Here is a 288,358-nt window from a genome sequence, read left to right as displayed (position 1 = left end):
GTGGGTGTGGTGAGGGGTGTATTTATAGGCATTTTGAGGTTTGGGAAACTTTGCCCCTCCTGGTAGAAATGTATATCCCATACGTCACTAGCTCATGGACTCTTGCTAATATGAAAGAAATGAATTTATCAGGTAAGTTCTTACATAAATTATGTTTTTTTTATGCTTTCGCTCCTTTCTTATCAACCCACTTCTTGGCTATTCGTTAAACTGAATTGTGGGTGTGGTGAGGGGTGTATTTATAGGCATTTTAAGGTTTGGGAAACTTTGCCCCTCCTGGTAGGAATGTATATCCCATACGTCACTAGCTCATGGACTCTTGCTAATATGAAAGAAATTAATTTATCAGGTAAGTTCTTACATAAATTATGTTTTTTTGTATAAAGCACAATTATTCCAATTCCTTGTTTGATGCTTTCGCTCCTTTCTTATCACCCCACTTCTTGGCTATTCGTTAAACTGAATTGTGGGTGTGGTGAGGGGTGTATTTATAGGCATTTTGAGGTTTGGGAAACTTTACCCCTCCTGGTAGGAATGTATATCCCATACGTCACTAGCTCATGGACTTTTGCCAATATGAAAGAAATGAATTTATCAGGTAAGTTCTTACATAAATTATGTTTTTTTATTTAATTGTGTAACGTTTCGGGATCAAAATATCCCTTCTTCAAACAAACAAAAAATGCACAAAAAATCATTTATATATGCATATAAAATACACCCCCTCCTTACTACCTATCAAATAGTAGCATTTGCAAAAACACATTGTGCAAATAGATCTAGAAGTGTACACCCATATATCTATCTACCTCATAAAGATTGGTGCTTTGGTGGTGTCATCATAGATGATCATGTCCCATAAACATCAAAGATACTTATAAGGATTGTACCACAACAGCATTAATTCAACATACATTCATATAGCGTGCCGACCCTGACAACAAGGCATATTCACAAACCATTGATATAACTGGTTGAATGTGTGTATGTGTATATATGGAAAAGGAAAATCTAGAGAAATCCTGTAAGGGGTGCACCAAATATGTGCACAAAAGTGAAATTGTTTAAAAATATGTATATATCCCTCAAAGTGGTCAATCAAATCTAAATATGTCTAAAAGTGATCTTTGCAAAAATGCAAAGTGGTAAAATAGTGTATTAAAATGATGTGTCAGCACTGATATGGCAAACCTTGACAATAAATTGTGTGATTTCTAAAACAAATTAATATAAAATATTAGACAAATATCAATCTCTAAAATAAAACGTTAAAAAAAGTCCCAAAAAAGCATGAATATTAAATCAATTGCAGTCCAAAATAAGGGTACATTATGTACACATAATCAAAGCACCAAATGATGGTAGGCAAAGGCAGCTCCATTTCAGAACCCGATGCAGGAAGGTCACCTGCAGTACAATCTGAAAGAGAAAAAGGGTTGCCTTTTCTGTATATGTAACAATGATAGAAATACTGTGTAAAATGTCACTCACAAGTGTGTCGGCACCTCTCCTGGAATAGATTCCATTCATAAGGAATTCAATTGTAAATGTTCAGTATATTTATTTTGAAAGATCTGACCTCGGGATTGTAAACCAATGTAGTAACCTATAAAGTGTTTTGTTGGTGATTTTTGTTGCTTATACCCATTGTGTGTGCCTAATTAAGGCAATCTCATAGCAGCATGTCAAACTGCCTGCAATGTTCCCTATAATATTAGTCTTTAGGGTATGTTCACTATTGAGGGGCCGTATAATTACGGATGGCAACAGGTTGGAAACTAGCATAGCTAAGTGAAAAAGGAATTAACAAATTGTCTAAGCTTACAGGGGGACTTTTATGTTATTGTACACAATCTGTGTAAAAATTTTGATTCTCAGGTCCAAAAGCATGTATCTCTTTCACATCATAAGAATAATTTTCCTATTGCACTGTTATCAGATGCACATGTCCTTGGTCCTTCTGTTTGTGACAGGAGCATGGATATATGGAAATTTCTATTTAATGGGACAGTCGAGTCCAAAATAAACTTCCATGATTCAAAAAGGGCATGTAATTTTAAGCAACTTTCCAATTTACTTTTATCACCAATTTTGCTTTGTTCTCTTGGTATTCTTAGTTGAAAGCTAAACCTAGGTAGGCTCATATGCTAATTTCTTAGACCTTGAAGGCTGCCTCTAATCTAAATGCATTTTGACCACTAGAGGGCATTTAGTTCATGTGTGTCATAAATAACATTGAGCTCATGCACGTGAAGTTACCTAGAAGTTAGCACTGATTGGCTAAAATTCAAGTCTGTCAAAAGAACTGAAATAAGGGGGCAGTTTGCAGAGGCACAGATACAAGGTAATTACAGAGGTAAAACGTGTATTATTATAACTGTGTTGGTTATGCAATGGGTAATAAAGGGATTATCTATCTTTTTAAACAACAAACATTCTGATGTTGACTGTCCCTTTAAGTGATTGATTGCTTGAACAGAAATTGGAGGCCAAATGTACAATTTCCATCTAAAGGAGAGGAGAGTCCACGGCTTCATTCATTACTTTTGGGAATAAAGAACCTGACCACCAGGAGGAGGCAAAGACACCCCAGCCAAAGGCTTAAATACCTCCCCTCATCCCCTAGTCATTCTTTGCCTTTCGTCACAGGAGGATGGAAGAGGAGTGCTGAAGATTTGGAGTAGTCTCTTTTGAAGGGTTGTACTTTTCGGAATGGGACTGGAGTTTTAAGTAGTCCTTTCAGCCTCTCAGTGAGAGCCTGGGTGAAAGTTAGAGTTTGGAGATGCAGGGAAAGTCTTTCTGCACAACCATCCCGACTCATACTAACAGCTCCTCACGCAATCAGCGATGATGAGTTTCGCTGCCTGCTTTCTGCACTCAAGTCCATGTCAGGAGCGATGTTTCTGCCTGTCACACTTGAAGGGCCGTGTTCCTGTTCCACGGCATAGATTCTGGTAAGATCGTTTAATTTTTTTATACATAATGATGACACAGAAGACAGGGTCACAGTGTGGCGCCTTTTATCTTATGGAATCAAGGGTTAATATTCCTGGTAAGGGGATTATTGATCAGGGAGGGTTTATACATGATATAGTTTATTGTGTGATTGCTGCATTATGTGCGAGATGAGGCTCTGGCAATGGTGGAACATTCATGTTGACTTCCGGGAGTGTTTGCACGGACGGTTTTGGCACGTTTTCTCCTTAGTGCAGGGGCGGTCCTGCGAGGAATCCCATGAGACCGGATGTGGTGGTCTCCACTTCCTCTGTTGATCTGTGGCACAGGAGATGAAGTGGTTTCTGTAGTCTGGGTCATAGGAGGTGGTGAGTGCCCCGGGCATTGGAGTATAAAGGTGCCTGTTTATTAAGTTAATCTAGTCCATAATAAAAGCACAAGCTATGGAGGACTCTGACACGTTAGAGGGTACTCCCTCTTTAACAAAATCTCATTCCTGTGTTTATTGTGAGGAGGTTCTTCTAGATCAGCCTGCTCAACTATGTTCCACATGCTTTGCTAAAGTTGCGACATCTAAAAATAAAAGGATGTCTAGTACTACTGAGCCGTCCAACTCTGAGGGTTCCCCGTCCCATGAGGTGCTTTCCCTGCTTTCATCTCTGAGTGCATATGCAGCTCCCCAGGGTCCAACCATTACTCCTACGGGAGAGATTCGTTGGCCGTCAGATTTTGCAGATTAACTGCAAACGGCGGTATCGAAAGTGATCCATGCCTTACCACGTTCTGCTAAGCACAAGCGTAGGGCGTATCATGGCGGTCCAGCCCAAGGGTTGTCTACGCCTATGGAAATATCCGAGGCATTATACGATGACGAGGCTCACTCCAATTCTTTGGAGGAGACTCCTTCTGGGTCGGAGTCCGTGTCATCTAATCCTCTGGCTGCGGAGTAGCCTGACTTTAGGTTCAGGATAGAGAATTTGCACTTTTTTCTGAAGCAAGTGCTTGCTACTCTGGAGGTCCCGGAACCGAAGCTTCCGGAGGAACCTTCGATTTCTAAGCTTGATAAGGTATACGAGGACAGGGTTGTGCCTCATACCTTCCCGGTTCCTGTTAAGATGACTAATATTATTAAGGTTAAATGGAAGCAATTAGGTTCTTCCTTTTCCCCTTCTTCCTTTAAGAAACTGTTCCCCATCCTGGACTCTCAGCTCGAGCTGTGGGGAACTGTCCCAAAGGTGGATGGTGCTATTTCCACGCTCGCGAAGGGGACAACTATTCCTCTCGAGGATAGTTTGTCGTTTAAAGAGCCCATGGATAAAAAGTTGAAAACATGTTAAGGAAAATGTTTCAGCACACGGGGTTTGGTTTTCAACCGGCTGCGGCTTCCGGAGCTGCGACATATTGGTGTGATATGGTCGAGAGGGAGACTTCCATCGACGAGATACAGGATAAGATTAAGGCGTTTAGGGTCGCCAATATGCAAATTATTCGCCTGAATGCGAAGGTTTCAGGATTCTCCGTTTTAGCTCGCAGGGCTCTGTGGCTAAAGTCTTGGTCTGCGGACATGACCTCTAAGTCGAGGCTGTTGTCTCTGCCTTTTCAAGGAAAGATTCTGTTCAGTCCAGGATTGGATTCGATCATATCCACGGTTACGGGAGGCAAGGGAGCTTTCCTACCGCAGGATAAGAAGGCTAAGCCTAAAGGATCTACTTTTCGTCCCTTTGGTGCGGACAAGGCCCAGGTATCTAGGGTACTATTCAAATCTTTTTGTGGTTCCAAAAAAGGAGGGCACATTCCGCCCAATTCTGGACCTAAAGTGTTTAAACAAGTTTCTGGCTGTTCCATCATTCAAAATGGAAACAATCAGATCAATTCTGCCCCTAGTTCAAGAGGGGCAGTTCATGACGACAATAGACTTGAAGAATACTTACCTTCATGTTCCAATTCACAGGGACCACTTCAAGTTCCTAAGATTTGCGTTTCTGGACCAACACTTCCAGTTTGTGGCCCTTCCTTTCAGTCTGGCGACGGCCCTGAGAAGATTCTGGGTGCGCTACTTGCAGTGGGCAGATTCAGGGGCATTGCTGTGGTGCCCTATTTGGACGACATCCTAGTCCAGGCGCCGTCGTTCAGCCTCGCAGAGGATCATTAGAGGGCTCTTCTTTTCTTGCTCCAATCTCACGGTTGGAAGATCAACTCAGGAAAGATTTCCCAGCAACAGGGTTTAGTTCCTGGGCACGATAATAGACTCTATGTCCATGAAAATATTTCTCACTGATCAACGCAGGAAGATTGCGTCCACCTGTCTTGCCCTCAAGCCCTTCGGTGGCGCAGTGTATGGAGATGATCTGGCTCATGCTCTCCTGCATAGACGTCATCCCTTTCACCAGGTTCCATCTCAGACCTCTTCAATTGTGCATATTGAGACAGTGGAACAGCGATCATTCAGATCTATCACAGCGGATATCCATGGATGCTCGAACCAGAGACTCCCTCTCTTGGTGTATCCGTCCGGAGCATCTGTCCCTGGGGACATCCTTCTTGAAACTGTCCTGGGAGATTGTGACCACGGACGCGAGTCTCTCGGGATAGAGAGCTGTTCGGGGTGCCCGGATGGCACAAGGAGGAGTCTCTCCTTCTGATAAATATTCTGGAACTTCGAGCAATTTACAATGCTCTGAGGGCGTGGCCTCCTCTGGGGTTGTTCGGCTTCATCAGATTCCAGACCGACAACATTACCTCGGTGGCTTACATCAACCATCAGGGGGGTACGAGGAGCTCCCTACAATGGGGGAGGTGTCTCAAATTTTGGAGTGGACGGAGTCCCACAGCTGCTCGCTTTCAGCGATCCACATTCCAGGTGTAGACAACTAGGAAACAGACTTTCTCAGCAGGCAATTCTTCCATCCGGGGGAATGGTCTCTTCACTCCGAAAGTGTTTGCGGAGATTTGTCTCAGATGGGGAACACCGGAGATAGATCTCATGGCGTCCAGACTCAATTGCAGGCTACCCCGATATGGGTCGAGATTGAGGGATCCCCAGGAAATATTAAGCAGAGAAATTTTGTGGATTTACTTCATCGCTAATAACACAAATCCACTAGATCAAAGTTATTTTTTAAACCTGCAAGGACTCTTTAAATTAATATCATGCTGTGATGCCAAGCAGTTTAAACTACTCAATTCAGGACTAAAATGGTTAACTATTTGTTATATTTCCAGCATCTTGACAATATTTACAGTATTGTGAGGTAAACCTGTTTTTTTCTACAAGATATGACGAGTCCACGGATTTCATCCTTACTTGTGGGATTTATCCTCCAGCTAACAGGAAGTGGCAAAGAGCACCACATCAGAGCTGTATATATAGCTACTCCCTTCCCTCCACCCCCAGTCATTCTCTTTGCCTGTATAGTAATAGGAAGAGGTAAAGTGAAGTGTTAGTTTAGTTTCTTCAATCAAGAAGTTTTTTATTTTCAAATGGTGCCAGTGAGTACTATTTTTCTCAGGGAAAGTGAGGATGCTTCCTGCCCTGATGTTGATGATCTTAGCAAGCATTTTCTAAGATCCATGATGGTTCCCACAGCTGCTGAAGATAGTGTAAGAAAATCTTCAGGGTTGAGACCGGTGTGTTGCTACAAGCAACTTTGAGGTATGTTCAGTCTTTTTGTTTCTGGGGAGACTTGATGCACAGAACAGGCTGACATTTTCCCCTTTATGGGGAGGGGTAAGCAGTATACACATGTATAAAGAAATGGTGTACCTGGAATCCCTTTTTCTTTATTACCATACTATGTTAAAGATTTTTGGCTGATAAAGAGGGGCTTTGACGCTGGGAGTTACGGTTCTGTTTCAAAGGGTCATGTTATGAAAGTCACATGGCTTAGTGTTAGGACATATTGTGTAGATTTTTTCTCTTACTATACCGAGTGTTTATAAGAGGGCACATGGCTTATAGGGGGATATGTTTAATTTTTTTACTATGACCCACGCGGGTCTTGCCGTACTTGCATAACGCCCATGGTGGACGGGGCCTTTTTCGCGCGCTCAGACGCGCAGTTCAGCTGGATCGCATGGGCGACAGAGTCCTGTTCTCTGGGGAGGCCTGAGTGGTCCAGACTTCAAGAGGACCTAAATAGTTCCTCGAGCAGTAGCAGTCATAGTCGGGGGCTGGTAGGCAAAACATACTTTATTTGTTAAACATTGTTATTATATTGGTTTACCATATTTGAGCAAGTGGATGCAATTTTGTTAGAGTGTTTTTGATCAATTTCAAATAAATTTATTGCTAAAAAAACACGTTTTTGAAAAATAGTCTCAGAAAAATAGTTGCGGTTTTAAAATTTAAAGGCGCAGTACAGTATTTTTTTCTACATTAACTTTTTACTATAATTGAAATCAGAGCAAACATTTTTTAATAAAGGAATCTTCTATTATAAGAGTGCTAATCTGTTTAACATGTCTGACACTGAGGAGGAAACTCATTGCTCTATGTGTTTAGATGCCACTGTGGAACCCCCTCTAACTTTTTGTCCCTCATGTACTGAGAGGGCCTTGCAGTGCAAAGCACAAATTTTATGTAAAGAAAATATGTCTAAGGATGATTCTCAGTCTGAGGAGAATCAGGGTATACCGCTAACTTCTCCCCAAGCGTCACAACCTTTAACGCCCACCCAAGCGACGCCTGGTTCTTCAACAGCGTCTAATTCTTTTACTCTGCAGGATATGGCTGCAGTTATGTCAACTACCCTTACAGAAGTATTATCTAAGTTGCCAGCTTTACAGGGTAAACGCAGTAGGACAGAAGTCAATGCGAATACTGAGTCCTCTAATGCTTTATTAGCTATTTCCGATGTACTCTCACAGGGATCTGATTTGGGGGTCAGGGTCTTTGTCTGAGGGGGAACTTTCCAATTCGGGAAGTGCGGTACTTCAAATAGACTTTTATTTATTTATTTATAGTTCAACAGTATAACAAAAATTGTCAAAACAAAAACAACACATGTTATTAACACAGAAATAAATTTCATTAAATTCAAGTTTTTCTATTCCATTAACATAGTGGAAGTATTCATAAAAATAATATATTGATTTTTCTCTTAACAAAATTTTGACACAGAATAAACATGCAAAAAGAAATTCATAGCAAGAGATCTGGGTTTAGAGCACCCTCTTTAAACACTGAGCTTTAAAACTTGTCAAAAACCAAGCACTCTCCTCTTGGTGTATTTTTATACTGTTGACTGTTTTATTGAATTTTATAAAACCGAACAGACAAGGGATAAAAAAGGGAAAAAAAAAAAATTGAAGTGATGTGCCCCCTCCCTCCTCAATTTCTTATCTTATTATCTCTTTAACTAGGAAATTCGTCATTTATAATTGCTGTTTCAAGAAAAGTGGTCCCCCTAAATGGGGCAATAAGCTGTCTCTGATTATCTTCTGAAAGGCCTAGAATTATATTTTTCCATTTTTTTTAAAAAACTATTTATAAGAGCTTCAGAACTGACCGAAATATCCATCTGTTCCAGAATAATTTGATTATATACTTTTTGTTTAAAGGGACATTAAACCCAAATTTTTTCTTTCATGATTCAGACAGAGAATACAATTTTAAACAAAATTCCAATTTACTTCTATTATCTAATTTGCTTCATTATTTAGATATCATTTGTTAAAGAAATAGCAATGCACATGGGTGAGCCAATCACATGAGACAAATATGTGCAGCCAACAATCAGAATCTACTGAGCCTATCTAGATATGCTTTTCAGGAAGGAATATCAAGAGAATGAAGCAAATTAGATAACAGAAGAGTATATTAAAAAGTTGTTTAAAATTGTATTCTCTATCTTTATCATGAAAGAGAAAATTTGGGTTTAATGTCCCTTTAAGTTCTCTCAGACTTGGAGCTTTATTAGACTTCCAATATTTTAAAATCAGCAATCTGCTTGTTATAATTATACTATTTAGCTGTCGTACATTCTTAAAAGAGTATCCATCCTTAGCAAAGAAGAAGATAATTTCTTCTGATATTTGTATATTAGTGAGGTTAATTCTATTAAACCAAGTATTAACCTTGAGCCAAAATCTTTTGATCTTGGTACATTCCCAGAAATAGTGGTGCAAGTTTACTCTTAGCCTCTTACATTTAGGGCAGTGTATTCCTATTGCTGACCATCTAGCCTTTACGGCTGGAGTGATGTAGGCTTTGTTAATAAGTTTTGTATGCGTTTCTCTCCAGGAAGTGGATATTGTTGCTAAATCTAAAGCCTTGAAGCTTTCCTTAATTCTTTCCAGGTACGTTTGCCAGTTATTAGTTAGGTACTATAAGTTTCTTATGCCCAGTGAGGATATAACTATCAATGTTTCAAAGCTTTTACAATTTCTTGTGGTTTGGTCCAACAACTGTTGTACATTTTTAAGCCCTTTCAATGACCACTCATTAAAAATGTTAGAATTTAATGCTGGTATAAAACAGGGGTTACCTACCAAGGGTAAATGTTTAGAATATGAAAAGTCAGAATCCAAGAGCTTACTTATTTTATTCCATGCTACTATTACATTATGTATTATTTTTAATTGCTTTATTTTTGTGGGAGATTTATCCACATGAAGATGTAGTAGAGCTATAGGAGAGTAGGGGAAGCACAATGTTTCCTCTATTTCTATTGAGGAGTAATAATTTGCTCTTACTATCCAGTCCAGTGCTATTTTACCAACACAAATTAAAATATATATCTCAATGTCTGGCATTGCAAGTCCTCCATTCATTCTGTCAAAGCACAATTTTTTAAGAGAGATAGCTCTTCTTTTACCTCCCCATAAAAATTTAGTCACCATTTGGTTATATGCCTTTAGATCTTTTCTCTAAACAAAAATAGGAAGGTTTTGCATAAGATATAAAAGTTTCGGGAATAGTAACATTTTTATTAAGTTAATTTTGCCCATGAGGGATAGTTTAAATTTTGCCCATTTTTCTAGATCATGCTTGATTTTTAGAAAAACGGAAGGATAATTCAAGTCATACCATTCTTCCCAGTTTATAGAAAATTTAATTCCAAGATACGTAAATGAATCTTTAGTCTCCTTAAATGGAATAGACCTTAAAGAATCTTTATTTTTATTAAGCCAAAAGATTTCAGTTTTCTGCGTATTTGTCTTATAGCCCGTAAAACTACCAAAGTCCTGTAAAATCTGTGATAATATAGGAATATTTTTCTTAGTATCCGAAAGTAAGACTAATAGATCATCTGCATAAAGCAGTGTTATTATTCGGGAGGTTTAAGCGACTCTGGATGACTGTGACCCTATTGTGCCACCAGAGAAATTGTGTAAGATGGACAAATACTTAGAAGTACCTGCCTACACTGATGTTTTTCCGGTTCCTAAGAGAATCTCGGAGATTATTAAGAGGGAATGGGACAGACCGGGTATTCCGTTCTCACCCTCTACTAATTTCAAGAAGATGTATCCCATAGCTGACACTGTTCGGCACTCGTGGCAAACAGTCCCTAAGGTGGAGGGAGCTATATCTACACTGGCGAAGCGTACAACTATTCCTATTGAAGACAGTTGTGCTTTTAAAGACCCTATGGATAAGAAATTGGAGGGTCTTCTAAAGAAATTGTTTATTCATCAGGGTTTCTTCTTACAACCAACGGCCTGCATTGTTCCAGTTACCACTGTGGCAGCCTTCTGGATTGATGCTTTAGAAGAGTCTCTTAAGACTGAGACTCCCTTAGAGGATATATTAGATAGAATTAGATAGAATTAAGGCTCTTAAGCTGGCTAATTCTTTTCTTACAGACGCCGCCTTTCAGATTGCTAAATTGGCGGCTAAGAATGCTGTATTTGCTATTTTAGTGCGTAGAGCGTTATGGTTAAAATATTGGGCGGCTGATGTGTCATCTAAGTCGAAGCTTTTGGCTATTCCTTTCAAGGGGAAAACCCTATTCGGGCCTGACTTGAAGGAAATTATTTCTGACATTACGGGAGGTAAGGGTCATCTCCTACCTCAGGATAGAACTACTAAACTGAGGGGTAAACAAAGTAATTTTCGTTCTTTTTGGAACTTTAAAGGAGTCCCCTCTTCTTCCTCGTCTTCCACCAAGCCGGAAGGGAATTTTGCTCAGACCAAGTCCGTCTGGAGACCCAACCAGACTTGGAACAAGGGTAAACAACCCAAGAAGCCCGCTGCTGCTACCAAGACAGCATGAAGGGGCGGCCCCCGATCCAGGACCAGACTTTCTCTCTTTGCCCAGGCTTGGGCAAGAGATGTTCAGGACCCCTGGGCACTGGAAATCGTGACCCACGGGTATCAACTGGAATTCAAAAATTTTCTCCCAAGACGGAGATTTCTTCTTCTTCTACAGACGATTGTCTGTAGACCAGATAAAAAGAGAGGCGTTCTTACATTGTGTAAAAGACACCTCTACTATGGGAGTAATTTGTCCTGTCCCAAGACTTGAACAGGGGCTGGGGTTTTATTCAAATCTTTTTGTGGTTCCCAAAAAAGAGGGAATGTTCAGACCCATTTTAGACCTCAAGAGTCTAAACAAATTTCTTAGAGTCCCATCCTTCAAGATGGAAACCATTCGAACAATTTTACCAATGATCCAGGAGGGTCAATATATGACTACCGTGTACTTGAAGGATGCATACCTTCATATTCCTATCCACAAGGATCATCATCAGTACCTAAGGTTTGCCTTCCTGGACAAACATTTTCAGTTCGTGGCTCTTCCCTTCGGGCTGGCCACAGCACCCAGAATCTTCATGAAGGTTCTAGGGTCCCTTCTGGCGGTCCTCAGACCGCGGGGCATAGCAGTGCTGCCTTATCTGGATGATATTCTGATTCGGGCGTAGTCTTATCTAACAAAGTCTCATACAGACACAGTGTTATCCTTTCTGAGAACTCAAGGATGGAAGGTGAATCTAGAAAAAAAAGTTCTCTAATTCCACAGACAAGGGTTCCCTTCTTGGGAACTCTGATAGATTCTATAGCCATGAAGATTTTTCTGACGGAGGTCAGAAAGTCAAAGATTCTAAATACATGCCGAGCCCTTCAGTCCAATCCTCGGCCATCTGTGGCTCAGTGCATGGAGGTAATTGGACATGGTGGTGGTGGCAATGGACATCATTCCGTTTGCTCGGTTTCATCTCAGACCACTGCAACTGTGCATGCTCGGACAGTGGAATGGGGACTATGCAAATTTATCTCCTCCGATAAATCTGGACCAAGAGACCAGAAACTCTCTTCTTTGGTGGTTGTCGGCGGATTATCTGTCTCAAGGGACGTGTTTCCGCAGACCCTCGTGGGTGATAGTGACAACGGATGCCAGTCTACTAGGCCGGGGTGCAGTCTGGAATTCCCTGAAGGCTCAGGGTGTATGGACTCAGGTGGAGTCTTTACTTCCAATCAATATTCTGGAATTGAGAGCAATATTCAATGTGCTTCAGACGTGGCCTCAGTAGGCTTCAGCCAAATTCATCAGATTCCAGTCGGACAACATCACGACTGTGGCTTACATCAATCATTAGGGAGGAACGAGGAGTTCCTTAGCAATGACAGAAGTATCCAAGATAATTCAATGGGCGGAGGCCCACTCTTGTTCTCTGTCAGCAATCTACATCCCAGGCGTGGACAACTGGGAAGCGGACTTTTTAAGCCGACAGGCATTTCATCCAGGGGAGTGGGAACTCCATCCGGAGGTCTTTGCCTCACTGATTCTCCGATGGGGCAAACCGGAATTGGATCTGATGGCGTCTCGACAGAATGCCAAGCTCCCAAGATACGGATCCAGGTAAAGGTATCCTCAGGCCGAACTGATAGATGCCTTGGCAGTGCCTTGGTCGTTCAACCTATCTTATGTGTTTCCACCATTTCCTCTCCTTCCCCGGGTGATTGCTCGGATCAAACAGGAGAGAGCTTCAGTAATTCTAATCGTGCCTGCGTGGCCCCGCAGGACTTGGTATGCAGATCTAGTGGACATGTCCTCTCTGCCTCCGTGGAAACTTCCAGTGAGAAAGGACCTTCTCATTCAAGGTCCTTTCCAACATCCAAATCTAATTTTTCTGCAGCTGACTGCCTGGAGATTGAACGCTTGATTTTATCTAAGCGGGGATTTTCTTATTCGGTCATCGATACCTTGATTCAGGCACGTAAGTCTGTCACTAGAAAGATCTATCATAAGATATGGCGTAAATATCTTTTTTGGTGTGAATCCAAGGGCTACTCATGGAGTAAAATTAGGATTCCCAGGATTCTGTCTTTTCTCCAAGAAGGATTGGAGAAAGGGTTATCAGTGAGTTCCTTAAAGGGACAAATTTCTGCTTTGTCAATTTTGCTACACAAACGTTTGGCAGATGTTCCAGACGTTGAGTCTTTTTGTCAGGCTCTAACCAGAATTAAGTCTGTGTTTAGACCAATTGCTCCACCCTGGAGTTTAAATTTAGTTCTTAATGTTCTTCAAGGGGTTCCGTTTGAACCCATGCATTCCATAGATATTAAGTTATTATCTTGGAAAGTTTTGTTTTTGGTTGCTATTTCTTCTGCTCGTAGAGTTTCTGAGCTTTCAGCATTACAATGTGATTCGCCTTATCTTATCGTCCATTCTGATAAGGTGGTTTTACGTACCAAACCTGGTTTTCTTCCTAAGGTTGTTTCTAATAAGAATATTAATCAGGAAATAGTTGTTCCTTCATTATGTCCTAGCCCTTCTTCTAAGAAGGAGCGTATGTTGCATAACCTGGACATGGTCCGTGCCCTGAAGTTTTACTTGCAGGCGACTAAGGATTTCCGTCAATCTTCTTCATTATTCATTGTTTTTTTCTGGAAAGCGTAGGGGTTAGAAAGCTACGGCTACCTCTCTTTCTTTTTGGCTGAAGAGTATCATCCATCTGGCGTATGAGACTGCTGGACAGCAGCCTCCTGAAAGAATTACGGCTCACTCTACTAGGGCTGTGGCTTCCTCATGGGCATTTAAAAACTATTCTTCTGTTGAACAGATTTGCAAGGCTGCGACTTGGTCGTCTCTTCACACTTTTTCCAAATTTTACAAATTTGATACTTTTGCTTCTTCTGAGGCTGGTTTTGGGAGAAAGGTTCTTCAAGCAGTGGTGCCTTCCGTTTAGGTTCCTGTCTTGTCCCTCCCTTTCATCCGTGTCCTGTTGCTTTGGTATTGTATCCCACAATTAAGGATGAAATCCGTGGACTCGTCATATCTTGTAGAAGAAAAGGAAATTTATGCTTACCTGATAAATTTATTTCTTCTACGATATGACGAGTCCACGGCCCTCCCTGTAATTTTTAAGACAGGTTTAGATTATATTTTTTATAAACTTCAGTCACCTCTGCACCTTTGGCTTCTCCTTTCTCTTCCTTACTTCGGTCGAATGACTGGGGGTGGAGGGAAGGGAGGAGCTATATATACAGCTCTGCTGTGGTGCTCTTTGCCACTTCCTGTTAGCAGGAGGATAAATCCCACAAGTAAGGATGAAATCCGTGGACTCGTCATATCGTAGAAGAAATACATTTATCAGGTAAGCATACATTTCCTTTTTACACACTGTTTTATGAAAACAAAACAAAAAAGTTATTCGTTTAACAGGATTATTTACAATACATTTATCAACTTAAAGGGATAGTAAACACCCAAAATGTTACTATGTAAAAAGATAGATAATCCCTTTATTTACCACACCCCAGATTTGCATAACCAACACTGTTATAGAAATATACTTTTTACCTCAGTAATTACCCTTTAATAACAGCCTATCTAAAGAGCAGTTTTATCAAGATATTTTCAGATACTTTGATCAAGAGAAAAATAAATCATTTACAAATCTTTACAACAAAACATACTTTTTGTAAATTGTGTTCGTTCTTGAATAAAGTTGGTTTAGTGTTGGCTTATAAAAAAATAAGTAATAACGCATCTTTAATACAACTGATTAATTAAACTCCTAATCTAAAATATCACTAACTGATTACTAATTATTCTGTTAGTGATCTGTTTTTATAAAGGGGGGAGTTAACCATCACTCTGCCATGTATTCAAATAAGAAATATTATACTTGGAGGAAGCAACATGGTGTTGACTGCATGGGAGGAGAAAATCCTGCAATTACTGGATGACCGTTTCTTAAAACTAGAGCAGCTGCTGATAGCTTTTGAGAACATTTCTTGTATTGGGTCGCCTAATACAAAAAATGAAAAGCTATATACTTAAAGGGACATTAAACCCAAAAAAATTTTTTTCATGATTAAAATAGAACATACAATTTTAAACATTCCAATTTACTTCTATTATCTAATTTGCTTCATTCTTTAGGTATCCTTTGTTGAAGAAATAGCAATGCACAGGGGTGAGCCAATCACATGAGTTATCTATGTGCAGCCACCAATCAGCAGCTACTAATCCTATTTAGGTATGCTTTTTAACAAATGATATCAAGAGAATGAAGCAAATTAGATAATAGAAGTAAATTGGAAAGTTTTAAATTGTTTTCTCTATCTGAATCATGAAAGAAAACATTTGGGCTTCATGTCCCTTTAAGTGATGCGACAGAAGATGTAATGCTGAGACCAGCATTACCAACTACATTGTACTTCTAAACGACGAGAATAGCATAGGCTATATTTGATATGTCTGTTGCTTTTCTGTGACTGTATCCTCTTGTTTTTAATGGCTCAATAAAAATTACGTTTTATTCTCTTGGTCACTTCATCTCTGAACTTTTGTATTTTAGTAGATTTGATGGGAGCAGATTTGTGGCTCCCGCTTCAGATTGATGATGTCATCAAGCCCACCTGCAGTTTGTGGAGGATACGCTGGACACTGTAAAGCGGTTTCCACCCTCTTACCATCTACATCTTGTGGAGCGATATTGTATTCACATCTACCATTGCACGGTGGGCTAGTACCTTGCAGATTTGAGAGGCAGCATTCAACTGTTACTACGGCTTTGTATCTGATATACCAGAGGGCAGTGAGTGTTTTCCTTCCTTTATTGGAATTAGCTAACTTTCAGCAAAGTTACAAGCTGTACGGTACGGCTATGCCGCTAAAAAAATGGCCATTGCGTGTGGAATATGCAGGACTCCCGTATTACAAGTCGCGGCGGTATGGCTATACCGCTAGCGTTTTAGCCTTTACGCAACTCTCCATTCCGCACTCAAAAAATGGCTTTTGAGTGCAGGATTTTCATTGTGCCTGTATTACAGGTTGTGCAGTCCGGCTATAACGCTAGCGTTATAGCTTATTCCGCCACAATCCATTCCTCTATCTGAGACCAGTAGCTATGGATTTTGAGAAACAAAAATGAAAAATAAATAAAACTTACCTGTGAAATAAAAAAACAACTAAGATTAAACTATAAATAAACCTAACATAACTATTTTAAGAAAAGAAAAGAAAAATAAAAAAACCTAAATTACAAAATTAAAAAACCTAACACTACGAAAATATTAAAAAATCTAACATTGCCACAAAAAAAACACTAACATTATGAAAAATAAAAAAACACTAAGATTACAAAAATAATAAACGAAATTATCCAAAATAATAAAAATTAAATCTATTAAAAAAAAAAAAAACACCCTCTAATCTATCAATAAACTACCAATAGCCCTTATTAAAAGGGCATTTGTAGGGCATTGTCATAAGTGAAACAGCTCTTTTACATAAAAAAATTACAAAGTCCCCCCTAAAAGTAACCCCCCCACCCAACCAACCCCCCCAAAATAAAAAAAAACAAAGTAAAAAAAAACAACTAAGCTACCCATTGCCCCTAAAGGGGCATTTGTATGGGCATTGCCCTTAAAAGGGTAATCAGCTCTTTTGTGCCCATTAAAATAAAAAAAAATGCTATAATCAAAAAAACAAACCCACCCAAAAAAATAAAAAAAAGACAACACTAACCCCAGAAAATCTACTCACAGTTCCTGAAGTCTGGACATCCATCTTCATCCAGGCGGCGAGAAGTCTTCATCTAGACGGAAACATCTACCCCATTATAAAAGGGGATACCTTGCATTCAAGCTTCAGTGTGCGGCGGTGATCGCATGAAGAGGAGGCTCCGTGCTGGATGTCGTCGTTGTCGCCGCCGGTCCTGGGCATCTCTGCACCGCCACAGCTCCGCGCCACCGGGATGAAGATAGAAGATCCCCCGCAATGAAGGAAGATGTCGCCGTCTAGATGAAGACTTCACGCCACCTGGATGAAGATGGATGTCTGGACTTCAGGAACTGTGAGTAGATTTTCTGGGGTTAGTGTTAGGTCTTTTTTTATTTTTTGGGTTATTTAATTTTTTAGATTAGGGCTTTTTCTTTATTTTAATGGGCACAAAAGAGCTGATTGCCCTTTTAAGGGCAATGCCCATACAAATGCCCCTTTAGGTTTTTTATTTTGGGGGGTTGGTTGGGTGGGGGGGTTTACTTTTAGTGGGGACTTTGCAATTTCTATGATGTAAAAGAGCTGTTTAACTTAGGGCAATGTCCTACAAAAAGACCTTTTAAGGGCTATTGGTAGTTTATTGATAGGTTAGGGGGTGATTTTATTTTGGGGTGGCTTTTTTGTTTTTATAGAACTATTAGATTAGGTTTAATTTTTATTATTTTGGATAATTTCGTGTTTTTAAACTTAGTGTTTTTTTTTATTTTTCATAATTTAGTGTTTTTTTTGGTAATGTTAGTTTTGTTTTATTTTTTCATAGTGTTAGATTTTTTTAATTTTGTAATTTAATTTATTTTTATTTTTAGTTTATTTTCTTTTCTTAAAATAGTTATTTTAGCTTTATTTATAGTTTAATCTCAGGGTTTTTATTTATTTTAAGATAGTTATGTTGTAAATTTAATTTAAAATATAGGGGATAGTTAAGTTTAGGGGTTAATAGTTTAATTTAGTGTGTTGCGATGTGGGGGGCTGGCAGTTTAGGGGTTAATAGGTTTATTTAGCGTCGGGGGCGGTGGTTTAGAAGTTAATAGTTTTATTATAGTAGTAGCGATGTGGGGGGCAGTGGTTTAGGGGTTAATAGGTTCATTAAGGGGCAGCAATGTCGGGGACGGCGGTTTAGGGGTTAATATGTTTATTTAGGTGTTAGCGATGATAACTTTATTGTCGGGGGCGGCAGATTAGGGGTATTTAGACTAGAGGTTTATGTTAGGGTGTTTTTACTTTCTTTTCCCCATAGACATCATCAATGGGGATTGCGTTATAGTGATCGCAATTCCGCAATCGCAGGTGTTAGTTTTTTTTGCAGAGTCCACAGCTGCATTCATTACTTTTGGGAATTCAGAACCTGGCCACCAGGAGGAGGCAAAGGCACCCCAGCCAAAGGCTTAAATACCTCTCCCACTACCCTCATCCCCATTATCATGGGATACTCCTCTATCAGACCGAACTCGGCCAGTAGTCTTGTTATCCTGGCGTCGAGCCGGAATGATAGGGAATATCCCAGAGCAGAGAAAGTTAGTAAGATGAGGAAGGCGCACTCACCACAGGCAGTACAGTCCCCAGCGGCAACGGCAAAGCAGTCCAAGGACAAACCACTAGAATGGTCAGGCAGGCAGGGTTTAGCAACAGCAAAGCAGTCCAAGGGCACACCACTAGAAAGGCCAGGCAGGCAGGATTTGGCAACAGTAAAGTAGTCCAAGGGCACACCACTAGAATGGTCAAGCAGGCAGGGTTCGGCAACAAAGAGGCAATCCAGAACAACAGGGGGTTAATAAGCAGCGTAGTCAGACAGGCAGGGTTCAGCAGCAGTATATCAATCCAGCAATTAAGGGGTATAGAAGGCAGAGTAGTCAGACAGGCAGGGTTCAGCAGCAGTATATCAATCCAGTAATTAAGGGGTATAGCAGGCAGAGTAGTCAGACAGGCAGGTTCATACATAAATAGGCAAATTAATACAACAATCTGTCACACCCAGGAGCACACAAAGTAACACCTATACTTGGGCAGTGACAGATTGTTATAGTGAAACTTACATAGGTTGCAGGATTCACACCACAAAGGTCCGACCGGCATCAGGAGCGTGCGGCAATGACGTCAGCGCCGCATACATCCGGACCCGACACAACCCCTGGCAATCAGCAGGGAAGGAGAAGCAAGGAGATGCCGCACCCCTAGCAATGGCTATAGCGGCGCGGCGTGACAAAACCATCCCCACTCATATTAACAGCTCCTGGGCAATCAGCATTGACGCGTTTTGCTGCCTGCCTCTATTCACTCAAGTCCATGTCAGAAGCGAGGCTACTATCTGTCACACTTGAAGGGCCGTGTTCCTGTTCAACAGCGTAGATTCCGGTAAGGTCATTTTATTTTATTTCGATATGTGAATGTAATGTTAAACAAAAGAAGTCAGGGTCCCAGTGGGACTCCTTTATCTTATGGAATCAAGGGTTAATATCTCCTGAGGGGGGTTATTGAACAGGGGGGGCTTTCATCATGTTTGCTATGTGATTTTGTCTGTTATTGTGTAGTGATACTTGGGCTTATGGCAATTCGGACATAACGGCTTTATTTCATCAGTTTGCATGGTCTGAGGGACTGGCGCACTTTTTTTTACTTACATGCTACACCTCGTGACCGGGTGTGGTTACATTGTATTCCATTTCCGCACCTTGACCGAGTGGCGACGGAGAGAGTCTGTTCGTTAGTTGTCCGGTTCACAGGAGGTGGTGAGTGCCCCAGCCATTGGAGGTGTAAGGTGCCGTTAGTGTTTGTCCATAATATCAATCTCCAAGTTATGGAGGATTCTGATTTTTTGGAGACGGATATCTCCGATTCAGAGTATACGTCTTGCAAAGAGTATGAAATGGCCAGGGTTATCCATGCCCATCAGTTATGTTCCGTTTGCCATTCTAGAGTACTCTCTTCCCCCGAGTCAGGGAATTTAGAGTGTGCTGAGCCATCCATCCCTGAGGAGTCTATGTCCCAATAGGCACATGTCCCAGATCTTTCCTTTGCTATGCAAGCAGGTGTCCCTAGGGCCGTTAATCCTCCGGAAGGCGGCTTGTTTCCTCCAGGGGTTACAGCACAGTTCCGCATGGCCATATCTGGTGCCGACGCATTTATATCTTCCCAGTGAAGTGTTTTTAAGATACTGTCCGTGTTCTGTTAGCTGGGGTTTGTCGGGCGTGGGATCGCCTGAGTCAGTTAAACCTTCTGGGGAAGCTGTGGCCTCTGAGGCTTCACCCTTGGGGCCAGAGTTGTCCATTGACCCGGCGGGGGAACATTATACCTTCCGTTACAGACTGGCATGTCTTTGTGTCCTACTAAGACATGTTTTGGCGGTGCTGGAGGATTCTAGTCCTACTGGGCCGAGGGATCCTCGGTCTGCGATGCCGGACGGCAAGCTAGATTAGACGTGTAGGGATGAAGACAATCTCTTTAACGTCTCTTTTTTTCTTTTCTTTTAAGTATCTGTTCCAGTTCTGAGCTTTGGAGGATGGGGCCTCTAATCGTCTAGACCAGTTGGCGTGCTGTTTTCCTTGGGCGTTCACCTTCGGGTGCTGCCTTCATTTTATTTAAATCCGGTTAGGATATATTTGATTTGTGTTAGGAAGCTCATGTCTGCTATCATTTTCCATTTGGGAACATTTCTTCTCTGGAACTGATACTTATGATTTTGTGGTCATGTGCGCACACTTCTTTGGAAGCTACGCGTTTTATATATCTGAATTAAGTTATGATTATAGTTTATGTTTTTTATTTCTTTGGGGCTTCGATTTTTCTTGGACCTTGGACAGTTCAGGTGTTCCTTGTACCAGGCAGGTACTGGTTGGGTGCTAGCTGCTGTTCCGTAGGGTTCATGTCACCCACGTGGTGCCGGGGTGCCGGTTATCCTGTCGGGTGTTGAATCGTTCACTTGTTGAAGTGTTCATTTGTTTTTTATTTATCCATTAATTGAGGAGGTGTTTCGTTTTCTTATACGTCAACGTCCTTGATGAACGTAGTGTCGGAGGGATTGTGTAGGTCATCTGCCGTCCCTTATGTGGGGATCCGTCTACGACTCCTCGTGGGTCCTAGAGGTTTTTTTGGCCTCGGTACTGAGGTTCTCTATTCCAAAGGGGTTTTGGGGGTCGGGATTACCGCAGGACAGTTGGGGTACCAGTTTGGATAATGATTTTCGTTTCAATCTTGGTAATTTCCAGGTGTCTGTTTTTCTTGTGACCTAGTCGCAGGTACTCCTTGAGGTTGCAGGGCTGGTTCTCCCTTCTTGAGTGGTCTGGTCATCACAGTCTGGGAGTTCGGGTATGTCCGTCTCCCCCTTTTTTTTTGTTTCTCGCACGCTCTCTGGAGCACAGTGGTTGGGTTTCTCCCCTTCTTTTCCTTGACAACCACCTCTGGTCCGCTTCTCAGCTGGATTTCTGAGGTTGTCTGTTATTCCTGGTACAGGTTTTTCTGGGAGACTGATCCGGGAGGATCTGTGACTTTCTATCTATGGGGCGTATTACGCTCGCCGGTGTAGCCTAGTGAGTCGTCTAGTTGCCCACATGGTTAAGGTGGCGTGTTGAGTCCCGCTACTGTGGTATGTCTCCATTTTATGAAGACCTGTCTCTGGTAAACCCCGGGGTCCTTGGAGTTGCCCTAGAACATCTAGGAGCTCTTGGTTTCTGTGGTAGCAAGCGGAGGATCCAGGGTTCTGCTCCACCTATGGGTTTGAATTGCCATCTCTGGGGCCTGTCTAGATGTCTTCTATGATATTGGTCTGAGTCTCTTGCGAGCATCCAATGTTCAAGGCCACGTGGGTGTGGAATGCTCTACCTAGAATGCCTTTCTCAGTATGAGGCAACTTGGGGGTTTCTCAGGACATACAGCCTGTCCTGTGTTTTGGGGGGTCTGGCCTAGGGCCATGTCTCTTGTCTGAGTTTTGAGGTCTGGGTCGCTACACTCGGTCCTGGGTGGTTCAGTTTCAAGCTTTAGAGTTTAGAACGTCCGCTTTTCCCTTAGGAGGGTTGGATTTATCTCTCATGGGAGATTTGGTATCGGCCTAAAAGTTAGTTTGTTGCCTTCAGGTGGATCTGAGGTTGTCGCCAGGGGCAACTTTTGCATTAGGTGGGCTTGAGTTGTTTGTCTCAACTGAGCTGGTAGTACTGACCGTTGGGTTATTACTCAATGGTAGTGTCTTACCATTCTCTTTGGTCTCTTCACCTTGCCTACGGCTGGGGAAGTAGTCCCCTTGGCTCTTGTCCTTTTGGGGAGATTTTGGAAAGATACAATTTCCATGGAGACTCTGTGGGTCCTTATCTTCTGGTTTGAGGATTCTTCTTCCCTCCTTGCGTGTGGGATGTCAGGGGGGCTGGCTCTGGTACTAGTCTGTGCCCTATCTCCCCTTTTAGGAGTGTTCCTTCTTAGAGGAATTTGAGCGCGTAGAGCCAGCTGTAGTAGCCTGATGTTTAGTTTTACTGTCTAGCAAGCGGAAGGTTTGCAGTTTGAAACCAGCGGCCTCTACTGGCATCTGGTATGTGTGCTCGCAAGCCTTACATTGTGACAGTTGCTAGTAATTGGTCAGAGTGGTTCTCCAATGGATTAGTTCCTCTTAGGACCTCCGTTCTTCTTAAAGGCGGGTGTTACCAGCCCCTTTTTGGGTTGGGTCCGTTCCTTGGAGGGGAGGTTGGAGATCTGTTTGCTCTCTTGGGTCTGACTGTGTACTTGCTCTTGACCCTGCTTATCCTTCCTAGGGGGGGGGTCACGGGTGTTCCTTTCCCCACTGGTTGCATTGCTGCTGGTGTTTGATGTCTCTGGGGGCTGGATTTCCTAGCGGGAGTTTCTGTCGATCATTCGGCACTCTCTGTGGAAAAAAGGGGTCCCTTGAGGACTTAGGGTCAGGTTGCTGCCCTGGAGCTGGAACTCGCAAGTTCTGTCGGTTGTGTTCTGTGTTTTCACAGGGAGCTCTTTTTTTCCTTGGGACAGTTCATTAGGTGGTTACCTGACAACCACCCAAGGAAAAGAACTCTCTAAGAAGTCCCTCTCCCCAGAAACACTCCCAACCTATGAGAGAGCGATCGCGAGGAAGAACAAAATCCAACCTCAGATCCTCTGACACAGCACCATATAACTAATGGTGCTCCAAGGAGCCACAAACTTCCCACTGAACCCTAGTCTAGCAGACACCACTGCTAAAACTAGCCATAGATAGGTAGGAAAACTATATCAGGACCGAGGGAAAACCCGGAGCCCACCAACAGGATGGAAAATGAACTGTCCTTGGGCCCAGCACTGAGGGTAATAAATTAAAAAATGTTAGAAAGGCAGGGACAGGGAAAAATAAGACAGAGGTGCAGGGAAGAGGTCCCAGGGAAGGAGAGGCGGGCCATAGGGGTATGTCTGCAAAGGAAGATGAAGTGGAGCAGAGGTGGGTGGACGTGTATAGCAAGGGCCAATACAACCAGAGGCCCCAAAAAAGATATAGAATGGAGGAGATAGTTAGGGACAGGCCTAGGACAATAAGGGATGTAGAGGGTAACACATACGTTATGGTAGAGGAGGGTCAGAGAGTAGAAGAAAGGGGAAGGGTGGGCAGAGGGGGGGAGAAGGAGAAGCATAGGGAATGGGGAAGGGAAGCAAGTGAGGGATCAGGAGAAGAAGAGGCATACACATATACAAATACAAATTTGAATACATTTCAGAAGGAATTGGAGAACAGCACAACAAGGTGCGCAATGGGTGTAAACAGAAGGGATGGAGACTCCATGAGAGCGAATGGGAGAGGAGAGTGGAACGTGAAGGACAAGGAAAGGGAGCAGACTGCTCAACCAAAGCAAGGTAAAAAAATCATGTATTGCATAGATGAGGGGTCATATAGTTTGTCCGGGTGGGACTCTGAGGATGACAAAGTACAAGGTGAAGGTAATAGGAGAATCTTAAAATTTGTGAAGAAAATATACGCAAAGCAAGGCAAAAAGGTGGGGAATAGGGCCCCTGCAGGCGAGGGCGATAGTGAAGGAGAATTTAACCCAGATGATGAGGTCACAGGGACAAAGCTAATGCCGTTAACAACTCACTTAAAAGCAAAAATTGTAATACGTAGATGTATTCGAAATTACAGGAGAAGCAGTGGTGTTAAAATCTAGAAGTGAGGAATGGAAGAGTAAGAAATTGAAGCAATCATTTCCCGAGTGGGTAAAGGGGATGGTAATATATGCTGAATGTTTTCTAGGCGAAAATCCGGGAAAGGTAAAGGGAATGTTGAGATTCATACATTTAATAGCAGAATGCTACACGACCTACGGGGGGTTTGGGTGGAAGGACTATGATGGTGAATTTAGAAGGGAGAACTTGCAGCTGGGGGAGAAAAGAAGGAAAGAGTTATTAGATATGTGGACGCACTTGATAAAGCCAGCAGACAGTACAGGGCAGAGGCCAATAGCATTAACGTCAGACAGGCCAGGAAAAACAGAAGGGAAGGAATGTTGGGCCTATAATGAGAAGAGATGTGATAGGGGTAACGGATATAAATTCAGGCACATATGCAGATATTGTGGGGGTTTCCACACAGGGGTGGACTGTAGAAAAAGTAACAGAGGGAATAACAACCAGCTTTTTCGTGGTTCAGGGGGGAACGGCAGTGGGGGAGCAATGGGAAATGGCCAGAACCCTGTTGAGGGTAGATAGACTGATAAAAGAACTAGCCAATTATGACAATAGAGACGATAGGACGCTGCTGGAAAAAGTTTTAACGGAGGGATTTGTAGTACCGGTAAGAAATGAGGTGCGTGGGGCGGAAAAAAATTAAGAATTTAAAATCTGCAACAGAGTACCCGGCAGTACTGCAGGAAAAATTGGATAAAGAGTAAAATTGGGGAGGATGGCGGGACCATTTAAAGACATACCGATACAAGGGTTAGTTATATCACCTTTAGGAGTGGTACCTAAAAAAGAAAAAGGTAAATTTCGCATGATACAACACTTGTCATACCCGAGAGGGAGGTCGGTAAATGATGCGATTGATAGGGCAGACGCGTCAGTACAGTATCAGTCATTTAATTCAGCAGTGAGGATGGTGAAAGAAGCAGGGAGGGGCGCATTAATGGCAAAAATAGACATAGAATCCGCGTTTAGGCTGTTACCATTAAATCCGAACAGTTTTAGGCTAATGGGATGTAGATTTAACAAGAATTTTTATGTGGATAAATGCTTGCCGATGGGCTGCTCGGTATCATGCTCCATATTTGAGAAATTTAGTATATTCCTGCATTGGTTGTTGGTAGCAAGGACAGGTTCAGATAGAATCGTGCATTATTTGGACGATTTCATGGTAGTGGGAGCAGCAGGGGACGGCGCATGCGCGAGGTTGAAGAACTCTTTAGTCAATATGCTATGGGAGCTAGGAGTCCCAGTAGCAGCTGAAAAATCAGAAGGGCCTAGTCAGCGGTTGTCATTTTTGGGCATAACAATAGATACAGTGAGAGAGCAATGCGAGCTACCAAAAGAAAAGATAGAGAAGGCGCGACAATTGATATGTGAAATGCTAGGGAGAAAGAAAGTGGCGTTAAGAGAAATGCAGAAGTTGCTGGGCGTGCTTAACTTTGCGTGCAGGGTAATACCAGTAGGGAGAATATTCAAGAGGAGGTTGGAATTGGGAACAGCAGGAGTGAAAAAACCTGAGCACATGATTAGGCTGACAGGAGAGATGAGGGAGGATATGAAAGTTTGGGATACATTTTTAACAGACTTTGATGGGATCAGGATATGGCCTAAAGCAGCAGCAGTAAGCGAATTAGAGCTTTACACAGACGCAGCGGGTTTCGGTGCATATTTACAAGGTAGATGGTGCGCGGGCAGGTGGCCAGTCGAATGGGAAAAGAGTGGTTGGGTTAAAAACATAGCGTTGCTAGAGTTATTTCCCATAGTGGTAGCAGTAGAGCTGTGTGGCAATTTACTAGCGAATAAAAGTATTACATTTTGGTCAGACAATCAAGGAATAGTAGACGCAGTTAATAACCTTTCGGGGTCCTCAATGCCAGTAATAAAATATTTGCGATACCTGGTGCTCAAATGCCTGCAACAACATATTTGTTTTAAAGCGAAACACATCCCAGGGTATAAAAACGTCATAATTTAATTGGGAGGTATTTAGGGGAGCCGCGCCCGCAGCTAGAAAGGAAGGTGAAAGCTGCCCCATCTTTCTTTGGCAGATTGGGAGCGCATAGAGGGGATAAAGAAATGGTTGAAAAGTCTTTGGCACCAAGAACTTGGAGTGCATACGACACATATTGGAAGCAGTGGTTACGGTTTAAGGGTGGCACGACAGGGGGAGAGCGAAGTAGGTTCCTGGAATGGCTTTGGTCCTTAAAAATGAAGGGCATGAAAAAAGGTCAGGTTGGCATCGCAATAGCAGGGGTATCCTGCTTTGCAAAATTAAGAGGCAGGGAGGACATGACAAAATCATTCATAGTCAGAAGGGTTTTAAAAGCATGGCAAGTAGGTGAGGTCAAGAAGTCGGATGACGGAACCGATTACGGAGGATAGGTTAGAAAGAATGGTGCTGGTATTGGGTGAGGTCTGCAAGAACAGGGAGGAAGCTATTTTGTTTAAAGCGGCATTTGTCATGGCATTCTGGGGGGCATTCAGGATAGGGGAGTTGATAGCAAACAGTAGAATGGACAAGGAGAACGGGTTAGGGGTAACTGACGTAAAAGTATACGAGGATACCATAATGGTGCTGTTAAGAAAATATAAAACAGACAGGCAGGGAAAAGGGGTATGGGTGTCAATGAAGGAGACTGGGGGCAGCACATGCCCAGTGGCAGGGATAAAAGAGATGTTAAGGGTAAGGCGCGAGGAAGGAAGGCTGTTTTTAAGACACACGTACGGGTCTAATTTAACGGTGTATCAATTTAAAAGGGTACTGGAAATGGTCACAAGGAAGCTGGGGTGGGGCCACCTACGGTTCGCGCTGCATTCTTTTAGAATCGGGGCTGCAACTAGCGCGGCTGTGAAAGGGTATTCTGAAGAGAGGATAAAAAATTTGGGTAGATGGAAATCGCGAGCTTTTAGATCATACATTAGGATAAAAGGGGAATAAGGGGGGGGGAGACGTATGGAATGTACTTGCAAGTAGGGTGATGTCAAGGGGATTGTGTTGACTTGATTGTAGGTTAATGAATATTTGTTTTTTCATTTCAGGCAGAGCATTACGGGTATGGGTGGTTGGCCACTCGTACGTGCATTGGGCCCGGGCAAGGGCGATGGCATCAGGGTTAGGAGAGCACTTAGGTTTTGCGCACAAGTTAGCAAGCATAAGATGGATAGAAAAAAGGGGCATGCGCTGGGGCGAGTTAGTCGCGACTATACAGCAGGCAAGAAGAAGGTGGGGTCCCCCAGATGCGCTGATGATACACTTAGGAGGCAACGATATAGGCGCATTTCCTTTAAGGGAATTAGAGGACGGCATAAAGGAGGTAATTAGCTGGTTAAAGGTCGCTTGGCCACAGGTGAAAGTTATATGGTCTAATATAATATCCAGGATACGCTGGCGCAACACGGAGACGCAAAGGGCAGGATATAGGTAATGCAGGTGAGTTAACCAGGTAGCGGCGAAGGTAGTAAGGGAGACAGGAGGCAGGGTGCTGGAGCATCCGTTGATTGCAGCAAAAACAGAGAAGCTGTTTCAGGCCGATGGAGTACACCTTAATGAGGTTGAGAACGATCAGTTTCTGGAGGAAATAAGGATGATGGTAGCGGAGCTGGTACAGGTGAGGAAAGGTCACTAGGTTGGGTGGCGGAAAAGGGAGGCTTTTCTCCAACATTGGTGTGTCCGGTCCACGGCGTCATCCATTACTTGTGGGATATTCTCCTCCCCTACAGGGAAAGGCAAGGAGAGCACACAGCAGAGCTGTCCATATAGCTCCCCCTCTAGCTCCGCCCCCCAGTCATTCTCCTTGCCGCTCTGAACAAGTAGCATCTCCTCGGGGATGGTGAGGAGTTTGTGGTGTTAGTTGTAGTTTTTTATATCTTCTATCAAGAGTTTGTTATTTTAAAATAGTGCTGGCTTGTACTATTTACTCTACAACAGAAAAGTGATGAAGATTTCTGTTAAGAGGAATATGATTTTAGCACAAGTAACTAGAATCCATTGCTGTTACCACGCAGGACTGTTGAAACCAGAGAACTTCAGTTGGGGGTAACAGTTTGCAGACTCATCTGCTTCAGGTATGACTAGTCTCCTTCTAACAACACAGGCTAATGCTAGATGACAGTCATTTTTCCCCTCAGGGAAAATGGTAAGCCATTTTTCTTTCACCTCAGCAAAAAAGATAACAGGCTTCCCCTTTTTGATTTTTATGCTGGTAGACACTGTTAGGGGCAAAATCGATTGGTTTTTATTACAATATCATGGCATTTGAACTGTTTTATAAGCTCATATACACTTGGGAACATTTTTTTTATTGATCTGGCATGTTTTAGACACCTAAATCTAGTCAGGAAGGCCCCTTCACTCTAGTGTGCGGTGAGAGGAAGCCTCATTTTGGTGCTTCTGCTGTGCAGTTGATTTCAAGGCAGTGCATGCAGTTTTCATGTGAGAGGGTCCTGTGACTCAGAAAGTGACTCCAGAAGGCTTATTTCTGTGGATGATTGACCCCTAAGGAAGGTAAAATGCTGCAGCAATACTGTAGCAGGGATTGTAGTGTATAAAAACGGTTAAATCCAACAATTAGCTCTGGTTTGCTTGTTTTAAGAGCTAGAGTCTCCATATTTGCTGTGCAATACTTTCTAAGCATTAAGACACTGGGGTCCAAATTTCATAAAAATCGGATATTGCTTTCATAGTTTTTTGAACATTCAGAAATAAAGTGTGTAATTTTATTATTTAAAGAGACAGTAACGTTTTTGTTTAAAATCGTTTTTATTGCATTGTTTGCCTGCCTAAATCTGTTTAACATGTCTATGCCATCAGATAACCTATGTTCTGTGTGTGTAGAGACAAATGTGTTCCCCCTTTGAGTGTTTGTGATAATTGTGCCATAGTGTCCAAACAAAATAAGGACAGCTCTGTTACATTTCATAATGTTGCCCAAGATAATTTATCTAATGAAGGTAGTGAGGATAATTCTACATCCTCTCCTTCTGTGTCTACACCAGCTTTGCCCGCGCAGGCGACACCTAGCGCGCCAGTGCTTATTTCTATGCAACAATTAACAGCAGTAGTGGATAATTCTATAGCAAATCTTTTATCCAAACTGCCAGCATTTCAGAGAAAGCGTGATTGTTCAGTTTTAAATACAGATAAAAAAAGGATGAACAATCAGACGCTGACGATGCCTTATCTATTTTACCCTCACATCAATCGGAATTGGCTGTGAGGGAAGGGCTGTCTGAGGGTGAAATTTCAGACTCAGGAAAAATTTCTCAACAGGCAGAACCTGATATAGTAGCATTTAAATTTAAGCTAGAACATCTCCGCGCTTTGCTTAAGGAGGTATTATTTACTCTGGATGACTGTGATTCTGTAGTAGTACCAGAGAAGTTGTGCAAATTGGACAAATTTTTAGAGGTCCCAGTGCATGAAGACGCTTTTCCAATACCCAAGAGGGTAGCGAGCATAGTGGATAAGGAGTGGGAGAAGCCAGGTGTACCCTTTGCCCCACCTCCTATATTTAAGAAAATGTTTCCCATAGTAGACCCTAGAAGGGACGCATGGCAGACGGTCCCGAAGGTTGAGGGAGCTGTTTCAACACTAGCGAAGCGCACAACTATTCCTATAGAGGACAGCTGCGCTTTCAAAGATCCTATGGATAAAAATTGGAAGGATTGCTTAAAAAGATTTTTGTTCAACAAGGGTTCATCCTTCAACCAGCTACGTGTGTTATTACTGTCACTTCAGCAGCGTCCTTTTGGTTCGAGGAACTAGAAAGGTCGCTCCAGAAAGAGACTTCCTATGAAGAAGTCATGGACAGAATTCACGCATTAAAGTTAGCTAATTCCTTTATATTGGATGCCGCTTTTCAAATAACGAAATTGGCGGCGAAAAACTCAGGTTTTGCTATAGTAGCGCGGAGGGCGCTTTGGCTAAAATCCTGGTCGGCAGATGTGTCGTCCAAGACTAAGTTACTTAATATTCCTTTCAAGGGTAAGACCCTTTTTGGGCCGGAATTGAAGGAAATTATTTCAGACATCACTGGGGGTAAGGGCCATGCCCTCCCACAGGATAGGCCTTTTAAGGCTAAGAACAAGTCTAATTTTCGTTCCTTTCACAATTTCAGGAACGGACCGGCTAATAACTCCACTGCCGCTAGACAAGAAGGTAACGCGGCCCAGCCCAAACCCGCTTGGAAGCCCATGCAAGGCTGGAACAAGGGTAAACAGACCAAGAAACCTGCTGCTGCTACGAAGACAGCATGAAGGGGTAGCCCCCGATCCGGGACCGGATCTGGTAGGGGGCAGACTATCTCTCTTCGCTCAGGCTTGGGCAAGAGATGTTCCGGATCCCTGGGTACTAGAGATAGTCTCCAAGGGATACCTGCTAGAGTTCAAGGGACTTCCTCCAAAGGGAAGATTCCACCTGTCTCACTTATCTTCAGACCAGATAAAGAAACAGGCATTCTTACATTGTGTAAGAGACCTATCAAAGATGGGAGTGATAAACCCAGTCCCCTCCGGGGAACAAGGTCTAGGTTTTTACTCAAACCTGTTTGTGGTTCCCAAAAAAGAGGGAACTTTCAGGCCAATCCTGGATTTAAAGATATTAAACAATTTCCTCAGAGTTCCATCCTTCACGTGGCTCTTCCATTCGGTTTAGCCACCGCTCCCAGAATTTTCTCAAAGGTGCTAGGGTCCCTTCTAGCGGTCCTAAGGCCGAGGGGCATCGCTGTAGCACCTTATCTAGACGACATCCTAATCCAAGCGTCGTCTCTTTCCAAAGCGAGGGCCCACACAGACATTGTGTTGGCTTTTCTCAGATCTCACGGGTGGAAGGTGAACATAGAAATGAGTTCACTGTCACCGTCCACAAGGGTTCCGTTTCTGGGAACAATAATAGATTCTATGGAAATGAAGATCTTCCTGACAGAAGTCAGAAAGTTAAAGCTTCTAAACGCTTGTCGAGTTCTTCATTCTATTCCTCAACCCTCCATAGCTCGGTGCATGGAAGTAATAGGACTAATGGTCGCAGCAATGGACGTGGTTCCTTTTGCTCGAATTCATCTAAGACCATTACAGCTGTGCATGCTCAATCAGTGGAATGGGGACTATACAGACTTGTCTCCCCAAATTCAAGTAGACCAGGTAACCAGGGACTCACTTCTCTGATGGTTGACCCAGGATCACCTGTCTCAGGGAATGAGTTTCCGCAGACCGGAGTGGGTCATTGTCACGACCGACGCCAGCCTCTTGGGGTGGGGCGCGGTCTGGGACTCCCTGAAAGCTCAGGGCCTATGGTCTCGGGAAGAGTCGCTTCTCCCGATAAACATTTTGGAACTAAGAGCAATATTCAATGCGCTCCTGGCTTGACCTCAGCTAGCGAAAGCCAGGTTCATAAGATTTCAGTCGGACAACATAACGACTGTTGCGTACATCAATCATCAGGGGGAACAAAGAGTTCCCTAGCGATGAAGGAAGTAACCAAGATCATCCAATGGGCAGAGAATCACTCCTGCCATCTATCTGCTATTCACATCCCAGGAGTAGACAACTGGGAGGCGGACTATTTGAGTCGTCAGACTTTCCATCCGGGGGAGTGGGAACTCCACCCGGAGGTCTTTGCTCAGTTAACCCAATTATGGGGCATTCCAGACATGGATCTAATGGCGTCCCGTCAGAACTTCAAGATTCCTTGTTACGGGTCCAGATCCAGGGATCCCAAGGCGATTCTAGTGGATGCATTAGTGGCGCCTTGGTCGTTCAACCTAGCGTATGTGTTTCCACCGTTTCCTCTCCTTCCCAGGCTCATAGCCAGGATCAAACAGGAAAAGGCCTCGGTGATTCTGATAGCTCCTGCGTGGCCACGCAGGACTTGGTATGCAGACCTGGTGAATATGTCATCGGCTCCACCATGGAAGCTACCTTTGAGACAGGATCTTCTAGTACAAGGTCCATTCGAACATCCAAATCTAGTTTCTCTGCAGCTGACTGCTTGGAAATTGAACGCTTGATTTTATCCAAATGTGGGTTTTCGAATTCTGTGATAGATACTCTGGTCCAAGCCAGAAAACCTGTGACTAGAAAGATTTACCATAAAATATGGCGTTAATATATCTGTTGGTGTGAATCCAAGGGATTCTCCTGGAGTAAAATAAAAATTCCAAGGATTCTCTCCTTTCTCCAAGAAGGTTTGGATAAAGGGTTGTCCGCTAGTTCTCTAAAGGGACAGATTTCTGCTTTATCTGTCTTGTTACACAAACGACTGGCAGCTGTGCCAGATGTACAAGCTTTTGTTCAGGCTTTGGTTAGAATCAAGCCTGTTTACAGAACCATGACTCCTCCTTGGAGTCTAAATTTAGTTCTTTCAGTTTTTCAAGGGGTTCCGTTTGAACCTTTACATTCCATAAATATTAAGTTATTATCTTGGAAAGTACTGTTTTTGGGTGCTATTTCTTCTGCTAGAAGAGTTTCTGAATTATCTGCTTTGCAGTGTAATCCACCCTATCTGGTTTTCCATTCAGATAAGGTTGTTTTGCGTACTAAGCCTGGTTTTCTTCCAAAAGTTGTTTCCAACAAGAATATTAACCATGAAATAGTTGTTCCTTCTCTGTGTCTGAAACCAGTTTCAAAGAAGGAACGTTTATTACACAATTTAGATGTTGTTCGTGCTTTAAAGTTCTATTTAGAAGCAACAAAAGATTTTAAACAAACCTCATCTTTGTTTGTTGTTTACTCTGGTAAGAGGAGAGATCAAAAAGCTACTGCTACCTCTCTCTCTTTCTGGCTAAAAAGCATTATCCGATTGGCCTATGAGACTGCCGGACGACAGCCTCCTGACCGAATCACAGCTCACTCTACTAGGGCTGTGGCTTCCACATGGGCCTACAAGAACGAGGCTTCTGTTGATCAGATATGTAAGGCAGCGACTTGGTATTCTCTGCACACTTTTGCCAAATTCTACAAATTTGATACTTATGCTTCTTCGGAGGCTATTTTTGGGAGAAAGGTTTTGCAAGCCGTGATGCCTTCCATTTAGGTAACCTGATTTGCTCCCTCCCTTCATCCGTGTCCTAAAGCTTTGGTATTGGTTCCCACAAGTAATGGATGAAGCCGTGGACCGGACACACCAATGTTGGAGAAAACAGAATTTATGCTTACCTGATAAATTTCTTTCTCCAACGGTGTGTCCGGTCCACGGCCCGCCCTGGTTTTCCTAATCAGGTTGAAATTTTTTTTGTCTTTATACACTACAGTCACCACGGCACCCTATAGTTTCTCCTTTTTCTCCTAACCGTCGGTCGAATGACTGGGGGGCGGAGCTAGAGGGGGGAGCTATATGGACAGCTCTGCTGTGTGCTCTCCTTGCCTTTCCCTGTAGGGGAGGAGAATATCCCACAAGTAATGGATGACGCCGTGGACCGGACACACCGTTGGAGAAAGTAATTTATCAGGTAAGCATAAATTCTGTTTTTCGTGGCGGTGAAAACGGGTCTGACACATGGGCGGGGCATCGAGGACGCGGGAGGATCCCGCTGCAAATTCGGCTTGGGGCCGTGATCCGGTGGTCTAGCTGCTGGGCAGACTGTGCAGCGGGTTCTCTTGGACAATTCCTCGTGCCTCGCCACGGGGGGGATGTTTTGTGGTCATCCCCCCCGGAAACGTGGACCCATGTTCAGTTGAAATGCTTGGGCATTTATGTTGATTTGTGGTATTGAAATTGCATTAAATGATTTATGGCTCTCTCGACTGATTTTGGCTACAATGCAAAATCAGCTTAAATAAAAGTGACCTTTCCTTTTTTTATTGGCAAACCATGGTGTTGTGTATTTATTTCAGGTATTAATGGGGAACAAGGGTAAGGAATATGGTAATTACAGTACTGGGAAAAGTGTTGGGTAAGGGAAGTTAAATGGACCATCTAAGCCTTACAATTAGCGGAGGGAGCAAATGCGACAGGAGCACACCTAAGGCTAGGGGCTCCTGCAACGGAATGGAAAGGGTTAAAGGGGGGCTTAGGAGAAGAAAGGAGGAGACAGGTGGGGTTAGGAAAGTAGGGGGAGGGAGGAATAGAGACAAAGGAAAGTTAGATTAGGAAAAGAGGAGGCACTAGAGGGGGTAGGTAATATAAGGAGTAGGAACAGGAAGTAAGCCACACTAACCTTTTTCTTTTTTCCCTCCCACCCACCCTGCATTAGGTTCATTAAGAGAGATTGAATCATAATCGGAGAGGTCACAAAAGGAAGAAGAGAGCAAGCAGACGCAGATATGGGCAGGATGCTGACCAATTGGTTGGATCTTTATAAGACCCCCTGTGTTCCCATAAGGAAAAGAGTTAGCTGCAGCTGAGGTTAAGCGGGTGACGCAAATCGGTCTATGCTAACCAGAAGCATTAAGAATTCAGCAGCTAATACGAGCGGATAAATAATAAGGTGGAGAGCGGTGAAAATGGGTCTGGCACGTTGGCGGGGCATCGAGGACGCGGGAGGATCCCGCTGCACATTCGGCTTGGGGCCGTGATCCGGTGGTCTAGCTGCTGGGCAGACTGTGCAGCGGGTTCTCTTGGGCAATTCCTCGTGCCTCGCCACGGGGGGTGTTTTGTGGTCAACCCCCCCGGAAACGTGGACCCATGTTCAGTTGAAATGCTTGGGCATTTATGTTGATTTGTGGTATTGAAATTGCATTAATTGATTTATGGCTCTCTCGACTGATTTTAGCTACAATGCAAAATCAGCTTAAATAAAAGTGACCTTTCCATTTTTTATTGGTAAACCATGGTGTTGTGTATTTATTTCAGGTATTAATGGGGAACAAGGGTAAGGAATATGGTAATTAAGGTACTGGGAAAAGTGTTGGGTAAGGGAAGTTAAATGGACCATCTAAGCCTTACTAGACATTTAACCGAAGCGGCTAAGGATACATGTACCACTTAGTAACAATTATATGATAACATTGTGATTGGTTCTCATGTTCTGTTAAACACAGAGTGCTGAGCATTGCTGGTTGTATATACAGTGTTACGCTAATATAACAAACCACTTAAAAAAACATTTATTGTGAACTCAGAAATATACCTGTCAGCCTTACCTATTATACATAAAATGTATTGAATAGATAATATGCTGACAATTAATATACGAGTACTTATAAACAATGATATATATGGTAATGTGGTAACCACCATCTACTAACTGAACAGTACAGCTATCTAAGCCTTAATCATTATTTACACTGTTAGCTCATTTAGGCACAGTATGAACAAAACCTAACACACAGACCGGAGGTTAAATTTCAGTACTGCAGTCTAATCTACAAGTTGGAGTAACGCAGAGACTAAATACTAATAACTGAGCTACGTTAATAAAGTGGTAATTGTGGATCAATATAGAGACATTTACAGCAGTATATATAAACTGCTTGATGAAACATATATGGAAAGCAATTATCATGATATATTAGAATCTGTGGTTTAGTAATAATAAAATATTGACAATCCTTCGTTGTGATTCTATCCTTACCGTTTGTGTTTTTTACACACTTTGTGCCATAATAAAGCAAGTACGATAAAGTATCAAAGCTTATTGTTATTCAAGGCTAATACAGCGATAAGTGTTACCACTTCATATAATTTCAACAGTGGGCAGGGCCATATGCCAACGGCTATTACAGCTTACTAGAAGAAACGTTTTACTTCTGGCAAAAGTGTATATCCCATTATATACACAACTGGGGTATAACACAGATTCACTGTCTGTATATTATCCGACATATATCTACCATTACCTATCAGATGAACAAGTGGCAATAGTCCCTCTACGTTAGCAGGATACTAACTCATTATATCGGGTAACATTATCAGGTAGCTCCTGTTAAGAGTGTCAATAATATATTATATCGATTAGAGATGTGCTTATATCCCGTTATATCCAGCCCTCATTGATTCATAATTATTTAAATCAACTTTTAGGCTCCTAAGAGTGTTTTTAATGTGTGTTTTCCATTTTTATCTATGCTCTAAATAAAGGTTAAATTTTATTTTCCTAATTTGTCAATTCTAGTTCAATCTGCACAATTTGTGCCTGACTTTCTATATAGTATTTCCTCTGTGGATAGTACATTAGTTATACAACCCCGTGAGTGCTATATATGTAGTCTCTCTCAAGAATAGGTTGGTTCAGCCTTTCTTGTCAATTGTTGAATTGTTTCTTTACTACATTGCACTCAATTTTCCTATTGTATAAATAACACGACAGAGTTTGTACATTATATTTTGAATAAAGGGGTTAATCATCATATTTCCTTGTATAAGTAGTGCCACTGGCTCCCTCTTTTCCTCATTCTGTAATCTCCTTTAAGTCTTGTTATCAAGATCCTTTCCAGTTTTGTTGGAGGAACAGGGTTTCCATTGGGCTTGTCCTGCGGATCTTTCTGTTCTTCTTGGGCGTTAACCCTCGGGTTGCCTGTCATTTTATTTTATCCAGTAAGGATGAATTTTCTTTTTCGTAATGTTTCCTGCGGGAACTTTCTCTGGGATCGATACTCGATGTTTGCTTCTACGGAAGTTGTTCGGGACACGTTAGTCTCATGTTTGTCTGTTTTTGCTTCCTCCCTCTCTGAGTGCGGATTTAGCCAGCTTGGCAGTAACGACCCAGGTTGCAGGCTGGTCTTGCTTGGGTTCAGGTCTTCTGTCTCGCGGCTTATTCAGACACGTGGCACCTATTATACCTTGCTGGTCAGGTTGAGGTGCCGAGTGCTCTCAATATTATTTATGTTTCTTGCTATTTGTTTTACAAGTTTTAGCCAAGCATTCTCAAGAGGACTTGTGGGTCCGTGTGGCTCTTGGAATTGTTTCAGTCCTTAAATAGCTGTCTCTCTGGTGACTGGGTCAGTGAATTCTGCTGCGTCACTCTCTGTTGCTTCTGATACCCTCAGAACCTAGAGTATTTCTTCCCACGTGGTGGGAAGGTTAGAGGGTTTATCGCCTCTTTTCCACCGGTCGGGCAGTTTTGCCTTTAGGAGGCCCTGGGAATTGTCCTTTTTGGACTTGTTCCTTTAGTGGTTCTCTTCTTCATTGAGACCTTCTTGCACTTTGTCCGTTCTCCTTGTGGATTGGGTCACCTTCGGGGGACTTGGATTCCCTTCGGGAGTTGGTTGTCCCTTTTTCGGGACATTAGACAGTGAGGTCTTTTTGGGCTCTGGTTAGGGGTCCTTCCCCGGTGTTGGGAATGCTGCTCTGCATCTCCTTCTTCGTATAGAAGAGGTTCTAGTGGTTTTCCACTCGTATGGTTCAGGTATTGCCATCCAGGTGGAATCCAAACCCATGTTTTACTGTCCTCTGACTTCGAATCTGAGGTGATGTTGAGGCTTGCTGTTGCTCTGTTCGGGTGACTTGTCCTCACTGTTCCCCTTGTGTCTGGAGCTCGTGGCTAGCTGGATAGCTAGCTCAGCATACTAATGCTCTGTGGCTTCTCTGTACTGTAGCAAACCGAGGGTTGCTAGTTCGATCCCCGGTGAGGTCTACTCAGCCTTTCTTCCTTTCGAGGTTGATAAAATGAGCAGCGCCTTGAGTCCATTAAGGGGGATTAGCCGCGCTTTTCAAGCACAATCATGTTAATGTTGCTTGGACGCCTGTTAGCTCTAGTGTCCTTTAATGGCATGTAACCCCTCTGAGGAAGCGTGAGCGAAACACGTGTCAGGGGTGTGGCTTCAGAGAGTTCATACTCTCAATTTTTAACCGCTTACTCTCTATGATAACTGTTGATTGCCAATAGCTTGTAAATGTGTGTTATATTCTGAGATCAAACGTTGTGCTATGTTAGTGAAACAAGTCAGTTAAACGTTAATCTAGCCCCCACTATTGAAGGGACTTAAGCAGACAGAATCTATTACACAGAATAGCTGTGCAAAAGTTAACTGTGCAAGCAAGGACTTTATAATTACAGATAGAGTATTAGCTTATTAGCTTTAATCTCGCAATCTGACATCCCACATATTAACAGGCCCTCTTGTTACAGAATTATTTCTGAATTTATTAATAGCCGGCTGCAAAAAATATTGTTTGTATCTAACTGCTTGATATTATACAAACCAAGTACAATTTTTCATATCTAGATACATGATTCTCAGAAGTGTTATTCATACACCTATACAAAATATTAATATCTAGAGATTTTAAGGAGACAGAATCTATTACACTGAACAGCTGTGCTAAAGTTAACTGTGCAAGCAAGGACTTTATAATTACAGATAGAGTATTAGCTAGATAGCTTTAATCTCGTAACCTGACATTCCACATATTAACAGGTCCTCTTGTTACAGAATTATTTTTAATTTATTAATACCCGGCTACAAAAGATAATATTTGTATCTGACTGCTTTATATTATACAAACCAAGTATAATGTTTCACATATAGATACATAATTCTCTGAGGTATTATTCACACATCTATGCTATATATTGATATCTAGAGAGTTTAAGTGTTTTTAAACGTGTATGATTGAATAGTTAAACCAATAAAGATAAAGTATGAATGGTTAAAAATCGTTCCTGTATTATTCAGAGAGAATTTTTCCTAAATAATTGCAGGGGTAAAGCACTCTTTTTTGTTACAGACTTTGTAACTCATTTATCTATGAGTCTCCTTAGTGCTATATTGCCCCCCTAACAGTTGCTTGTTGATTACAAAAATATTTGGCACCTGTAGGTACTTACCATTAGTGCTAAACAGTCCAGGGTGGAACAGCACCAAATGAACAGGAGTGCTCGTGCAGACAGGTAGGCTGCCACTTCACCAAAATATAATCCAGAACAAAAGAAGGTGTCCACAGCTCTCCAATGCTTAAAAGGAATCTTTATTTAGGACAAATATAGCAACGTTTCGAGGCTAGTGCCTCTTAATCATGCATAGGCTTACACACAATTAACACACCTTTTATACCTGTGGGTTTTTAGCGCCACAGGGCCCAAAACCTCAAGCAATGAGGACACCTACTGGTGAATATTAACATTGCATGTTAAAATAGTTATATAAATGTATATACTTATTTACAATAGAGTAAAATAAAATAAAATGTTGATGGAATACATAGAGCATACATTATTGTTAAATGCAAAAATTATGAAAAAATTGTGAAAAAAAATATATAAAAAATATATAAACAAAGGTCTTTTGAAAAAAAAAACCTTGAAAAATACTAATCCTCACATATCAATTGTGAACATATTTTAGATGTTTAAAATGAGTTAGATCATCTAATGGTAAACACCAACCTAGGGTTGTATGAATATAGGTATACTAAACATTATATTTTGTATCCCTATTTAACATGCTTTATTGATTTTATTATACTGTTTTAAGGCTATATGGCACGTAAATAGAATAATTTTAATATTCACAGATAAAGATATTTATATCAACAGATAAAGATTGTTATATCAACAGATAAAGATTATTATATATCCATAAGAAAGATAAGTGCTCAATGAGCCAATATGATAGAAGGAGCACATTCTTTTATAAGGGCTAAATAAATGTAAATAATGATTTTAAAGAAATATATTATTTCTATATGGACATTTGTTATAGATAGACAGATAAATCCAATTCTCTATTAAGGCCTCTAGGGACCATAGTATCTAACTTATAAATCCACCAGGATTCTTTTTGTTTCAGTAGAATTTCTCTGTCCTGGCCATTTCTTTGTGTTTTTATGTGGTCAATGACTTGCCATCTCATTTGGCTGATGTTATGGCCTTTCTCTATGAAATTACTTGATACAGGGGCCTCCTTGTTTTTACAACGTATATTTGACCGATGTTGGCTCATCCTGTCTTTTACCTTGCGGGTAGTCTCACCCAGGTAAACCAAAGAACAAGGACACTTGATCAAATATACTACATGAGTAGTTTCACACGTATAAAAGCCTTTGATGTCATATCTAGTGCCATTGTGGGGGTGATGAAAAAAATTTCCTCTAATTATGGAACTACAACTCATGCAATTCAAGCATGGTTATGTGGCATAATTTTTACTGCCTATGAGTGTTTGAATGCTGCCTTTGCTTGGTCCTACATCAGACTTTACCAAATGATCTCTCAGATTTTTTACACGTCTGTGGGCCATTAAGGGTGGATTTTTAAAGATAGATATTTTGTCATTACAGTCACTTAGTATGTGCCAATGTTTTCTTATGCTTTTAGTGATTTCCTTACTATAGTGACTGTACTGAGAAATAAAGACCATCCTATTTTCCTTTTGTTTAACTGTGTTGTTCTTATTATGATACTTTAATATCTCATTCTTTTTTTCTTCAATCAGTTTAACCGGATAGCCTCTTTCAATGTATTTATCAGCCATTTCATCTATACGTTGGTTACATTTCTGTGTACTGCTAACTATTCTTTTTACTCGGAGTAACTGACTCTTAGGGAGAGATTCTACCAAAGGTCTTGGGTGAAAGCTATCAAACCTAAGTAAGGTATTCTTATCAGTACTCTTAGTAAATAAATCAAATTCTAATATATTACCAGCTTTTATAACTTTTGTGTCCAAAAATGTAACACTCTCTTCACTGAAGGTGATAGTTAACTCTAAGCCCTGCACTGCTGAATTTACCTCTCTAACAAACTCTTCCAGGGATCCAATGTCACCCCACCACACGCCAAAGACATCATCTATGAATCTCCACCAGATGGAGCCATATTTTTTTAAAATATCGTTCTCATAGATGATTTTCTCCTCTATCTCATTCATAAAGAGATTGGCGTATGATGGGGCGACATTGGACCCCATGGCTGTGCCTTTCAACTGTACATACCATTCATCTTCAAATAGAAAATAATTCCAAAATAAAATTAATCTCAATAGTTCTTCAATGAATTGGCCTTGTCTACCTGTACATATGTTGTTGTTCAACAAGTTTTTCATAACAATAGAGATACCTGTCTCATGCTTTATGCATGTGTATAGACTTTTTACATCCATAGTAAAGAGAATATATTTACTAGAGGGAAATTCTAGATTTTTAGCTTTTTCTAGGAAATGATTAGTGTCCTTGATATATGAAGACATTTTGTTAACCTCTGGTTGCAAGATTTTATCAACAAATATGGAAATATTAGAAAATATAGATTGAACACTGGAGACAATAGGCCTACCAGGAGGTCTTTTTATATCCTTATGGACCTTGGGTACAGAATAGAATATAGGAGTACGTGGGTTTTGTACAAATAGATATTCTTTTAGTTTTTTATCTATGATATTATCATTACAAGCTTTCTCCAAAATATGTGAAATTTCTTTTTGTAATAAATTAACAGGATTACAATTTAGTTTCTTATATGTAGTGTGATCCTGTAATTGCCCCTTAATTTCTCCTATGTAATAAATTGTATCCATAAGTACTAGGGCCCCTCCCTTGTCCGCCCCTTTAAAAATTAGATCTTTTCGATTTTTTAAGAAGTGCAAAGCTTTTTGATCATTAGATGAAAAATTGGTATTATGTTTTTTCTTACCACTTTGTGTTTTTCTCAATTTCTGCACATCTTGTTCTACCAGCTTTATATATGTGTTTATACTATGTTCATTTACACTTGGATTGAATGAGCTGTTCTTTTTGACAAGCCCCAACTCAGAAAGAGTCCATTTGCTACATTGTACTTTTTGAGATGCATTGTAATCACACATATAATTAGCAAACCAGTATTTAAGCTTAATACTTCTGAAAAATTTATACAAATCCTTTTCTAACTCAAAAAAATTTGTGCTAGCAGATGGACAAAAGGAAAGGCCTTTATCTAACAGTTCTTGTTCAGATTCAGTCAGCATATGTCCAGATATATTAATGACAGTACTGTCTCTCTGCGCAATGCAGTTTACTTGCGGTTTTGGGTTTTCTTCGGGTTGTAATTTCTTCTTGTTGTCATTCCGCTTTTCTTGGTACCGCTTACTGTGTTTCCTGCCTCCTCTGCGCTGCTTTCTTCTCCACTCGCTTCTAAAGGGGAAGCCGATTGTTCAGAGGAGCTGTCCTGTGTTAGCGTTCCGGTTGTCCCTCTCTGATGACGTTGATTGCGTGCGTTGGTGTTGCGTCTTCCTCTATTGGCTGGTCGGTTGCCATGACCACTGTGACGCCACTTGTACACAAAGCCTTTGCGATAGTCATCCTCATCTCTGAGAAATTTAACCCGCTTGGTTTCTTTAATTTCGCTTTGTGCCGTCTTAATTCTTTCATCAATCTGTGCTTCCAATAGAGTAAAATCTTCCGGTGACAACGCTTTCAACAGCTCCTCTCTACTTTGCTTGATCTTGGCATCCTGTGCTTCCATCTCCTTCAACAGGGACTCTACGGTAAGAACCATTAAGTCGTATGAGCATTTGTTTAATATTGCTTCAAACGTGTTGCAATATTCCTGATTTTCTCGTAACATAATACCAATTTTTTATGATCAAAAAGCTTTGCACTTCTTAAAAAATCGAAAAGATCTAATTTTTAAAGGGGCGGACAAGGGAGGGGCCCTAGTACTTATGGATACAATTTATTACATAGGATAAATTAAGGGGCAATTACAGGATCACACTACATATAAGAAACTAAATTGTAATCCTGTTAATTTATTATAAAAAGAAATTTCACTTATTTTGGAGAAAGCTTGTAATGATAATATCAGAGATAAAAAACTAAAAGAATATCTATTTGTACAAAACCCACGTACTCCTATATTCTATTCTGTACCCAAGGTCCATAAGGATATAAAAAGACCTCCTGGTAGGCCTATTGTCTCCAGTGTTCAATCTATATTTTCTAATATTTCCATATTTGTTGATAAAATCTTGCAACCAGAGGTTAACAAAATGTCTTCATATATCAAGGACACTAATCATTTCCTAGAAAAAGCTAAAAATCTAGAATTTCCCTCTAGTAAATATATTCTCTTTACTATGGATGTAAAAAGTCTGTACACATGCATAAAGCATGAGACAGGTATCTCTATTGTTATGAAAAACTTGTTGAACAACAACATATGTACAGGTAGACAAGGCCAATTCATTGAAGAACTATTGAGATTAATTTTATTTTGGAATTATTTTCTATTTGAAGATGAATGGTATGTACAGTTGAAAGGCACAGCCATGGGGTCCAATGTCGCCCCATCATACGCCAATCTCTTTATGAATGAGATAGAGGAGAAAATCAACTACGAGAACGATATTTTCAAGAAATATGGCTCCATCTGGTGGAGATTCATAGATGATGTCTTTGGCGTGTGGTGGGGTGACATTGGATCCCTGGAAGAGTTTGTTAGAGAGGTAAATTCAGCAGTGCAGGGCTTAGAGTTAACTATCACCTTCAGTGAAGAGAGTGTTACATTTTTGGACACAAAAGTTATAAAAGCTGGTAATATATTAGAATTTGATTTATATACTAAGAGTACTGATAAGAATACCTTACTTAGGTTTGATAGCTTTCACCCAAGACCCTTGGTAGAATCTCTCCCTAAGAGTCAGTTACTCCGAGTAAAAAGAATAGTTAGCAGTACACAGAAATGTAACCAACGTATAGATGAAATGGCTGATAAATTCATTGAAAGAGGTTATCCGGTTAAACTGATTGAAGAAAAAAAGAATGAGATATTAAAGTATCATAATAAGAACAACACAGTTAAACAAAAGGAAAATAGGATGGTCTTTATTTCTCAGTACAGTCACTATAGTAAGGAAATCACTAAAAGCATAAGAAAACATTGGCACATACTAAGTGACTGTAATGACAAAATATCTATCTTTAAAAATCCACCCTTAATGGCCCACAGACGTGTAAAAAATCTGAGAGATCATTTGGTAAAGTCTGATGTAGGACCAAGCAAAGGCAGCATTCAAACACTCATAGGCAGTAAAAATTATGGCACATACCCATGCTTGAATTGCATGAGTTGTAGTTCCATAGTTAGAGGAAATTTTTTTCATCACCCCCACAATGGCACTAGATATGACATCAAAGGCTTTTATACGTGTGAAACTACTCATGTAGTATATTTGATCAAGTGTCCTTGTTCTTTGGTTTACCTGGGTGAGACTACCCGCAAGGTAAAAGACAGGATGAGCCAACATCGGTCAAATATACGTTGTAAAAACAAGGAGGCCCCTGTATCAAGTCATTTCATAGAGAAAGGCCACAACATCAGCCAAATGAGATGGCAAGTCATTGACCACATAAAAACACAAAGAAATGGCCAGGACAGAGAAATTCTACTGAAACAAAAAGAATCCTGGTGGATTTATAAGTTAGATACTATGGTCCCTAGAGGCCTTAATAGAGAATTGGATTTATCTGTCTATCTATAACAAATGTCCATATAGAAATAATATATTTCTTTAAAATCATTATTTACATTTATTTAGCCCTTATAAAAGAATGTGCTCCTTCTATCATATTGGCTCATTGAGCACTTATCTTTCTTATGGATATATAATAATCTTTATCTGTTGATATAACAATCTTTATCTGTTGATATAAATATCTTTATCTGTGAATATTAAAATTATTCTATTTACGTGCCATACAGGGAGTGCAGAATTATTAGGCAAGTTGTATTTTTGAGGATTAATTTTATTATTGAACAACAACCATGTTCTCAATGAACCCAAAAAACTCATTAATAACAAAGCTGAATATTTTTGGAAGTAGTTTTTAGTTTGTTTTTAGTTTTAGCTATTTTAGGGGGATATCTGTGTGTGCAGGTGACTATTACTGTGCATAATTATTAGGCAACTTAACAAAAAACAAATATATACCCATTTCAATTATTTATTTTTACCAGTGAAACCAATATAACATCTCAACATTCACAAATATACATTTCTGACATTCAAAAACAAAACAAAAATAAATCAGTGACCAATATAGCCACCTTTCTTTGCAAGGACACTCAAAAGCCTGCCATCCATGGATTCTGTCAGTGTTTTGATCTGTTCACCATTAACATTGCGTGCAGCAGCAACCACAGCCTCCCAGACACTGTTCAGAGAGGTGTACTGTTTTCCCTCCTTGTAAATCTCACATTTGATGATGGACCACAGGTTCTCAATGGGGTTCAGATCAGGTGAACAAGGAGGCCATGTCATTAGATTTTCTTCTTTTATACCCTTTCTTGCCAGCCACGCTGTGGAGTACTTGGACGCGTGTGATGGAGCATTGTCCTGCATGAAAATCATGTTTTTCTTGAAGGATGCAGACTTCTTCCTGTACCACTGCTTGAAGAAGGTGTCTTCCAGAAACTGGCAGTAGGACTGGGAGTTGAGCTTGACTCCATCCTCAACCCGAAAAGGCCCCACAAGCTCATCTTTGATGATACCAGCCCAAACCAGTACTCCACCTCCACCTTGCTGGCGTCTGAGTCAGACTGGAGCTCTCTGCCCTTTACCAATCCAGCCACGGGCCCATCCATCTGGCCCATCAAGACTCACTCTCATTTCATCAGTCCATAAAACCTTAGAAAAATCAGTCTTGAGATATTTCTTGGCCCAGTTTTGACGTTTCAGCTTGTGTGTCTTGTTCAGTGGTGGTCGTCTTTCAGCCTTTCTTACCTTGGCCATGTCTCTGAGTATTGCACACCTTGTGCTTTTGGGCACTCCAGTGATGTTGCAGCTCTGAAATATGGCCAAACTGGTGGCAAGTGGCATCTTTGCAGCTGCACACTTGACTTTTCTCAGTTCATGGGCAGTTATTTTGCGCCTTGGTTTTTCCACACGCTTCTTGCGACCCTGTTGACTATTTTGAATGAAACGCTTGATTGTTCGATGATCACGCTTCAGAAGCTTTGCAATTTTAAGAGTGCTGCATCCCTCTAGAAGATATCTCACTATTTTGACTTTTCTGAGCCTGTCAAGTCCTTCTTTTAACCCATTTTGCCAAAGGAAAGGAAGTTGCCTAATAATTATGCACACCTGATATAGGGTGTTGATGTCATTAGACCACACCCCTTCTCATTACAGAGATGCACATCACCTAATATGCTTAATTGGTAGTAGGCTTTCGAGCCTATACAGCTTGGAGTAAGACAACATGCATAAAGAGGATGATGCGGTCAAAATACTAATTTGCCTAATAATTCTGCACTCCCTGTATAGCCTTAAAACAGTATAATAAAATCAATAAAGCATGTTAAATAGGGATACAAAATATAATGTTTAGTATACCTATATTCATACATCCCTAGGTTGGTGTTTACCATTAGATGATCTAACTTATTTTAAACATCTAAAATATGTTCACAATTGATATGTGAGGATTAGTATTTTTCAAGGGTTTTTTTTCAAAAGACCTTTGTTTATATATTTTTTTATATATATTTTTTTCACAATTTTTTCATAATTTTTTCATTTAACAATAATGTATGCTCTATGTATTCCATCAACATTTTATTTTATTTTACTCTATTGTAAATAAGTATATAAATTTATATAACTATTTTAACATGCAATGTTAATATTCACCAGTAGGTGTCCTCATTGCTTGAGGTTTTGGGCCCTGTGGCGCCAAACCCACAGGTATAAAAGGTGTGTTAATTGTGTGTAAGCCTATGCATGATTAAGAGGCACTAGCCTCGAAACGTTGCTATATTTGTCCTAAATAAAGATTCCTTTTAAGCATTGGAGAGCTGTGGACACCTACTTACCATTAGTAATACTTTACCTACTATCTTGTTACTATAGTTTATCTTTCTGCGTTTGCTACTTGCAATTTTTGTGGTTGCTCAGTCTCTGAGTTCTGACGTTTTGAGGATTTTGTCTTCAGCTGTCTTTTTCGGTGCTGTTGCACGATTTTTGGGAGATGTTTCTTCTCCTTGATGATGCCCGGTTGCTCCTTGTGTGTTGGGCGTCATCTCCCCTTGTTCTCGGGATCCATTCGGGTCTCTGTGGACTTGACCTTCTTTTGAAGGGGTTTTTTCCTTCTTGAATCTTGCTGTACCTTTTGGGTATCCCTGGTGCCCTCAGAATGGGCCGCCTATTGTACCCTCCCGTTTTTGCATTCAGTGTCCTCTATAGCTTGGATATTGTTTTCCCAAAAGTAATGAATGCAACTTAAATTATGCATACCTGATAATTTTATTTTCTTCAGATGGAAAGAGTCTACAGCATCTCTTATTTTTTTATTCTTCTGCCACCTTTTCACCCTGGTATTTCTTCTACTGTTCCTTGTTCCTCGGCAGAATGACTGGGGGATGAGGGGAGTGGGAGAAGTATTTAAGCCTTTGGCTGGGGTGTCTTTGCCTCCTATTGGTGGCCAGGTTGTTATTTCCCAAAAGTAATGAATGCAGCTGTGGACTCTTTCTATCTGAAGAAAATAAAATGATCAGGTAAGCATAAATTAAGTTTTTATTTAGCCAACTCTCCCTTGGTTTTGATTTTGACGATTTGTCACTGAACACATATTCTGCCACCTTGTGTCCTATTGTAGGTGCTCTTTTAGGAATGTACCTACAGCCATGGGATAGAACTTCCTTTAACGTAGAATCTGTTTGTAAGATATTTAAATTTGTATGTTGTGATGAAATTTATATTTTTTTGTGTTTTGTTAGTCTTATTATATTTTTAACTTTTTGTTTTTAATAACTTTTCCCTTTTGTTTTCCCTAATCTCTAATCTTATTTGTTCTAAATCATGGCTGTTGCAGCCTCTCAACATTAGTCTCTTAACCAACTGATTTGAATGCTTGTCATAATTCTCTAGGGTTGTGCAATTTCGTCTGATACATATAAATTTAACTTTTGAAATTCCTCGTTTCATGTGTGGTGGGTGACAAGAATCAGACCTTAGAATAGTATTGCCACTGATTTATTTCCTGTACAATTCTACATCTATCTTGTTATTAGTGCTATCTCCTATTAAATTCACATCTAAAAATTGGATGTTGGTTTTATCGTAGTTATAAGTGAAACGTAGGTTGAAATCATTGTTATTCATATAGGCTTCAAAGTCTTGGGCCATAACTTGGTCACCATCCCATATGATTAACAAGTCGTCTAAATATCTGGTGTACTTGACTATATTAGCTGAAAAAATATTTCTGTGTGAAAAAATGTGATGTGCTTCAAACCATGCAAGAAAAATATTTGCATATGAAGGGGCGAATTTCACCCCCATTGCTGTACCACATTTTTGTAAGTAAAAAGAACCATCAAATTGAAAAACGTGTGACAGAAGGAAATTTAGGACTTCCAAAATGTACTCTATTAACTCATCTGGATACTTAGTGTACAGATTTAAAATGTATCTGACTGCTTTAATAACCATGTTAGCCATGCCCATATTTGCTGCCATTCTGTATTCTCAATTTTGTTTAGTAAATGTGTAGTATCTCTGAGGTAGCCCGGTAATTGAGGGACAATAGCTTGTAATAAATTGTCCACCCATTCTCCAAGATGTACTAAATGTGACCCTACCCCAGAGACGATGGGTCTCCCTGATGGTTGTGTTGTCACTGTTGTGTGTGGTTGTTTTTGTGTATATTACTAACCAATCTGAAATGTGGTACTATTGGGTTATCTTGTAACACATATTCACTGATTTCTTTGTCTAAAATGCCAAAAATTTACTTTTATCTATCAAATGTATCATTTATTTCTATCATTTAATTGTTTAGTTGCCTCAGTATGGCAATCTTGCTTATTTTGCACTATTATGGGCCCTCCCTTATCAGCCATTGTTATAGTGATGTCATTATTTAAGGATAATTTATCTAAGGCTTCCTTTACTTTCAAAAAAAATTATTTTTCAGATGTCATTTGTTTTTACCATTATTATTATTATTATTATACTTTATTTATTAAGCGCCAACATATTCCGCAGCGCTGTCCATGGATACAATTAATTTAAATAAAACAATACAAGACTTGTAAGATACAGGACAAAATTTACAAACACATACAGGAGGGATTGAGGGCCCTATTCCCATGGGAAGTTACAATCCATCAGTAATGTTGCTATTAAGTGCAATTATATACTCATATACCTTCTCTTGGAACATGTCTATGGTTTTGTCTCTAGCATTGATTGGCTAGAAGTGACTTTTATTTTTAAGATGTTTATTTGCTTTCTTATATTTCTCAATGCTATCCACCTTTCTATCAGATTCTGTACTGCACATAAATCCACAAAATTTTAACTTTCTATGGGTTGGGGAGAAGCTATATTAATTTAATTTGAAGGCTCATGGAGTGTATGATCGTTTTGTTCTACCTGGAAAAAATGTTTTTTTAGAACATTTTTTCTCAGAAATGTATTAATGTCCACAATTACTGTATATCAAAAATATTTAAATTCGTAGCCAGAGAGAAACTAAGGCCTTTTTCCAAAAGGCTGAGTTTGGCTTTGTCTAATGTATAATCAGACAAATTTATCATAGTCCGTATTTCTTATTGTCCTTCTTGTTCCTTAGGACACTTTGGTATCTGTTGGATGATTAGTTTATGTTTTCTTCTTCTATTGGTTTGTTTCCTCCTTCTGCTGCCTTGTTTTTGACTCGTCGAAATCAGCAGATGCATCAATGATGCTGCTAGCTCCCAGTTCTGTGGAGTCTAAAGATCTTGTTATAGGGGTTGATGCTGTTTAGTTTGATCCTGAGATAGTGGATTCAGAAAAGCTGACTTTTCTTTCATGTAATTGGCAAGAGTCCATGAGCTAGTGACGTATGGGACATACAATCCTACCAGGAGGGGAAAAGTTTCCCAAACCTCAAAATGCCTATAAATACACCCCTCACCACACCCACAATTCAGTTTTACAAACTTTGCCTCCTATGGAGGTGGTGAAGTAAGTTTGTGCTAAGATTTCTACGTTGATAGGCGCTTCTCAGCATTTTGAAGCCCAATTTCTCTCAGAGTACAGCGAATGTCAGAGGGATGTGAAGGGAGTATCACCTATTAAATGCAATGGTTTTCCTCACGGGAGATCTATTTCATAGGTTCTCTGTTATCGGTCGTAGAGATTCATCTCCTACCTCCCTTTTCAGATCGACGATATACTCTTATATTCCATTACCTCTACTGATAACCGTTTCAGTACTGGTTTGGCTACCTGCTATATGTGGATGGGTGTATTTTGGTAAGTATATTTCTTTCATGTAATTGGCAAGAGTCCATGAGCTAGTGATGTATGGGATATTCAATCCTACCAGGAGGGGCAAAGTTTCCCAAACCTCAAAATGCCTATAAATACACCCCTCACCACACCCACAATTCAGTTTTTACAAACTTTGCCTCCTATGGAGGTGGTGAAGTAAGTTTGTGCTAAGATTTCTACGTTGATATGCGCTTCTCAGCATTTTGAAGCCTGATTCCTCTCAGAGAGTACAGTGAATGTCAGAGGGATGTGAAGAGAGTATCACCTTTTGAATGCAATGGTTTTCCTCACAGGAGATCTATTTCTTAGGTTCTCTGTTATCGGTCGTAGAGATTCATCTTCTTCCTCCCTTTTCAGATCGACGATATACTCTCATATTTCATTGCCTCTACTGATAACCGTTTCAGTACTAGTTTGGCTACCTGCTATATGTGGATGAGTGTATTTTGGTAAGTATGTTTCTTTCATGTAATTGGCAAGAGTCCATGAGCTAGTGACGTATGGGATATACAATCCTACCAGGAGGGGCAAAGTTTCCCAAACCTCAAAATGCCTATAAATACACCCCTCACCACACCCACAATTCAGTTTTTACAAACTTTGCCTCCTATGGAGGTGGTGAAGTAAGTTTGTGCTAAGATTTCTACGTTGATATGCGCTTCTCAGCATTTTGAAGCCTGATTCCTCTCAGAGAGTACAGTGAATGTCAGAGGGATGTGAAGAGAGTATCACCTTTTGAATGCAATGGTTTTCCTCACAGGAGATCTATTTCTTAGGTTCTCTGTTATTGGTCGTAGAGATTCATCTTCTTCCTCCCTTTTCAGATCGACGATATACTCTCATATTTCATTACCTCTACTGATAACCGTTTCAGTACTGGTTTGGCTATCTGCTATATGTGGATGGGTGTCTTTGGTAAGTATGTTTTCATTACTTAAGACACTCTCAGCTATGGTTTGGCACTTTATGTATTTTATAAAGTTATAAATATATGTATTGTTCTTATATTTGCCATGATTCAGGTTTTCAGTATATTTCCTTTTGCAGACTGTCAGTTTCATATCTGGGAAATGTTTTTTTAGGAAAAATTTATTTCTTTAAATTCACGGGCAGAATTAGGCTTGCGAGGGCGCAAAAAGCTAAAGTTTATTGCGTCATTCTTGACGCAAGATTTTTTTTGGCGCAAAGTTACGTTCGTTGACGCACGCCGAGTCCTTCACAAGGTTGCGTCATCTATGACGCGAGGACGTTTTTGGCGCCAAATTTTTTTTTCTTTTTGTGCCATACATCATACTTGGAGCCAAATATTTTCATTATTTAAGACCCCAATTCCTATATGCCTCTTGCCTTTTCTCTATGTCAGAGGGCTATGCTGTTTGCATTTTTTTCCCATTCCTGAAACTGCCATATAAGGAAATTGATCATTTTGCTTTATATGTTGTTTTTTCTCTTACATTTGCAAGATGTCTCAATCTGATCCTGTCTCAGAAATCACTGTTGGAACTCTGCTGCTGGATAACGGTTCTACCAAAGTTAAGTACATTTGTTGTAAACTTGTGGAGGTTATATCTCCAGCTGTGGTTTGTAATAGCTGTCATGAGAAACTTTTACATGCAGAAAATGTATCCATCAGTAGTAGTTCATTACCTGTTGCTGTTCCCTCAACATCTAATGCACAAGATATACCTGTAAATTTAAAAGAATTTATTTCTGATTCTATACAGAAGGCTTTGTCTGCTATTCCGCCTTCTAATAAACGTAAAAGGTCTTTTAAAACTTCTCATAAAGTTGATGACATTTCAAATGACCAACAACATACTGAATTATCCTTCTCTGATGAGGATCTATCTGGTTCAGAAGATCCTGCCTCAGATATTGACACTGACAAATCTTCTTATTTGTTTAAAATGGAGTATATTCGTTCTTTGTTAAAAGAAGTGTTGATTACATTGGATATGGAGGAAACTAGTTCTCTTGATATTAAAACTAGTAAACGTTTAAATTCTGTTTATAAACCTCCTGTGGTTATTCCAGAGGTTTTTCCAGTTCCTGATGCTATTTCTGGTATGATTTCTAAGGAATGGAATAGGCCTGGTTCTTCTTTTATTCCTTCTTGAAAGGTTTAAAAAATTGTATCCTTTGCCAGCAGTTTCTTTAGAGTTTTTGGAAAAGATCCCTAAAGTTGATGGGGCTATCTCTACTCTTGCCAAATGTACTACTATTCCTACGGAAGATAGTACTTCTTTTAGATAAAGATCCTTTAGATAAAAAACTTGAATCTTATCTAAGGAAAGCTTATTTATATGCTGGTCATCTTCTCAGGCCTGCAATTTCTTTGGCTGATGTTGCAGCTGCATCAACTTTTTGGTTGGAACATTTAGCGCAACAAGAATTGGATTCTGATTTGTCTAGCATTGTTCGCTTACTCCAACATGCTAATCATTTTATTTGTGATGCTATTTTTGATATAATCAAAATTGATGTTAAATCTATGTCTTTAACTATTTTAGCTAGAAGAGCTTTGTGGCTTAAATCTTGGAATGCTGACATGACTTCTAAGTCCAGATTGCTATCTCTTTCTTTCCAAGGTAATAAGTTATTTGGTTCTCAGTTGGATTCAATCATTTCAACTGTCACTGGGGGGAAGGGAGTTTTTTTGCCTCAGGATAAAAGACCTAAGGGTAAATCTAAAGCTTCTAACCGTTTTTGTTCCTTTCGACAAAATAAGGAACAGAAATCTATTCCTTCCCCCAAGGAATCTGTTTCCAATTGGAAGCCTTCCTCAAATTGGAATAAGTCCAAGCCATTTAAGAGATCAAAGCCAGCCCCCAAGTCCCCATGAAGGTGCAACCCTCATTCCAGCTCAGCTGGTGGGGGGGCAGATTAAGATCTTTTCAAAGATGTTTGGATCAATTCGGTCCAAAATCAATGGATTCAGAGTATTGTCTCTCAGGGGTACAGAATAGTATTCAGAGTAAGACCACCTGTGAGAAGATTTTTTTCTCTCACGCATTCCAGCAAACCCAGTAAAGGCTCAGGCTTTCCTGAAGTGTGTTTCAGACCTGGAGTTATCAGGGGTAACAGCAAACCCAGTAAAGGCTCAGGCTTTCCTGAAGTGTGTTTCAGACCTGGAGTTATCAGGGGTAATAATGCCAGTTCCGTTTCAGGAACAGGGTCTGGGCTTTTATTCAAATCTATTCATTGTCCCAAAGAAGGTAAATTCATTCAGACCAGTTTTGGATCTAAAGATTTTGAATCAATATGTAAGAGTACCAACTTTCAAGATGGTGACTATAAGGACTATTCTGCCTTTTGTTCAGCAAGGGCATTATATGTCCACAATAGACTTACAGGATGCATATCTTCATATTCCGATTCATCCAGATCACTAACAGTTCCTGAGATTCTCTTTTCTAGACAAGCATTACCAATTTGTTGCTCTTCCTTTTGGCTTAGCGACAGCTCCAAGAATCTTTTCAAAGGTTCTCGGTGCCCTACTCTCTGTAATCAGAGAGCGGGGTATTGCGGTGTTTCCTTATTTGGACGATATCTTGGTACTTGCTCAGTCTTTACATTCTGCAGAATCTCACACAAATCAACTAGTGTTGTTTCTTCAAAGACATGGTTGGAGGATCAATTTACCAAAAAGTTTTTTGATTCCACAGACAAGGGTAACCTTTTTAGGTTTCCAGATAGATTCAGTGTCCATGACTCGGTCTCTTACAGACAAGAGACGATTAAAATTGGTTTCAGCTTGTCGGAACCTTCAGTCTCAATCATTCCCTTCAGTGGCTATGTGCATGGAAGTTTTAGGTCTCATGACTGCAGCATCGGACACAATCCCCTTTGCTCGTTTTCATATGAGACCTCTCCAGCTTGGTATGCTGAACCAATGGTGCAGGGATTATACAAGGATATTACAATTAATATCCTTAAATCCCAATGTTCGACTCTCTCTGACTTGATGGTTATGATTCTAGGGGCCTCTTTCATTAGCCCAATCTGGACAGTAATTACAACAGATGCAAGTCTTTTAGGTTGGGGGGCTGTTTGGGGATCTCTGACAGCACAAGGGGTTTGGAAATCTCAAGAGGCGAGATTACCAATAAATATTTTGGAACTCTGTGCGATTCTCAGGGCTCTTCAGTTTTGGCCTCTGTTGAAGAGACAACCGTTCATTTGTTTTCAGACAGACAATATCACAGCTGTGGCTTATGTCAATCATCAGGGTGGGACTCACAGTCCTCAAGATATGAAAGAAGTATCTTGGATACTTGTTTTGGCGGAATCCAGCTCCTGTCTAATTTCTGCGGTTCATTTTCCAGGTATAGACAATTGGGAAGCGAATTACCTCAGTCGTCAGACTTTACATCCAGGGGAGTGGTCTCTCCACCCAGAAGTGTTTTCTCAAGTTGTTCAGATGTGGGATCTTCCAGAAATAGATCTGATGGCATCTCATCTAAACAAGAAACTTCCCAGGTACCTGTCCAGGTCCAGGGATCCTCAGGCGGAAGCAGTGGATGAGTTGACACTTCCTTGGTGTTATCATCCTGCTTATATTTTCCCGCCTCTAGTTCTTCTACCAAGAGTGGTCTCCAAAATCATCATGGAACATTCATTTGTGCTGCTGTGGCTCCAGCATGGCCTCACAGGTTTTGGTATGCGGATCTTGTCCGGATGTCCAGTTGCCAACCTTGGCCTCTTCCATTAAGGCCAGACCTTCTATCTCAAGGTCCGTTTTTCCATCAGGATCTCAAATCATTAAATTTGAAGGTATGGAAATTGAACGCTTAGTGCTTAGTCATAGAGGTTTTTCTGACTCTGTGATTAATACTATGTTACAAGCTCGTAAATCTGTTTCTAGGAAGATTTATTATCGAGTTTGGAAGACTTACATTTCATGGTGTTCTTCTCATAAATTTTCTTGGCATTCTTTTAGAATTCCTAGAATTCTATAGTTTCTTCAGGATGGTTTGGATCAAGGTTTGTCTGCAAGTTCCTTGAAAGGACAAATCTCTGCTCTTTCTGTTTTATTCCACAGAAAAATTGCTAAGCTTCCTGATATTCATTGTTTTGTACAGGCTTTGGTTCGTATCAAGCCTGTCATTAAATCAATCTCTCCTCCTTAATTTGGTTTTGAAGGCTTTACAGGCTCCTCCATTTGAACCTACGCATTCTTTGGACATTAAACTACTTTCTTGGAAAGTGTTGTTTCTTTTGGCTATCTCTTCTGCTATAAGAGTTTCTGAATTATCTGCTCTATCTTGTGAGTCTCCTTTTCTGATTTTTCATCAGGATAAGGAAGTTTTGCGGACTTCATTTAAATTCTTATCTAAGGTTGTGAATTCTAACAACATTAATAGAGAAATTGTTGTCCCTTCTTTGTGTCCTAATCCTAAGAATACTTTGGAAAGATCTTTACATGCTTTGGATGTGGTGAGAGCTCTGAAATATTAGGTTGAAGCTTCTTAAGTTTTCAGGAAGACTTCCAGTCTATTTGTTAGTTTTTCTGGTCCCAGGAAAGGTCAGAAGGTTTCTGCCGTTTCCTTGGCTTCGTGGTTAAAGCTTTTGATTCATCAAGCTTATTTGGAGTCGGGTCAAGCCCCGCCTCAGAGAATTACAGCTCATTCTACTAGATCAGTCTCCACTTCCTGGGCTTTTAAGAATGAGGCCTCAGTTGATCAGATTTGCAAAGCTGCAACTTGGTCTTCTTTGCATACATTTACTAAATTCTATCATTTTGATGTATTTGCTTCTTCGGAAGCAGTTTTTGGTAGAAAAGTTCTTCAGGCACCTGTTTCAGTTTGATTCTTCTGCTTCTAATTTAAGTTTTTTCTTTTCAGTTATGAGACTAAACTTATGATTTGGGTTGTGGATTCATTTTTTTCAGCGGAAAATGGCTGTTTTTATTATTATCCCTCCATCTCTAGTGATTCTTGTGTGGAGTTCCACTTCTTGGGTATTGCTATCCCATACGTCACTAGCTCATGGACTCTTGCCAATTACATCAAAGAAAACATAATTTATGTAAGAACTTAGCTGATAAATTCCTTTATTTCATATTGGCAAGTGTCCATGAGGCCCACCCTTTTTATGGTGGTTATGATTTTTTGTATAAAGCACAATTATTCCAGATTCTTTTGTTGATGCTTATTACTCCTTTCTTATCACCCCACTACTTGGCTATTCATTAAACTGAATTGTGGGTGTGGTGAGGGGTGTATTTATAGGCATTTTGAGGTTTGGGAAACTTTGCCCCTCCTGGTAGGATTGTATATCCCATACGTCACTAGGTCATGGACTCTTGCCAATATGAAAGAAATGAGTTTATCAGGTAAGTTCTTACATAAATTATGTCTTTCATTACTTAAAGGGACATTATACACTCATTTTTTCTTTGCATAAATGTTTTGTAGATGATCTATTTATATGGCCCATAACGTTTTTTTGTTTTTTTTAAAAATGTATAGTTTTGCTTATTTTTTAATAACATTGCTCTGATTTTCAGACTCCTAACCAAGCCCCAAAGTTTTATGTGAATACTGTCAGCTACCTTCTCCAGAGCTTGCTCCTGCTTGTGGGGGGGAGTGTGTTATTTCCCACTTGCAGTGGGCTTTCCAGCTACCTTTTCAACGGAGCTAAACTGAGAGCTTCTAAGTAAGTTTTTAAACAGTTTTATACTGGATTTTTATATCAGTATCTGTGCATCTTATTCTTTATAGTAGTGTCTATTACATGCAGTTATATGAAAATGAGTGTATACTGTCCCTTTAAGACACTCTCAGCTATGGTTTGGCACTTTATGTATTTTATAAAGTTCTAAATATATGTATTGTACTTATATTTGCCATGATTCAGGTTTTCAGTATATTTCCTTTTGCAGACTGTCAGTTTCATATCTGTGAAATGCTTTTTTTAGGAAAAAATTATTTCTTACCTGGGGTATTGTCTCTTTATCAATTGACTCTGTGATTAATACTATGTTGCAGGCTCGTAAATCTGTTTCTAGAAATATTTATTATCGAGTTTGGAAGACTTACATTTCATGGTGTTCCGCTCATAAATTCTCTTGGCATTGTTTTCGAATTCCTAGAATTTTACAGTTTCTTCAGGATGGTTTGGATAAAGTTTTGTATGCAAGTTCCTTAAAAGGACTAGTATTTATCAGTTTGTTGCTCTTCCTTTCAGGTTGGCCATAGCACCCAGAATCTTCACAAAGGTTCTAGGGTCTCTTTTGGCGGTTCTCAGACCGCAAGGGATAGCGGTGGTGGATGATATTTTGATTCAGGCGTTAACATATCATCTGACAAAATCTCACACGGACACAGTGTTGTCTTTTCTGAGAACTCACGGCTGGAAGGTGAACATAGAGAAGAGTTCACTTGTTCCACAGACAAGGGTTCCTTTTCTGGGAACTCTGATAGACTCGGTAGCCATGAGAGTATTTCTGACGGAGGTCAGAAAATCAAAGATTTTGAATACTTGCCGAGCACTTCTGTCCATTCCTCGGCCATCAGTGGCTCAGTGTATGGAGGTAATCGGATTAATGGTAGCGGCAATGGACATCGTTCCATTTGCTCGCTTTCATCTCAGACCACTGCAACTGTGCATGCTCGGTCAGTGGAATGGGGATTATGCGGATTTATCTCCAAAGATAATTCTGGATCAAGAGACCAGAAACTCTCTTCTTTGGTGCTTGTCACCAGATCATCTGTCCCAGGGGACTTGTTTCCGCAGACCCTCGTGGGTGATAGTGACAACAGATGCCAGCTTTCTGGGCTGGGGTGCAGTTTGGAACTCCCTGAAGGCTCAGGGTGTTTGGACTCAGGTGGAGTCTCTACTTCCAATTAATATTCTGGAACTGAGAGCAATATTCAATGCGCTTCATGTGTGGCCTCAGTTAGCTTTGGCCAAATTCATCAGATTCCAGTCGGACAACATAACGACTGTAGCATATGTCAATCATCAGGGGGGAAAAAGGAGTTCCTTAGTGATGATAGAAGTATCCAAGATAATCAGTTGGGCAGAGGCCCACTCTTGTCATCTGTCAGCGATCTACATCCCAGGGGTAGAGAACTGGGAAGCAGATTTTCTAAGTCGACAGACTTTTCATCCGGGGGAGTGGGAACTTCACCCGGAGGTATTTACCTCATTGATTCTCAGATGGGGCAAACCGGAATTGGTTTTGATGGCATCTCGTCAGAATGCCAAGCTTCCAAGATACGGATCCCGGTCAAGGGATCCTCAGGCCGAACTGATAGATGCCTTGGCAGTACCTTGGTTGTTCAGTCTAGCTTATGTGTTTCCACCGTTTCCTCTCCTCCCACGCGTGATTGCTCGAATCAAACAGGAGAGAGCTTCAGTGATCCTGATAGCGCCTGCGTGGCCATGCAGGACTTGGTATGCGGATCTATTGGACATATCCTCTCTGCCACCGTGGAAACTTCCGTTGAGACAGGACCTTCTCATTCAAGGTCCTTTCCAACATCCAAATCTAATTTCTCTGCAACTGACTGCGTGGAGATTGAGCGCTTGATTTTATCGAAGCGAGGATTCTCTGGTTCAGTTATCAATACCTTGATACAGACTAGAAAGCCTGTCACTAGAAAAATCTATCATAAGATATGGCGTAAATATCTTTTTGGTGTGAATCCAAGGGCTACTCATGGAGTAAAGTTAGGATTCCTAGGATTTTGTCTATTCTCCAAGAAGGATTGGAGAAAGGGTTATCAGCAAGTACCTTAAAGGGACAAATTTCAGCTTTGTCAATTCTGTTTCACAAACGTTTGGCAAATGTATCAGATGTTCAGTCTTTTTGTCAGGCTCTATCTAGAATTAAGCCTGTATTTAGACCTATTACTCCTCCCTGGAGTTTGAATTTAGTTCTTCGAGTTCCGTTTGAACCTATGCATTCCATAGATATTAAACTATTATCTTGGAAAGTTCTGTTTTTGGTTGCTATTTCTTCTGTTCGAAGAGTTTCTGAGCTTTCAGCATTACAGTGTGATTCGCCTTATCTCATATTTCATTCTGATAAGGTGGTTTTTACGTACCAAACCTGGGTTCCTTCCTAAGGTTGTTTGGAATAAAAATATTAATCAGGAAATTGTTGTTCCTTCCTTGTGTCCTAATCCTTCTTCTAAGAAGGAGCGTCTGTTACATAACTTGGACGTGGTTCGTGCCTTAAAGTTTTACTTACAGGCAACTAAGGATTTCCGTCAATCATCTTCATTATTCCTTGTTTATTCTGGAAAGCGTAGGGGTCAGAAAGCTATGGAAACCTCTCTGGCTTCCACATGGGCTTTTAAAAACGATGCATCTGTGAAACAGATTTGTAAGGCTGTGACTTGGTCGTCCCTTCACACTTTTTCCAAATTTTACAAATTTGATACTTTTGCTTCTTCTGAGGCTATCTTTGGGAGAAAGGTTCTTCAAGCAGTGGTGCCTTCCTTTTAGGTTCCTGTCTTGTCCCTCCCTTTCATCCGTGTCCTATTGCTTTGGTATTGGTTTCCCACAAGTAAGGATGAAATCCGTGGACTCGTCATATCTTTGTAAAAGAAAACTAAATTTATGCTTACCTGATAAATTACTTTCTTTTACGATATGACGAGTCCACGGCCCACCCTGTTCTTTTTAAGACAGTTTTTCTTTATATTTTTTGTAAGCTTCAGTCACCTCTGCACCTTTTTAGCCTTTCCTTTTTCTCTTCCTATATCTTCGGCCGAATGACTGAGGGTGGAGGGGAAGGGGAGGGGCTATATATACAGCTCTGCTGTGGTGCTCTTTGCCACTGTGAAATAAAACAGATCTTTCTGTTTTATTTCACAGAAAGATTGCTAAACTTCCTGATATTCATTGTTTTGTACAGGCTTTGGTTCGTATCAAGCCTGTTATTAAATCAATCTCTCCTCCTTGGAGTCTTAATTTGGTTTTGAAGGCTTTACAGGCTCCTCCATTTGAGCCTACGCATTCTTTGGACATTAAACTACTTTCTTGGAAAGTGTTGTTTCTTTTGGCCATCTCTTCTGCTAGAAGAGTTTCTGAATTATCTGCTCTCTCTTGTGAATCTCCTTTTCTGATTTTTCATCAGGATAAGGCAGTTTTGCGGACTTCATTTAAATTCTTACCTAAGGTGGTGAATTCTAACAACATTAATAGAGAAATTGTTGTCCCTTCCTTGTGTCCTAATCCTAAGAATTATTTGGAGAGATCTTTACATTCTTTGGATGTGGTGAGAGCTCTGAAATATTATGTTGAAGCTACTAAAGATTTCAGGAAGACTTCTAGTCTATTTGTTATCTTTTCTGGTTCCAGGAAAGGTCAGAAGGCTTCTGCCGTTTCCTTGGCTTCGTGGTTAAAGCTTTTGATTTATCAAGCTTATTTGGAGTCGGGTCAAGCCCCGCCTCAGAGAATTACAGCTCATTCTACTAGATCAGTCTCCACTTCATGGGCTTTTAAGAATGAAGCTTCAGTTGATCAGATTTGCAAAGCAGCAATTTGGTCTTCTTTGCATACATTTACAAAATTCTACCATTTTGATGTATTTGCTTCTTCGGAAGCAGTTTTTGGTAGAAAAGTTCTTCAGGCAGCTGTTTCAGTTTGATTCTTCTGCTTCTGATTTAAGTTTTTTCTTTCTTTTATGAGAAATAACTTATATTTGGGTTGTGGTTTAATTTTTTTCAGAGAAATGGCTGTTTTTATTTTATCCCTCCCTCTCTAGTGACTCTTGCGTGGAGTTCCACTTCTTGGGTATTGCTATCCCATACGTCACTAGCTCATGGACTCTTGCATGAAATTACATGAAAGAAAACATAATTTATGTAAGAACTTACCTGATAAATTAATTTCTTTCATATTGGCAAGAGTCCATGAGGCCCAACCTTTTTATGGTGGTTATGATTTTTTTGTATAAAGCACAATTATTTCCAAATTCCTTTGTTGATGCTTTTTACTCCTTTCTTTATCACCCCACTACTTGGCTATTCATTAAACTGAATTGTGGGTGTGGTGAGGGGTGTATTTATAGGCATTTTGAGGTTTGGGAAACTTTTCCCCTCCTGGTAGGATTGTATATCCCATACGTCACTAGCTCATGGACTCTTGCCAATATGAAAGAAATGAATTTATAAGGTAAGTTCTTACATAAATTATGTTTTTTTCTGTTTGATGTCACCTCCATTTCTCTTTTTGTTCTTATTTTTATTAGCTTGTCCTTTTTGGTGGCTGTTGGAGTCAGTACTTGAAATGGGGCCAGCTATTAAGATAAATAGTTTTTTAGAACTGATATTTTACAGCGAAATAGGACCAGTCTATTTTTTTTAGACATTAGAATGTATATTGAGAAACAAATACATGCAAAGGTATAGTACTCTGTGTGTTTCCTTGTTATAGCTGCCTTGCTCCTCACTCATGTGTTTTCAGTTAATAAGGCTTGTGCAATTATCAGTCCATTCAGTGAACATACAGACTTGAGATTATATTATCCAAACAAAACGATAGCTGCATGTGCTTCCTGATTAAGCGATATTTCAACTGTGCTAAACCTCTTAAGCACGATTTCAAGAAGTCTCAAAAGATTCAGAATTCTTTATATAGATTAACGGAACAAAAGGATTGAAAAATACCGCTTTGAGGCCCAAACAAAAGAGGCTTGTTAACAGTGAAAAGCCATCATGAAATTCGTACTATAAAAGTGTGTATAGGTTGAACACAAGTACTGACTCATATTTGTATAAACAGTTCCAAGTCTTCAAAGGTACAAGTAAAATGTAACATTTATTCCATGTACAATTGAAATTCAATAAATTCAATTACAGACCTGGAGTATGCAGTACTGTCAATAGGAGAGAGAAATACCTCTGACCCTCCTCTTGCATCACCTGACGTGTTTCGCTGAGGCTTTATCAAAGGTGACATGCCAGTGAACTAAAAGCACCAGCTTTTAAATGCCCACTCGGGTACGTCACTGGGCGTAATGCCCATTTTCCAACCGGAAGTGACATATCGGAGTGGAAAGAGCCAATAGTAAATTTTTATCTCACTTGTGAAAGCAGTTGCTAGGTAGACTATATGAAAACATCAATTCTTCAAATAGACACAATTTTTACATAGGTTGCGCGGCTGTCATTTACAATCTAAACATATTTATTATTGCTACATTTCTTATTTGGCAACAAAGTTAATTATTAACTGATAGTAAATAGCAGAAAACCCTCGGCCAAACACATCAGGTGACAAAAGAGGAGGGTCAGAGGTATTTCTCTCTTATTTACAGTACTGCATACTCCAGGTCTGTAACTGAATTCATTGAATTTTAAATGTTACGCTTTACTTGTACCTTTGAAGACTTGGAACTCTTTATACATATATGAGTCAGTACTTGTGTTCAACTTACACACACTTATACTACACATTTCTTGATGATTTGTCACTGTTAACAAGCCTGTTTTGTTTGGGCCTCACAGCGGTATTTTTCAATCCTTTTGTTAAACTTGAATGTTTAATACACTCCAGGATTGTTTATTTTTTCGGAGTGCTCTGAACTATTTGTTCTTATATCATCATAATAATGTTTTGGTTTCAGTAGCATGATTTCACATCAGTAGTAACTGGATCCAATTTAGCAGAGATTTGAGTGGAGACACATCCTTGACTTGACGAAGTTAATGAGTGGGGAACCTACTGTCAATAAAATATTACTTTGGGTGGTGGTTGGTACCAAGGTAGTGAAATTCCTTAATGGCTAAACTTATTAACCCCACACACAGGGTCCATGCTTAAAGGAATAGTCTAGTCAAAATTAAACTTTCATGATTTAGATAGAGCATGCAACTTTAAGCAACTTTTTAATTTACTCCTATTATCAAATTTTCTTTGTTCTCTTGGTATCTTTATTTTAATGTAAGCTTAGGAGCCGGCCTATTTTTGGTTAAGCAACTGGGTAGCCCTTGCTTATTGGTGGCTACATTTAGATACCAATCAGAAAGTGCTACCCAGGTGCTGAACCAAAAATGGGCCAGCTCCTATGCTTACATTCTTGCTTTTTCAAATAAAGATAAAACGAGAACAAAGAAAATGTGATAATAGGAGTAAATTTTTTTTAAAGATCACACAAATCATCTTTATTTTATTATTCAGCCATTTCTACCTCCATTTAATCTCCCATTTCACCTTTCTCCATACAGCAGAAAATGCACTAAATGTGCTTCTTTAGCAGCTAAAATTAACTGCCAGAATTTACATCTAATGGGAAAATTACATCATGTCCTGTTATGGGCTAATTTAAACATGTCACTACACTTACACAAAGTAAAGAACCAAGTCAGTCTTAGAAAATAAATTTCACTAAATTTCCAGGTGCAACTGTCATCATAGTCATTTAACTATTGTTGACTCCTGTGGGCCAAATTATCAATCTCCGAATGGAGCTTAATGCCCCCCTGTTTCCGCACGAGCCATCAGGCTCGCCGGGAAACAGCAGTTATGAAGCAGCGGTCTAAAGACCGTTACTCCATAACTTGTCCGCCTGCTCTGAGGCTGCAGACATCAATCCGCCCGATCCTATACGATTGGGCTGATTGACAGCCCCTGCTAGCTGCCGATTGGCCGCGAATCTGCAGAAGGCGGCATTGCACAAGCAGTTATCGATGTGCGGTGGTGGACATGATACGCTACATTGTATCATGTCCGCTCACACTTTCATAAATCGGCCCCCTGTAGTCAACTTTAAATTATAGAAAAACATGGTTATATTTAAAGTTAAGAAAATTTTTTTTTTCATATTTTATTTGTTCATAGTGTACCTCATGGGTACAATTGTCTGCATACAAATAAGTCAACAGATAAGTATGTTAGAAAACAATAAGAAATACACTCTAGTTGTAGTATCGTTTTTAAACGAACAAAAATAAAAAATAGAGCTGTTTTAAGAGTAATTTATAAAAAAGTAAAATATATTTTTTTTTTCTTCTGGAAAAGGAACAGGATCAACATGGCTGGTCAAGGCTGGATGTTCTGATATTAGACATTGGCATCGCCTTCCAGGAGTCAACTGAAGTTTCCAATAGGATGTCTGCAATCATAAAGCATAGATTAATTATTTGTTTAAAATACAAAATACATTTTTCATTGATGGAAATAAATACAAATCCATAGTTACATAAAAGGGGGTCTAGAATGTCACACAGTGCTATTTCAGGAGGTGCTAAAATATACTTATGTATCCAATTAAACCTCCTTAGCCAGTATATTTTAAATAATTTAAAACCCCAACTAAATAATCAAATATTGTGCAAAAATGAACAAAGATAAACCTTTCAATCAGGTACAACCTCCCTTAAAAAATCTTAACTCACAAATGTGAAAACATTCGGGTTAAAGGCTCAATAATACCAATGCCAGGTAACTCTTGATGGGATTAAATCATTTTTATATGTAAGTTACAGTTGATATAAATTATTGCAATATGCATCACATCCTTTTAAAATTATTTACTTTTTATTTCTATTTTTACTTCCTGTCATAGTCCCACAAGGGGGCTGGGGTCTCTACAAGAAAGCCTTATTTAGCTTGATGGCATAAATCTTTTAGAGGAACTTGAGCTGACTTAGTGTTTAGTGAATGCAAGAGAAACAGTAAGACATGTCCAGAAGAGGCAGAAGGCAACTTAAGTTTAAAACATGTCTGCTCTCATCTTCCTGAGGGTATTGGCTACACTAAGAATTTCTAAGTGCTCATTTTGAAAGAAAACAAGTAGTTTGTTTGCTGTGTTTTAACACAATCTGTTTATTTTTATGTTTACTTTGATTTAACATATTTATTTTTACTAAAGGAGCACTGTTTCATATCTTTTTAAAGGGATGTTAAACATTATATACATGCTAGACATAATGATGTATTCAAAGTAATGATGAGCCAAAGAATAATATGTAGATATATTTTTTTACAATTATATTAGTTGTTTAAATATTGAAAATATAAGTGTAAAGTTTTAGTTTTTATAAAGTACTATATTTTCTATAATGCAATGGATGCTGGTGTTCCGATAAAATAGCGAACCGTAAAATTAGCGAACCACGTCACAGGATCAGCTGTTTCACAAAGTTTGACCTTAATGCGCATGCGTGCCAGCGTCATGGCATTCCTGGCCGCCCACGTCACTGCTTCAATCTTCAATTCCTCGAGACCAGTATTAAAACATGCCGTATATAACTGCATGTTAAAAAGTCACCCAGGCAGTGACTGTTTTATGGGGGTGGCCCTATGTCTTATAATCACCTTTGTATAAGAATGAATCCAGTAGTGCTTGAAAATATTACAAAATTGTGTCAGTGTAAATACGTTTAATATGTTTTAGAGAACTCGAGGACGTAAAATAAGCTGCGCAGTAATAAATAGCCTGTATATTACGCAACGCAAAAGCTCAGTTTATAGGAGGCAAACACAATCCACTGCCTTTCTAACTTTACAGGTTTACTTGAGAAATATAGGGATGCGAATATGTTTGATTTGTATTCTGCTTTATAAAAAAAGATAATCGTGTGTATATAGTACTAAAGTTGAAAAAGGTGTAAAAAAATGTCATATAGCTCCTCGTGTCATAAATATCCCTCTTTATAATTTCAGTACATAGTTTTCTAACAGAAACCAGAACCTAAAGTTAACATTCACATAAGACGACAACGTATAATACATAGGTCCAGCCCCATAGAACAGTCACTGCCTGGGTGAATTTTAACATGCAGTTATATACGGCTTGTTTTAATACTGGTCTTGAGGAATTAAAAATTAAAACAGTGACGTGTGCGGCCAGAAATGCCATGACGCTGACACGCATGCGCATTAAGGTCAAACTTTGTGAAACAGCTGATGCCACGTCACACAGGATGTAACGTGGTTCGCTAATTTCACAGGTTCACTGTTTTCTCGGAACACCGCCATGTTTGAAGTAGTTTCTATTTATTTCTGTTTGTAAACCAGTTTAGATAACCTGTTCCACACAACCTTGTTTGGACAGTCTTATTTTATTTAAATCTGTCCCTAATTGTCCCATTCTGGAAATATAGATAAGGGATAAAAGTTAAAACATGGCATCACCGATTACTTAATGGGGCATGAAATCCATATTTTTTTCTTTTCATGAATAAGATAGAGCCTATAGTTTTGAACAATTTTCTAATTTACTTATATTATCAAATTTGCTTCACTGTCTTGGTATCCTTTGTTGAAGGAGCAGCAATGCACTACTGGGAGCTAGCTGAACATATAGGGTGAGATAATGACAAGAGACTAATATGTGCAGCCACCAATAGGCAGCTAGCTCCCAGTAGTGCATTGCTGCTTCTGAGCCTACCTAGGTATGCTTTTCAATAAAGAATATAAAGGAAGCAAATTATATAATAGAAGTAAATAGAAAAGTTGCTTATTTAAATTATGAAAGAAAATTTGGGGGTTTTTTTTATGTCCCTTTAATAGAATTTAAGAGGAATTTAGAAAACAAACAATTTTTAGAGTTAAATTACAGTAAAATAAGACAAATAAATATTGAAAGTATTTTGCTAAGTTTTTTTAACTACACATAATTAAATATTTTATATGACAATCTCATACTGTTTAAATTATCCCAACGTGTGATAATTTTTCATAAATCTTATATTAGCAAATGTTTTATGTATGCAGTAAACATGCACTGTTGTATGTGTAGGGGTTATAAATGTATAAATGTTATTGGTTCTGTACATTTGCACAGGTAGGTTGTCAAAAATGGTATATGCATGAGGGGATCACAATAGCTACTGAACAACTAAGGAGGTGGAACACTTTAAAGAGCATTCTAATAAAAAAAAATGTTGTTTCTAATTTAGAACATATCATTTTTACATTACTGAACCTAAATATGTGTTTAAAAAGACATAAGCCCAATTTTTTTTTCTTTGTGATTCAGATAGAGCATAACATTTTAAACAACTTTCCAATTGACTTCTGTGACCTAATTTGCTTAATTCTATTGATATCCTTTGTTAATAAGCATATCTATGTAGGCTCAGGAGAGCAGTAGTGCACTACTGGGAAGTAGCATTGTGCCGAATATGGCTGCCACCAGCAGCATTCGGATATTTTCAGACAGATTTCATCTTGTGAAATTGCAAAACAATAAGATTTAGATTTACATAGATCTTAGCTTGTTGCCTTTCTCAAGACTAAATCTGGCTCAGAAAAAATGCGAATGTCACTAGCGGCAGCTATATTCGGCATTCGTTTAATAACAAATGTTCCGAATGCACATCTCTACTGGGAAGTATTGCTGTTTGGTGGCTGCACATGTATGCCTCTTGTTATTGGCTCAACCAATATGCTCAGTTAGGTCCCAGTAATGCATTGCTGCTCTTTCAACAAACGATACCAAGAGAATTAAGCAAATTTGACAATACAAGTACATTTTATTGGTTTAAAATTGTATGCTGTACCTGAATCCTGAAAGAAAATGTTTGGGTTTCATGCCCCTTTAACCCCTGATAATGTGTAATAAACTATTGCTTCTTGATGGATAGATCTTTTATTTTACCAAAAAAATTGTTCCTAAATTTAAAAATCTTGATAAAAAGTGCAGTATAATGTCTAAGCAGAGGGCAAAAATCACCCTCTAATTCTGTTTTTTATTCAGAATAGTCTGGACTTTATGATGTATGAATTAAAACAAATACCCTCAGAAATTACACAAATGGAGCAAAAACTCTTAAACACTGAGGATTGTCTGCAGGCTATTGGCAAAAATGTGCTTTATTAAAAACAATGTAAGAGATGTGGGTCCCCCTAAACTATAAGATCTACAGAATTAATTCATTTGGCAGAAAAAGTCCTCAACTATTTAGAAAATTCTGAAATAAATCTTTATACGAAACTAATTTTTTTGCCCGTGCACATTTCTACTATTTTTTCTGTGAACAATTGGTGTTTAGAAGTTTGTTTTGAGTTGTGGGGAGAATAAAAATGTTTAATTTTATTTATTATGGGCCAGAGAAGAACGCTAACAGTTACACACAAGCGAAAAGGGATTTATCGCGGGTGTTTGCATGCATCCTGTTTAGCGCTTGTATTACAAGTTGAAAGTAAATACTATCGCTTTGAGCACAATTGAAGTTAACGCATGTTGAGATAGAGCATACTCAGCTCTGGTTAACTGTTTTGTGAAACAAGAAAGTGTCACAAAAAACATCGAAAATATATTACAAAGTACAGTTACACTCAACACTATCTGATAAAAAAATATTTAAAAGAAAAAAATGAATAAAAAAGTTATAAGGGCTCAAAGATATGAGGTCTCTAGTAAAAAGGCAGGCAAAGGGCTTTAACATAGAGATATATATTTAGACATGTAAATATATGTATGTATGTATATATGTTTTAAATATTTCTAAATATATATATAAAACTATGTATTTATGGATAAATAGAACATATTCTGCTTTTATCAAAACAATTTCTGTGCTCTTTCGTGCCTGTGCTTTTCTCTTGCTATCTTTATTTGAAAAAGAAGGCATCTAAGCTAAGGAGCCAAACAATTTTTGGTTCAGACCCTGGACAGCAGTTGTTTGTGGGTGAATTTATCCACCAATCAGCAAGAACAACCCAGGTTGTTCACCAAAAATGGGCCGGCATCTAAACTTACATTTTTGCTTTTCAAATATAGATACCAAGAGAATTAAGAAAATTTAATATGAGTAAATTAGAAAGTTTCTTAAAATTGTATGCTCTATCTGAATCATGAAAGAAAAAAAAAATTGGGTTCAGTGTCCCTTTAAGAAAATAATAAAAAGAAAATTTGGAAGAATTAAAAGAACAAACATTATTTAAAAAAAAAAATAGTATCAACCAATCCACTTGATACTATTTTTTAATTATAATGTGTTTTTATTGGTTGTTGATAAAAACCTAAAATTGTTTAGGTGTGAATTTAACGTTCCAACTTGGATAAATTGTATGTATATATATATATATATATATATATATATATATATTAATATATATGTTAACTAGACTAGATCTTAATTGTGAGAGTAGGCTATATTCTTTTAAAGTTGTTAATAATGTTTTTAATGATATCGGGTGTAAATCTGACCTCATCCAATGAGGTATCAGATAACGTTTATGTTTGTGTATTGTATATGACTTATTGCAAGCCATACTATATTTTAACTGCTCTTGAGAAAGACGGTATAACCGTTGAAATGTGTTGAGCTGAATAAAGCTACTTTTTTATACTCAAAGAAGTTTGTATCTATCTTTCCTGACCGTTTGTGGAGCCGTTTATTCAATACTATTCTGTGAGTATTTTACACTTGTTTGTAAGGTGTTTGGAAACACTATGCCAATGTGATATTTTCTAACAGACACAGTCCTTTTGGAAGAACCGTACAATACAGAGTGGAATCTTCAGGAATCCCCTATGTATCAGCGCCTCCTTCTACAACCTATATAGATTTAACAGAGGGGAGTGCTTATCCGTATTGTATACATTTTCTTTTTGTTTATTTCTATATATTTAATATTAAGATACTCTTCCAAAATATTATCTTTACATTTATTAAAAGAGCACTTTTTATTCTTAAAAATCTTGAGTTTATCCTGATATAGTCTGAAATTGCTGCTATTATATTTTCTGATTGCTTAGAGTTCAGCAAGATTAACCCCTTAATGACCACAGCACTTTTCCATTTTCTGTCCGTTTGGGACCAAGGCTATTTTTACATTTTTGCGGTGTTTGTGTTTAGCTGTAATTTTCTTCTTACTCATTTACTGTACCCACACATATTATATACTGTTTTTCTCGCCATTAAATGGACTTTCTAAAGATACCATTATTTTCATCATATCTTATAATTTACTATAAAAAAAATGATAAAATATGAGGAAAAATGGAAAAAAACACACTTTTTCTAACTTTGAGCCCCAAAATCTGTTACATATCTACAACCACCAAAAAACACCCATGCTAAATAGTTTCTAAATTTTGTCCTGAGTTTAGAAATACCCAATGTTTACATGTTCTTTGCTTTTTTTGCAAGTTATAGGGCCATAAATACAAGTAGCACTTTGCTATTTCCAAACCATTTTTTTCCAAAATTAGCGCTAGTTACATTAGAACACTAATATCTTTCAGGAATCCCTGAATATCCCTTGACATGTATATATTTTTTTTTAGTAGACATCCCAAAGTATTGATCTAGGCCCATTTTGGTATATTTCATACCACCATTTCACCGCCAAATGCGATCAAATACAAAAAATCGTTCACTTTTTCACAAACTTTCGGTTTCTCACTGAAATTATTTACAAACAACTTGTGCAATTATGGCATAAATGGTTGTAAATTCTTCTCTGGGATCCCCTTTGTTCAGAAATAGCAGACATATATGGCTTTGGCGTTGCTTTTTGGTAATTAGAAGGCCGCTAAATGCCACTGCGCACCACAAGTGTATTATGCCCAGCAGTTAAGGGGTTAATTAGGGAGCTTTTAGGGAGCTTGTAGGGATAATTTTAGCTTTAGTGTAGTGTAGTAGACAACCCCAAGTATTGATCTAGGCACATTTTGGTATATTTCATGCCACCATTTCACCGCCAAATGCGATCAAATTAAAAAAAACGTAAATTTTTTCACAATTTTAGGTTTCTCACTGAAATCATTTACAAACAGCTTGTGCAATTATGGCACAAATGGTTGTAAATGCTTGTCTGGGATCCCCTTTGTTCAGAAATAGCAGACATATATGACTTTGGCGTTGCTTTCTGGTAATTAGAAGGCCGCTAAATCCTGCTGCGCCTCACACGTGTATTATGGCTAGCAGTGAAGGGGTTAATTAGGGAGTTTGTAGGGAGCTTGCAGGGTTAATTTTAGCTTTAGTGTAGAGATCAGCCTCCCATCTGACACATCCCACCCCCTGATCCCTCCCAAACAGCTCCCTTCCCTCCCCCACCCCACAATTGTCCCCGCCATCTTAAGTACTGGCAGAAAGTCTGCCAGTACTAAAATAAAAGGGTTTTAAAAAAATAAATACATTTTTTTTAGCATATTTACATATGCTACTGTGTAGGATCCCCCCCTTAGCCCCCAACCTCCCTGATCCCCCCCCAAAACCGCTCTCTAACCCTCCCCTCTGCCTTATTGGGGGCCATCTTGGGTACTGTCTGCCAGTACCCAGTTTGCAATAAAAAGTGCTTTTTTTTTTTTTCTGTAGTGTAGCTTTGTAGCTTCCCCCCCACACACACACACAGACAAACCCCCACCACCTTGCTGATCGTTTTTTTTTTTACATTATTTACATTTTTTTTACATTTTTTATTTCAGCATTTTCTGTAGTGTAGCGGTTCCCACCCGCTCCCTCCCCGTGCACGCGCCCGCCCCCACCCTCCCGTGCACGCACGCGCGCCCGTGCGCGCCCCCAGCCACCCCCGCCCACGATCCCGCCCCCCTTCACACAACCAGGGCCATCGATGGCCGCCACCCGCCTCCCGGTCCGGCTCCCACCCACCAACGAAGGAAGCCACCGATCTCCGGTGCAGAGAGGGCCACAGAGTGGCTCTCTCTGCACCGGATGGCTTAAAAAGGTTATTGCAGGATGCCTCCATATCGAGGCATCACTGCAATAACCGGAAAGCATCTGGAAGCGAGCAGGATCGCTTCCAGCTGCTTTCCACACTGAGGACGTGCAGGGTACGTTCTCAGGCGTTAACTGCCTTTTTTCTGAGGACGTACCCTGCACGTCCTCAGTCGTTAAGGGGTTAACAAGCCCTGCTCTTGAACAATTAGTTATGCAAGAGCAGGGGTGGCGCTGCACAAGAAACCGCTTGTGCAATAGAAAATATGGGCAGAAGTACATTGTCCACTACAGTTTGCTGTGAAGTAAGGCAGACAGGTTCCCAAGTCAGACACCTTGTCTGCTCGCGCAATAGTGCATGGGGCCCGTAGTTACAGTCATTCCATATAAGGGTGCAACTAGCTATATATGTATATTTGCTTGATCACGATCCCTGTCCATAGCCTCTGCGGAAACATATAGGCCCATTTTCCTACCCATAAGCATTTGTATGTTGTAATGCTGACAATCAGTATATAATTATATGAAAATGTGATTATATTCTCAGTTTCAATACTACAGTACTTTATGTATCTATCATATATCTGTTGTCTATATATAATATCTTCTGACTGCTATCATAAAGAAAAACACTGTGTATTTTAGGCAAACAGACATTGCATACATTATTCCATCTACTGGAAAGCAAAAACACATCAGCCAAGAAATACTCACCAATCTTCATGTTCTGTTTTACTCATATACAGACTGGGTATGTTGTTGGCCATCCTTTGTTACCAAAGTTTATTAGATAAAGTATTTCAGAGGGACTTAGTTTCCTGTGTGATATGCTAAGTGGCGCCTTTCTCTTCAGCAGACTCCCGTAAGATGATGAATCTGTCAGGCAGCAATGTCCAAGTCAAATGTACCCTGCATGCCAATCCTAATTCCTCTAATTTCCCTATAATAAATTAATTTACACAGTCATTTCATTTACGGCTGGCTGGATCTGTTAAAGTCTTTACGCAGGTCTTGACTGTATGGCATCAATACCTCTTATGACTGGCGTATATATCATAAATAGTCTTATTGGGAGGAAAGTCACTGGATGAAAATGTGATTTGTGAGGGTGTAAGAGAAAAAGAACTTTGAGATGATGTCCTATAAGTTACATCCTCCCTTCTCTCTGTAAACGCAGGACCAACATATGGGTTTGGAACATAATTACAATAAGAGAAAGAAGGGAAACCGGAGTACAGTGCCAGAGGATGAATACTGGGTGGAGCTACAACATTTGGAGCAACACATTTTGTGTATGAAGTTGGCAAGTTCCATAATATCATTGGGAATGTCACTGCAGGATCTACAACATGAGGCTTAGTGTGGACTTCACTGCTTACACTGTTGCGGTTCCTTGCGTTCTTTGACTGAACGGCCAATGAGCTGTGATATGGCTGCCCATGTAGGATAAAAGGTGTCAGATCATATGGAAAGACATCATGCTTTGTAATGGCAGTGTTCTGCAGTTTCATTGCTTCTGAGGGAATCCGAGTAACATCCACTGTCCAGAAATTCCCCTTAGCATGAGGTTTTTGAGGGTCTTTTAATATCTACAAAGGATATGGGAGAAAAAAGGGTAGAGTACAGATTATATTTAAATTGACAGTCTACTTGAAAATGTTTGTTTAAAAAGATAGATAATCTCTTTATTTGCATAACCAACACTGTTTTTTTTTTTTAATACACATTCTACCTCTGTTATTATATTATAATCTAAACCTCTGCAGACTTTCCCTTATCTCAGTTATTTTGACAGACTATGGAATACATGGGAAAAAATGTCAAAATGCAATGAGATAAGAGGTGGCCTTCAAGGGCTTAGAAATCAACATATGAGCCCCCTACCTGCGCACAGCTAATCAAGCGCGGGCAGGAGCTGTAAAACTCTGCAGTCAGATGAGAACGGGGAGATTTTAATTCTCCACCTAAGAGGTGGAGAACAGAGTAGGGAAGCAGAGGTCTGATGATTGTTGCTTGAAAAATACTGACTGCAGATTTGCTTGTGCATACCCTCAGTCAAAGGGGGGGGAGAAGGGCTTGATAAATCAAGCCCTAAGTGTCCTCAGCAGGAAAGATAGATATGGAGCCCATTACTTTGTAGAAATTCAATGGAATTTAGAAAAACAACAATTTTCTGATTTAAATGATAGGAAAAGGGGACAAAATAAATAATCAATGGATATTAAGACTTTTTTTTAACTACACATAATTAAACATTTTATATTACAATCTTATACTGTTTAATATCCATTTAACTTTCAAAATCATAAACCAAAACTCCAGAAAAAAATACTACAAACTTTTTTAATCTTGGCATAAAAATAGATTTTGTTGTAAATGTATAAATCAAAACATGTTCATTAGTAGTATTTGGCAGCAGAAAATTGTGAGTTGCAGTCCCTATATGGTGCTGTAGCCTGGAGGGAAGTGATTGATTGTAAAATCTATATATAAAATAATAAAAATGACACCAGAGCCGTCTCAATCATGGGACCAAGTGGGTCCAATGGACCCAGGCAGCAATTGACAAGGGGCAGCACTGTTAGACCCAGACCACTCTTGTCTTCTGGCTCCATGGAGGAAGTCGCAGGCTCTCAGCAGCATAACCTCGTTATTCACAAAAACACAAAATTGATCAGGGGCAAAATTCAAGGTGGGACAAATGCATCTCTTCCCTAACTTCCTTCCCACTTATTGTGAAATTTACATAAGCAGGTAGGCAGGCTTAGTAAGGTCAGAGGCCAGGCTAGTAGGTTGATATGTTAATCAATAATGTTACTACTGGGTGTCATTGCATTCTTGGACCCAGGCAGCACAATATCTTGAGCCGGCACTGAGTGACACACACACATACTACATAACACACACATTGTATGCTACACCACATACACATAACTACACTACACAGGGCCGGTGCAAGGATTTTTGTTTACACAGGCGAAGGTGCATTTTGACGCCCCCCCCCCCCCACCCACCCAAAAAAGCAAATATATATTATACATACCAATGGCAATCACTTTCATTATTAGTACCTAAATTACTATTTCAATTATGCCTACGAAAATAAATATAATAGAGCAAAAAACATTTTTTGTTGCACTATTGCTTGAGCTTCAGTAACTTGTTTGGGAGATTGGTCTAACTTGGCAGTTCCAAAACTGTGGTAAAGTTGGTTCATTTATGACAACTGTTGATACATGTTTTTTCCAGTATCTATTACCAGGAAAAATCATGAGAATGAAATGCTAAACTGGGAAAATCAGGAATTAAATATTATTATAGCTTACATGCGAATTAACCCTTTCCCTTATAAAATATTTACAGAGCAGTGATTAACCCATTCCTGACCCACACAGTGATTATTAGCTTCTTGATACTGCTGAAAGTGACATACATAATAAAAGGGCCACCCATTCCCAAATAAAAAGACCAGCTATAGGCTAGTGAACAAACATTTCATTTCCTGACAAATGCAATGAAAAAACAAAACACAAATACAAATGTTTCTTATAATACATGGGTGACAGAAGCATACAGACAATGATAATATGCAATAGACACTACAGACATTTAGGCTTGGTAAAGTAGGTATACAGGTAACCAGACACTAGTACCCACTGTCTCATTAAAGAAGGGTCAAATTTGAATTGTGCATGGGTATATTTCGGTTTTGAATATAAGCATTTCTGCAATATGCTTCCATTAGCAAAAATGCTTCTACTGTATACTGGTGCACAGGCCCTCACAGCATATGTGTGTATGCCTCTGAAAAACAGTAACAACTTTTACTAGAAGTATTTTTCCTAAAGGAAGTATTTTGCACAGATGCTTCTATTTAAAAATGGAAATGCATCCAAATGCACTTCAATTTTGACATTTTTATACATTTAAAAGGGATATTATACATTATGAAGCAAAAATAGATGTTTTTACCATACACATATTTGTGGGCAAAAGTTTTATGATTATAATTTAAAACATTTCATAAAAATATATAGATACAAATGCTGAATAGTCAACTCCCAACTGATATTCTTTTAATTTAAAGCCTATATTAAATATTATGATCAAATTAAGAGGGCTTGATAAACTTGTCCAAAATCTAGGCTAAATATCTATCTATATCTAAATCTCTCTCTATGTATCCATTAACCCCTTCTCAATACATCCAGTGTGTACACAGCTCAGCTGTAACCATTGACCACTTCCCTGTCACAATGCAGTGACCATTATCCCCTTCCAGGACAGAAAGCTGTAACTGACCACTTACCTGATACACAGCACTGGCCATTAACTCCTTCTAGGATACACAGCTGTAACCATTGACCCCTTCCCTGATAAGAGGGAAAATGAACTCTTTCCAAACCACATAGCTGTAACCCCTTCCCTGACACACAAAAGTGCCCATTAACCTCTTTCCCTGACACACAGCTGACAGCAGTGACCGATAACCCCCCCCCCCCCCACACACACACACACACACACACACCAGAGAATACCTCTGCATCAGCTTTTTATCAGCTAGAAAGCCGCCGATTTGGTTTGTTCACTTGCATGGGGGCTACAGGCAATTGGCGGAAGTTGGAACTAACACTATGTCTGCTATTCGGTACACCATAGGCACCTTGTGATTGCAGTCAGTGTGATTACATGGTTCTAAAATCCATATGGTCAAATACTGTAGGAGAGTGTTGGGTTCACAGTCGGGACTTGGGGGCATCATGTGTGCTGGTGCTAGTGATAGTACAGTTGCACCGCTGTTATGCTGTTGCAGCTCCCTGCACTATATTATATCAATCAATGCCGCCGTTGGTCCCACTCCCTGCTGTGCTACAGTGCTATGGAACTGACTTTCGATTTACTACTATGCAGCCCCAGGCCAGTTTTTATGACCTGCTCTTTCTGTGCGTGCTTAGTCATAGTATGACAGTGTATGCCCGGGCATACACTGTCATACTATGACTAAGCACGCACAGAAAGAGCAGGTCATAAAAACTGGCCCGGGGCTGCATAGTAGTGCCTGCTTCAGCCTCCAGCCCCCTCAGAGACCCCGGTTCCGGCCCCACCATTCCTAGAAATGCCCGCTCTCTGCTGCCCTCCAGCTCCAGCCCCCTCAGAGACCTCCACCAGGTCCATTCCTACCTCACGCCTCAGTGTCACGTGGAGTCAGGTGGCCGCACGATTTCTATTCTCCCGCTCTCAGTCAGTCTCAGAGGAGTGAGTCACAGGTAAAGCCACTGGCAGCGGCAGACAGCGCAGATGCGCAAGTGAGCCCCGCCTCCAGTCCTCCACTCTCTGACACCACACGCACGTGCAGCGTGCCCACATTCTGAATCCCATAGGCTATAAGCATAAGCCCAGGGAGGGTGGGACAGGTGTCACTGTCAGGAAGTAGTAACTAGTACGAATAAGTTTAGTTGCATTGCAGGCGCAGGGACCAAGCTAGATTCAGCGGGCGCAGTGGATAATAAAATGAAGCCAGCCAGGAATCAAATGATCAACAAAATTTCATTCAAATAAATAATAAATGTAATTTTTTTTATCCTAGGCAGTCAACACCACTCTCAGCGCCCCCCTGCTGGTGCGCCCTAAGGCATCTGCCTTTGCTGCCTTATACAAAACGCCGGCCCTGACACTACACTGCACACACACTCTACTGTACCAAAGACACACATATACTATCACACACATACCTGTTTGTCCACAGTCTGCCAAGGTAGTAGATTTCTTGTACAGTTCTAACCCCGGGGTGGTTGTATTCCCCCCCTCACACTGCATTTGTTTTTGATTACTCATCGGACTAACTTTATTGTGTGTATTTTCACTCATTCGCGCCTAGGCGCGACTTGTTATTCAAATAAATATTTTTATCTGCAAATACACCCTCGCCTGTGCTCCTCGTATTCCTTTCAATATTTGCTATCACACACATACTCTACTAAGTCTACTACACAACTCTGCCACACCACGTACACACTATACAATAAAATAACAATCATAGCGTAATATGTACAAACAATTAGAACAGTGAATGCAGGGAGATGTAAATCCACTCACATTTGATGATGCACTATCAAGTGCTATAAGCGCAGGCCAGATATTCAGGAGTAGTCTGGCTAACTCATTCACAAAGTCAGGAACATCAATGGGGAGTGTCTCAAACTGGAAAGCAATAGGATCCACACGAAAGCCAAAGTATTTTCAAACTTGGTATCAATCAGCAGGATTCCCCCAAAAAAGTGTATAAAGCTCAGTCTTGATATAAAATGTTAAAATGACTTTAATATCAAATACTCAGATACAGTGACGCGTTTCTCAGTGATACACTGTTTCATCAGGCTGACATGACTAAGGGTATGTGACCCGAAACGTAGTCATTTTGTACCTGCTCCTACACAAAGAATAAAGAGGATTCATTGCATATCCAGGTGGTGCTGCCGTTTTCTTGAACTTTTGTATTATCCAAAGGTTTTTGCAGTGACCTGTGGGCGTGCACATCTGTTTGTTTGTTGTACTGGATTACATTGGATTTTGCGAATATCAGATTTTGTGACCACAAAAACAACAAAGGAAAGAACCAAGAGATGTTGGGTTCCGTTGCATCCCTTACAAGGGAACTTATTAACTTTTTGGGACTTTTTGTATCTGTCTTATGATATATATTTTGTATATGAATTGTGCCACAATTGAGTTTTTCCTTTCCTTTTAGTGTTGTAATACCCACTGATCTATAGCATAGTATCTTTTGTATCCTTTTTATTTTTCTGGCGCACCTATTTCACTCTCCTTTGTGTTTGGTTGAGTTAGTTTTTTTTTTAAATAACAATCACATGGTGTATGTATCTTATGGGGGTTATGGCAATAAAGCAGGGCCAAAGCCAGCATACAATACACATCTGCCTCATATTAAGGAATCACTCTGTTTTGCTATAAATTACCTGTCTACTAGGTCATTTTTAGGGAGCACTGGGCTCTGAAATAAACCATGGCACTACCATATATGCACTAAAATGCATTATCTCCTCTATCAAACAAAGGGTCACAATACTGATCACCTAATAAAGCCACAGACAAATACAACAATTGTTGGAGATTCCTTCTGTAAACCCCAAACTGCATAGTAGAAAACAAGACTCTATGGCCCTAGCGCATTGCTGCTTCTGAGCCTACCTAGATATGCTTTTTAACAAAGGACCCCAGAAGAACAAAGCAAATGAGATACTATAAGTGTATTGGTAAGTTATTTAAAATTACATGCTCTATTTGAATCATTAAAATAAATTTCGTTTTAGAAATCAGATGTCTGAATGTGTTGAGCGCACAATAGTGTGACCTTTTTCAGCAAAAATACATTAAACTCACAATTACAATATAAAAAACACTGCAATGTATGTCCATTATTATACCTGCTTTATGGTAATTTTTCTACAATTTACATCTACAAATAGGGCAAACCAAACCAACTGTTTTAATATTTTATGATATCTTTTGCAATTAACCATTTACATGTTAATAATTTAAAGCAAATCTTTAATATACATAAAATGTGCTTATAGGTTTTATTGCAGCCTTCACAATTAAAGGGACATAATACTTATATGCTAAATCACTTGAAACTGATGCAGTATAACTGTAAAAAGCTGACAGGAAAATATCACCCAAGCATCTCTATGTAAAAAAGGAAGATATTTTACCTCACAATTTCCTCAGCTCAGCAAAGTAAATTCTGTGTAAAAAGTTATACTCAGCTGCAGCCCAGCTGCAGGTAATACAAAAATGAAGAAATGAACAGCAGCCAATCAGCATCAACAGTGCTGAGGTCAAACTCTTTTACTGTGATCTCATGAGATTTCACTTAACTCTCACGAGATTTCATTGTAAACTTCCTTACACTGAATAGGGAAATAAGATGAGAGTGCACGTAAGCTCGCTCCATCCACTGTCCCGGGACAGACATACTGATTTGCTGCTTAGAAATCCTTTACAATGGGATGTGGCTACTGAGAAGCTTTTGAGGTAAAATAGCTTTCTTTTTTACATAGAGATGTTCAGGTGATATTTTCTAGTCAGCTTTTTACAGCTCTGCTGCTTCACTTTCAAGTGTTTAAACATTTGGGTATTATGGCCCTTTAAGTGATGCCAATTTGGCATTTAATAATTTGGCAGTAACGGTACAATTATTATAAAAGAGCATATGATATGAATGGACCATGTGGAAAACCAGAACAGAAACGCTCATTATCATGAATATTTTGATTAAAGGGACATAAAACCCAAACATTTTTCTTTCATGATTCAGATAGAACATGTAATTTTAAACAACTTTCCAATGTACTTCTATTATCAAATTAAAATATTCTTTGTTTTCTTGTTATCCATTGTTGTAAAGCAGGAAGGTGAGTTCAGGAGTGTGCAAGTGTCTGCAGTTCTTTATTGCAGCAGTTTTGACACAATGCTATTAGCAAGAGCACTAGATGGCTGCACTATTTCCTGTCAAGTAGTTCTGCAAATATGTGCACACTACCTATCTAGATATCTCCTTAAAGGGACACTGAACCCAATTTTTGTCTTTTGTGATTCAGATAGAGCATGCAATTTTTTTCTTCATTCTCTTGCTATCTTTATTAGAAAAAGAAGGCATCTAAGCTTTTTTTTTATTCAGAACTATGGACAGCACTTTTTTATTGGTGGATGAATTTATCCACCAATCAGCAAGGACAACCCAGGTTGTACACCAAAAATGGGCCAGCATCTAAACTTACATTCTTGCATTTCAAATAAAGATACCAAGAGAATGAACACAATTTGATAATAGGAGTAAATTAGAAAAGTTGCTTAAAATTTCATGCTCTATCTGAATCACGAAAGAAATAAATTTGGGTTCAGTGTCCCTTTAACAAAGAATAACACGAGAATGAGGCATTTTTGATAATAGAAGTAAATTGGAAACTTTTTTTAAAATTGTATTCTCTAATCTATCTGAATCATGAAATAAACATTTTGGGTTTCATGTCACTTTAATTAAATAATGTGTATATCCTTTAACTCTGCTAACTTGCTGGTGTTAATTTTTCTCTTATAGCAATTTAGATAAACATACTGTACTGAGACATAAAGAAAAAAAGTCTCATTATATAAAATAGCTATAAGTGGCGTCCCTCATCAATATGCCTAGATTTAATGTGATAAAATCATGGCTTTTATAGCACATTTTACTAAGATTTGATTTATGTTACATATTTTTGGAAATATTATATAGATAAGTATGTACTGGATTTGAGTGCATATTAATTATGACTGTACTGTTAAATGCCAGTATTTAAGGGCAAGAAAATGTCAGGATTAATTCCAGTTGATAAAACCAAAGAATTGTGCTTAAGCAGAAAGATTATTTAATCCTTAAAGGGACAGTTTACCCTAAATTGTTCTCCCCCTTTAATTTGTTCCCAATATTCTATTTTATCTGCTGGAGTGAATTTAATTGTTTACAAAAACTTCTTTACCTTTATATCAACATTTGAAATAGTTGATTTTCCTTCTGGTATCCCTACATATACTGAATGTTTCTGTACTCAAGTATTGGCTATAAAAAATGTATTTAAATATAGCCATCATAAGAAATTACCCCAGGGGTCAAGTCTTACAAAAAAAGTGTGGGAACTCACCAAGACTTCCACCCCCTCACAATTAATATTGCTTTAGTTTTCACACACACACACTGTATGTATATGTTTATAATCTATACACTTTGGTTAATGAAAGCAAATTAAACCCAATGAAGGGTTGAATAGTTACTGTTGGGCCTGAGACACCTCCTCTGTCACAGAGTCTCACCCACTTAAGATGCAATAGTCCTATTTATGCTGAGGGGGGCTAAATAACCCAAAGCAAGCCACACAGTGCAGTGTGATCACATATCAGGACTGCTGACAGGTTGCATTTAGCGTACTGTAGGAAGTGTTACTGCCCATTACTAGAGGATCTCACTATCCCTCTAACCAGACTGTGCTACAGCTCCTCTCACCCACAACAGCAGTGTTTACTGAAGCTTTTTTGTTCTCTTTCCAGAGGGAACTTAGTTCCACCTGCAAAAATACTGCAGGAACTCAGTTCCCATGCGTTCCCGCACGACTTGACCCCTGAATTACCCTCCCAGTGAGAGGTAAGAGAGATAAGCAATAAAATGTTAATTTTCAAAAGTTCTCTCTAAGTATTGGGCTTTGGTATACGGAGATAAAATAAAGAATCTGATTCCTGTTGTTTCAAAGAAGTAAACAGGCTATTACATATACAAACATAAACCAAAAGAAGCAACTTTTCATACATTTTGGAACTTTTTTTTTTAAATGGTAAGTTTTAAGAGGGAGATCAACTGATTTTGTTGCAAACCCTCTACATAGAGCTGATAAACCATAACTTATTCAGCTGTGTACTGGGTCACAATATTAATGATGCAAAGCAAATACTGGACTTAATTGTTATATTTATAGTTTTATCATGTTGATAAATTAGCTCTGATAATGATTTTCCCAGGTTCTCAATGTAGCATTTTACTCTGGAAAATCATATACAACAATCAAATGAGACTTTAACTTGGACAAAACGCTGTTATGATTCAAAACTGGAGATGAGGAGTACAATTTTGATTGGTCATTGGTGGTTTATTTTATGATTATACAAATATTAATGTAAATCAGAACATAACATTTTTTGTTAATCTGATTGAAAAGATGCCATATAGTTTAATATAAATGTCAAATGAAAACCCATGTGGCTTTATTAAAGGGACATTAAACACTTTGAGATGGTAATATAAAATGATAAATTGTATATATAAAACAACTGTGCAATATACTTTCATTATTTATTTTGTCCTCTTTGCCTGTAATTCCATTTTCTGTTAGAAATGGAAGTGCAGAACTCTGTTAAATCCAGCACCTATTTATAACTGTCTCTAATTGGCCACAGCAGAGAAGGTAACACAAGTTACAACATGGCAGCTCCCAGTGTTTTATAGACACTAAAACTTTACACTTATTTTGTCACTTTTTAAACAACTAATGAAACTTTAAAAAATACATCTACATGTTAGTCATAGACTAATCTTTTCTTTTAATGTATCATTCTATCTAGCATGTATTTAGTGTTTAATGTCCCTTTAAATTTTATTGTTTGATATTAACATGAAAATTCTGTATATTTCCCTTAGTAAACCATACTTAAAGGGATACTAAACCCACATTTTTTTCTTTCATGATTCAGATAGAGCATGCAATTTTAAGCAACTTTCTAATTTTCTCCTATTACCAATTTTTCTTTGTTCTCTTGCTATCTTTATTTAAAAAGCAGGAATGTAAATCTTAGCAGCCAGCCCATTTTAGGTTCAGTACCATGGATAGCGCTTGCCTATTGGTGGCTTACATTTAGCCACCAATAAGCAAGCATAACCCAGGTTCTCAACCAAAAATGGTCCGACTCCTATGCATCATGTTCCTGCTTTTTAAATAAAGATAGCAAGAAGAAAAATTGATAATAGGAGTAAATTAGAAAGTTGCTTAAAATTGCATGCTCTATCTGAATCATGAAACAAAAAATTTGGTTTTAGTGTCCCTTTAACCCTTGATTATATCATATCTTACCTTTCTAAAGCAGTCATTGGAGGACAGATTATGTCTGATAGAGTCTTTCCAGCCCTGATAATCCCCTTTGAAAAATGGAAATAGGGTACTTATGTCCTGCAGAATCTGGGAGGGGAAATAAGATATAAAGATATTAAGATAGTGTATATAATAGGTTAGAGCATTTAGTATTACACTTTTTATTATTATTATTATTATTATTATTATTATTATTATTATCATCCGGTATTTGTAGAGCACCAACAGATTCTGCAGCGCTTACACATAACTATAGTTTGTCACTCCAAGAGCTGCAATGAGCTACTGGGAGCTAGCTGTAGACATCTGGTGAGCAAATGACAAGAAGTATAAAGTATATATGTGTAGCCACCACTGACTAACTAATTTCCAGTAGTGCATTGCTGCTCATTAGCCTGCCTTGCTATGCTATTCGTCAAAGGTTACCAAGAGAATAGTCAATTTGATAAATAAAATTAAATGTTTCTTAAAATTCAAAATGGCACATTCAGCTCACAAATCAAGAAATCATGGTAGGCAGTATTTTTTTAATAGTATTAAAGGGACATTAAAACCTCTAGTTGTTGTGTAAAATTTGTGCTGTGTAACTTAAAGAAGCCAAAAAGCAAAATGCTAAAAATTGTCTAAACAAGCTATTTTGTTTGCAGCATTTGCAGGTTATAGAATTAGCTTTTATGCCTTTTAGGTGTTTTAAAGGGACATTAAACACTAAATACATGCTAGATAGAATTATGCATTCAAAGAAAAGATTAGTCCATGACTAACATGTAGATGTATTTTTTTAAGGTTTCATTAGTTGTTTAAAAAGTGACAAAATAAGTGTAAAGTTTTAGTGTCTATAAAACACTGGGAGCTGCCATGTTGTAACTTAGGTTACCTTCTCTGCTGTGGCCAATTAGGGACAGTTATAAATAGGTCACTAGAGTGTGCAGCCAATGGTTGTGCTGGATTTAACAGTGTTCTGCACTTCCATTTCTAACAGGAACTGAAAAGCTCACAAATTCAGAATGGAATTACAGGCAAAGAGGACAAAATAAATAATGAAAGTATATTGCAGAGTTTTTTTATTATATACAATTTATCATTTTATATTACTATCTCAAAGTGTTTAATGTCCCTTTAATGTCCTTTTGAGTATTTGTTTTAGGCCAAAATTGTAACAAAAGTTACAAACATAGGTGTAAATAAGGAAATTATTCTTTCACACGCATTCCTTTATTTCCCTGGTGACAAAATAAATTAAATAATTGTGTGTGCGTTTAAAGGTGCCTCACTTTTTTTTGTAAAATTTCACACTATATAAATTTTATACAAGAAATTAAACCTTGAAAATACTTATCTCATCATAATCTCAATATCAGACCCATGTGCTGTTTTTTCCTGTTATTGAAGATTTAATCAGAAATTATTTAGTAAAGTTAAAGGGACATTCCGGGAAAACGCACATAGGTGAATTGCATCTTTGAATAGAAACATATTTGCAATATACATGTATTAGTAAAAATCCTTCTAGTAAAAGTTATCACTGTTTTAGTGTAATCATTTTTATCTGCACATGCATGTGAAGCATAGCTAGATATTCTCAGTGCACCAACATTTTAAATACTGCAGCTCCTCAAAGAGCCAGCGGGACTTTTGTTATATCAGCAATTAACAAATTAAATCATTACCAGAAGATACAAGCACCTTAGGCTCTCTAAACAAGTGCTGTGTTTTAAATGCTGGTGCACAGTACATACTTAAAGGGACACTGAACCCAAAATTTTTCTTTCATGATTCAGATAGAGCATGCAATTTTAAGCAACTTTCTAATTTACTCCTATTATCAATTTTTCTTCGTTCTCTTTCTATCTTTATATGAAAAAGAAGGCATCTAAGCTTTTTTTCTTGGTTTCAGTACTCTGGACAGCAGTGTTTGATTGGTGGATGAATTTATCCACCAATCAGCAAGGACAACCTAGGTTGTTCACCAAAAATGGGCCGGCATCTAAACTTACATTCTTGCATTTCAAATAAAGATACCAAAAGAATAAAGAACATTTGATAATAGGAGTAAATTAGAAAGTTGCTTAAAATGTCATGCTCTATCTGAATCACAAAAAGAAAAAATTTGGGTTCAGTGTCCCTTTAAATACACATTTGAAACAGCTGTAGCTTTTATTAGAAGCATTTTTGCTAATACATGCATATTACAGACATGATTCTATTCAAAACTGAAATGCATCTATGTGGATTCCAAATTAGGCTGGAATGTCCCTTTAAATACTTTTCATTGGTATTACTTTGATACACATTTGCAGCGGGCTACAAGATAAACTGAGTTCTTCTGTGATGTGTGTATGTGCATGCATCTAAGTCAGTGGTTTTCAAACCTGTCCAAAGGTCTCCCTAACTGGCCACATTTTGAGGATATCTGAACTACAGCACAGGTGAAAAAAACAGCTGATTAGTAAACACTGTTATTTTACCTGCTTTCATCCAAGGTAACCCCAAAAACCTGGCCTGTCAGGGAGGTTTGAAAAAAAAAAAAATGATCTAAGTGAATGAATGTATAAACCCTTTTACCTGGGATAGCTTGAGCTTCTTATCAGGTGAGTTCTGAATGACTAAAGCAATCATTGCAAGATATGAATATGGAGGTTTAGCATATCGCTGATAATTCTTCTTTTTGGTCTTCCTCTTTTTATCTTCTGATGTTGAGTTAGGCTCATTTAGCCTCAATTTCTCCTGAGTAGGGGATTTAGGTTCTGGGATAAGTATCTTCCCCAGGCTGGAGACAGGTTCCCAAGGATGGAAGTCAAAAGGCATGTCAGTGGAAGATCCAGAGGCTATATGTTTCTCTTTCAGAATTAGAGGAATGAATGATAGAAAGTGCTTTAGGATTGAATCTATTGTAACCTCTATATGAAGACAAAAATCCAGCAAAGCACCTCAGCTTTGTTATGTATATGAAGTGATCCTTTCCTGTCTTTTTATACTATTCTTTAATGCAAACAAGGGCCAAGGGAGGAGAAATCTGCATTATTCATGGGGCTTCACTTCAGTTAGTTAAAGACAGTGGGAACTGAATAAGATGTGTTTATATGTTTATATATTTGTATACATAACATAAATGCTGGCATACACTTATACACATCCTGAAGCATTTATAACATTGATTTGTACTATTTCTTTACTACTAAATATGGTTCACATTAAAGGGATACAAATATTACAAAAAGATGCATATGAAATACAGGGTTTATTTATTTAAACCCAATTTTTTTTTTTTCATGATTCAGATAGAGTATGCAATTTTAAGCAACTTTCTAACTTGCTCCTATTATCAAATTTCTCTTCTTAGGAGCCAGCCCATTTTTGGTTCAGCACCTGGGTAGCGCTTGCTGATTGGTGGCTAAATGATAATAGGAGAAAAACTAGAAAGTTGCAAAAAATTGCATGATGATTCATGAAAGAAAAAATGTGGGTTTCATATCCCTTTAAGTTTTTATTGATTGAGTATAAAAAGTTAAATTAGAGCTATTTAGATGGATATTAAAACTGAAACCCTTGTTTGTACATCCTTAGTAATATGCTGTTCATTGGCTGATAAGAACAATTCCCCCAACCACATTGGCAGATAACAAATACAGGAACAAGCCCCTTAATCCAAACTACTTGGGACCAGAAAAGGTTTGGATTTTGGAATAGTCTGGATTTTGTAACGTTTGTATATTTGCATTTGTAACATAGGACAGTTTAGAGTAGGGATGGCACCAAGTTTAAACAGCAATATCTTATGTCATTTATGCAATATTTATGTCATAATACAGCTTATACAAACAACCTAAAGATGGTTTTATATCATTTTAATACTTTTGTAAACACACTACCTTCAGAAAGATTCACAGTGCTGTAACCTGAAAGTTAATAGCTGTTATAATTAAATATAAGACTGGCAAGGACAAATGCTAATTTTGAAATAATTTTATTTAAAAAAAAATATTAATGAAAAAGTATGGATTTGAGAATAATTCTGGATTTTGAATTCCGGATTTGGGGATTTGTGCCCTTATTATTTTTTTTAACAAAAGAATCAACCAACAAATATATATATATATATATATATATACTTTTTTTTCTAATCCATGGTTTACAATTAAGGGGTCATCATGAATATTGAGGAGATATGCATGCGCAATTTTTTATGATCCAAAGATGGGTAGAACGTATATAAAGAAAAGCAGCTAGAAGTAACATTTTAGGAGCCTAAGGCACTGCGGGCCTGATTATCTTATAGTCACCAGATCAGATTGAGGCTGTCGCTGCGAGGTGACTCCAATAGAAAGTAATATTGCTTCCTGGAAAGGGAAAATTCACTGGGGAAAGTGAAGTCAGCAGAGCGCAGGGGACAGTATAAAAATCATATATCCAGCAGCCAATACAAAACAGATTACTCCGCAGTATGTTAAAATCTCCTGTTTTCATATGCACTTGTTCTTCTATTAGGGTACTAAGTGTTTTGAGTATTTTGACATAATCTTGCTACTTTTCAGTTTGCAAGATAAAACAGTGAGATCTGCAGGGTGAAAAGAAGCATTTTGCAATATATTTCCATTAGCAAAATGCTTCTAGTAAAAGTTATTACTGCTTTCCTGCGGCATACGCACATATCCTGTGAGGGCCTGTGCAGCAGCATTCAAGCTCAGAGAGCTGGCAGTGGAGTGTGTTGCTTCTTTGAAGACGTAATTTGTGTCATACAAGCCACCGCTGACTTTATGAAAAGGTCTGATGTTTGTTACTGGTGCACGGGCCCTCGCAGCATATGTGCGTATTACGCAGAAAAAAAAGAGTAATAACCTTTACTACAAACATTTTTGCTAATGATAATATATTGCAAAAATAATTCTATTTTACATTGAAATGCACCCATGCACATTTTAGTTTTGACCTTTCTATCCCTTTAAATATTTATTTATTTGTTTTGCTTTATATCAAATGAATTTCTAATATTTCCATTAAATATGATTTTTGCAAAACAACTTTAAGATTTTAAATGAGATTTAGCAATACACTTTTTACTGCATAGTTTTATTTAAAAAAACACATTTATTTGTTTCATATAATTATTAAATTACAATTTTTGTAAACCCTATTGTAACATATATATATATATATATATATATCCCTCACACACTTAAAGGGACACTGAACCCAATTTTTTTTTTCTTTCTTGATTCAGATAGAGCATGCAATTTTAAGCAACTTTCTAATTTACTCCTATTATCACATTTCTTCATTCTCTTGGTATCTTTATTTGAAAAGAAAGAATGTAAGTTTAGATGCCGGCCCATTTTTGGTGAACAATCTGGGTTGTTCTTGCTGATTGGTGGATAAATTCACCCACCAATAAACAAGAGCTGTCCAGGGTCTGAATAAAAAATTGACTGGCTCTTCAGCTTAGATGCCTTCTTTTTCAAATAAAGCAAGAGAACGAAGAGAAATTGATAATATGAGTAAATTAGAAAGTTGCTTAAAATTGCATGCTCTATCTGAATCACGAAAGACATTAAACACTAAATAAATGCTAGATAGAATTTTGCATTCAAAGAAAAGATTAGTCTGAGAATAAGATGTATTTTTAAAGTTTCATTAGTTTTTTAAATATTGACAAAATAAGTATAAAATGTTCATGTCTATAAAACAATGGGAGCTGCCATGTTGTAACTTAGGTTTCATTCTCTGCTGTGGCTAATTAGGGACAGTTATAAATAGGTAATTAGAGTGAGCAGCCAATGGCTGTGTGGAATATAACAGTGTTCTGCACATCCATTTCTAACAGGAACTGAAAAGCTCACAATTTCAGAATGGAATTACAGGAAAAGGGGACAAAATAAATAATGAAAGTATATTGCAGAGGTGTTTTTTTTTTTGTATATACAATTTATCATTTTATTTAGTCATCTCAAAGTGTTTATTGTCCCTTTTAAAATCCATGGTATCAATTAGCACCTTATTAAAAAATATATATATATATAATGTATTTATTCATACATTGACAATGTTTAAATCCATTGTACTGAGTATATATAATATATAGTATATTATATACTAAAGTATGCATATTTTGTATTTTTTTGAAAAGCCCTAATATAAGATGATATGTTATCAGTCTATTGTGAAGTTTGTTTTTACACTAAGAAATAAGCATGAGAGAAATGCAAATACCCACATACTTGCATGTGTACATAGATTGATTTACATGTAATTAAAAAAAACATATTTGAGTCTGTTGCATAATCGTATTATTATGATCTTGCACATACATAGATTAATAGTTTATTGGATTTACAATATACAGAAACCATATAAATATACCCACACATATTGTATAATTATATAATTATAGTGTGAATATTCTTGAATAAGCCTAAAAACTACAATACTGTATATCAGATCTTCATTTCTGTAGCAAACATTGCTACAGAAATTCACATTTGGTGATCTGAGATAAACAGTGAGTTTAGCAAACTATAATTACAAGACATTCTGTGCTAGGAAAACAACATAAAATAATTGTTCATACAGAAATATAGACAGGTGGGCATAATAAGTGGTACTGAAAACAGTTTTTTTTTTAAATAATCATCAGTTAAAATATCAAAACACAAAAATATAACAGGTGATGAGATTAGGAAATTTATAATTAGCAAGGAAGAACTGATATTGTATAGTGAAAACACACCAGTACACTACAGAAGTAAGATCTATTATACTGCAACAGAGACAGACAACAATGAGACGGGCGGATCAGTTGTTATGGAATACACCCAACCACTTGGTGGTCAGTCTGTCATACATTGTAAATAAACACACAGAGGCACCGTATCAATGTGAGAATAGTTCTGTCATTAAAGGGACATGAAACCTATTTTTAATCTTTCACAATTCAGATAGAACATCCATTTTTAAACAGCTTTCCGTTTCCAATTTAGTTCGATTATCAAATTTGCTTTATTCTCTTGGTATCCTTTGCTGAAGGAGCAACAGTGCATTACTGGGAACTAGCTAAAAATATCATGTCAGCCTATGGCAAGAGACAAATGTGTGTAGCCTCCAATCACCAGCTTGTTCACACTAGTTGTGTGTAGGATAGGTACATATTTTTTTTCAACAAGGATACTAAGAAAATAATTTAAATTTGAAAATAGAAGTAAATTTTAAAAGGGTCTTAAAATTTCATGATCTATCCGAATCATGCAATTTTAATTTTGACTTTTCTATCCCTTTAAAATAACATTTCACGCTATCATGTTCTTTTCCAACTGGAATTTTATACTTAGTATTGTAAGTATGATACAATTCCAGCTGTTTCAGTGAACTTTATAACAGTGTACTTCAGCCTTTAGAATTTTGTGAAATACAGACTGAATGTTTCTCTCAACACTAAACTGAGAACTCCTTACACACAGAATCAGTTTAACTAATTAGTTATTTTGATGACATATGGGGTAAGAATAAGATGTATTTTTTCAAAGGATGTCCAATCTTTTAAAGAGTAAGTTAAAGGGTCATTATAGTAAAAAAAATTATATACTGTAATTGGTTAGAGCATTCAATCTTAAAGGGACGCTGAACCCAATTTTTTTTCTTTCGTAATTCAGATAGAGCATGCAATTTTAAGCAACTATCTAATTTACTCCTATTATCACATTTTCTTCATTCTCTTGGTATCTTTATTTGAAAAAGCAAGAATGTAAGTTTTAGATGCAGACCCATTTTTGTTGAACAACCTGGGTTGTTCTTGCTGATTGGTGGATAAATTCACCCACCAATAAACAAGTGCTGTCCAGGGTCTGAACCAAAAATTGGCTTTGCTCCTTAGCTTAGATGCCTTCTTTTTCAAATAAAGATAGCAGGAGAACGAAGAAAAATTGATAATAGGAGTAAATTAGAAAGTTAGTTAAATTGCATGCTCTATCTGAATCACAAAAGAAAAAAATTGGGTTCAGTGTCCCTTTAAGACTAGTGACTCTGCCTCTCTATATAATTAACTCCCACATAGGGGTTAAACAAATAGTGCTTGGGTTCCGCAGAACACTGCTGAATCAGAGAACTGTCACTGTTTCAATCAGTAACGCTAGTTACACAGCTGACATAACATAATTATTTTACCTGCTCTCATACAAGGTCATCCTTAAAATCTGGCCTATTTGGGAGGCCTGAGAACAGGTGTATAAATATAAATATATATATATATATATATATATATATATATATCTCAATGGATTTTATTTCAGATATCCACACGTTAGTTAGTAAAAGTTGTAGTTATGTCATGAAAGCGCAATTACTTATGCACATAGCATCTGTAATGGATTTGATTGATTGGCTAGGAGGAGTTAAACGGATAAGCAACAAGTGATCGCCTAAATGGCCAAACATATACGAGGCTGAGTTTTATGTGCTGTTGTTTTAAAAAAGAAAAGAAAATAATTTTAATCCCAGTGTCCCATATTGTGTGAGAGTATTCCTGATCCAGTGTGATCTTGGACAAACATGCATATCTCAGTCACCTCAGCCTACCTGCTGTGCACCAGCAGGCGCTTTATTTTTGTAACTATGTTGTGGGGAGTTTAGCTTTTGATTGCAAGTGGTATTGGATTTTCTGCACCAAACTGAGCTCTGTTGAGTCTGTGTTTCTGTAACCCAAAAAAGTCTGCAAGCCAAGTTTTCAATATAATATAATATTTTAAGAAATATATGCTTTTACCTCTATTATGAAATTCACATTGTTTTCTTTGTCACATTTGTTGAAAAGCCTAGGTAGGCTCAGGAGCAGCAGTGCAGTACTGGAAGCTAGCTGGTGATTGGTGGCTACACAGATATGGCTGTGTTCAGCTACCTCCTAACAGTGCATTGCTGCTCTAGAGCTGACTTTAACTATGTGTTTAAACACACAGTTACATGTATGCAACAGTCCAGTAATAAAATAATAGAATGCATACATCATTTTGCACTTTTAAGTCCCTTTAAAATGTTTTTAAGGTTGTTTTTTTTAATCTTTTTCAATCTCCCAAAATATGAATTAAAATGTAAATATGTTTTATTTATATATTTGTTTCTATTGCAAATATATATTTGGTTATATGGTGCTACAATGTATGTTTTATCACTATCTAGCTCACATTACTTATATCACCTGTCAGGTGTACAAACATAATTAGCATTTGTAAGCCCACAATTAACCCTTACAGGTTGTGAAACACAAGAAGCTGCTACACAGGTTCATTTCTTTGTTTCTGGCTTTTATTTTGCCTACACTTTCTCCCCATAGGGAGCACATTTCACCTGCTTGCTCTTATCAAAGGATACAATGAAACCTTTATTATTGTTTCGCACCTACTCCACCTTTCCTTGCCAACTCACCAGTATTTTCTTCCTATGGCTCCAGATACCTGCAATAAGTTAAAGGGACATGAAACCCAAATTTTGTCTTTCATGGTTAAGATAGAGCATATGGTTTTTTTTTTTTCAACTTTCCAATTTACTTCCTTTATCTCATTTGTTTTGTTCTCTTGGTATCATTTGTTTGAAAGGATACCTAGGTAGGCACAGAAGCTGCTGATTGGTGGCTGCACACATATGCCTTATGTTCAGGGATAGGCACAGGGACATTTTCCAAAGTACAGACCTTAGTGAAGGACACCAAGGTACATTTGAAATTAAAAACATTATTTTATAGTGCTGGGTGTTATTATACTGATGCAGATACCACTGATCCTATAACCAGCTCTCCTCTGGCTATACCCATGTGCCAGTGTCACTACTGTGTCATTATATTGCGCTGGGTGTTATTATACTGATGCAGATACCACTGATCCTATAACCAGCCCTCCTCTGACTATACCCATGAGCCAGTGTCACTACTGTGTCATTATATAGCGCTGGGTGTTATTATACTGATGCAGATACCACTGATCCTATAACCAGCTCTCCTCTGGGTATACCCATGTGCCAGTGTCACTACTGTGTCATTATATTGCGCTGGGTGTTATTATACTGATGCAGATACCACTGATCCTATAACCAGCTCTCCTCTGGGTATACCCATGTGCCAGTGTCACTACTGTGCTTTTGTATAGAGCTGGGTGTTATTATACTGATGCAGATACCACTGATCCTATAACCAGCTCTCCTCTGGCTATACCCATGTGCCAGTGTCACTACTGTGTCATTATATTGCGCTGGGTGTTATTATACTGATGCAGATACCACTGATCCTATAACCAGCTCTCCTCTAGCTATACCCATGTGCCAGTGTCACTACTGTGTCATTATATTGCGCTGGGTGTTATTATACTGATGCAGATACCACTGATCCTATAACCAGCCCTCCTCTGGCTTTACCCATGTGCCAGTGTCACTACTGTGCCTTTGTATAGAGCTGGGTGTTATTATACTGATGCAGATACCACTGATCCTATAACCAGCCCTCCTCTGACTATACCCATGAGCCAGTGTCACTACTGTGTCATTATATAGTGCTGGGTGTTATTATACTGATGCAGATACCACTGATCCTATAACCAGCCCTTATCTGGCTATACGCATGTGCCAGTGTCACTACTGTGTCTTTGTATAGTGCTTGGTGTTATTATACTGAAGCAGATACCACTGATCCTATAACCAGCTCTCCTCTGGCTATACCCATGTGCCAGTGTCACTACTGTGTCATTATATAGTGCTGGGTGTTATTATACTGATGCAGATACCACTGACCCTATAACCAACCCTTGTCTGGCTATACGCATGTGCCAGTGTCACTACTGTGTCTTTGTATAGAGCTGGGTGTTATTATACAGATGCAGATACACATTCAGTATTTCACTCAGGCTTTATTTATTCCATTACTTATCACCCACTATCACTAGCAGTCTCTTGACAAGCCACTAACTTTGTTTACACTACATTTTTTTTCTTCCTATTATTTAATCAGAAAGAAAAGATATACTAAGGTTGTGGCGGACACTGCAAGGGCTAGTCACGGACACCAGTGTCCATGTACGGACACCTTGCCTATCCCTGCTTATGTTATTGGTTCACCCAAAGTGTTAACTAGCTCCCAGTACTGCATTGCTACTTCTTCAACAAAGGATACCAAGAAAATAAAGCACATTAGATAATAGAAGTACATTTTGAAGTTATTTAAAATGTCATACTTTATCTGAATCGTGCAAGAAAAATCACGAAAATCTCCCTGGCCTCTAAAAGTAGAAAAATATCACCAAATCCCTGGCACTGAAGGGGTTAAAGCTATGAGCCCACTTAGGCAGCGTAGGCTGCATTTTAGTAGGAATAATGATACATTGTGACTTAATTATTACACTTCATATCATATTGTAGAGTTGTAATTTCTTGATGTGTATAAGTTTATGCATTATTTTTTATTTAATGTCTAACAATTAAATCAACACAAATGATCTTCTATACTTCTAATTGATTACTAAATGAAATGAGTAGCTATGAACTGTTATTTTGTTATTGTTATATTGTTGTCACTAAAGCAGCTTTCAAGTAGGTGGGCAAAAAAAATCTATTAAAACTCCAAAAATCTATTGAAACCCCAAATTTTACTGTATCATTTGAACATCTTTCCTGAATGTTGATTTACATGTTCTCAGGAAAATTAGTTTTTTGGCACCCATTTAGCTTTCATATGGTGCTTTTTAACATTATATATACTATGCAATGTCTTTAAAAATAAATTCTGTTACTTACAGTATTTTTTATTTATAAAAGTCTGAGTTCTTCTGAATATTCTAGTACCAGTTATATAGATATTCTTTATCCCCCCCCGATATCAAGAAGCACTAAATTACTAGAGACATTAGTGACAGTAAGACCTCATAACAATGTTTATATCTCTGTAATGTATTTTTCACATGGTAGGCAGCTAGTAATAATATAATTACATAGCACTATAAATACAGCGAAAAAATAAATTTATATAACTACAGTAAAAGAATCCAATGTAAAACAACATTCAAATACAATAAAAGTTATATATGTATCAAATGATACCCGAGGAAGGGGCATGGCTCTGAAATGTGTTGTGGTCACTTTTTGTCCAGATAGACAAAGACATCATCTCTTATGGTTTTTAATACAAGAATAACTTTTTTTTATTGCATTTGAATGTTTTATGGATTTATATGTAATTAAAATATTTCTTAAAGGGATACGAAACATAAAAGTTTTTTTCATGATTCAGAAAGAGCATACAATTTTTTAACAACTTTCCAATTTACTTTTATTATCTAATTTGATTTGTTCTCTTAGTATCCTTTGTTGAAAAGAATACCTAGGTAGGCTGTTGTCATTGGTTTACAAATGTATTCAGCTAGCTCTCAGCAGTGTATTGCTGTTTCTTCACGAAAGGATACCAAAATATTGAAGCAAAATTTATAATAGAAGTAAATTGGAAAGATATTTAAAATAATATGCTGTATCTGAATCTTGAAAGAAAATATTTAGGTTTCATGTCCCTTTAATTATTCATGCGCTGTGTTTTTAAATAAACTGAAATGGAGATATTCAAATTTATTGATTGTTGTGTTCTACTGTGGAGCATGGAATATTTTGTTGCATGACATTTGAGTTAATGTCTAAATAATGTCCAGGCGGGACAGAATTTTGCCTCCAGATGATTAAATTCCCAAATTTTGTTTCCACCCAATAGCTCAGTTTAGATGGGAGCAAATTCAAAGTTCAATAGAGGTTAACAAACAATATCACTCCAGATTCTCCGTGATTTGTAACATTCTACAATTTTAGAGGGCTATGTTCTTTTGTGAACTATTAATAACAGTTGCAAATAAAAACAACTAAATTATTGGGGCTACTTATTGTTTTATCTGCCTTTCCTATTTTTATTTGTCAAGGTGGATAAAGAAAGTACAAAACAATTTATGGAGAAAAATGAACAACCCTTAAAAATGTCTCCTAAATTAAAGAGCCCTGTAAACAAAAAGGTGGTAAACCTACTCTGAACTCCCCAACACTGAGCTCGCTTCCATTGAGCCGTTAAAAATGGAGCCGTAAGCTACCGAAGCGCCCGACAGCTGAAAGTAATTTACGGCTCCATTTTAGTACCAGGTTTCCATTGAAATATTTTGCGCATTGCGTGCAGTCGCTCTTTTCATGTGGCTGTAAGTTAATGTTGTGTTAACACTTCCATCTGACGTCGGATTTCTTGAAAATCAATTAGTTGCTAAGGTAACCCGACCTTACGCTATAGAATTTACATTTAACGTCCATGCTCCTTACCTGTGATCACCTCTCAAGAAAATAAAGATACACTTATCCATATTTTTAACAATAATCAAATACTATTTGTTAATATAATTATATTTACCACTTCATACATATAAGTAATATGTATTGCTGCCCTAGGCATAGGTCTAGTTTGAATTCTGTAGATATATTATTGCATATATTATTATATATAAATATATACTGATATTTCTATTAGATAATAAGTTCAACTATTCCTATACATGAGACAACAATAAATATTACTAGAAAATATTTTAATACTTGTCCTGATCAATATGGAATTTTGCTCACCTTTAAATAAACTAATCCCACAGGTTTATGCAATTCAATATACACACTAAGGTGGCGCCAGTAGTTGGCTAATTCCTATTCGACAACCTTTTCTTATTCCCTGGTATTAGTTTGTTTCTACTTCTTAGTGGGTGTTGCTTTATTTTGACTGGTTGGTTCCCATGAATATTATCATTTAGATCGTGAATATTAATTCAAAACTTAACATCTCAACGTGCCACTATTTTCAAAATGGACTATATTTTATAATGGTCTTTGATTAGCGTATTTTTATGTATACACCCTCTACCCTTTATGTATTTCGTTCAATTTGTATAAATGACAATGTTTGCAATCTTACTATTTTGATATACACCACTGTATGCTTTATGTTTTTATAAAAAAAAATTTTTTTTATTAAATCAATATAAAGGATATTACTTAGAATTTGTATCTTATTGTTTTAATATAAACACATCAATTGTTTAAAACATTAAAAATCTAAAAGACACCGGTGTCAAAAAATCACCTTTTTAGGTGACTTTATAAAATTATGGTTTTATAAAATGATAATCTTTGTACATAATTTTATCGGTTTCTATTAAATGCAAATATGCAAATATACATACAGTTTTTCTGTGCTGTATTTGTATAACGATATAATTTTGTACAACAGTATACTTGATTTCAATGAGATGTGGTAAAAAACATGTAATCACTCTTATAGATATATAAAGGTAATTGCAATACATTAATACGTCTAGACCATCTCCTTTAAATAGTTTATGACAAAGATAGTATATTGTGGTAAGAGTTTATCTTACTGTTTATAAGTCCATCTTTAGCTTGAGATATCTTTCGATGTGTAATGTCCCAAGTGCTTTGGTTTTAAACAAGCTTAATTAGCTGTACAAAACAATTTTGACTTTTTGCAACAAGTTATGGCCGGATTGTCATATACTGTACTAGCAATTGCTTATATTTAATTTACATACGTTTTTTTGGCTCTTTTCTCTTCTTTATCCTTGGTTGGACAGTGCACTGTTCCAATATTTTTGGTGTGTGGCTCCTAATTAGAGCTCTGTGTGGTTCCGTCTCTTTTCGATGTAAGATGCTCCCGGACCTCTTGTCAACAGCCTGGTCACTGTCTCCTGACTTAGCGTGGCTGGCAAGGCAACCGGAGTTTGGTGGCTTTTGTTTTCCAAATAGGAGGTGCTCACGAACTTCTTGTCAACAGCCCTGTTTCAGTCTCCTGACTTTGCGTGGCTGGCAAGGCAACCGGACTGTTTCGGATTCGTTCTTTGTGACTAAATTCGTCAGATCCTCTCCTGTTTGTAAGCTGAAGATCTTAGCGTGTGTTTGTCGGTCCTTTCAGGTTTCTACACGTTTCGGCTGTCAGCCTTTTTCAAGATCTTGAAAAAGGCTGACAGCCGAAACGCGTAGAAACCTGAAACACGTTGCCTTGCCAGCCACCCAAAGTCAGGAGACTGAAACAGGGCTGTTGACAAGAAGTCAGTGAGCACCTCCTATTTGGAAAACAAAAGCCACCAAACTCTGGTTGCCTTGCCAGCCACGCTAAGTCAGGAGACAGTGACCAGGCTGTTGACAAGAGGTCCGGGAGCATCTTACATCGAAAAGAGACGGAACCACACAGAGCTCTAATTAGGAGCCACACACCAAAAATATCGGAACAGTGCACTGTCCAAGCAAGGATAAAGAAGAGAAAAGAGCCAAAAAACCGTATGTAAATTAAATATAAGCAATTGCTAGTATACGACAATCCGGCCGTAACTTGTTGCAATATCTGGCCATAACTTGTTGCAAAAATCAAAATTGTTTTGTACAGCTAATTAAGCTTGTTTAAAACCAAAGCACTTGGGACATTACACATCGAAAGATATCTCAAGCTAAAGATGGACTTATAAACAGTAAGATAAACTCTTACCACAATATACTATCTTTGTCATAAACTATTTAAAGGAGATGGTCTAGACGTATTAATGTATTGCAATTACCTTTATATATCTATAAGAGTGATTACATGTTTTTTACCACATCTCATTGAAATCAAGTATACTGTTGTACAAAATTATATCGTTATACAAATACAGTACAGAAAAACTGTATGTATATTTGCATATTTGCATTTAATAGAAACCGATAAAATTATGTACAAAGATTATCATTTTATAAAACCATAATTTTATAAAGTCACCTAAAAAAGGTGTTTTTTTTGACACCGGTGTCTTTTAGATTTTTAATGTTTTAAACAATTGATGTGTTTATATTAAAACAATAAGATACAAATTCTAAGTAATATCCTTTATATTGATTTAATAAAAAGATTTTTTTTTTTTATAAAAACATAAAGCATACAGTGGTGTATATCAAAATAGTAAGATTGCAAACATTGTCATTTATACAAATTGAACGAAATACATAAAGGGTAGAGGGTGTATACATAAAAATACGCTAATCAAAGACCATTATAAAATATAGTCCATTTTGAAAATAGTGGCACGTTGAGATGTTAAGTTTTGAATTAATATTCACAATCTAAATGATAATATTCATGGGAACCAACCAGTCAAAATAAAGCAACACCCACTAAAGAAGTAGAAACAAACTAATACCAGGGAATAAGAAAAGGTTGTCAAATAGGAATTAGCCAACAATAAATATTACTTATTACAACTTATTTCTCCATTAAAACACTTCCATTATTTGCAAATTTTATCATTTCAATAGAAAACAGCTCTCAAAAAGCACAATTTTCCTCTTTTACACATAGTTGAGCTGAGTGTAATATTTCTCAATGTATCGACAGCCTCCGACAGTGTATTAACGGTTTGCACTTTCATTGGAAACCTGGTATAATTTATCGATTAACGGCTTCTATTACTTTCTATGGGCCGCAAAGATTTTTTTGGCAGCCGAAGTTCGGCTGCCGATATTGAGGTATAACGCGCCATTGTAAACAGTCGATAAACAAAATTGCTTCCGACAGCATATTTATCAGTTTGTGAGCGCACGCAAACGGAATTACGGCTCAATGGAAGCAAGCTCTAAATCTGCACTGGAAGACTCAAATACAGAATGTACTGATGCTAATACTATAGCAACTATTAAACCTAAATCAGTTGCTGGCGCAAAAACTGGATGACATTGAGAACCGCGCAAAATGTAATAATTTGAGAATCATTGACTAATCGATGGCTCACGCATGTGGACGCTACCATGTGGTCACCCTGATGCGTTGCAGCTGAGGTTGCTCTTCCACTCACGCTGACTGTGCTGTGCCCTGACGCAGAGCTTTTTGAAACTCCTATTGGAACAAGGAAGGATCCTGACCATTCAAAAGGGTATAATGTGCTTCAAACCTACAAAGACCCCCATGTAAGTGGAGAATATATTTCAAAATGGCTTTCTACTGAGAGACATGTTGCGCAATATATAATAAGAGAACTGTAAGTCCTGTGGTTTGGTATTCCAGTCTGAGAGTGTGGGGTGCATGTTGATTTTGTTCTTTCCTTTATATTCTGAAGCTTTGAATGTTTATAATCTGATGTAGCCCCTCATATGCTGTTTCAAGCTTAATCTTAGTGAAGACACCAACACAGGTGAAGTTTCACTGACATTCTGGAAATCTGATATTTGGAAAATTAATCTAAGCTTGGTAAACTAGTCTGGGAGTGTGGGATGTACTTAAATTCCTTGTACACAATACAGTGAGATGGAAATATTTGTTGTTTGTTTCGGCTAAAAAAAAAACCAGTGAAGACACCAATTTACTCACAGAGTCATTATTACACTGCATATAAGACTTTTTAGTTATGAAAAATTGACTTTCATAGAAAGGATCAAAACCAAGACAAAAGCTGCCGCCAATTAACGGTTCTTTAACAAAAGACTCTTCTATGTTGGGTAAATTAGTCTGGGTGTGAGATCTATTTTGGCTGCTGCTGCTTATTGTACACAAGCATAGAAAGTCTTTGCAGGACTGTTTAAGTGCTCACATTTGTTTCTCCATTCTTGGCTTATTACTCCATAGAAGACATCAACCTATTTACAGCAACTTTACCCCTGTTTGGCTTAATCCCAGTGAAGTTACTAATCTACACTTCTACAAGAATACACATAGGGGAAGATGTGAACTTTTAATTTACAAATGTCATTCTATTCATGATCCCTATACATGTTTGGTGACCTAGATTGGTTCTGAGCGCTACATTGGTTGCTGCTGTTCTTCATATACAGGAACAGAAAATGTATTGCAGGAATATATACTGTAAGTACTTTTCTTGTAGAGCTACATACATTTCTATACCTGTTTTTCCACTTGTAGCTCTAATTCCAGTGAAGACACTAACTATACGCTGTTTATTTAGCACCTGCTTTAAATCGTCTTCAATTTGAAAATATTGTTCTCTGTACATGTTTTGTATGCTACTCTGGGTATGGGAGCCATATTGATTGTTGCTGCTTATTATATATAAGAATCTTTGCAACGCTATAAAAGTTTCTATTCCTGTTTTTCTATTTTTCTGATTCTCCACCCACTGAACATATCAATTCATCTACAGTGACCGTACTATTTTGCTCACACTGTACAAGTTTTTATATGTAGAGTGTTGAGTAATTTCTTGAGATTTCTATTAACGTTTGGGGTTTACCTATACTATGACCCTTTGCTAGAACTAGTACTTATCACACTTAGATGTATACCCTAGTTCTGCTTCTTGTAATATACCAAGCTAAATATTGTCCTCTTTTACACTCATTGTCTTTTTTTATATAAAGGGTGTTATTTCTCTTTCTTATTCAAAGTATTTTTATGGAGAAAATACTTTTTTTTGCAGTCTAGAGTAACATCTCCAATTATGGCTTCTAAAAGAGATTAGAAAAATAAACAACCTTTAGAGTCCTTAGTAGAACTACATTCTGATACCACTTTATCCACACCAAATGATCCTCTAGTTAGACAACTCTAAGTAAAAGATATTATTGAAACTTTATCACCTTATTTTAAATCTTTAAAAATAAAATTTAAATCAAAGGTATCTTCTTTGAGACATGGTTAGAGAATACTCTACCCGAGTATCAGAATTAGAACGAGTGTCTGATCTAGAAGACTCTAGAAGACGCTAATGTTTTACAGAAAACCCATTTAACAGAGAACCAAAGTATGACCTTAAAACTTTAAACACAGTTAGAAGACCTTGAAAATCGTAGCAGAAGGAATAATAATTTAAGGTTAATTAAGATTCCTGACTCAAAGGAATATGTAGATCTAATAAAATTTGTTTCTGTAACACTCACCTCCCTACTGGAAATTCCTGCATCTTCTATTCCGATTATTGTGGAAAGAGCACACAGAGTGGGCAAATGTTTTCTAATAGTGATGGGAGTAACAGACCTAGACCAGTTGTTGCTAGAATTCTAAATTTTCATGAGAAAATACTTCTTCAACATTTTCGTAAAAAACAAATTGTTCAAATAGAAAATGCTCATATTAAAATATTTAAAGATTTCTCCCATGAAACTCTTAGAAAAAGAAAAGAGCTCTCTCCTATTTGTAGTAAAATGCTAAAAGAAGGTATTAGGGCTACAGTAATTTATCCTGCTAAGTTGAAAGGCTCTGATGGTAACACAATATATATTTTTTTGATAATGCAACAGAAGAGGAACCATTTTTTTAAGTCTAAAAAAGAACTGTGTTAATTGTCTTCAGACTTGTTCCTATGAGGCTCAACCGGTTTTTCATTCTCCCCCTTTCCCCCCCTGCCCCCCCCTCTCTCTCTTTCTTTCCTGCATATTCCATGGACTTCGTAAACTAAGAAATGGATAAAGCTCTGAAACGTATTATATTGTCTTGAAATATGGGGGGCATCACTTCCCCCATTGACAGGAAGGCCATTCTTCCACATTTAAAGAAATTACATACATATATAGCCTTCCTTCACAAAACTCATTTATCATTAGAAGAAGGATTGAAACATAAGACCCAATGGGTAGGAGAGGCGATAGTCTCTCCTTCATTTGCCAGGAGGAGGGGAGTGGCTATTTTGCTTAGAAAAGCTTTTAAATATGAGATTATTGATTTGTATATTGACCCTGATGGGAGAATTATTATATTAAAAATAAAAACTATAGATGGTTTATTCACTTTATGTAATATATATGCACCCAATGATTTTAACCCATTATTTTGGAATCTCCTCCAAATTAGGATATTAAAAATGGTAAAAGGTCATCTCATTTTAGGAGAAGATCTCATTTTAGGAGAAGATTTCAATATGATCCCACAGTATCCTTTAGACAGGGTAAAAATTGTTCTAAGACCAATAGAGATAAACAGGAGAATAAACAATTTAGAAAACTTTTTTTGTAACCTGGGGTCAAAGATGTCTGGAGGGAACAGAATCCTGATATTAAAAATTATACATGTGGGGACTTCCGGGCTGCGGCCATCTTACTGGTCGCACTGAGCTTCAGCTCCTGAGTCACTCACCACCTTTGTCTAGAATTCAGCTGAAATATTGATATTAGGTCATTTAGATAGGTGGAGAAGCTCGTCAGAAGGCACTCTCACCCAAAAGATAGGGTTTTGGATTGTGGTGCGGCTCTCCCAGCCGTCGGTACCAGACTTTTTACTTTGAGGAAGGCCTTATTTCTGAAGCCTCATCTGTCCTCACGATAGCTGCGCCTTGCTGTGCAGCCAGTGCTTTACGTGGCAAGCTATTCTACAGTGAGCTACACGCATATCGGAAAAGAATGAACACCAGAGACACTTCGCTAATAGCTACTTTTGCAAGATTGCTGGACAACCAACTTACAATCATTTCAGACCACCTGACTAAGGACTGGGGTAGTGTTTGCACTCCTAAGTATACAACAAATTCCCCAAAGATACCAGACACTACACTTGAAGTGGGAGAAGAAATAGGTTGGGAAAAACCTACCCCGCTAGAAGAGACAACTACTGCTCCACTCTACCCCAAGCTCCGGAGTGAGCATGGAGCTTTCCCAGAGAGTGGAGGCCGAAACGGGTACTTCGAGAGAGAGGAGTTCCCCTCTGGACCTGTGATCGGGAGCATCTGGTTACCATTGAGTACACAAAGGCTATCAATTCAGAAGGAGAGAAAGCGCGAGGAACCAGCCTGCTATACTTACGCTGGAGGTAGTGTGCTATATGGCTCTGAGCGGCTGACTGGGGCCGTCGGAGTTCTGGAGCCAGAGGATACGTCACAATCCGGTACAGGAGCGGAGGCAGAATTCACCCAGACCGCCAGAAGAATCGCTCTTGAGAAACAATGGTCACGTCTTCCAAGTCTTTACTTTGCCCAGTTTGTGAATGGAAGGGCCGACCAGATCTTGCATGCAGAACGGGCAGCTTCATGTGACACCTCAGGACATCTGCGGGCTTTGACATGGCTGGATCCCCTGGCGGTCCCAGGCAGTTTGTCGGCGACTGGAGTGGGTTGATGACACTGAAGCGCAGAAGTGGGGTAGGATATTAAGCCACTCTCTTCAAAGCTCACATTGACTGGTTCTAATAGAAATTTCCTCAAACTTTTAGAGACTTCCACATATTACCTGGCTGGAACTATCTATGACGACCTAGGAGTCTGAAGCATTAATTTTACAGATATATTTCAGATATGTGGCTTGGGTTTTGGGTTACTTAGCTGCTGCATCTGGTTTAATTGTTTTATATAGTTGCGAACTGTACCGCCAATTACACCCATGAAGTTTGTCCCATTACTGGCCCTGACAATCATTGCTGTGTACATGAGCGCTTTGCCTGTATAGGGTGTTAACATTTTTATCTCTCAGTCTGTTAGCGTAGACTCTGAGGCAGATGCTGGATATTTCAGATTAAGTCAGGTATTTGTTTAAACATGTTAGTCTTTATTCTGGCCTTTTAAATAAACATTTTAAATTACAGACCTATGTGACATCTTGCTAGACTATTAACATCTATACCTATGTATGCTATTGTTAAAATACCTGGAAAATATATTCCTACCAGGATGTTGCAATCTAAAGTACTACTATAAGACTAAACATAGATACCAAGCTTCTCCACTAGATGGGAGTAAAGTTTTACTCATCAATTTAAAAATGTGTCAATGCTTTTCCAGTTTTATCCACTTTAGAGCAGCACTCAGACTCCTGAGATATTCCTCCAGAGTGACACTGAGTAACCTTAACAAACATTTTGTATAGACCCCCCCTGTTCCTTAGTATTTAATCTGTGATAATAATAATTCAGTCTACCATATACTTTTTATACCAAACTGTTACTGTCCTTTATGCAATCCGTTTTGGCATTATGCCATAAAATATCTTGGGTCCAAGAGTGGCCCGGTTTGTTATTTTATTCTCTTTCCCCAAACTTCCCCCATTATTTCATCAATCTAGTCCAGGAGGTCCAAAAGAGGCCCCCTTATATCTTTGGGGGAAATTACTATTTTGTTTTATAACTCACTATGTTTCAAGGGGATACACCTTAATAGAAAAAATTAGGTTCTCTTTTTATTTGTTTTTTTAGGCAATATGTGTTCTTCTATTTTGATAAATTCCTATTTGGAGATTATGGTTATGTCAGTGACTTCTTCTCTTGTATGTTTGGAACTATGTGATATAATTTGCCTGTTGTATTTATTTATTTTACCACCTCAATAAAATTATACATGTATGTAAAAAAAAATACGGTTCTCTCTCCAGGATCGACATGTTTCTTACTAGCAACAGTTTAATAGATATGGGAGTTTATACATGGATCTCTCCCTTTTATCTTTCGGATCATGCACCTATTATAATGTAAATTTCCCTTTTTTCTTTCAATTCTTTTTTTCGTCTTTTTCATTTCCCAACTTGTTTAATGATACCAAATTCAGAAATTATCTTGCTAAAAATGGGAGGATTATTGTCTTTTCAATCAAGCACACATAGATAATCCTGTGTTGTTCTGGCAGACTGCCAAGGCAATCTTGACCGGCGATATTACTTCTTTTATGATTAATAAAGAGAGAAAAAGAAACTATAAATCATTTACGGCCAGATTACGAGTTTTGCGTTATGAGCTGTGCGGTGCTAACAAGCAGTTTTTTCTCACTGCTCACTTTCCTACAGCGCTGGTATTACAGATTTTTACAAACCCGGCGTTAAAAGGCAAGAAGTGAGTGTAGAGCAAAATTGAGCTCCATACCGCACTCTAATAACAGCGCTACTTAAGTCAGCGGTGAGCTGGTCATACGTGCTTGTGCACGATTTCCCCATAGACATCAATGGGCAGAGCCGGCTGAGAATAAGTTTAACACCTGCAAAAAAGCAGCGTAAAACTCAGTAACGCAGCCCCATTGATTCCTATGGGGAAACACATTTGATAATTACACCTAACACCCTAAGATGAACCTAAACACCCTAAACACCCCTAATCTTACACTTATTAACCCCTAATCTGCCGTCCCCGACAAATGCATTATACTTATTAGCCCCTAATCTGCCGCTCCGGACATTGGCGCCACCTACATTATACTTTATTAACCCCTAATCTGCTGCCCCCAACATCGCCGACACCTACATTATAATTATTAACCCCTAATCTGCCACCCCCAATGTCGCCGCAACCTACCTACACTTATTAAATCCTAATCTGCCGCCCCCAACAACGCCTCCACTATCTTAAATGTATTAACCCCCTAAATCTAAGTCTAACCCTAACACCCCCTAACTTAAATATAATTTAAATAAATCTAAAAAAAATTACTATCATTAACTAAATTATTCCTATTTAAAACTAAATATTTACCTATAAAATAAACCCTAAGCTAGCTACAATATAACTAATAGTTACATTGTATCTAGCTTAGGGTTTATTTTTATTTTACAGGCAAGTTTGTATTTATTTTAACAAGGTAGAATAGTTATTAAATAGTTATTAACTATTTAATAACTACCTAGCTAAAATAAATACAAAGTTACCTGTAAAATAAAACCTAACCTAAATTACAATAACACCTAACACTACACTACAATTAAATCAATTCCCTAAATTAAATACAATTAAATAAATTAAATTCAATTAGCTAAATCACAAAAAACCCACTAAATTACCGAAAATAAAAAGCAAATTACAAGATATTTAAACTAATTACACCTAATCTAATAGCCATATAAAAATAAAAAAGCCCCCCCCCCCAAAATAAATAAAAACCCTAGCCTAAACTAAGGGCATTTAACTCTATTGCTGCCCAAAGCCCTAACTTAAAAATAAAACCCACCCAATACACCCTTTAAACATCCTAACACTAACCCCCGAAGATTCCCTTACCGGGAGAAGTCTTCATCCAAGCGGCAAGATGTCCTCAATGAAGCGGGCAGAAGTGGTCCTCCAGACGGGCAGAAGTCTTCATCCAGACGGCATCTTCTATCTTCATCCTTCCGGCGCGAAGCGGCTCCATCTTCAAGACATCTGGTGCGGAGCATCCTCTTCAAACAACGTCTTCTTGCTGAATGAATATCTCTTTAAGTGACGTCATCCAAAATGGCGTCCCTTAGATTCCGATTGGCTGATAGAATTCTATCAGCCAATTGGAATTAAGGTAGAAAAAATCCTATTGACTGATAGGATCAGCCAATAGGATTGAACTTCAATCCTATTGGCTGATCCAATCAGCCAATGGGATTTTTTCTACCTTAATTCCGATTGGCTGATAGAATTCTATCAGCCAATTGGAATTTAAGGGACGCCATCTTGGATGACGCCATTTAAAGTTACTTTCATTCGTCGTTAGTCCGTAGGAAGAAGAGAATGCTCCGCGTCGGATGTCTTGAAGATGGACCCGCTTCGTGCCGGAAGGATGAAGATAGAAGATGCTGTCTGGATGAAGACTTCTGCCTGTCTGGAGGATCACTTCTGCCGGCTTCCTTAAGGACATCTTGCCGCTTGGATGAAGACTTCTCCCGGTAAGTGAATCTTCAGGGGTTAGTGTTAGGATTTTTTAAGGGTGTATTGGGTGGGTTTATTTTTTAGGTTAGGGCTTTGGGCCTGCAATAGAGCTAAATGCCCTTTTAAGGGCAATGCCCATCCAAATGCCCTTTTCAGGGCAATGGGGAGCTTAGGTTTTTTTAGTTAGGCTTTTATTTGCGGGGTTGGTTGTGTGGGTGGTGGGTTTTACCGTTGGGGGGGTTGTTTGTATTTATTTTTAAAGGTAAAAGAGCTGATTTCTTTGGGGCAATGCCCCACAAAAGGCCCTTTTAAGGGCTATTGATAGTTTAGCTTAGGCTAGGGTTTTTTATTTTATTTTGGGGGGCTTTTTTTTATTTTGATAGGGCTATTAGATAAGGTGTAATTAGTTTAAATATCTTGTAATTTGTTTTTTATTTTCGGTAATTTAGTGTTTGTTTGTTTTTTGTGATTTAGCTAATTTAATTTATTTAATTGTATTTAATTTAGGGAATTGATTTAATTGTAGTATAGTGTTAGGTGTTATTGTAACATAGGTTAGGTTTTATTTTACAGGTAAATTTGTATTTATTTTAGCTAGGTAGTTATTAAATAGTTAATAACTATTTAATAACTATTCTACCTAGTTAAAATAAATACAAACTTGCCTGTAAAATAAAAATAAACCCTAAGCTAGATACAATGTAACTATTAGTTATATTGTAGCTATCTTAGGGTTTATTTTATAGGTAAGTATTTAGTTTTAAATAGGAATTATTTAGTTAATGATAGTAATTTTATTTAGATTTATTTAAATTATATTTAACTTAGGGGGTGTTAGGTTTAGGGGTTAATAAATTTAGAATAGTGGCTGCAATGTTGGGGGCGGCAGATTAGGGTTTAATAAGTGTAGGTAGGTTGCGGCAACATTGGGGGGGCAGATTAGGGGTTTATAAATATAATGTAGGTGTCGGCAATGTTGGGGGCAGCAGATTAGGGGTTAATAAATATAATGTAGGTGTCGGCGATGTCCAGAGCGGCAGATTAGGGGTTAATAAGTATAATGTAGGTGTTGGCGATGTTAGGGGTGGCAGATTAGGGGTTAATATTATTTAACTAGTGTTTGCGAGGGGAGAGTGCGGAGGTTTAGGGGTTAATATGTTTAATATAGTGGCGGCAATGTCCGGAGCGGCAGATTAGGGGTTAAAAATTTTATTATAGTGTTTGCGATGCGGGAGGGCCTCGGTTTAGGGGTTAATAGGCAGTTTATGGGTGTTAGTGTACTTTTTAGCACTTTAGTTATGAGTTTTATGCTACGGCGTTGTAGTGTAATACTGACTTTAGAATGCGTTAGGAATCTTGTTGGGGTAGGGTATACCGCTCACTTTTTGACCTCCCAGGACAGACTCGTAAAACCGGCGCTATGGAAATCCCATAGAAAAAAGACTTTACGAACTTTACGTAAGTCGGTTTGCGGTAAGGCCAAAAAAGTGTGCAGGGCCCCTAAACCTGCAAGACTCGTAATACCAGCAGTAGTGTAAAAGCAGCGTTAGGACCTGTTAACGCTGCTTTTTCAGTTTACCGCAAAACTCGTAATCTAGCCGTTAGTTAATACATATAATGATTATCTTTTAAATTCTTCCAATGAAAATTGGGTCAAGTATTTCAATGCTAAGAAAGAATACTCTTATATGTATTGACTAACGGCTAGATTACGAGTTTTGCGGTAAGCTGAAAAAGCAGCGTTAACAGGTCCTAACGCTGCTTTTTCACTACCGCTGGTATTATGAGTCTTGCAGGTTTAGGGGCCCCCGCACACTTTTTTGGCCTTACCGCAAACCGACTTACGTAAAGTTCGTAAAGTCTCCTTCATTCTACAACACTGCCTGAGTTAAAAATGCAGGCTAAATACTACAGATGGGAACAAGATGGGCAAACTTTTGGCTAGAAAAATTTAAAATTCTTCAAGTTCTCAAGGCATTGAAGCGATTCAATCAAATGGAAAGATTCAAAAGAATCTTCCTATTATTCTAATTTATACTCATATAAAGAGCCTAATTTAGATTGTAAAGCAAAATTCTGGGACAGTATTTTGGTCCTGTGTTGCCCAGAACATTTACTACCCTTGATTAATGCTCCTATTACTGACAAAGACATTTCAGATATAGACTCTATATCTTTACATAAAACTCTGAGTCCAGATTTGTTTCTTAATGAATTTTATAAAATGTTGAAACTTAATATCACCCCATATCTCAAAAATGTTTTCAATCATAATTTTATAAATAAATCACCATGTTTGTACGCCTTCTCTGCATCATGGACTACCTTGATCCTAAAGAAAGGTCCTCTTGATATGGGTTCTTATAGGCCAATAGCCTTATTAAACTCTGATTACAAAATCCTAACTACTATTCTTGCCAATAGACTGCAGAGCCCTTTAAATCAAATAATTAATTCTGATCAGGTTGGTTTTCTCAAAAGCAGAAATGCTTCTGCTAAGATCAGAGAACTATTTCTTACAATAGATTATTTTCTGTCTAAATAAGCAATATCTACTACATCATTTAAAATGTATGAGGATATAGCTGTTGTTTCACTGGATGCAGAGAAGGCATTCAACTCGGTGCAGCATGATCACATATTCTTTTCTTTAAAAAGATTTGGTCTGCATAGGCTTTTTTTGCATCTTGTGAAGAATATTTATAACACTTCTAAAACAGCTTTGTTAATTAATGGTCAATTGACAGAGAACATAACCTTGAAACAAGGGACTAGGCAGGGTTGTCCGCTTTCACCTCTCTTATTTTTCATAGCCATAGAATCTTTAGCCATAGCTATCCGTTAGAGAATTGAAGATATTAAGATTGGTAAAAGAGAAATTAAGGTTGCCCTTTATGCGGACGACATTTTAATTTATATTTCTAATATTTCAAGAAATATTCTGCAACTTCTACAAGAGATTAAAAATATTTAGTTTGTTCTCTGGTTATTAAGTAAATACTACGAAATCAGAAACTGTTTGGCTCAAGGATCATCATTCCTCTATAGTACCTATACCATTTAAAGTTGTAACACCTTCATTTACATATCTTGATATTAATATTTCCCAAGATCCGAGTACCTGGTATACCTTAAACATCACAAAAATACTCTCTAAGGTCAAAGAAGATCTACACCATTGGCATAATTTGCCGTTAAACATTTCATGAAGAGTCGCCATGTTCAAAATTATCTCTTTTCCTAAGATTCTTTATGTAATTCAGAATATTCCTATAATTCTTAAAAAAAAGATTTTCCGCAATTTCTATTCATCATTATCATATTTTATATGGCAAGGGAAAAGACCTAGAATTGCTTTGAAAAGACTATTTTTGGGAATAGAGCATAGTGGTCTGGCACTTCCCAACCTGGAATTATATAGCTTAATTTATTTGGCGAAATTTGTTGTAGGTTGGCTTGGGAATTTGAACTATTTTTCTCAGTTAGAACTTGAAAAAAATGTTTTATACCCATATTCACTTATAGCCATTCTTCACTGTAATCTTAAGACTATTCCTAGATCAGTTAAAAATATAAGCTCGATTAAATAATTTACTGCTAGCTTTGCATAAGATATGTGCAAAAATGGGTCTTACTTACGCAATTTCTAATTATCAGATTACCACAGGGAACCCTGAATTTACTTCAGGAATTTATACGAAAGTGTTTAAAAAATGGGCCAGTTCAGGGCTTTTCAAGTTAGTACAATTTGTAGACATTAATTTAAAAATAGTCAAATCTTTCTCCAACCTGAAAAAAAGAGTATCTTTTAGAAAATAAAGATTTCTTTACCTATCTTCAGATAAGACACTTTATCCTTAATATTACTACTCTACATGGGTGGAATTGGACTTGGGTAAAATTAGATTCTTGGATCAAATTAGTTCAAAATGGTCTTTCTTTTATCTCTCCCTGGTACAGAATCTTATTGGGACTTAGAGGAGATGAAAACTTAACTTATATTGTGAATAAGTCTAGTCAAAATTTAAACTTGTATGATTCAGATAGGGGATGTAATTTTAAACAACTTTTCAATTTACTTGCTTTGTCTTCTTGGTATTCTTAGTTGAAAGCTAAACCTATGTAGGCTTATATGCTAATTTCTAAGCCCTTGAAGGCCGCCTCCTAGCTGAATAAATTTTACAGTTTTTCACAGTTAGAGGACATTAGTTCATGTGTGCCATATAGATAACATTGTGCTCACGCCCGTGGAGTTACTTATGAGAGGGCACTGATTGGCTAAAATGTCTGTCAAACAAACTAAAATAAGGGGGCAGTCTGCAGAGGCTTAGATACAAGGTAATCACAGAGGTAAAAATATGTTAATATAACATGTTGGTTATGCAAAACTAGGGAATGGGCGATAAAGGGATCATCTATCTTTTTTAAACAATAAAAATTCTGGAGTAGACTGTCCCTTTAATCAAGCTTTGAGATTTGTTTTTATGGCAGGAGAAAAAACTCTTACCATTTGGTTATGGTTTTCCTAATTTCAAAATGTATAATTATGCCGTACTTAGATCCCTATTGGAATTGTTGGTGACTCAATAATTTTGGGCTCCATTTATCAAGCTGTGTATGCAGCTTCGGAGGCCCTTCGCAATAGTTAAGAAGGTTGACTGTTGAAGACTGCTGCTTCTGAACCTTTACACCAGCTCTTAGCTGGCAGATTAAAATCAGCCGGACACGGTCGCCTGGGGTGATTGACAGCCCCTACTCAGGCTAGAGTGAGCAGAGGGCAGCATTGCAAAGCAGACACTTGTGCAATGATAAATGTGGACAGCGTACTGCTGTCTGCTTTCTACAATCCCAGGCGGACAGGTTCCCTTTGTTAAATGGGGCCCTTTAAAGTAAATGAAAAAGAAGAAATGATAACTTATCCTTTTGCTCCATCTTTTTTACTTCACATGACAAAGAACTAGATAATAGAATATTATACTATGCAAACTTGGGAGGGGAGTCAATATTAAATACTACTGTTGAAAAGCTATATGTATGTGTGTATGTATATATATATATATATATATATATATATATATATATATATATTTACAGCAGTCCTCTTTAGAGAAAATGGCGCAGACCCATAAACTAATATTAGCTCAAAAATGGAGAAAGAATTATGGCAGTGATATCCACTACCAAAAGTAAGACAGGGAATCAAGCACTCTTTTTATCTTTTATATAGCTGTTGTTATTTGTAATTCAAAAATTCAATTCCAAAAACATGTTATAGAGACACTTCCTTACAGAAATTACTATACCCCAAAACCTAGAAATAAACAACATAAATGTGCATGTTAAACTTGTGAAACCAAAAACTGGCATAAAAAAGAAAGAAGAAAAACTAATATATATGAGTGACGTCACTGGGAGATCGTAATGAATGGGTATATGAGGGACATGCAACACCTTTCCAGAGGGCAGCCCCAACTCAATGGAAGGGATGTGCTGTCATGGAATAATTAGGATCTATGTAAACCCTCACTCACCCACAAATTATAGATTTAACCTGCATCAAATTGCAAATAGTGTACTGATTTAATGCAGCACTAAACAATACTATGTATATATATATATATATATATATATATATATATATACAAACTGGTTGCATATGGGTAACTACCCTTCATATCAGTGTTGAATCAAAAAGAGCTTGCTTTATATATGAAAGAGACTGGTGCGTTGTTCCATATACCCTAATTAGCCAGGCTTATGTTTCCATTTAAAGCAAAACCACTGAGATGAATCATATTATGCTTGCAACATTTTCCTGTTCCAGTCAATTGGCCAAGTCATGCTAAATATCAGTGTTCCTGACTTTTTGAAAAGATGCCAAGCTTGCAGTGTTAGTATTGCTTAAGCAATGAAGCGATGAAGTGGCAGTATATGCAGAGGTTATTTAATTATTTAAAGGGACACTGATCCCAAATTTTTCTTTTGTGATTCAGATAGAGCATGCCATTTTAAGCAACTTTCTAATTTACTCCTATTATCAAATTTTCTTTGTTCTCTTGCTATCTTCATTTGAAAAACAAGGCATCTAAGCTTTTTAATTAGTTCAGTACTCTGGACAGCCCTTTTTTATTGGTGGATGACTTTATCCAACAATCAGCAAGAACAACCCACGTTGTTCATCAAAAATGGGCCGGCATCAAAACTTACATTCTTACATTTCAAATAAAGATACCAAGAGGATGAGGAAAATTTGATAATAGGAGTAAATTAGAAAGTTGCTTAAAATGTCATGCTCTATCTGAATCACGAAAGAAAAAAATTGGTTTCAGTGTCCCTTTAAGTAAACTGAAAAGTCCGCCCTTTAGAGTGATGAATGAACATGTTACTAACAAATACACAAATTTAAATATACAATAATTTACAATATTTACAAAACGTTATTGGTTATAGAAAATTTCAGATGGCGCTCACAGATAGTAGGCAGTAATAAATATATACTTACAGCATTTTATCAAGGAACATTTAAAAAAAAAAAAAGCTGTATGGTGAGCAATTTATTAGTTTGCATTTAAAGGGACAGTCTACACCAGAATCCCTTTATTACCAATTCCACAGTTTTGCGTAACAAACACAGTTATATTAATATACTTTTAACCTCTGTGATTATCTTGTATCTAAGCCTCTGCAAACTTCCCCTTTATTTCCGTTCTTTTGACAGACTTGCAGTTTAGCCAATCAGTGCCTGCTCCCAGATAACTTCATGTGCATGAGCACAGTGTTATCTATATGAAACACATGAACTAACACCCTCTAGTGGTGAAAAACTGTTAAAATGCTTTCTGAAAAGAGGTGGCCTTCAAGGTCTAATAAATTTGCATATGAACCTCCTAGGTTAAGCTTTCAACTAAGAATACCAAGAGAACAAAGCAAAATTGGTGATAAAAGTAAATTGGAAAATTGTTTAAAATTACATGCCCTTTCTGAATCATGAAAGTTTATTTTGGACTAGACTGTCCCTTTAAGTAAGCATAATGTGGACAATCTGCTTAAAGATAGGGTATACTCTCCCAGATATACATATTTAATACACACAAGGAGATAAATTCATGTAGTGGGAGGAAAAACAACTATTATTATTGTTCCAACAAGACTAAAGGCTTCTATGTTAATGAATTGTTACTATATGTTACTCTTAAGGAACATAATTTAAGGAATCTACTTGGTAATAGAAATAAGATCCCCAAACTGTTTTTATTGTTATTAAAGAGACAAGAGAGAATTTTTAAAACTGAATGAAGACGAATTATTTTTCAACTATGCTGCAAATTTACAATAATAGTTCATACATCTTCTTTACAAAAAAGAAGCAAATTCATTCTTTTCATTCAGTCCCTTTGGAGAGAACGTATTAAGTCTATACATCCAAGCAGCTTCTTTTTGAAGCAATGCTTTATCTACATTTCCACCATGATTATGCACAATACCCCTATCAATGCCAATGCATCTTAAACTATCTGAATCTTGTTTGTGACATATTTTAAAGTGGCTGGCGACACTTGTGTCTCTATCATGCTTTATGTCATCCCGGTGTTTCTGTATTCTGTCTTTAAAAAAACTTTTTTTTTTTTCCTACATAGAACACCGGGCATGAACAATAAAGCAGGTAAACCACTCCAACAGATTTGCAATTTATGAAGTAGTTAATAAAAAAAAAATTGTCACCTGTTGAAAAATTTTCAGTCTTAACTAAATGTTTGCAGTAGACACAATTCCCACAGGGAAAACATCCCTTGGGAAGGGCCTTTTTTGAAAGCCAATCAAGTGAGGTACTTTTTACGAAGACACTACGGACCAATTTGTCCTTTAAGTTTAGTGCTCGTCGAGCCAACTTAATAATAAAGAACAATATGAATGCCTTAGGTATAATCCTATTGAGAGAATCCAGACAGAACTTCTGTTTATAGGCCAAGTTGGATGATCTAATCACCATTAAAGAACATGAGTTTTTGTATCCTAAATTTCCCATTCTGTCGAACTTCTATATCTTGTCCAAACTGCATAAAGATCCAACCAATCCCCCAGGACGGCCCATTATTTCAAGTATTGGAAGCCTAACTGAAAACATTGGCACCTACGTTGATAATTTTCCAAAACCTTTTGTCCCTACATTGCCAACCTATGTACAATACATATCTGACCTTTTAAGGAAATTAGATCAACTAACTGTTGAAGAAAATACACTGTTAGTTTCCCTTGATGTTGAAGGACTCTATTCATCAATCCCCCATAATGTGGGGCTAGAAGCTTCAGAGCAATTTCTTAATGGTCACAGTAGTAACTTTAAAAAGCATACTCAGTTTGTTATTAAATTACTTAAATTTGTTCTGGTGAATAATGTGTTCCAATCTGATTAAAAAATCTATAAACAGGGGGCGTGTCTGGCCAGCAACCGCATCAGGAAGCAAATATAGGAGCTCCTCATTTTATCTAATTAATCTGTTGATTATCTTCAGCTAACAGGGACATCGCTAGCTATTTTGTTATAACTAGCCTTTTATAGAGACTTCCACATCGTTTGATGCCTCTATTGTATGAAACGTTCTAATATGAAGCGCTAATCCAGACAATTGAAAAATTCAAGCTGTGGCCTGCACAAGGATCTTCACCACTTCCCCGGACTATCGGGAATTATAACCAACATAACACTGTTATATACAGCAACTAACCCTGCTATTGTTGATTTGCTGACTCTGAGCTCTTCTGTGCAACCGTTACTCTGACAGATGGAGCAAGCAGACCAACAGTAATGGAGGTCATAGACAATTGGGAACTGAAGGTCCGGTCATCACTGTCTCAGCAATTTCATGAGCTACAGAGAGACATAGAAGCCATGCTGACCTTGTTGCAGCTGGAACATCAGAGATCTATTGGGTGTGGACACCTGCAAACACAGAATCTCAGGAAGTCACCAATACAAGATGACACACCGCCCTCAGCCAAGTAAAGTACGCAACAGATCTCTTCACGCAGCGCTCAATACCGGGAGCCTACACCCGGCTGCTCAAGAAGGAAGAAACAATGTGAAAATGGTTCCCCAGTTCCATACATTTAAAGCACCTTACGTAGAATTAACCTCGAGCCATGGGGTGAGAGATAACGAACACAGACCACTAGCAAGTGCTTTTACATCTGATAATAACGCTTCCGGCTTTAGTTATACGCAGGACGTATGGACGCAAGCTGTTATTCTAATATGGAGAACCGCTGACTGAGGACTTTGATCTAGGATAAACATACTGGACTTCAAAAGCTTTTATGTTACTACTGGATAGATGTGCAATAAATGTTTGTTAACCTTGTAAGTGCAACACTGTAGCGTTAAACCACACTTGATTCCGGTTGAGCTTTGTTTCTTTGTAGACTTTTTTGGCTTCTACCTTACTCCAGACAGTTTGAAGGACACCACTTGTGAAATAGCAGCAACTGGCTTCATCAAACTGAAATTCGCATATGCCTTATCTGACCAATTGTGGTCAGTGGTGAGATTGTTATTATTGTTAATTATCATTTTTAACTTATAGATTGACAGTTATTGTTGTTAATAATTGTGTGGCTGATATTACCTCTTTATGAGAAATATTTGGTCTAATAAGTGTGTGTGTGATAGATATACACCTCTATCTATATCTTTTTATATGGCACATCAATTGTATTTGGTTCTTTCAACCAGGCAACTAGCGCTGTTTAATTTTTCTCACTTTATAACATCAAAGGGGGTGGGATATGCCCCAAGTTGCCCCCACATAAGCAAACTTGAAATCCTTTATTTGAAAGCAGCAAACCTGCTCTTTCAAATGAGTTTATCTTACACATTACAAACACCTCACAGTATTGATTCTATTTGGGGGGTTCTGGTGATTTTTAAGAGGCCTTTATTAACCCCTCACCATAGAAATATATCATGACTCCTCATTTAAAAAGTGAGCTTCCAGGATTCAAAGTTATACTGATAACATGGCAGTCAGTGCCAGACTGAGAATAAAAAGAAGCCCTGGAAATAGATCAGCCCTATTTTTCGTTGAGTCAGTAGAATATGCATGCCCCATATTTCTCAGAAGGGATTTTTGGGATACTCCTTCGCCCAATATTTTTTTTCATAATTATAGTGTATTAGTTTGTATTACAAAAAAAAGTGCCAGCTTGTTGTTATATAAGCACCCTACAATCTAATTGCAGCCATTAATTACCCAGCCCACCGGATATCCTGATAGGCCAATCCGGCTTTGATGGCAGTAACTGCTAGCCTTATTTTGTTGTGCTGTTGTTAGGGCTCATAGATCTATATTTTGTGAGCTAATAGAATATTTGAAGAATCAGAATAAATGGGAGAACTAAGATAATGTTGCATAGGTTATATTTTGTGAAATGGTATTTGTTAAAACTATTTTATGTTTTTTTTTTTTTTAATCATTTTTTGATGTGCTGAGTTAGTTCAGGCAGACATAGAAGCATGCATAAATTGTCAAAGTGGGTTAAGCCACCCAAAATAATAAAATGTGTGTAATTATAGATGTATCTAATATTTATATGCCTAGATATTTTGTACCTACTTATTTTCTGTATAAAATAAAGTGTAGGCTCAAGAGCAAAAATTCACTACTGAGCGCTAACTGAACAGGCCTGGTGACTGAGTCAATGACAAGAGGAAAATTATATGCAACCTCCTATAAGCAGATAGCTCCAAGCAGTGCATTCCTGCTCCTGGGCATACCTAGGTATGCTCTTCAACAAATGATACAAAAGAAAACAAGGCAAATTTGATAATTGAATTAAATTGGAAAGTTGTATTAAAATTGCATACTGTTATTGAATCGTGAAAGTTTAATTTTGATTTTAAAGGGACAGTAAACATGTTTAATTTTTACGGTACCTTAAAGAGACAGTATAATATAAAATTGTTTTTCCCTTAATGTGTTTCTAATTACTTTTTTTTACCAGCTGCCGAGTATAAAATGTATGAGATTTGCTTTTTTTTTTTTTAAGGCTTATTTGTGTATATGAATTAGCTGTTTTTTTTGTGTTTTGAAGCCACAACCAAATAAAATGGGTTGAGCTTGTAGGTATAATCAGTTCTTATTACTTTATCGCATTGTGTACATATACCTGCATCTTATATCTGTCCATAAACCAATCACCAATACCAGTGATGTGCATTGAGGTCAGAGGCAGGTGAGGCACTGGCTTGGATATGCCTTCATATCCAAGCCAGTGCTTGGATATGCCTTCATTTTTTAGATATCCTTTGTTGAAGAAATAGCAATGTATATGGGTGAGCCAATCACATGAGGTATCTATTGTGCAGCCACCAATCAGCAGCTACTGAGCATATTTAGATATGATTTTAAACAAAGGATATCAGGAGAGAGAGAGACAGAGGGGAGAGAGAGAGAGATAGAGACACAGGGGGAGGGAGAGAGATAGAGAGAGAGAGACAGAGGAGAGAGAGAGACAGAGGGGGGAGAGAGACAATACTTGGAGAGAACAATGGAAAAATTAACATTTTATTACCTTATCTCTTATATAACCCACTGGGAGTGTAATTTCTTTTACTGGCTGTGTTAACACAGCATGGCCTTGAGGCCAACAACTTTCAGGATGGGTAGGGATACCACAGGCTAAATAAACTATTTCAAATGCCAATATAAGGGTAATGGAAATACTTGTAAACAATTTAATACACTCCAGCAGGTAAAGAGGATAATTGGGAATGAATTAAAGGGGAGAACATTTTTGAGTAAACTGTCACTTTAAAGGGATATGAAACACAATTTTTTTTTCATGATTCAGATAGAGCATACAATTTTAAACATCTTTCTAATTTACTTCTATTATCAATTTGCCCTTGTTCTCTTGGTATTTTTTGTTGAAAAGCAGGGATGTATGATTAGGAACCTTCCCATTTCTGGAGCACTATATGGCAGCAGTTTTGCAAGAATCCATTATTATCCATTTGCAAGAGCACAAGATGGCAACACTAATTCCTGCCATGTAGTGCTCAGATACCAACCTAGGTATCTCTTCAACACAGAATATCAGGGGAACAAAGCAAATTTGGTAATAGAAGTAAATTGAAAATAGATAACCCCACAAAGGGGATATTGAGTGCAGTACCAGGCTTTCTGGAATACTTTGCTACGGTACTACAATCTATTTGCTGCAATGATTAAGGTACTGTATAAAAAAAGAATAAAGCATATGTTTACTGTCCCTTTAAAGGGATACTAGGCCCACATCTTTTCTTATATTTTCTTATATTTCTGATATGTAGGCTGAGCATCATGGGAAATGTAGTTCCAAAACCTCTGGACGGCCAAGTTTGAGGATGTCTGCTATCTGAATCTGGGTTTAGTATCCCTTTAATATATGTACTACCTCTCTGTTGCTTTGTGATTGCCTCATATTTATCTATATAAATGCATTTGATTTATATATCGTTCCATATGATATGGTGTATTACTGTTGAAAGGTAAAGTTTACCTATGGGGTAGTGTTATGTGACTTTAGGTGTTTGTTTTAACATTTATTGACAAACAGCATATATGCATAGCATATATTAAACAGAATGAATACTTACAATTCAATGGCACTGAGTATTTAAAAATAGGTTTTACATTCTAATGTGAACTAAAACTGGTGGAAGAGATCCATTAAAAGTCTTCACTCTAGGGGGTATATTTATTATAGTGCGAGCGGACATGATACGATTTAGCGTATCTTGTCCGCTGCACATCGATAAATGCTGGCAGCATACCCTGTCGGCATTTATCATTGCACCAGCAGTTATTGTGAACTGCTGGTGCTATGCCGCCCCCTGCAGATTTGCGACCAATTGGCCGCTAGCAGGAGGTGTCAATCAACCCAATCGTATTCGATCGGTTTGATTTCTGTCCGCTGCCTCAGAGCAGGAAGACAAGTTATGGAGCAGAGGTCCGAAAACAAGGGGCATCAAGCTCCATAGGGAGCTTGATAAATCGGCCCCCATGAGTTAAGGAGTAAAAAAATAAAAATAAAAGAAGAAACCCCAAAACATATTAAATACATTAAATCCTTCAGGGAGAGCATTATGTGATTCCTATGTTAGTATGTCACAGAAGTATTAAAATATCCAGAGTTGTAGAAAGTACTTTCCCTCCTAAGTGAGTGGCGTTTCTAATATATTATTTATTTCCTTATCACCCTAAACTCTTACTCAGGCCATTGTAATAAAGTGAGTATATGTAAAACTTTGTAACAAACATAGCAACATAGTAGATGAGGTTGAAAAACGACTGAAGTCCATGGAGTTCAACCTGTACAAATCTAAAATACTTACAAAAAGCTCCAGTTAAACTAAAATAATCCCACTAAAAGGTGACCCATTTAATACTAGCAATCATATCCATGAATTTTGTTTCTAGACAGAAATGTATCCAAACAATTTCTAAATGTATCTAGGGTATTGGCATTCACTACCTCCTTTGGTAAATGAGTTCCACAATTGTATTGCTCTTACAGTGAAAAAACTTTTCCGTTTCAGGAGATTAAATCTCCTGTCCTCCAACCTTAAATTGTGACCTCTTGTCACAAACAATTTTCTTGGAATAAACAGAGCTTCTGCCATCTCTGTATATGGGCCTTGCATATATTTATATAAAGTAATCATGTCACCTCTCAAGCGCCTTTTTTCTAAAGAAAACAGACCCAGTTTGGCTAGCCTCTCCTCATAGCTTAAATGATCTATTCCCCTTATTAGCTTTGTGGCCCTTCTCTGAACGTTTTCTAGTTCTGCAGTATCTTTTTTTGCGATTGGTCCCCAGAACTGCACTCCATACTCAACGTGAGGTATTACCAGGGATTTATAGCCGCTGCCCTGCATTGTGCACCCATCTTTAGCTTGTTATCTATTACTACTCCCAAATCCCTTTCCTCCTCTGTTTGGTTAAGTCTTGTCCCATTTAAATAATATGTTGCCTGCTTATTTTTACTTCCAAAATGTAGAACCTTGCATTTTCCTGTATTAAATCTAATTTTCCATTTACCTGCCCATACTCAGGCCCGTCTTTAACGCTGGGCAAAAGGGGCAGTTGCCCCGTGCCCAGTCTTTGTTGTGGGGCCCAAAGCAGCTGCCCTTTGAGCCGAGCTGCCTGCAATTTCCACGAATAGTTTTCCTGGCTGGCCATAATTTAAATTAAATTATAGAAAATAAATTATAGAAAATAAAATTGTTTCCTTCACCTGACTATATGGGGGGGAGGGGAAAGAAAATGTTTGCCCAGGGTCCACTAAATATTAAAAACGGCCCTGCCCATACTTCTAATTTTTGCAGATCCCTTTGTAACGAAAGTTCATCCTGCTCTGACCTAATGACCTTACTTAACTTAGTATCATCTGCAAAAATAGAGATCTCGCTATTTAATCCTTGCTCCAATCCTTGCTCCAAGTCATTTATAAAATATTAAAAAGAACAGGGCCCAGTACTGATCCCTGGGGGACTCCACTGATTATCTTTGTCCAATCTAAGTATCATCCATTTTACTACTACTCATTGCTCCCTATCTTTTATCCAGTTATATATCCATGAGCTAACATTTTAAGCTATTCCCAGTTCCTTAATTGTGTGCATCAATCTCTCATGTGGCACTGTATTAAATGCCTTTACAAAATCTAAGTATATCACATCAACTGATTCCCCTTTATCTATATCTATTTTACTTAATTCCTCAAAGAATCTAATTAAATTAGTTTGACATGATTTATTTCTCATAAAACCATGCTGATTTTAACTCATAATCTTGTTTACATGAATGTGCTCATCAATATAATCCCTTCAAATATCTTCCCCACTATTGATGTCAGACTAACTGGCCTATAGCTTCCTGGATCATCCCTGCTTCCCTTTTTGAAGAGTGGCACCACATCAGCTTTACTCCAATCCTGGGGTACCATGCCTGAGAATAATGAGTCTTGAAAAATGAAGAGTAGATGTTTGTCTATAACAGTGCTAAATTCCTTTAACACCCTTGGGTGTATTCCATCTGGGCCTGAAGTTTTATTTACCTTAATATTATCCATTTTTTTCGTGATATCCTCTATGTGATGAGAGCAGGATGTGATGTCACTAGTTTGGGGGCGGGGCTTAGGTCCGGTAGTCTGTGTCGCAGTTAGTTAGTACAATCAACCTGACCAGATGTGTATTGCTATGCTCTGTAATAAAATAGAGTTGTACCATCATTGCTGTGTCCTGCATATGTCCTGCATCTCATGACATGGTGTCAGAAGTTCTGGACTGCGCTTCTGTTCCTGATCGATTGCAATGTCAAAGTTTACCCCACCTGAGCCTTTTGACTTTTCTCAGCCTGCAGCTTGGCCCACATGGCGTCAGCGGTTTCAGCGCTTCAGGATTGCTTCCAAACTGAACAAGGAGAGTGGTGAAGTACAAGTTAATTCTCTTTTATACTCTATGGGGAAAGATGTGGAGCCAGTGTTCAATGCTTTTACTTTCCAAGAAGAGGAAGAATTTAACTTTGATATAGTTATGGATAAACTCAGTGCCCACTTTGTGCCCAAAAGAAATGTGATTCATGAGAGAGCTTGTTTTCACAAACTTAATCAGCGTGTGGGAGAATCTGTGGAGTCATTTGTGCGCAGCCTGTATGAACTAGCTGAATTCTGTGAGTTTGGTGTTGCTAAAGAAGAGCAAATCAGAGACAGAATAGTTATTGGAATTGCAGATGCTGAAGTCTCACTGAAGCTGCAGTTAGAGCCTGATTTAACGTTAGATGGGGCTATTAGGATGGCCCACCAGAGTGAACTGGTGAAAAAGCAAAGTGCTGATCTGAGGTCTGAGAGTATTGTGGATGAAGTGCAACAGTCTAGGAAAACTGCTAGTGAAAGGCACAGTGTGAGCGGTAGATCTAAAGTACTGGAAAGGCCTAGAAGTGGATGGGCGCAACATGCCCGATGAACGCGGTGCTACCGGGCTCATGATCAGAGTGCTATATGCCCGGCCAGAGATAAAAGATGCAGAAAATGTAACAGAATAGGCCATTTTGAAGTGGTGTGTAAAACTGAATACATTAAGGAGATGCAGGTGGACAGTGACCAGGAGGGTCAGGAAGTGTCTTTGGTGGGGTCTGTTGTGGAACGGACAAGCTCAGAGGAAGATTGGAAAGTTACTTTTACTGTAATGGGAGCCAAAGTTGATTTTAAGATTGACACAGGAGCAGATATCACTGTAATGTCTTTTGCTGAATTTATGAAACTGCCTTGACAGCCCCAGCTGGCGAAGGTTACTACAAATGTCCATAGTCCTGGTGGCCGCATTGATTGTTTGGGGAAATTTCTTGCCAGCTGTGAGTACAAGCAAAGGAAGTTCACCATGTGGGTGCATGTGATCCGAGGTCAGTGTGTTAACAATTTATTGAGTAGAAAAGCAGCCTGTGACTTGGGCCTCGTGGCCAGAGTGAATGAGATTTCCGAAGATATGTTTGGCGAGTTGGGCCTACTGAACTGCAAACCTGTTCGTATAGCACTTAAAAGTGACGCAGTCCCATACAGTATTTCTACTCCCCGTAGAATTCCGTTCCCGCTCATGCCCCAAGTGGAGAAAGAGCTTATGCGCATGAAGTCTATGGGGGTTATTGAAGAGGTTGTTGAAGCGACTGATTGGTGTGCCCCCATTGTTCCAGTTGCAAAGAAAAACGGAAAGGTGCGCATCTGTGTGGACCTGAAAAGGTTGAATGAGGCGGTGGAGAGAGATTTGTGCTGCCGACATTAGAAGATATAGCTCCAAAGTTGGCTGGGGCTAAGTTCTTTTCCACATTAGACGCTTCTAGCGACTTTTGGGAGATCCCCCTGGATCCAAAGTGCCGCAAACTGACTACCTTTATCACACCGGTAGGTCGGTTCTGCTTCTGCAGACTCCCCTTTGGGATATCCTCCGCTCCTGAAATCTTTCAAAGGGAAATGAGTTCTCTCCTGAGTAACCACAAGGGCACGGCAGTCGTCATGGACGACATTCTAGTGTATGGGTCTACGGTGGAGGAGCATGATCAGCGTTTAAGTTGTGTACTACAGGCTATCAAAGAGTCTGGGCTGAAGCTGAATAAAGAAAAATGTCATTTCAGGAAAACTGAATTATGTTACTTTGGGCATATCATCAATGGGGATGGCATCAAGCCAGACCCCGAGAAAATTTGTGCTATTGAACAGATGAAAAGTCCTTCTGATGTACATGAGCTGAGACAGATATTGGGCCTTGTAAATTACGTGGGCAAGTTTCTTCCAGATTTATCTACAGTTTTACACCCTATCACAGAGTTACTTAAGAAAGACGTTGCCTGGGTCTGGGGACCTTCACAAGAAAAAGCTTTCCTGCATGCCAAGTCCCTGCTGGGGTCTGCCCCAGTGCTGGGGTTCTATGACCCTTCAAAAAAGACTGTGGTTAGTGCCGATGCAAGCAGTTATGGGTTGGGGGCTGCACTCCTGCAGCTGAATGAAAATAAACTACAGCCCATCGCCTACTGTTCCTGCACCCTGACGGCTGAGGAGTCAAAATATGCTCAAATTGAGAAAGAGTGCCTGGCTGCAGTTTGGGCCTGTGAGCGTTTTCAGCGTTATCTAGTGGGTTTGGAGAAATTTAGTCTGGAAACTGACCACAAACCGCTAGTCCCTCTAATCAACTCCTATGACATTGACAAAACACCCTTGAGATGCCAGAGACTTTTAATGAGACTGCTCAGGTTCAATGTTCAGGCAGTGCATGTGCCGGGGAAACAACTGGTTGTGGTGGATACACTATCCAGGCTCCCGCTGGCTGCTGCTGAAGAATCCTCCACAGAATCTGAGGTGAAAGTGTATGTTGATTCAGTTCTGGCCTCTAAGTCCATTTCTTCAAGGAAACTGGAGGAAATAAAGAGAGAGACATATTTGGACACAGATCTGCAAGAGGTTATAAGGTACATAAAAGAAGGCTGGCCCGAGAGCCGGGCAGCCTGGATGTCTTTAAGTGCTTACCAGCCGGAGAGGTCGCAGCTCACGGAGCTGGAGGGGTTGGTGCTGTTTCAAGACCGCATTGTAATTCCTGTCAGCATGAGGAAGGAGATGTTAAACAGGATTCACGATGGCCACTTAGGCATTACAAAGTGCAGAGAAAGGGCAGCTACAGCTGTGTGGTGGCCTGGGATCAGCTCCGACATTGCAAATCACGTGTCTAAATGTGCCTTTTGCCGGGAACGCCGGCCTACTCAGAGAAGGGAGCCCTTGATTTCTACTCCGCTGCCTGCGGGCCGTGGCAGAAAATAGCTGCTGATTTGTGTGAACTGCACGGGAAAAAGTTCCTTTTGTGATCGACTACTATTCCAGGTATTTGGAGATTGCACCCCTGAATGATATCACAAGTCAGGCCGTTATGTCAGGCCGTTATCATTTGCCTGAAGAGCTTGTTCGCCCGCTGGGGCATTCCAATGGAGCTAGTGAGTGATAATGGTATGCAGTTCGCTTCTACAGAGTTCAGTGCTTTCAGCAGGGAGTATGATTTTGTACATTCCACGTCAAGTCCACATTATCCGCAGGCCAATGGAATGGCTGAAGGGGCAGTTCAAACCACAAAATTCATTCTAGAGCAATCTGAGCCGTACCTAGCCCTCTTGTCATACAGGGCGACGCCCATTCAAGCCACCGGGTTTTTGGGTGTCTTCAAGCTGCCTGGCCCTGTTCCTCGGGACGAAGTCCTTAGGAGGGATGAAGAGGCCAAAAAGGGTTATCGTTTCTTCTACGACAGGAGACATTCTGTCAGGCCCTTACAGGAACTGAAAGCGGGCCAAAGTGTCAGAATTAAACTGGATGATGAGAAGAAATGGAAGACGCCTGCTACGGTAGTTGGCCGCTCTCCAGAACCAAGGTCTTATACAGTCCTTACGGAGGGAGGGACGGTTACACGCCGTAACCGAAGACATCTTCAGTCTGTACCTGAGAGTCTGGAACTGGATGCCTCAGTACCACCGCCGGTGGGATCCCCTGTTCTAAGAGAGGTGCCTTCCCCTCAGCAAGACCACAACGGGGATATATCTTTGCCTCCAGCGGACTCTTGTTCACCATCTTCTGTATCAGAGGACAGTTCATGCAAAGTTACATCAAGCGGAAGAGTGGTGAAACTTCCGGCCCAATATAGGGACTGACTTTAGCTAGAACAGTGACCGGAAGTATGGGCAGAATAATCCCATGGTCACTGTGGACTAGGGTAGTCTACCCCGATGTCCAAGTCAGGATGTAATTTATGTGTTAATATTTTCTGAACCTATTTGTTTATATATTGTTCAAAAAATGTTGTTGTATACTCTGTTCGTATACCTTGTTATTTGTTATATTCAAATGTATGCTTCGCCTTTGAAAAAGGGGAAGATGTGATGAGAGCAGGATGTGATGTCACTAGTTTGGGGGCGGGGCTTAGGTCCGGTAGTCTGTGTCGCAGTTAGTTAGTACAATCAACCTGACCAGATGTGTATTGCTATGCTCTGTAATAAAATAGAGTTGTACCATCATTGCTGTGTCCTGCATATGTCCTGCATCTCATGACACTCTATACATAACCTAGTTAATGGTATGGGCTAGCATGTTCTAGTTTGTTCCAAAGTATCGTCCATTGGTTCCTCTCTTGTGTATACGGAAGGAAAAAGCTGATTTAGTACCTTAGCCTTCCACGCATTTTAATGTACCTATATTGTCCTTCTTAGATTTTTTGCTATTTATGTACTTAAAGAACCTTTTAGGGTTAGACTTAGAATCCTTTGCAATTAATCTTTCATTTTCAATTTTGGCTAACTTGATTGCTTTTTTGCATACTTTGTTATATTCCTTATAAATATGGTATGTTGAGTCTGTACTATTTTCTTTGAATAATTTAAATGCCCTACATTTTTTCCTAATTTCCCTTAACACATTTTTATTTAGCCACATTGGCTTGGATTTTTTATTTTTAGAACCATATGGTATTTGTTGATATGTATATTTATTTAACAAAGTTTTAAATGGTATCCATTTAGCCTCTGTATTGTATTAAAGAATACTTTGTCCCAATTTATGTTATTTAAAGTGAAAGTCAATCCTAGCGTTGTACAAACGCTAGGATTGACTATTGAAACAAATAAAGGGGACTTTCATTCATGAAGTATAAGATACTTCATGTAGAAAGCTCCTTTATTTGTTTCAACCGATTGCCGTTCTTAGCTGCTACAGCAGCCCACGGCTAAAAATTGTTTTGCTAAGAGGTGAGGTCACCTCTTAGCCAATAGCAGTGCGATAAATCCGGCTCCCATGGGCGCCAAGCCGGATTTAACGCACGGCTATTGGCTAAGAGGTGAAAACGTGAGGAAGGGGTGTGTCCCTGAAACTAGTAGTGGTAACGTATACACAGAGTCTGGCAAGTGTTTGCAGTTTCTCTCACTCTTCATTTATCAGAGTACTATATATATTTTTATTTTTTTTAAAAGGTTTTTATACTTGTGATTTAATACTGCATATTTGTATGTTATAAATTTGTATATTGTATGAAAGTGGGGACAATAGTGCTCCATTTTATCTCAAAAACTCCATTGTGCAAATAGTTTTTAACCTACGTGTTAGGACTATATTCAATAGCAACATTTAATACTATTGCTTTGTGAATAGGTATATGTTATATCTTTTTAAATGTTCTAAGACATGGTCTGTGATTAAAATAAAGTGTTTTTTTTTTCTACACAGTGTGTATTTCTAGTTTATATTTGCTGTATACAGCGCTGTTTATATACTCTCATATATATATATATATATATATATATATATATATATATATATATACTGTGTGTGTATATATATATATATATATATATATATATATATATAACACACAGAGAAAACCCAGCACTCACTTACAAGCTCTCAGCTAAGATTTATAATATAATTATTAATATATATAATTATTATTAATATTATTATTAATTTTTACTAGCACAATGGGAGTTAAAATAATGTTTTGCAGTATGAAATTAATTATCTGTGTATATTACTGGCCTGTTGACATATAGTGTAGTCAAACTTTGGGAACAATTAAAAGTATTTTATAATGTATCTATAATTATTGCATTATGAAACGATGCACGTGAGTCTATCTTGTGTAACAAAAATTAAAGAGTCTGTAACACAGAAGAACAATTGAATCAGAGCTAGCGATGCTTTCAAGCTTCTACTACTCAGGTCTGGCCTGCTTTCCTCTGTCTGGTTGGTTGCGATCCTTTCCGTCCGCAGTGGTTGCTGGGAGATTACGAGTGGTATCTGAGAGCTTGGGTAGCGATGGACCGGCTTGCACCTTATGGCAGTGAGTGAGGGGCGAGAACTTAGTGGGCTCATTTGTAGGGACCCCAGTGGCTCGTGTGTGCGCGCATTAACCGGCTGCACATAGCAATATTGCTGCACCCCGTAAAATATATCATTTAGTCGCTTACATCACACGTGGGATCATTTTTATACATACATTGATATGTAACATTGCAATTTATAATGTTTTTTATTGTATTTTCAGTGAGTGATCTGTTGTTATTACACAATTCAGTCTATATATTGGATAATCGAATATTTGCCCATTACAATGTAACAGCTGCATGTTAATATATAAACGTGTGACTGGCTATTGCTGCACAGTTCATGGCATGATACATGACTTATAGTATGCACCAAATAGCATCACGTGGTAATTCAGTTTAGCTGGTAGATGGATCATAGTTACCTATAACAGTTCTACACCTGAATGATATAGTATCACATGCAATGCTGCAAGATAGTGTATATATATATATAGCAGAAACTGTATACAATTCAGTACTGTATGTAATTGTATGTTATGTATACAGCATCATATTGTAATACAGTGCTATGTTGCATTTTCTTTATTATATGTAATACAGGCGTTCATAGCATTGTGTGTGATTCCATATGCATATGAAGTATGTCTAAATGTTGCCACCAATCAGCAAGTGCTACCCAGGGTGCTGAACCTAAAATGGGCCAGCTCCTAAGTTTGTATTCCAGCTTTTTCAAATAAAGATACCAAGAGAACGAAGACAAATTGATAATTGGAGTAAATTAGAAAGTTGCTTGAAAATTGCATTGTCTATCTGAATCATGAAAGAAAAAAATGAGTTTCATATTCCTTTAAAGGGACACTGAACCCAATTTTTTTCTTTCATGATTCAGATAGAGCATGCCATTTTAAGCAACTTTCTAATTTACTTCTATTATCAATTTTTCTTCATTCTCTTGCTATCTTTATTTGAAAAAGAAGGCATCGATGCTAAAGAGCCAACAAATAGTTGGTTCAGCACCATGGACAGCACTTGTTTATTGGTGCTGTCCAATCAGCAAGGACAACCCAGGTTGTTCACCAAAAATGGGCCGGCATCTAAACTTACAGTCTTGCTTTTCAAATAAAGATACCAAGAGAATGAAGAAAATGTGATAATAGGAGTAAATTAGAAAGTTGCTTAAAATTGCATGCTCTATCTGAATCGCGAAATAAAAAATTTGAGTTCAGTGTCCCTTTAAGGTTCCAGTATCTCCCTGGCCCCTGGGTTTATCAAGCACTGTGTTTTTTTTTATGGATTATAGTGTGAATTTAATTCTTAGTTTTGCTCTGTTTCATTCCAGATGATCCCTTTGATAAACCACCATGTCGTGGATGTTCTTCCTACCTCATGGAACCATATATTAAATGCGCTGAATGTGGACCTCAAGAATTTTTTCTCTGTTTACAGGTACATACAGCGGAACACACAGATAAATTGTTACATGCACTCGGGTTGCAGATCATTTACAAGTAACAAAGTACTTACATTGCTGGTCAAACATTTTAGAACACTATGTTTTTCAGCTTTCATTTAAATTTAAGCACTTGAAGTCCATTGAATGATCAGACATTTTACAATGGTAAGCAGTAAATTGCTAGAGGTCAAAGAAACAAGTGTAAGTTACCAACAGACAGTCAGACAATTGTAACCCTTAAAAGTGTTGGTCTTCCCTTTAGAGAAATGAAATAGAAAAAACTTGTGCCAGTAAGTTAAAGGGATACTAACCCCTCATTTTTTCTTTCATGATTCAGATAGAGCATGCAATTTTAAGCAACTTTCTAATTTACTCCTATTATCAAATTTTCTTTGTTCTCATGTTATCTTGATTTGAAAAAGCAGCAATAAAAGTTTAGGAGCCGGCCCATTTTTTAGTTCAGCACCTTAGTAGAGCTGCTGATTGGTTTGCTACATTTAGCCACAAATCAGCAAGTGCTACCCATGTGCTGAACAATAAATGGTCTGGCTCTAAAGCTTACAGTACTGCTTTTTCAAATCAAGATAGCATGAGAACAAAGAAAAATTGATAATAGGAGTAAATTAGAAAGGTGCTTAAAATCTCATGCTCTATCTGAATTATGAAATAAAAAAAATTGGGTTTAGTATCCCTTTAAGTCTCCTATACCATCATGAGGCACTTGAAAATGGTAGGAAACTCTGTATTAGTTAAATAGATAATAACTTTGTTTACTTGCTGGAACCAATTATGCAGGTGATATGTTGCAGGAACAGGCTAGAATCAGCACCCAGAAGATGACCGTAAAGGACATTAGTCAGGAGGTGAACAGAAGAATTGTCAGTTATTAGGCCAGAGTTTAGCAGCGGGTAAGCAGGCAGGTACCAGACGTTACTGCAAAAGGAATAAACAAAACAATAATCTGAAGTACAATTCTTAGGGTCAGTAGCAAGGTTATCAGTCCACAGTTCAAGGTACAGGCAAGAGTGAGACAAAGAGCATAAGCCAGGAAACACGTCATGGTCTCACTGATTTAAGTCATTGAGAGCTTTTTACCAGCTGCCCCATAGGTCTTAGCTCCAAATAAAAAAGCATAACGATCTGCAGCATCCAGATAAGGTGCACAGATCAAGTCACACAGTTATCCATATTAATAGAAGACTGCAAGTCCTGTACACTAAGCTTAGCACAACCTTCCACAACTGATCCTGACAGGGGGGAAAGTACAATGCACCCTGCGTTATCCATCACACTAAACTGTCCCTGGATCTTCACTGCCAGCCTGACTTTCTTTGTGGTGTGGCTGACACTGTGCTTCGGTAAGCCCTCACATTCTGACAGAAAGAGGGTTGGCAGACCTATAGCCAAAACACAATCAGAAGAAAAATTTGTGAGAGTCAACAGCTTGCGTAATATAAGTTTCACAAGACAGCAGCTTCAAGCACAGTTGTCTTACTTTTAACTGTGAAGAAAGCACTTCAACCTGCAGGTTTGACAGATTGAATGGCAGTAAAAAAAAGCTGTTGCTAGGATGACAAAATTGGAAAAAGAGGCTTGCTTGCGCCATCAAATACCATTAGCGGATGACTGAAGACTAGAAGAAGATCTTATGGATCAATTAATCAAAATTTGAAATCTACAGTTCATCATGCAGAGTTTTTGTCTGGTGTTGAGTAGGTGAAAGGATAATTCCTCATTGTGTGACACCAACTGTCAAACATGGAGAAGGAAGCGTTGATGGTCTGGAGCTCATGTGATGGAGCCAGAATCAACAACTTTCACAGATGAAGTAGCACCCTGAGCCAAAAAGACCACCATAGCATTTTCCATCACAATGCAATACCTTGTAGATATTTAGTTGGATGCGGTTCCTGGGCCGCCACTAGAAATTTTGGGGCCCCTTACTTAAGCAATGATCAGGCCCCCCCATGCTTTGACATGTGCAATTTTCGACCAAGTGACTAAAACGTATATGCACTTTATTCTTAAGTGTAATCAAACTTGCCAATGTTGTGAAGTTAGTAACACACAAACACTGAACTCAGTAGTAAGGTCAAAATGTCCTAAAAAGGAACAGACAATGGGCACACAACATAAACTTGCACATACACCCATGGAAACACCCACAGAGACGGCCTCAGAAAACACACAAAGACATAAACACTCACAGATACCCATAGAAAACACAGACACACACACACACACTCTCACAGAAAACACACAAAGACATACATACACACACACCCTCACAGAGACATCCACAGAAAATGCACAAAGACAGACACATAAACCCTCACAGAGAGACCCACAGGAAAGAAATACATACACACTCATAGAGACACTAACAAAAGCACAAAGACATAAACACAGACACCCACAGAAACACTCACAGGAGATAACATTTCTGCACATTGCCATCCCCTAAATCAACAGTGTGTGACATGCATGCTAAAAAAATTAGCAGAAATTAAGAGATCACTTTTTAAAGAATCATTTGTAAATGAGCAAACAAAAATACTTATGTGAATTCAAAATTGTACATTATTGATCTGTCAGAAGGGGTAGATGAAGAAAAGTACATTTGAAAGGTTGACATATGTTTGGGAGTTTTTTCCCCCCCCATTTTCCCCAACCAAGAGCACCACTTCAAATCTGTCAGCTGTACTTATGGATTTTGAAAATGCTATACTCTATATGGTCTTGGTGGAACCATAAGCTGTGGTACTCAGTCTCATACCATTAGATCTGGTTAAATGCAGGATTTAGGCTTGTTTGTATGTATTTCAAAATTAAGTCAGCTGTAGTGTAAACTGAACAGTGTTAAGTTAACCTGTCTCATTTCAGACCCTGAGCAGTCTTAGCCATAGAGTACAACATTTTATGCAGATGTAAACATCTTAAATAAAATGCCTCCCGGCATCTGGAAAGTCCTTGCATAAAGGGGCAATAAACTGGAATGTAATGAAAAAAAATAATATATATATATATATATATATATATATATATATATATATTAATATTAAAAAAAATCATATCTGCCAAAATGGCATCTACCATTTTTGTATTGAGGAGCAAACATTTCTGCATGGTTTTAAATATAGAATTTCTACAGCATTGTAATCATAAATACACTGCTGCATATTGCTAAAAAAATGTGTTTTTATGGACCCCTGGCCCCACCATACAACTACCACACTGAATTTACAATCTGAAATTGCACAAATAAATAAAAAAACATTTACTAAGTAAGTCCTACTTACTCTGAAAATGATCGGTCATCTGACTCAGGCACACACTATACAAACTGAAGTGCCAAGTCTGTATCACACTGTGCATAGTGGTTTAGGGCACACTCAGAAATCCTCTCAAGTGCTAATGCTTTACTCCTTGTAATGATATTTCCCCACACTCAATAGCACTCTGGTGGCTGCCAAAATGTAACTTTTTTTTTTTTTTTAAATAATAGTTGTGTTTGCCTCATGGTCCCCACTGGGCCCCTGACAGGAGTCACCCTATTCACCCCCTGATGACGGCTCTGCGTGGTTCTATTACATACCTCAAGACTATGTCCAAAATACCTTAGAAAAAATGAACAAGACATAGACTTTTAATCATGGAATGGCCAGCACAGTCTCCAGACTTAAACCCCATCAAGCTGGTTTGGGATGAACTTTACAGAAATGTGAAAGCAAAGCAACCTACAAGTGCAACACATTTGTGGGTACTTCTGCTACAGTGATGGGAATTCTTTTTTCGAGCAACATTTGATTTCCAGTGTACAAAGAATGCCACGTGTGAACAGTTTTATCTGGAAAAGGTGGCTATTATGAGGCATCAAACATTTAGATTCAATTTTGTTAATCATAATGATTCCATGATTTATTTTATCTCCAATAGTTTATACACTATATTGTCACTATATGGCCAAAAGTACTTGTTGGACATCCTATTCCAAAACCATGGGCAATAATATGAAGTTGCCCCCCACCCCTTTGCGACTATAACAACTGCAACTCTTCTGGGAGGGCTTTCCACAAGATTATGAAGTGTATCTGTGAGAATTTGTGTCATTGAGCCAAAAGTGCATATGTGGGGTCAGGTACTGAAGTCTGGCTTGCAGTCAGCGTTCCAATGCATCCCAAAGGTGTTTAATGGGGTTGAGGTCAGGTCTCTGTGCAGGGCACTCAAGTTCCTCAACGCAAGCCTTGTCAAGCCATGTCTTCATGGACCTTGTTTTGTGCACAGGGGCACAGTCATTTTGGAACTGGAAAGGGCCGTCCTCAAACTGTCGCCACAAAGTTGGAAGCACCCAATCGCCTAAAATGTCTTTGTGACCTGTAGCATTAAGATGACCATTCATTGGAACTAAGGGGCCTTGTCCAAACCGTTATCCCTCCTCCACCAAACTTTACAGTAGGCACTATATATTCCGTTCTCCTTGCATCCGCCACACCCATATTCTTTCATCATACTGCGGGTTAGTCACTCCAGAGAACATGTTTCCACTGCTCCAGAGTCCAGTGGTGGCATGTTTTACACCACTTTAAGCTGACACTTTGCACTGGACCTGGTAAACATATTTCTAAAGCTCCTGACGCACAGTTTTTGTGCTGATGTTACTTCCAGTGGCAGTTTGGAATTCTGGAGTGAGTGATACAACAAATGATAGAGTAGTCTATTCTCTGAAATAAGGAGTTGCATATCCCTCTAAGATGCAGGTGATCGGTGTGGAAAAGTTTTTGCTGCTTCATATGACCTAAGGAAGCAAGTTCTATCTCATTTAAAATAGAAGATCCCCTTTTGGAAACTCAGAAACTCTCATCACCTGGTGATTTTTCTATCTCAACCTCAGCTTTGCTTGGTGACCCATCCCCTAAAAACAGGATACGGCATAAAGAAAATACTCCTCATGTAAAAAAGGGGTCCTATGCCCCTCTTTGTAGAAAGTGATTGGAATGGCAATAACTTGTCAGCAAGGTGACTTCTAGGCTGCTCAGAGCTCTAAAAAGGACTCTTGCACTCTTCTTCAAACCGTAAAATGGAACATGTGTCCACTGTAAGAAAAGCGGAAAGGTCTTTTTCTAGTGAGAGATCAATCACCTAGAACTATATCCATATGCATAAGTATTTTCATCTTTCTGAATGTATTGTATTCAGCAAGATAGGGGCTATGACCTCACACTCAGATATTATGTTTCTTTGATTTAGTAAGGAAGATTATTACAATTCTGTGGTGACCACCTGATAGGCACCTGTTTTTTTTAATTATTATTCTTTTAACTAAGCTAGAAGATTGATTATTGATTTGGTAAGAATATTATGGGGGTGTTAGTTTTATTCCCCCTAAATATAGAAGAAGAAATATACTCCCCTCCATAACCCTCCTTCAGGTGTCTAGTAATGCAGGTGATCAGTCATCCTAGGGGGATAGGTAACCCGTCATCCATAACACGGGTTTACACTCAAATGTGGTTTGTTATACTTATCTGAGTGGTACAGGGAGTGGATATAGCTCCATTAGAGTCCCAATTCCCATCACTGTCCTTTTTGGTTCCATGTGTTGACCATAATAGTGTTCATCTTAGAGGTACAAACAACTCCTGTGGTGCAAGTAATGCAAACGCATCAGGTTTTTCGCTCGTATTACAAGTTAAAATAAGCGTGAACGTTTGAGCGCATTTGGATTTAATGCGCGTCAGGTTAGTGCGACCTCAGAGCTCTTTTGCAAAACAAAAAGTGTCACAAAACACATGGAAAATACATTTCAAAGTACAGCTACATTCATAATAACACCATCTAATAAAAATTATTACAAAAAATGCATTAATAGTTATAATGGCTCAAAGATATGAGGTCTCAGGCGTTAGAAAAAAAAGGCAGGCAAAGGGCTTTAACATTGAGATATACGTTTACATGTATAAAGGTGTGTAAGTGTGTGTGTGTATATATATATATATATGTATATGATATATAATCTTAATCCAATAAGGGACTGGACTCGCTGGGTTTAGTTCATACAGTGATGTGCTGTCCCTTATTGGATTAAGATTGTGTACTTGATTGACTTTGCACCCTGGTCGATGACCCTACAGCATTGTGAGTGCAGACACACATGGAGGATTTATACTGTATATATGCATTGGAGCCCTTTGCAGTCAAGTAGATGAAGACATGAAAATCATATTTATGCAATATTCATATTTAATAAAGTGTTATACTGTGTATTTACTGTAAACATTTCACATTCCAATGTTCTGCACATAGCAGAATATGTTCTATGTATTTATAAAAATATATTTCTTTATAGATCTGTATATATCTATACCTATATAATTATATATATATATATATATATATATATATATATACAGTGTATATATATATATATATATATATATATATATCAAACCAAAATACCATCAGATATATATAGAAATATGTATTTATTAATAAATAGAACATATTCTTCTAAGTGAAGAACATTAGAATGTGAAATATTCATATTTTCATGTCGGCTTAGCGCACTTGAGAATATGCAATTATGTTTGTGTGAGTATGGTGTTTGCTCCATTTACTTCTATTGAAGAATAGGTTATTGTGCTCACAGTACTGTAAGTTCCAGTGTAAAAAGTTGAGAATAGCACAATGGATAAGCATGAATAAGGGGCTGTGACCCCGAAACGTTGCATTTTTTGAGCAAATAAACAAGCTGAAAAGACTTTGTGAGTGCTGGGGACTTCCTTTCTTTGACAGTATTGTAAGTTCGGCTTTTTTCGCTTGTCGGGTTAGCATGCAAGCGAAAACAGTTTACTTTTAACTTGTATATGAGCACAACCCGACATGCACAGAAAGCTTCTAGCGGCCTTAACGATTAAACGGGAGCAATAAATAATGCCCTAATTATTTTACCCTGAATAAAGTATGGTACCAAAATGTATTAAAACAATTAATTAGAGAATAGGTCATCAGATGAACTCATTACCCATATTAGGACACCGCAACCATATCTCCTCAACTTACTCTGTAAGGTCTACACCAAGAAATATACCTGATCATCTGTCTCAGTATTGTTGTTCTAAATTGTTTGTTGTTCTGGTTCCTGTTTTATGTATTGCACTGTTGTTTTTTTTTTTTTTTATATAAGTAAACTGTAAGCTCTCTAATGTCACTGTCACATAACCCCAAAAGATACACCACCTTTTCATCTGACAGGCTACCAGGCCGTTACTCTACCCACTTCCCTTCAGCCACTACTAACACTCCGTAGACAAACAGTCGCACGATTGACAATCCCCATTGCCTGATTAGCTCTTAACAGTTCACTATTCTACAGTTGCCACAACCTCCCCCCCCCCCCCTCCCTAATAACAAACTCAAGCCCCCCTTTTTTTGTTTTCTCTCCCTTCACCTTAATGTGCTTCCCCTATCAGGGAAGACGATTAACGCGGTTTCTCTCGAACATACCGCAATTTCTATTTGCCAACTTATCTGTACTAACATATATTTGACTAAATGTAATATTTTTCTGTACTCTATTGGAAGTTTAAGATCAACCATTCTTTCCTGTCCTCTTTTCTTTTCACACCTCTCTCTCACCCCCTTCTCCTTCTAGTCTTTTAGCGTTTTTTTTTTTTTTTTGTTTTTTTTTTTTTTTTTCTCTCTCTCTTCCCTTCCTTCCCTTTTCCCTCCCTTCTTCCCCTGCTTTTTCATTCCTCACCTCTCTTTAAAACTACTTCATCATGTCTCTCACCTGCACCTCGCTTAACACTAGAGGGCTCAATTCCCCTAGCAAGAGAAGTAGATTAGTTAGTTACTTAACTCGTGCCAAGACCAAAATAGCCTTTCTCCAAGAGACCCATTGGGCAGATGGGGCTCCCATACCCCTTAGATGCAAGCAATACCCGATAATGGAGACAGCCTCATATATGGGGAAATCGAGAGGCGTAGCTATTCTAATACATAAATCTGTTCTCTTTGAAAAAATAGAAACCTTCAAGGACCCAAAGGGCAGATTCCTAATACTGACCTGTAAGATAGACGACACTCCGTATACTCTTGCCAATTACTATGGCCCAAACTCTGGACAAATTGGAGCCTTTAGGAAGTTTTTAAGATTGCTGGCCTCTCACAAAACACAAAACTTACTCCTAGCTGGTGATTTTAACATGTTACTAGATACAACATTAGATAGACGCTCTCCTAAGCTCAAACCCTGCGACAAACAAACCTCTAGGACCGCAAAGCATTTCCACAATCTCTTGGCCCAACACGCCCTTTATGACATTTGGCGTTCCCACCATCCCTCATCAAGAGATTACTCCTTTTTTTCTAAAGTACACAATACCTACACCAGGATCGATTACTTTTTCTGTGAACCGAGACTCCTAGACTCGGTCCAATCAATACATATGCCTGAATGTACATGGTCTGACCATTCTTCGGTTCAGCTTACCCTAAAAAACCCCAATAGCACTCCCTATCGCTCTTCCTGGGTGCTCCCGGAACACCTCCTTTCTAGTCCAGAACAGATCACTCTGATCCGGAAAGAGATTTCCGAGTTCCTAAGCATAAACGATAATGGAGCAGTTGACGACTCCTGTTTGTGGGGCACTCTCAAGGCCTACCTCAGAGGGGTATTCATTAAACTGAATGCAGAACATAAAAAACGGTTGAATAGTTCGCTTGCCCAACTCCATGTCTCTCTGAGAAACTTGAACGCCTCACACGTAACATCTTTTGACCCGCAAACCCTCACCCAAATTGAAACTATTAAAACACAAATTGCTACCCTGGAATTAAAAAGACAGCAGACTCAGATTCAGAAATTCAAACAAACATTCTACGCCAAAGGAAACAAAGCAGACAGGCTATTGGCCAATAAACTTAAGCAAAAGACTGCAGAAGCCCGCATCCCTTATATTAAGACTCCCCAGGGCATTGTCCGGCTCCCAGCAGACATAGGGAAAGCTTTTGCTTCCTATTATTCTGCATTATATAACCTAGCGAGCTCCCCTACCCAACGCGCCCCGACATCACAACATATTCAGGACTTCCTAGGCACTATCTCTCTGCCGACCTTGGCAGAAGCCCAAAGAGATCAGCTTGATGCCCCATTCAGCATTAAAGAGGTACTACAGGCCATCAACTCCCTAAAATCCCACAAAGCCCCAGGACCAGATGGTTTTGGAGCTCTGTTCTATAAAACGTTCAGACTCCAGATCTCCCCACTTCTGACTAGAATATGCTCTCTAGCCAGACAGTCAGGCACCCTACCAACTGAGTTTTTAGAGGCGACCATAGTGACCATCCCGAAACCGGGAAAAACCCCTAACGTATGTGAACACTTCCGCCCCATCTCATTAATCAATGTTGATGTAAAGCTGATGGCAAAACTTTTGTCTTCTAGACTAAATAAAGTTCTTCCGTCACTATTGGACGGTGATCAAGTTGGCTTTACCCCGGGCCGAGAAGGACCAGACAACACTCGCCGGATCCTCAACATATACTTCGAAGCCAAGCAGCGTAATCTCTCTTGTACGACCCTAGCATTAGACGCCGAAAAGGCTTTCGATAGGGTCAATTGGACTTACCTATTTGAGGTCCTTAATAAATTTGGCTTCCCCCCGGGATTCTGCTCTAGTGTTAGAGCTTTGTACTCAGCCCCCTCGGCCTCGGTTAGAGGTCTAGGATTCCGTTCCCCGACCTTTCCGATCACCAACGGGACGCGCCAAGGTTGCCCCCTCTCACCGCTACTCTTCGCTCTAATCATGGAGCCATTGGCGGAGGCGATCAGAGGCAGTCCTGATGTCAAGGGAATAGAACTAGAGAACACCTTGCAAAAAACCGCTTTATTCGCGGACGACCTAACCATATTTCTTAGCGACCCTCTCCATTCCCTCCCTGCCCTTTTCAGGTTACTAGATTGGTTTGGACAGATCAGCTATTACAAGCTTAACATCAATAAGACGGAGGCATACTCCATTAACGTGTCAGATCCTGATTTTACAGAACTTCAACAACGGCACCCTTTTAATTGGTCCCGGCAGAGGATCAAACATCTGGGGGTTTATCTCTCCTCGAGTATCACCACCATTATAGAGTCCAATTTTAACCCCCTTCTCCAACAGTTCCAATCTTGTACTGACAAGTGGAGTGTCCCATGCATCTCCTGGCTGGGACGTATTGCTGCTTTTAAGATGCTCCTGCTCCCCAAGCTCACATACCTGTTCCGTTCACTCCCCATCCCTGTCCCTAAATGTCTGATTAGCAAATTTCAACAGATCTGCAATAAGTATATTTGGAAAAATAAGCATCCTAGGGTTGCTACCAGAATACTTCAGCAACCGTTCTTGTGCGGGGGCGCGGGCGCCCCCAACATATCATATTACCATGAAGCTTCAAGACTTTCTCAAGTCCTAGCATGGAAGACCACTGACAGCAAAAATAAATGGCAAGCGCTAGAACAAGCAATGCTCCCTAGCCCTCTTACCTTGCAAGACCTTATTTGGCTACCCAAGCATGTCAGGTCGCTCTTCAAAATCCATAATACAATAATCTCACACGCCCTTCGAATATGGGATAGACTACGCTCACTACCTCAAATAGCCCCACACCCCTCTCCTATACACTCTCTAACAGGCCTGCTAGCGGCCCTTAGAGACTCCCACCCCCATCTCTGGCAGGAACATGGAATCCACCGTATAGCGGACCTGTTCTCCAACGGCCAATTCATTACGTCCGCACAATTTACCAATAATTACAATCCCCCCCAACTTCTACTATTTGAGTTCTGGAGGCTCAGAAGTCTATTAAAATCCTGGGGATTTTTAAGCCAACCCCCCAGACCACCCACCATGTGGGAAAAAAGATGGACCAACAGCGTTAGGATTCCCAGATCGCTATCGGTCTCCTACAAAGATCTGATGAACTCTCCCCTATACTACAGGTCAGCTTACACCTTGGCCTGGGAAAAGGCTTTTCACTTTCGTACGGAACAGGACGAGTGGGCCCGAGCAGTGACCCTAACCAAACAAGCACTTCACTGTGTTACTCTACTAGAGTTATATCTTAAAATTTGCACACAGTGGCATCTCACCCCGCTCAGGTTATATAAAATTTCCCAGACTAACTCCCCACTATGCTGGAGGCAGTGTGGGATGGTGGGATCGCCGGCCCATATTTGGTGGGAATGTCCGAAGTTGACTACCTTCTGGCAAGATATATCACACAAATGCAGAAATCTAATCCCCCACTTACACAACTCTCCGCAAACAGCCTTATTACATTTAAACCTAAACACAGCCACGCCCACAGAGGCCTTACTCTCCGTTTATATACTTATCTCAGCCAAACTAGCTATAGCGAGACTTTGGAGACAGCAAGCTCCACCTTCATGGGGAGAAGTGGTCAAAACCATGTCCTACTTGGAGACAATGGAGGGTCCAATCTTTACCCAACGTAACAAAGCTTTTTTGCATTCAGAAATCTGGGCAAAGTGGAAGCTCCTGAACTAATTCTACCACAGGATGGCTAACGAGAACAGTAGCTGTAGGCCCCATACACCGACTAACTCCTTCCCCTTCCCCCCTCCCTTACCCACTCACCTCCCCACCACCCCCTCTTCTTTCCCCCTTTTTTTTTTTTTTTTTTTTTTTTTTTTCTTTCCCTCTCTCCTTTCTTTTTCTCTCTAACTACTTTCTGGTTGGTCTTACTTGACAGATTGTTCAGTTTTAAGATGGATATTAATATTTGCATTATTTTCAACAATTTAGACTGCTCTTTAGTCTATTTTCATATGCCTGTATTTCTACACTTTATTTTGTTCTATATTGAGACAAAAAAAAAAAAAAAAAGAGGTTATGTTCATTTCTTATTTGATTGGATTATCCTGTGATGAAACAGAATAGACCTTATGTGTTTTCCTTTTTATGTGCATAATGTGTCGTGTTCATGCATATTTTGATGTATCACAGTTGTACTGTAATGTGAAACTAACCTCAATAAAAAGAATAATTTAAAAAAAAAACAAAAAAAAAACAATTAATTAGAAGCACCATAATGTTTATTTTCCATGAAACATAATGTACAGTCCTAAATATGTTTTTTTTTTGTTTCAGTGCTTTTCTAGAGGCTTTGAATATAAGAAGCATCAAAGTGATCACAGCTATGAAATAATGGTAACATTGAATTTGCTAATATTTTTATTCTCATAGCATATAAAATATATAGAAGTGTAAATATTATGGCTGTTTAATTTCATTTAACCAATTCATGAATAAACCACTGGCAGAGAATAGAAATACAGAAATTTTGAAGTAAATTAGTGTAGTACGTTTTGAGATATTTAGATCTAAATAAATACACTTTTAAATGTGGGCATAGGAGCAGTTTTAGCAAAAGCCACAGTGAATACTGCTGTACCAGTCTTCCTGAAATTAGTTGTGAAGACAGGTCTCATGGGGTAGTTGATTCATGACACAGACTCTCATTAGAATTGGTAGGAGGATAAACATTAAAGGGACACCGAACCCAAATTTTTTTCTTTTATGATTCAGTTAGAGTATGCCATTTTAAGTAACTTTCTAATTTACTCCTATTATCAATTTTTCTTCGTTCTCTTGCTATCTTTATTTTAAAAGCAGGAATGTAAATCTTAGCGGCCAGCCCATTTTAGGTTCAGCACCATGGATAGCGCTTGCTTATTAGAGGCTTACATTTACCCACCAATTGGCAAACATAGGCCAGGTTCTCAACCAAAAATGGGTCGGCTCCTATGCATCACATTCCTGCTTTTTAAATAAAGATAGCAAGAGAACAAAGAATAATTGATAATAGGAGTAAATTAGAAAGTTGCTTACAATTGCATGCTCTATCTGAATCATGAAAGAAAAAAAAATTGAGTTTAGTGTCCTTTTAAAGGGACAGTAAACATTGAAAAAAAAACACTCAATTGATTAATTTGTGTTAAAAACATATAACACCTGTGTAAATGAAAATCACACATTTGAGATGATACGTTTAAAATACTTCTGATCTTTATATATTACCAGCCCCTCTGTCCTCCTCTGCTACAGCCTTGTTTTATTCTAATTCGGGCAAGCAGTTTAGCTAACCAGAAGGTAAACGATCACTTCATTATAATTTACACAGCATGTTCATTAGTGTATTGCAGGAAGGCTTCAACCGCAATACAGCATCAGCGAGCGCACTGTGCACAATCTTTTTAAGTGAGAGTTCCAGTGGGACGATTGGTTGCCTTCCGGTTGGCTAAACTGCTCACCCCTATTTTAAAATAGGCAGGTAGAGGGGCTGGTAATATATAAAGTTTGAAGTTATTTTTTTTTTTTTTTTTTAAAGATTTTTTTATTTCATATAATAAACAATAGTCATACAATACAACAATTGCAGGTCACTTGGATCACAGTAAGTACACTCCATCAGTTTACAGTATAACACAAGCATTTAAAATTGCAAAGATTAACCCTCAGCCGTTGCTGAAGGTAAGGTAGCTGATTCATGCATTCTTCCAAGGCCTGATACTGTTCAAACGTCATCAGTTTGTTCTCTCTATATATGTCTGCTATTCTATAAAGCCCTTTATTGGCTGTTCTGTGCTTATGTCGATGGTGGAATCCTGAGTTATCAAAGGTGTAATCTTTGATCGCTTATTAAGTAGGGGAAATTTGGAGTTTAATGTTTTCCATATATGTATAGTGTGATGGATTGTGACATATTCACTTTTTTATGGGTAGTAACCACCTCAGGTGTTTTGAAGTTATTTTAAAGGTATAATCTGCCATGTTTGATTATCATTTTACATGGCTATTGTGTGTTTTTAACACAAATTAATTATTGAGTGCAAACTTATTCTAATGTTTGCTGTCCCTTTAAGAGAATTCAAGAATAGTGGAGATGAGCGCTATCATGGGAATTAAGCCTAAACTTCAAAAATATGTATAAACTTTTGGTTCTTATCTGTCATAAAAAAACATAGATAGATTGATAGATAAATAGCAATTTGATGTATTTGTTTTTGTAAAGATAATGATTAAACTTTTGATGGTTTAATAAAGATGAATCTTACCAATGAGATAACTGTTATGTTGGTAATGAAACTAGCATAAGATACAGAACCACTCTAATATGGCATCCAAAGCTCTTTTTCAAAACTGCATTATCTTTAAATATATTTATATATAGTAGATAAAGTGCTAGTGTGTATACTGAGTAGTGATATACATGTTCAGTATAATTTAATAACCAAGCAATGCTAACATGTTTCATAGACTTGTGATTTTCCTGTCTTGGATCCCAGTTGGACAGCTCAAGAGGAAATGTCGCTACTCGAGGCAGTGATGGATTGTGGATTTGGAAACTGGTAAGCATTTTGTGTGTGCTGCAACATCGTACTCTCCTTGTGTGCTTCTGTGTCTTTTTTTTCTTTTTCTTTTTTTCCCTGGCCCTTGCTTTTCTCCCATTTCTGTACTTCTCCTATATCTGCCTTATTCACATATTTTTTTTTTTCTCTTCTCAGAATTTCCCTTTAAAAGTTGGTCATGTCCTTATATTCTGAGCAATTTTAGCAAACGTTAAATCACACCATAAAGCCATAAATACAATGAACTTGGAGTTTCTACTAATGCTGCCAAGTCACCCTATGCTACTGCCTTCAAAATAATCGATATATCTTAAAAGGATTTCTTCCATACCGTTAGTGTAGTATACATTATTAACAGCAGCTTAAAGGGACATAATACTCATATGCTAAATCACTTGAAACTGATGCAGTATAACTGTAAAAAGCTGACAGGAAAATATCACCTGAGCATCTCTATGTAAAAAAGGAAGATATTTTACCTCACAATCTCCTCAGCTCAGCAGAGTAAGTTCTGTGTAAAAAGTTATACTCAGCTGCTCACAGCTGCAGGTAAAAAAAAATAAAAAAAATGAAGAAATGAACAGCGGCCAATCAGCATCAGCAGTGCTGAGGTCATGAACTCTTTTACTGTGATCTCGTGAGATTTGACTTAACTCCCATGAGATTTCATTGTAAACTTCCCTAATCTGAATAGGGAAATAATAGAGAGTGCACGAAGCTCATCCTTTCAGCTGTCCCAGGACAGACATACTAATAAGCTGCTTAGAAATCCTTTACAATGGGATGTGGCTACTGAGGAACTTTTGAGGTAAAATATATTTCTTTTTTACATAGAGATGTTCAGGTGATATTTTCTAGTCAGCTTTTTACAGCTATGCTGCACCACTTTCAAGTGTTTAAACATTTGGGTATTATGGCCCTTTAATACAGCACAATTAATTGACATCAAAATGCCTCTGTTTACTGTTTCTATCATTGTTTAAACGCACAGTCAAGTAAAAAAATAAACTTTCATGATTTAAATATTACACGTGATTTTAAACAACTTTCCAATTTACTTTTATTACCAATTTTGCTTTGTTCTCTTGGTATTCTTAGTTGAAAGCTAAACCTAGGAGGTTCATATGCTAATTTCTTGGACCTTGAAGGCCGCCTCTAATCTGAAAGCATTTTGACAGTTTTCACCACTAGAGGGCGTTCATGCATTTCATATAGATAACATTGAGCTCATGAACGTGAAGCTCCTAGGAGTGAGCACTGATTGGCTAAAAATGCAAGTCTGTCAAAAAAACTGAAATAAGGGGGCAGTTTGCAGACGCTTAGATACAAGGTAATTACAGAGGTAAAATGTGTATTATTATAACGGTGTTGGTTATGCAAAACTGGTGAATGGGTAATAAAGGGATTATCTACCTTTTTTAAACAACAAAAATTTTGGTGTTGACTGTCGCTTTAAGTTAGTAGTAATATTGTCTCTGGTTGTTTAACCAGTCCATTATAGGAATTTTGAAACCATGCTACACATAATGGCTAATATTCAACTGGAATTCTCATTTATAGCTGAAGCTAGAACAGATTTACTAAAGGGACATGAAACCTTATTTTTTATTCTTTTATGATTCAGATAGAGTGTGCAGTTTTGAACTTATTTATAATTTTCTTCTATTATAAAAAAAATCTTTGTTCTTTTTGTATCCTTTGCTGAAGGAGCAGCATTGCATTACTGGGAGCTAGTTGAAAACATTAAAGGGCCATAATACCCAAATGTTTAAACACTTGAAAGTGATGCAGCATAGCTGTAAAAAGCTGACTAGAAAATATCACCTGAACATCTCTATGTAAAAAAGGAAGATATTTTACCTCAAAAGTTTCTCAGTAGCCACCTCCCATTGTAAAGGATTTCTAAGCAGCATTTTAGTGTGTCTGTCCTGGGACAGCTTAGGGGATGAGCCTCGTGCACTCTCATATTATTTCCCTATTCAGCTTACTATGAAATCTCATGAGAGTTAAGTAAAATCTCATGAGATCACAGTAAAAGAGTTCATGACCTCAGCACTGCTGATGCTGATTGGCTGCTGTTCATTTCTTCATTTTTTATTTTTTTTTTACCTGCAGCTGGGCTGCAGCTGAGTATAACTTTTTACGCAGAACTTACTCTGCTGAGCTGAGGAGATTGTGAGGTAAAATATCTTCCTTTTTTACATAGGGATGCTCAGGTGATATTTTCCTGTCAGCTTTTTACAGTTATACTGCATCAGTTTCAAGTGATTTAGCATATGAGTATTATGTCCCTTTAAGTCAGCCAATGATTGGCATATATGTGCAGCCACCAATCAGCGGCTAGCTCACTGTAGAGCATTGCTGTTCCTGAGCCTACCTAAATATGCTTTTCAGCAGGGTGGATTTAATTTCAATCAAAACTATTTAAATCACTAATCAGTAAGACCCAATTGAAATCATGTTTTTCTCCATAAAGGTTTTATTTTAGAATAACTTTTCAGATTACTTTTTCAGTCAACACCAGAATTTTTGTTTTAAAAGATAATCCCTTTATTACCCATTCCCCAGTTTTGCATAACAAACAGTTATAATAATAATAATAATACATGTTTTACCTCTGTGATTATCTTGTATCTAAGCCTCTGCAGTCTGTCCCCTTATTTCAGTTCTTTGACAGACTTCTATTTTAGCCAGTGCTCACTCCTTGGTAAATTTATGTGCATGAGCTCAGTTATCTATATGAAACACATGAAATAACGCCCTCTAGTGGTAAAAAACTGTCAAAATGCATTTAGATTAGAGGTGGCCTAAGAAATTTGAATATGATTCTCCTAGGTTTAGCTTTCAACAAAGCAAAATTGGTGATAAAAGTAAATTGAAAAGTTGTTTAAAATTGCATGCCCTATTTGAATCATGAAAGTTTTTTTTTTGGACTTGACTGTCCCTTTAAAGGAGATAGATGGGCAGGTATTTAAACCCCTGGATCTCAGTTCACTTAAGCTTTCAAAACTCCAGTTCAATGTTTGAAAGGCAATTGCCTTCTCTTTCAAACGGTGTGTGTCTTGGGGGTTAAAGGGGCAGTCAAGTTTAAAATAAACTTTCATGATTCAAATAGAGGATTTAATTATAAACAATTTTCCAATTTACTTTTATCACCAATTTTGCTTTGTTCTCTTGGTATTCTTAGTTAAAAACTAAACCTAGGAGGTTCATATGCTAATTTCTAAGCCCTTGAAGGCAGCTTCTTCTCTCATGGCATTTTGACAGTTTTTCACCACTAGAGGGCGTTAGTTCATGTGTGTCATATAGATAACACTGTGCTCACGCACGTGGAGTTCAGGTGAGCCAGCTCTGATTGACTAATATTGATGTCTGTCAAAAGAACTGAAATAAGGGGGCAGTTTGCAGAGACTTAGATACAAGGTAATCACAGAGGTAAAAAGTATATTAATATAACAGTGTTGGTTATGCAAAACTAGGGAATGAGTAATAAAGGGATTATCTATCTTTTTAAACAATAACAATTCTGTCCCTTTAATTACATAGTTTTACACATATTGAATTTATAAATACTCATATAACAGGTTATAAAAAAAGTCCTAGAGACCCTTGAAACCCTTGTTTTAAATCCCAGAGACCCCTCTTTAAAATAAAGACCTTATATAGGTTTCAATAGCCAGGTGATCACAGGGGTAATAGTGATCACATGGGATGAATAAATATATTTGAGTAGAGGATCATGGAAGTCCCTATATCCACATAAAAGTTATATAACTTTAACCAAATAAAGTTTAAAAAAGAAATACGCTAGTTGTAGAGTTCTTATTGTGATATATTTAGAAAATAATAGTATAGTTTGAATATTCTTGGTCTGCTAAAAAAAACAACTAATATATAATATGTGTGTATTTCTCACTGAAAAATGACTTACAGTGGGGCATACAAGTGAGCAGTATCTAAAAACTACAAAATAGCTCGACAGGGTGGAAATTGCTTGGCAGTTAAAGGGTTCAATGGAAATAAGGGGAGGGTTATGTTGAACACCTTATACAATGTTCATGCAGTTGCAGAATGAGAAAGTATGTAAACTGGCTGAATAAAGCTTTACATCTAAAAGTTAAAGGGACAGTATAAACCAATTTTCATTTAACTGCATGTAATAGACACTACTATAAAGAAGAATATGCACAGATACTGATATAAACATCCAGTATAAAACCTTTAAAAAAACTTACTTAGAAGCTTCCAATTTAACACTGTTAATAAAATAAGCCAGGGACACACACTGAAAGGGGCTGATAGCAGAACCCCCCCCTCCCTTGCATATGAAAAGACCCATAATACAATCAAAAGCAATCTGAAGTCTGTATATATCAGTATACATCTAAAACTTTGGGGCTTGGTTAGTCTGGAAAAAAGCACAATGTTACTTAAACGTAAGCAAAACTATACATTTTTACAAAAACACCCCATATGGGCTATATAAATGGATCATCTGCAATACATTTATGCAAAGAAAAATCTAGTGTACAATGTCCCTTAAACACCAGTGGAAACTCAGCCTTGGTGCTTTTGTGTGTGGGTGAAAGAATACAACTAAATATTAGATAAGACTGAAGCAGATGTCTCATTCACGGTAAAATGAAACATACTTGTTTGCCACAAATGTTCAACACTCTTCATTTTTTTTCTTTCTAGGCAAGATGTTGCCAACCAGATGCGAACAAAAACAAAAGACGATTGTGAAAAACACTACATGAAGCATTTTATTAATAACCCACTTTTTGCAAGTACGCTACTCAGTTTGAAGCAGGCAGACGAGGAAAAGAATGCAGACACAGCGATTCCATTCCATGGTATGATCTGTATATTAATATATTCAAATCAATGCATGTTTATAATGAGATTTCTGTAATACAAATAAAGGGATGAGTTCAGTTCAGAGCCCTTGATAACTGAATAAACTAACCACTATTTTAGATATGTGATATTTTTTTTTTTTTAAAATGACTTGTTTTTCAGATTTTGTTGTTTTTCTGTGGCATCAAGCAGTACACACTGTGGGGCCTATTTATGATGGTGCGAGCGGACATGATCCGATATAGCGGATCATGTCCGCTGCACATCGATAAAGGCCGACAGCATGCACTCTGCATTTATCATTGCACCAGCGGTTTTGTGAACTGCTGGTGCAATACCGCTACCCTGCAGATTCGCGGCCAATCGTCCGCTAGCAGGGGGTGTCAATCAACACGATCGTCATGTGTGTATGCTGCTGAAAAACAGTAATCTGTTTTATTGGAAGCATTTTTTGCTAATGGATGTATATTATTTAAATACTCCTATTTCTTATTTAAAATGCACGTACATTTCCGTTTTGACCTTTCTACCCCTTTAAATAGAAAATTATATGTATTAGAAAACCTCTGTAATACACTTTCATTATTTATTATGTACCTTTTTCCTATAGTTAATTTCTAAAATGTTGGACTTTCCAATTCTTGTTAAAGTGGACATGCTGACTCCAGACCTAACACTGGTTTATTCCACACAGTCATTCATTGTACACTCTAGTGATTCTTTCCCTGATTGGACTCAGCAGAGAAGTAAACCTAGGTTACAACATGGGGGTGTATTTTAAATGTAATCTGTTTCAGCTGCTGAAGACCCACCAAGACCAACATTTGAGTCATTGCTTTCTAGGGATATGGCTGGATACATGCCAGCAAGGGCGGATTTTATTGAGGTAAATATTCTTCCGCATTGCATTCTGTTTTACTATGAACCACAATAAAGTGAAATATAGATCCATTTTATATATATATATATATATATATATATATATATATATATATATATATATATATATATATATATATATATATATATATTTATATAATTTTCTTAGATGGACACTGTAAAAAACAGAAACAGAGGCGCCACATGTGTAGATCAATAGATACCCAAACACAAATCTGGACAAGATACAGGGTACTCACAAGCGTGAAGGCACTCTCTTGTGCCTATTAGAGGCAGGCTGGTATTATGAACAGCAAACCAGCTGGCTGTGTGAACGAATCCCCGTCGAGATGTCCTGGAGAAGTGGATATCCTGGAAGGCAGTCCTTGCCTAGATGGTTTCCTATAGGTTGGAACAAGGGAGAAAGGCAGTATACAATCTGAGCTACCGTCTCAGAGATCTACATTATACGAACAAAGCTCCCATTGTATACTGCCTTTCTCCCTTGTTCCAACCTATAGGAAACCATCTAGGCAAGGACTGCCTTCCAGGATATCCACTTCTCCAGGACATCTCGACGGGGATTCGTTCACACAGCCAGCTGGTTTGCTGTTCATAATACCAGCCTGCCTCTAATAGGCACAAGAGAGTGCCTTCACGCTTGTGAGTACCCTGTATCTTGTCCAGATTTGTGTTTGGGTATCCATTGATCTACACATGTGGCGCCTCTGTTTCTGTTTTTTACAGTTGTCCATCTAAGAAAATTACATCACTTGTGAAGTGAAGACCGAGAGCTGCCTTTTCCATTTACTCTTTTCCCAGACGGACATTTTTTGGGACTTTATTTGCACCGCTTATACTGGATACCATCCAGTGCAACGTGTGTATATTCATATATATATACATTTTGTTCTATCTTTTTGTAGATACCAATTACAACAACCCTCTTAATTAAGTTTATATTTGATTCTAACATTTTATGTATGCATTTTAGTTTTGCTTTTATAATTTTTATGGGTTTTTTACATTAGGACCATCTATACCACCTGTTAAATAAGCGCCTCCTATAGGTTATCTGTGACACATTGTCACAGAGCTTCCAGTCTATATTTATATAATGTCTGATAGCTCTTTTGTCGTTAATGTATTGCTCTAAACAGGAATTTGACAATTATGCAGAATGGGACTTAAGAGATATTGATTTTGTTGAAGATGATTCGGATATTTTGCATGGTAAGCAGACTTTATGTTAAACAGTTTTTTATATTTCTATATCTCTCTCTTCTTTAAGTTAGGTATTAGATGTTATGGCTTCTTCAAGCAAGGGTATTACACAATTTTTTCTCTTGGTATCTTTTAGTGAAAAGCATATCTAGGTATGTTCAGAAGCAACCATGCACTGCTTGGATTTAGCTGCTTATTAGTAGATGAACATAAATAATTCTCTTGTCATTGGTTAAGCTAGCTCCCAGTAGTGCATTACTGCTCCTTCAACTAAGGATACCAAGTGAATGAAGCTAATTTGATAATAGAAGTAAATTAAAAAGTTGTTATAAATGTTACGCTCTGTCAGAATCATGAAAGAAACAAATTGTTTCATGTCTCTTTAAGAATATGTATTCATTGAAACACAAGCAATTGTCTGGCTTGCCTTAAAGGGTCAGTAAAGTCAAACTTAAACTTATATTATTCAGATAGAATATGCATTTTCAAAAAACCTTTCAATTTACTTCTATTATCTCATTTGGTTTATTATTTTTGTATTCTTTGTTAAAAAGTATGCAGAGGCTCAGGAGCACCAATGCACTGCTGGGAGCTAGGTGCTGATTGGTTTCTTCAATTAAGGATACCAAGATATATATATATATATATATATATATATATATATATATATATATGTGTGTGTGTGTACATTTATTGTATGCACCTGGTGGTGCTGTTAATATGGACTTCTCTTTCAGTTAGTGTGTCAAAATAGTAAATACGATTGTAAATGTGTTTGTGCAAGCATGTCATAGTACTGAATGTCTGATATTTTCCCAATATCTTTTCAGTCTATCACATTACTTTATTTAGAAATCCTATCAATTTACTTTTCTTTCTAATGACACGGTGAGTCCACAGATCATCTCTAATTACTATTGGGATTATCACTCCTGCCCAGCAGGAGGCGGCAAAGAGCACCACAGCAAAGCTGTTAAATATCACCTCCCTTCCCTCCAACCGTAGTCATTCTCTTTGCCTACGTTAAGAGCAAGGAGGTGGTAAAGTTTAGGTGTTTGGAAGAAGATTCTTCAAGCAAAAGTTTGTTGTTTTTCAGCAGTGCAAGTTTGTTCTGCTTTGTGCTGGGGTGTAGCCGTAGACCATGTCAGTCTCTTCAGTAGAGCAGTTGTGGCTTTTAAGCAATGGGAACTTGTGGGGTACAATCCTTTCTGCACCTCCCATGTATTTAATGCTACCCTAACATTGAAAGCCTGAGTAAGATTACTCAGTCTTTGCTTTTCTTTCACAGGTCCATGGGAGGGATCATGCCTCTCAATCCTAGTGAGCTGCCTTGCTGCCTTGCAGATTTCTGGAGGTAAGTGCTGATATTATTTTTCTGGGACATAGGGCAGGAAAACTATGCTACTTTATTATAATTTGGACACAAGAGACATTCTCCTAAAGAAGTGGGGATAATGTTAAAATGGCAGTAATGGCAGGCACTGGGGGCAAGGAGTTTTTTGAGCTCAGTGTGTGGTGTGTGTTTCACTTACTCCCGGCGGCTTTACTTTAGAATACATTTCTTTCATGTAATTGGCAAGAGTCCATGAGCTAGTGACGTATGGGATATACAATCCTACCAGGAGGGGCAAAGTTTCCCAAACCTCAAAATGCCTATAAATACACCCCTCACCACACCCACAATTCAGTTTTACAAACTTTGCCTCCTATGGAGGTGGTGAAGTAAGTTTGTGCTAAGATTTCTATGTTGACATGCGCTTCTCAGCATTTTGAAGCCCGATTCCTCTCAGAGTACAGCGAATGTCAGAGGGATGTGAAGAGAGTATCACCTATTGAATGCAATGGTCTTCCTAACGGGGATCTATTTCATAGGTTCTCTGTTATCGGTCGTAGAGATTCATCTCCTACCTCCCTTTTCAGATTGACGATATACTCTCATATACCATTACTTCTACTGATAACTGTTTCAGTACTGGTTTGGCTATCTGCTTTATGTGGATGGGTGTCTTTATGATAAGTATGTTTTTTATTACTTAAGACACCCCAGCTATGGTTTGGCACTTTATGCATTTATATAAAGTTCTAAATATATGTATTGTACTTATATTTGCCGTGAATCAGGTTCATGTATTTCCTTGTGCAGACTGTCAGTTTCATATTTGGGGAAAATAAACATTTTAAGAAATATTTTTTCTTACCTAGGGTTTAGTCTTTTTTTCAGATTGACTATATTTTTCTTGCAAATTGCTGGCAGTATTAGGCCCGCGGGTGCACCGAATGCTGGACTTTATTGTGTCATTCTTGGCGCAGGACTTTTTTTGCACGAAAGTACGTCCGTTGACGCTAGTTCGTCATTTCCGGCGTCGTAGTTGACGCCGAGTCCTTACACAGGGTTGCTTTGTTAGTGACGCAAGTGTGTCATTTCCGGATGTTGTTGGTGCCAAAAAAAAATTCATTAATTTATTACCCCATTGCTATTTGCCTCTTGCCTTTTTCTATGTCAGAGGGCTATGCTATTTGCATTTTTTCCCCATTCCTGAAACCGTCATATAAGGATATTGATAATTTTGTTTTATATGTTGTTTTTTCTTTTACATTTTGCAAGATGTCACAATCTGATCCTGTCTCAGAAGTATCTGTTGGAACTTTGCTGCCTGACATCGGTTCTACCAAAGCTAAGTGCATTTGTTGTAAGATTGTGGAAATTATATCTCCGAATGTCATTAGTAATAGTTGTCATGATAAACTTTTACATGCAGACAATATATCCATCAGTAATAGTACATTGCTGTTTGCAGTTCCTTCAACTTCTAATGTACATGATATACCTATGAATTTTAAAGAATTTGTTACTGATTCTATTCAGAAGGCTTTGTCTGCATTTCCGCCTTCTAAAAAATGTAAAAGGTCTTTTAAAACTTCTCATAAAGTTGATGAATTTTCAAATGACCGACAACATACTGAATTATCCTCCTCTGATGAGGATCTTTCTAATTCAGAAGATCCTTCCTCAGATATTGACAATGACAAATCTACTTATTTATTTAAAATGGAGTATATTTGTTCCTTGTTAAAAGAAGTGTTAATTACTTTGGATATTGAGGAAGCCAGTCCTCTTGACGTTAAGACTAGTGACCGTTTAAATGCTGTTTTTAAACCTCCTGTGGTTACTCCAGATGCTATTTCTGATATGATTTCTAAGGAATGGAATAAGCCAGGTACTCCTTTTATTCCTTCTTCAAGGTTTAAAAAATTGTATCCTTTACCAGCAATTTCTATAGAGTTTTGGGAAAAGATCTCCAAGGTTGATGGGGCTATTTCTACTCTTGCTAAAAGTACTACTATTCCCATGGAAGATAGTACTCCGTTTAAAGATCATTTAGATAAGGAAACTTGAATCTTATCTAAGGAAAGCCTATTTATATTCAGGTCATCATCTCAGGCCTACAATTTCTTTGACTGATGTTGCGGCTGCAGCAAATGTATCCAGTTAAAGGATAAATAAAATAAAGCTTGTGATGTCAGTATAAAATCAACTTAGTTTTATTGTTGAAACACAACGCGTTTCCCAGTCCTCCTACCGTTTCATCAGGAGAAACGGTCGGAGGACCGGGAAACGCGTTGTGTTTCAACAATAAAACTAAGTTGATTTTATACTGACATCACAAGCTTTATTTTATTTATCCTTTAACTGGATACATTTGCTGATACTATCTTTGATACCGAAATACGGTGGTCCAGGACTGACGACTAGGAGAGTGTCGCAAACAACTCTTGTTGAGAGGAAAGCTCACTGGACAGCTTTAATAGTTCAGCCCGCACCTGTGGCACTTCTCAAGTGCTTTGGATCTTGTAAGTTCACATTTGACTTTTGCGTGACTATATTACCCCATTGATAGAGCACTATTGTGGCGCCTTCTTCTCTGCTTTATCCACTATTGGTGAGGGGTGTATTTATAGGCATTTTGAGGTTTGTGAAACTTTGCCCCTCCTGGTAGGATTGTATATCCCATACGTCACTAGCTCATGGACTCTTGCCAATATGAAAGAAATGAATTCATCAGGTAAATTCTTACATAAATTACGTTTTTGCCGACCAGGAGGTTAATTTTGATACGCCCACGATGGGCGGGGCTATCTGAGGCGGCAAGTTTCTGTTGCGCTCCTTTTTCCCCTTCACTTCCTGTGTTCTGGAGGGGAGACAGCGTCATTGCAGCCTTGTAAGCAGTGCTACTGTTTCCAGACTGCGTTTACAGGGATATAATTTGAGTCCGGACTTCTTCTGAGCAGGATATACTCTCCGGGTGTCAGCACGGAAGGTAGGCACCTCAGCAAAGCTAAGCTGAGGTGTAGAGATTGTCCGGAGTGCTTGTGACAATTTATTTCTTTGTTTATTTTCTTGCAGCAAAAATAAAACAGTTACGGTTTAACATTTAAAGAGACAGTAACGTTTAGTTTTTTTTGTGTTAATTTTTTCCTAAAATATCAATTTATTTCGTTCTAATTTAATCAATTGTGAGTAAAGATGGACCAAGAGGTCATGCAAAATGTTTTTTGTTCTTTGTTTTGATGCTAACGTGGAACCACCAATCCCTTTCTGTTCCTCATGTATGAGAGAACTTTAAATTACAGGGATAGACTTTTTTCTGACCCAACATTGTCTAAGATGGATGCTGTTTAGGGGTCTTTTGACAATGTTCAAGATATGCTGCAGCTTTCTCCTCAAGTGTCCCAAAATGTATCGTCCACACATGCAGTGCCCTGCGCTTCCTCTCAAACTCCGCCTGGAGTCACGTTGCAAGACATCGCTACCCTCATGTCTTCTGCGGCATCTGAGGCACTGTCTGCTTTTTCCATGCTGCAGGGAAAATGCAAGAGGAAATGTAAAGACTCAGTAAGTAAGGTTTCTGATACAGTCGTGATTTGTCCCTCTCAGAAATCTGAGGAGGAAGATACTTTGGTAGCATCTGAGGGTGAAATCTCAGACTCAGTGTAATTCCTTCTTCTAATACTGAAGTGGTATCCTTCAGGTTTAAGCTAGAACACCTCCGTTTGTCACTTAAGGAGGTTTTGGCTACCTTGGACGACTCCGACACTATGGTCTTAGTCAATCCTAAGAAGTCTAGTAAGCTAAACAAGTATTTTGATGTACCTTCCATGGTGGAGGTTTTCGCTATACCTGATCGGGCTACAGAAATTATTGCGAGGGAATGGGAGAGACCTGGTATCCCTTTTTCTCCATCCCCTATTTTTAAGAAGATGTTCCCTATTGCTGACTCTATCAAGGAGTCTTGGCAGACGGTTCCCAATGTGGAAGGGGCAATTTCCACTTTGGCTAAGAGAACCACTATTCCCATAGAGGATAGTTGTTCTTTTAAGGATCCTATGGATAAGAAGTTGGAGGGGTTGCTCAAAAAGATGTATGTTCACCAGGGTGTACAATGGCAACCTGCGGTGTGTATTGCTACCGTCACTAGTGTGGCAGCATACTGGTTTGATGCGTTGTCTGATTCTATTCAGACAGACACTCCCCTGGAGGAGATCCAGGACAGGATCAAGGCCCTTTAGTTGGTCAATTCATTTATTACGGATGCTTCCTTACAGGTTATTAAGCTGGGAGCAAAGATTTCTGGATTTGCCGTACTGGCCCGTAGAGCCTTATGGTTGAAATCCTGGTCTGCGGATGTTTAATCTAAGTCTAAGCTTTTGGCGATTCCCAACAAGGGTAAAACCTTGTTTGGGCCGGGCTTAGCTGAAATTATTTCTGACATTACGGGGGAAAGGGTCATTTCCTCCCTCAGGATAAGAGGAATAAACAAAAGGGACGTCAGAGTAATTTTTGTTCCTTTCGAAACTTCAAGGGTAAACCTTCCTCTGTCTCTGCCAAGCAAGATCAATCCAAGCCTTCCTGGAGGACCAACCAATCTTGGAACAAGGGGAAGCAAGCTAAGAAGCCCGTTGCTGACTCAAAGTCTGCATGAAGGGTCTGCCCCCGATCCGGGACCGGATCTTGTGGGGGGTAGACTTTCCTTCTTCGCTCAGGCCTGGGTTCGGGATGTTCAGGATCCCTGGGCGGTGGACATTGTGTCCAAGGGATACAAACTAGAGTTCAATACCTTTCCTCCCAGGTTCCTGCTCTCAACATTATCTGTAGACCAGATAAAAAGAGAGGCGTTCTTACACTGTGTCCGAGACCTTTCCGACCTGGGAGTGATAGTTCCTGTTCAACTGCAGGAACATGGTCTGGGTTTTTACTCCAATCTGTTTGTGGTTCCCAAAAAAGAGGGAATTTTCAGACCAATTTTAGACCTCAAAAGTCTAAACAAGTTCCTCAGAGTACCGTCCTTCAAGATGTAAACTATTCGTTCCATTCTTCCTTTGGTTCAGGAGGGTCAATTCATGACAACAGTAGATTTAAAGGACGCGTACCTGCATGTTCCCATACACAGGGATCATCACAAGTTTCTGAGGTTCGCATTTCTAGACAAACACTTCCAGTTTGTGGCTCTTCCATTCGGCCTTGCCACAGCTCCCAGAATTTTTTCAAAGGTCCTGGGATCCCTGTTGGCGGTGCTCCGGTTGCGGGGCATTGCCGTGGCGCCTTATCTGGACGACATTCTGGTTCAAGCTCCATTCTTTCAACAAGCAAACTCCCACACAGAGATGTTGTTATCCTTCCTGCGTTCTCATAGTTGGAAGGTGAATTTGGGAAAGAGTTCCTTAATTCCAGCTACAAGGGTGGTGTTCTTGGGAGCCATAATAGATTCCCTATCAATTAAATTTTTTCTGACGGAAGTCAGAAAATCAAAGATCTTCGACTCTTGTCTGGCCCTTCAGTCATCTCCTCGGCCGTCAGTGGCTCAATGTATGGAGGTGATCGGTCTGATGGTAGCTGCCATGAACATCATTCCGTTTGCCCGTTTCAACCTCAGACCTCTGCAGTTATGCATGCTCAGGCAGTGGAACGGGGATTACATGGATCAGTCCCCGCGATTACAGCTGGATCAGACGACAAGAGATTCTCTTCCTTGGTGTTTGTCTCAGGGTCATCTCTCCCAGGGAACATGCTTTCACAGACTTACCTGGGTGATTGTGACAACGGACGCCAGCCTGCTGGGTTGGGGAGCAGTCTGGGGCTCTCTAAAGGCTCAGGCTCTGACTAGAGTTGAGGGCAATCTTCAATGCTCTTCTGGCCTGGCCTCTGCTAGCTTCAGCCCGGTTTATCAGGTTTCAGTCAGACAACATAACCTCAGTGGCTTACATCAACCATCAGGGAGGAACTCGGAGTTCCTTGGCCATGTCAGAGGTAGCCAAGATTATTCAGTGGGCGGAGACCCACAACTGCTGTCTATCTGCGATCCACATTCCAGAAGTGGACAATTGGGAAGAGGATTTTCTGAGCAGGCAGACTTTTCACCCAGGGGAGTGGGAACTTCATTGGGAGGTGTTTGCCAACTTGGTTCTCAAGTGGGGACAGCTGGAGCTGGATCTCATGGCATCTCGACAGAATGCCAACTTCCGAGGTATGGGTTGAGGTCAAGGGATCGTTAGGCTGTACTGATAGATGCTCTGGCGTTTTTTTGGAATTTCAGTCTAGCATACTTATTTCCTCTGTTCGCTCTCCTTCCTTGGGTTATTGCTCGAAACAAACAGGAGAAGGCATCGGTGATCTTCATTGCACCGGAGTGGCCTCGCAGGATCTGGTATGCAGACCTAGTGAAGATGTCATCTCTCCCACCTTGGAGTATACCACTACGGAAAGACCTTCTACTTCAAGGGAACTTTCTTCATCCAAATCTCGTTTCTCTGAAGCTGACTGCTTGGAGATTGAACACTTAATTTTATCTAAGCATGGTTTTTTGGAGTCGGTTATTGAGACCATGATTCAGGCTCGTAAACCTGTGAAGAGAAAGATTTACAATAAGATATGGCGTAAATATCTACATTGGTGTGAATACAAAGGCTACTCTTGGAGTAGAGTTCGTATTCCCAGGATTTTGTCCTTTCTCCAGGAGGGTCTGGAGAAGGGTCTATCTGCGAGTACTTTGAAGGGTCAAATATTTGCCTTGTCTATTTTGTTGCATAAACGTCTGGCGGATGTACCGGATGTGCAGTCCTTTTGTCAGGCCTTGGTCAGAATCAGGCCTGTGTTCAAACCTGTTATTCCTCCATGGAGTCTTAACCTTGTTCCTAAAGTTCTTCAACAGGCACTGTTTTAGTCTATGCATTCCTTGGATATTAAGTTGTGATCTTGGAAGGTTTTGTTTCTTGTTTCTATTTCTTCTGCTCGCAGAGTCTCAGAACTCTTGGCGCTGCAGTGTCAATCTCCTTATCTTATTTTTCATTCTGATAAGGTAGTTCTGCGTACTAAGTTGGGGTTCCTTCCTAAGGTGGTTTCGGATAGGAACATTAATCAAGAGATTGTTGTTCCTTCTCTGTGTCCTAACCCTTCTTCTCATAAGGAGTGTCTGCTGCACAACCTAGATGTGGTGCGTGCGTTGAAATTCTATCTATAGGCGACTAAGGATTTTTGCCAGTCTTCGGCTCTATTTTTTTTGGGAAACGTAAGGGTCAGAAAGCTACGGCTACTTCTCTTTCTTTGTGGCTGAAGAGTATAATTCGCTTGGCCTATGAAACCACTGGACAGCAGCCTCCTGAGAGAGTCACGGCTCATTTTACAAGGGCTGATTCCTCTTCCTGGGCTTCCTGAAGCTTCTGTGGAACAGATCTGTAAGGCTGCAACTTGGTCCTCTCTACACACTTTTTCAAAATTCTATAAATTTGACACGTTTGCCTCGGCTGAGGCTTCGTTTGGGAGAAAGGTTCTTCAAGCAGTGGTGCCTTCCGTTTAGGTTCCCTGTCTTGTCCCTCCCTTATCATCTGTGTCCTCTAGCTTGGGTATTGATTCTCAATAGTAATTAGAGATGATACATGGACTCACTGTGCTTACCTGATAAATTGATTTATTTCTTGACACGGTGCTTCCTTTCTCTCTTTTACTTCTGTCGAATGACTGAGGTTGGAGGGAAGGGAGGTGATATTTAACAACTTTGCTGTGGTGCTCTTTGCCTCCTCCTGCTGGGCAGGAGTGATAATCCCTATAATGATTAGAGATGATCCGTGGACTCACCGAGTGAAGAAAGAAATACATTTATCAGGTAAGCATACATTTTGTTTTTACTATAAAGCTATTACATTGGTGTCCTCATTTTATGCGTTAGAACCCATGTTCTCTTCCCTCTCTTCAACCTGTTATACAAATACTTGTAGTTTCCAATTGTAGATAGTATGGTTTAATGTAGGCTTAGCTCATTTTGTCTATTACATTAAAGGGACACTGAACCCAAATTTTTTTATTTTGTGATTCAGATAGAGCATGACATTTTAAGCAACTTTCTAATTTACTCCTATTATAAAATTTTCCTCATTCTCTTGGTATCTTTATTTGAAATGCAAGAATGTAAGTTTAGATGCCGGCCCATTTTTGGTGAACAACCTGGGTTTTTCTTGCTGATTGGTGGATAAATTCATCCACCAATAAAAAAGTGCTGTCCAGAGTACTGAACTAATAAAAAAAGCTTAGATGCCTTCTTTTTCAAATAAAGATAGCAAGAGAACGAAGAAAAATTGATAATAGGAGTAAATTAGAAAGTTGCTTAAAATTGCATGCTCTATCTGAATTACAAAAGAAAAAATTTGGGTTCAGTGTCCCTTTAATCAATTCCCATGTAATCCGTAATTGCTAGTCAATTGCTATTTGAAGATTCATACTCTTTGTTTGGGTACAAGTTGATCTTTTCTGTTATAATACAAAAATCTTATATAGAAATAAGCAGTTAGTAATGCCTTTATACAAATGTATACACAGACAGATAGTTTATATATATTTTTATTTACAAAGAAAAGTTTATTTATATTGTACACCACTCAAGATGTGAAAAATATAATTAACAATAAAATATACAGGTAGTTTAACACTTACATTGTCATCTATACATGAATTTGCATTCTTATTCCTCTCTTTTCATAAATGTTTGCATATCATGTTTTTAGATTTAAAAATTGCAGTTGTCGACATCTATCATTCAAGATTAAAAGAGAGACAGAGAAGAAAAAGGTAAGGATGTTCCTTTTTTCTGACATGTAACTTATCATTAGCAAATTATGCATATAGGATCCAAAGGCCAATAATAGTCTCAATGGCACATTACTGACTGTAACTAAAGAGGAATGGGACTTGGGAATTATTATTTCAGATGATTTAAAATTTGGTACACAATGCAGCAGTGCAGCCAGTAAGGCCAGTCGGATACTTGGTTGCATTGAAAGAGGTATTAGTAGCAGAAATAGAAATAAAATATAGGGGGCGCCCTTGGTCAATAACCAAACAGTTGATATAACAGTGGATATAAACTACAAACAATTGATAAGCAATGATACAACCTATCTGATTTTAAACATTGCAACAAATTGCAATTCAGTGCATCAACACTCAAATATACCAAAGTCCCATATAAGGAGGTAGGGTATTAGGATCAAAGCTCAGGAGCAATTGATATTAACGGGTCCAGGCAGCTATCTGTGGATGGATCAAGGCCTCGATCCAGGTTCAGCAATCTGTGGATAACATAAGGAAACAGAAGCACCACATGACCTAGTATTGCATGACTAGGTGAGAAATAGTGTATAATATATAGCCCAGATCATGATGTCATCAGTGGGCAGAACTTGGCAGCCATTTTAAAGTGGCCAGAAACAATATTAATTGTAAATTAACTTTTTTACCGTTCCTGCTGCATGATATACAAAGGGTGCAGCAGACTATTTGCAGTTTAATCTATGGTAAGACTTTATGATGACTAAGGTGTAGACTGTCCCTTTAACCCCTTAACCAAAGTGGACGTTAATATACGTCATGCGCTAAAGGAGTTCCTGAGCTCCTGGCCTCTGCCTGTATATGGAACCGGAGCACGATCCATATGAAGGCAGATGCCAGATTATTACAGATGGTGACACTGTGTTTGTAACGATCATCTGCTGGTGCTTTCGAAAGGTGTGGGAGAGAAATTGGGAGGCGGGTGGGCGGTGCGGCAGCAGAGGGTAGGGTAGGGAGAGAGGGGGTGGGATAAGCCCTACACGGGCAGAAAAAAAAGAGAGGGGAGCTTCACTACAGAAAAAAGGCTGGGGGGGGGGGACCAGTACACTACAGAAAACTAAAAAAATAATAATAATAAAATAAATAAAAAATAAATAAAATGTATATATACAGTATGTGTGTATATGTGTGTATGTATTTATAAGTACTGGCATATAGCTGCCAGTACTAAAGATGTCTGCAATTAATGCGAGGGGGAGGGTTACAGAGCTATTTGGGGGGGATAAAAAAAATTATAATAAAGAAACATAAACTGCCTACTGGCAGACTGTCTGCCAGTATCTAAGATGGTGGTGACCAGTTGGGGGTGAGGGAGGGAAGAGAGCTTTTTGGGAGGGATCAGGTAGGGATCAGGGGTTGGAAACTATCAGGTGGGAGAGTAAGCTCTACACTACAGCTAAAATGAACCTTACAAGTTACCTGATTAACCCCATTCACTGCCCGGAATAATAGAAGTGTGGTGCGCAGCTGCAATTAGCGGCATTCTAACTACCAAAAACCAATGGCAAAGCCAGGTACAGTATGTCTGCTATTTCTAAACATAGTTTTGACTGGTAAATAAAAAAAACAAGGCTCTATTTCTGTTTAAATGGAGTAATAGCAAAATGCTAAAAAAAAAAAATCTGGTATTTTAAGCAAGTTCTTGTCTGAAATTCCCAGTAGCGAAAGGGGTTAATCTGTAGTATAACATTACTCATTATGGAGAGAGAGCAGAAGGGACAGGTATAATCCTGAATGGGGGTAGGAAATAGGTGTTTTCCTACTTTTGCAAAATATTTTTTTTGCAACTTTGGAAAAATGTGCGTATGATAGTTACTAATATTTCTAGGTTATACTTGCATCATGAGGCTCCTCTAATACACAGTTTCTATGGATAAAGAGAAAAGAGCTTTCAAAAATATTTCTCAGTCTGCAGGATCTGTTTATAGGCTAGCAGTGGCTGATTTTGTGGAGTTAGCTTGAATAATGTGTGGACTGAGACTGTTCAACTTTTTATTAGTTTTGCTTTTCCTGTCAATTAGTCTCAGGTCTTTATGGCTAATGTCCTTGATACATAATAATGGCTGTAGGTGTATTATTAAGGCAGATTTATCAAAGGGCGAATGCCCCTACCAATAACAGACACGCTGATATTTATAACGGACTGCTGACCAGGGTGAATGAAAAGCCCTGCAGGATAAGTTGAACAAGAACAGGGGGCCAACATTGCACAAGCGAATGATAAACACAAGCAGCCAATGTTGCCTGCAATTTGTGATCCTGGGCGGACAGGTTCAATACCTGTAAATTATGTCTGTCCAGACAATGATTAATCCCCTCTATTTTTACCATTCTTTATTTATATTATTTCTTGTTTGGCCCTTAGTTTCTAACATTATACTTTAGATTATAAAAACTAGTCTCTTATTTTTAAATTTAGATAAGAACTAAGCACCCTTTGTTTCCTAGCAACCACCGATGATGGCAAATCGTTTTGGCAAATTGGGAATTAATCCTCCACAAAAGTTCCTCAAAGCATGCTATGGAAGCCTGTTCAAAATGTTTCCTCTTGGTTTGTGACTTTCTGAGGAATCATAGCTTTCAAATGCTTAGATTCTTTTGCAAGCAGAATTGTTTGCTAAGGATATACTGTAGAATAGATTAAAATCTCCTAAAAGTCCTCCATCAAGGCTCATTTTTCTTTGGTTGCTCATGACCTGATGAATAGGAAAAGTTTTTTGTCTTTTTTTAGCTGTGCTTTAATATTGTGTGGAACAAGGACAGTGAGTTTACTACATTTTCATTGTTTTTTTTTAAAAAAAAGGCTTATTTTACACAGTTTTAAACCTAAACGTTCTCAACCGATTGTAAAGCTTAAGTGTTAAACAGCAGAATTTCCATGGATAATAGGAACTCAAGATATTATTTCTTACTGAAGAACTGGGCTCCACAGTGATGTACATAGCAGGTTTTATTTCAAATGTCCTCAAGTGGGACACATGAAATGAGGTTTCATTATAAAAAATGGTATCTTATATCCCTGTTGCCATTTTTTTTATTTTCCTAAATGTCTATAAAAATAAACTTTGTTCCTGCAACTGCCAAACCTGCATATTGATGGAAAGCAGAGCTAAGAATTAACTGATGGATATAGCTGCTTTATAATTTTACTACTAAAGATTGGAGCAGATATCATAATGCTATTGTTGCTGAGGCAGTGGTAATTCAGCTTAGACTTGTTGTTTTACTTCCTCAATGATTCAGAAGATCAAAAAAGACGTGTGTCTGTCTGTGAGTGTGCCTGTCTGTGAGTGTGCCTGTATGTGAGTGTGCCTGTCTGTGAGTGTGCCTGTCTGTGAGTGTGCCTGTCTGTGAGTGTGCCTGTCTGTGAGTGTGCCTGTCTGTGAGTGTGTCTGTCTGTGAGTGTGCCTGTCTGTGAGTGTGCCTGTCTGTGAGTGTGCCTGTCTGTGAGTGTGCCTGTCTGTGAGTGTGCCTGTCTGTGAGTGTGCCTGTCTGTGAGTGTGCCTGTGAGGGGGTTTAATGCCTACCTGGTAGAAAATTACTTGGGTTTTTGGATCTTCTGACTGAATATAAATATTAGCATCTCGTCAAGTTTTCAGTCTTCTGTCTCAGGGTCTGTCTCTTTGCAAAGATCTAAAGATGCTTTCACTGATACCCTATAAATCTGTAACAGCAGAAGTAAAACTAGAATTGAGTACTTTTGGGTAAATGGTTTGAAGATAGAAATATTCTTTAAAATTTCAGATTTTTCTTCTGCACATTTTGCTTTATCCACTATTGGTTTAAATATTTGTCTAGGATTTCCCATAATTTCCAATATTCTGCACTTTTGAGTTCTTTGTACTAAAATGATTGTCCTTCACTCTAGTAAAAAGACATTCTGCAAATAAATAATTTTGTTGAGATCTTAAAGGGACATGAAACCCAAAATATTTATTTCATGATTTAGACAGAGCATACATTTTTAAACAACTTTCCAATTTACTTATGTTATCTAAATTGCTTAATTCTCTTGGTATCTTTTGTTGAACAGCATATCTAGATAGGCTCAGGATCTGAGAGCTAGCTGCTGATTGGTGCCTGTACATATATGCCTCTTGTGACTGGCTTATCGATGTGTTAAGATACTTCCCAGTAGTGCATTGCTACTCATTCAAGAAAAGATACCAAGAGAACAAAGCAAAATAGATAATATAAGTAAATTAGAAAAAAAAAATTGCATTGTATACTTGATCTAAATCATGAAAGAAAAACTTTGGGTTTCATGTACCTTTAAGTTAGTTGTTCAGGCTCTTCATTATTATCTTTTGGTAATTTTGCATATTCTTGCCTTTAAAGGGGCACTGTAATCAAAAAGACTTGCCATACTTATGAAAGTGCAGCAGATAAACATGTTGATTTTTCATTTAAATTGAAACCGAAAGTAGCATCAGCTGTGTACGTCCTCCTAATGCTCATCCACTGGTAGGTACTTCCTGTTAATGCTCATCCACTGCTAGATACTTCCTGTTCCTGCTCATTGGTTAATGGCTACTGTTGCTGCTTACTGAGTATTATTAGCAGCTGCCAATCAATGAGCATAAGTAGAAGTAACACAGCTCATACTACTGTGTTATTAACAGCTATTTCTTATATAGTAATATATTTCCCATGTATTTTATACTCTGCAGCTGGTATAACCAGTCTTTGGAATCACATTAAGGGGCAACCAATTTTACAGTACACTGACCCTTTAAGTTATTTACATAATGACTTTGTGGACAGTAAGATGCTTTTCTACAATAGATCTTTTTCTTATCATTTTTGTATTTATTTTTTTATATTATGGAGGTTAATACACAATTCAACACACAATCTGTTACATAATACAGTGAGAGCCTCATGCTAATAAGCAGATCCGCAGCTAGGTAATATCACATAAAGCTTGGGTCCAAAAAAAGAAGAAGAAAGTCCAGTCCAGAGAAGAAGTCAGATCCAGGCAATATAACCAAGTAGATTAAAGGGTCAGGAAACCCCAATATTTTCTTTCATGATTTGGATAGAACATACAATTTTAAACAACTTTCCAATATACTTCTATTATCAAATTTGCTTCATTAACTTGTGATCATTTGATGAAGGAACAGCATTGCACTACTGGCAGCTAGCTGACCACATCTAGTTAGCCAATCACATGAGACAAATGTGTGCAGGCACCAATCGGCAACCAGCTCCCACTAGTGTAGGATATGTGTGTATTCGTTTTCAACAAGAGATACCAAGAGAACAAAGCACATTTGAAAATAGAAGTGAATTTAAAAGTGTCTTAAAATTGCATGCTGTATCTGAATCCTGCAAGTTTAATTTTGACTTTCCTATCCCTTTAAGTTTAACTAGGAGCAGATGTATGATATAAAATAACGGAGATTAAAGGGGTAGGAAAGTCAAAATTAAACTTGCATGATTTAGATAGAGCAAGTCATTTTAAGACACTTTTAAATTCACTTCTATTTTCAAATGTGCTCCGTTCTCTTAGTATCCCTTGTTAAAAAATGAATATGGATTAGCTGCTGCTAATTGGTGCTTGCACAAATTTGTCTCTTGTGATTGGCTAAATAGATATTTTCAGCTTCCTGTCAGTAGTGCAATGCTGTCCCTTCAGCAATGGATAACAAGAAAATGAAGCAAATTTGATAATAGAATTAAATTGGAAAGTTGTTTAAAATTGTATGTTCTATCTGAATCATAAAATAAAATTTGGAGGTTTACTATCCCTTTAAGCATAACCTCAAATTTTAAAGAAAGATGAGCATTACACACATCAACTCAATGAAAATATCACATAGTACACCAAACTTCTCTAAAAACTACTCAGAGCATGAAACGTTATCTAACAGGAAGAAGGATAAATAGCCACAGGGGGGCTTAAAAAATAAATAGTACCCTGCACCCAAAGATAAGGCAAGAAAGAGAGAAGAGAAAACAAAGATAGAAAGAAGGCCTCTAAACTCCGGGAAACCTATATCCACCTCCTGCCACCTTCTCAAGTCTGCCCCAAAATGTTATCCCTCAAATCCCAAATTTCTGTATAGAGTTCTGCCTTATGATGAACCAAGAAGACCCGGGCTTCTATATATATTTTATTTGTCAAGTTTCCACACTCTTTCCTCTCCCCTGAAGGGGGCTTTATTTTCTAATATTTATTCTGGTTCCTTCGTTCTGCCAAATTACAGGAACCATCAAGTTTTGTCACAGACTCTACTTTGTCAGAGAACTAAAAAATGAATATTAAAGGGACATGAAACCCAAATTGTTTCTTTCAGGATTCAGATAGAGCGTGCAATTTTAAACAGCTTTCTAATTTTCTTCTATTATCAAATTATCTTTGTTCTCTTGGTATCCTTTGTTGAATTGGAGGGAGGTAAGCTTATGTGCTCGTGTCTGCAGCACTATATGACAGTACTTTTTCAAGAATGTTATCCATTTGCAAGAGCACTAGTTGGCAGAACTATTTCCTGTAGAGCTCTAAGCATGTGCATGCTGACTACCTAATTATCTCTTAAAGGGACACTGAACCCAAATTTTAGAGCATGAAATTTTAAGCTACTTTCTAATTTACTCCTATAATCAATTTTTCTTCGTTCTCTTGCTATCTTTATTTTAAAAGCAGGAATGTAAATCTTAGCAGCCAACACATTTTAGGTTCAGCACCATGGATAGCGCTTGCTTATTGGAGGCTTACATTTACCCACCAATAAGCAAGCATAACCCAGGTTCTCAACCAAAAATTGGCCGGCTCCTATATATCACATTCTTGCTTTTTAAATAAAGATAGCAAGAGAACGAAAAAAAATTGATAATAGGAGTAAATTAGAACGTTGCTTAAAATTGCATGCTCTATCCGAATAATGAAAGAAAAAAAATTGGGTTTATAGTGTCCCTTTAAACAAAGAATACCATGAGAACAAACTCATTTGACAACAGAAATAAATGACATTTTTTTTTGTTAATTGTATGTTCTTTCTAAATCCCAAAAGAAAAAAAGTGCGTTGTATGTCTCTTCCAAGGACCAGTCTACTAATCTATTAAAACAAAATAGAAGTTTTGTAAGACTTCTGTTTTGTTTTTTCTTTGTTTTTTTAAATTCATAAACCTACCACACTAATTTCATATAACTATTTGTATATTTATCTTAAATGCACCTATTTTGGAAAGCAAATTATTGTGCGCGAATATGTACAAATTTTTTTTTTTTTAACCCTATTCTTATTAAAGAAAATTATTATTACAACAGACCTAGACACAAAATGGCAGTTCCCAAACATCAACAAAGATATTAGTCAGTCAAAGAGAAAATAATTGATGTAAAGTCCACAGTTATAACAAGTACAAATAAAAGCAATTTCTAAATATACAAGACAGTCTTGTTGAAAAAATGATGTGATACATTTTTCCTGTCTTTTTATATGCCAAATGGAGGATTGCAAAGTATATTGCACCCTCTGGTGTCTAGTGGTGGTAATGGTAGGTATTTTCACATGTAGGTGAAAAGAGAGGGCGTGAGAGGAAAAGCGTTATTCTTTGATGAGAGAATTATGGGAGATATTTGTTAAGATGGTAAAAGGGACAAAGGCAGAAGAGAGGGAAACTTGAGGGAGAAGTGTGGAATGAGAAATTATAGATATGATAGATGATTGCACAAATGTTTTTTCTTTAACCTAAGCCATTTACTGTAGATTGACCTGTTTTATATGCTAACACATCTTATATTCCAAAAAAATGCAGCACATATGTCTATCGCTGAATAATGTAGCAAGCTATATTAACAGCTAACCCTATAGGTATGTCTTTAGTGCTAGGTATGTTTTAACATCCGCTGCACTGCATGTGATTGCAGTGCAGGTTAGCTGTCCATTAAAGTGCTATTAATACAATTAGTATGTATATCATGTTTTAAGTAATAAAAACCGCCGGAATACAAAATAGTTTTGTCATTTCCGTTGGCAACAAACAATAAAAAGTGTATTTTTGTATCATTGCAGGATTATAAGAGATCATGGCCTTATAAATCTCAGAAAATTTCAAAGTAAGTATTTTTTAATAGTGCATTGGCAGTCTTGATGCCAGATATTGAGAGAGAGATACATTGCACTGGAGTCCCTGTTACTTATATGACCTGTTACTGGCATACTATCCAAGCTAAACATTATGGGGCCTATTTATCAAGATGTGAGTGGACATGATCCAATGTTGCGGATGAAGTCCGCTGCACATCGATAAATACCGTGGCTCAAGTCCGCTGCACATCGATAAATACTACAGCATATGCTCTCTGCATTTATCATTGCACCAGCAGTTCTTGTGAACTGCTGGTGCAATGCCGCTCCCTGCAGATTCGCGGCCAATCGGCCGCTAGCAGGGGGTGTCAATCAACCCAATCATATTCGATCGGGTTGATTTCCGACGATGTCTGTCCGCATCCTTCACAAGAACTGCTGGTGCAATGATAAATGCAGAGAGCATATGCTGTAGTCTTTAGACCACTGCTTCATAACTTTGTGTTTCTGGCGAGCCTGAAGGCTCTCCAGAAACATGGGGCATCAAGCTCCATACGGAGCTTGATTAATAGGCCCCTATATGTTGTTGCATGGTTCCTATTCACACGGTAGTAGCAAATGAGACTACATTGGAAAAGTGACTCTGTCTTAACCTCCCCCTCTTCAATATAATTGATAGTGAACCAGAGAAAATACAAAATATATTGAACTTGGTGAACTTAGCTTTTAAAGGGCCATGATACCCAAATGTTTAAACACTTGAAAGTGATGCAGCATAGCTGAAAAAAAGCTGACTAGAAAATATCACCTGAACATCTCTATGTAAAAAAGAAAGATATTTTACCTCAAAATGTCCTAAGTATTCACACCCCATTGTAAAGGACTTTAAGCAGCAAATCAGTATGTCTGTCCTGGGACCTGCAAGGGAGCGTGTCTCATGCACACTCATGTTGTTTCCCTAATTCAGTTTAAGGGAGTTTACTATGAAGTCTCATGAGAGTTAAAGGGACACTGAACCCAGATTTTTTTCTGTTGTGATTCAGATAGAGCATGCAATTTTAAGCAACTTTCTAATTTACTCCTATTATCAAATTATTTTCATTCTCTTGGTATCTTTATTTGAAATGCAAGAATGTAAGTTTAGATGCCGGCCCGTTTTTGGTGAACACACTGTGTTGTTCTTGCTGATTGGTGGGTAAAGTTCTTTCCATGGTTCTGAACAAAAAAAATAGCTTAGATGCTTTCTTTTTCAAATAAAGAAAGCAAGAGAACGAAGAAAAATTGATAATAGGAGTCAATTAGAAAGTTGTTTAAAATTGCATGCTCTATCTGAATCACGAAAGAAAAAAATTTGGTTCAGTGTCCCTTTAAGTGAAATCTCATGAGAACACAGTAAAAGAGTTCATGACATCAGCACTGTTGATGCTGATTGGCTGCAGTTCATTTATTCATTTATTTATTTTTTTACCTGCAGCTGGGCAGTAACTAAAGTGTAACTTTTTACTCAGTAAAAAGCTGAGGAAATTGTGAGGTAAAATATCTTCCTTTTTTACATAGAGATGCTCAGGTGATATTTTCCTGTCAGCTTTTTACAGTTATACTGCATCAGTTTTAAGTGATTTAGCATATGAGTATTATGTCCCTTTTAAAGAAGCTTTTATTTCTTTCAGAAGATTGTGAGAATCCATGATCATCACAAGTGTTCTTGCCTCCTCCTAATGAATTGGAGTTTAATCACACATAACATAAAATCTTTTAATCCCTCCTACTTTCCCATAATCCCTCAGTAAATTTTTTGCCTCCAGCATGAAGGGAGGTGAAGCTTGAACTGCTGACCTTCACGTCGTTTGACAGGGGTTCTGTAATCGTCTTAAGACCCATTGCCTCCTCAGAGAACCTTCAAACAAGGCAGTCAGATAGACAAGAGAGAAGCATGGCAGTAATTATCTTCTCCCAGGTGGGCATACCGGCCAATCCTGTTGTTTTACAGTATGCTGCTTGTTATATAACCTTACAGATCTTTGGCACTGTGCTTGGACTGCCTCAGATAGGCTTGTGTGCTGGAAGCAGCCTTCTGCAGGTAAGGTTTGCACAATAGATGGTGCTGACAGGCACGTACCATGCACTGTCATTCTCCTCAGGCTGTTAACATGACCATGTACACCTTTCAAATTGCCTAGTGTCATAGTCACATATATAATTTAACATTATATACAGCTTTAGGCACTTAAAAAAAAATAAAAAAGTTAAAATTGAGGTACTATCTCTTTAAATTTACCATAAAAACCAGAAGTCATTCTGGTTTATATGGAAGCCATTTTCTACTTATTGGGCTAATTCTATGCTAGAGACCCCAGAGGTTAATTTTTTTTAACTCTCCTCCTTCTCATTGGCCATCTTGCTGACACACTGCTACATTCCTTCTGAACAATAGGAATGATGAGCACCCGTTTTTTTCCAGATTTTGGCTAAATTACTGTATGTAATCTAAGAGACAGTGTACAATTTTTACCCTTCTAGGGACTACAGTTTACATTGTGCCAATTATTCTGTTCCTCTTTAGGGGGGTAATCCTTTCTGTGTCTTTTATACTGTATTTCTTTGCTGTTGTCTACCTATAGATGCTTGCTTATCCTTTCTATACACTGTATATTATGAAGCAAACTGGTGCAGCCCACATCTCTGGACATCATGCTGATGCTCTGTAAAGGCGATCTACCAATAATTTAACCCCTTCTCAATCATGTTTGCTTTGCAGGAATGTGTTAGTGTATCCCCCCACTAAGTTATGACACTTATGCATTATGTCTGTCTAATGGTAGACAGGGTCATGCAGCGTTGCATTTGCATCAGAGTGCTGATGGATTTACAATCTACAAGAGATATCTGCAGGACAGCTTTCTTCTGTTAAGTGTGATCAGTCCACGGGTCATCATTACTTGTGGGATATTAACTGCTCCCCTACAGGAAGTGCAAGAGGATTCACCCAGCAGAGTTGCTATATAGCTCCTCCCCTCTACGTCACCTCCAGTCATTCTCTTGCACCCAACGACTAGATAGGATGTGTGAGAGGACTATGGTGATATATTTAGTTTTTATATCTTCAATCAAAAGTTTGTTATTTTATAATAGCACCGGAGTGTGTTATTCCTTCTCTGGTAGAATTTGAAGAAGAATCTACCTGAGTTTTTCTATGATTTTAGCCGGAGTAGTTAAGATCATATTGCTGTTTCTCGGCCATCTGAGGAGTGAGGTAAACTTCAGATCAGGGGACAGCAGGCAGATTAATCTGCAAAGAGGTATGTAGCAGTTTATTATTTTCTGACATGGAATTGATGAGAAAATCCTGCCATACCGTTATAATGTAAACTCAGCCTTGAATGCAGTAGATGTAGCTGATATCAGGCTGTCATGTATGTATATTTTACACTTCAGTTTTCTGGGAAATGGTACTTCTCTGGCTTTTAAACTGTATACATAGACTTAACCTATTTTGCAGGGACTTGCAATAGGTTTTAAATGACAATTAATTATTGAGGTAAAACGTTTTTTTGCTGGCATGTAAAAACGTTTTTTTCTCTGAGGTACTGGGTGAAAAAATGTTTGGGCACTTTTTTTCCACTTGGCAATAGTTTTGATTTAAATTAGAGCAGTTCACTGATCCCTCTCAATGTTATGTGTGTGGGGGAGGGGCCATTTTGGTGCTTTCACTATGCATCAGAAAAACTCAGTCAGAGGTTCATTTTCTTCCTGCATGATCCGGTTCATCTCTACAGAGTTCAGGGATCTCAAGAGTCTTTTTTGAGGGAAGTAATCATACAGCAGAGCTGTGCTGATTGTATTGACTGTGATATAAAAAACGTTTATTTGTGTATTTTTTTTTCTGCTGCCTGGGTTAGTTATCATTTGCTGAGGGGAACAATCCTTTGCTAAAACTGTATATTCTGACAAAGATTGATGCTATAACTTAATTATTTTATCTGTTATAATATTTTTCTGTGCTTCTTAAAGGCACAGTTCGTTTTCATATTATTTGTAAATTACTTTGAAAAGTATTTCCAAGTTGCTGTTTATTTGCTAGTGTGTTAAACATGTCTGATTCAGAGGAAGATATCTGTGCTATATGTGTTAATGCCAAAGTGGAGCCCAATAGAAATTTATGTACTAAATGTATTGATGCTACTTTAAAAAATAGTCAATCTGTACAAATTGAACATATTTCACCAAACAACGAGGGGAGAGTTATGCCGACTAACTCGCCTCACGTGTCAGTACCTGCATCTCCCGCTCAGGAGGTGCGTGATATTGTAGCGCCGAGTGCATCTGGGCGGCCATTACAAATCACATTACAAGATATGGCTACTGTTATGACTGAAGTTTTGGCTAAACTACCAGAACTAAGAGGTAAACGTGATCACTCTGGGATGAGAACAGAGTGCGCTGATAATGCAAGGGCCATGTCTGATACTGCGTCACAGTTTGCAGAACATGAAGACGGAGAGCTTCATTCTGTGGGTGACGGTTCTGATCCAAATAAACTGGACTCAGACATTTCAAATTTTAAATTTAAGCTTGAGAACCTCCGTGTGTTACTAGGGGAGGTATTAGCGGCTCTGAATGATTGTAACACAGTTGCAATCCCAGAAAAAATGTGTAGGTTGGATAAATATTTTGCGGTACCGACGAGTACTGACGTTTTTCCTATACCTAAGAGACTTACTGACATTGTTACTAAGGAGTGGGATAGACCCGGTGTGCCTTTCTCACCCCCTCCTATATTCAGAAAAATGTTTCCAATAGACGCCGCCACACAGGACTTATGGCAAATGGTCCCTAAGGTGGAGGGAGCAGTTTCTACTTTAGCTAAGCGTACCACTATCCCAGTGGAGGATAGCTGTGCTTTTTCAGATCCAATGGATAAAAAATTAGAGGGTTACCTTAAGAAAATGTTTGTTCAACAAGGGTTTATATTGCAACCTCTTGCATGTATTGCGCCTGTCACGGCTGCAGCAGCATTTTGGTTTGAGTCTCTGGAAGAGACACTTCAATCATCCACACTAGATGACATCACACACAAACTTAAATTCCTTAAGTTAGCTAATTCATTTATTTCAGATGCCGTAGTACATTTAACTAAACTTGCGGCTAAAAATTCAGGATTTGCCATTCAGGCACGCAGAGCTCTGTGGCTAAAATCCTGGTCAGCTGATGTTACGTCTAAATCTAAATTGCTTAATATTCCTTTCAAAGGGCAGACCTTATTCGGGCCCGGCTTGAAAGAGATTATTGATGACATTACAGGAGGTAAAGGTCATGCCCTGCCTCAGGACAAGGCCAAAGCCAAGGCTAGACAGTCCAATTTTCGTTCCTTTCGTAATTTCAAAGCAGGAGCAGCATCAACTTCCTCTGCACCAAAACAGGAAGGAGCTGTTGCTCGCTACAGACAAGGCTGGAAACCTAACCAGTCCTGGAACAGGGGCAAACAGGCCAGAAAACCTGCTGCTGCCCCTAAGACAGCATGAATTGAGGGCCCCCGATCCGGGACCGGATCTAGTGGGGGGCAGACTTTCCCTCTTCGCCCAGGCTTGGGCAAGAGATGTTCAGGATCCCTGGGCGTTAGAGATCATATCTCAGGGATACCTTCTGGACTTCAAATCCTCTCCCCCAAGAGGGAGATTTCATCTGTCAAGGTTGTCAACAAACCTAACAAAGAAGGAAGCGTTTCTACGCTGCGTACAAGATCTTTTATTAATGGGAGTGATCCATCCAGTTCCGCGGTTGGAACAAGGACAAGGGTTTTACTCAAATCTGTTTGTAGTTCCCAAAAAAGAGGGAACCTTCAGGCCAATCTTGGATTTAAAGATCCTAAACAAATTCCTAAGAGTTCCATCGTTCAAGATGGAAACTATTCGAACAATTTTGCCCATGATCCAAGAGGGTCAGTACTTGACCACAGTGGATTTAAAGGATGCTTACCTTCACATACCGATTCACAGAAGTCATTACCGGTATCTAAGGTTTGCCTTTTTAGACAGGCATTACCAGTTTGTAGCTCTTCCATTCGGACTGGCTACGGCTCCAAGAATCTTCACAAAGGTTCTGGGCACTCTTCTGGCGGTACTAAGACCGCGAGGAATTTCAGTAGCTCCGTACTTAGACGACATACTGATACAAGCTTCAAGCTTTCAAACTGCCAAATCTCATACAGAGATAGTACTGGCATTTCTAAGGTCGCATGGATGGAAAGTGAACAAAGAGAAAAGTTCTCTCTTTCCACTCACAAGAGTTCCCTTCCTGGGGACTCTGATAGATTCTGTAGAAATGAAGATTTACCTGACAGAGGACAGGTTAACAAAACTTCAAAGTGCATGCCGTGTCCTTCATTCCATTCAAGAGACCAGAAATTCTCTTCTATGGTGGCTTTATCGGCCACATCTGTCCAGGGGAATGCCATTCAGCAGGCCAGACTGGTCAATTGTAACAACAGACGCCAGCCTACTAGGTTGGGGCGCTGTCTGGAATTCTCTGAAGGCTCAGGGACTATGGAATCAGGAGGAGAGTCTTCTTCCAATAAACATTCTGGAATTGAGAGCAGTCCTCAATGCTCTTCTGGCTTGGCCCCAGTTAGCAACTCGGGGGTTCATCAGGTTCCAGTCGGACAACATCACGACTGTAGCTTATATCAACCATTAGGGAGGGACAAGAAGCTCCCTAGCAATGATGGAAGTATCGAAGATAATTCGCTGGGCAGAGTCTCACTCTTGCCACCTGTCTGCAATCCACATCCCGGGAGTGGAGAACTGGGAGGCGGATTTCTTAAGTCGTCAGACTTTTCATCCGGGGGAGTGGGAACTTCATCCAGAGGTCTTTGCCCAAATACTTCGACGTTGGGGCAAACCAGAGATAGATCTCATGGCGTCTCGACAGAACGCCAAGCTTCCGCGCTACGGGTCCAGATCCAGGGATCCGGGAGCGGTCCTGATAGATGCCTTGACAGCACCATGGACCTTCAGGATGGCTCATGTGTTTCCACCTTTCCCGATGCTTCCTCGATTGATTGCCAGAATCAAACAGGAGAAAGCATCAGTGATTCTAATAGCGCCTGCATGGCCATGCAGGACTTGGTATACAGATCTGGTGGACATGTCATTCTGTCCACCTTGGTCGTTACCTCTGAAACAGGACCTTCTGATTCAGGGTCCTTTCAAACATCAAAATCTAACTTCTCTGAAGCTGACTGCTTGGAAATTGAACGCTTGATCTTATCAAGGCGTGGTTTTTCTGAGTCAGTTATTGATACCTTAATACTGGCTAGGAAGCCTGTTACCAGAAAGATTTACCATAAAATATGGCGTAAATACCTATATTGGTGCGAATCCAAAGGTTACTCTTGGAGTAAGGTTAGGATTCCTAGGATATTGTCTTTTCTACAAGAAGGTTTAGAAAAGGGGTTATCCGCTAGTTCCTTAAAGGGACAGATCTCAGCTCTGTCCATTCTGTTACACAAGCGTCTGTCAGAAGTTCCAGACGTTCAGGCTTTTTGTCAGGCTTTGGCCAGGATTAAACCTGTGTTTAAAGCTGTGGCTCCACCATGGAGTTTAAACCTTGTTCTTAACGTTTTACAGGGTGTTCCGTTTGAACCCCTTCATTCCATTGATATAAAGTTGTTATCTTGGAAAGTTCTATTTTTAATGGCTATTTCCTCGGCTCGAAGAGTCTCTGAGTTATCAGCCTTACATTGTGATTCTCCTTATTTGATTTTTCACTCGGATAAGGTAGTTCTGCGTACTAAGCCTGGGTTCTTACCTAAGGTAGTCACTAACAGGAATATCAATCAGGAGATTGTTGTTCCATCCTTGTGCCCAAATCCTTCTTCGAGGAAGGAACGTCTCTTGCACAATCTGGATGTAGTTCGTGCCCTTAAATTTTATTTACAGGCAACTAAAGATTTTCGACAAACGTCTTCCCTGTTTGTCGTTTACTCTGGTCAGAGGAGAGGTCAAAAAGCTTCTGCTACCTCTCTCTCTTTTTGGCTTCGTAGCATAATTCGTTTAGCTTATGAGACTGCTGGACAGCAGCCTCCTGAAAGAATTACAGCTCATTCCACTAGAGCTGTGGCTTCCACTTGGGCCTTTAAGAATGAGGCCTCTGTTGAACAGATTTGCAAGGCTGCAACTTGGTCTTCGCTTCATACTTTTTCCAAATTTTACAAATTTGACACTTTTGCTTCCTCGGAGGCTATTTTTGGGAGAAAGGTTCTTCAGGCAGTGGTTCCTTCTGTATAAAGAGCCTGCCTATCCCTCCCGTCATCCGTGTACTTTTGCTTTGGTATTGGTATCCCACAAGTAATGATGACCCGTGGACTGATCACACTTAACAGAAGAAAACATAATTTATGCTTACCTGATAAATTCCTTTCTTCTGTAGTGTGATCAGTCCACGGCCCGCCCTGTTTTTTAAGGCAGGTAAATATTTTTTAAATTATACTCCAGTCACCACTACACCCTTGGCTTCTCCTTTCTCGTTGGTCCTTGGTCGAATGACTGGAGGTGACGTAGAGGGGAGGAGCTATATAGCAACTCTGCTGGGTGAATCCTCTTGCACTTCCTGTAGGGGAGCAGTTAATATCCCACAAGTAATGATGACCCGTGGACTGATCACACTACAGAAGAAAGGAATTTATCAGGTAAGCATAAATTATGTTTTTCTGACCTGTCCCCTAATTTGAATCAATATAGCAATTTCAGAACTAATGGATGTCGCACCTCCACCAGTAAAATGCAGATGTTTGCAATGGCCTAAAAGGAATGGCTCATCAAGGATATCCCTCAGGAGCAACCCGTCTAGGTACCCTGTAAAAATCAGGAGTACAAGTGGGTTCAGAATCCTCCTATTTTTAGGAAGATTATTCAGAAACCCAGGACCCCCCCCTGCTGATGAAGTGTCATTTTAAAAGGACAGACTAGTCAAAATTAAAGTTTCATGGCTCAGATAGGGCATTCAATTTTAAACAAATTTCCAATCTACTTTTATTGTTCTCTTGGTATTCTTTGTTGAAAGCTAACCCTAGGTAGGCACATATGCTTATTTATAAGCCCTTGAAGGCTGCCTCTTATCTCAGTACATTTTGACAGTTTTTCACAGCTAGACAGCGCTACTTCATCAGGGCCGGACTGGGCTTAATAAACAGCCCTGAAAATATTAAAGACCAGCCCTATAGTTTGTCGAGTATATAAACACACACACACACACATATATATATATATATATATATATATATATATATATATATATATACATACATATACAGACACATAATAAATATATATATATATACCACATATGTGTATATATATATATATATATATATATATATATATATATTATACTACACATTTTATTTTATCTTTTATTAACAAACAACTTCTAATATCAGCCTCACACAGACTTGCATACTTTTTTTTAGTAGACCACTGCTCCTTGAAATTGACTGTTGTAAATCACTGTGTCATTGGAGTGGCAACCCCTCTGACATGACCTTCTGGCCTGTAGATCTATCTAATGCAACAAGATTGCTTGCAGATAACAAATTTAACGCCATAGCTGACAAAAAGGGCTACTTTGCACTGCTTGGAAATAAACTGCAGTCCTTTTGGTAGCTAAGGGGTTAAATTGTGTTCTGGATGCTAATGATGTTGGTTAGCCAAGAACACACACAAACTTTTTTTCCTAAGCTGTTCCGTTGTTCCGTTCTGGGGAGAGCAGAAGTCAGAAGTGTCAGCCTATTTTACAGATCACAAGGTAGATGAAATATATAGAAAAAAAGATAAACTGCAGTACCTTTTACTGGGAGGAACCCTTTCTGATCTCCTGTCTACCTGTTCTTTTACATTTCTGCAACACAGCAGGAGGACACAGCTGCAACTGGCAAAGCTACTCCTCCCACATCCATCCTTCTCACAAATGTCCACGCACAGTACAGTAGCGGTACAGCCTGCAAGTGGGTATTAGGCTTAGCCAATTTAAAAGATAAATAAATATGCAAACTCTGCCCTGCATATCAGCGCACAGCAGCAACACTCACTAAATTGAGGACAGCCGGCCCAGCTGCTCCGGCACACTGGGAAATATACTGGCGTCCCGGTGGCCCAATCCGTCACTGTACTTTATGTTCCACAAAGTTATTTATGAGTCAGCACTGGTTGGCTAAAAAGCAAGTCTATCAAAAGAACTGAAATAAAGAGGCAGTCTGCAGAGTCTTAGATATAAGGTAATCACAGAGGTAAAAACTGCAAAACTGGGGAATTGGTAATAAATGGATTATCTATCTTTTTAAACATTAACAATTCTGGAGTAGACTGTCCCTTTAAGAGGTTGAATATTCTCTTAACTATAGACAAAAATCTATTAAGAAGATTGATACATTCTTCAAGGCATCTACAAAAAAGCCATCTACCTTCCCTGTTCCCGATTAAATTTCTGACAAAATCACTAAGGAATAGAAAAAAACACGTGTTCCCTCTGCAAATTCAAGGACATGTTCCCTTTTCCCTCTGAAAAATTGGGAGAAATGGCAAACTATTCCTAAGGTGTATGGTGTTATCTCCACTCTGGCTAGGCAGGCTACCATTCCTTTAGAAGGCAGCATCTCGGTTAAGGTACCAATTGACAAAAAGCTTGAAAGCCTTCTCATACAATCCTTCCAGCTGGCAGTCTATATGTTTGTCCAGCTGTTAGTGTAGCCTTCGTTGCTGCAGCTACTACAGTCTGGTGTGACATTTATGACATTTCCCAAGAAGCTTCATTTGAAGAAATTCAGGATGGCTTGAGGTTGGTCAACACTGTGAACAGTTTCATTTGTGATGCAGCTGTTTAAATGACTTGCATTAATGTGAAATGTGTTTCTATGGCTGTTCTGGCAAGAAGAGCCTTATGGCTTGTCATTGTGTGCCGACTGCCGATATAGTCTTTTTCCCCTTCTTTTCCAGGGAAATATTTTATTTGGACTGGATGCTGTTATTGTAACAGTCGCTGGTTAAGTTAAGTCTGCTAGACATTATCACTCTTTTCTTCAATCCAAGCAAAGATCCTCCTCCATAGTGTCTCAAAAGTCAGAAACTTCCACTTGGAAGCCTTGTTCTTCTTAGTCTAAATCCAAACAGGCAAAAAAGCCTGCCCCTGCTCCAAATCTGCATGAAGGTGCAGCTCCTAGATTGAGAGTTTTTCAGGAGGCTTGGGATAACTTGATTCAGGACCTTTGGGTACTAAACATAATTTCCCAAGGGTACCACATAGGCTTTCGGCCTCACCTTCCTTGACAAAGCTTCCTCCTGTGCCATATTCCCAAAGATCCTTTAAAGGCCAGAGCTTTCTTGGCATGTGTAACATACCTAGAAGCCATGGGAGTGATTTACTCCAGTCCCTTTAGAGGAACAGAATCAAGAGTTCTATTCAAACCTTTTCAGTGTTCCAAAGAGAGAGGGAAATTTCAGGCCCATTTTAAATCTAAAAACTTTACACAAATTTATGAAAGTTCCGACTTTCTAAATAAAGATGTTTTGCACTATACTTCCTTTAGTGCAGGAGGATCAATTTACCTCTACCGAAGACTTAAAAGATTCCTATTTGCATATCCCTATTCACAGCAATCATACCAAATTCCTCTGATTTACCTTCCTAAATAGGCATTATCAGTTGATGGAGCTTCCCTATGATCTGTCAAGGGCACCAAGAATCTTTTCAATGGTTCTCAGAAACAGTAGTGAGAGCTCAGGGGATTGCGATAACTCCTTATCTAGACGACATTCTGGTACAGGTTACTTTCCAGATGGGAAAGGAACATACAAGCAAAGTTTGTCAGTTCCTTTGTATTCATGGTTGGAAAATCAACCTTTCAAAGAGCTCTTAAATCCCTCAAATAAGGGTTATATTTCTGGGTTTCATAATAGATTCAGTATCAATGAGACTGTCTCTCATGGATCATCGCAGACTCAAGTTGCAGATGGCTTGTGTTCTTCCCCAACTCCTCTTCCTACAGTCCTTCAATGCATTGAAGTAGTAGGTCTCATGGTAACAGCTACAGGTGCACTACTTTTTTCAATTTACGTATTCTACAACTAAAAATGTTGAAACAGTGTAGGATCTGTGTTAGAAGATCTACTTAGACCTCATGACAAGGCAATCCCTAGCATTTGGCAGACTTGCCAATCTCTTGTTCAGGGGTCTTCCCGTCTCCCTCCAAATTGGGTGGTCATCACCACGGATGCCAAGGCAGTACTCAAATTGCCTTAGTGATTAAAAAGAGATCCCTGATTCTGACTTGGGCAGAATTCTATCATTGCATGATTTCAGAAATCCACATCTTAGCTACAGTGAACTTTCTCAGTCGTCAATACCATTACCTGGGGAATGGTCTCTGAATCAGGAGGTATTCAAACAGATTGTGAGTTAATGGGGCAGGCCAGATATAGATCTTATGGCATCCTCTCAGGAAGGAACTTCTGTCAAGGTCCCTTCTTTCCTCAAGACCTCAAGCTTTAAATTTGACTGAATGGCAGTTGAACACCTAGTTTTAAAAAAAAATGTTTTATCAAGTGATAGACACTGATACAAGCCTGAAAACCTGTTACGAGGCACATTTATCACAAGGTTTGGAAAGCTTTTCTTACCTGATGTTAGACTAAGCATTATAGTTGGAAATCCTTTTGAATTCCTTGTGTTTTACAGGATGGTCTAGAAAAAGGTTTATCAGCAAGTTAAAGGTCAAATTTTAGCCTTGTCGGTCTTGTATCAGAAAAAGATCTCAACTTCTTGACATTCAAGATTTTGTTTTAGCTTCGGTCAGGATAAGACTGGTTATTAGATCAGCTTCTCCTCCTAATAACCTTAGCCTGGTTTTGAGAGTTCTTCATGTTTAACCTTTTGAACCTATGCATGATCTTAATATTCAACGTATTATTGTTGAAGATTCCTCGGCCAGAAGAGTGTCTGAAATTTTTTCCCTATCCTGTAATTCCCCTTACCTGAATTTTTATCAGGGCGATTTTGAGAACTAACTATTCTTTCCTGCCTAAAGTAGTTTCTTTGCAAAACAATTAGGAGAGTGTGGTTCAGTGTTTCTGTCCAGCACCAACAAATGCTAAAGAGAGACTGCTTGACTTGTTGGATGTGGTCAAGGTTTTAAAATGTTATCTTTGCATATACAGTATTTACTACATTTTACCATTTTGATAAATTTGCCTCTGAGGCTGCTTTTGGTAGGAAAAGTTCTGTAGGCCACAGGGCAGTTTAGTGCCATTCTTGCCTTAACTTTTATCCATCCTTTTTTTCATGGTGGTTTTGACTTCACTGCTTAGATATAGGATCCCACATGTTATGGCTCATGTACTCTTACCATTTTATGAAATAAAACAAAATGTATGCTAACCTCATTACATTCATTATGGTGACAGTCCACTAGTCACAGTCTTGTTTTTCTGATTAGTTGATATCAGTTTGCACATCACTGACCCTGCTTTATCTTTCGTAAATATTATTATTTTTCTCCTTATGCCTTGCCGTTTGTATGAGGGATTATGGGAAAGGGGTAGGGATTAAAACCTCTGTTATGTTTTGTGTTTTGCTGCCTCATAGTGGACTGGACTTTAATCGCACATGTGATGGCTTGTGGACTCTCACTATCATAATAAAAAAGGAATTTATCAGGTAAGTATAATTTTTTTTTGTTATCTATTAATAATATTCTAATATCATTACTCAGTTTTAGAAAGAAAATATCCCAAAGATGTTCAAGAACTTTATGAAACAATGAGGAGATTCGCTCGGATTTTAGGACCATTGGAACATGACAAATTTATTGAGAGCCATGCACGTAAGCAGCTTTAAATCCTTGTTCTTTTAACCGGTTCTATGCAGCTATGAGTTGACCAAAACAAATATCCTTTCTGTAGCTACTGTATATAGGACATATATAGAATATAAACTAAAGAAACACTAAAGAGTCTGAGTATTTTTTTATAATGTGTTCTGCCTTAGTGTATTTGTAAAAAGAGAGCACCTAAGTTTAAAAAGTACGATATAAAAATAATTTAAAACATCTTTGAAAGTGAAATGAAATATAGGTGTCCACATTGTTTATTATATAGCACATTCATCAAACAGAGCTTTGTTTCTCCTACGGTGTGTCCGGTCCACGGCTTCATCCTTACTTGTGGGAATATTCTCTTCCCTAACAGGAAATGGCAAAGAGAGCACAGCAAAAGCTGCCTATATAGCTCCCCCTCTGGCTCCGCCCCCCAGTCATTCTCTTTGCCGCTCTGAACAAGTAGCATCTCCACGGGGATGGTAAAGAGTATGTGGTGTTAGTTGTAGTTTTATTTCTTCTATCAAGAGTTTGTTATTTTAAAATAGTGCCGGTTTGTACTATTTACTCTACAACAGAAAGTGATGAAGAGTTCTGTTAAAAGAGGAGTATGATTTTAGCAACAGTAACTAAAATCCATTGCTGTTCCCACGCAGGACTGTTGAAACCAGAGAACTTCAGTTGGGGGGAACAGTTTGCAGACTTTTCTGCTCCAGGTATGACTAGTCTCTTTTCTAACAAGACATAGTAATGCTAGAAGACTGTCATTTTCCCTTATGGGATCGGTAAGCCATTTTCTTAGACTCATAACAGAATGAAGGCTTATAAATGGGCTATATACTGGTTGACACTATTGTGGGCTAAATCGATTGATTTATATAATATTTATATGACTTTTGGAGTGTTTTGTGACTTGGAAACACCTTTGGGAACGTTTTTATTATGCCTGGCAGTTGTTTAGACACCTAATCTAGTCAGGAAGGCCCCTTCACTCTGGTATGCAGAGGGAGGAGGCCTCATTTTCGCGCCTCAGTTGCGCAGTTACTTCTGGAAGCAGTGCATGCAGCTTCATGTGAGAGGGTCCTGTGGCCATAAAAACGATTTCAAGAAGGCTTATTTCTGTGGTGAATAACCCCCAAGGAAGGTAAAAGCCGCAGCAAAGGCTGTGGCAGGGACTGTAGTGGGTTTAAACTGGTAAATTGAACAATTAGCTCTGGTTAAAGACTTGAAATTTGGTGTGCAGTACTTTCAAAGCATTAAGACACTAGGGTGCAAATTTTGTAAAGATCGGATATTTCCTTCATAGTTTTTCAAACATTCAGAAATAAAGTGTACTCTTTTTATTATTTAAAGAGACAGTAACGGTTTTGTTTAAAAAGGGTTTTATTGCATTAATAGCCTGCCTAAGTCTGTCTAACATGTCTATACCTTCAGATAGCATATGTTCTGTGTGTATGGAGGCCAAGGTGGTTCCCCCTTTAAATGTATGTGAAAATTGTGCCATGGCGTCCAAACAAAGTAAGGACAGTTCTGTCACATTTAATAAGGTTGCCCAAGATGATTCTTCATATGAAGGTAGTGGGGATAGTTCATCATCCTCTCCAGTCCCTAAGGTTGAGGGGGCAGTTTCTACGTTGGCCAAGCGCACGGCTATTCCCATTGAGGACAGTTGTGCTTTCAAAGATCCTATGGATAAAAAATTGGAAGGATTGCTTAAAAAGATATTTGTCCAGCAAGGTTTCCTTCTCCAACCAATTTCGTGCATTATTCCTGTCACAACGGCGGCGTCTTTTTGGTTCGAGGAACTAGAAAATTCGCTCCATAAGGAGACTCCATATGAGGAAGTCATGGACAGAATTCACGCACTAAAGTTGGCTAATTCCTTTATTTTAGATGCAGCTTTTCAATTGTCAAAATTAACGGCGAAAAATTCAGGTTTTGCAATAGTGTTGCGCAGAGCGCTTTGGCTAAAATCTTGGTCGGCGGATGTGTCGTCCAAGACAAAACTGCTTAATATTCCTTTCAAAGGTAAGACCCTTTTCGGGCCAGAATTGAAGGAGATTATTTCAGACATCACTGGGGGGGAAGGGCCATGCCCTCCCACAGGATAGGCCTTTCAAGGCTAAGAACAAATCTAATTTTCGTTCCTTTCGCAATTTCAGGAACGGACCGTCTCCTAACTCTGCAGCCTCTAGACAAGAGGGTAACACTTCCCAGCCTAAACCAGCATGGAAACCAATGCAAGGCTGGAACAAGGGTAAACAGGCCAAGAAGCCTGCTGCTGCTACCAAGACAGCATGAAGGGGTAGCCCCCGATCCGGGACCGGATCTAGTAGGGGGCAGACTTTCTCTCTTTGCTCAGGCTTGGGCAAGAGATGTTCCGGATCCCTGGGCACTAGAAATAGTCTCTCAGGGGTATCTTCTAGAGTTCAAGGAACATCCTCCAAGGGGAAGGTTCCACATGTCTCGCTTATCTTCAGACCAGATAAAGAGACAGGCTTTCTTACATTGCGTAGGAGACCTATTAAAGATGGGAGTGATACACCCAGTTCCGACAGCGGAACAAGGTCTGGGGTTTTACTCAAACCTGTTTGTAGTTCCCAAAAAAGAGGGAACTTTCAGGCCAATTCTGGATTTAAAAATTCTAAACAAATTCCTCAGAGTTCCATCATTCAAAATGGAAACCATTCGAACGATTTTACCAACAATCCAGGAGGGTCAATACATGACTACCGTGGACTTAAAGGATGCGTACCTACATATTCCTATCCACAAAGATCATCATCAGTTCCTAAGGTTCGCCTTTCTGGACAAACATTACCAGTTCGTGGCTCTTCCGTTCGGTTTAGCCACTGCTCCCAGAATTTTCACAAAGGTGCTAGGATCCCTGCTAGCGGTTCTAAGACCGAGGGGCATTGCGGTGGCACCTTACTTAGACGACATCCTAATCCAAGCGTCGGCCCTTTCCAGATCAAGGGCTCATACAGACATTGTATTAGCCTTTCTCAGGTCTCACGGGTGGAAGGTGAACGTAGAAAAGAGTTCCCTGTCCCCGTCTACAAGGGTTCCCTTTCTGGGAACAATAATAGATTCTGTAGAAATGAAGATCTTTCTGACAGAGGTCAGAAAATTAAAACTTCTAAACACTTGTCAAGTTCTTCAATCTATTCCTCAGCCTTCCATAGCTCAGTGCATGGAGGTAATAGGACTAATGGTTGCAGCAATGGACGTGGTTCCTTTTGCTCGAATTCATCTAAGACCATTGCAACTGTGCATGCTCAAACAGTGGAATGGGGATTATGCAGACTTGTCTCCCCAGATTCAAGTAGACAAGGTAACCAGAGACTCGCTCCGCTGGTGGTTGACTCAGGATCACCTGTCTCAGGGAATGAGTTTCCGCAGACCAGAGTGGGTCATCGTCACGACCGACGCCAGTCTCTTAGGCTGGGGCGCGGTCTGGGACTCCCTGAAAGCTCAGGGTCTATGGTCTCGGGAAGAGTCCCTTCTCCCGATAAACATTTTGGAACTGAGAGCGATATTCAATGCGCTCCTGGCCTGGCCCCACCTAGCGAAGGCCAGATTCATAAGATTTCAGTCGGACAACATGACGACTGTAGCGTACATCAATCATCAGGGGGGAACAAGGAGTTCCTTGGCGATGACAGAGGTATCCAAGATCATCAAATGGGCGGAGGATCACTCCTGCCACCTATCTGCAATCCACATCCCAGGAGTAGACAACTGGGAGGCGGATTATTTGAGTCGTCAGACTTTCCATCCGGGGGAGTGGGAGCTCCACCCGGAGGTCTTTGCCCAGTTAACTCAACTATGGGGCACTCCGGATATGGATCTGATGGCGTCTCGTCAGAACTTCAAAGTTCCTCGATACGGGTCCAGATCCAGGGATCCCAGGGCGACACTAGTGGATGCATTAGTGGTGCCTTGGTCGTTCAATCTAGCTTATGCGTTTCCACCGTTCCCTCTCCTTCCCAGGCTGGTAGCCAGGATCAAACAGGAGAAGGCCTCGGTGATCCTAATAGCTCCTGCGTGGCCATGCAGGACTTGGTATGCAGACCTGGTGAATATGTCATCGACTCCACCATGGAAGCTACCTTTGAGACAGGATCTTCTAATACAAGGTCCATTCGAACATCCAAATCTAGTCTCTCTGCAACTGACTGCTTGGAAATTGAACGCTTGATTCTATCTAAGCGTGGGTGTTCAGATTCAGTTATAGATACTCCTGGTTCAAGCCAGAAAGCCTGTGACTAGGAAGATTTACCATAAGATATGGCACAAATATATCCGTTGGTGCGAATCCAAGGGTTTTTCTTGGAGTAAAATCAAAATTCCTAGGATTCTTTCCTTTCTCCAAGAGGGTTTGGAGAAAGGTCTTTCAGCTAGTTCTCTAAAGGGACAGATATCTGCTCTGTCTGTCTTGTTGCACAAACGTCTGGCAGCCGTGCCAGATGTACAAGCGTTTGTACAGGCGTTAGTCAGAATCAAGCCTGTTTACAGACCTATGACTCCTCCATGGAGTCTAAACTTAGTTCTTCAAGGGCTTCCGTTTGAACCTTTGCATTCCATAGATATTAAGTTACTATCTTGGAAAGTTCTGTTTTTAGTTGCTATTTCTTCTGCCAGAAGAGTTTCTGAATTATCTGCTTTGCAGTGTACTTCTCCCTATCTGGTATTTCATGCAGATAAGGTAGTTTTACGTACCAAACCTGGTTTTCTTCCAAAAGTAGTTTCCAACAGGAATATTAACCAGGAAATAGTTGTTCCTTCTCTATGTCCGAATCCAGTTTCAAAGAAGGAACGTTTGTTACACAACCTAGATGTGGTCCGTGCTTTAAAATTCTATTTAGAAGCAACAAAGGATTTCAGACAAACATCATCTTTGTTTGTCGTTTATTCTGGTAAGAGGAGAGGGCAGAAAGCTTCTGCTACCTCTCTTTCCTTTTGGCTGAAAAGCATCATCCGATTGGCTTATGAGACTGCCGGACGGCAGCCTCCTGAACGAATTACAGCTCACTCTACTAGAGCTGTGGCTTCCACATGGGCCTTCAAGAACGAGGCTTCTGTTGATCAGATCTGTAAGGCAGCGACTTGGTCTTCTCTGCATACTTTTGCCAAATTTTACAAATTCGATACTTATGCTTCTTCGGAGGCTGTTTTTGGGAGAAAGGTTTTGCAAGCCGTGGTGCCTTCCGTTTAGGTAACCTGACTTGCTCCCTCCCTTCATCCGTGTCCTAAAGCTTTGGTATTGGTTCCCACAAGTAAGGATGAAGCCGTGGACCGGACACACCAATGTAGGAGAAAACAGAATTTATGTTTACCTGATAAATTTCTTTCTCCTACGGTGTGTCCGGTCCACGGCCCGCCCTGGCTTTTAGTCAGGTTTGAAAATTTTTATTCCATACACTACAGTCACCACGGCACCCTATAGTTTCTCCTTTTTCTCCTAACCGTCGGTCGAATGACTGGGGGGCGGAGCCAGAGGGGGAGCTATATGGGCAGCTTTTGCTGTGCTCTCTTTGCCATTTCCTGTTAGGGAAGAGAATATTCCCACAAGTAAGGATGAAGCCGTGGACCGGACACACCGTAGGAGAAAGAAATTTATCAGGTAAACATAAATTCTGTTTTCCAGAAGTTCTGCCACAGTAGAACTAAATATGTAGAATAAATAAATAGTAACATAAACCTAGTAGATGAGGTTGAAAAAAAGACAGAAGTCCAAATGGAGCTAGTATCTGCACATAACAGATAATACATACATTAGAAAGATTTCTTTGGAATGACAAAAGAACTCGCATATCCTGGAATCAATCTTTAAAATACTGCATGATCTGTTGTGTGAAAGAAAAAAGGCGATCCCCCATATTTTGCAAGAAAAGGGATAGGCCTGTCTGACTCTAAGTATATGTCTTGAAAAACCCACTGGTTTAGATTATCAACATAAGGTGGTGGATTAATATAGGAGAGCAATGCTCTGTGTCTGGGAGTAAATGGAACCCCAAATACCCAATTAGAAATTAGAATGAAGTTAAAATTGTCTCAGAAAACCATTCATACTACACAAATCTTTATTGGGAGACAAAAAGTAAAGTCCAGCAGGACTCAGACAAACATTCACACATACACTGATTAAAATTAGCTCAAGCTCGTGTCTTAATTTGGAAGAATTCAATATGTAGCGTGGGAAACGGAAATATTATTTTTGCAGTAATCTCTGCAAATTGGGTTCTTAAGGATATCTAATATAAGCAGATGCTATAAGATTCCTAAGATTGTTAATAATATGCAGATTAACTGTTGCACAGTAAATAATGGACCCTTGGATGGTGTGTGCAGAGAGTAATAGCTAGGATATGTATATATAACTTATTCAGTTTTAGCAATCAGGGTATCATAAAGTTCAATAGTATGTGCACTGATAGTGAGCACAAGGTAGCACTCGATATCACAGGAATAATTTAATTATATTGCAGTATAACTGAGAGCTGGAGTTCAGCAGTATTACTCAGAGAAATTATAGGTGGTATGTGTACTAATAGTAAACACAAAGTAACACCCGGTATCACCAAGGTAAATTAAATATATTGCGATATAACTGAGAGCTTAGGTTCAGCAATCCAGGTCTAACCACTGTGGTGTTGTGTGACCCGGTATTCTAAATAGTATGACCGGTATGTGTGTGCTTACTAATAAATGTAATTGTATGTTTGATACATATTAGCACAACCGGAAAAGTGAAACGATACCTAATATCTCCCAGTTACAAAAGATTATATGCTAGGCTGCACTGTTGTTAGTATAGCTTTGGTAATGCCGAGGTATTATTCCATATGTACAAAGATATTTAAGATGATATCCATCAAATATTATAACCTGTATGTCAGTACCGTTGATTTTTTGTTGTTAACCAATTGCTATAGTTATTATATTAAAGCCTTGCACTAATATCTAGTTGCCACCTTACTTGCCAAACACATATGGTTTAGGCCTAGCACTAATATCTAGTTGCCACCTTGTTTGCTAAACACATGTAGTTTAAGATATTGTGAGTTATCCGTTGTTCAAATTAACAAAGTAAGAAACTCTCATAACCCCTGGCTAAAAAAAGCCTCTTCTATAGCGGAGGCTATCATTAATATTACTTCTAGCTAATAACACTTCAACATTCATATCACCATCTGCAAAGGTCTCTACTATATCGGAGACTGTATTATTGTTAATCTGCTCAAATTTCACACACGCATGTATTCTATAATTGTAGAAAATATACTAGCGAGCGAGCGGCTAAAAACAGTGAGGTACTATGACCTCGTGAACAATGCCCCTGACGCGCGTTTCACATAACGCTTCTTCAGAGGGGTACGCGCCGGCCGGACTTGTCATGTTATATTCATTTGAAAGACCCGGGCAGGACCATTGATTGGCTCACCGAATATCAGATTGTCGGATATTATTGGTCAGTATAAATGAGGCACACCCATGAATGATCCAATCATATTATCTTTGCGAGCATCATCTGTTGTCAGGTAGAATTAGTGTGACACAAGCCTTGATCTGTAATATAGAGGTTATCACACGAGCAAGGAGGGATGCTGAGTTAAACTACTTGGGTATCAGAACTGGCACTACTGCACTTTCTATGTGTGCTTGTCAATATATTTTGCAGCATATTGAGCATTACGGTATTTTCTTATTGTAGACATACTATGGTTGCAAAATTAACTTAAAACTTCTACGTTATGTGGAATCTTTATACACCAGTATCAGACATGAAGATGGTATACAAGCAGTGAGGTACTTTCTATCCACAAATTCATTGGATAATGAAGAACATAATGAATTTGTCATTTCCCTGTTGCAATTTGTTCTAACTCATAATATTTTCACCTTCAAGGACAGTTTTTTCCTTCAAACACAAGGCACAGCGATGGGCACCTCGTGTGCCCCCACGTATGCCAATCTATTTTTAGGTTTTTGGGAACAAAAAGTAGTCTTCACAGATATCATGGAAAAATTTACCAACCATGTAGTACTCTGGCTTAGGTACATTGATGATGTGCTATTCTTGTGGGAAGGCACACGTGAAATGTTAGATGAATTCTTATCAATACTTAATGTTAACAATCTTAACATCAAACTAACCTACCAAGCAGAACTACATGAGATTAACTTTCTGGATCTCACAATAACCAAAAATCTAGATGGGACAGTGCAAACTAAGATCTTTAGGAAGGAAACGTCAACAAATTCATTACTGCATGAATCGAGTGCTCACCCCAATAGTACATTAAAAGCAATACCTTACGGGGAATTCCTTCGACTTAGACGCAACTGTTCAGATACCACAATCTTTGAAAATGAGAGTAAGGACTTAATAACAAGATTAGTCCAGAGGGGATACAGTAAGAGGTCTGTTAAGAAGGCTAAATTTAAAGCCCTAAAAACAGAAAGATCTGAATTACTTCATCCAAAAAAGAAAGATACCTCCAAAACTATTCCTAGGTTAATTACCACTTATAATCCACAAATGCAGCATGTAATTAAAATATTCAATGATAATTGGTTCATCCTAGAGAATGACCCAGATCTCCAAGATATAATAGGAGACAGAGTCAAAATTGGATATAAGAGACCCAGAAATCTGAAGGACCAATTGGTCAAGAGTCATTATGTGCACAATCCAAGAAAAAAAGACACCGACCCAGGCATGTATCCTTGCTGTACCTGTACAGCATGTCCTTTTGTCAAAAAGATAAAAGAGATCAAAGATAAATATGGCACGGTCCATAAACTTTACCAACACTTTACATGTAGGACTTCTGGTGTAATCTATATTATCTTTTGCGAATGTGACAAAGCCTATGTAGGAATGACCACTAGAGAGGCACGAGTAAGAATATTGGAACACAAGAATAATATCAAAAATGCTGAAAATGATCTCCAAAATGGTAAAAAGATCACTAGTGTCGCTAAACATTTTCTAATTAAACATAGAAGCCAATACAACCATATGAAATTTGCAGTATTACAGAAAATATCACTGGGCATAAGAGGTGGCAATGTTGAGAATGCACTACTGAAGGCAGAGTGCAGATGGATACATTTGCTCAATACTGTACACCCAGCTGGATTAAACGAGCATAATAACTACAATGTTTTCCTGCAAACTTAACAAAGTTACTACTGGTACGGGTTAACATATAGATTGTTTACCCCTTTAAAAACTGCCTCTAGATGGAACGTTACAATTAAGTGTTTGAATAACTTTAGAGAACTAAAAAAGCACATATATTAGCAAACATCTTTGCTATCTTACTATCATTATATCACTTTATTATTTCACTATTAGATCATACTAATTTAATGGTATGTCTCCCCATTACCACTTTGTCTGGTACTTACGTTAATTATCACGTTAGATAATTCAAGAACACTTTTTATATTTAAAATATTTTTTTTCAATCGAACTAGTTCCACTTTTCTTTTCTCACGTTTAAATTACACCGCACTTCTCTTAACGCTATGTTGTTGTTTCACATATGTATCTTAGCACATTCTTCTCACATATTATTTTTTCCTCCATCACGTAGAAGTTTTAAGTTAATTTTGCAACCATAGTATGTCTACAATAAGAAAATACCGTAATGCTCAATATGCTGCAAAATATATTGACAAGCACACATAGAAAGTGCAGTAGTGCCAGTTCTGATACCCAAGTAGTTTAACTCAGCATCCCTCCTTGCTCGTGTGATAACCTCTATATTACAGATCAAGGCTTGTGTCACACTAATTCTACCTGACAACAGATGATGCTCGCAAAGATAATATGATTGGATCATTCATGGGTGTGCCTCATTTATACTGACCAATAATATCCGACAATCTGATATTCGGTGAGCCAATCAATGGTCCTGCCCGGGTCTTTCAAATGAATATAACATGACAAGTCCGGCCGGCGCGTACCCCTCTGAAGAAGCGTTATGTGAAACGCGCGTCAGGGGCATTGTTCACGAGGTCATAGTACCTCACTGTTTTTAGCCGCTCGCTCGCTAGTATATTTTCTACAATTATAGAATACATGCGTGTGTGAAATTTGAGCAGATTAACAATAATACAGTCTCCGATATAGTAGAGACCTTTGCAGATGGTGATATGAATGTTGAAGTGTTATTAGCTAGAAGTAATATTAATGATAGCCTCCGCTATAGAAGAGGCTTTTTTTAGCCAGGGGTTATGAGAGTTTCTTACTTTGTTAATTTGAACAACGGATAACTCACAATATCTTAAACTACATGTGTTTAGCAAACAAGGTGGCAACTAGATATTAGTGCTAGGCCTAAACCATATGTGTTTGGCAAGTAAGGTGGCAACTAGATATTAGTGCAAGGCTTTAATATAATAACTATAGCAATTGGTTAACAACAAAAAATCAACGGTACTGACATACAGGTTATAATATTTGATGGATATCATCTTAAATATCTTTGTACATATGGAATAATGCCTCGGCATTACCAAAGCTATACTAACAACAGTGCAGCCTAGCATATAATCTTTTGTAACTGGGAGATATTAGGTATCGTTTCACTTTTCCGGTTGTGCTAATATGTATCAAACATACAATTACATTTATTAGTAAGCACACACATACCGGTCATACTATTTAGAATACCGGGTCACACAACACCACAGTGGTTAGACCTGGATTGCTGAACCTAAGCTCTCAGTTATATCGCAATATATTTAATTTACCTTGGTGATACCGGGTGTTACTTTGTGTTTACTTATTAGTACACATACCACCTATAATTTCTCTGAGTAATACTGCTGAACTCCAGCTCTCAGTTATACTGCAATATAATTAAATTATTCCTGTGATATCGAGTGCTACCTTGTGCTCACTATCAGTGCACATACTATTGAACTTTATGATACCCTGATTGCTAAAACTGAATAAGTTATATATACATATCCTAGCTATTACTCTCTGCACACACCATCCAAGGGTCCATTATTTACTGTGCAACAGTTAATCTGCATATTATTAACAATCTTAGGAATCTTATAGCATCTGCTTATATTAGATATCCTTAAGAACCCAATTTGCAGAGATTACTGCAAAAATAATATTTCCGTTTCCCACGCTACATATTGAATTCTTCCAAATTAAGACACGAGCTTGAGCTAATTTTAATCAGTGTATGTGTGAATGTTTGTCTGAGTCCTGCTGGACTTTACTTTTTGTCTCCCAATAAAGATTTGTGTAGTATGAATGGTTTTCTGAGACAATTTTAACTTCATTCTAATTTCTAATTGGGTATTTGGGGTTCCATTTACTCCCAGACACAGAGCATTGCTCTCCTATATTAATCCACCACCTTATGTTGATAATCTAAACCAGTGGGTTTTTCAAGACATATACTTAGAGTCAGACAGGCCTATCCCTTTTCTTGCAAGATTCCTCTCTGTCTTTGCAATTAATGGTACATCCATATGTATCCTTCCTGCCTCTCTCTGAAATTATAGGTCTAATACATTTATTATTCTTTATCATTTTTTTCCCTATAATTTCTTATCTACTCTTAACCCACTAGCCCTCAGCCCCCCGTTTCCTACTAGATCCCCCATATTTGTATCTTACCTATCATTCTAGCAATCGGTACCTATCTTTTATATCTTTACTGATACACATACTGGCTCTGGATTGTTTTAGCAGTACACCCAGTCGGAGCAACTTATTTGAGGAGATAGTCTGGTAACTTATCAGTATAAGTCAAACAATTCTACCTACAAATCTTGAGTGTTCATCTAGATCATAAAAGGTGCAATCTAACCTTGAGATTGATGCATATTTTAAAGTGTTGCTTAGCTACATTATCTATACATTTACATGTGTGTCCATGTGTCCATGTGGTAAAAATGGTTACCAATGTTCATCTTTTGGCATCATCCTAGGGTCAGTATTAACCCAAAGATATGTACAGAAAAATCATAGCGGTTATTGTGGCCAGTTCCTCTTCCTGTCTATTGATGTCCTCTGCCACGGCCCTGTAAATAATTCTGATAAGTTTATGCTTACTTAATCCTCCAATATATTTTAGTTGTAGTTTAGTTCCCCTAGGAAGCAAAATAAAAAGCCTAGCCCCTTACCTTCTTTTCACCTCATTTGGGTGACATTTCTTTTGTTTCCAGTATGTCTCACACTTTTTGATCATCCTTCCAGTGTGGGATTGATTGTACAGTAGGTATGGAAGATTTTATTTGACAGTATTATTTCGTTTTGGCCTCAAAATATCTTTTACCCTGTTACCTTTCTTAAGTAGGTTTGTACTTTTTCATGGTCACTGTGGAGGATTCTCCGCTTGCAGGAGAAATGTATCCTGTTCCATTCTACTAATAAAGATAAAGCCTCTGTCACCATATAATCCCTCTCCAAGAATGGTTCTTTCATACTTGTGTACATTATCATGGTAACCCGTGTCCTTCACAAGCATGGTAATGAATGCTCAAATATTATTCCACTCTACTGGTTTCAAGCTTCTATTACAGCGCTCATCATTCTACCTGCAGAATTATTCACCTATCTTCAGTTGCATCCAGGTTTTTTGTCTGCAAATCATTTTTTATGCCCAGACATACTAGATTAATCTCTGGCGTGAACTGAAAGCCATTTTCCTCTCCTCACCATTCTCCTACTACCTGAGGAATGCGTACTGACTTTTTACAACCCTTTTTCAGGGCCCAGACATTTTTAAAGAGTCTTTTCCTAGTATATTTTTGGTTGCTCACAACCATTTGTCTTATTATGTTGTCATTATTTTCTTCTTAAATGGAAAGAGTCCACAGCTGCATTCATTACTTTTGTGAATTAAGAACCTGGCCACCAGGAGGAGACAGACACCCCAGCCAAAGGCTTAAATACTCCTCGCACTCCCCTCGTCCCCCAGTCATTCTTTGCCTTTCGTCCCAGGAGGTTGGCAGAGAAGTGTCAGAATTTTTAATTTTTGTTTTTTTGTCACTTATGGAGGGTAGTACTCTTCGGCATGGGACAGGAGTTTTAAGTAGTCTTGTCAGTCTCTCAGTGAGGGCTTGGGTGAAAGTTAGAGTCCGGAGATGCAGGGATAGTCTTTCTGCGAAACCATCCCGACTCATATTAACAGCTCCTTAAGCAATCAGCGTTGTCGAACTTCGCTCCGTTGCCTGCTTTTTTCTCTCAAGTCCATGGAGGAGTCGATGCTACTATCCATCACACTTGAAAGGCCGTGTTCCTGTTCCATGGCGTAGATTCCGGTAAGATCGTTTCATTTTACTTTATCATCAATGTACTGTAATGTGAATGTTTTCCTGAGAGGCTACAACACCTTGTGGGTCTAACTATATGCCATAAGGGTCTCAGTGAGTCTCTGTTAATATCTCCTGAGGGGTGTTATTGAACAGGGGGGTTTATAATCATGTTTGTTATGTGATTCAACCTGCTTATGTGGGATGTTTATGGGCTCGTGGTTTGGAACTTTGAGGCCTTTGGAAGTGACGCTGCCTTTTGGTTGGGCGCGCTTTTTTGGACTGTACGGTTCACCTTATGTTCGGGCGTGGTTACGTTCCGTTTCCCATTTCCGCATTCCCAACCGTGTGGCAAAGGAGATATTCTAGTCCGCAGGGGTCTGGTCATAGGAGGTGGTGAGTGCCCCAGCCATTGGGGGTGTCCAGTACCATTTTTGTTTTTACTGCTTTAGTCCATATTTATATATCCTCTATCCAGTTATGTAGGATTCTGATGCTGAGACTGTGCTACTTTCAGATTCAGTTACGGAGGATTCTGATACCGAGACTATTTTGATTTCAGATTCTGTGTCCAGTGACGAATCTGGATTTCATCTCGTTGACACATGTCAACCAGTTTTGTTCCGTATGCCATATGAGAGCACCTGGTTCCTCTGGCTCGGGGAATCAGGGGACTGCTGAGCCATCCACCTCTGGGGGTCCCGTCCTCCAAGAGGCAAGTTCCCTACCAATTCATGCTTCTACACATGCGGGTAACCCAGTTTATGGTTCCTCCATGCGGGGTGGCGTGTTCCCCCACAGAGGTTGCAGCACTTTTCGCTTCCATATAATGTTGATGATTGTTCGTCTGAGTCCAGACGTTTATTTGAGAATGTGCTTGTGCCCTGTTGTCCTGGGCATTCCGCCTTGGCGTGGGCCTCTACAGTTTCCCGCGTGTGTAACTGTTCCTGAGTGTTGTGCCTTTCGTTACAGGATTGTGTGCCTTCGCGTATTGCTCAAACAGACATGTTTTTCAGTTATTGAATGACCCTATCGTTAACAGTTACAGGGATTTTCAGTCTGATAATTCGAATGGTGCACCTCATTAGACATGTGGGGATGGGGTTATCTCCTGTTTGTCATTTGTTTGAGATCTTTCCCAGTTTTTGAAAGATAGGTCTCAGTTTGGCTGGTCCTGCGGGTAAGCCTGTGTTTTTTGGGCGTTAACCTTCGGGTTGCCTTATATTTTATTTTGTATCCAATGGGATGTCTTTTATTTGTTTTTGTTTCCTTCGGGAACCATCTGGGATTGATACTCTTTGTTACTTCATCGGAAGTAGTTTGGACATGTTAGTCCTATGTTTAATAATGTCTGTTTTCTTTTTTCCCCTATGAGGGATAATTTATGCAGCTTGCCGGTTAGGACCCTGGGTATAGGCTTGTCCTGTCGGGTTCGTTCGGTTTTGCGGCTGTTCAGACACATGGCGCTGTTTCTGCTGGACTGGTTCGGTAGTAGAGCTGAGTGCTCAGGTTATCATTGTTTTTCATGTTCAACTAAGCATTCGAGAGGATCTGTGGGTTCGTGAGATGGGAAGGATTGTTTCAGTCCTTATAGCCCTTAGTCATAGATGACCGGGCAGGGGAGTGTTCTGCTGCGTCACTTTATCTGACATCTGATAAGAACCTAGAGTTTCCTCCTTCATGGGGGAGGGTTGGCGGGCTTTGCACCCGTTACCGAAGTTGAGTGGTTTGGCCTTCAGTTTTATGCCTCTGGATGGTCCTGTTGGGGCTTGATCCAACAGCTTGTAAGGATAGCTGTCCAGCATGCGGAAGGTTTTGCAATTTGAAACCTGTTGCAGCTCTTGGCACCTTAAAGGTGTGCGTGTAAGCTGTTTTCTACTGTATCTAGATGTAGCTCTTACTCTTGGACGTGTATGGTCTGACTGAGTTATGAGACCTTTGGGTCTTCTTCCATTGTCTCCGGGTGAGTTAGATCTTCTTTTAGGGATCTGTGTTCCGAATGATGGTTAATCCCTGTGTGGACTTGTTTAGCTCGGGATTCCCCGGAGCTGGGAAGGCTTAGCGCCTTTCTCTTCCCTGTGTCCCCTGCCTGTGTGGTGACTAGCCCTGCTAGTCTGGTGATGTTTGATCCTGGCAATCAATCGAGGAAGCATCGGGAAGGGTGGAAACACATAAGCCCTCCCGAAGGTCCAAGGTGCTGTCAAAGCATCTACCAGGACCGCTCCCGGATCCCTGGATCTGGACCCGTAACAAGGAAGCTTGGCGTTCTGTCGAGACGCCATGAGATCTATCTCTGGTTTGCCCCAACGTCGAAGTATTTGGGCAAAGACCTCCGGATGAAGTTCCCACTCCCCCGGATGAAAAGTCTGACGACTTAGGAAATCCGCCTCCCAGTTCTCCACTCCCGGGATGTTTATTACACGCTTTTCACGGTCGAATACTTTGGTATTCTATGGACAGGCGCTGGGAGGACTTGCCTCTTTAGTTGCGTTCCATACTTGCCGGATGTTGGGGAGAAGTCTTTTCGTTCCCGGTATTATCCCGGCTTTCTCTTGGTATAGGTGTGGCCTCCTTCCCTGTTTGGGTCCATTTGGATCTCTGTGAGCTGGGCCCACTCTTGGAGGTGTTCTTTTGTGTTATAGAGGGACCTTTCGGTTTCCTCGGTTCTCCTTTGCCTTGTTCCCTTGGGGATTTTGGCTAGTTTCCCCTTCATTTGTGAGGGGTGAGTGATGGGGGACTGTCTGTTGGGCGACAGTGTCTCTTGGTGGACTGTTGGCTCAGTCGAGTCCGTTTTGCGGTCTCTAGTTTGGCTCTGGACTAGCTGTGAGTCAGTGTCACTGGGGCTTTTCCTTTAAAAAAAAATTCTCGGCTTCGAAGCGGGATTTTTTATTGGGTAGAGGTTCAGGCCTGGTGCCCTCAGTATGGGCCGCCTATTGTACCCTCCCGTCTTGGCATTCAGTGTCCTCTATAACTTGGGTATTGTTTTCCCAAAAGTAATGAATGCAGCTGTGGACTCTTTCCACAGCTCCCCACCCATAATTTTATGCGGGGCGTCCTTATATTCTTCTGGCACCTTTTCACCCTGATATTTCTGTTCTTGCTTTATAGGGTCAATCTGGTCTTCAGGGCTAACCTGTTTCTCCCTAGACATACTAAGGCATCTTAACTTTCTTGTATGAATACTCTTTCTTCAAAAGGCACTTCTCTACTGCTTGCTTTATGCTCTTATTCCCCTTTTCTCAACTTCACTGACATAAATACAATTTGCATTTTCTGCATTCGAGGTGCCGTAAATTTGAGCACTTTTTGTTTGTATAAGGCCCTTTATTCAGGAGGTTATGTTCCTTTTTTCTGTACACCATTATTATTTGCAGTGCTTTGTTACTTACCCAATCATCATAATGAATCTAAATGTTAGAGAAAAACTACTGGGATTTGTACTGATCATATTCTTATGTTTTGAGCGGTAGCAAATGAAGACCAATCTTTTCTGGTTTGATGCTGTTCTTCCTGTCTGGCTCTCCTTTTTTTCTGATCTCCCATCACTTTGCTAAACAGTAACATTTGAGGAATATGCACATTGTTTTGTTTTTACGTTTGAAGTTACTGCCTTCCTCCAAGTACATTCTTAACCCCTTAACGACACAGACGTACCCTGTTGCATGTCCATAAGGGGCTTTTGGCCCTGTAATAGCGTGGGTCTCACCGTAAGTGGCGAGACATGCTATTAGTACATGCCGCACTCCAGGGGGTATGGGGCTATAGCTTGGTCTTACCACTGTCAGTGAGAGCCTCGCTATTTAACTCTTCAACTGCTAATAACAGTTGTTAAGGGGTTAATATGAATTCAGTGGTAATTAATCATCTCCTGGTTCATATACTGTCTCTTACAGGAAAATGTATCAAGTTGCAGGTGGACAAGTTCTCAAGATGAGAATCTCTCCTGTTTTTCAGGCTCTGGAAATAATTAGATTCTTTGATTTCCAGGGATCCTGTGTTTTGGTTCTTTAGGTATTTTCCTCCTCTTGAATTTATACATAAAGTACCTTCAAAGTTATTAAACTGAAGATAATTTTTCTTGCTTTTCATGACTTTTTCCTAGTCCTGTGTTTTCAAGGAGACATTTTGTGAAGCACTGCAGCCTGGCAGAGTGATACTTTTTTATTCTTTATTCTGGTTCAAGGGCTAATTCTATTTATGGAGTGAAACTTAAACCTCATATTTTGAAGTTAAAAGCTCATTGCATTAGAGCTATAATTGAATTGATTTGGATATAATGAAACTTTAGAATAGACATTTGTGCAAAGTAGCCATTTGCTGTGCTTTGCATATGGTTCACATTTTATTTTTAATATTTCGGATGACATAAGCAAGAATTCCTTTTCCCCCCCGACCCATGCCGTCATGCATATTACTTTGGAATTGATCCAACAAAACAAATTCTCATACAGACATAAGAAAGTGCATGTTGCTGTTTATGCCTGGTTTATTTCAGGGGCGGTTGGCAATCTCTCTTTTCTTTCTTGATGTTTCTTAAAGGGACAGTATACACCAATTTTCATCATAATAGTCACTACTATAAAGAATAATATGCACAGCTACTGATCTAAAAATACAGTATAAAACATTTTTAAAACTTACTTAGAAGCTCCCAATTTAGCACTGTTGATCAGATTAGTCTGGGACACCCATTGAAAGGGCCTGAGAGCAGACCCTCCCCTGCATACGAAAAGACCCATTATACAAACAGAAGCAATCTGAATTCTGTATACATCAGTATATATCTAAAACTTTGGGGCTTGGTTACGAGTCTGAAAATCAGTACACTGTATTTTTAAAAATAAGCAAAACTATATATTTTATAAAAAAGGAACAAAACATTTGTGTAAAGAAAAATCTAGTGTACAAATTCCCTTTAGCTTGTCTATACATAAACTGAACCAGCTGGAAGGAAAGTTTAATCCATCTAAAGACTTCCTGGTACTTCTACCATTTTAGCATTATACCGAAGTATAATTTTTTAGTTGTTAATTTGATTTATCAGCAAAGAAACCGTTTGTTTTTGATAGACCAATGTTAAAATGTAACAGGAAAATATATCCTATATTTTTGTTTTTTTCTTAAATGTTATTTGCAGAATTAAAATTTTGCTTTGAAAAACGATACACTTTTTTTTCTTCATTTTAGTGGAATTTGAGCTGCGTAGAGAGATTAAACGTCTGCAGGAGTATAGAACTTCAGGAATCAAAACTTTTTGCAGTAAGTAAATCATATGTGAGACATTTTTAGATTTCTACAGATTTAAAATATTGTTTGATTGTTTAACCCCTTAATGACTGAGGACGTGCAGGGTACGTCCTCAGAAAAAAGGCAGTTAATGCCTGAGAACGTACCCTGCACGTCCTCAGTCTGGAAAGCAGCTGGAAGCGATCCTGCTCGCTTCCAGCTGCTTTCCGGTTATTGCAGTGATGCCTCGATATCGAGGCATCCTGCAATAACATTTTTAAGCCATCCGGTGCAGAGAGAGCCACTCTGTGGCCCTCTCTGCACCGGAGATTGTTGGCTTACCGCGTTGGTGGGTGGGAGGCTGGTGGGAGGCGGGTGGTGGCCATCGATGGCCTTGGCGACGTGCAGGAGGGGCGGGATCGTGGGCGTGGGCGGTCGGGGGCGCGCACTGGCGCGCGCGCGTGCACGGAAGGGCGGGGGCGGGCGCGTGCACGGGGAGGGAGCGGGTGGGAACCGCTACACTACAGAATAAAGTAAAAAAAAAAAGCATACAAAAGGGAATAAAAGTTTTTTATTTATAAATCAATTAAGGTGTTGGTTTGTCTGTTAGGGGGGGTGAATCTACACTACAGAATTTCTATTTTTTTTTTAAAAAAACACGTTTTTTTCTTGAAACTGGGTACTGGCAGACAGCTGCCAGTACCCAAGATGGCCCCCAATAATGCAGAGGGGGAGGGTAAGAGAGCTGTTTTGGGGGTGGATCAGGGAGGTTGGGGGCTAAGGGGGGATTCTACAAAGCAGCATATGTAAATATGCTAAAAAAAAAAAAAGAACAAATTAAAAAAACCTTTTATTTTAGTACTGGCAGAGTTTCTGCCAGTACTTAAGATGGCGGGGACAATTGTGGGGTGGGGGAGGGAAGGGAGCTGTTTGGGAGGGATCAGGGGGTCTGATGTGTCAGGTGGGAGGCTGATCTCTACACTAAAGCTACAAACTACCTAATTAACCCCTTCACTGCTAGCCATAATATACGTGTGATGCGCAGCAGCATTTAGCGGCCTTCTAATTACCAAAAAGCAACGCCGAAGTCATATATGTCTGCTATTTCTGAACAAAGGGGATCCCAGAAAAGCATTTACAACCATTTGTGCCATAATTGCACAAGTTGTTTGTAAATAATTTCAGTGAGAAACCTAAAATTGTGAAAAATTTAACGTTTTTTTAAATTTGATCGCATATGGTGGTGAAATGGTGGCATGAAATATACCAAAATGGGCCTAGATCAATACTTGGGGTTGTCTACTACAATACACTAAAGCTAAAATTAACCATACAAGCTCCCTACATGCTCCCTAATTAACCCCTTCACTGCTGGGCATAAAACACGTGTGGTGCACAGTGGCATTTAGCAGCCTTCTAATTACCAAAAAGCAACACCAAAGCCATATATGTCTGCTATTTATGAACAAAAGGGATCCCAGAGAAGAATTTACAACCATTTATGCCATAATTGCACAAGTTGTTTGTAAATAATTTCAGTGAGAAACCTAAAGTTTGTGAAAAAATTTGTGAAAAAGTGAACAATTTTTTTTATTTGATCGCATTTGGCGGTGAAATGGTGGCATGAAATATACCAAAATGGGCCTAGATCAATACTTTGGGATGTCTTCTAAAAAAAAATATATACATGTCAATGGATATTCAGGGATTCCTGAAAGATATCAGTGTCCCAATGTAACTAGCACTCATTTTGAAAAAAAGTGGTTTGGAAATAGCAAAGTGCTACTTGTATTTATGGACCTATAACTTGCAAAAAAAAGCAAAGAACATGTAAACATTGGGTATTTCTAAACTCAGAACAAAATTTAGAAACTATTTAGCATGGGATTTTTTTGGTGGTTGTAGATGTGTAACAGATTTTGGGGGTCAAAGTTAGAAAAAGTGTGTTTTTTTCCATTTTTTCCTCATATTTTATAAAAAAAATTAGAGTAAATTATAAGATATGATAAAAATAATGGTATCTTTAGAAAGCCCATTTAATGGCGAGAAAAACGGTATATAATATGTGTGGGTACAGTAAATGAGTAAGAGGAAAATTACAGCTAAACACAAACACCGCAAAAATGTAAAAATAGCCTTGGTCCCAAACGGACAGAAAATGGAAAAGTGCTGCGGTCATTAAGGGGTTAACATAGTACATGCTGTTTTTTTTTTTTTTTAGAATGTATCATAACACTGAGCAGCTAAAATGTTTTCCAAACCAGAAATATAGTCTTTTTGTTTGTTTCTTTTTTTTTCCTCAAAAACAATCATAGCGGTAGATCTTCTAATGTTGTTTTAGTTAAACATCTCAATAGTTATTATTACTTTTTACTGTGTTCTTTATTAATAGGCGCAAAAATATATGATAGGCTAAAGAAGTCCCGTGAAGAAGAACGCATGAAACGAAATATGCTTTCTGAAGTCCTTCAGTATATTCAAGATGGCAACGCATGTCAGCAATGGCTAAAACGGCAAGCTGCTATGTATGTTTGGTATAAATAGTATGGTAATAGTATTTATTTGATGTTTATGTAATATTGTATTGTTTTTGCATGCCGTATTTCATTATTAGTTCTGATTCTTCGTGTCTCTCAAGTAGAGTAGTGGGGCGTTTTGACCTTTTTTATCCTCTCTTACAAACGGGGTTAGGATCAGACCTCTTCCTGAGCTTCATCAGGGCTGCATGAGGCCAGTTGTATTTCTGGTAAAGGCTCTGGAAATGTGAGAGCATTCCACAGATTTATTATTTCGGAGACTTGACTGAGGACTCCAGTCTTTTGCTTGGAGTTTTTAAATGTCCCAGTGGATTTGTCACTAATGGCTTTCTGCTCTTGTGCTTTTACCTTCTAGACCCATATGCACACATCTGGTACAGGCCTGGCCAGTTAAACGGACAGTCTAGTTAAAAATAAACTTTCATGATTCAAATAGGGCATGTCATTTTAAAAAACTTTACTATTTACTTTTATCACCAATTTTGCTTTGTTCTCTTGGTATTCTTAGTTGAAAGCTAAAACTAGGAGGTTCATATGCTAATTTATTAGACATTGAAGGCTGCCTCTTTACTGAATGTATTTTGACAGTTTTTCACAACTAGAGGGTGTTAGTTCATGTGTGTCATATAAATAGCATTGTGCTCATGCACATGGAGTTACCTAGGAGCCAGCACTGATTGGATAAAATGCAAGTCTGATAAAAGAACTGAAACAAGGGGGCAGTTTGCAGAGGCCTAGATACAAGGTAATCACAGAGGTAAAAAGTATATTAATATAACAGTGTTGGTTATGGTTATGCAAAACTGGGGAATGGGTAATAAAGGGATTATCTATCTTTTAAAACAATAGAAATTCTGGTGTAGACTGTCCTTTTTAAAGATTATGCTCAGAAACAGTAATTCACTACTGGGAGCCAGTGGAAAAAAGGCATATGTGCAGCTATAATAACCAGCTAGCTCCCAGTAGTGCATTGCTGCTTCTGAGCTTAACCAGGTATAATCTTCAACAAAGGATACCAAAAGAAGAAAATGTTATGATAGAAGTCAATTGGAAAGTTGTTTAAAATTGCATGCTCTTTACAAAACACAACTGTCCCTTTAAGCATTATATATAATACACTTGTAACAGCAATATTTATTACTTTTATGGTGAGGTGTGTGTGTATATATATATATATATATATATATATATGCGTATAAATATATATATATATATATATCTATATATATATATATATATATATATATAGTATCTCACAAAAGTGAGTACACCCCTCACATTTTTGTAAATATTTTATTATATCTTTTCATGTGACAACACTGAAGAAATAACACTTTGCTACAATGTAAAGTAGTGAGTGTACAGCCTGTATAACAGTGTAAATTTGCTGTCCCCTCAAAATAATTCAACACACAGCCATTAATGTCTAAACCATTGACAACAAAAGTGAGTACACCCCTAAGTGGAAATGTCCAAATTGGGCCCAATTAGCCATTTTCCCTCCCGGGTGCCATGTGACTCGTTAGTTTTAGAAGGTCTCAGGTGTGAATGGGGAGCAGGTGTGTTAAATTTGGTGTTATCGCTCTCACACTCTCTTATACTGGTCACTGGAAGTTCAACGTGCTATCTCATTGAAAAGAACTCTCTGAGGATCTGAAAAAAAGAATTGTTGTTCTACATAAAGATGGCCTAGGCTATAAGAAGATTGCCAAGACCCTGAAAATGAGCTGCAGCACGATGGGCAAGACCATTCTGCGGTTTCACAGGACAGGTTCAAATCAGAACAGGCCTTCGCCATGGTCGACCAAAGAAGTTGAGTGTATATGCTCAGCGTCATATCCAGAGGTTGTCTTTGGTATATAGACGTATGAGTGCTGCCAGCATTGCTGCAGAGGTTGAAGGGGTGGGGGGTCAGCCTGTCAGTGCTCAGACCATACGCCGCACACTGCATCAAATTGGTCTGCATGGCCGTCGTCCCAGAAGGAAGCCTCTTCTAAAGATGATGCACAAGAAATCCTGCAAACAGTTTGCTGAAGACAAGCAGACTAAGGACATGGATTACTGGAACCATGTCCTGTGGTCCGATGAGACCAAGATAAACTTATTTGGTTCAGATGGTATCAAGCGTGTGTGGTGGCAACCATGTGAGGAGTACAAAGACAAGTGTGTCTTGCCTACAGTCAAGCATGGTGGTGGGAGTGTTATGGTCTGGTCCTGCATGAGGGCAGCCAGCACTGGGGAGCTACAGTTTATTGAGGGAACCACGAATGCCAACATGTACTGTGACATACTGAAGCAGAGCATGATCCCCTCCCTTCGGAGACTGGGCCTCAGTGCAGTATTCAACATAACGACCCCAAACACACCTCCAAGATGACCACTGCCTTGCTAAAGAAGCTGACGGTAAAGGTGATGGACTGGCCAAGCATGTCTCCAGACCTAAACCCTATTGAGCATCTGTGGGGCATCCTCAAACGGAAGGTGGGGGAGCGCAAGGTCTCTAACATCCACCAGCTCTGTGATGTTGTCATGGAGGAGTGGAAGAGGACTCCAGTGGCAACCTGTGAAGCTCTGGTGAACTCCATGCCCAAGAGGGTTAAGGCAGTGCTGGAAAATAATGGTGGCCACACAAAATATTGACACTTTGAGCCCAATTTGGACATTTCCACTTAGGGGTGTATTCACTTTTGTTGCCAACAGTTTAGACATTAATGGCTGTGTGTTGAGTTATTTAGAGGGGACAGCAAAATTACACTGTTATACAGGCTGTACACTCACTACTTTACATTGTAGAAAAGTGTCATTTCTTCAGTGTTGTCACATGAAAAGATATAATAAAATATTTACTAAAATGTGAGGGGTGTGCTCACTTTTGTGAGATACTGTGCATATATATATATATATATATATATATATATATATATATATATATAATATTTTTATATCACATTCCTATGTACGTGATATCTTTTTTGCCAGTCAGATATTTTTGTATTTGATTATATAATTTATTATGTGGTGCACATTTTAAACCCAGACTTTTGGGCCCTTGTATTTTAAGTGTCCAATTAACTTTTTTTATTTTTTTTATTTCTCTTTATTATTTTTTCCCACCCTCCCTTGACATTAACGGCTTGGTGATAAAAAGAAAGTATTATTTAAATTAAACAAATTAATTTATATAGGCTTCCTCATCCCGCATGACAAAAGCATGTGTCCATAGTATAAAATTCAAAGAATCTTAGACTGAGCTATGTAAATAATGTCAACTTTATCTTGGCCCAGAAAGTCTTCAGTTTAAAGATTAATGCTATGATTTTATCAGGTCACCTGTCATGAAATTACAAAGGGTGACTTTCAATAGTTAGTGCTCTCTCTTTTATTGATTGTATGATTATATTTCATCGAGCTCTTTATGTTGGCTTTTTCGTTGTCCTTTTTTTGTTTTCTTAGATTTTTTATGTGCAAGTAACTATTATTTGTTTTCTTTTTTAGCGACTCTGGTGTACATCACATTGCACCTATTGTTTCCAGTTCAGGTAATTATGTTTTTGTTTTGTTTGTTTTAACATCTTTCTATTTATTTTATATAAACCTTAGTTTTCTTCTTAAAGACACAATGAGTCCACGGATCATCTTCATTACTAATGGAACTTCATCCGGACGTGTTCTCCAGTCCTCAAATGGGGTCAGCCAGAGTTGGATCTCATGGCATCCAGGCAGAATGCCAAACTTCCCAGGTACGGGTCGAGTTCCAGAGATGCTCTTGCGGCCCCTTGGTCCTTCAATCTAGCATATCTATTTCCTCCGTTTGCTCCGCGAGTGATTGCCCGGATCAAACAGGAAAAGGGCTTCAGTGATTTTCATAGCACCGGCCTGACCTTGCAGGATCTGGTATGCAGACCTGGTGGAGATGTCGTCTCATTGGAGGCTTCCGCTTCGAAAGGACCTTCTGATTCAGGGACCCTTCCATCATCCAAATCTAGATTCTCTGAAGCTGACTGCTTGGAGATTGAATGGTTGATTCTAGCCAAGCGAGGTTTTTCTGACTCAGTCATAGACACTTTGATTCAGGCTCGTAAGCCTGTCACTAGAAAGCTTTATCACAAGATTTGGCGTAAATACCTTTATTGGTGTGAATCCCTTTATTGGTGTGAATCCAATGGCTACTCCTGGAGTAGAGTTAGGATTCCTAGGATTTTATCTTTTCTCCAGGAAGGATTGGAGAAAGGATTATCTACAAGTTCTTTAAAGGGTCAAATTTCAGCATTATCTATCCTGTTACACAAGCGTCTAGCTGATGTTCAGTCTTTTTGTCAGGCCTTAACTAGAATTAGGCCTGTGTTTAGACCAGTTACTCCTCCATGGAGACTTAATTTAGTTCTCAAGGTTCTTCAAGGGGTACCGTTTGAACCTATGCATTCCTTAGATATCAAGTTGTTATCTTGGAAGGTTTTATTTTTGGTAGCGATTTCTTCTGCTCGTAGAGTGTCTGAGCTTTCAGCATTACAATGTGAGCCCCCTTACCTTATTTTCTTTCATGTAATTAGCAAGAGTCCATGAGCTAGTGACGTATGGGATATACATTCCTACCAGGAGGGGCAAAGTTTCCCAAACCTTAAAAATGCCTATAAATACACCCCTCACCACACCCACAATTCAGTTTTACAAACTTTGCCTCCTATGGAGGTGGTGAAGTAAGTTTGTGCTAGATTCTACGTTGATATGCGCTCCGCAGCAAGTTGGGGCCCGGTTTTCCTCTCAGCGTGCAGTGAATGTCAGAGGGATGTGAGGAGAGTATTGCCTATTTGAATTCAATGATCTCCTTCTACGGGGTCTATTTCATAGGTTCTCTGTTATCGGTCGTGGAGATTCATCTCTTACCTCCCTTTTCAGATCGACGATATACTCTTATATATATATATACCATTACCTCTGCTGATTTTCATTTCAGTACTGGTTTGGCTTTCTACAAACATGTAGATGAGTGTCCTGGGGTAAGTAAGTCTTATTTTCTGTGACACTCTAAAGCTATGGTTGGGCACTTTTTTATAAAGTTCTAAATATATGTATTCAAACATTTAATTGCCTTGACTCAGGATGTTCAACATTCCTTTTTTTCAGACAGTTTCATATTTGGGATAATGCATTTGAATCAATCATTTTTTCTTACCTTAAAAAATTTGACTTTTTCCCTGTGGGCTGTTAGGCTCGCGGGGGCTGAAAATGCTTCATTTTATTGCGTCATTTTTGGCGCGGACTTTTTTGGCGCAAAAAATCTTTCTGTTTCCGGCGTCATACGTGTCGCCGGAAGTTGCGTCATTTTTTTGACGTTCTTTTGCGCCAAAAATGTCGGCGTTCCGGATGTGGCGTCATTTTTGGCGCCAAAAGCATTTAGGCGCCAAATAATGTGGGCGTCTTATTTGGCGCTAAAAAAATATGGGCGTCTCTTTTGTCTCCACATTATTTAAGTCTCATTATTTATTGCTTCTGGTTGCTAGAAGCTTGTTCACTGGCATTTTTTTCCCATTTCTGAAACTGTCATTTAAGGAATTTGATCAATTTTGCTTTATATGTTGTTTTTTCTATTACATATTGCAAGATGTTCCACGTTGCAACTGAGTCAGAAGATACTTCAGGAAAATCACTGCCCGGTGCTGGAGCTACCAAGCTAAGTGTATCTGCTATAATTTTTGGTATCTGTTTCTCCAGCTGTTGTTTGTATTGCATGTCATGACAAACTTATTAATGCAGATAAAATTTCCTTTAGTACTGTTACATTACCTGTTGCTGTTCCGTCAACATCTAATTTTCAGAGTGTTCCTGATAAACATAAGAGATTTTATTTTTTAAATCCATTAAGAAGGCTATGTCTGTTATCTCTCCTTCTAGTTTACATAAAAGTCTTTTAAAACTTCTCTTTTTTCAGATGAATTTTTAAATGAACATCATCATTCTGATACTGATAATGGTTCTTCTGGTTCAGAGGTTTCTGTCTCAGAGGTTGATGCTGATAAATCTTTGTATTTGTTCAAGATGGAATTTATTCGTTCTTTATTTAAAGAAGTATTAATTGCATTAGAAATAGAGGATTCTGGTCCTCTTGATACTAAATCTAAACGTTTAAATAAGGTTTTTAAATCTCCTGTAGTTATTCCAGAAGTGTTTAATCTCCCTGATGCTATTTCTGAAGTAATTTCCAGGGAATGGAATAATTTGGGTAATTCTTTTACTCCTTCTAAACGTTTAAGCAATTATATCCTGTGCCATCTGACAGATTAGAGTTTTTTGGGACAAAATCCCTAAGGTTATGGGGCTGTCTCTACTCCTGCTAAATGTACTACTATTCCTACGGCAGATAGTACTTCATTTAAGGATCCTTTAGATAGGAAAATTGAATCCTTTCTAAGAAAAGCTTACTTATGTTCAGGTAATCTTCTTAGACCTGCTATATTTTTAGCGGATGTTGCTGCAGCTTCAACTTTTTGGTTAGAAGCTTTAGCGCAACAAGTAACAGATCATAATTTCTCCAACATAGGTGTGTCCGGTCCACGGCATCATCCTTACTTGTGGGATATTCTCTTCCCCAACAGGAAATGGCAAAGAGCCCAGCAAAGCTGGTCACATGATCCCTCCTAGGCTCCGCCTTCCCCAGTCATTCTCTTTGCCGTTGTACAGGCAACATCTCCACGGAGATGGCTTAGAGTTTTTTGGTGTTTAAATGTAGTTTTTATTCTTCAATCAAGAGTTTGTTATTTTAAAATAGTGCTGGTATGTACTATTTACTCTGAAACAGGAAAGAGATGAAGATTTCTGTTTGTAAGAGGAAAATGATTTTAGCAACCGTTACTAAAATCGATGGCTGTTTCCACACAGGACTGTTGAGAGGAATTAACTTCAGTTGGGGGAAACAGTGAGCAGACTTTTGCTGCTTGAGGTATGACACATTTCTAACAAGACTCGGTAATGCTGGAAGCTGTCATTTTCCCTATGGGAACCGGTAAGCCATTTTCTTAGTTTAAGTAAAAGAATAAAGGGCTTCATTAGGGCTTAAAAAACTGGTAGACATTTTTCTGGGCTAAAACGATTACTTTACTAAGTATATTTGGCAGATTATTACTTTTAATAGTTGTTAAATCTTGGGGATTGTTTTAATAAAAACGGCAGGCACTGTATTGGACACCTTTTTCACTGGGGGCCTTTTCTAGTCATAGACAGAGCCTCATTTTCGCGCCTCTAATGCGCAGTTGTTTTTGGAAAGCATGGCATGCAGATGCATGTGTGAGGAGCTAAGAACCACTGAAAAAGCTTATAGAAGGCATCATTTGGTATCGTATTCCCCTCTGGGCTTGGTTGGGTCTCAGCAAAGCAGATACCTGGGACTGTATAGGGGTTAAATGTAAAAACGGCTCCGGTTCCGTTATTTTAAGGGTTAAAGCTTTCAAATTTGGTGTGCAATACTTTTAAGGCTTTAAGTTACTGTGGTGAAATTTTGGTGAAATTTGAACAATTCCTTCATACTTTTTCACATATTCAGTAATAAAGTGTGTTCAGTTTGAAATTTAAAGGGACAGTAACGGTTTTATTGTAAAACGTTTTTTGTGCTTTGTTGACAAGTTTAAGCCTGTTTAACATGTCTGAACCATCAGATAACGATGTTCTATATGTATGAAAGCCAATGTGTCTCCCCATTTAAATATATGTGATATATTTGTGTCATAATGTCCAAACAAAGTAGGGATAATAATGCCATAGATATGATATTGCCCAAGATGATTCCTCTAATGAGGGGAGTAAGCATGGTACTGCATCATCCCCTTCTGTGTCTACACCAGTTTTGCCCACACAAGAGGCCCCTAGTACATCTAGTGCGCCAATACTTATTACCATACAACAATTAATGGCTGTAATGGATAATTCTATTGCATGCATTTTTTTCCAAAATGCCTACTTATCAGAGAAAGCGTGATTGCTCTGTTTTAAACACTGAAGAGCAAGAGGACGCTGATGATATCTGTTCTGACATACCCTCACACCTATCTGAAGGGGCCAGGAGGGAGGTTTTGTCTGAGGGAGAAATTTCAGATTCAGGGAAAATTTCTCAACAAGCAGAACCTGATATTGTAACTTTTAAATTTAAATTTCAACATCTCCACGCACTACTTAAGGAGGTATTATCTACTCTGGATGATTGTGACAATTTGGTCATTCCAGAGAAATTAGGTAAGATGGACAAGTTCCTAGAGGTTCCGGTGCCCCCCGATGTTTTTCCTATACCCAAGCGGGTGGCGGACATAGTAAATAAGGAGTGGGAAAGGCCCGGCATACCTTTTGTCCTCCCCCTATATTTAAGAAATTAGTTCCTATAGTCGACCCCAGAAAGGACTTATAGCATACAGTCCCCAAGGTCGAGGGGGCGGTTTCTACTCTAAACAAACGCACTTCTATTCCTATAGAAGATAGTTGTGCTTTCAAGATCCTATGGATTAAAGGTTAGAGGGTTTGCTTAAAAAGATGTTTGTTCAGCAAGGTTACCTTCTACAACCAATTTCATGCATTGTTCCTGTCACTACAGCTGCGTGTTTCTGGTTCGAAGAACTAGAAAAGTCGCTCAATAAAGAATCTTCGTACGAGGAGGTTTTGGACAGAGTTCAAGCTCTTAAATTGGCTAACTCTTTTTTATTTTAGATGCCGCTTTGCAATTAGCTAGATTAGCGGCGAATAATTCAGGGTTTGCTATCGTGGCGCGCAGAGCGCTTTTGCTTAACATCCCTTTCAAGGTTAAACACTGTTTGGCCCTGACTTGAAAGAGATTATTTCAGACATCACTGGGGGAAAGGGCCACGCCCTTCCTCTGGATAGGTCTTTTAAGGCTAAAAAGAAGCCAAATTTTCGTCCCTTTCGCAGAAACGGACCAGCCTCAAATTCTACACCCTCTAAGCAAGAGGGTAATACTTCTCAAACCAAGCCAGCCTGGAGGCCGATGCAAGGCTGGAACAAGGGTAAGCAGGCCAAGTCACCTGCCACTGCTACCAAAACAGCATGAAGTGTTGGCCCCCGATCTGGGAAGGATCAGGTGGGGGGCAGACTTTCTCTCTTTGCTCAGGCTGGGGCAAGAGATGTTCAGGATCCTTGGGCGCTAGAAATAGTTTCTCAAGGTTATCTCCTGGAATTCAGGGAACTACCCCCAAGGGGAAGGTTCCACGGGTCTCAATTATCTTCGAACAGGCATTCTTACACTGTGTAGAAGACCTGTTAACATGGGAGTGATTCATCCTGTTCCATTAGGAGAACAAGGGATGGGTTTTTACTCCAACCTGTTCATAATTCCCAAAAAAGAGGGAACATTCAGACCTATTTTAGATCTCAAGATTCTAAACAAGTTTCTAAGGGTTTCATCATTCAAAATGGAAACCATTCGAACGATCCTTCCTACCATCCAGGAAGGTCAATTCATGACCACGGTGGACTTAAAGGATGCGTACCTACGTATTCCTATCCACAAGGAACTTTTTCGGTTCCTAAGGTTCGCCTTTCTGGACAAGCATTACCTGTGGCACTTCCATTCGGATTAGCCACTGCTCCAAGGATTTTCACAAGGGTACTAGGGTCCCTTCTAGCGGTGCTAAGACCAAGGGGCATTGCAGTAGTACCTTACTTGGACGACATCCTGATTCACGTGTCGTCTCTGTCAAAAGCAAGGGCTCATACGGACATTGTCCTAGCCTTTCTCAGATCTCACAGGTGGAAAGTGAACATAGAAAAAAGTTCTCTGTCCCCGTCAACAAGAGTTCCCTTCTTGGGAACAATAATAGTTTCCTTAGAAATGAAGGTTTTTCTGACAGAGGCCAGAAAATCAAAACTTCTAAGCTCTTGTCAGGTACTTCATTCTGTTCTTCTTCCTTCCATAGCGCAGTCCATGGAAGTAATAGGGTTGATGGTTGCGGCAATGGACATAGTTCCTTTTGCACGAATTCATCTAAGACCATTGCACCTGGGCATGCTCAGACAGTGGAATGGGGATTATACAGACTTGTCTCCGACGATACAAGTAGATCAAATAACCAGAGATTCACTCCGTTGGTGGCTGACCCTGGACAACCTGTCACAGGGAATGAGCTTCCGCAGACCAGAATAGGTCATTGTCACGACCGACGCCAGTCTGGTGGGCTGGGGCGCGGTCTGGGAACCCCTGAAAACTCAGGGTCTATGGTTTCGGGAAGACTCTCTTCTCCCGATAAACATAATGGAACTGAGAGCGATATTCAATGCTCTCAAGGCTTGGCCTCGACTAGCAAAGGCCAAATTCATAAGGTTTCAATCAGTCATCATGACGACTGTTACATATATCAACCATCAGGGGGTAACAAGGAGTTCCCTGGCGATGGAGGAGCATCCGGGGGAGTGGGAACTCCATCTGGAAATCTTTGCCCAAATAACTCAATTATGGGGCATTCCAGACTTGGTTCTGATGGCCTCTCGTCAGAACTTCATGGTCCCTTGTTACGGGTCCAAATCCAGGGATCCCAAGGCGACTCTATTGGATACAATAGTAGCACCTTGGAACTTCAACCTAGCTTATGTATTCCCACCGTTTCCTCTCATTCCCAGGCTGGTAGCCAGGATCAATCTGGAGAGGGCTTCGGTGACCTTGATAGTTCCTGTGTGGCCACGCAGGACTTGGTATGCAGACCTGGTGAATGTGTCATCGGCTCCACCATGGAAGCTACCTTTGAGACAGGACCTTCTTATTCAGGGTCCATTCGAACATCCGAATCTGGTTTTCCTCCAACTGATTGCTTGGAGTTTGAACGCTTGATTTTATCAATGCGTGGGTTTTCAGATTCTGTAATAGATACTCTTATTCAGGCTAGAAAGCCTGTATCTAGAAAAATTTACCATAATATATGGAAAAAATATATCTGTTGGTGTGAATCTAAAGGATTCCCATGGAACAAGATAAAAATTCCTAAGATTCTTTCCTTTCTACAAGAAGGTTTGGAGAAAGGATTTTCTGCGAGTTCTCTGAAGGGACAGATCTCTGCTTTATCTGTTTTACTTCACAAAAGGCTGGCAGCTGTGCCAGACGTTTAAGCGTTTGTTCAGGCTCTGGTTAGAATCAAGCCTGTTTACAGACCTTTGACTCTTCCCTGGAGTCTTAATCTAGTTCTTTCAGTTCTTCAAGGGGTTCCGTTTGAACCCTTACATTCCATAGATATTAAGTTATTATCTTGGAAAGTTTTGTTTTAGGTTGCAATTTCTTCCGCTAGAAGAGTTTCTGAGTTATCTGCTCTGCAGTGTTCTCCGCCCTATCTGGTCCATGCAGATAAGGTGGTTTTTACGTACTGAGCCTGGTTTTCTTCCGAAGGTTGTTTCCAACAAAAATATTAACCAGGAGATAGTTGTACCTTCTTTGTGTCCGAATCCAGTTTCATAGAAGGAACGTTTGTTACACAATTTGGACGTTGTCCGTGCTCTAAAATTCTATTTAGATGCTACAAAGGATTTCAGACAAACATCTTCCTTGTTTGTTGTTTATTCTGGTAAAAGGAGAGGTCAAAAAGCAACTTCTACCTCTCTATCTTTTTGGCTTAAAAGCATCATCAGATTGGTTTATGAGACTGCCGGACGGCAGCCTCCTGAAAGAATCACAGCTCATTCCACTAGGGCCGTGGCTTCCACATGGGCCTTTAAGAACGAGGCTTCTGTTGATCAGATATGTAAGGCAGCGACTTGGTCTTCACTGCACACTTTTACCAAATTTTACAAATTTGATACTTTTGCTTCTTCTGAGGCTATTTTTGGGAGAAAGGTTTTGCAAACCGTGGTGCCTTCCATCTAGGTGACCTGATTTGCTCCCTCCCATCATCCGTGTCCTAAAGCTTTGGTATTGGTTCCCACAAGTAAGGATGACGCCGTGGACCGGACACACCTATGTTGGAGAAAACAGAATTTATGTTTACCTGATAAATTACTTTCTCCAACGGTGTGTCCGGTCCACGGCCCGCCCTGGTTTTTTAATCAGGTCTGATGATTTATTTTCTTTAACTACAGTCACCACGGTATCATATGATTTCTCCTATGCAAATATTCCTCCTTTACGTCGGTCGAATGACTGGGGAAGGCGGAGCCTAGGAGGGATCATGTGACCAGCTTTGCTGGGCTCTTTGCCATTTCCTGTTGGGGAAGAGAATATCCCACAAGTAAGGATGACGCCGTGGACCGGACACACCGTTGGAGAAAGTAATTTATCAGGTAAACATAAATTCTGTTTTTTATAGCATTATTATTATTCTATAACATGTTAATAATTTTATTGGTGATACCATCTTTTGATATCATTAGAGTTGATGTCAGGTATATGTCTCTAGCTATTTTAAGCTAGAAAAGCTTTATGGATTAAACTTGGAATGCTGATATGTCTTCTAAGTCAACTTTGCTTTTCCTTTTCTTTCCAGGGTAATACATTATTATCTCAACTGTTTATGGAAGGAAGGGAACTTTTTTACCAAAGGATAAAAAATCTAAGGTAAATTTAGGTCTAATAATCATTTTCGTTCCTTTCCTCACAACAAGGAACAAAAGCCTGATCCTTCATCCTCAGGAGCGGTATCAGTTTGGAAACTATTTCCAGTTTGGAATATATCCAAGCCTTATAGAAACCTATAGCCAGCTCCTAAGTACCCATGAAGGTGCGGCCCTTATTCCAGCTCAGCTGGTATGGGGCAGATTACGTTTTCTTCAAAGAAATTTGGATCAATTCCGTTCTCAATCTCTGGTTTCAGAACATTGTTTCAGAAAGGTACAGAATTGGCTTCAAGTTAAGGCCTCCTGCTAAGAGATTTTTTTCTTTCCCGTGTCCCAGTTAACACAGTAAAGGCTCAGCATTTCTGAAATGTGTTTCAGATCTAGAGTTGGCTGGAGTAATTATGCCAGTTCCAGTTCTGGAACAGGGGCTGGGGTTTTATTTTATCTCTTCATTGTACCAAAGAAGGTCAATTCCTTCAGACCAGTTCCGGATCTATCAATATTGAATCGTTATGTAAGGATACCAACATTCAAGATGGTTACTGTAGGACTATCCTGCCTTTTGTTTAGCAAGGGCATTATATGTCTACAATAGATTTACAGGATGTGTATCTGCATATTCCGATTCATCCAGATCACTTTTAGTGTCTGAGATTCTCTTTTTAGACAAGCATTACCAGTTTTGTGGCTCTACCGTTTGGCCTAGCCTCAGTTCCAAGAATTTTTTTCAAAGGTTCTCGGTGCCCTTCTTTCTGTAATCAGAGAACAGGGTTTTGGTATTTCCTTATTTGGACGATATCTTGGTACTTGCTCAGTCTTCTCATTTTCGAAGAATCTCATACGAATCGACTTGTGTTGTTTCTTCAAGTTCATGGTTGGAGGATCAATTTACCAATCAGTTCATTGATTCCTCAGACAAGGGTAACCTTTTTAGGTTTCTAGATAGATTCAGTGTCTATGACTCTGTCCTTGTCAGACAAGAGAAGTTTAACATTGATATCAGCTTGTCAAAACCTTCAGTCACAATCATTCCCTTTGGTAGCCTTATGCATGGAAATTTTAGGTCTTAGGACTGCCGCATCAGATGCGATCTCCTTTGCTCGTTTTCACATGCGACCTCTTCAGCTCTGTATGCTGAACCAATGGTGCAGGGATTACTCAAAGATATCTCAATTAATATCTTTAAACCGATTATACGACACTCTCTGACATGGTGGACAGATCACCATCGTTTAGTTCAGGGGGCTTCTTTGTTCTTCCGACCTGGACTATAATCTCAACAGATGCAAGTCTTACAGGTTGGGGAGCTGTGTGGGGGTATCTGACGGCACAAGGGGTTTGGGAATCTCAGGAGGTGAGATTTCCGATCAATATTTTGGAACTCTGTGCAATTTTCAGAGCTCTTCAGTCTTGGCCTCTTCTGAAGAGAGAGTTGTTCATTTGTTTTCAGATAGACAATGTCACAACTGTGGCATACATCAATCATCAAGGAGGGACTCACAGTCCTCTGGCTATGAAAGAAGTATCTCGAATTTTGGTTTGGGCGGAATCCAGCTCCTGTCTAATCTCTGCGGTTCATATCCCAGGTATGGACAATTGGAAAGCGGATTATCTCAGTCGCCAAACGTTGCACCTGGGCGAATGGTCTTCACCCAGAGGTATTTCCTCAGATTAGTCAAATGTGGGAACTCCCAGAAATAGATCTGATGGCTTCTCATCTAAACAAGAAACTTCCCTGGTATCTGTCCGGATCCCGGGATCCTCGGGCGGAGGCAGTGGATACATTATCTTTTCCTTACAAGTGTCATCCTGCCTATATCTTTCCGCCTCTAGTTCTTCTTCCAAGGGTATTCTCCAATATTCTAAAGGAATGCTCGTTTGTCCTGCTGGTAGCTCCAGCATGGCCTCACAGGTTTTGGTATGCGGATCTTGTCCGGATGGCCTCTTGCCAGCTGTGGACTCTTCCGTTAAGACCAGTCTTTCTGTCTCAAGGTTCTTTTTTCCATCAGGATCTCAAAACCTTAATTTTAAGGTATGGAGTTTGAACGCTTGATTCTTGGTCAAAGAGGTTTCTCTGACTCTGTGATTGATACTATGTGACAGGCTCGTAAATCTGTATCTAGGGAGATATATTATAGAGTCTGGAAGACTTATATTTCTTCAGGATGGTTTAGATAAAGGTTTGTCCGCAAGTTCCTTGAAAGACAAATCTCTGCTCTTTCTGTTCTTTTTCACAGAAGGATTGCTAATCTTCCTGATATTCATTGTTTTGTACAACCTTTGGTTCGTATAAAACCTGTCATTAAGTCAATTTCTCCTCCTTGGAGTTTGAATTTGGTTCTGGGGGCTCTTCAAGCTCCTCCTTTTGAACCCATGCATTCTTTGGTCGTTATATTACTTTCTTGGAAAGTTTTGTTTCTTTTGGCCATCTCTTCTGCCAGAAGAGTCTCTGAATTATCTACTCTTTTTTGTGAGTCTCCTTTTCTGATTTTGCATCAGGATAAGGCGGTGTTGCGAACTTCTTTTGAATTTTTTGCCTAAGGTTGTGAATTCTAACAACATTAGTAGAGAAATTGTGGTTCCTTCATTATGTCCTAATCCTATGAATTATAAGGAGAAATCATTGCATTCTTTGGATGCTGTTAGAGCTTTGTAATATTATGTTGAAGATACTAAGTCTTTCCGAAAGACTTCTAGTCTATTTGTCATCTTTTCCGGTTCTAGAAAAGACCAGAAAGCTTCTGCCATTTCTTTGGCATCTTGGTTGAAATCTTTATTTCATCATGCCTATGTTGAGTCGGGTAACACTCCGCCTCAAAGGATTACAGCTCATTCTACTAGGTCAGTTTCTACTTCCTGGGCGTTTAGGAATGAAGCTTCGGTTGATCAGATTTGCAAAGCAGCAACTTGGTCCTCTTTGCATACTTTGACTAAATTCTACCATTTTGATGTGTTTTCTTCTTCTGAAGCAGTTTTTGGTAGAAACGTACTTCAGGCAGTGGTTTCAGTTTGAATCTTCTGCTTATGTTTTTTCATTAAAATTTTATTCTGGGTGTGGATTATTTTCAGCAGGAATTGGCTGTCTTTATTTTATCCCTCCCTCTCTAGTGACTCTTGCGTGGAAAGATCCACATCTTGGGTAATCATTATCCCATACGTCACTAGCTCATGGACTCTTGCTAATTACATGAAAGAAAACATAATTTATGTAAGAACTTACCTGATAAATTCATTTCTTTCATATTAGCAAGAGTCCATGAGGCCCGCCCTTTTTTGTGGTGGTTTTGATTTTTTTGTATAAAGCACAATTATTCCAATTCCTTATTTTATATGCTTTCGCACTTTTTTCTTATCACCCCACTTCTTGGCTATTCGTTAAACTGAATTGTGGGTGTGGTGAGGGGTGTATTTATAGGCATTTTTAAGGTTTGGGAAACTTTGCCCCTCCTGGTAGGAATGTATATCCCATACGTCACTAGCTCATGGACTCTTGCTAATATGAAAGAAATGAATTTATCAGGTAAGTTCTTACATAAATTATGTTTTTCATGCGGATAAGGTTGTCTTACGTACGAAATTTGAATTTCTTCCCAAGGTTGTTTCTGATCAGAACATTAATCAGGAAATTGCTGTACCTTCCTTGTGTCCTAATCCTTCTTCTAAGAAGGAGAGGCTCTTACACAATTTAGATGTAGTTCGTGCTTTAAAGTTTTATTTACAGGTGACTAAAGACTTTCGCCAGTCTTCCTCTTTGTTTGTGGTATTTTCAGGCAAACGTAGGGGACAGAAAGCTACGGCTGTTTCTCTTTCTTTTGGTTGAAGAGTATTATACGTTTGGCTTACGAAACTGCTGGACAGCAGCCTCCTGAGAGGATTACGGCTCATTCCACTAGGGCTGTTGCTTCCTCATGGGCATTCAAAAATGAAGCTTCTGTGGAACAGATTTGCAAGGCTGCAACTTGGTCTTCTCTTCACACTTTTACAAAATTTTACAAATTTGATACTTTTGCCTCAGCTGAGGCGGCTTTTGGGAGAAAGGTTCTTCATACAGTGGTGCCTTCCGTTTAGGTATCCTGTCTTGTCCCTCCCGTATCATCCGTGTACTCTAGCTTGGGTATTGGATCCCATAAGTAATGAAGATGAGCCGTGGACTCATCGTGTCTTTAAGAAGATAAGAACATTTATGCTTACCTGATAAATTTATTTCTTCTTAGACACAATGAGTCCACAGCCTGCCCTGTCATTTTTAGACAGGATGTTTTTTATTGTAAACTTCAGTCACCTCTGCACCTTGGCTTTTCCTTTCTCTTCCTAACTTCGGTCGATTGACTGGAGTGGGAGGGAAGGGAGGAGCTATTTAACAGCCTCTCCTGCTGACCAGGAAGGACCAAGGGGCCGCCAGAGCATCTCTGGATCTCGACCCGTACCTGGGAAGTTTGGCATTCTGCCTGGATGCCATGAGATCCAACTCCCGCTGACCCCATTTGAGGATCAGACTGGAGAACACGTACGGATGAAGTTCCATAAGTAATGAAGATGATCCGTGGACTCATCGTGTCTAAGAAGAAACAAATTTATCAGGTAAGCATAAATTTTCTTTTTTTTATCGGAAATTGATTTTCACCACAAACAGACAAATACAATAATACAATGCATAGATATGTAAACGGTCAGACAACTAGCGAATGTATAATATGTATCCATTTGTGGTGAGAAAAATACAACAGCAACAAGCGAAGCAAATTTGTTCTGAGTATCAAACCTTATTTATATCATAAAAAAGCATCACAAAGTAAACATGCAGAAATAAAAATGTCATCTATTTAATTGATACTATCTATAGTATTATGCACCTCTTAGATAGTCATTCTATAAAAAACATCTTTATAGGGAAAGTTGGAAAGATATCTATCGTTGATATATTCAATAATATCTATGTCTGCTCAACCAGGGAACAGGCTCTTGTGACCAGCTTCTAGTCAAAGCTAGCTTCAACGCAAGGAACAGGTAAAGCATATATGTGTACTAGAATAGCTATGATGGAGAAGACCTACCTCTGGAAATGTTTGTACAGGACATCTCAGGGCACTACAAATCCACGCTACCACAAGACCACTAAGCAACTCATATTAAGGGAAATTCTTCCCACTGGGGTTCCCCTTGGCTGATTGTCCACTTCTAACAGTGTGATTTCCATGAGCAAGCAGGATTTGTTTTTGAGATTCTTTAGCTTGCTTTTTTATTTTTATTTTGGTGCATATCTTTATTATGAATTAAAGTTCCAGAACAGATGTAAAAAATATAGCATCTATTAATTATGAATAGACATGCCAGTGCTGAACCAACCCTCTATCAGTCGAGAAAATGTCACCACATCGCTTTACCTTTAACATCCATTTGGTGCAGTCTCAATAACAAGATTCAAACCAGAATCAGACCAATTATGGCCATTTGCCTGATCATATCCTGTCTATCACAAAAAGGGAGGTTAATATGTATAAGATTTTTTTTAAATAAACTACATGTAACAAGGATTAATAATTTATAACAAATTAACAGTTCAGTGGTGTATAGTTTTATTTCAGTTTCCCAAGAGAAAGGTGCAAACCAAGTTAGGCCTAAATATTTGTTTAAATGTAATATGTTCTATCAGTGCTTCAGAGGAGTCAGAATTAGTAGATTATGCTGTCCCAACTTTAAACATTTCACAAAGTTACTTATGTATTGCATTGCATGTTTCTCTGTTATCTTCATTGCATATACACCTTAAGTGAGTTACAATCTTGATATTTACCCTGCCTCCCAGCATTCTTATGTGCAATATAGTCTACTGGAAGATAATTATATCTTTCCAGGACTGGCTTTATGGTGAGGAGACCAAGGCGGCTGCCTATGGCCCAGCGCTTAGGGGGGCCCACCACTGGTCCTAATTAATTTTACAGATCTTGCAATACAGCTTAAAATTGGTTGCAGCCTGGTTTAGCTTCCAAAAGTTTAAGGTTAATTTATTTTGCCTTGATTGTAAAGATAGAGTGAAATTGTTTCTTGTATAACATACCAGACTACCCTAGCTCTGGAGTAGTATATGATTAAGGTGTTTTCCTTCTTAATATGAGGAGAGTCTACGGCATCATTCCTTACTGTTGGAAATACTGAACCTGGCCACCAGGAGGAGGCAAAGACACCCCAGCCAAAGGCTTAAATACTCCCCCTACTTCCCTCATATCCCAGTCATTCTTTGCCTTTCGTCACAGAAGGTTGACAGAGAAGTGTCAGAAGATTCGGAGTAGTTCCTTATGAAGGTTATCTACCCTTTGAAATGGGACTGGAGTTTTAAGTAATCTTGTCAGCCTCTCAGTGAGAGCATTGACGAATGTTAGAGTCTGGAGATGCAGGGAGAGTCTTTCTGCAAACCCATCCAAACTTGTATTAACAGCTCCTAAGCAATCAGTGTTGAGGAGTGTCACTGCCTGCTTCCATCACTCAAGTCCATGTCAGGAGCGATGCTACAAGACTGTCAAACTTGAGAGGCGGTGTTTCTGTTCCACGGCATAGATTCCGGTAAGATTGTTTCATTTTTTTTAAGACATATGATAACGCCAGAAGACAGGGTCTCAGTGTAGCTCCTTTTATCTGTATGGAATCAAGGGTTAATATTGCTATCCTTCCCAGGGGTCGTCAACTAGTTTATTGGATTTATCTGATACAAGATTATCTGATGATGAAGACGCTTCTGATACTTCAGAGGGCGCTCTTTCTGGGTCGGAAACTGCTGCCTCTAAACCTCTAGCTGTGGAGGAACCAGACTTTAGGTTTCGGATTGAGCATTTATGCTTTCTGTTGAAGGAAGTTTTGGCTACGTTAGAGGTCCCAGAGCCTAATTTGCCTGAGGAACCTTTGATTCCTAAATTAGATAAGGTCTACGAGGACAGGGTTGTACCACAAACTTTCCCGGTTCCTGTAAAGAGGTTTAGATATTAGGTAGTCACAGAGGTACTTTCCTTTCTCAAGGAAGGTCTGAAGAAGGACCTTTCTGCTAGTTCCCTGAGGGGACAGATTTCGGCCCTTTCTGTTTTGCTGCACAAGAGGCTTGCAGAGCTTCCTGACGTGCAATCTTTAATTAAGGCTCTGATTAGGATCAGACCTGTGTTTAGATTTTTGCAACGGGCTCAGTGTGATCCTATGCAATTCGGTTGACATCAAATTGTTGTCCTGGAAGGTTCTTTTTATATTGGCTATTGCGTCGGCACGCAGAGTTTCTGAAATAGCTGCCTTGCAATGTGAGCCTCCTTATCTGGTGTTCCACACTGATACGGCTGTCCTATGTACCCGTTTTCTCCCTAAGGTGGTATCTGATCGTAACATCAATCAGGAGATTGTGGTTCCTTCCTTATGTCCTAATCCTTCTTCGAAGGAAAGTTTTACTTCATAATCTGGATGTGGTTCGAGCTTTGAAGTTTTATCTTCAAGTTACTAAGGATATTAGGCAAACTTCTTCCTTGTTTGTTATCTACTCAGGAAAGCGTATGGGTCTGAAGGCTTCTTCGACTTCCTTATCTTTTTGGTTGAGGATTGTTATACGCTTATCTTATGAGTCTGTGGGACTTAGACCTCCTCAAAGGATTACGGCTCATTCCACTAGAGCGGTGGCTTCCTCTTGGGCCTTTAAGAACGAGGCCTCTATGGATCAGATTTGTAAGGCGGCTACCTGGTCTTCCTTGCATACTTTTAAAATATTCTACAAGTTTGACGTTTTTGCTTTGGCCAAAGCAACTTTTGGGAGAAAGGTTTTACAGGCTGTGGTACCCTCAGATTAGGGTCCGCCTCTCTTTTACCCCTCCCATTATCATTCAGTGTCCTCTAGAGCTTGGGTATAGTTTTCCCAACAGTAAGGAATGATGCAGTGGACTCTCATCATATTAAGAAGGAAACATAAATTATGCTTATCTGATAATTTATATTTCCTTCTGTATGAGGAGAGTCCACGGCCCCCGCCTGTATACTCCGATAGGCAGACCAAGATTTAGTTTTCCTCTTCCGACACCATTTATACCTGATATTTCTCCTACTGTTCCTTGTTCCCTTGGCAGAATGACTGGGACATGAGGGAAGTAGGGGGAGTATTTAAAAGGGACACTGAACCCAAATTTTTTTCTTTCGTGATTCAGATAGAGCATGCAATTTTTTTTTATTTTTTTTTTAATTGTTTTATTTATAATCCAAGTCACTGTCCAAAAACAATATCAACCATTTTGAAAACATGGCATAATCAAAAGATACAATAAATTTGACAACATAGTACTATGTTCATTTATACATGTAGTTAAATTTAGGCTAATCATCACATTAATGAACACAAACATTTTATTTTCCTACAATGCTTGGAGTTTTTGATTTTCAGTATAACCCCCCCCCCTTGCTCCCCCCCCCCCATGCGAAGAGAAAACATAACAAAAAAAAAAAAATTACCATCACTTTCTTCCTCCTGAAGCTTTACCAGTTCCCTAATAAAACAATTTCTGTATTTCTAAAGGGGAAGATTATATAATCTATTTCTGCAGCCGGAAAGATTTTTAAGAAGGCAGCCCATTTATCAAAGAACCTTTTAATGTCTTGTTCATTATTTATATCCGCGTTTCTCTGGTCTAAAATGCATTGTTTTTTCATGCAGTTTTTAATTTCAGTAATGCTTGGCATTGCATGACTTTTCCACTTCTTACAGATTAAATACCTGGTAGCAAGAATAGCGGAGATTATTATTTTTTCATCAGTTTGCTTACCAGGCTCTTCCTTAAGGCAGAGTATTATCTGATATATTGTCAAAGAGACATAGCCTATCTTAAGCACCTTTTTTAGCCAGTATTCGAGTCTAGCCCAGAGATTTTTAATCTTTGGACAATACCAAAACATATGTATTAAATCAGCTGCCTGATACGAACATTTAGGACATTTATTAAACCCTACATTCACACATTTGAAACCTCTCTCGGGGGTAAAATATGCCCCATGAAGGAGCTTAACATGTGCCTCCCTCCAAGTTGCAGAGAGTGTTACTTGTGCAATTTTTTTAATTGACAATTGAATAGTTTTAGACTCAATATTACTCTGAGGGATTGCTGTATTCCAGTAGAGGGCAATCTTTGCCAGTACCGGTTCTCCTTTATTTGTACCCAGAAGATGATAACATGGTGCAATTGACATATGACCATTTCTTGTTAGAGCAAGCCAATCATCGAGTTTACCTAGTCCCCATTCCCAACCAGCTTTCTTAACTAGGTCCTGTGCAAAATGCCTTAATTGCAAATACGCAAAGAAGTCTTTATTGGGCAAATCAAAATCTCTTTTTAATTCCTGGAATGTTTTGATATATTTTCTCTCTTTATCAATTATTTGGTATACCTTGGTTAACCCCCGATTATGCCATTTCCTAAAGACTTCGGAATGCAATCCTGATTGAAAAATAGGGTTACCTATTATAGGCAAAAGACAGGTAGCACTATTATTAATTGAAAGAAAGGTTACTATCTTGTGCCAAGCTTTAAGTGGGTTAAGAATTGTTTTAAATCGTTTAATTTCTGAGGGGATTTCTTTAGGTACTAAGTGTATTAATGCAGATAGAGAATATGGGTAGCAGACACTGGTCTCGAGATAATTATTCAAGACATAGTTATTAGATGAGATCCAGTCTGTTACGACACGAGCCAGAAAGGAGAGGTTATATAGCCTTATGTCTGGTAAGGCAGAGCATGCAATTTTAAGCAACTTTCTAATTTACACCTATTATCAAATTTTCTTCATTCTCTTGGTATCCTTATTTGAAATGCAAGAATGTAAGTTTATAGATGCCGGCCCATTTTTGGTGAACAACCTGGGTTCTTGCTGATTGGTGGATAAATTCACCCACCAGTAAACAAATGCTTTCCATGGTCCTCAACCAAAAAAATAGCTTAGATGCCTTCTTTTTCGAATAAAGAAAGCAAGAGAACGAAGAAAAATTGATAATAGGAGTAAATTAAAAAGTTGCTTAAATTTGCATGCTCTATCTGAATCAAGAAAGAAAAAATTGGGTTCAGTGTCCCTTTAAGCATTTGGCTGGGGTGTCTTTGCCTCCTCCTGGTGGCCAGGTTCAGTAAGGAATAATGCCGTGGACTCTCCTCATACAGAAGGAAATTAACTTATCAGGTAAGCATAATTTATGTTTTCTCCTTTCAGATGTTAAATAACTTCTTTTACACATCATAGTTCAAATAGACAGAGGATCAAGACAAAGGCAATATAGTAGGGAGTGAATAATAGTGTACAGTGTTTTCCACAGAAAATTATGCCAGCCAGCTGGTATTAAGAAGTAGCCGGGTGGGGGTAGAGTATATTATAACATTTTATGTTATTTATAAATGTTACTTAAGCTATCCAAAGCACAAATTAATTGTATAATTTTATAAATTTATTTGATGTCAATTTGGGCAACAAATTTAGCCTGGCTGCTAAATCCTTGATCAGATAAAGGAGTTTTCTCTTTCCTTCTGTTTCCCCTCCCTCTTTCCTTTATCATATTACATTAACAGAGATATTGGAGTGTCACAGGGTCCCATATTTTGCTTTGCATTGTACAAGTAATATGAGCATGAGTTATTTTTAGGAAAATGTTTGCTAATATCCACCCCATTCCTGAACATTTAAACTTATATGATAATAATGGGAAAGGGAATTACTCTATTAAAACAAAAAGGCAGCAAGCTCCCAGCCTCCTCCTGACTTATGTGTAATGGGATTAACCAACATCTGAAGATAGGCATTCCACTGATTGGCTGGTACATATTCATTTTATTGATTCTGTTTTAGCCATTCAGGAATTGAATTACTGACAAGGATCTGTGGCAGTGGACTTTCTGCTATTGGTTGGCTTCTAATTGGTCAAAATTCATCAGTGCTAGGCTTCCTGGCTGCTTGTCGGTCAATGTCTCAAAATGGGAGTTCTTATTATTTTATAACAACTTAAATGAGATAAGAAATGCTATTTATACCTTTGCAGTTACCTCAATAATTTAGACTTGTTATTAAATTGTATTTTCACATATATAGTCTGATTTTATTTGTATTTTTTTTACATTTTTGTTCCACCTAGAGGGATAGTAAGCTCACAAGATTTCTTAATCACAATGTACAGGGATGCTTATAATTTAAAATTTATCAAATACCTTGCCCTGCGCTTGTTTCACCGTTTTCTTGCTATTAAGACTCCAAAGTGGGTGGATTTCCAAACCAACCATGAGGCTAATTTGCATTAGCCAATCACGGTGGGCAACCTGCGTTCTCCCTTTCCCTGCAGTTCCGGGTATAGCTCAACAGGCCACTCATGCGTGCTAGTATGCTGTAATCTAACGCATGGGCATTCAGTTCAGGAGTTCCCTGTTAGTTTTCAAAAGTCTTCATGTATTGCTGTGCCCATGCGTGAGATCTCCAAAACAATTGCGCATGCGTTGGTGGGAGTAAATATATGCTAATTTATTACAAATTGATAGCCGTTCTAGAGTCGGATAGCCCTTTCTGGTGGGCCGGCAATTGAGACGCTATAAGAAATAATGTTTTAAACGGTCTTAGAGGCTTTGGTTTTGTGAAATAGTAAGTTAGCATTTATTACTTTATCATATAGGAATGTTTTGTATGTTAAAATCTGACGTTTTTATGTTGACTTTTATAATCCTTTGATAACAACGTAACAGTGATTAAAAAGGGAAATTGAGAATGGTAAGCAAGTGCCTGTTTAAATTTTTGAGCAATGACTGGTGGTATCTTATCCAAGATATATTTGGGGGGCACATAAAACCAAATTGTGAAGATTGTATTCTGAATGTGGTTACAAAGGTGAGGTGATTCTAAAACAAAAAGTAAACAGACAGTTTGACGTGAGGAGGACATTTTGAATACAAACAAAATACGGCTCTTAACAGGACTTAAAAAACAAACAAATATCTTTTGAGAAAATTGCTCAGGCAATCATATTTATGTAATAGTCAATGTATTCTATATTTCTAAGCAAGTTATTTTGTTGTACAGTCAATGATACCTGATGTGAAAATGATAAAAACTGTGTAGTCTTACCAAAATGAAATAGAAATTTAAGAAATATTATGATATGTTGACCTTCTTTTCTTTATATTCAACAGGTAGACGCAGTGCCCCTCCTCTTGATTTAACAGGACTTCCTGGTACAGAAAAGCTGAATGACAAAGAGAAAGAGGTACTTGTGGAATTCAAGCTAGATTTGATTTCTTTATTTTGAAATGTATTTATAGTTATTGTTGCATGAAAATGACATGAAGAAAATTTTATAGAACATTTGGGTTTCAATCCTTTAGGAAAAACTATGGAAATTATCTCACATTACTTTTTTTTTTGTTGGATATTCAAATTCAAAGCCATTATAAATCCCAGCTTCACACTGCAATAACTTCAATAATACTTTTTGTATTGAGAGAATTATCCAACACAGGTATTCTAGTCTACCAGTAAACACCTTCCAAGTAGATTTTGCATGATATTTGTACTTTTGTATTTCGGCAATATTGGCTTCTTGAAAAACGAATTCACTTGTTTTGAGTTGCACTTCTTGACTGGTTACATTTTGTTTTACGTTTTATTTATTTGTATGTTGAACTTATTTAACTATTTCCTCAATTTGCTTTGGTTCTTTGTGTAAAACTGAGCAAGGCAAGCATTACAATAACCCCAGCATTGTACCAAGCAAGTTTTTCTTGCTGCTGGTCTATCTTGCACTCTGAACCTACTGGAGCTTATCATAGTTAACCATCTCTTGTCACTAGGAGGCCTATTTATCAAATGTCTGTCGGACCTGATCCGACAGTGCGGATCAGGCCCGACAGACATCGCTGAATGCGGAGAGCAATACGCTCTCCGTATTCAGCATTGCACTAGCAGCTCACAAGAGCTGCTAGTGCAACGTCGCCCCCTGCAGACTCGCAGCCAATGGGCCGCCAGCAGGGAGGTGTCAATCAACCCGACCGTTCTCGATCGGGTTGAATTCCGGCGATGTGTGTCCGCCTGCTCAGAGCAAGTGGACAGGGTTATCGAGCAGCGGTCATAACTGCTGTTTCTGAAGACTCGCCAGAAACACGAGCCCAAAAGCGCCATACGGAGCTTGATAAATGGCGCTCTGTGTCTCTTTTTTAATATCAATAACTCTTACTATTATGGCACACTTACTGAAACCCTAATTCTTCAAGAGGCATAATGATTCAGATAAAGCAAACAATTTTAAACTTTCCAATTTGCTTCTATTATCAAATTTGCTTCATTCTCTTGGTATTGTTTGTTGAAGGAGCAAAAATGCATCACTGGGAGAATATATGTGCAACTAGCTCCCAGTAGTGCACTGCTGCTCCTGAGCCTACTAGGGTATTATTTTCAACACCTGATACCAAGAGAACAAAGCAAAGGAGATAATAGAAATCATTTTGAAAGTTGATTAAATTACATGCTCTTGGGGGCGGAGCTTGGCCGCGCAGGTAAATGGCTGCATGATCTGTTAGCTCCTAGGCCCCACTTCTCAAACCTAGCAAAAATAGCCTACACAGTTATGAGTTATTGGCCAAATCAAGATATATAAGTGAGCAGGATCATCCGGAGCCCGACATCGCATCTGGAGCGCTCCTCCGTTATAAGTAAAAAGAGTCCTCCCGGGGCCCGAGGCTCAGGCAAGCCGGCAAGTGGTGCGCACAATAGGGGGTAAAGAAAAAGACGCACGACACCCGTAATAAACTTAATGCAGACTCATCTCACACTGCATAACACGTCCGCTCTGCAGCACCAACGGACAGCTAGAAGACGCAGCTTGCACTACAGCCAGTGTTTGAGGCCTAGGCTTGGTCACGCTGACATGCAAATAGAGGTGAGTGGAGACAAACAATACCGGAGACACGATCTGGTACAGATAAGCATAGCAAAGCCTAATACAGCTGGGGAGAAAGGGGCAAACCGTGGGGGCAGCACAAATATATAAAAAAACATAGAGGGACACCGCGGTTACCAAAAGCAGGGCAAAAGAAAATAAATATAAAAAGATTGGCTACTGCCTCAGCATAAACACACTGCACAATGCAGAGGAAAGATAAAGGGAAGTTGAAATAGCTTCATAGAAGGAAATAAACAGAAAGTTGTTGTGGTGGTGGAGTAAAACCTCTTTAATAATTTAAAAGTGCCATTTATTGTGTAACCAATCACATATTCACTACAGCACAGAGGGCCTTAACAGCAAAGGACCACTATAACATACCCAGACAAAAGGGCCACTACAGTAACACCCCACAACAGAGACACTGAACTTGGACATGCCAGGTCGCAGAATAAACAGAACTGAAGTACAAATTAAGAATAAACCAATTCAGCAGTATTTAAAGGCACAAGAAACACCCAAAAGCGTGCAAAAGATGGAATCTGCGCAACACCAGGAGCAGATAGACCGCCAACAGACCCCAAACACCCCAAGTACACCTCAACCACTAACCAAAGAGGGATTAAATAGCCCAGAGAAAAGGTCTATGGTCTTTAAAGACCTGTACAGAACAACAGGTGATGTCCTGTTTATACAGGAAACACATTTCAAGAAAAGCAGAGAACCTAAAATACGGAGTCATAAACATAAAACTACATATTTGGCCTCAAATATTACATTCAATTTCAAGCCACTTACGTGGAAAGAGACTAAGGAACACCAACTTAAATCCGCACTATTAAAACAGAAATACTTTGACGTACAAGACAAAGCAGGGGCTTCATTGGCAAAAGCACTCAGGAGGAGGCAACTCAATACATACGTACACTCTATCTCAGATGCACAAGGCAATACACACAAGGATAGTAAGGGTATCGCGGAGGTCTTTCGGCAGTATTATGCTACACTTTATAACATAAAAAATACCGCCACATGTCATTCAATTGAATCATACTTAAAGGACCTTGATCTCCCCATTTTAACAGGGGAATAGGCGGACAAGCTAGACTCCCCTGTCATTATAGATGAAATTAAAAAGCAATTCAGGCCATGCCAGCTGGGAAAAGTCCGGGACCGGACGGATTTGGCATGAAGTATTATAAAAAGTACTTAGACCACCTGGTAATACCCCTGGAAAAAATGTTTAATTCATTTTCCCTCACCACAGGCTTTTCAGGGAATATGCTAGAAGCACATATAACCGTCCTTCCGAAACCGGGAAAGCAACCAGACAGGCCAGAACACTTCCGTCCGATATCACTTCTGAACTCGGATATAAAGATCTTTGCCAAAATCCTGGCAAATAGAATTAACCAATATCTACCCAGACTGATCAATACTGATCAGGTAGGATTTGTCCCAGGAAGAGAGGCGCGGGATAACACATTAAAAACAACAAGATACCTACGGTAATAGTTTCCACAGATGCTGAAAAAGCATTTGATAGGGTGAATTGGCAATTTCTAAAAGCAGTCATGGATAAAATGAAATTCGGCGACAAATTTATAGCACTTGTATTTTCCCTATACACGTTACCTACTGCAAAAGTAAAGGTGAATGGCCTCTTATCAGACAGTTTTAGCATAAACAATGGGACAAGTCAGGGGTGCCCACTTTCCCCGGTGCTTTTTACATTGGCTATTGAAGCCTTGGCACAGACAATTAGAAACAACACACAGATCACAGGGGTGCTAGTTGGTAACACTGAATATAAGTTAGCGTTATACGCAGATGAAGTCCTCCTCACACTCACCAAGGTAGAGACTTCCTTACCAAAGGTAATGGATGGGTTCCGGGAGTTCGGGGAAGTGTCCAATTTTTTAGCGAATACCACAAAATCGGAAATGTTAAATATCACATACGAGGATGAGATATTAAAACAATTAACACTTGGATGTCCCTTAAAAAGACAAACCTCGAAACTTAAATACCTAGGAATTTACCTGACACCGGACCCACAGGTCATATTCCAGGCCAATTATAAAAAATTAGAGGGGAATTTAGTGGCAGACCTCTCAAGTTGGAAAAACAAATCTATATCATGGGTAGGTAGAACAAATGTTATAAATATGAACATCCTCCCTAGGATACTATATTTGTTACAGACTACCCCTATTCAATTACCAGCTAAATATGTAAACCGCTTGCAATCTTTGAGCAATTTATTTGGCAAGGAGTTAGACCCCGAATAGCGAAGCAGACATTGTACTTGCCCAGAGAGAAGGGAGGACTGGGAGTACCTAATATATATACATACAAAGTAGCAATAGCTAGGCTAATAGACTTATGCACAAATAATATATACAAACAATGGGCCCAACTAGATAGACATATTGTAGGGGTCTGTAATGCCGGTATGGTGGCATGGATACCTCAAAAGCAAAGACCTGCTATTATACAACAGTACCCAATAATGGCGGAACTCTATGATACGTGGGATAAATTGATGAATACATCCACAAACATATCAAACCCACTCTCCCCAATGACCCCCCTATGCAATAACACCTCATTACCCTGGAACTACAAAGACACTCAAACAGAATTCGGAGTTCATATCAAAAACGGAATTGTGGCAATATTTACACAAACAAACAGTTACCCAATTACCCATTGATTCTTTTTTATATGGCAATTCCCAAAATCGAGAACAGCATAGCTAAAACTTTACTGACAGTGTTAATTAATAGCGCCAAAACACTAATTCCAAAATATTGGAAAACAACAACAGTACCTACAGCATCTGAGTGGAGGACACAGGTGGAAAACCTACTGCAGCTAGAGAGATATCATCATTTAAAGGCAGGAACCATAGGGACACATGAGCTTATGGTAGATATGTGGAGGCAACATACGGCTAATCAACGAAACCAGGGCACCCAAAGTATGGCCACATACTGACACATACATCATATACCTCACAGAAAAAACAAAACATTAATATAGATTGTGAGTGCGATGTTTACTGTTTATTGTTTGCTGTTGTTTATTATAGTGCAACAACTACTAAAACACATTTTATAATCACTGAGGACAGATGGTCTCTCGGGAATATTACCCGGAGAGACTATATACTGAACTTTCCAAAAGATGGACTTTGCACTGAAAACTTCGGTGCAGAACAGCATCCACAGAGAATGGACATTAGTTTACCTTCACATTTAATGCTGGAAATGGATAACTGTATTGAATGTACGTGGTTCTCTACCTTATTATTGTTTGAACCCAAACAGTCTTGTTATCAACTTGATTAACCAAATAAAGAAGTTTAAAAAAAAAAATTAAAAAAAAAAAAAAATTACATGCTCTTGAAATAAAGAAAGAAACATTTTTGGGCTTCATGTTCCTTTAGGAATAAAGGTTTCTTTCTGCAGTCTTGTAAACATATTATGCAAAGGGAATAAGGTTGAATTCTGGCAAGTTTTCAATTCAACTTTTTGTTTCCTAATTAGTTCTTTAGATTTCAAATGTTTACCCTGAAAATCGATTGTTAAAGGTACATGAAACCCAAATTTTTTCTTTCATAATTTTGAAGGAGCATGCAATTTAAAAAAAACTAAAAACTTTCCAATTTTCTTTTATCCAATTTGCTTCATGCTCTTGATATCCTTTGTTGAAAAGCAATTCTAAATAGGCTCAGTAGCTGCTGATTGGTGGCTGCACATAGCGTCCTCGTGTGATTGGCTCACCCATGTGCAATGCTATTTCTTCAACAAAGGATACCTAAAGAATGAAGCAAGTTAGACACTAGAAGTAAATTGGAATGTTGATTAAAATTGTATTCTCTATCTGAATCATGAACAAAAAATTGTGTTTCATGTCCCTTTAAAGAAGTAATGCTGTTCAGAATGATATTCGTAATTTCTTTCAGGCTATGGAAATACATCAACCAGTTTTTATGAATCCTTTTTGGACTTCTTCAGGTTCATCCCTAAAGAGTTAATAATATAACTGATACAGATATTAAAAGCATTTCAAAACACATTATGGGGGTAGTGTAATACTATAATATTTTCTGTTATGTATATATGTTGTTTAAACTATCTAAAGCACAAATTAATTGCATAATTTAACATAGGATGATTTAATGATAATTTGTAAAAAAAATATTAAAAACTATTAGGGCCAGATTATGAGTGGAGCGCTAGAAGTAAGCTTTCTTTCATGTAATTGGCAAGAGTCCATGAGCTAGTGACGTATGGGATATACAATCCTACCAGGAGGGGCAAAGTTTCCCAAACCTCAAAATGCCTATAAATACACCCCTCACCACACCCACAATTCAGTTTTACAAACTTTTCCTCCTATGGAGGTGGTGAAGTAAGTTAGTGCTAAGATTTCTACGTTGATATGTGCTTCTCAGTGAATGTCAGAGGGATGTGAAGGGAGTATCACCTATTGAATGCAATGGTTTTCCTCACGGGGATCTATTTAATTGGTTCTCTGTTATCGGTCGTAGAGATTCATCTCCTACCTCCCTTTTCAGATCGACGATATACTCTCATATTCCATTACCTCTACTGATAACTGTTTCAGTACTGGTTTGGCTATCTGCTATATGTGGATGGGTGTCTTTTGGTAAGTATGTTTTCATTACTTAAGACACTCTCAGCTATGGTTTGGCACTTTGTTTTTATATAAAGTTCTAAATATATGTATTGTACTTATATTTGCCATGATTCAGGTTTTCAGTATATTTCCTTTTTGCGAACTGTCTGTTTCATATCTGGGAAATGCATTTCTTAGGAAAATTTATTTCTTACCTGGGGTTTAGTCTCTTTTTTTCAAATTGACTGTCTTTTAAATTTGCGGGCAGAATTAGGCTCGCAAGGGCGCAAGTATATTGCGTCATTCTTGGCACAAGATTTTTTTGCCGCAAAATTACGTTCATTGACGCAAATTCATAATTTCCGGCGTCTTAGTTGATGGCGAGTCTTTCACAAGGTTGCGTCATCTGTGACGCGAGTGTGTCATTTCTGGACGTTTTTGGCGCCAAAAAATATTTTTCTGTTTGTGTGCGTCATACTTGGCGCCAAATACTTTCATTATTTAAGACCCCATTCCTATATGCCTCTTACCTTTTTCTCTATCAGAGGGCTATGCTGTTTGCATTTTTCCCCATTCCTGAAACTGCCATATAAGGAAATTTGATAATTTTGTTTTTTTCTCTTACATTTGCAAGACGGAGGAGCAGCCTGTCATTTGTCATTACTATTTCCTGCAGCCGCATTGGAACTCAAAACAAGCCGAGACAAGCCGGGAGAAACAGCCCACAAGTAAGGAACTCTTGATATCAAGTGTGGACATTGTATCCGGCTGATGATTACTGTAGAAGCTGAGTTCATTGAGCTGACGGGTTGAAGTGTTTGTTTAAGGCGTCATTTTTTAATACTTCTTGTAAGTGCAACATATTAATTGATTTGAATAAATTGTTTATTGATTCACCTTGAGTCGTGGATGCGCTCTGTGCTTTTTTCGTTCAAGATATACCTGTAAATTTAAAAGAATTTATTTCTGATTCTATTCAGAAGGCTTTGTCTGCCAATCCCGCCTTCTAATAAACGTAAAAGGTCTTTTAAAACTTCTCATAAAGTTGATGAAATTTCAAATGACCGGCAACATGCTGAATTATCCTGCTCTGATGAGGGTCTATCTGGTTCAGAAGATCCTACCTCAGATATTGACACTGACAAATCTTCTTATTTATTTAAAATGGAGTATATTCGTTCTTTGTTAAAAGAAGTGTTGATTACTTTGGATATGGAGGAAACTAGTCCTCTTGATATTAAAACTAGTAAACGTTTAAATTCTGTTTATAAACCTCCTGTGGTTACTCCAGAGGTTTTTCCAGTTCCTGATGCTATTTCTGATATGATTTCTAAGGAATGGAATAGGCCTGGTACTACTTTTATTCCTTCTTCAAGGTTTAAAAAATTGTATCCTTTGCCTGCAGTTACTTTAGAGTTTTGGGAAAAGATCCCCAAAGTTGATGGGGCTATCTCTACTCTTGCTAAACGTACTACTATTCCTACGTAAGATAGTACTTCTGTTACAGATCCTTTAGATAGGAAACTTAAAACTTCTCTAAGGAAAGCCTTTTTATATTCAGGTCATCTTCTCAGGCCTGCAATTTCTTTGGCTGATGTTGCAGCTGCTTCAACTTTTAGCGCAACAAGTATTGGATCCTGAATTGTCTAGCATTGTTAACTTGATTCAACATGCTAATCATTTTATTTGTGATGCCATTTTTGATATCATCAAAATTTATGTTAAATCTATGTCTTTAGCTATTTTAGCTAGAAGAGCTTTGCGGCTTAAATCTTGGAATGCTGACATGACTTCTAAGTCAAGGTTGCTATCTCTTTCTTTTCAAGGTAATAAGTTATTTGGTTCTCAGTTGGATTCAATAATTTCAACTGTCACTGGGGGGAAGGGAGTTTTTTTGCCTCAGGATAAAAGACCTAAGGGTAAATCTAAAGCTTCTAACTGTTTTCGTTCCTTTCGACAAAATAAGGAACAGAAACCTAATCCTTCCCCCACGGAATCTGTTTCCAATTGGAAGCCTTCCTCAAATTGGAAAAAATCCAAGCCATTTAAGAGATCAAAGCCAGCCCCCAAGTCCGCATGAAGGTGAGGCCCTCATTTCAGCTCAGCTGGTAGGGGGCAGATTAAGATTTTTCAAAGATGTTTGGACAAATTTGGTTCAAAATCAATGGATTCAGAGTATTGTCTCTCAGGGGTACAGAATAGGATTCAGGGTAAGACCGCCTGTGAGAAGATTTTTTCTCTCACGAATTCCAGCAAACCCAGTAAAGGCTCAGGCTTTCCTGAAGTGTGTTTCAGACCTGGAGTTATCAGGGGTAATCATACCAGTTCCGTTTCAGGAACAGGGTCTGGGGTTTTATTCAAATCTATTCATTGTCCCAAAGAAAGAAAATTCATTCAGACCAGTTCTGGATCTAATAATTTTGAACCAAGTTCCAACTTTCAAAATGGTGACTTATAAGGACTATTCTGCCTTTTGTTCAGCAAGGGCATTATATGTCCACAATAGACGTAATCAGAGAACTGGGTATTGCGGTGTTTCCTTATTTGGACGATATCTGGGTACTTGCTCAGTCTTTACATTCTGCAGAATCTCACACGAATCTGAGAAGCTTATTACAGTTTTATCATCTCCATCCCACACCGGGGGGGGGCGGGGAAGGGGAGTGGGGGGAATAAGGGGGAGGGGGGCGGGGAAGGGGAGTGGGGGGAATAAGGGGGGGGAGGGGGGGGCGGGGAAGGGTAGTGGGGGGAGTAAGGGGGAGGTGAGAAGGGGAAGGGTTTGTGGGGGGGTTGCTTTTGGTAGAGATATATCATTAAGGAGATTGGCAATCCCTAAATAAACAGGTTCACATCACTCTCTTTATTTATTCCTAATGGGTGTCTAATGTTCAATAGAAATATCCATTTTGCCTCTTTATAGCTAAGTTTGTATTCCCTGTCACCCCCCCTTTTGTGTTTAGGGACATGATCTATTGCTTGGATGGACAATAATGATGCATCTCCCTGGTGCATGTATTTAAAGTGTTTGGATACAGGAGTTAAAGTATCTGGATCTTCTATGTCCCGTATATGTTCAAGAGCTCTGTCTTTCAGTAGGCGTTTGGTCCTACCTACATATTGTATGTAGCACCCCCTACATGTTAGGAGATAGATTACATGATTGGAGTTGGTTTAGTTTAAACCTGATATCATATTCTCGTTTCGTAATTTGTAGATTTAAAATATGTACCTTCTACAATATAATTGCATGTTTGACACCGTTGTGCTCTACATCTGAAAAATCCTAATCTGCTAGGTAGCCATGTCTTGCTATTACTGCTAGGGAAGTCAGATACTACTATGTTGCCTATTGTTCTACCCTTTTTAGCTACAAATTTACAGCCTCCCATAGTTACCTGCGATAGTCCAGAGTCTATCGCTAATATGGGAAGGCTTTGTTTTACAATGTCACAAATTTTAGTGTATTCCAGGCTATATGAAGTGCTGAATACTAACTTTTCATTCACTTTTATTTTGTCTTTTCTTTTGTAAGTATTTTTGTATTTCAACAAATCCTCCCTTGGTATTGTGTCTACCTCACTTTTGATGTTATTTAGTAATAGCTTTGGATAACCCCTATCTAGGAGTCGTTCCTTAAGTACCCGGCATTCTTTTTCATATGTCTTTTCATCCGAACAAATTCTCCTTGTTCTTATGAACTGGCCTTTAGGTATAGCCTTTTTCACATGGCTAGGATGACTAGATTTGTAATTTAATATTGTGTTACCTCCTGTGGGTTTTCTGTATACCCTAGATTTAACCTACATGATTCTCTGTGTCAGCAGACAGCTCCAAATCCAAGAATTTTATGTTTGTTTTGTGTTGTTCTGCCGTGAATCTCAGATTCATATCATTGCAGTTAATGGCCTCTAAGAAGCTTATTACAGTTTTATCATCTCCATCCCACACCAACAACAGGTCATCAATATATCTTCCATAATAAACAATATGCTGCTTGTGGTGGTTGCCATCTCCATAGACGTGGCAGGCTTCCCACCAACCCATGAAAAGGTTGGCGTAAGAGGGGGCAAATTTTGCTCCCATCGCCATGCCACGCCTCTGGAGATAGCAACACCCACCAAACATAAAAAAATTATGCTTTAGAAGAAATTCTATGGCAGTCAATAGAAAATATATCACATCCTTTGTGTAATTAGAAAAATTGTTTAGAAAATATGCCACAGCCGCCTCGACCCTGGTGGTGTGGGATGGAGGTGTATAATGACGCAACGGCAACTGTCAAAAAGCGATATGATTTCTGCCATTTAAGGCTTTTCATTGTATTAAGGACCTGTGTGGAATCTTTGATGTAGCTCATTACGTTGCCTACTAGTGTTTGCAAATATGCATCCACTAGTTCAGATAGGGGTTCCAGGAGAGAGCCTACCCCAGATATGATTGGCCTACCCGGGGGGGTTTTGCTATCTTTATGTAGCTTAGGGACGAAGTAAAAGATAGGAGTAAGGGGGGTAGATGGAAGTAACGTATCAAAGAACGTTTCCTTAAAGGCCCCTACTTTTTTTCCTAGTTCTAGTAAGTCCTTTAATTGAGGTTTAAATTTTTGAGTGGGATTAAACGTCAACTTGGAGTATACCTCCTCGTCATTTAGCTGTCTTTCAGCTTCTGTGATATAATATTCACGGTCCATAATGACCATGTTCCCACCCTTACCGGATTCTTTAATCACGATTTCAGTATTAGATTGTAAGGACTTTAGAGCTTTATTTTGAACATAGGTTAAATTCTGTTTATGTGGGTTAGTGTATGTCTTTTTGTTCATTATACTCTCTGAAAGTTCCTGTAATTTCAGCTCAACAGTACGCTGAAACACATCTATACTTTTGCCTCTACTCTGTACGGGGTAGAACTCACTCTTGTTCATACTGGGTTTGAATGTAGGTGACACTGTGTTCTTCCCAACCTCCATGCTGTCATTCATCATGGAGGTTAGATCTAAGACCAGACATTGTTCATTAAACGTTAAGTCATGGTTATCATTTGCCTGTATTTGTATTGCTTATGTCCTGTTTGGCATCATCCTCAGGTTTTGAAAAATGTTGTTTTAAAGTTAATTTTCTTACGAATATATTAACATCATGGATGGTGCCAAACAGGTCAAAGTGTGCAGTTGGAGTATAATTTAAGCCTAATCCAAGTACTTCTTTCTCACCATCTGTGAGTTCATACTTAGATACATTTATCACGTTTCTTATACATATTTCTTTATTTGTGTACGTGTTTGGTATCTGGTTTTGCCCCCCCCCCCCCCTTGCGTTTACTTCTCCCCTCTACTGCCCCTTCTTGTTTTTTTCTTTTTGGCTTTGTGCCTGTGCGCAATTCGTTTTTTGACATGTTGTCTATCACTTCTGAGGGGGTATCTAATGCTGACTTGCCAGTTGTATCTACCAGTTCATCATTTGAGTCATGCTCAGAGGTGTCAATGTCATACTCCGTTTCTGCAAATGTACTTTTTTACTATTTTTCTTAGGCAATGTATCCATTTTATTTTTATGAAACTGACTTGTATGGCACTGACTCCTCCCCCCACTCTGCCATCTGTAAACTTTATTAAACTCATAGTTTCTTTTGTCCCTTGACAACGTTTGCTTTTTAAAGTCCCATAGCTCTTTTGTAAATCTTGCCATGTTTTCTTCAAATTTCTTATCATAAGATTTAAAGTCCTTATCTGTCTGGAACCCTTGCAAATCCAATTGCACAATTTTAATATATTTGATTGATTCCTGTCTCTGTTGTTTCTTAAAAGTTATTAGTAAATCTATTAGTGAAAATGAGCAAACATCCAAGATTTTATTCCATTTCTTAATGAAATCCGGGTCAGTGACTAGAAATGAGGGGAACTTTCTAATTCTTAACCCTCTAGGTATTCTTTGTTGTCGTTTGTATAGCAAGAAGGTCTTAAAGGGACAGTATACTGTAAAATATTTTTCCCTTAATGTGTTTACAATTGCTTTTTTTACCAACTGCGGAGTAAAAATGTATGAAAATTAGCTTTTTAAGGTTTATTTGTGAATATTAAAGCTCTGCTTTTGTGTTTTGAAGCCACAACCTAATAAAATGGGTTGAGCTTGTAGGTATAATCAGATCTCATTACTGTATCACATTGTGTACATAAACATGTTTCTTAATCTTATATCTGTCCATAAAACAATCACCAGTACTTGGAGAGAACAATGGAAAATCAACATTTTATTACCTTATCTCTACTATATCCTACTGGGAGTATTATTTCTTCTGCTGGCTGTGTTTACAAAGCTTATCTATAGCTGGGACCTGCAGCCACAAACTTTCAGAATAGGTGGGGATACCACATGCTAAATCAACTATTTCAAATGTCAATATAAGGGTAAAGGATCTACTTGTAAACAATTTAATACACTCCAGCAGGTAAAGTGGATCATTGGGAACAAATTAAAGGGGAGAACATTTTTGAGTAAACTGTCCCTTTAATGTCAAGGTCAAATAATAAGTGCTATTATGCTTGACAATGTAGAAATTCAATTATAGGTGGTGTGTTTATTTAGATAAAATACTCATAACAATACAGCGTATCGCTGTTAGGAGTGAGTCATAGATTCAGTGAAATCCGTATGCAAATAACTGTTATAATCCGTATGCAGATAACTGTTATAATCAGGCAGAGCTTCAGCCTCGCACTTTTTGAAACGCTAAATAGAAGCTCCACGGTTACTTCATATACCCCTATCGGTCATGCCCGCCATCCCATAAACGGAGCAAATGCAGAACAACAGGAAAGAAGGAAGGCACTTACCGAAAGCTGGGGTTCGTGTTCAGGAGCAGCTTTCTCTTCAGCGACGGCACCGGTCAGTATGTTCCAGCCTGTAGCGCCTGGAGCCCAGGAAGACACGCCTCCGTCAAAGGCATACACTCAATCCACAAAAAACAGAAGTACTCCCGGGCATCACAGGTGAAGGCGCTTGTTTAGTAAATCCAGTATATGCTGGTAAGAAGTAACTCACTGTTCACCACCAATGTCAATATAAAAATAGCACTCTTTATTAGGGATCATTAAAAACAAAAAGGAGCCTCAGCCCCATAAGTGCACAGTAAGAGTCACAGCAAGAAGACTGCAGACATGTTAAGCGTGGTATTCCATGCTTGATCACTGCTATCTAGCTGCTGTGAACATGTTCTCTTCTTAAAGAGACATCAATTAACATCAATAAAAACAAGTTAACTCCTACCTGCCTGACTTTATATTTTGCTATTCACATATCAATTTAAAGGGAAAATTATTTATTTATGAACCTCCTATATCAGTGGATAACCCATTATTATTGGATACGTTTTATGTGAATGAGTTTAAATTCTTCAGAAACTCTTATTCACAATTTGGATGTGGTTAGGGCCTTAAAGATCCCAAGAGCTATAAAGCTATTGCTATTTCTTTGTCTTCTTGGTTGAAACTATTCACCAAGCTTACTTGGAGAGGTGGGTCAACCTCCACCTAAACAGATTACTGCTCATTCTACAAAGTCAGTTGCTACTTCTTGGGATTTTAAGAATTAAGTGCCAGTTGACCAAATTTGCAAAGCAGCTACTTGGTCTTCTTTGCATACTGTTACTAAATTCTACCATTTTGATGTTTTCTTCTAAGGCAGCCTTTAAGTAGGAAAGTCCTTCAGGCAGTGATCTCGGCTTAATGTTTTCTGCCCATGGGTAATTTTTTAAATGCATATTAAAAAAGAAGAAATAAAAAAAGATTGGAGTAATGAGCTTGTAATTTTTGAGTGTGTGTTGTGGATTTTGTGGAAATAAACAGATTACTGCTCATTCTACAAAGTCAGTTGCTACTTCTTGGGATTTTAAGAATTAAGTGCCAGTTGACCAAATTTGCAAAGCAGCTACTTGGTCTTCTTTGCATACTGTTACTAAATTCTACCATTTTGATGTTTTCTTCTAAGGCAGCCTTTAAGTAGGAAAGTCCTTCAGGCAGTGATCTCGGCTTAATGTTTTCTGCCCATGGGTAATTTTTTAAATGCATATTAAAAAAGAAGAAATAAAAAAAGATTGGAGTAATGAGCTTGTAATTTTTGAGTGTGTGTTGTGGATTTTGTGGAAATAAATGTTTTTTTAGCCTACCTTATGTTTCATTACATGTGAACTCCACATCTTGAGTATCTTTTCCCTGCAGTAATTGATTGTGGACTCTCACCAACTGTATGAAAGAAAACATAATTTATGTGTATTTGATCAATTCATTTTTCATGGTGGTGAGAGTCTACGAGACCCTACCCTGTTTTTATTTCTTTGGTGTTGATTTTTTTTTTTTTTGTGCACATCTTTTTTTCCTGATCCTATTTTTTACTCATTGCTTTTCCCTACCTCTTTTGCTTGGCTATGCGTTAGACTATAGTGCTGCCAGGTAGGAGGGGTTTTATAGAGCTCTTGGGGTTTGGGAGTCATTGTGCCAGGGAAGACTAATTCCCAGGGGTAATGGATCAGGGACTCTCACCACCATGAAAGAAATTGATTTATCAGGTAAGTATAAATTATGGGGGGGGGGGGTTGTTTTTGCTACAGTGGAAACATCTTTTCTATAATTTTGGAATCTGATTCATTAGGAGGATTTTTCTATTGGCTACTGACTTAGCTCATTGAGTGGCTGACCTTTGTCAACACGTGGAAAAACATTTTATATAGGCAAATAATTATTTCATACAGTTCTTAAATTTCTATTCCCGTTTTCTTGCATTTAAAAATTGTTATAACATTTAATTTAAAGTGATTGTAAAGTTTAACGAATTAAAGCCGGTATCTAAAAATAATATTAAAAACAGGGGCACTTTATTTAAACTTTACAATGATGCTTTTTTTAAAAAAAAAAAATGCTTACCTTTTCGTTACTGTAAACAGACCGGCAATCCTCTGCCCGCATTTTCTTCTGTATTTTGCATATGATGACGATTCAGGCTTCCTCCAATCGTTGCATACCCCACTAGCTGGACGCCAATGGGGGCACACAATGATTGTAGGAAGCCGAATTCGTCATCTATCTGCAAAATACAGAAGAAGATGAGGGCGGAGGATCGCCGGTCTGTTTACAGTAACAAAAAGGTAAGTATTTAAAAAAGCCTCATTGGGAAGTTAAATGAATTTAAAGTGCCCCTGTTTTTAAGAGTAATTATATTAGAGATACCGGGCTTTAATTCGTTAAACTTTACAATCACTTTAATAACTTAAAAATAGAAATATATTTCTATTAAACTAAAAGACTGACTTTCCATTTAGACCAAGGAAATATATATTGCCTCTTGTTAACCAGCCAAATGGATTGATAAGTTAATTGAAAAAAGTCTAAGCATAAAGAATTAATGGCTGCACACCAGAAAAAAAAGAGTAGACACATTGTTGTACAGTAGGTTGCATGTATCATACTGCAGCATTTTCTAACAACTGAAAGTGACAGAGGAGCTGTTCTTTGAGACCATTTTAAAATGTATTGCAGTAGTCCTGAAGTCCGCAAAAAACATGGATGAGTTTGGTAAGATCTGTGTGAATCAGGTTCTTGACCTTAGCTATATTCTTCAAAGTGAATGTAAACTTTAATTAATTAAAGGCCAGTATCAAATAATAATCTTAGAAACATTGGCACTTTAATTCATTAAAGGGGCAGTAAACTTACATACTAATGTTATATAATTCTGCACATAGTGCAGAATTATATAACAGCTTACCGGCATTCTTTCAATTATTTCAGAGAAATTGTATGTAAAAACCTCATTTTACCAGAACGCCGCTCCTTTCTCTACTGAGCGGGTCTGGTTTTCACACAGCACATTGCGGCAATACTGTCTAGTCACAGTGTGTCCGGTTGTGCCATTAAAATGAATGGAACTTCGCCTACGCTACTAGACCAGAGCGGGAGTGAGCTACATTCATTTTAATGGCACGACCAGGCACACTGTGACTAGACAGTGCTGCTGTGATGCACTGTGTAAAAACCAGACCCGCTCAGTAGAGAAAGGAGCGGCGTTCTGGTAAAATGAGGTTTTTACTTACAATTTCTCTGAAATAATTGAAAGTATACATCTGCCGGTAAGCTAATCTTATGTGCAGAATTATATAACATTAGTATGTAAGTTTACTGCCCCTTTAAACTTTACAATGAAGCTTATTTTTTAAAATACTTACCATTGCGCTATGGTAAACATAATGCCAAACCTCTGCCTGCAGTTCCTGCTTTCTTTATTGAAGAATGACGAATCCGGCTTCCTCCGATCGTTGCGTGCCTACTTTGGCATCCAGCTCGTGGGGCAACGCAGCGGTTGGAAGAAGACAGATTTGTCACCTATATGCAAAAGAAAGCAGGAGATGCGGGCGGAGGATCGGCGTTATGTTTACCATAACGTAATGGTAAGCATTTTAAAAAATAAGGTGCTTTGTAAACTTTAATAAATTAAAGTGCCCCTGTTTTTAAGATTATTATTTGATCCTGGCCTTTAATTCAATAAAGGGACAGTCTACTGCAGAATTGTTAGTGTTTAAAAGGATAGATAATCTCTTTAACATAGTAACATACATAGTAGATAAGGTTGAAAAAAGACAGAAGTCCATCGAGTTCAACCTATACAAATCTAAAATACTTACAAAAAGCTCCAGTTAAGCTTAAATAACCCCACTAAAAGGCGACCCATTTAATACTAGCAATCATATCCATGAATTTTGTTTATATACAGAAATGTATCCATACTATTTTTAAATGTATCTAGGGTATTGGCATTCACTACCTCCTTTGGTAATGAATTCCACAATTTTATTGCTCTTACAGTGAAAAAGCTTTTCTGTTGCAGGAGATTAAATCTCCTTTCCTCCAACCTTAAATTGTGACCTCTTGTCAGAAACCATTTTCTTTGAATAAACAGAGCTTCTGCTATTTCTGTATATGGGCCTTGAATATATTTATATAAAGTAATCATGTCACCTCTCAAGCGCCTTTTTTCTAAAGAAAAGAGACCCAGTTTGGCTAGCCTCTCCTCATAGGTTAAATTCTCCAATCCCCTTATTAGCTTTGTGGCCCTTCTCTGAACTTTTTCTAGTTCTGCAATATCTTTTTTTGCGATTGGTCCCCAGAACTACACTCCATACTCATGGTGAAGTCTTACCAGGGCTTTATATAGTGACAGAATTATGCTTTCCTTCCTTGATTCAATGCCTCTTTTAATACATGCTAGTATCATATTAGCCTTTGAAGACGCCGCCCTGCATTGTGCACCCATCTTTAGCTTGTTATCTATTACTACTCCCAAATCCCTTTCCTCCTCTGTTTGGCTAAGTCTTGTCCCATTTATAAAATACGTTGCCTGCTTATTTGTACTTCCAAAATGTAGAACCTTGCATTTTCCCATATTAAATCTCATATTCCATTTACCTAATTTTTGCAGATCCCTTTGTAATGAAAGTTCATCCTGCTCTGACCTAATGACCTTACTTAACTAAGTATCATCTGCAAAAATAGAGATGTCGCTTTTTAATCCTTGCTCCAAGTCATTTATAAAAATATTAAAAAGAACAGGGCCCAGTACTGATCCCTGGGGGACTCCACTGATTACCTTTGTCCAATCTGAGTATGATCCATTTACTATTACTCGTTGCTCCCTACCTTTTAGCCAGTTATTTATCCATGAGCTAACATTTTCAGCTATTCCCAGTCTCTTTAATTTTTTTTTTTTTTTTTTTTTTTTTTTTTTTTTTTTTTATTTATTTTTTATTGAGGAATTATACAAAATACAAGTCTCACATAGTCATACAGGAGATAAATCTTACTCATACAACAGACATTGTATTAGGAATGTTAATAAGATGCATTAACTTAAATCCTCTTTTTAGTCCCTTTACATAAAGGTTAAGACCACTTTTGGATCTTTGATATTGATAAAGAAAACAAAGAGGGAATAGGGAATGGAAAGACCAAAGCCAAATTTGGGAATGTGACGTGGGATATATAGTGTATTGATCTCTGCTCTTATACAGAACACAAGGTGGGGTGGGGACCTATAAACCTGGTTAGTAGAGGTTTTAAGACTTAAAGGCAGCAGAGCAAATATAAAATCTTAATGGTGTTGGAGTATGGGAATTATAAATCTTATATGGGAGTAGAATTAATTGCCAGCCCCTAATGCATTGCTGAACAGATAAATTCTAAACGATACAGACATAACAATTAATCTTCATATTCTTCAGAGCTTAGGTTGGTACATTTTTACAGTCCCCATGTAGCAGTTTGTATGTGGTTAAACTCTATTAATTAATGTTCCTATAGCACAGTTAGAAACAAGACTTTTCCTCCTTCCCCGTAGCCCCGGCCGCTGGCCACAAGAGAGGAGGCTACCACATTACTGGGTAGACACATGTAATTCAAAACTGTATGTTGGGAAGTGTCGCATCTATATCATGTATAGCCTAGTAAGTAGATGCAGCGAGTATCAATGAAGCTTAAAGGTCATTATCCCACTTATTGCTTTACTCCCATGTTTTTAACCAGAACAGAAGATATAATGTTAACTATAATACATTTAACAAGACACCGACAATAATTGCCAACAGTACCCTTCCCACATTAACATAGCCTGTTTCTTTTAATTAGTGGTAGGGGAAGCATTTCGTGAAAACATTGTCAACCCCAGGATTTAGCCCTCAGGAAGTGCTGAATCTTACTCGTGCTGTAAGCGTCTCTGTGAAAAGAGTTAATATAGCAGGCTTTTAGCAAGAATGATATGACGTCTAAGTCTGCTATAGTCCCTTCTACCGAGCTCGTGAACCACTTGTCATTCTTTCCCAAGGGAAGAGCCTCAAGGTGATAGGTTTTGTTAGTGAATAAAGTGTCCAGCTCATTGTTGCAAAGCAGGGAACCTTCATGTTGTTTATTCTTGGCAGTCCGGGAGTACACCCCCGCCTCCAGTCCCGCCATGCGTGCTGCTAAATATTTTCCCATCTTTAAAAATTCTCTTTGTGTATCGGCATATATCTTGTTGGTCGTGGTATTTACAGGATGCCCTTTGTCTGGAACAGCTGTTAAATCACTATAAGAGGCTTCCTTTGTTGAGTCGCCTTGTTTTGAAACGAGTAACATCTCAGGGTTGATCACATAATAAAGAGGTTCTGATTTCTGCGTGTTTATGTCTATGCCCATCTCCTCTGTGGACTTTATCACTGTGTCTGCAGTGCCGATCCGGTTGATCAGGAAGTCATATGGAGCACTGTCTATAAGTCGCTGACATAGTTTTTCAAATCTGGACATGATGCACTCCATGCTGTCTTTTAGGTCTGGTTGCGTTGCGGTAGCCATTTTAGGTGCAGAGATTACACGGATTCTAGTTGTTTCTCCTTAATTAATCGTAGCTCCGCTGCCAATATCCCCTCTTGCTGTAAAGTTATATGCAGAGAATCTGAGCAATTCTGGCAATGGCGGGAACCCTCGATTGCTCGAGGGGGGTGACGCTGCCTATGTGTGAGCCGCCGCTCTAGGCCTTCTTATCCGATGCCGGGCTCCGACTTCACTTATACAGTGCAATCCTTCGGTATGTAAGACTCCGCTGGGCAGTGAAGTCTTATAGATTAAAATTTATGTTTTTGCTCTGTTAAATCCCTCTTGTAATCGGCGGATTAGGAGTGTTCAGATGGAGCTCAGGAAAAATGCGACCATACGAGATCGCTGTTCGGACACGCCCCCCAGTCTCTTTAATTTTTTAATCTCTCATGTGGCACTGTATCAAATTCCTTTGCAAAATCTAAGTATATCAGATCAACTGATTCCCGTTTATCTATATTTTTACTTACTTCCTCGTAGAATCTAATTAGATTAGTTTGACATAATCTATTTCTCATAAAACCATGCTGATTAGAACTCATAATCTTGTTTACACGAATATGCTCATCAATATAATCCTTTATAATCCCTTCAAATATGTTCCCCACTATTGATGTCAGACTAACTGGTCTATAGCTTCCTGGGTCATCCCTGCTTGCCTTTTTGAAGAGTGGCACAACATCAACTTTACGCCAATCCTGGGGTACCATGCCTTAAAGGGACACTGAACCCAAATTTTTTCTTTCGTGATTCAGATAGAGCATGAAATTTTAAGCAACTTTCTAATTTACTCCTATTAGCAAATTTTCTTTATTCTCTTGGTATCTTTATTTGAAATGCAAGAATGTAAGTTTAGATGCCGACCCATTTTTGGTGAACAACCTGGGTTGTTCTTGCTGATTGGTGGAAAAATGTATCCACCAATAAAAAAGTGCTGTCTAGAGTCCTGAATGAAAAAAAAGCTTAGATGCCTTCTTTTTTAAATAAAGATAGCAAGAGAACAAAGAAAAAATGATAATAGGAGTAAATTAGAAAATTGCTTAAAATTGCATGCTCTAACTGAATCACAAAAGAAAAAAATTGGGTTCAGTGTCCCTTTAAGATAATGAATCTTGAAAAATTAAGAGTAGAGGTTTGTCTATAACAGTGCTAAGTTCCATTAACACTCTTGGGTGTATTCCATCTGGGCCTGGAGTTTTATTTACCTTAATATTATCCAGTTTTTTCCTGATATCCTCTAAACATAACCCAGTTATAGGTATGGACTGGCATGTTCTATTTTGTTCCAAAGTATCATCCAATGGTTCCTCTCTTGTGTATACTGAAGAAAAAAAATGGTTTAGTACCTCAGCCTTCTCTCTGTTATTATTTATCATGCTATCCTCCCCGCATTTTAATGTACCTATATTGTCCTTCTTAGATTTTTGCCTATTTATGTACTTATAGAACCTTTTATGGTTAGACTTAGAATCCTTTGCAATTCATTTTTCATTTTCAATTTTGACTAATTTGATTGCTTTTTTGCATGCCTTGTTACATTCCTTATAAATATGGAATGTTGAGTCTGTACCATTTTCTTTACACAATTTAAATGCCCTACGTTTTTTCCTAATTTCTCTTAACACATTTTTATTTAGCCACATTGGCTTTGAATTTGGATTTCTATTTTTATAACCATATGGTATTTGTTTATATGTATATTTATTTAACAAAGTTTTAAATATCCATTTATCCTCTGTATTTTTATTAGAGAATACATTGTCCCAATTTATATTATTTAATGATTTCCTTAAATTGTTGAATTTTGCTTTTTTAACGTTTAAGGTCTTAGTTAAACCTTCAAGACACTGCTTATGAAAAGATATTTTATGTGACCATGTTATGATCACTGTTACCCAAATGTTATTTTACTTCTATGTTTGATATTATATCTGTATTGTTTGCTAGTACTAAATCCAATATAGCTTTACTCCTAGTTGACGAGAGGTTATCCCTGAGAACATTTAAAAATCTATCCCCCTTATATGAATTACTAGTTTCATTGGCCCAGTTTATATCAGGGTAGTTAAAATCTCCCATAATTACAGCACTGTTATTAGCAGTCTTACCTATTTGGGTTAGTAGTTGAGTTTCCTCAGGGTCACTAATGTTGGGGGGCTTGTAAGCATGTTCATAGTAATATTTTTTTAGGATCCCCCCCCCACACTCTTTACACAGGTTTACATTGTCACTTGCATCATAAATATCTTCCCTTATTGTAGGTTTAAGGTTATGTTTAATATACATGCAGATTCCTCCACCCCTTATATTATTCCTGTCCCTACTAAATAAAGTATAATCCTCTAAGTTAACTGCCCAGTCATGTGAATCATCCCACCAAGTTTCAGTTATACTGATAACATCATAGTCTTCTTCTGCAACTAAGAGCTCCAGCTCCCCCATTTTACCCGTCATGCTTCTTGCATTTGTTGTCATATTATCCATTCTCCTGTTTTGCATAACCAACACAATTATAATAATATACTTTTTACCTCTTTGATTACCTTGTATCTAAGTCCCCTTATTTCAGTGCTATTGACAGACTTGCATTTAGCCAATCAGTGCCCTCTCACTTGTAAATCCACGGGCGTGGTCACAATGTTATCTGTATGGCTCACATAAACTTACGCCATCTAGCTGTGAAAAACTGCCAAATGCATTGAAATAAGGGGCCGCCTTCAAGGGCTAAGAAATTAGCATATGAGCCTACCTAGGTTTAACTTTCAACAAAGAACACCAAGAGAACAAAGCAAATTTGATTATAAAAGGGAATTGGAAAGTTGTTTAAAATTGCATTCCCTATCTGAATCATGAAAGTTTAATTCTGACTAGACTGTCCCTTTAATATCAGCCACATTATAATTTTTTCACTTAAAGTGAATTTAAACTTTAGATGTTTCCTGTCAGTTGTCGCACCAAGATTTCTTACTAGTTCTGAGGTTTGCAGTTTTGCTAGTCCACATTTGCATCTCCTATTGCAATGAAAGGGACAGTTCACCTAAAAATGTCTCCCCTTTAAAGGGATACTAAGCCCAATTTTTTTTCTTTCATGATTCAGATAGAGCAGGTAATTTTAATCAACTTTCTAATTTACTCCTATTATCAACTTTTCTTGGTTCTCTTGCTATCTTTATTTGAAAAAGATGGTATCTAAGCTAAGGAGCCAGGCAATTTTTGGTTCAGTACACTGGACAGCACTTTTTAAATGGTGGGTGCATTTAGCCACCAATCGGCAAGCACAACCCAGGTTGTGAACACAAAATGGGCCGACTTCTAAACGTACATTCTTGCTTTTCAAATAAAGATAGCAAGAGAATGAAGACAAATTGCTAATAGGACTAAATTAGAAAGTTGCTTAAAATTGCAAGCTTTATCTGAATCGTGAAATAAAAAAATTGCGTTCAGTGTCCCTTTAAGTTGTTCCCAATGATCAATTTTACTTGCTAGAGTGTAGTAAATTGTTTACAAGTAGCTCCTTTACGCATCTATACTGAAAGTTTATTTACTGGAGTCTATGCTATACAATGTGATCACTACACACAGAGAAAGTCTGGCACTTGCAAGTACACAGCTAAGTTTATAAGCAAAAATGGTAAAGTTAGTTACTGCATCTGGTCAAATGGTCAAACCCAGAACCACATCAAGGTCTCTTCCCTCCTGGGTCCCTGTCTACAGCCAAGCAATGCCTGCTTTTAATCAAACCCCAGGAGGGAAGAGACCTTGACGTGGTCCTGGGTTTGACCATTTGACCAGATGCAGTAACTAACTTTACCGTTTTTGCTTTTTATCTTAGCTGTCTGCTTGCAATTGAGTGCCAGACTTTCTCTGTGTGTTGTGTTGATCACATTGTTTTGTAATTTTCAATATGAGCTTTGCACCCAGACTTGTCTGGGTTTAACTGCCTGGAAACTGCAGCTGGCTGTGATTGCTTTTGAGCACCCAGGGCTGTGCATTTTGCAGGGTCATAGGATGTGTAAACCTCCTCAGACCCTATATAATGTGTGTGTATGTATGTATTTATATTATAATGTTATCATAAGGTTGACCAAAAGATTCTGGCTCCATCATGTATGGGCTGGCTACTGGAGTTTAAAAAAAAAAAAAATGAGCCTTGAACTAAAATAATTTCAGTATAAGTGCTCATCTTTTGTGAGCTTGCAGCACAATATATCTCCCTAGTGCTTTGGTTTTATTTATCATTTTTATCCCCCCCCCCTTATCTGTTTCCTTAGTTTTAATATTATTCTATAGATGGTTCTAAATCTAATATCTAGATATTGCCCTTCCTTTATTTTACGTCGTTAGGCGAAAACCTATTTGGTGGAGATTGTGCACTGTGAATGTGATATGTTTTGGAATCTAATTTGAAAGCGGTTTGACAAGTGTCATAGGCTACCAGTGACCCTTCAAGAGTGCGGAAAAGGCCTCCTATCTAATGTTGACTATCTTACAATTAATTGTGCAGTGTATTTTGATAGCGTATCAGATACTGAAGGTTCGAATTCCGCAGGGAATATTCAGGTCAATATGCTGATCAGATTTTCAGTATTACAAATTAGATGTTTGCTTCTGATTCCAGAACTGACAGAATAGTAAAGGAATAGGAAACCTTTACATTGTCTTTTGTGCTTCAGACAGAGCATACGATTTTAAAAAAGTTTCCAGTTTACATCTATTATAAAATCTGCTTTGCTCTCATGAAACTCTTTGTGAAGAGATACCTAGGTAGGTGTCTGGAGCTCTACATGACAGGAAATAGTGCTGCCCTCTAGTGCTCACATGCACGCCCCTCAACTTATGTCCCTGATTTTCAACAAAAGATACCAAGAGAAAGAGGGAAAAATGATAATAGAAGTAAATTTAAAATCTCATGCTCTATATGAATCCTGAAAGAAACACTTTGGATTTCATATCCATCCCTTTAAGTTTTGATGAATAAATCTACCATTTTAATAATATACCTTCTTTTAATCTTTTGGTTTTATTGTATTCTCCCCTTGTGGGCCTTTGAAATTCTTTGTTCGTGAGTGCTACTTGGATTGAGCTAAGAATTAAAGCCATGTTTTAACCCTTTAACGACCAGCGACCCTTGCTTTTTTAATAGTAAGGCTCTCCCTGCCAGTGGCGAAACCACGCTTTTGTAGGTGTCCTGTGCTCTTACGGCCCCTTAGACACTAAGAGCCATTAACGTACAGGGTACGCCATAGTCGTTAAGTGGTTAAAAGTACCTTCCTTAATTACTTTTCGTGGTTCAGGTCTAGCATTTACCAAACTGGAACCTCAATGAAAAGGTGGCGCTTAGGTTGTTTTTTTCTCGATCTCCTTTAAGAAGAACATCATTTGGTTTATGATTGTTGTTACACTACCTGAGCCCAGTACGTACAAAATGTCATTCTTTACATAAAACAAACCTGTATAAATCTGAGCTTTTTCTTTGTCTTGCAGCTATGTCAGATGGTGAGATTAGTCCCTGGAGCCTACCTAGAATACAAAGCCGCTTTAATGAACGAATGTAACAAGCAAGGAAGTTTACGGCTGGCACAGGCTCGCGCTCTTATTAAAATAGATGTAAACAAGACCCGTAAAATATATGATTTTCTACTACGAGAAGGATTTATTATTAAGCCTCATCCCTAACTGGAAGACTGGTGAGAACTTCTAGATCACCATTGCAATGCCGTTCAAAAATGAAGTACAAAAGAACTGGTTATGTTCCTTATTTAAAAAAAAGTGTTGCCTATGTACTTGTGTTTATTGGACTGTGTATATCCATTACAGTCTAGCAACTTGAAGTGACAGATACATTGCTACAAAAGACTTGTGTCAAGTTTACTGTAAAAACTGTAATTGTTGGTCATTGTTTAATTTAACTGTTTGTTTTTAATTGTCAAACGTGTTGTATTTTTATCACTTTATAACGTAGTGACAATTTAACATTAGTAAAATCAAGATGTATTCCTGTTATTTGGTTCAAGATACACTACCTTTTTAGATGTTTATTTAAAAATATAATAAGGTTAAATAATTTATTGTATAATAAAGTATTTTTTCCCCTCTGGATCCACTTGACTCATCGGGAACCCAAAAACAGTGAGGATTTCAAGAAACCCTAACATTTTCTCCCCTTTAATTTGATCCCAATGATCCATTTTACCTGCTGGAGTGTATTAAATTGTTTACAAATCGATCTATTGCCTTTATTTCAGCATTTGAAATAGATGATTTTGCCTGTGGTATCCCTACATTTACTATTGGCTCTGCAGTTGGTTATTGGAAACACATTAAGGGAAAAACTATTTTACAGTACACTGTCCCTTTAAGGAAATTCGTATCTCGGGAAAATCATCTTGTCTGAGCCACTAATTAAATTACCTGTGAAGTATTCAATGAGGATTGTAGATTGAGATAACTGCTGTGCCAATTCCATAGTGTTTTTGCTTTTAAAAACGTGTAATTATGGCTTATGCCCTCTTATCTTTGCTAGAGTGAAAACAGAAGAAATTTGCTGTAGGACAACATACATTTAGGGCCAGATTACAAGTGGAGCGCTAAATACGCTTTAGTGAAAGCGATATTTGTGCTCCACTGTGTAATACCAGCGCAAGACTAATGTGTGCTGGTATTACAAGTTGTCTACAATACAATACAAACTTGAGCTCGCGTTTGCATTGCTGGGAAACATTGTGCTTACGAGAGCGCGCTTCCATAGGCTCCAATGGGAACCTCGTTCTGATGTTGTCAGATTGACACAAATAAATATGTAAGTATATATATATATATATATTTACTGGGAACACACAGTTCCCATAGATGGCAATGTAAAGGCACTTTTGTTTTTCTAACACCCCACTCTCACCAACTTTACCCCCAAAATACTTCCTAGTGCAGTTATTTTTAAAAAAATAAAGATGCTGCTATCTTTATTACTGTATTTTGGGGCATTTGAGGCACATTTATAAAATTAACCAGATATCTGATCTCTGATTAATTTTCTAAGCGCTAATAACCAGCCACTTGTAATGGCTGGATAATTCAGCGCTCCACTTGTAATCTAGCCCTTAGTGTATGAGAGAAACAAACATGAGCTTCAATAAAGGGACACTCAAGTCAAAATAAACTTTTATGATTCAGATAGAGCATGCAGTTTTAAGATACTTAAGACAATTTACTTCCATTATCAAATTTTGCACAGTCTTTTTATATTCACACTTTCTGGGGAACAAGATCCCACTAAGCATGTGCACAAGCTCACCGGGTATACGTATACTTATCTGTGATTGGCTGAAGTCTGTCACATGATATGGGGGGCTGCAAAATGAGAGAAAAAATAAATTTCTCAGAAAAAAATCTACTGCTTATTTGAAATTCAAATCAGGTACTAATGCATTGTCTTTTTATTATGTACTAGTCCTAAAGCCCGTTTACACGTGCCATTTTTTTGCAGTACAGCAGTCCCACCCCTTGCTCTCTCTCTCTTTTGATCTCTCCCCCTGTTTTTCGCTCTCCCCCCCTCTTTTGCTCTCTCTCTCCCCCCCTCTTTTGCTCTCTCTCTCCCCCCCTCTTTTGCTCTCTCTCTCCCCCCCTCTTTTGCTCTCTCTCTCCCCCCCTCTCTTGCTTTCTCTTCCCCCCTCTTTTGCTCTCTCTTCCCCCTCTTTTGCTCTCTCTACCCCTCTCTTTTGCACTCTCCCCCTCTCTTTGGTACTCTCTCACTCCCCCCTCTGTTTTGCTCTCTTTCTCCCCCGTGTCTTTTGCGCTCTCTCTCCCCCTCTCTTTTGTGCTCTCTCGCTCCCCTTTTCTTTTGCTCTCTCACTACCCCTTTCTTTTGCTCTCTCACTCCCCCCTCTGTTTTGCTCTCTTTTCCCTCTCTTTTGCTCTCTCCCCCTCTCTTTTGCTTTCTCCCCCTCTCTTTTGCTTTCTCCCCCTCTCTTTTATTCTCTCTCCCCTCTCTTTTGCTTTCTCTCCCTTCTCTTTTGCTCTCTCCCCCTTCTCTGTTGCTCTATCTCTCCCCCCCCCTCTCTGTTGCTCTCTCTCACGGCCATGGCCCGGCCCCACCCCTGTCACGTCTGGCCCTGCATCTGTCACGCCCGTAATGCCTACATTTCTTGCGGCAGACAGGTCAGTTTGTCCTTGCACAGTCTCTACTGCGCATGACAGCTTCGGACAAACACACTTGGCCTTTTATAATATAGGATTTGTTAATTTATGTAATTCTGCATTGAGTGGTCCTTTATCAAAATAATTAACATTTTGCAAAACGGCACACTTATCAAGTTCAGGAAAATGTAATTTATTCTCCCTTAAAGTTAATGTCAATTTTGATGAATTAGTGCCCGGTTTTTAATAATCCTATTAAAAACAAGGGCACTTTAATTAATCAAAATTGACATTTCACTCATTTTCTTCAAAAAGTACCTTTTAATCCTATCCGCCGCTCCAGCACTTCGCCTGTCGCAAGCCGTCTTCGCGGGTCCAAAATGACTAATCCGGCTTCCTCCAATCACAGCGTTGCATCAGGTCAAGATTCCCTCGGGGGGGTGGGAGCCGTGATTGGAGGAAGCTGCATTCGTCATTTCTGTCTGCAGAGGCTTTTGACGGCCGGGGGAATCGCTGTAGAGGCTGCCAGGATTAAAAGGTAAGTTTTTGAAGAAAACGAGTGAAATGTCAATTTTGATGAATTAAAGTGCCCTTATTTTTAATAGGATTATTAAAAACCGGGCACTAATTTATCAAAATTGACATTCACTTTAAGTATATTTAAAAAAATAATAATATATCCTAGCTGTGGCCTTCTTGGTGTGGATCATGAATACATTTTTATTTACAGCACATTTTCTGAACTTCAAATACCTAATAATATCTCTAGTTCAAGTACTGTTTGTTTGTTTCAGTTACTGAACATATATGATCATGGAAATTATTAAGCATGTGCATAATAAATATATATATATATATATATATATACACATATACACACACACACACACACACAAGCCTGTGAGATACAGCACTCCCTTTGCCTGAGCAGCTGCCTGGGTGCATTCCAAATTTGCCATATAATAATACCTTTTGAAAAGGTCGCCCCCTGTCCTCAGACATATATATCTTTCTTTTCAAAGGCAGGGAGAGTCCACAACTTTATTCATTACTGTTGGGAACATCAACACCTGGCCACCAGGAGGAGGCAAAGACACCCAGCCAAAGGCTTAATTATCCCTCCCACTTCTCCTATCCCCCTTGTTCATGCTTTGCCTTTTGTCACTATAGGAGGATGGCAGAGACGTGTTAGAAGAAAATTTTAGTCCATTAATGGGTACTTTCCCTTCAAGTGTGGACTGTGGTGTTTGAGTTACCACGTAATACTCTCAGTGAGAGTTGTGGTGAAAGCTGACTCTTGATGTCGCAGGGAACATTCTCTGACCACTATCTAGAATTTAAGCTGTCACCTCCTGGGAAATCAGTGTTACCGCTTTACACTGTTTTCTCCTCTTCAGGTCCCTGTCAGATGTGTTTGGGGAGACTGTCAGACCTTGAGACGCTCTGCCTGCTCCACAGCTTTGATCCTGTAGGGTAAGTCCTTTATATTACTTTGAGGGATTATACTTAGTAGGGCAGCAAATTCCCTGAGGTTATGGGGACATTGAAATACACAGTTCACAGTTTGATACTTTTATTATCTTTCGGATATGGGGACATTTAATACCTTTTATATTAAGAAGGTTATTTTATTGAGCAGTCAGGGCCAATCTATGTGTGCTGCTTAGCTCCTTGCCAACCGGAGCATGTATGTAAGAGTTTTTTTGGGCTCATAAAGAACGCAGACGGACGATGTAGGACAGTTTGGGAAAAATTTCCCACTGGGGCTTTTTTTACCGCTACGCAGCTGATATTCAGCTTTGCGCGGTTTCTCTACTAGCTGGGGGCGGTCTCTAGATGTGCACCATGTGACTTAGGCGCAGTTTCAAGCTGAGGCTGGTTGGAAGTTTGCTCCTGCGTAGCGATCAGCATAAAGAGTTCACTGCAGGCATTGGGAGAGATCCTGACTTCATTACGGTCACGCTTGTCTAGCTAGGAGGTGGTGAGTGTAGAGTCATAGTCTAGAAGTGCATCAATGATAATTCTTATGTCTGTCTGTGTCATGTTTTGTCCTTGTAACATTCTTTTTAAATACATAATACAAGCTGATGGATGTTGACAGGGGTTTGGGGCTCCCTTGGTAATTTCCCTTAATTCACCCGGGGACAAAGGTTTAATAATTAATTGGTCTCCAACAGTAAGAAATGGCATACTAGCTTCTGGTACAGCTGCCTCCTCCTCCTCTACTTCTTCATTCCCTCTTTTATATTGTGGGGTTATTGTAGGGGGGTAGGAAGGTGTTACTGGTATCGGGGAGTTACAGAAGGTCCTGGCAAGGTCCATTCCTGGGGTACCTGAGCAGAGGCAATAGCAATAGTCTCTAGATCTATGTCACTAGGGGATGGGAGGCTAGGATATAGTCTGTTATATAATGGCAAAGGTAGGTGAGGGGCATTATATGGGGCAGGGGGGGTGAATATGCTCTCTGTCTTTGCTTCTCACTTTTACCCTTCTTTTTATTCCCATCTATATCAATATATTGCCAGTATGGAGCAACACTCAGCCAATTTTCCCCACCCTTTTTCATATAATCCATATTCCACCTTGGATCACCTTTATACCATGGAAATGCCTCTTCATCACCTAAACACAACCCTTTTACCATATTCATATGAAATTTATCATTATCCCCCTCTCTGGGGAATGGATCAGAGCTTCTCATAGCTTCTTTCCATTCTACCATATTCGGAACCCAAGGAATAATATACATAAACCCATCGGGCGACACCCTTCCCACATAATCTTTACATGTTTCTCCTTGCCAAGGTGATGGAAATTGTTTAGACTGGGATTTGCCCATTCTCAACTCCTAACTTATCATTTAAAACGTTTACAACAAAATATATAAAACAATACAAAAAAAAATAATACAAATAAAAAAATGCAATACCTTTACCTTTAAGAGCAATTATTTATTGAATCTTTTTGCAAAAACCACATTAACTAGAATGGTTGTACTCCGTTACCAGTTATTGCGCTTAATGCTTAAGTTTACAACAAGAGAAAGAAAAAAAAAATATCACTATGCTGATCCTTTCAGTAGTTTCTGGCATTAATTATCTCTAGGTCAAAGGTCACCCTTCACCAGAAAAAAATGTAGCCTTTTACTAACATTCAGAAACAGCAATACAAATTAGCAACAGTTTACTTTCTTAATACAATAAACAGTAAACAGTATTTTGCCATACAGCATATTTAAAAAGCAAGCAGCATAAGAATTCATATAAACAATGCAGTATTTATCTTATAACTTTAAAGCAATGTTAGCCATACAGCATATTTTTCAAAAGCAAGCAGCAAGAAAATGTGTGGTTTAACCCTTCAGCCAGACTTTATATAATCTGATTTCTACCAAAGATATCTATTATTCCCCTTTTTATTTTTAATCTACCAAAGACTTAATTATTATTAATTAAAATCTACCAAAGATTTAATTAGACTCTACCAAAGATTCATATATATATTTAACCTGATTTCTACAAAAAGAAATCTACTATTTCTCTTTTTAGACAATAGTTAGAATCTACCAAAGATTCACATATATTTCCCAACTATTCCTATGTAAAATGAAACTTAAGGGGTCTCGTGGTAAGAGAAAAAAGGTCAGAATAAAAAGGACTCTTTGTTCAACTCACCTTCCAAGAGTTCCCTGTTTCATCCCACTTCTGACACCAGTTTGTAGGGTTACTTCTTTTGTTTCTTAGCTCTGCTCTGACTGATAAGGGTGCAGCACACATTTTCTTCAGGGCCCTGGGGTGACCACTGAAATCACACACACATACAACTGAGTGTTTTCACAAGATTCCCATTTATTGAAGAACAGACAAAGACTTTATAGGGATGTATACGTCATACATGAGGTCACAGGAAATATATAAAAAACGTAGTTAACTTCACATCTGCATAAGGGGCCCACAGGAAATAAGAATGTTGTTATAGCACATAACAGAATATGCCCATATAACCATTTGTAGAGAGGATCTTATATTAGAACCATATGTTACAACTTATACAAAAAGAAACTTGTGGAATGCTGCATTATAAACATTTGATACAAGATTTAAGGTTACCCTTAATATGCTTAATATGTGAATTACAAATTACCCATATAACATAATATATATATATATATATATATACACATATACACACATATATATATATATATATACACATACATGCACACATATATACCCATCAGTGAGTACCTCAGCCAAGGCTGAGAGTAGCGGTGCCACACAAAGTTTAACACTTTTTTTTTGTTGCTACAGACCTTATACCCGCTATGGAGGATTCTGATATTAACCCCTCAGAGGATTCTGTTTCAACGATTAATGTAACAAATGCATGTTTATATTGTGAGGAGACTATGGTTTGCCCACCTGCACAGTTCTGTTCTGTCTGCTTATGTTCTGTGTTAAAGACCAAAAAGGGGTCTAAATCTGGTTTATTCCCTGGTACTTTTATGCGCTCTCAGCCTTCTACCTCTCAGGACTCTGTTGTCCATGAGATGCCTATTCTGCAGTCGCAGTCTCCTTTTAACCCTATGACATAGGCAGTACCCCGCGGCGCACCTTTATCTCTGGCTGCAGGTAATTTTTTGCCAGCAGACTTTACTTCACAGCTTCAGTCTGCGGTATCAGCTGCATTAAACGCTTTGCCTATCTCTGGAAAATGTAAGAGAAAGGTTAAGCATAGTTCCATTGACTTGGGGTTAACGTCTCTCTTCAGTCTGAGATGGCTAGTTTGTCTCACCTTTCTGAGGATGATCTGACCTCGGTTGCATCTGAAGGTGAGCTTTTTCGGAGTCAGAAGTATCTGAAATTAAATCTCCTACTCCTGAGGAACCAAATTTTAGGTTTAAGGTTGAACACCTCTGCTTTCTCTTAAAGGAGGTATTGTCTACCCTAGAGGTTCCGGAAGCTAAGCTTCCTGAAGAAGCTATTATCACTATTATTTCCGGTACCCGTATGAATGGCGAAGATTATCTCTAGAGAATGGGAAAAGAATGGAACTTCTTTTTCCCCTTCTTCTACCTTTTTAAGAAACTGTTTCCAGTCTCTGAATCACATTTAGAGTTATGGAACTCTATCCCTAAGGTAGACATTTCTACTCTCGCCAAGCGTACTACTATCCTTCTAGAGGATAGCTCCGCTTTTAGAGATCCCATGGACAGGAATTTGAAAGGTTATCTACGAAAGATGTTTCAACATATGGGCCTCCTATTTCAGCTGGTGGCCGCTTTGGCAGCAGTCGCAGGTGCTGCTACCTACTGGTGTGATTCGTTGTCAGAACTAATGGAAGTCGAATCCCCCATGGAGGATATACAAGACAGGATTAAGGCTCTCAAGATAGCCAACTGCTTTATTTGTGATGCTAATATGCAAATTGTCCCTCTGAATGCTAAGGCTTCAGGTTTTGCAGTTTTGTTGCATAGTGCTCTTTGGTTAAAGTCTTGGTCCACAGATATGGTTTCTAAGACCAGACTTCTTTCCTTACCTTTCAAGGGGAAGATTTTGTTTGGGCCAGGCCTGGACTCCATCATCGCCTGAGTAACAGGAGGGAAGGCAGCTTTCCTTCCCCAGGATAAGAAGGCGAGAACTAAGGGTCGCAAATCCTCTAATTTTTCTTCCTTTCGACAAAACTCAGAGGACTCAGTCCTCCTCCAAACCTGAACAGCCCAAAGAGTACTTGGAACCCCAACCAGTCCTGTAACAAATCCAAACAGGCCAAGAAGACTACAGATAACAAATCTGCATGAAGGGTCGGCCCCTGATCCGGGACCGGATCGAGTAGGGGGCAGACTGTCTTTTTTCCAAGACGTTCAAGATCCCTGAGTATTAGATGTTATTTGCACGGGTTACAAGATAAGATTCAAATCTTGTCCCCTGCGTTTGGGATCTCCTCTCCTTGGGAGCAGTCGTCCAGTTGCCCTCTTCAAAAAGGGGCCAGGGGTTTTACTCAAACCTCTTTGTAGTTCCAAAAAAAATGGGAACTTATTGACCTATTCTATACTTAAAATGTCTCAACAAGTTTCTCAGGGTCCCCTCCTTCAAAATGGAGACTATCAGGTCCATCCTTCCTTTGATCCAGGAAGGGCAGTTCATGACCACTATCGACTTAAAGGATGCATACCTTCATGTCCCGATCCACAAGGATCATTTTCAGTTCCTGAGGTTCGTATTCCTGGACCAACATTTCCAGTTCATAGCCTTGCCATTTGGCTTAGCTACTGCTCCCAGAATGTTCACAACGGTTTTGGGAGCTCTCCTAGCTGTGGCCAGGTCTCAGGGTATCTCTGTAAGCCCTGTACCTGGACGTTGTTATGGTTAAAGCTCCATCTTTTCCTTTAGCAAGATACCAGACGGAGTCTCTTCTGTGTCGTCTCCGAACTCAAGGATGGAAGATAAATCTAGAAAAGAGTTTCCTGTTTCTCAGCACCAGGGTTTTTTTTCACGGAACTATCATAGACTCATTATCCATGAAGATCCTTTTTGACAGATCATAGACGTTCAAAGCTATTGGCAGCATGTCTATCCCTTCAGACCACGCTAAATCCTTCAGTGGCTCAGTGCATGGAGGTAATTTGTCTCATGGTGTCCTCCATGGACATTATTCCTTTTGCTCGATTCCATCTCAGACCTTTACAACTGTGCATGTTGAGGCAGTGGAACGGACATCACACAAACCTGTTTTGGGCAATTCGATGAGAGACTCTCTCTCTTGGTGGCTCTGTCAAGATCATCTGGCCCTAGGCATTTGCTTCTTGAGACCATCCTAGGAGATTGTGACTACGAATGCCAGCCTCTCAGGCTGGGGAGCAGTCTGGAGTCCCAAGAGGGCTCAGGGGACGTGGTCCCGAGAAGGATCAGCTCTTCCGATCAATAACTTGGAGCTTCGGGTGATTTAAAATGCTCTAAAGGCATGGCCCCTGTTCTGTTATGTCCGGTATATAAGATTCCAATCAGACATAATAACCTCAGTGGCTTACATCAACCACCAGGGAGGAACAAGAAGTTCCCTAGCAATTCTTCAATGGGCAGAATCTCACAACTGTCTTCTCTCCACGATTCACATCCCGGGGTGGACAACTGGGAAGCTGACTTCCTCAACAGACAATCCTGTCACCCGGGGGAGTGGGGTCTTCACCCCGAGGTGTTCACAGAGATAAATCTCAGATGGGGGGTTCCGGCGATAGACCTCATGGCTTCTCGTCTCAATACCAAGCTACTCAGATATGGGTTCGAGATCAAGGGATTCTCAAGCGGAATTGGTAGACACATTAGCGGTTCCATGGAGGTTCAATCTCATATATGTTTTTCCTCCATTGGCCCTTTTTCCTGGAGTAGTGGCTTGCATTAAGCAGGAGCAGGCTCCGGTTATACTAAAAGCTCCTTCGTGGCTATGAAGGACTTGGTTTGCGGATCTAATAAGAATGTCGTCATCCCATCCGTGGAGGTTACCTTGTCATGTGGACCTTCTGACTTAAGGTCCTTTCCTACATCAAAATATCGATTCTCTGAGACTGACTGCGTGGAAATTGAACGTTAAGTCTTATCCAAGAGAGGTTTTTCTGATAGTGTAATAGACAATTTAATCCAGGCTCGTATGCCGGTCACTCGCCGTATTTACCACAAGGTATGGCGTACTTACCTTCATTGGTGTGAGGAACACAGTCTTCCATGGCACAAGGTGAAGGTTACCCGAATTCTATCCTTTCTCCACAATGGTTTGGAAAAGGGTTTATCCGCCAGTTCTCTAAAGGGTCAGATCACGGCCCTGCCAGTCTTACTGCACAAGAGATTAGCCGATCTTCCTGACGTGCAGTCCTTTGTTCAGGCTCTGGCTAGAATCTGGCCTGTGTTTAAACCTGTTGCTCCTCCTTGGAGCCTCAACCTTGTTCTTCGTTTTTTTGCAGCAGGCTCCGTTTGAGCCTATGCATTCTGTTGATTTTAAGCTTCTATCCTGGAAGGTTTTGTTTTTGTTGGCTATTGCCTCAGTTTGCAGAGTGTCTAAAATTTCTGCTTTACAGTGTGATCCTCCTTACCTTATGCTAAGGCGGTTTTACGTTAAAGTTAGGTTTCCTACCTAAGGTAGGTGTTGTTCCTTCCCTTCGTCCTAATCCTTCTTCCTTAAAGGAACATTTGCTCCACAATCTGGACGTTGTACGGGCCTTAACATTAATCTTCAGGCTACTAAGGATTTCCTTGTTTGTGATATATACTAGTAAGTGCAAGGGTCAGAAGGCCACTGCTACTTCATTATCTTTCTGACTGAGAAGTATCATCTGTTTGGCTTATGAGAAGGCTGGACAAGAGCCTCCTGAGTTGATAATGGCTCATTCCACTAGAGCAGTTTCTTCTTCTTGGGCTTTTAAGAATGAAGCTTCCATGGATTAGATTTGTAAGGTTGCTTCTGCTGAGGCAGCTTTTGTGAGAAAAGTGTTACAGCTGTGGTGCCCTCAGATAAGGGTCCGCCTTTATTTTTTGCCCTTCCGTTTTATTCATTCAGTGTCCTCTGGAGCTTAGGTATTGGTTCCCAACAGTAATGAATGAAATTGTGGACTCTTCCTTCCTTTGGAAAGAAAACAAAATGTATGCTTACCAGATAAATTCCTTTCTTTCCTGGCAGGGAAAGTCCAAGACCCTGCCCGTAATATGTTTTAGGCGGCTTCCCTGTTGTTATTATTTTTTCTTCTGGCACCTCTATACACTGTTTCTCTTGCTTTTCCTTGTTCCCACGGCTGACTGGGGGGGGAGTGGAAGTGGAAGTGGTAGGGATATTTATAGCCTATGGCTAGGGTGTTTTTGCTTACTCCTGGTGGCCAGGTGTTGATATTCCCAACAGTAATGAATGAGGTTGTGGACTCTGCCTGCCAGGAAAGAAAGGAATTTATCTGGTAAGCATACAATTAACCCTGCCATCAAAGGGTTAAACAATACAAATTTTGCAGTAGACTGTCCCTTTAAAGCTCCACTAGTTAGCTTGCCCCAAAGCACTGATAAACGTTGGCTGCAAAACAAACAGTATGTGATATCAACAACTTATGCACTTTTCATTTCTATTGGTGGATGGGACTTCCTCAGGCCACATTAACTCATGATTTCTTGTAACCATTTAAACCAGTCATTTCATCAGGCTCCCAGAACTGCTTAAATATGGTTACCAGGTAACGTAAATAAACATATAATCCAAATAAGCAATATTAAAAATACAAAATATACATCATCACCTTCTCTACCATGCATTACACCTCTCAATACCCACTAATTTAAGGCAGTCTGGTTACTGTTTATGATTACTTTTAAAGTTACATTACTGGGCTCTTTTTCTTTTTTTATATCATTCCCTTGATGAATCCTATTCTTAAAATAGCGCAAGAACAGCAAAGGCAGAGGGACTGCGTACAAAATTACTTTTAAAGCGATAGTGAAGTCCATATTAAACGTTCATGATTCAGATAGGACATGTAATTTTAAACAACATTCTAATGTACTTTTATCATCAAATGCTTTGTTCTCTTGTTATTCTTAGTTGAAAGCTAAACCTAGGTAGGCTCATATGCTAATTTTTAAGCCCTTGAAGTCCGCCACTTTATCTGAATGCCTTTGGCAGTTTTTCACAGCTAGAGTGCGTAAATTCATGTGTTTCATATAGATAACATTATGCTCATGCACATGGAGTTATTTATGTTAAAATATTTTTTATTATGCAAAATACATCACATCACATATTGATAAGCATTAATATTTCAGTACATCATAGGATCATTGGATATTACATCAACATGGTAAATATTCATCGTCCGCCCCCTGCATCAAACTTTACAGCTGACTGTAAGTTGTGATATCAGTCTACAATGTCCGTACAATTTTATATTATACAGCATGATGTGATTTTGTTGCAGACATCTGGGACCGATCCTGATCTGATGCACAGAGCAGACCAATATTCAACAGAGATGTTTTGCATATTATTTTCAAGAACAGATAACAAAGGAACAACTTAAAGGGACAGTCAACCATAGAATTGTTATTGTTTTAAAAGATAGATAATCCCTTTATTACTCATTCCCCAGTTTGCATAACCAACACAGTTATATTAATGTACTTTTTACCTTTGTGATTACCTTGTATCTAGGAACCTTCTTCCAGCCCCCTAATCACATGACTGTGACTGTTTATTATCTATTGTCTTAAATTTAGCATTGTGTTGTGCTAGATCTTAAATAACTTTCTGTGCCTGAACACAGTGTTATCTATATAGCCCACGTGTACTTTGTCTCTTTGTGTTGAAAAGAGATTTAAAAAGAATGTGATAAGAGGCAGCCCTCAAATGCTTAGAAATTAGCATATGAGCCTACCTATGTTTAGTTTAAACTAAGAATACCAAGAGAAAAAAGCAAATTTGATGATAAAAGTAAATTGGAAAGTCAATTAAAATTAAAAGTCCTATCTGAATAATGAAAATTTAATTTATACTTGACTGTCCCTTTAAGTAAAACCTAAAAAAAACAAGAGAGGAAAAACAAAAAATAAAATAACAAGTGGTCATTTGAAAAGCAGTCTTATGTGTCATTGCCAATTGGTACATTAAAAGCTATACTCATTATGGGGGAAGAAATATCTCCTAAGACCTTTCGATTGCAGTTTTTCTCCGGTATATAGTAATTGTCTTTCTGTAGCTTTAATTAGGGCCCTTGAGGGTATTAGTAATTCATCCTGTTTGCATTAACCAGTAAAACCAAATTTTATGGTATGTATCTACATTTCCCAGGATAAAAGCTGCGGCTTCATGGAGTTTATGTGTCAAACTAATTCTATCCAGGACCTCCTGCCATATTGGTGCCCTTTCCCTCCAATACTTAGCAATGCATATTCTTGTGATTGTGCAAAGTATTCTGATGAAAGTATTGATATGGTGATGATAGTTTGGAAGTGGCGTATTTAGGAGCCCCTGGGACATAGTTAACGTTATCTGTTCCTCTAGTAGTGTACTAAGGTAGCTGGATAGATTCGTCCAGATCTGTTTAATCTCACGGCACTCCCACCACATATGTACATAAGTTCCTATATCATTACATCCCCTGTAGCATTTTCTGTTTCTTACCTCTGTAAAGTGGGAAGTTTTCATTGGGGTTAGGTACCACCGTAAAATGGTCTTATTTACCTAAGGCAGAAGTTACTTGTAAATATAAATACCACCTAAGGGGGTCCTGTGCCAGTTTCTCCTGAGTTTGTGTAAAGGTTAAGGGTTTATTGTGTAGTACCATATCTCCTACTCTATAAAGACCCTTATTTACCCATTTGTCTAGCTGTTTCCTGTATTCATTCGGGATAAGATATCTAAGCAGTGTCTTGAATGAGAAGTCTGGAACCATTTTTTTCTTTTTATTTAAGGTTCTCCAGTGCCCCACCGAATGACCGGTAATCAGAGAATAATTATGAATTGATTGTAGAGATACAGAGGTATCCCAAATTAGAGCGTCTGGGGAGTCAAAGTCTCCCAAATCTGATTCCAACCCTATCCATACTATGTCGGTATTAGGCGATCCCATTAGTGCTGTTTGGGCTAATCTAGAGGCATCATAATAGTCTTTCAGGCTGGGAACTCCAATCCCCCCTAGCTGCCTATGCTTTGTCAGTGTTTGGAAAGGGATTCTAGAGTGTTTTTTGTTATTGATAAAATGAATAAGTTCTGATTGTAATGTTTCCAGATCTTTTTTTGCTACTAGGATAGGTAAAGCCCTGAACTGGTATAGTAATCTCGGGAGAAGATTCATTTTTATTGTCGATATTGTGCCATACCATGAGAAGTTAAGGTGTTTCCATTTTGCAATATCCCTACGAATTTCTTTATATAAAGGCAAGAAATTGATTTTATAAAGTCGCATAAATTGAAATTAAAGTTAATCCCCAGATATTTGGTATGTGACTTAACCCAGGAAAATTCAAAATTAAGTTCAATCAACTTTTTTGTTTGGGGTGGCAATGCTATCGCCATAGCTTCACTTTTGTCCATATTTATTTTGTATCCTGATATGGCAGAAAACCGATTGAGGACATCATAAAGGCTAGTAAGAGAGGTCAAGGGCTTAGTCAATGTCAGCAAAATGTCATCCGCAAAGAGAGCAATCTTATGATCCCTTTTTTTAAATTGAAAGCCTGTAATGTCAGGATTCTGTCTAATACAGGCGGCCAAGGGTTCCATGCAAATCGCGAATAACAACGGTGAAAGTGGGCACCCCTGTCTCGTGCCATTTTTAATATTTATAGGCTTGGAGTGGTGTCCAATGGCCCTAACCGTAGCTGTAGGTGTGGAATATATACCCTGTAGGGCTGTCACAAAGGGGCCTCCAAATCCCATCTCGTCCAAGACAGCAAACATAGAAGTCCAATCAATTCTGTCAAACGCCTTCTCCGCATCCAGTGATAGGACCAGAGAAGGCGTTTTCGTCTTTGTCAACTGGATAATGGTCGTGAGTATGCGTCTGATGTTATCAGGAGCCTCCCTTCCTGCTACAAACCCAACTTGATCTGGATGGACTATATCTGGCAGTATAGATTTAAGCCTGTTAGCCAATATCTTGGTGAAGATTTTGAGATCCTGGTTTATAAGAGAAATGGGTCTATAACTAGCGCACCATTTTACATTTTTCTCTGGCTTAGGTATTACAGCTATCCTTGCTCTGAGAAGGTCAGGGGATATTGTATATCCTTGCATGATGTGATTGGAAAACTTAACCAAGTGAGAAAGTAATGAGGACTGTAACAACTTATAATATTCTCCCGGAAGTCCATCAGGACCCGGGGCCTTTCCTGGTTTTAAGTCCTTTACTGCCTGTTGAACCTCAGTCATCGTAATCTCTTGATTTAACTTGTGTCTATCTTTTTCCGTCAAGGAAGGTAGTTGTATCTCGTTAAGAAATTTAGTTAGTAAAGCTTTAGTTTGTGCGGACTGAGTCACCTTGTTTCCATCATATAGGTCACTGTAGTAATCAGCGAAACAGTCAACTATTTCCTGCGGATGAGTTGTGGTAGTACCGTCTTGCCTCTGAATTTGTGCTATAGCCGCTACTCTCAATTTATCACGAATTATATTAGCCATATATCTGTCCGGTTTATTGGAGTATATATAGTAATTTGTTTTAAGTCGGAACGCTGCCCTAACCGATTGGTCATTAAGGATGTTGGCTAGTGTCGTGCGCTTATCCTGTAGTTGTTGAAAAATAGTCTTGGATTGTGTAAGTCTGTGTTGCTGTTCTAATGCGTTTATTTCATTTTGAAGTTCTAGTCTTTAACAGCTTAATTTTTTAACCAAAGCAATTTTTTCCTTTATAAGCAATCCCCTTAAAAAGGTTTTGTGAGCTGCCCAAGTCGAAATAGGATTTTCCGTCGTCCCTGTATTAATATTCCAATACTCCCACATTCGTCGTGTTATAGATTTTAGTGTTAGCGGGTCTTTTAGGCAGAAAGAGTCAAAAGTCCATGTTTTAGTTCTGTTAGTTGTCTGTAGAGTGCCTAGTTTAAGTTGTGTTATTGAGTGGTCTGACCACACACAGGAGTGGATAGCAGCTAAGTCTAGGGCAGGCTGTAGTATTTGGCTGACAAATATGTAATCTAACTTTGTGTATGTGCCGCAGAATAGTATGTGGTGTCTATAGTGTTTCCATACAGGGTCTTCCAGGAATCAATTAAGGCATGTGTGCTCAGGTGATCTAGTATCACCTTGGCCTTGTTATATTGTCTGTGTTGTTTACTGGTCAGTAATTGGAGACATTTTCTAGATTGTAATGCAAGGTCCACATTAAAGTCTCAGGCTAATATTGTCCTAGACTGAAACCAATTCGTCAGTTGATGTGATAATAGCTTAAAGAAGGTGTCTTGTTTGTCATTGGGAGCTTATACATTGCAAAATGTAATCTCAGTTACAACAAAAAGAGCAAAGATCACACTGCGCTAGGATTAATTTACTTATATGCCAATAGGTTAAATGGAGGATTCCCCAAACTCCAAGCAGAATACTAGAAAAGACACAGTTAAGTCCTAAAAGAAACTAAACTGTAGAAAACCTGGCGCTGTTAAAAACAGCTTAAATAAGTAAAATAATATGAATGTAAATATCACCAGTATATCAGATTATATAGTCTAAGATCACAAAGAATCAATTGATGGAAAGACAGATCGCTATGAGAATTGTGTCAAAAATGGTAACAAATGTTTATTAAGACAATGTGTTCAACATAGAAATATATGACTAACAATTTTAAAACCTACAATGCACTGATCAGGCACTTAAAATGGCATAGTATCATAAAAATGAAACAAAATAAAAATGCAGATAAAATACAAATCCCTATATTCTAAACACAGGAAGGACAAACATTTATGTTTAAAAGGCTGCCGGAATGATGATCCCAGAGGAGCAGTCAAAATGGAAACAGGATCATCTGAGGGTATGAACGGTCTGGAGCTGAAATGAGATCAAGACCCACATCAAAGACAGGAAAAGAGCCACAAAATTATGGTGTTCACTTTTACTTACACCGTAACGGTTCTCTGTAGTCTCCGACTCTTTTTTCTTTTTTTCTCTCTAGTGTATGCCCAATAATCACTGCGGTCCTCTTTTTTCAAGCAGCGTGTTTTTCACTCAACCAAAAGGCAGGACGGCTTAGAAGGGCATCAATCTCAGTCGGCAGTAATTTCGTCAGGTACACCTGTGACACAGGTATTTGGTGGGCGGAGCAACGCGTTTCAGCCCGTTCTTGGCCTTTGTCAAGCTCTTAGACTATATAATCTGATATACTGGTGATATTTACATTCATATTATTTTACTTATTTAAGCTGTTTTTAACAGCGCCAGGTTTTCTACAGTTTAGTTTCTTTTAGGACTTAACTGTGTCTTTTCTAAAATGTAATCTCAGTACCTTGTATTTGTCCTCTAACTATTAAAAATCTGCCCTCTTTATCTTTGATGGTTTTTGTATGAACAAAGGGTATAGTGGAATGTATGAGGATTGAGACTCCTCTTTTTTTCGAGTCAGTCGTAGCATGATAGTGAAGTGGAAAATCTCTAGTCCAATATCTGGGTATTTGTGAGTTTAAGAAATGCGTTTCCTGTAGGAAAATCACATTGGCTCTTAAAGATCTATATTGTGTAAGTGCTGTTCTACGCTTAATATCTGAGTTCAACCCTCTGACATTATGTGAAATCGGGTTAATAGCCCACGACTCCATAGATAAATCTGGATTTATAGCTATTAATGCGGATAACTGCTATTGTCCTAAGTGTATATTGGTCGAAGTTTTCCCTGTCCAGGGATTGTTCCCCTGCCTTAAAATCTATAAGCAAAGAAAGGATTTCTCTACAGTTTTCAACTTTCCCCCTATAACATGACACATTATAGTAATAAGAGAGTAAAGAGCAATTCAATGACCAATGACCACATCAATATAAACATAATAACTGTATAAACTGAATATATCCATTTTGGATATGTAATAGTAGTTAAGCTAATAATGTAACATAGAATTTGTGATTGTGTGTGCATAATAATACAAATACTTATAGCTATGTTTCTTTCATGTAATTAGCAAGAGTCCATGAGCTAGTGACGTATGGGATATACATTCCTACCAGGAGGGGCAAAGTTTCCCAAACCTCAAAATGCCTATAAATACACCCCTCACCACACCCACAAATCCGTTTTACAAACTTTGCCTCCTGTGGAGGTGGTGAAGTAAGTTTGTGCTAGATTCTACGTTGATATGCGCTCCGCAGCAGGTTGGAGCCCGGTTTTCCTCTCAGCGTGCAGTGAATGTCAGAGGGATGTGAAGAGAGTATTGCCTATTTGAATTCAATGATCTCCTTCTACGGGGTCTATTTCATAGGTTCTCTGTTATCGGTCGTAGAGATTCATCTCTTACCTCCCTTTTCAGATCGACGATATACTCTTATATATACCATTACCTCTACTGATTCTCGTTTCAGTACTGGTTTGGCTTTCTACTACATGTAGATGAGTGTCCTGGGGTAATAGAAAAAGATGATCCAAAGAACAAAAATATATAAAAAGTCAATTCTTTATTAGAGAGTTAAAACATATGGGCATCAAAAATAGGTATGAAGAAGGAAAGAGCCGGTCTTACGCGTTTCGGCAGGGTTTAGCCGTAATCATAGACCATACATGCTCACAGGTGATACAGGTTTATAAATCCTACACAGGTTACCCATTGGTTAAAAGATCACACACACCTCCTAAACACCATTTTAAAGGGATAATCACACAAAAGATATATACAAATAATAGGCGTTTTAGCACCTATAATCAATGGCTATATATATAACAATGAAAAATAATATATAAAAATAATAATAATGAATGAAAACATAGCTAATCCTACATAAATATGTACATATGTATATACATCAAACAAAAAACATAATGTATATATATATAAATCAAAATTAGGAAGAAAATCCAATAATGAAAATAGTACAGAGTAATACAAAATGATATAAAATAATCATATTAATGGAGAATGAATATACATATATATTAAAGTCAATATATTTCAATTTGTAATAAACTCACTGAATAAGTGAATGTAAAGAATGTAGATAATTACTGTTACTTAATATACATAAATAAATACATACATCAGTAGTTAAATGTACAAATAATTCATTCAGAGTTTTACCAAATATATCTTAAAAATTCAAGTTAAATGAAATACATATATATCAATTCTCCCAAAAATTAATAAGATCATTTTCTGAATTGAAACCATTCGGTTTTAGTGTGCACAGTTTATGTATCCAATAGACCTCCTGGCGTGCCAAGGTGGACCATTTATCACCACCTCTAGGGTTATTCTTAATGATTTCTATGGCATTCCATATAAAACTGCACACATTTCCATGATGAATATCAATAAAATGACTCGCAAGATCAGAGCAGTGGTTTTCATTTCTAATGTATCCCAAATGTTCACGGATGCGAGTACGAATATCACGGGTAGTCATACCCACGTACTGAATTTTATGTTCCGTGCAACCAATGAGATACACTATGTATGAAGAAGAACAATTGATACATCCCCTAGTATCGAACATCTGGTTAGTGACATATGAGCTAAAAGAACTACCTATCTTAACATGTTCACAGGCTTTACAATTCTTTCCACATCTATATGTTCCATTATGTCTTAGCCAGGAGCTCTGACTAACAGGTTTACGTAGCTGGCTAGGTGAGATCAAGTTACCCAATGTAAGACTCTTTCTATATGTAAACCTACATCCTCCTTTGACCACATCTTTAAGAGCGTCATCGCCATATAACATAGGTAGATATTTTTTGACTATGTTACAAATTTGCTAATATTGGTTAGAGTACCTAGTGATAAAGTTAGGTTTGTTATCAAATTGGATCTTTCTATCACTGGGTTTACCAGCTACCGAAAGCAGACTGCTTCTATCACATTGTGCTGCGTATTCATGGGCCTGTTTGATAACTTTCTTACAATAGCCCCGTTTACGGAGTCTAGTACCTAGATTCTTACATTCAGAGTTGAATACTTGTTCATTAGAGCAAATTCTTCTATTTCTCAGGAACTGTCCCTTCGCTATGCCCTGAAACACATGCTTTGGGTGGGAGCTGGAAGAATGAAGGATTGAATTTCCAGCTATTGGTTTACGAAACAACTGAGTTTCAATTTTTTCAGAGTTCACATCAATCACCAGCTCCACATCCAAAAAATGTATTTTGTATTTTTGCCATTCATAGGTAAACTTAATCTCAGGGACACAAGAATTCAAATAATCAACAAATCCCTTAGCCTCAGAGGAATTGAATTTAGTTAGAAAAATAAGATCATCTATAAATCTTTTGTAGCAAACAACTCCCTCAGATGAGTCGACATTAGGTCCAAAGAGGTATTTATACTCGAACCAGCCCATAAATAAATTGGCATATGAGGGGGCGAATTTCGCCCCCATGGCTGTGCCTCTCAATTGGACATAGTACGCTCCCTCAAACTGGAAGTAGTTGCGCTCCAAAAGAAAACGGATAGATCTAATAATAAATTCTTTAGTTTCATTTGAATAGTTAGTAAGTAAATTAAGAAAAAAGGCCACAGCTTCCAGGCCCAGGGTGTGGGGTATTGAGGTGTACAAAGCCACCACATCCACCGTAAGCCAACTCATATCTTCCACCACCTGCACATCCTCAACAATATTTAGTAAATGTGTAGTATCTCTCAAAAAACTGGGAAGAGAAGAAACCAAGGGTTGCAGAATGCTGTCAATCCACTCTGACAGATGTTGAGTTGATGTTGGTTAAATTTAAATCTGATCAATTAGCCATTGTTAGAAATAAAATTATACAGTTACAACAAGAGTTAAATGGTCACCAACTAGAAGCGGGTTATGGTGAATATGATAAAATGTTGCAGGAGGTGATTGAAACCAACAAAAGTAATATCATACAGGCTAAACATGTGAAATTTTTATGTGACCAAAAGGATTATTCCACAGGGAATGTCTTTTTGTGGCATAGAATTCACAGACGTAGAGCACTACCATTTAGTCAGAGAGATAATCAGGGATCTGATACTGAGAACAGTGAAGGTAATAGGGGTAACAAACGCAGAAGGTGGAGAAAAAAGAATAAGAACCAGAAGAAAGTGTCTTTTAATGGAAATGTGAGTACAGATGATGACTCTCTGTCTAATTTTTCTACCTCTTATGAGGAAGGGTCAAACTCAGAAGGTGAACTAGATTTCACTAACCATACTGAAAATAGACAACAAGAAGTCAATGATCCTGTACAAATAGATAGTAGCAATATAACTACTACATATACTGAGACTACTAAACCTACTAGCTCCACAGGTACTATACCTAAAGCTGTAAGCACTAATACTAACAAAAGCAGTGCAAAAAAGAACACACAAACTAAACAAATCTTGAATACTAATTCTGACACTGTACAGGTTAATGCCCCCAATAATGTCAAGGGGGTACCCCCTTTGGGCCAGGTTTTTTGGTCGGCCCTGAAGACAAAGGGTGGGGGAGGGACAGTGAACACAGGGAATCAGAGAGGAATGAACAGATATGCCCTCAGGGAGCTTACCAGGAAGTAAACGACAATCTGGTTATTAATGTTTCTTCACATATTCTTACTGAATCTGAACTAAAAGTACTTAACAAGGGTTTGGGTTTCTGCCCTACTAAAAAATTTGATATTTTTCAAACTATTTTGGATCTAAATAGGTTCATACGAAACCTTACCCTTCGTAGACATTTTAACGGTATTGAACGAGTAAATGATTGCACCCATGCTGACACTAGTGGTACCACAAATATTGGCTCTCTTTTTCAATTTAGGGACATGTGTGATTTAGCTTCTCTCCAGGATTTGGAGTGTGAGCAAGCTATGGATACTTTATCTCAATGTCCTCCTAGATTCAAAAATAGATCTAAATTTTATCCAGTTCAATCTAGAGGTAAAGTACTTGAAAGCTTTCATAAGAGAGTCCTTGAGGACCTAAAAAAGCTGGATAATACGTCTAGGGAACAATACTCCAATCTGACTAGAAAAGAAAAAGAGGCCATAGTATCATTGCAGAACAATTTGTCTATAGTGGTGAAAAATTCTGATAAGGGGGGGAATATCGTTGTAATGGATAGACAGATGTATATATCTGAAGCTGAACGACAGCTCAATGATATTTCCTCCTACAGAATACTAAGGAGAAACCCTACTCTATGTTTTCAAAAACAGTTAAGAGATCTATTAGATGATGGTCTCCACCTTGGTATTATCGACAGGGACACATTTGAGTTCTTATTCATTACAGATCCCATCATTCCTATCTTCCACCACCTGCCCAAGACTCACATAAGTGTAGTTAACATTAAGGGAAGACCAATAGTTGCTGGGATTGGTTCCCTTTTTGAACATCTGTCAGAGTGGATTGACAGCATTCTGCAACCCTTGGTTTCTTCTCTTCCCAGTTTTTTGAGAGATACTACACATTTACTAAATATTGTTGAGGATGTGCAGGTGGTGGAAGATATGAGTTGGCTTACGGTGGATGTGGTGGCTTTGTACACCTCAATACCCCACACCCTGGGCCTGGAAGCTGTGGCCTTTTTTCTTAATTTACTTACTAACTATTCAAATGAAACTAAAGAATTTATTATTAGATCTATCCGTTTTCTTTTGGAGCGCAACTACTTCCAGTTTGAGGGAGCGTACTATGTCCAATTGAGAGGCACAGCCATGGGGGCGAAATTCGCCCCCTCATATGCCAATTTATTTATGGGCTGGTTCGAGTATAAATACCTCTTTGGACCTAATGTCGACTCATCTGAGGGAGTTTTTTGCTACAAAAGATTTATAGATGATCTTATTTTTCTAACTAAATTCAATTCCTCTGAGGCTAAGGGATTTGTTGATTATTTGAATTCTTGTGTCCCTAAGATTAAGTTTACCTATGAATGGCAAAAACACAAAATACATTTTTTGGATGTGGAGCTGGTGATTGATATGAACTCTGAAAAAATTGAAACTCAGTTGTTTCGTAAACCAATAGCTGGAAATTCAATCCTTCATTCTTCCAGCTCCCACCCAAAGCATGTGTTTCAGGGCATAGCGAAGGGACAGTTCCTGAGAAATAGAAGAATTTGCTCTAATGAACAAGTATTCAACTCTGAATGTAAGAATCTAGGTACTAGACTCCGTAAACGGGGCTATTGTAAGAAAGTTATCAAACAGGCCCATGAATACGCAGCACAATGTGATAGAAGCAGTCTGCTTTCGGTAGCTGGTAAACCCAGTGACAGAAAGATCCAATTTGATAACAAACCTAACTTTATCACTAGGTACTCTAACCAATATTATCAAATTTGTAACATAGTCAAAAAATATCTACCTATGTTATATGGCGATGACGCTCTTAAAGATGTGGTCAAAGGAGGATGTAGGTTTACATATAGAAAGAGTCTTACATTGGGTAACTTGATCTCACCTAGCCAGCTACGTAAACCTGTTAGTCAGAGCTCCTGGCTAAGACATAATGGAACATATAGATGTGGAAAGAATTGTAAAGCCTGTGAACATGTTAAGATAGGTAGTTCTTTTAGCTCATATGTCACTAACCAGATGTTCGATACTAGGGGATGTATCAATTGTTCTTCTTCATACATAGTGTATCTCATTGGTTGCACGGAACATAAAATTCAGTACGTGGGTATGACTACCCGTGATATTCGTACTCGCATCCGTGAACATTTGGGATACATTAGAAATGAAAACCACTGCTCTGATCTTGCGAGTCATTTTATTGATATTCATCATGGAAATGTGTGCAGTTTTATATGGAATGCCATAGAAATCATTAAGAATAACCCTAGAGGTGGTGATAAATGGTCCACCTTGGCACGCCAGGAGGTCTATTGGATACATAAACTGTGCACACTAAAACCGAATGGTTTCAATTCAGAAAATGATCTTATTAATTTTTGGGAGAATTGATATATATGTATTTCATTTAACTTGAATTTCTCCAACATAGGTGTGTCCGGTCCACGGCGTCATCCTTACTTGTGGGATATTCTCTTCCCCAACAGGAAATGGCAAAGAGCCCAGCAAAGCTGGTCACATGATCCCTCCTAGGCTCCGCCTACCCCAGTCATTCTCTTTGCCGTTGTACAGAGCAAGGCTGGAACAAGGGAAAGCAGGCCAAGAAACCTGCCACTGCTACCAAGACAGCATGAAATGTTGGCCCCCGATCCGGGACCGGATCTGGTGGGGGGCAGACTCTCTCTCTTCGCTCAGGCTTGGGCAAGAGATGTTCTGGATCCTTGGGCGCTAGAAATAGTCTCCCAAGGTTATCTTCTGGAATTCAAGGGACTTCCCCCAAGGGGGAGGTTCCACAGGTCTCAGTTGTCTTCAGACCACATAAAAAGACAGGCATTCTTACATTGTGTAGAAGACCTGTTAAAAATGGGAGTGATTCATCCTGTTCCATTAAGAGAACAAGGGATGGGGTTCTACTCCAATCTGTTCATAGTTCCCAAAAAAGAGGGAACGTTCAGACCAATCTTAGATCTCAAGATCTTAAACAAGTTTCTCAAGGTTCCATCGTTCAAGATGGAAACCATTCAAACTATTCTTCCTTCCATCCAGGAAGGTCAATTCATGACCACGGTGGATTTAAAGGATGCGTATCTACATATTCCTATCCACAAGGAACATCATCGGTTCCTAAGGTTCGCATTCCTGGACAAACATTACCAGTTCGTGGCGCTTCCTTTCGGATTAGCCACTGCTCCAAGGATTTTCACAAAGGTACTAGGGTCCCTTCTAGCTGTGCTAAGACCAAGGGGCATTGCTGTAGTACCTTACTTGGACGACATTCTGATTCAAGCGTCGTCCCTTCCTCAAGCAAAGGCTCACACGGACATTGTCCTGGCCTTTCTCAGATCTCACGGGTGGAAAGTGAACGTGGAAAAGAGTTCTCTATCCCCGTCAACAAGGGTTCCCTTCTTGGGAACAATAATAGACTCCTTAGAAATGAGGATTTTTCTGACAGAGGCCAGAAAAACAAAGCTTCTAGACTCTTGTCGTATACTTCATTCCGTTCCTCTTCCTTCCATAGCTCAGTGCATGGAAGTGATCGGGTTGATGGTAGCGGCAATGGACATAGTTCCTTTTGCGCGCATTCATCTAAGACCATTACAACTGTGCATGCTCAGTCAGTGGAATGGGGACTATACAGACTTGTCTCCGAAGATACAAGTAAATCAGAGGACCAGAGACTCACTCCGTTGGTGGCGGTCCCTGGACAACCTGTCACAAGGGATGACATTCCGCAGACCAGAGTGGGTCATTGTCACGACCGACGCCAGTCTGATGGGCTGGGGCGCGGTCTGGGGATCCCTGAAAGCTCAGGGTCTTTGGTCTCGGGAAGAATCTCTTCTACCGATAAATATTCTGGAACTGAGAGCGATATTCAATGCTCTCAAGGCTTGGCCTCAGCTAGCGAGGGCCAAGTTCATACGGTTTCAATCAGACAACATGACAACTGTTGCGTACATCAACCATCAGGGGGGAACAAGGAGTTCCCTAGCGATGGAAGAAGTGACCAAAATCATTCTATGGGCGGAGTCTCACTCCTGCCACCTGTCTGCTATCCACATCCCAGGAGTGGAAAATTGGGAAGCGGATTTTCTGAGTCGTCAGACATTGCATCCGGGGGAGTGGGAACTCCATCCGGAAATCTTTGCCCAAGTCACTCAGCTGTGGGGCATTCCAGACATGGATCTGATGGCCTCTCGTCAGAACTTCAAAGTTCCTTGCTACGGGTCCAGATCCAGGGATCCCAAGGCGGCTCTAGTGGATGCACTAGTAGCACCTTGGACCTTCAAACTAGCTTATGTGTTCCCGCCGTTTCCTCTCATCCCCAGGCTGGTAGCCAGGATCAATCAGGAGAGGGCGTCGGTGATCTTGATAGCTCCTGCGTGGCCACGCAGGAGCTGGTATGCAGATCTGGTGAATATGTCATCGGCTCCACCTTGGAAGCTACCTTTGAGACGAGACCTTCTTGTTCAGGGTCCGTTCGAACATCCGAATCTGGTTTCACTCCAGCTGACTGCTTGGAGATTGAACGCTTGATTTTATCGAAGCGAGGGTTCTCAGATTCTGTTATTGATACTCTTGTTCAGGCCAGAAAGCCTGTAACTAGAAAGATTTACCACAAAATTTGGAAAAAATATATCTGTTGGTGTGAATCTAAAGGATTCTCTTGGGACAAGGTTAAGATTCCTAGGATTCTATCCTTCCTTCAAGAAGGATTGGAAAAAGGATTATCTGCAAGTTCCCTGAAGGGACAGATTTCTGCCTTGTCGGTGTTACTTCACAAAAAACTGGCTGCTGTGCCAGATGTTCAAGCCTTTGTTCAGGCTCTGGTTAGAATTAAGCCTGTTTACAAACCTTTGACTCCTCCTTGGAGTCTCAATTTAGTTCTTTCAGTTCTTCAGGGGGTTCCGTTTGAACCCTTGCATTCCGTTGATATTAAGTTATTATCTTGGAAAGTTTTGTTTTTAGTTGCAATTTCTTCTGCTAGAAGAGTTTCAGAATTATCTGCTCTGCAGTGTTCTCCTCCTTATCTGGTGTTCCATGCAGATAAGGTGGTTTTACGTACTAAACCTGGTTTTCTTCCAAAAGTTGTTTCTAACAAAAACATTAACCAGGAGATTATCGTACCTTCTCTGTGTCCGAAACCAGTTTCAAAGAAGGAACGTTTGTTGCACAATTTGGATGTTGTTCGCGCTCTAAAATTCTATTTAGATGCTACAAAGGATTTTAGACAAACATCTTCCTTGTTTGTTGTTTATTCTGGTAAAAGGAGAGGTCAAAAAGCAACTTCTACCTCTCTCTCTTTTTGGATTAAAAGCATCATCAGATTGGCTTACGAGACTGCCGGACGGCAGCCTCCCGAAAGAATCACAGCTCATTCCACTAGGGCTGTGGCTTCCACATGGGCCTTCAAGAACGAGGCTTCTGTTGATCAGATATGTAGGGCAGCGACTTGGTCTTCACTGCACACTTTTACCAAATTTTACAAGTTTGATACTTTTGCTTCTTCTGAGGCTATTTTTGGGAGAAAGGTTTTACAAGCCGTGGTGCCTTCCATTTAGGTGACCTGATTTGCTCCCTCCCTTCATCCGTGTCCTAAAGCTTTGGTATTGGTTCCCACAAGTAAGGATGACGCCGTGGACCGGACACACCTATGTTGGAGAAAACAGAATTTATGTTTACCTGATAAATTACTTTCTCCAACGGTGTGTCCGGTCCACGGCCCGCCCTGGTTTTTTTAATCAGGTCTGATAATTTATTTTCTTTAACTACAGTCACCACGGTACCATATGGTTTCTCCTATGCAAATATTCCTCCTTAACGTCGGTCGAATGACTGGGGTAGGCGGAGCCTAGGAGGGATCATGTGACCAGCTTTGCTGGGCTCTTTGCCATTTCCTGTTGGGGAAGAGAATATCCCACAAGTAAGGATGACGCCGTGGACCGGACACACCGTTGGAGAAAGTAATTTATCAGGTAAACATAAATTCTGTTTTTTAAGATATATTTGGTAAAACTCTGAATGAATTATTTGTACATTTAACTACTGATGTATGTATTTATTTATGTATATTAAGTAACAGTAATTATCTACATTCTTTACATTCACTTATTCAGTGAGTTTATTACAAATTGAAATATATTGACTTTAATATATATGTATATTCATTCTCCATTAATATGATTATTTTATATCATTTTGTATTACTCTGTACTATTTTCATTATTGGATTTTCTTCCTGATTTTGATTTATATATATATACATTATGTTTTTTGTTTGATGTATATACATATGTACAAATTTATGTAGGATTAGCTATGTTTTCATTCATTATTATTATTTTTTATATATTATTTTTCATTGTTATATATATAGCCATTGATTATAGGTGCTAAAACGCCTATTATTTGTATATATCTTTTGTGTGATTATCCCTTTAAAATGGTGTTTAGGAGGTGTGTGTGATCTTTTAACCAATGGGTAACCTGTGTAGGATTTATAAACCTGTATCACCTGTGAGCATGTATGGTCTATGATTACGGCTAAACCCTGCCGAAACGCGTAAGACCGGCTCTTTCCTTCTTCATACCTATTTTTGATGCCCATATGTTTTAACTCTCTAATAAAGCATTGACTTTTTATATATTTTTGTTCTTTGGATCATCTTTTTCTACTACTTTGGGAGGGAGAGGAGCCCTCCTATCCTGTAAAGGAACAAGTTTTTTCCCAGTTTTGGAGTCTTGTCCGGTGATTAGAGGTTCTGTGAGCACTATTACTATACACAGCTTTTCAAGTGATACGGATGCGAGCTGGATTGGGACAGCGTCTGACGTCACCCGGAAGTGCTGAGAAGGTACATGCTGGCCGGAGACGCCGAGGAGGAGAGAACGCTCAGACCTCGCGAAGAGGTGTATTGCCACGGAGCGTTAAGTTACACCATAGAGGTGAGCGATATATGTCCTCTGGTTGTGAGAAGTGGATGATGGTTGAATGCCCACTGACCGTGTGAAGAAATACCGAAATAGCCTTCCTTGGAGTGGTGAGTCAGTAATGGTTTGGATATCGCTGTCCCTCTGTTTTCTTTTCTTGCTTTGTATATAGAGTATAGTGTCACACCTCTGCTATCTGATCATACAGAATACGTTGGACATACATATATCCATTTGCTCAACTGCACACACTTTGCACATGTGTTGTTTCTATATTGTCCTGGGGTAAGTAAGTCTTATTTTCTGTGACACTCTAAGCTATGGTTGGGCACTTTTATATAAAGTTCTAAATATATGTGTTTAAACATTTATTTGCCTTGATTCAGGATGTTCAACGTTCCTTATTTTCAGACAGTCAGTTTCATATTTGGGATAATGCATATGAATAATTAAATTTTTTCTTACCTTAAAATTTGACTTTTTTTCCTGTGGGCTGTTAGGCTCGCGGGGGCTGAAAATGCTTCATTTTATTGCGTCATTCTTGGCGCGGACTTTCTTGGCGCAAAAATTTTCTTGGCATTTCCGGCGTCATACGTGTTGCCGGAAGTTGCGTCATTTTTTTGACGTTTTTGCGCCAAAAAATGTCGGCGTTACCGAATGTGGCACCATTTTCGAGCGTCATTGTTGTCTCCACAATATTTAAGTCTCATTATTTATTGCTTCTGGTTGCTAGAAGCTTGTTCATTGGCATTTTTTTTCCCATTCCTGAAACTGTCATTTAAGGAATTTGATCAATTTTGCTTTATATGTTGTTTTTTCTATTACATATTGCAAGATGTCTCAAATGGACTCTGAATCAGAAGCCACTTTTGGAAAAACGCTTAACTGAGTTTCAGTTCTACCAAAGCTAAGTTCATTTATTTTAAATGTTATAAATGTTTATCTTTAGCTATGGTTTGTAATAAGATACTATGTTATACTTTTACATGCGGAATCCATTAGTATTTATGCTTTATATATTTTCTTTTCTTACAAGAAATAGTTAGAAGCCTTATAAGAAATATTTTTCTGATTCTATGTTAAAGGCTTTGTCTGACTTCGTGCCTTCTAATAACATTTTTAGGTCTTTTTCACTTCTTTTTTAATTATTGAAGTTTCAAATGACCAACAACATACTGATTTATCCTTCTCTGATGATGTTTTTTTCAGAAATTTTCTTCATCAGATATTGACACTAACAAATCTACTTTTTTATTATTTTTCAATTATTAAAGTACATTTGTTCTTTGTTGAAAAGGTGTTGATTATTTTGGATATTAAGGTAACTAGTTCTTTAAGACTAGCTAACATTATTTCTGCCTATTTATTTCTTTAGAGGTTTTCTTTCCAATTCCCTATACTAGGGAATGGAATAGGCTGAGAATTTTCTTTTATTCCTTCTTCAAAGGTTTTAAACTATATTCTTTGCCAGCAGTTAAATTCAATTTGGAGGGTTCTCCAATTTATTTGGGCTATCTCTAATTCTACTAATTATGCTATTGTTTCTATAGCAAAATAGTATTTATTTTCCTTTAGATAGTTGTATCTTATTTATGGAAAATTATTTAGTTTCAGGTACTTTTCTTGGTCCTGTGATTTATTTGGATATTGCAATTGCTTCATTTTCTCTGTTTACTTTAAGATCAAGTATCAGATTATGATTTATTTTAGCATTGTTAAAGGGACAACATTTACTAGACTAGGTACTGTTGCATTTGTCTTGTTGTTTTGTATTTATTGATTATGCAAGTCCACTGTATTGGCTGGTCCTTTAAACTGGACTATCATGCTAATAATTTCATTTGTGTCTTCATTTTATTGAATATTTTCGCAAATGAGGGTTAATCTATGTCTTTAGCTTTTTTAGCTAGAAGAATTTTGTGATTTTTTAAAAGAAAAAAATCCATATTTCCTTTGTTCTAAGATAATCAATTATTTGTTTTATAATTGGATTCAATTCTTAACTGTTACTCTGGGCTTCAAGGTTGAGTTCTAAGACTAAAACTTTAAGCTTATACTAGTTTGGTTGTTCTTATTAAGGAACGAATTCCTGAGTTCTTTCCCAAGTAACATGTCTATAATTGGAGTTCGAAATCAGCTCCCTAATTTTGCGATGTACGTGCCGTATTCCAGCTTGGCTGGTAAGGGGCAGGTTAAGGCTTCTTTGAAATTTATTTTGTCCAAAATTTCTTTGATAGCATTATTTGTTTTCATTAGATACAATAAATGCATATTTTCATTTTTCTGTTTTCATTCAGATTATTTTCTGAGGATGCGGAATCTCATATGATTCACTTACTCTTCAGGACATAGTTAGAGGATCTTCTTTTCTAAAGCTCTTGATCCCTCACACAAGGGTCACCTTTTTTAGGTTTCCAGATGTGTCACTGTCCTTGTCTCTATCAGACAAGGGATAATGTTATTGGGTTCCGTCTATCGGTACCTTTAGTCTCTATTATTTCCTTCAGTTGCTATATATGCATGGAAGTTTTAGGTCTTATGGCCACAGCATTGGATTCAATTCCCTTTGCTCATTTTCTCTAGAAAGAACCTTTCCAGTCTTTTATAAGTGTTGTTTCTTCAAGAACATGGTTGGAGGATCAATTTACCAAAAAGTTTGTTTGATTCCTCAGACAAGGGTAACCTTTTTAGGTTTCCTGATGGATTCAGTGTTCTTAATTCTGTCTCTGACGGACAAGAGGCGTCTGAAATTGGTTTCAGCTTATCGAAACCTTCAGTCTCAATCATTCACTTCGGTAGCCTTATGCATGGAAATTCTAGGTCTTATGACTGCTGCATTGGATGCGATTCCCTTTGCTCGTTTTCACATGCGACCTCTTCAGCTCTGTATGCTGAACCAGTGGTGCAGGGATTATACAAAGATATCTCAATTAATATCTTTAAAACCGATTGTTCGACACTCTCTGACGTGGTGGACAGGTCACCATCGTTTAGTTCAGGGGGCTTCTTTTTGTTCCTCCAACCTAGACTGTGATCTCAACAGATGCAAATCTGACAGGTTGGGGAGCTGTATGGGGGTTTCTGACAGCACAAGGGGTTTGGGAATCTCAGGAGGTGAGATTACCAATCAACATTTTTGGAACTCCGTGCAATTTTCAGAGCTCTTCAGTCGTGGCCTCTTCTAAAGAGAGAGTCGTTCATTTGTTTCTAGACGGACGATGTCACAACCGTGGCATATGTCAATCATCAAGGAGGAACTCACAGTCCTCTGGCTATGAAAGAAGTCTCTCGAATTCTTGTATGGGCGCAATCCAGCTCCTGTCTAATTTCTGCGGTTCATATCCCAGGTATAGACAATTGGGAAGCGGATTATCTCAGTCGCCAAACACTACATCCGGGCGAATGGTTTCTTCACCCAGAGGTATTTCTTCAGATTGTTCAAATATGGGGACTTCCAGAAATAGATCTGATGGCTTCTCATCTAAACAAGAAGCTTCCCAGGTATCTGTCCAGATCCAGGGATCCTCAGGCGGAAGCATTGGATGCATTGTCACTTCCTTGGAAGTATCATCCTGCTTATATCTTTCCGCCTATAGTTCTTTTTCCAAGATTCTAAGGAACGTTCGTTTATTCTGCTGGTGGCTCCAGCATGGCCTCACAGGTTTTGGTATGCGGATCTTGTCCGGATGGCCACTTGCCAACCGTGGACTCTTCCGTTAAGACCAGACCTTCTATCGCATGGTCCTTTTTTCCATCAGGTTCTCAAATCCTTAAATTCGAAGGTATGGAGATTGAACGCTTGATTCTCAATCATAGAGGTTTCTCTGACTCTGTGATTAATACTATGTTACAGGCTCGTAAAACTGTATCTAGGAAGATATATTATCGAGTCTGAAAGATTTTCATTTCTTGGTGTTTTTCTCATCATTTTTCTTGGCATTCTTTTAGAATTCCTAGAATTTTACAGTTTCTTCAGGATGGTTTGGATAAGGTTTGTCTGCAAGTTCCTTGAAAGTCAAATCTCTGCTCTTTCTGTTCTTTTTTTCACAGAAAGATTGCTAGTCTTCCTGATATTCATTGTTTTGTACAAGCTTTGGCTCGTATAAAACCTGTTATTAAGTCAATCTCTCCTCCTTGGAGTTTGAATTTGGTTCTGGGGGCTCTTCAAGCTCCTCCGTTTGAACCTATGCATTCGCTGGACATTAAATTACTTTCTTGGAAAGTTTTGTTTCTTTTGGCCATCTCTTCTGCTAGAAGAGTTTCTGAATTATCTGCTCTTTCTTGTGAGTCTCCTTTTCTGATTTTTCATCAGGATAAGG

General features: G+C 38.8%; 2 protein-coding genes across 2 annotated transcripts; one reads left to right on the top strand and one right to left on the bottom strand.

Moving 5' to 3' along the window:
- Positions 1 to 72,516: 72,516 nt before the first annotated feature.
- Positions 72,517 to 86,256, bottom strand: LOC128652408 (forkhead activin signal transducer 3-like). The gene is made up of 3 exons (XM_053705346.1): positions 86,014 to 86,256; positions 83,431 to 83,535; positions 72,517 to 73,341 (listed from the first exon to the last, which is right to left on the bottom strand). Exons 1-3 carry the CDS (start codon positions 86,254 to 86,256, stop codon positions 72,778 to 72,780), a joined length of 912 nt encoding a protein of 303 aa, XP_053561321.1. The 3' UTR covers positions 72,517 to 72,777.
- A 43,075-nt stretch (positions 86,257 to 129,331) lies between these two features.
- TADA2A (transcriptional adaptor 2A) lies at positions 129,332 to 256,019 on the top strand. Its single transcript, XM_053706902.1, has 15 exons — positions 129,332 to 129,386; positions 130,712 to 130,818; positions 142,981 to 143,040; positions 145,150 to 145,241; positions 149,940 to 150,097; positions 150,899 to 150,987; positions 152,141 to 152,213; positions 162,258 to 162,321; positions 170,382 to 170,425; positions 184,156 to 184,266; positions 202,744 to 202,815; positions 205,175 to 205,307; positions 208,815 to 208,858; positions 230,015 to 230,088; positions 255,278 to 256,019. Exons 1-15 carry the CDS (start codon positions 129,362 to 129,364, stop codon positions 255,467 to 255,469), a joined length of 1,338 nt encoding a protein of 445 aa, XP_053562877.1. The 5' UTR covers positions 129,332 to 129,361; the 3' UTR covers positions 255,470 to 256,019.
- Positions 256,020 to 288,358: the final 32,339 nt, after the last annotated feature.

Source organism: Bombina bombina, chromosome 3, assembly GCF_027579735.1.
Source record: "Bombina bombina isolate aBomBom1 chromosome 3, aBomBom1.pri, whole genome shotgun sequence".
Lineage (NCBI taxonomy): Eukaryota > Metazoa > Chordata > Amphibia > Anura > Bombinatoridae > Bombina > Bombina bombina.
The sequence above is the reverse complement of the archived record's forward strand: the minus strand, read 5'-3'. Positions and strand labels throughout refer to the sequence as shown.

What these genes read in the sequence shown, in the direction of transcription:
- LOC128652408 (XM_053705346.1), bottom strand. Translation starts at nt 86,256, where the DNA reads ATGCCTTTTGACTTCCATCCTTGGGAACCTGTCTCCAGCCTGGGGAAG. An exon ending in AGAAGCTCAAGCTATCCCAG is followed by an intron (nt 83,536 to 86,013) that starts GTAAAAGGGTTT and finishes TTCCCCTCCCAG; the next exon opens with ATTCTGCAGGACATAAGTAC. An exon ending in CCAATGACTGCTTTAGAAAG is followed by an intron (nt 73,342 to 83,430) that starts GTAAGATATGAT and finishes TATCCTTTGTAG; the next exon opens with ATATTAAAAGACCCTCAAAA.
- TADA2A (XM_053706902.1), top strand. Translation starts at nt 129,362, where the DNA reads ATGGACCGGCTTGCACCTTATGGCA. An exon ending in ATCACAGCTATGAAATAATG is followed by an intron (nt 143,041 to 145,149) that starts GTAACATTGAAT and finishes CATGTTTCATAG; the next exon opens with ACTTGTGATTTTCCTGTCTT. An exon ending in AGGAATCAAAACTTTTTGCA is followed by an intron (nt 202,816 to 205,174) that starts GTAAGTAAATCA and finishes CTTTATTAATAG; the next exon opens with GCGCAAAAATATATGATAGG.